This window comes from Canis lupus, chromosome 12, assembly GCF_048164855.1.
Source record: "Canis lupus baileyi chromosome 12, mCanLup2.hap1, whole genome shotgun sequence".
Taxonomy (NCBI): domain Eukaryota; kingdom Metazoa; phylum Chordata; class Mammalia; order Carnivora; family Canidae; genus Canis; species Canis lupus.
Genome location: NC_132849.1, coordinates 10,792,478 through 11,080,835, shown reverse-complemented (window position 1 = coordinate 11,080,835; position 288,358 = coordinate 10,792,478). Strand labels below are relative to the sequence as shown.

The window sequence follows — 288,358 nt, the reverse complement described above, 5'->3', positions numbered from 1 at the left end:
ATTTAAGTCCATGATCCATTTTTTAAAAATATTTTTTTATTTATCCATGAGAGACACAGAGAGAGGCAGAGACATAGGCAGGCGGAGAAGCAGGCTCCCTGCAGGGAGCCCTATGAGGGGCTCAATCCCAGGACCACGGGATCATGACCTGAGCTGAAGGCAGACACTCAACCACTGAACCACCCAGGTGCCCTCCATGATCCATTTTAATTTCCTCAAAAGGTGTGAGACTTAACATTGAGGTTCCTTTTTTCCTTTTTTTTTTTTTCTATTTTTGCCTACAGATGTCCTTTTGTGCCAGAATCATTTGTTACAAAAAATTTCCTTCTTCCATTGAATTGTTCTTGCACCTTGTCATTAATCAGGTGGGCATGATATGTCCAAAACAGGCAAATTTAGCACATAGTACTAGCAGGGGGTATTGAGGGGAGTTGGGGAAATATGGGGGTGACTGATAAAGGATACAGGGGTTTTTGGAAATGATAAGAGTGATCTAATATTGACTGTGGTGATGATAGCCCAACTCCGAGAATATACTGAAAACTCTTCAATTTTACATTTTAAGTAAGTTAATTGTATAGTATGTTAACTATATCCCAATAAAGTTATTATACAAAAAATCAACTGGACATATTTGTGTGGGCCAATTTTTGAATTCTCTATTCTCCCTTTATCTAGGTGTATATTCCCTTATTAATACTAGATAGTCATGCTAAGTGTAAGAATATAATATGCCCTGAATTTGGGCAGATGTATTCCTCCCACTTTATTTTTCTTTTTCAAAATTGTTTTAGCTAGTCAAGTTCCTTTGCCTTTCTACAGAGTTTTTAGAATAATCCTGTTTATATGTACAGAATAAATCTTACAGGGATTTTAACAGGTATTGTATTATATATAGCAGTATATAGATTGTTTATATATATCTATATAGTATTTGTAAAATATATAAATTGTATCAATTTAGGGAGAATGGACATCTTTACTATATTGAATTTTACAATTTATGAGCATGGTATGTCTCTCCGTTTATTTAGATCTTGCTTGATTTCTTTCATTAACATCATGTGGTTTTTCTGAATACAAGTCCAATACACCTTTTGTTAAATTTACACCTATGTATTTTTCTTTTTTTTATATATATTTTTTAGTGGAGTTCGATTTGCCAACATTTAGCATAACACCTAGTGCTCATCCCGTCAAGCGCCCCCTTAGGGCCCGTCACCCAGTCACCCCAACCCCCGCCCACCTCACTTTCCACTATCCCTTGTTCGTTTCCCAGAGTTAGGAGTCTCTCAGGTTCTGTCACCCTCTCTGATATTTCCCACTCATTTTCTCTCCTTTCCCCTTTATTCCCTTTCACTATTTTTTATATTCCCCGAATGAATGAGACCATATAATGTTTGTCCTTCTCTGACTGGTTTACTTCACTGAGCATAATACCCTCCAGTTCTATCCACGTTGAAGCAAATGTGGGTATTTGTCATTTCTAATGGCATTTCCATTGATATAGAATAGAACCTATGTATTTTTGTAAAGCAATTGTGAATGGTATTGCACTTCTAATTTCAGCATTCAAGCATTCATTGCTAGATATACAATTGATTTTTGTATGTTTATGTTATATCCTGTGACCTTGCTGTATTTACTCATTAGTTCAGGGAGGGTTTTTGTAGATCACTTGGAATTTTTGTGTAGAAAAACAAGTCACCTGAAAATAAGGACTGCTTTATTTATTCCTTTATGGTTTGTATGACTTTCCTTTTTCCTGCCTTATTGCACTTGGCAGAACTCCAGCACTATATTGAAAAAGAGTGATGATAGAGACATCCTTGTCTAGTTCCTGATATTAGCAAGAAAGCATTCAGTCTTTCATAAATAAGTATAATATTAACTCCAGGTTTTTTATAGATGCTCCTTATCAAGTTAAGGAAGTTCCCCTCTATTTCAATTTTCCAAGTTTTTATCATGAATAGGTATTGAATTTTGTTGAATGTGTTTTCTATGTTGACTGATACATATGTCTTTTTAAATTCTATTTTTTTCTGGAGAAGATTTTGTAGAATTAGTATTAATTCTTCTTTAATTATTTGATAAAATTCTCCAAAGATGCCATCTGGGCATGGATATTTCTTTGTTGGATTTTTTTTTCACTATCCATTCAATTAATAGTTCTGAAGCTATTTAAATCTCCTGTTTCATATTGGATGAGTTGTGATAGCTTGTGTTTTTTGATGAATTGATCCATTCTGTTTAAGTTATCAAATTCATTTATGTAGACTTACTCATAGTATTCCCTTATAATCCTTTTGATGTCTGCAGGGTCTGTAGTAATAACCTCTGTTTGATACCTAATACTGGTCATTTGTGTCTTCTTTCCTGTTTTTTGGTGAGTCTTGCTAGAGGTTTGTTGACTTTATTGATCTTTTCAAAGAACCAGCTCTTTGTTTCATTGATTTTCTCTACTAATTTTTGTTTGTTTTAAACTTCACTGATAAATGTTGTTAACTTTATTATTTCCTACTACTTGCTTTGGATTTATTTTGTTCTTTTTCTACGTTCTTGAGATGGGACCTTAGATTACTGATTTGAGATTTTGCTCTTTTCTAATGTATGCATTAGAGCTAAAAATTTCCCTCTCAACACTGCTTTAGCTATATCCTACAAATTGTTTTGTTGCATTTCAATTTACATTTAGTTTGACATATTTTTTTTTAATTTCCCTTGGAAATTTCTCTCTGACTTATGGATTATATAGTTTAATTTCCTAGTGTTCAGGCATTCTCCTCATATCTTTTGGTATTGATAACTAGTTTGAATGAATTGTGATTAGAGAATATACACTCAATTATTTTAAATTTTTTGAGATTTGTTTTCCAGCCCAGAATACAACGTATCTTGGTATATGTTTCACAAATGCTCAAGAAGAACATGTATTCTGATGTTGTTGTGTGGAGTGTTATAAATGCTGATTAGATTCTGTTTTTTGTGGGGTGGTGGTGAGTTTTATATCTCTGCTGATTTTTACATCTAGTTGTTTTCTCAATTCTTGAGAGAAGGCTATTGAAATCTTCAACTCTAAGTGTGAATTTGTTCATTTCTTCTTTCAATTCTATCAATTCTTGCTTCATGTAGTTTCTAGCTAGGTTGTTTGGTGTATATACGTTTAGGATTTTTTTGTCTTCTTGATAGATTGACCCTCTTCTCATTGGGCAATGTGCCTCTCTGAATCTGCTTTTTTAACGCATACTTGCATGACAAATATTTTTCTCACAGTTTTGTTTTCAGCCTGCTTGTATTGTATTGCTATATTTGAAGTGGGTTTCTTGTAGACAGCATATAATTGGCTCTTTTTCACTCCATGTATGTTTAATGTAATTATTTTTTGCCTATCTTTAAAATTGAAGTATAATTAACATACAGTGTTGTGTTAGTTTCAGGCATACAACATATTGATTCAACAATTTTACATCTTAATGCTCACCACAATAAAGTGTAGTTACCATCTGTCACTGTACGACAGTATTACAATATTATTGACTGTATTCCCTATGCTGTACTTTTCATCCCCATGACTTATTTATTTTATAACTGGAAGTTAGTAGCTTTTCATACCCTTTTATTTTACCCATCCCCCACACCATCAGTTTGATTTCTGTATTTCAGAGTCTGGGTTTTGGGGAGTTTGTTTGTTTTGTTTTTTAGATTCCACATATAAGTAAGGTCATATGGCATTTGTCTTTCTCTGTCTGACTTATTCCACTTAGCATGATACCCTCTAGGTTCATCCATGTTGTTGTAAGTAGCAAGATCTCATTCTTTTTAATGGCTTAGTAAATGCCATTAAGTGTGTGTTGTGTGTGTGTATCACACTTTTTTTGTCCATTCATCTATCAGTGGAGTCTTGGGTTGCTTCTATAGCTTGGCTATTGTAAATAATGTTGCAATAAACATAGTGGTTCATGTATCTTTTTGAATTAGTGATTTGTTTTCTTTGGGTAAATACTCAGTGATAGAATTACTGGATCATATGGTATTTCTATTTTTAATTTCTGAGGAAACTCCATATTACTTTCCACAATGGTGGCACCAATTTACATTCCTGCTAATAGCACATGAGGGTTACTTTTCTTCCACACCCTTGCTAACACTTGTTATTTCTTGCCTTTTTGATACTGACTATTCTGACTGGTGTGAGGTGGTATCTCATGGTGGTTTTGATCTACAGTTCCCTGATGATTATGATGTTGAGCATTTTTTCATGTGTCAATTAGTCATCTCTATGTCTTCTTTGGAAAAATGTCTATTCAAGACCTCTGCCCATGTTTAACTGGATTACCTGGGGGGTTTTGGTGTAGAGTTATACAAGTTCTTTATAGATTCTGGATATTAACCCCTTATCAGATATATCACTTGCAAAAATTAAAATGGTATTTACTGGGGTGCTTTTTGTTTTGTTGATGGTTTCCTTTGCTGCGCAAATAAAATAAAGCTTTTTATTTTGGTGTAATCCCGATAGTTTATTTTTGCTTTTGTTTCCCTTGCCTGAGGAAACATATCCATAAATAGGTTGCTAAGGGTGATTTTCAAGGTATTACTACCAATGTTCTCTTTTAGGTGTTTCATGGTTTCAAGTCTCACATTTAGGTCTTTGATCCATTTTAGTTTATTTTTTTTGTATGATATAAGAAAGTGGTGTGATTTCATTCTTTTGCATATAGCTGTTCATTGTAATTACTAATGTGTAAGGAATTCAGTATTCCATTTTACTTTTTGTTTTCTGTTTGTTCTGTTTTTCATTTCTCTGTTTTCTTTTTCCTGCATTCCTGTGCATTACTTAAGCATTTTTTAGAATTCTACCTTTATTTACCCATACTGCTGTTTGGTATTTTGTTTGTTTGGTTTTGGTTTTGTGGGTTTTTTAAAAAAAGATTTTATTTATTTATGTATTTATTTAAGAGGGAGAAAGCAGAGCAAGAGAGAGCATGAACTGGAGGGAGGGGTAAGGGGAAAGGGAGAGAGAGTCAAGCATACTCCACCTGGGCTTAATCTCACAACCTTGAGATCACAACCTGAACCAAAACCAAGAGTCAGACACTTAACCCATTGCACCATCCAGATGCCTCAACTTTTTATCCTGTTTGGGGCTTACTCAGCTTCTCAAATCTGTAGGTTTTTGTATTTTGCCAAATTTGGGAAATTTTCAGCCATTATTTCTTTGAGTACTTTTTCAGCCTTGCCCTTTTCCTCCTCTCCATCTGAGATGCCAATGACACAAGTTGCATCCTCTGTTATGGTCCCACTAATCCTGAGGTTCTGTTCATTTTTTTTCAGTGTATTTTCCCTCTGTTGTTTAGACAGATGGTAATTTGGATAGTTTCTACTTTATTTTCAAGCTCACTGGTTCTTTTCTCTTTCCCTTCTATTTTCTCCTTGAATTCATTTATTATTTAGTTTTAATTATTGTATTTCTTAATTCTAAAATTACCATTTGATTCATCTTTAAACCTTCTATTTCTTCACTGAGATTTTCTATTTTTTTCTGAGACTCTATATTTTCATTTGTTTTAATGCATGTTCACAATTGCCTATTTGTGAGAGCTGCTTTATATTTTTTAAACAATCCTTTTCTTTTAAATATTTTATTTATATATTCATGAGAAACATAGAGAGAGGGGCAAAGATATAGGCAGAGGGAGAAGAAGGGGTTCCCCTGGAGAGCCTGATACAGAACTCGATCCCAGGACCCTGGGATCACAACCTGAGCCAAAGGCAGACGCTCAACCACTGAGCCACCCAGATGTCCCTGATGGCTGCTTTAAAATCTTTTTTTGATAATTCAAAATTTCTTTCATCTTAGTGTTGGCATCTACTGATTGTCTTTTGTCATTCAATTTGAAATTCTCATGGTTCTTGGTATAATGAATAACTTTCTGTTGAAACCTAGACACTTGAGGCATTAAGTTATAAAATTCAGGACCTTATTTAAGCCTTCTGTTTTTACCTGGTTTTCTCTGACACTGCTCCAGGATGGAAAGGAGTGGAAAGAGAGAAGGGGCTCCACTGCATTATAGTTAGGTAGAAATAGAAAACTAGTTTCCCATTTTGCCTTGGCCGAAGTGGAATGCTTTTCATTACTGTAGAGCAGAGGTAGGGGTTCTAGCTCCCAACTATGCCTCCACAGATACTTTCCTGGCTGGGAAGAATAGAGTTGCTTCATGACTGCTCCCGTGTGGCCACCATAGACATCATGGGGATGGATGACTCTTTACCATCGGTTAGTGATGAAAATCCTGACTGCACTATTTCTGATCCAATGAAAATCAGGAGGGGAACTTTGTTATAGCCTGTTGGACATGAGATTTTAGGCTCCCCATCTGACCTTCACTGGTGTAGGAGCTCTAGTTTTCCCCATAGTCCTTGTCTAAAGTAGAGCAGTTAAATTTTCTATTTCATGAGGTTTCCTTTTACCTGACCATTTGGCTAGAAATTGCAGGCTTTTGTTAGGATTTTTGGATCCTACACCCATTGACATTTCTAGATTGCCAGCTTCTCCAATATCTATTCTTGGATATTTGAGCCCCCCACCCCCCCAAAAAAAATCCTAGAGTGTTCAACTTGTTTGTCGTCTCAAGGTCCATAGCTGGTTTGCTTCTTTCAACTCTCAGAGTCTTCTTATGTTTGTTTTTATAATTTCCAGGTTAATTCCCTAGAGGAATAGGAAAAAATATATCTACTCTTTCTAGATGTGAAAGTCCCTATGTAACCTTTGAGATTGGCTTCTTCCACTCAACATAATGCCTTCAAGATTCATCTATGCTATAGTGTGTATCAGTAGCTTGTTCCTTTTTACTGCTGAATATTCCATTAAATGTATGTTTGTTTATATAATCATCTGTTTGAGAAAATTTTGGGGTTTTTTTCTAGTTTGGGGGACTATAAGTAGAGCTGCTATAAACATTTATGTACAGGTTTTTGCAGAAACTTATATTTTTAATTCTCTATAGCAAACACCCAGAGGTAGAATTCCCAGATTATATGATAAGTGTATGTTTAAACTTTATAAGAAATGGCTTAACTCTTTTCCAGAATAGCTGTGTCATCTTGCATTTTCATCAGTAGTGATGACAGTTCCTGTTACTCCACATCCTCTCCCACCCTTGGTAATTTTAGTATTTTTTATTTTAGCCATTCTAATAGGTGTATGCTGATATCTCTTTGTAATTTAATTTTCATTTCTCTAATAGCTAATGATGTTAACACCTCCTCATGTGCTTAATTGCAATCTATATGTCCTCTTCAATGAATTGTCTGTTCAAATCTTTTGTCCATTTTTTAAATTGGCTGGTTTTTCTTCCTGTTGAACTTTGAGTATTCTTTATATACTCTGGATGCATAAACAACTTTTTCATATTATAAAACTCAAGTAAAGATAGAGAAAGAAGAGAGGAATAAACCAATATAATACAATCAGCTGTTACTCCATAGCAATCTGCTTGTTGAGTACTTCTGAGATTCAAACACACAACGTTGACCACATTGGAACTACAATCTTCTGCCAAAAAAAGTCACAGACCACTTAAAGCTTGGGCTCCTAAAAGCAGAATCTCTTCCCTCTCTCCATTCTCTCCATGTCTTGAATAATCCAATAAAGTAGAACACTGGCTTGGGTATTTGAAAGGTATTTGTTTTCAGTTGTGATCTAGATAGCAAGGACTATGTATACTTCATTTTGGGTTTTTCCCCCTAGGACCTAGATCTTTTATGCATTCATTAAAAAATATTTATTTAGTTCCTAGTATGTGCCACGCACTGCACTCAGTCCTGAGAATACAATGATGAATAAAACAGAAGTTGTTTGTGGACTCATGGCATTTACAGAATAGAGCCAAGAATACAGTAGTTGCCCAAGCCATGCTTATTTTTTCATTTCCTTTTGTGTTATAAATGTTCTTTATGGAGTTGATTGCTTTTTTAAAAAAATTTAGCCTATTTCCACTATTGCTTCTTTCAATTAAATCCTCTAATAATTCTACCAAATTCCTATCAATATTTTTCATGTGCTCAAAAAAATCTATTCCATTTTTTCCCCTTGGATACTTCCTAGTCCTTTTGGAAGTCCTCTGTATGTTTTTCCAAACTGTACTAGTTCTCCAGGACTATGGCATGGTTGTTTCCCTAGGACTTCCTTTCAATGCTCCCCTATGTTATAGCCCAAGTTCTTAGATGTCAAATTCTATTCTTTTTAATTGACTCATTTTTTTTGAAGTGCATTCTCTAGTACCTTCTTCAAAAAGGATATGTGAAGTTATTTTTAAATACATGCATGTCCCAAAATGAATTACTGTATTCTCATATTTGATTAATAGTTTAGCCGGATGTGGAATTCTAGATTAAAAATAATTTTCCCCTCAGGTTTTTAATGCATTTTTTTCATTATAGTCTAGACTCTAGTGTTGCTGTTGAGAAGTCTGATAATTTTCTGATTCTTGATCTTTTGTGTGGACTTCTCTTTCTCTCCAGAAAATATAGGACTTCTTTATCCACAGTGTTCTGAAATTTAGCAACATGAAGTGCCTTGACATGGGATTTTGTTCATTTACTGTAACACAGTCTATGTCATTTCATTCTGAAGACATGTGCTTGAGTTTGGGGAAATATTCTTGTGATACTTTTTATGACCTCTCCTCTAGTTTAATCTTGTTCTCTTTCAGAAAGTCCTATTGGCCTGATATTGGACCTTTGGGGCTAATTCTCTAAATTTGTTATTTTTCTCCTGTTTTCTATTTTTCTTGTCCTTTTGTTCATTTGAGTTTCTATGAGATTTATTTAACTTTATCTTCTAATCCTTTTTTCTTTTTAAAGTTTTATTTATTCATTGGAGACACACACACAGAGAGGCAGAGACACAGGCAGAGGGACAAGCAGGCTCTCTGAAGGGAGCCTGATGCGGGACCGATCCCTGGACCCTGGGATCATGACCTGAGCCGAAGGCAAACACTCAACCACTGAGCCACCCAGGTGCCCCTATCTTCTAATCTTTCAAGCAAATCTTTTAATGTCATGTTTTTAATTTGTAAGAGACTTTAATTCTATCATCTTTCTCTTTTTTTTTTAAAGATTGTATTTATTTATTCATAGAGACAGAGAGAGAGAGAGAGAGGCAGAGACACAGGCAGAGGGAGAAGCAGGCACCATACAGAGAGCCTGATGTGGGATTCGATCCAGGTTCTCCAGGATCACGCCCTGGGCTGCAGACTGCGCCAAACCACTGCACCACCGGGGCTGCCCCCTATCATCTTTCTCTTGTTTCATGGTTATAAACCTCTAATTCCCCTGAGAAATCTAAACTTAACCATTTTAAATTGTAGTAATTTCTTCCAAGTCCCTTTTGTTTTCTTGTTTGTTTTGGTCTTTTTTTTTTTTTTTTTTTTTTTCATGTCTTAGTATTTGCTCAAATGTCCGGTTATCTCTGACTTTCCTTTCATATTACCAAGTGAGGCAACTAAGACAATGAGAGGCTGGGAAATCATTCCAAAATCATGGCGATGAAAAAGACATAAAAAAATACAATGTATGACCCTAGATTGGCACCTAGACCAGGGGAAAAATGGCTTTAAATGCCATTATTTGAATAATTATGAAAACTGAATGTATGGGCTATAGATTTTGCAATACATCATCACTGCATATAACATTAACTGGAGGGTATTAATGCTGAGTGAAATAAGTCAATTGGAGAAGGACAAACATTATATGGTCTCATTCATTTGGGCAATATAAAAAATAGTGAAAGGGGGATCCCTGGGTGGCGCAGCGGTTTGGCGCCAGACTTTGGCCCAGGGCGCGATCCTGGAGACCCGGGATCGAATCCCACGTCAGGCTCCCGGTGCATGGAGCCTGCTTCTCCCTCTGCCTGTGTCTCTGCCTCTCTCTCTCTCACTGTGTGCCTATCATGAATAAATAAAAAAAAATAGTGAAAGGGAATAAAGGGGAAAGGAGAAAAATGAGTGGGAAATATCAGAAAGGGAGACAACATGAGAGACTCCTAACTCTGGGAAACAAACTAGGGGTGGTGGAACGGGAAGTGGGTGGGGGGTGGGGATGACTGGGTGACGGGCACTGAGGGGGGCACTTGACGGGATGAGCACTGGGTGTTATGCTATATGTTGGCAAATTGAACACCAATAAAAAATAAATTTATTAAAAAAACCAGAAAAATAACAAAATTTAAAAAAGCATTAAAACATTATGCTATAGGAAGTCCTTGTTCTTTGAAAGTACATAGAAAAGCATTTATGAATATAAGGGCATAAAATCTACAAATTGCTTTCAAATGGTTAATACATATAATGTCATCAAGTTTTCCAGAAACCCAGCCAAACACTCAGGTTGAACTACCTCCTTATGCTGCCTCTGTAAAGGTTGGCTAATTTGTTTCCTGGAGATAAATGCTTGACCTTGTCCAGACTATACATACAGGGGGAAAGATTATGAAATTAATCATATTTGGGGGAAAGATTATGAAATTAATCATATTTGTGCCCATAAACCTTACCTTGTGAAGAAATGTGGTATGTAAATTATTCCCTACTCATAGCTGAAATGTCACATTAAAGATTCATTTCTCTAGCTCACAAATATGTTGGGGAGATGTAACTGCTTCTAAGCTCTCAGGAAGAGTCAATGCTCATTGATTGAGAATACAAACACCAAAAAAAGTTAACATCTTCCCAAAGACTATGTAGGTAGTAGGTAGTAGAGCTGGATTTTGAACCTGTTTTGTCTGATGGGTTCTCAACTGAAATATGCTCAAAGACCATGATTACCTAACTCCTGGGGATTTTTGTTTATCAGACTGATTTACAACCTTGACGAGGTAACAGAGAAGAGTGAAGCACAACATTAATTTGACCCAGGTTAAATATGTGGAGGAGCTAGGAGACAGGGCCAAGAGAGAAAACAACTAAGGAATGAGAAAATGCCCCAAGAAAATTCACATGCTTGGCAGTATTCCTTTAGCACCAGCCCTCTTGGCCCCTGGCTTCTGGGAGATTTATAGAGTTTCCATCTTCCTCCATAGTTAAATATTTCCTGCTAGTTCTGCAGCAAGCCCAGTGCGTGGGGCTCCCCAGACTGCCGTGAACTCCCAAAGACAGGCCATGTCATCCATGCTCATGGGCTCAATTGTGTTCAGTGACATCCATATTTTCCCGTCCCCAAAGAGCTTCTGCATTTCTGTTTCAACTGAAGTTCTGCTAATGAGACTCCTGGAACTAGACCACTTGTCACCAATCACATTTCAGAGTCCTCATGACAGGGACACGATCCCATTCTTATCCTTCCAAGTAAGCAGGTCCTGAGCCATTTAGCACTCATGATTGTCCTCCACATTCTGTCTCTCCAATCCAACCATTCTTTGTCTCAATCATTTCACTTATTTTTTCCATTAGTACTGAAAAATAATGCACCATTGTTTCATTGATCAATGTACTTGCCCATTCTTTTTCTTCTCTTTTTAAATTCTGGATGCTTCCTTGTATGTTGCCAGAATCTCACGCATAGTGTTCTCTGCTTTCCCCAAAGCTGTAGAAGCTCTCTCATTGCACACACGAGCAACTTGAAAGTTTAGGCATTTAATACCCTCTGGGCACTCCTCCACTACTGGGCTACAGGCATCCTTGGGTAAATGCCACAGCCTCTCTGTCCTCTGGTGGGACATTCTACACAATTGCTTAGATGGTCCCTGCTTCCTGTGATCACATCTCCAATAAAATCCAAGTCCTTATCTCTGGTTCTGCTTTCAGAGCTATCCAAACCCAGATACCTCTTCCATTCTCAGATCCAGACATTCTTGGTATTTCAGTTAAACAGAACTACTTTGGGTTTATTGAATATGGAATGCTCTTTTCATGTCTCTGAAACTTTTTCTCAGTCTGAAATGACTTCCATCTTGATCTGTCTGGCCAAATCATTCATCCTTCAAGACTCACCTCAAATACCACCAAGTACCACTTTCTCTGAAAGACTCCCTGAAATCTCCCAGCCTAATTTACCAATTGTACATTACACACACACACACACACACACACACACACACACACACACATCTTATCATTTTACAAGTTTGTTTTTCTAACTGGCTTCAAGCTAGAGGGTCTGGCCATTGCTTATTCATCTCTGAATCCCCCATACACCAAATAAATGTGTGGTAAATGAGTGAATTCATTAATTCATCCAGGTATCTAGAGAGTGCTGCATACTTCCATTCAATTTTCTTGCAAGAGAATAGTAAGGAGATGATAATCAGAATTCGCATCACTGTCTAGCACTCTGGAGTTTACAGAGACATTTAACATACATTATCTCATTTGATCATAACAGCCCTGTAGACAAGACAAGGAAATCACTATTATCTTCATTTTATTGAGAAAATAGGGTTGCAGAGAAGAGAACTGACTTCCTCAAGATCAAATAGCTCTAGAAGTTAGGACCCAAGCCTTCTGGTCAAGTGTTCATTCTACTGCATATATTCAAGGTCAGGCCCACCATGTCTGCCCTCTGCCTCAGAGCCATCCTCTGGGCTCTTCAGGTCACCTCCACTCCATTGTCTGTGCTGTTCTCCAACCATTTGTTCTTGGCAGGCAAACTTCCTTGGCATTTTGGCAAATCCTTCCCCAAATATTCTGCAGCCCCCTCTGAACTTTATCCAGTGCCATGGTCCTGGACTGTCTTACTTTCTTCTTCTCTAAACTCATTCCCAACTTTCTCAAGCAGCTGCTTGACACTTTTGTATGCTTGGGAACCTTCCATGATTATTCTGAAGAAGGGGAACTACACAGCCTCTCTGGCTCCCTGCTCTCACTCATCCCATGGGACTCTTGAATATCATTGCATCTGGGAAGTTCCTCCACCTCAACTTCCCAAACTGTATTAGGTCCTCCTACTATGCTATTCTTTTCCTTCATAGCATTACCACAACTTTTAGTAATTATTTGTTTGTTAATTTCTTCCAATAATGATAACAACAGTTAACATTCACTGAGTACTTCTTGTGCCAAGTGTCTACATTATTGCCCTTAATTCTCATAGTCCCTTAGGGTCAGGTAGGAAATAAACTTTTTAGCCACTAGTATATTCTTAACTCCTAACATAATGCCTGGCACAGGGACATAGTAGATGTTAAAAATATATTTGTTAAGTGAGTAAATTAACTCCCTTTGGCACCATATCACTGACACCTGCTGCTCTAAAGACACATATTCCACAAAATTCTCTAGTCATGTTGACTGCGATTGACTTTGGAGAAAAACCATCTTAAAATCTGCTGTTCATCTACTCATTCAATACCTATTTGTTGAGTTCCTACTGGGTGCCAGGTATTTTCTAGGTGTCCAGGCCTACCCCTAGGTGAGAGCTCCATATAACTCAAGGTGAAGTTGGGGGCATAGTTCTACTTTGGGTCTCCTGGAAGGGCCAGAGGATGTGGGAGCCCATGATGAGATTCAGATTGTGCTCCCCAACCCACCCAGATGCTAATACTTCGGTTCAGATATAATTGAGATAATGAGCCAGCCCCAGTCTTAGGCCCAGTCTAGGCCCAGTTCAGCCCCACTGATGTTACCTTGGTTTTGGATTTGTGCAGAGAAAGGACACAACATGCCAGCAGATCAGATCCTGGCTGGCTTACCTCTTTCTCCCTCCATTCCCCATTGTTTTCCTGAGTCACTGTTCACAACAACTATTTCAAAGTAGAAGTTACAGCTGCCCCAGCCTCATGGCTTGATGTCAGATTTGTCTAGTTCAGATGATGCAAACATTTGTACTGCCATCCTTTGATCTTCTGATCATCTCATTAGGCTTTTCTTTAGGATATGTTCCATTTAAGCATCCTAACTTTTCAGAGTGTGCTGAGAGAAATCCTTTTTCCAGGAGTCAGTGTGAGTGGGGGCTGGGGAAGTGTATCCTCAGTGGCCTGCTGTGATGGGGACCAGCAGGAGATTTTGTCTGGAAGGGGACAGAGGCAAGAAAGGGTACCCTTTCTATGGGGCCATCATGTCTTTCTGCTCCTCTGCAAGGTGGCCCCCAGACTATAAGTTTGGATAAAGAGTCCAGGCCCTTTTGAAAACAGAAGGTCAGCACTCATTATTAAAAATTACTCTGTGTGCCTGCCGGTAATGTGGATGCTGAGATTTTCTTTGATTTTCCCTTCTTCCCACCTCAAAGTGATCTCTCTTACTTTGCAGATTGCATGTGGATAAGGAAATATATGCTAATTCTTGACTCCATTTCTAGATTTGCACAGTCTAAATCAACACATGAAGGAGAACTCAACATATGACTTCAACATATCTGCTCCTAACAACCTGAGGCATATCTGAGCAAAAATTCTAGAAAAGCTAGGCAGTGCTTTCCTGTCAACGTGGCCTGTCCTTGGCCTGTAGGAGACTCTCCAGCAATGCAACACCCAAACTCAGTCAGATCCTAAACCTCACCTGCAGCCCAATTCCAACAATAGAATATTCAGAGGCAGCTTACAGAACCATGGGTCATGCTTGGGATAGGCAGAGCTTCCTTCAGTGGCTGAGCTGCATGTGGTCACAGGCCAGGGCCATAGAGAAAGGCTTATTTCTACTCAGCTGGCTTTGCTGTTTGCTTGCTATTCAACCTTGAGCCAAATAACAAACCACTCAGAGCCTCAGTTTCTCCATGTGAAAATGAGGGAATCTATCTTTCTAAATTTGGGGTCACAGCGAGTCACATGATCCAGCTTGAATCTTCACATTATAATTATTAGCTGCTGTGTGCCTGAAGGTGAATTATTCACTTCCTGTGAGAATACCTTTCCTTATGTGTACAAATATAGATAATAAATACAATAAATACAGAGTTGCTATGAGGAATGGAGTAGCACTGGAGGCTCTTAACATAAGGTTAAAATAATCCTTATTACCTATCACTGGATGGTTCTTCTGTCCCTCCCCCTTCTCCCTGCCACATAGCTAACTCATATGTACTCGTCTGGGATCTAACCTAACATATGACTGTTTCCTGGCATATATTTAGTGAATTGAAAGGAAAACACAGTTCCCATACTTTTTCCGAAACACTAACAGTGAACTCTCAATATTTTGTATCCTTTTGATTCTGTCTTTTAAATGTGACTCAGTGCTTGGAACATGTCAGATATATGTTTGGCATTTAAAACATATTTGCTGAATGAATAAATGGTTTAAGAAGGTAGGTAGAGAAATTGGGTGAAGTTATAGATGAATGAATCAGAAAAAAATATGATATTATTGTTTTTTTTCTGCCCCCCAAATTTGTTCATGTCCATGGAGTAGCTGCAAACCAGAAATCTGGTAACTTCTTGGGTCTTCCCACTCACCTTCCATGTACAGTTGATCAACATATCTGGTTCATTCTGCTTCCTAACTATCTCTTAAGGTTGCTCTTTCCACTCTAAACCCCTTTCCCATATCCCGGAGCAAGCCAAGGCATCTCTTACCATCTGGCATTGTCAAATGGCAAGACAATGTACATCACCCTTCAAAACTCAACTCCCACTATCTTACTGAAACCCCTACAGTGGCTCCCCATACTCTATAAAGTGGCCTCCAAACTTAGCTAATTATGAGAATCATCCAGGAGGAACTTTAAAAATCTCAAATCCCTGATGGTGGGTTCTAGGATACGTATGCTTTAATAGTTGCCCAGGAGACTTTGCTGGGCAGCCAGATTCGGGATCACAGATTCTCAGACGAAAATCCCAACTCCTCTGCATGGTAGGGAAGGCCCTCCATGGTCTATGTCAACATGCCTTCCTCTCCATGCCTCTCTGCCCCTTGAATTTTATGCTGTAACAGTGCTAAAGGCTGACAGTTTTCCCACACGATGTTGTTCCATCTCTCTGCTTTGAGCATACTATCCCCTCCTTCCCACAGTGCCCTTCCCTGCCTGCTGCTGATGGATTCCTATCTATTCTCACAGCTTTATCTCAGTCACCAAGGAGTTTAGGCAGAATGGTTCCATTTATTGAACGGTTACACAGGTTTATAAAAATTTTAGCTCGAACAGGCCAATGCTTTAGGAATCAGGAGAGTGAGAGAGTGGCAACCCCTTGAACCCAGGGAGAGAGAGAGGCTGGTGACCAGGAGATAAAAGCAGGCCTTCTGAGGTGTTATCATGTTTCCTGATTTGGGTGCTGGTTACACAGGTTTATTCCAATTTGTGAAAACCAATTAACCTGTACAGTTATGACACATGCAGTTCTTTGTAGGCCGAATCAGCTCAGCTCACATGATGCTTCCTTCCTCCAGGAAGCCTCTATGGATATCCTCCCTTTGAGCTAATCCTGCACCTTTCCTGTGGTCACTTGGCCTAGTTCAATCTGCTTTTCTGATATTTAACATCTGGACAATCAATCCTTTATTGACATATCTATCTCTCCAGCTAGACTGTGAGCTAGTAGAGGACAAGATCTGAGAGTCCCCAGCACCTTTCCAACACTCTCAGCCAGGGCCCAGTGAAGGGATACAGGCTGGAAGAATGAACAGATAAAGAAAAAACAAGCTTTGGTATGTTTACTCCTTTTATGTTTCTTCCTGTTGAGAAGATGCAATGCTCTTCTATCAGTCTGTGCTGACCAACCAGGCCAAGAAAGGTAAGTGATCTCTAGCCACACCTCAGGGTCTCTGTCAGAAGGACTCACTGTCGGGGCTCCAGTTTCCACTGTGGTGCTCTCTGGACATTCAGGGCTCCCAAGCCAGCAGCAACCTTTCTGATCTCATCCTGTATAAACAGCACAGCCCACAAAGGTTCCCATGGGATTACTGAGTTGGCATTTGCTCACTGTCTTCCATTATTGCTTAGCTGGAGAAAACATTCTGCTGCCTAGGAATGTCATAAAACAACAACAACAACAACAACAAAATTTTTTCAAAGGCTTTTAGGACTAGGAGGGGTTCCTGTAGCCACTTATGAGCTACCAGTAGACTCACCCCTTGGCAAGAATCCTAGATCCTAGGCCCTTTTTCATACCAGCAGGACTAGGTTTGGGAATAATGGCCACTTTGAGCTCAGTGTATGCATCTGGGTAAGTCAGAGTGGTTCTGCCATAGAGAAAGAGCTCTGGACTTGGAACCATAAAATTTGGGGTTTGGTTCTCTCTCTGTTGCCCCTGTCCTTGGACAAGTCATTGTAACTCTCCTGCCCTCAGTCTCTTTATATTTAAACCAAGATATGAACAGGACATACCCCAGAGCATTCAGGATGAGATAAGGTGATGCAGATGACATACACACTAAAAAGCTCCATGCAAATGTAAGAAGTGTTCAGGAAATATGAACTAAAGCCCAACTTTTCCAGGAGTAGTTGCACTGTAAACCTTATCCTTAAAAGAATTTCAAATATCACTGACCAAGCAAGGTAGAGGGACATGTAGGTCAGGCGGCTTTCTGGTAGGAGCGCGCCCTATCAGAGGGGCTGTATTTCCACGCCCTGAGCATCCTGCCTCACTGATTTTTGACATGCTCAGACCTGAGGGCACAGGACCCCTTCCCTATGTATGAAGGCCTATTCCCCAAAACTGACTGAGGCTCCAGTCTCATTTAGTGGACACCACTGGTGGCCCATCTCTGCCAGCTGTCCCTTTGGGAGATTGTGTGATTTCCTGTAAGTATCTATAACATAGGTGGCTGGACCCAAGCCAGGTGGGCAGGCAAACACGCACAACTCTATCAATACCTGACATCACTGGGGCTGAATGGCGAAACTGAGTTTTGAGAAGCCGCAGGACTTCTCAAAGCTAAGGGCCTTCCTCTCATCAGAGAGAACAAAACGAAAAAGAAACAAGCAAACAATAACCCCAAAGAAACTTAGCACCTAATTTTGACAGGTTCAACACAAGATGCTCTGTGCCTCTGTCAGAGTGAACCCCTATATGGTGTATATAGGGTGCGCGCAGGGAATCCCAGATGAACTCGCAATGTAATTGCCTAAGAATATCAGATGGTGGGAGGACTGGGATACATTCCTGTGACATGGCCCTGCTTGTCCCTTAAGCATTCGGGGAAGCTGGAGATGTTTATCCTTGGATGCTCATAACCATTGTCCCAGTGACAGCCCAGTTATAGGACAGCAGCTACAATCGGAAGCTTTGGTGTTTGATGGGCTTAGGATGGGGTCCTGGTTCTGTCACTTATTACCATGTGACCCTGGGAAAATCGACAAGTCCGTTTCCGCATACTGTTTCTTCATCTGCAAAATAGGAATTGAAACACTTACCTCGTAGTGGCACTTTGTGAAGTAAAGGAAGACGATGCATGCAAAGTGTTTCCCTGTGGCTGACAGGGGAAAACTCAGTAAATGGTAGTGATTCTAAAATTCTGCTTCAGAATTAATTTTCCAGCAAATGGTTCTTTACACAAAGAGCCAGACGTTGGTAAAATACAAGTATAGTTAAATTCCATTTCCTTCCTTTCAAGATCCACTAGGAGAGAGGGAGGATATCCAGGCGAAAGCTGATTGAAGAGAGGTGGGTTCTTTTTTTTTTTTAAGATTTTATTTATTCATGAGAGACACAGGGAGAGAGAGAGGGGTAGAGACACAGGCAGAGTGAGAAGCAGGCTCCATGCAGGGACCCCGATGTGGGATTCGATCCTCGGTCTCCAGGATCACACCCCAGGCTGAAGGCGGCGCTAAACCGCTAAGCCACAGGGCTGCCCGAGATGTGGGCTCTTAACACTCCATTCAGGGTTGTGCACAAGCTGAAGGTGAAAAGTATTTATGGGGGTTCTTCCCAATAGCCTAATGAGTCTCACCCAGAAATACCAGATTCTTCCGAGGGGAAAGAACAGAACTTCTAAAGATTGACCCCACCTAAGTCACCTACACCAGATAGAGAGGTGTCTGAAATTTCAACCGTCTCATGAAATGGTCACCAATGTTCATCTCTCATTGGGTTTCATCTGGATTCTTACGGAGAATGACCAGTCATTCAGACACTGGGCTGCCCACACACAAACAACTCTCCAAACTTTCAAAAACATTTAGCTAAAGGAAAATCGGGCTTTGTGAGGCACCTAAGTGGCTCAGTTGGTTAAGTGTCCAACTCATGATTTCAGCTCAGGTCATGATCCCAGAGTGGTGGGATCGAGCCCCAAGTGGTGCTCTGCAATCAGTGAGGAGTTTTCCTGGGAATTTTCTCTCCCTCTGTCCCTTCCTCTGCTCTCTTTACAAAATAAATAAATAAATATTTTAAAAAGAGAGAAAATTGGGCATTTACATTTCAACCACAACATAGGCACCTAATTCCACCTACCAAATTATAATCACTTTGCATCAGCCTATTAGTATTATGTCTACAAGTTTCAAACACTTTAAGCAACAGATAATAAAGAAGGACGGTGTTTTTATAAAGTGGGCATGGCTAAGGAGCTTCCAGCCCAGAAAAGGGATTATCCTGCAAGAACCTCTATTATAGTACATAGTCCATAAATATTTACTAAGCCACTGACTGGTTCATAGTGGCTTAGTAAATATTTATTTATTCAGAAAATGTATGCATTTATTCAGAAAATGTAATTAATTAATTACATTAATTAATTCAGAAAATGTATGCAATTCATTGCATTATTAATTCATTTATTCAGAAAATGTATGCAAATTACTTATTTCTGCAAGGCTCAAAGGCCAGAGATGAGTAAAACAGTCCCTGATCTGAATAAACTTAAAACCCAGTGGAAGATTATGAAAAGCTGGCTCTCATAGCAGGAAGAATGCAATGGGTGCTTACGATAAGCTGCAGGCCAATTGTTGTGGTGTGTTCAGAGAGAGAGGTTGCCCGGCACAGGAAACACCCAATGTGGATACGTGAAGGTGACATGCTGGGTCCCCAGACAGGGTCTGCAAGCAGGCTCTGTTGGCCCACTCCACAGCTGTGCCCCCTCTGCCTGCCTGATGCCTGAGGCGGTGCAGTGGGCTCTGCCCTGAAGCAAGCCAGGTGTGAGAATCGGGTACCCCTCTCTGCTCCCCCAGCATTCTCGGTCCTGCCTCTCTCTGCTGAATTCAGGCCAAGCACTGATATTTCTGCAGTGCCAACATGTCAGACCATTCTGCAAAGCTGGCATCTTATGGGCTCAGTGAGCAACCCCCAGTGGATCTTTGGCAGGAGTTGCAGCCTGCAGGAAAATCAGTTCCCTTCTGAGCCCTGTTGTGATGAATCTCCTCCACCATTTATTAGATGAGGATCTTGTCAGTTTGAAAGCTTCGTTTGTTCTGCCTAGGAAGTAGGAGAGAGAGAGAGAGAGAGAGAGAGAGAGACCAGAGGGCAAAAGATGAAGGAATGAAATATATAGCGGCGTCAAGAATCTTGTCAAGAGACATAGAAGTGCCCAGCAGTTGACAAGTTCCCTGTTGAACAAATGGAACGGCTTGATGACTTAATACAATGAAATCCCAGTGGGATCCTGCAATTTTTCATAATCTTAATGTCTTTGACTTGTCAGTTCTGCAGTTCCCCAAGAGTTAGCCTGATGGCAAGGTGGAGCCTTTGGAAGATGCGACCTCAATAGCCTGGAGGCTGCTCTGGGTCAGGGCACAGGAGTGGTCCAGGAGATGGCGAGGGTGCGGCAGCCCATGCAGCACCATCAGTGGCAGAGGGAGGACCGACATCCTGGCTCTCCCGTCACTGGAAACGGAGCCTCAGACAAATCACTCGACCTTTGTGAATCTCAGTTTTCCTGTCTTAAAAATGGGGGGTATTCATATCTAGTTTGACAACACGGGCCAAATATTTAACACCCATGAAATTATTTTCCAAAAAACAGAAATCAGCATAAGGACGGTTTAGATTATAGTGAATTTGTAGGTCAAAGACCACAAATCAAGAATAGGGTTAACACACATCTGCTTTTTTCTTTCTTCTTCCTCTTCTTCTTTTTTTTTTTTTTTTTTGAGTTGAATATTCTCCATCTCATAAGACTTCCAGCTCTCTAAAACAATAATTAATTCTATTAGCTACTTTTCGAGCACTCGCTCTGTGCCAGACTAGCTCTGTTTTAACCTCTTTATGGTTTCTATTTCATGGAATGCTCACAACATTCCTATGAGATAGGAGTTTTATAGAAAAAGAAGTAGAGTCAGAGAGGGAAGTAATTTGCCCAAATTGGTCACACAGTTAGAGGCAGAGACAGGATTTGAACCCAGAGCTAAACCTTCCTCAGGGCTGACATTGGTTTGGAAAATGACTGACCAGGAAGTTGGCTAATTTTGAAACAGTGTGACTGTCTTAGACCCTAGAGAATAAAATTCTAAAGGACCCTCACCAGAGGACGAGTGGAGAAACTAAACTTTAAGCTTATAGCGTCCAGTCCTTTTATTGATACCATGGCACAATGCTACACCAGCCACAGGCCATAATAGTAATTACCATTCCAGCAGCCACCGGTATGGAGCAGATGCTCCCTATGCTCAATACTTAGCCCTCATCTCATTTAGCCTGTTTATTCCACTGTAAAACTTACCCCAACATGGCAAATGTGCAAACAGATCAATAGAGATAAATGTTCCACTTTCCAAGTTCTACACTGTGAAGCCACGTGACTCTGCTTGACTCTGCTCCTTTTTCTAGAGACCTGAGCCTGTGAATTATGTAAACGTTGCCTTGGAGGCCCAACCCGTGTCCATAATTGTAACCATGGAAGGGAGCTGGTTTCTGGAAACTCATCGAGGGCAGCCTGCAGAATATCTTGAACTTGCATCTGTCTTTTCAAATTGCTTTGAGACGAGCTGAATTCCAATTCCCCTGACCTAGTGTGGGGCTAGCAGTGTCGGGAGAGGAATGGAAGAGAAGGAAAGATAAGTGGTTTTCTCCCATCTGGGAGTGGGCCGGAATCAATCATGGCTAAGTAGACACGGAGGCCTCACAGCCTGCTTTGAGGCCATGGAAGCATCTCTCCATCATGACAGATTCACTCACTCAGCAGAGTCCTGAGATTCCACGTGGGGCTTGTTGTGAGAACCATCCTGCTGGCCTCTCAGGCCAGGCTGCCCCAGGGCACCCCTCACTGCTTCCTGAAGAGCCCTGGGCGTGGGCCACTGCACTCACTCTACTTGGATGCTTGTTTGGGCTCAGCCCTCGGTGTGGACAAACAGGGCAAGAAGCACTGAAGTGGGGGAGGAGACAGGAAGGAAGGAAGGTCAGGAAGCAAAACCAGAAGCCATATGCAGATGTCTGATCTGTGTGTCTAGACAGGGTCAGAGTCTGGGCCTGCCATGTATCTCTGAAGCCCAGGATGGGTAGGCATGATTGATTTCCACCTCCAACTCCTAGTGAGAGAAAACCATTTACCTTTCCTTCTATTCCATTATTTTTTTAAAGGTTTTATTTATTTATTCATGAGAGGCACAAAGAAAGAGGCAGAGACATAGGCAGAGGGAGGAGCGGGCTCCCCATGGGGAGCTCGATGCCAGACTTGATCCTAGGACCCTGGGATCACACCCTGAGTGAAAGGCAGATGCTCAACTGCTGAGCCACCCCAGCATACCTCCTGCCACCACCACCATAACCACACCAAGCAATTCCAGAGGGATGAGTCTTTCATATAGTCAGAAATGGAATTGGCAGGCCTTAGACCAGGCTCCAGGCCCAAACAGAGAAGGATGAGAGTCTCAAGCCCAGGTTCAAAGCTGGGAGGGTCCAGATGCTGAGAGCCTTTGTGTGAGGAGGTTGGAACATGGTGAAGAAGCAAGGCCAAAGCACAGAACTTCCCTGAGAAGGTCTTCCTGTGGAACACGGGCCTGGGCAGTGTTGTGCCCTGAGGAGAAGCCAGCAGCTTCTCTCATGGCCTCCTCCTGCTCCTGCCAACTGCTCCTTAGAGTGGGTCCATTGGAGGCCCCAGGCCAAAGAGCCCCCAATTCTTTTCTCCAGGAACTGAAGGAGGAGCACACTCCATTACTCTCCATCCATTCTGCAGAAATGTCACAGAGAGGATCCTTCTCTGGGCCCCGGCCTACAGTGGACTCTCAGATCCCCAGAGCCTGCTTGTGACACCTCCCTAAACTGGCCTGTCCCAAAGGGACATTTAGGGCCATGCCTACAGGGCTACTCACTAGTAGGAGTATGTGTATTTTAGATCTCATATTTTATCTCATATCCATGCTCAAACAGAAATAAAATAAATTCTGAAGTTATGTGAAAGCAAACAAACAAAAACAGAGACCCAGAGTTCCCGTGGTTGGTTATTTTAGTCAAAACAAACAATCCTTGTTTACTGCTCACGGACCACAGTATGGTCTTAAGCAACATGGTTGAATGTTGTCCTCAGCCTTGTTCCCTCCCACCTAACCTCCACACACCAACCCACCCTTGGCAGCGTTCACTCTCTACCTTCACACTGGTGACTGCCCAAAAGCCACACACTGCTCCAGCCACCCAAGATGCTCTACCCTACACAGTCCCCCCATGTTCCAGATTTTCCAAACCCCTACCCACTCCTACCAAAATTAATCCAAGCTTCCCCACCCCTACTCCCACAACTCATATTCTGACAGCCCAACTGAAAGCTCTTGAGAAGGGAAAAAATATTAACTGAGTAACTAGTACATTCCAGCCATTACAATAAGCACTTTACAAATGTTCTATCATCAATCCTTACAACAACCCTTTGGAGTAGTCGTTGATACTACCATTTTGTAAGTAAGAACCTGAAGCTCAGAGAAGTTAAATAGCATGCTTATACCGGAAAAAAGTACCTGTGCCAATATCTTTCAAAACTTTTTTATTTGGCTTCTCCAGGGTTTAAAGGTTTCCTAACAACCATACCATGTTAAACGGAGCAGGCTTTATTTACTTTTGTATGCCCAAGAGCTAGTCTAGTCCCTGGCAAGGTACAGGTGCCAAATACATGCTATTGAATAAATGAGTGGATGGATGGATGGATGGATGGATGGATGGAGAAGAGAAATGGATATGATGATGACCATAAATTAAAAGGTTAGTCTCAGATAACATCCTTACATATGTGTATTCTGGAGACAGCTCTGAAGTAACAGTCTCATTTTAAATTGTGCCTTCCTTATCAGTTCTAGAAAAGCTGGAGCTTGTTCAGAGGAAATCAGAAGGATTGAGAGGACGTCTCAGTACTTATCATGAGGAATGAGTATGGGAACCCAGAGAAGAGAATATTCTGTGTTCATATATTTGAAGGCTAGGGAGAGGGTACAGAGAAGAGGAGGAGAGCTTGCTCTGCATTTCTGCAGGCCATTAGACTAGGGTCAAGACTGAAATAATCATGGCGGAGCTGATTTCTCATCAACATATTCTATTCTGTGCATATACTCAACAAGTGCTTTTTGGGTATCTCAGGTGAATGAGGCACAATAGAAGCCATCTAAAGAACCATATGTAAACTTCTATGCCTTCTCAAGAAAAAGAGTATGAAATGACTAGGAATTCTCCTAGGGCCTTGAAAAAGATCTGTACATCCAAGGGGTCCTGAAGCTTAAGCTTTAAAACCTTTATAGTCAGTCTACCTGCAGTTCAAAATCTCCTCTCCCCTGTCCACTCTCTCCTCCATTGGTAATTTTTAAATTTTATTTCATGATGTATGCCATTTAAAAAACAAGCACGCATGTGTAAATATTCATATCCCCCCTTGGATAAAGAATAAAATGTAATATATCTTTTTCCAACTTAAGCTAACACTGGATCCCGGAGATTACTATGTCACAGTATATAGAATTGCCCTTTATGCCTTTTTACAGCTGTATAATACTCCGTTGTATGAAAATACCAGAGTTCATTCAATCAGTTCCCTACTGATGGACATTTGATTACTTTTCAGTCTTTTGCTTTCTACATAATGATTCAATGAACAGCCTTGAGTATCATCCTTTTATATTCTTGCCAATATATCTTTGAGATAGTTTTAGAAGCGAGATTGCGGAGTCAAAGGCTCAACGTATCTCTAATTTTGTTAGATATTATCAAGTTCTTTGCCATAGGAGTGGTTGCTCAGGATTCTCAATACCAGCCTCTCCTCCCACCTGCTGCTTTGTCGAGCACTGCCTGGAAGCACAGCCCAATGACTCACCCCGGAATTGCCAGTACCTAAGCGACAAGTTGAAAAAGAGGGAACATTGCAGGGTCACATGATGGCAGGATCAAAAGGGCCCTGAGAATATCTAGAATGTAGGAGCATTTGGGAAACCAACATACCCACCCTCCCATGCAAGGCTGCCTGGCGTCAGTAGGACTTTATGATCTCTGAGTTGGGAGATGTTTCGTAATGATATCAATATTAAACAATAGGGGCGCCTGGGTGGCTCAGTCAGTGGAGTGGCTGACTCTTGATTTTGGCTCATGATCTTAGGCATGAGATCCAGCCCCTAGTTTGGCTCAGCACAGAGTCTGCTTGAGATTCTCTCTCTCTCTGCGTCTGCCCTTCCCCCAGCTCTTGCATGCTCTCTCCCTTAAATAAACAAATAAAATATTTTTAAAAATAATTTGCACAATAAATGTGGCTGAGGAGAAAGGGTAAGGCTAGTGGCTATACCAGATGTGCCTCTACAAGCCCAAAGGAGGAGGGAACAGGGCCTCAAGGCCCCAGGGCCAGAAAGAAAGGGCCTCAGCCATTCCCTTCAGGGACACCTGGCCATTCCTCTGAGCCCATATGCTCATGCTCACAAACAAAGCCAGTAATCTGTACAGTAGCTGCTCAGGACTTAGCTTATTTATAGCACAAACTACTCTCCCCTCACCTCTGTAAAACTTGTGTGAAGAGAACAGCCCAGCGGGATGGACCGTGCAGCCATCTGTGACTCTGTTTCCACAACAAATGCCTCACAGCTGCATGTCATCTGCTGGGTTCCCGTCAGCACTGGTCAGGCACTTGAGCTGATGGCATTCAGGGTGCAGCTGGGGCAGGGCTGCTGGAATCCCAACCCTCTGCCACCCCATCCCTTCCAGGAACAGTCTGATGCCGGGACAGTCCCTGGAGGTCACCGTATGTGTTCCCGAGAGAATAAAGAACAGTTCCACGACCACAGTCTGCAGTGCATGGGGATACAGATGGCCCTGGGGTATCCCCAGCAAGGACCCCAGTCCCTGTCAGAGTCTGTAACAATGTGAGGCTCATTTTCAAGGCCAGCATAGCACAGGGGGTGCAGCAGGGAGCGAATTCCCACTCTGGCACAGAAGTGCATGGGTGAGCTCTGTCAGAAGCAGAGAGGGTGCTTCAGACTATGCCTCTAACTCGAAAACACTCACAAGACCAATTTTACACCCATGCTGTATCACTGGTTCTGCTATTTCCAGGACCATGCTGTTGTTTTTAAATTGTGAAGCTCATGCTCCACTGTAAAAAAAGACAAACTGTTCTGAGCAGTCAGGCCCCTTGTTCTAGGTGTACCCATCTGAATGAACTCGGGCAGCCAGCAGCTTTCTCTGACCCTCAGGCGCTTGCAATCAGTCTGGGAGCTGTGAAGAAAGGGCAGAACCTTCCAGAAGGTTCTGTTCTTCCTGCTTGCCCGAGAGGAACCACTTAGGTAGGGAGGCTTTCGGCATGTCACTGACAAGAAAGGGTTTGAAGACACCATCCCAGCACCTGCACTTGGCCGGCAATGTTAGCTCCTCTGCCAAATGTGATCATGGCTACAGCCTGGGGAGGGAACAGGGCATTTAAAACCGCCATTCCTTCAGGTGCAAGAGCCTCTGGAGACAGACCTGGCTTGAGGATTCTAGTAGTTACAGTTGGGCTTGAAATCCCACGTGACCATCTGTCTCCTGTCAGGCGAGGCCATGTGGGCAGAAGAGCACAGTACAAGAAAGTGGAGGGTCTGAGCTCAGATTGCTGGCCTGAGGTTCTTGGCCAAGAACTCCGCTGACCCATCCGTGAGCCACACAGGCCTGGAAGAGCAAGCTCTCTCTTGACTCCTAGCCCACTTGGCGCTTTCTCTCATCTCCTGTTCTCAATTCCTGATTTTGTACCCAGGATCTTTATCTGGGTACAGAGCCTCTGGCTCCTTTGATTTGGCAAATTGCCAGATTCCAGCCTGTTGATGCCAGTAATGGCACCCCTCTAAGCCACCCTCCAGCCCTGTCTGTCTCCCCCGATTCCTCGGTAGAGTGGTTGCATTTCAGGGGCTCAGGAACACTGAGGCCCAAACGGACCCAGGAAACCTGACCAGCCTCTGAGTGACTGCCCTGGACCTGGCTCTGCTAGGTGTCCACGATGAGTCAACAAACTTCAGCAAAGCTCTCTATAGTTACTCCACTGAAGATCCAACTTGGCGTCTCAGTCCCTAATTAAGCCCATGCCTGCTGTCTGCTTGACAAAAGGGCAGAAAGTAACAGAGCCGCTGAGACTCCCTATAAGAGAGACATCATCCCATAAGGTACCTCAGCCTTTTCTCTTCAGGCAAGCCACCCACGGCCCCCACCTGGATAACAGAACTGGCTGTGAGCACTCAGTACCGGACACTTAGTGGCCACTCTGCGCCAGGCTCTGTTGTGAGCACTTGACAAATATTAGCTCCTTTAATCCCCATAACAACCCTATGAAGTAGACTCTGCTCATATGCTTAGTTTATAGAGGAGGACATTGAGTCACGGAAACATTAAATAATTTTCCCAGGGTCATCCAGCTGGTCAGTTGCAGAGTCAGGGTTCAAATCCCAGAAGTTTCACCCTGAGCACGATGCAGAGTCTAATGGACGGCCCCTGGCAAGCGACAGGTGCGTGGCAGGTGGCCCTAGAGTGAAGTATTATCACCTCCATCATAGTCTCACCTCTTCTGCCTTTCCACTGTGCAACACTGGGCTATGCTAGAGCCGTTGTTTCATAAACAGCCAGTTCTAGCCAAGTTGAGGGAATAGAACTATGCAAAGTAATCCTGAGTCCCTGAGCTATGGCTTTCCTGGACTTCATAGGAGCTGGTTTGTCTGGAGATCTATAACAGATTGTGATTTCTAATTTTGCTGAAGCACAAATCTGAGTCATGTGCGCAAACCAGAAGCTTATCTACAAGCACTGGTCCCTTGGTTGGTGAGTGAGCCAAGCTGGCTGCGAGGTACCTGCATCACATCCCGGCTCTGTTACCCTCTATTTTTTGTTGTTCACATAGACCCTCTCACGAATGACAAAAACTCACGTTTCTCTATGAAACACGAACGCCACAAGAGTAACAACTGCTGGTGCCAATGATGGAAGCAAAGAGATTTAGGAAAAAATCATTCATTCCTCAAAATAGGAGTCATAAACAAATTATGGAGGATATCAAGCTGGCAGTAACTCAGATCTGTGCCATGAACAGGTCTACCATAGGCTCTGTACAAACCTAAGAACAAGCAGTTTGTGGATCTCTCCAAAGTCCTATCTAGAACACTGTGCAAAAGCTGAAAAGGCATAGTCTTGAGCTGTGAGAAAATGTAAAGAGAACAGGGGACATGACAGAAATAATATTCTCTGGATGTTTTTGCAGTCATGAGAATTTACCAAGATCTGGGATGTAAGCCTCATGAATGCAAAGGATCTGTTCTACTGAACCTTAATAGTTGGTGGGAGTTTGGATGCAGAAATCTCTTTGGGCTCTTTGGAGCAATTTGGGCTAAAACTCTCCATACCTCCTCTCCAGGCACAGGCAAAGGGCCAGCCTGACCCTCCTCTCTGACCTCCCACTTCCCCAAGGCAGCACAGGATGCACCTGCTCTGAGATTGTCAAGTTTTCAAGTATGGTCATTCTACACTTGGTCTCAGATTTCTTGAATTCCCCAGCCTGTTTTGTCCTCTGTTCTCTCATGTTTGGTATTTCTGTGGGCATTTTCAATATAGAAAGGGAGCCTCAGAACTTCTCCCAGTGGGGATAGATATTTAACTTGCTGGAGAGCTAACATCCTTGGCATTAGGGATGAACAGTAAGAGCAGAAGCGTCACTGAAAACAAAGACAACTAGTGAGCTATTTTGTGCACAAATGATCCCTTTGCCATTCTCATCAAGCTGGAAACATATATCCTCAAATCATTGGCTAGCAGCCAATTAAGTTAAATATCTAATTAAAAGTGAACTGGAACTGTTTTGAAATCGAACATTTCAAGCATTTGCCAACACAAGCATGATAAAGGGGGTTTTAATGGAGTAGCAGCAGCGAACAAAATATTTACAGGTCTCAGCAGAAATAAATGCATAGGGGCTCATTCTTAGGGAGAATGCACATATGGTCATTTCAGATCCACCCTGGTGGTTGCTTGATGCTTCCAAGTTAGAGAATGCGCCGGGAGCACAGAATGTAGGGGAAGCACCATTTGTCAGTATGCGGAAGAGCACAGCCCAGTGTTTCTATTTGTGCTCCTTCTTACTAAAGCAAGGAGAAACGCTGTACATGCAACTCGTAGGGATGCCGGAGCCTCTTTTTAGTATGTCTCAGATATTGCATGGGATACACCTGTACTAAAACTTGATTCGTTGCTCATCTGAAATTCCAATATAATGAGGCATCCTGTATTTTCAGGTGCTAAATCTGGCAACCCTAAATCCAAGATATGCAAGTAATCCTCACGATCTGGAGAGTAGCTGGGGAACAGCAGATGAGTGGCTCAAGTGTCCCAAGGGTGTTCTGTGAAAACTCGGGCCTCTGTTTCTTGATGTGTAGAATGAGGAGAATGGTACTTTACTGTGCAGAGCTCTCAGTGAAGTCATGAGGTACCTAACCGCCACATTTTATGCACCCAGGACATAGTAGCTGTTACTGGTATATTACTGACGCACCTGTAGCCAGTGGGCAGCACACAGTAGGTCCTCAATATGAGTCAATTCTTACCGCTCGAGGGAAGAAAGCCATTAGGTAAGAAGGAGCATCATTTATGAGCACCTACTATATACTAAGTACTTTATACTATTATTTTAGATAAGCCTTGTAATAATCCTACAAAATAGGTATATCACCATCTTTTCTTGGCTATGGAAACTGAAGCTCAGAGAATTTAAGGAGTTTACGTAATGTTCCATTACCTGTAGGAGGCAGAGCTAGGGTTCAAACTCGCTTAACCCCAAGCCCTGTGCTCTTTTCACAGTATCGTCCTGCCACCCTCACTGGATTCCAGGCAGAGATGATCCTGCTAGAACAGCAGATTATCCTGTTTGCCTCCAACTAACCTCTTCACCTGAAGAGTTTTCATCCTCAGTTATTGGGGGGATTTCTTTTTCCTATAGGAACACGGCTGTGGTCTCATGAGGAAGTCAGTGGGAAAGTGGATTTTAAATTTTTGATCTCAGTTTCCTGTCAACCTCGCTAATATACCTGGTTTGCATTAAGTGACAGATCATGGTAAAATTCTAGAATAAGAAAATGCCAAATCCCTACAGGCAGCTGGCAGGATGTTAGATGGTAAGTGTGGATTCTTTATGGTCTCTCTCATGTTCCATTCTGTCTTCACACACACCCCTCCCCATTTTTTTCATGGAAGTGGGAGGGTCTGTTGCTCCTTTCCCCTTTACAGGCTTGAACCCTAAGCCCAGAATGTAGAATGTGGGGCAGGAAGGCAGCTGTCCTGCAAAAAGAGATTGTCCAGAGGGTCACACTTAGAGGTCAGTTTTGATTTTTTTGCCACACAAGGATCCCACTAAGGGTCCCTCCAGGAAGGTGGAATCCTCCCTTTGGAGGGAACCATAATCCCACAGGAGTGAAGGGATCAGGGAAACCTGGCACAAGGCATAGAAGCCAGTGTCATTCCCAACCAGGATCGGAAGTCAAGACACAAAGCCAACCCAGGCTACACGAGAGAGACTGTCCCATCACTCATACCTCAAATGCTTCTCCCTCCACTAACCTGTTTACTTGTCTAAAATGTCGAAATGTGGAGACATGGCCCCGGTGATGGCCAAGTGTTCTCGGCATATGCTTTCCCAGTCACACTTGACCTTCAACTTTACTTATTTTTTTTTTTTTTTTTAAGATTTTTATATATTCATGAGACACACTGAGAGAGGCATAGACACAGGCAGAGGGAGAAGCCCAGTGCAGGACTCGATCCCAGGACCCCGAGACCACGCCCTGAGCCGAAGACAGACCTTCAACCACTGAACTACCCGAGTGCCCCTCAACTTTTCATACTTTGATATTAATCAAAACATCCCAGGATTGGGGGGTTGTTCCCTAATTCCACTTAGTTTGCTATTGTAATTTTGGATCACGCGGACAAAGAAGTACCTTCACCCTGGCCCCCTCATAACAGTTGAGTTCCTTGGAAACCACCCGTCTCTTCTCTCCAGCTCTTTCCTTTGCCTCTCCTTCTACTGTGTCAGCAAAACCTGTCTTTACCGGGGCAATCCCAACCCTTACATCCATTATATATCCTGTTGGAAGTCCTGTCAGAGCTGGTTCTGGTGTCCCCTGTGGTGCAGCCTCGGCTGGAGGCCTGGCCCCACTCCTCAGGCCCCAGCGCCCTCCCGGGTCTGCAAGCTGCTCCCCTGAATGCCGACTTTGTGCCTGAAGGTCTGTGGAGAGCTGTTTACGTGTCTGCAGGCCCAAGGGGGCTCATTTGCACAGAGCTCTTACCTCAGCAGAGCTGGTTCCAAGCCCCAGGGGCCCCAAGAGGGAGGCCCAGCAAGGGCACAATGAGGGCGCTGTGGAGAGCCATGGCGGCCCAAGTCAGCTCTCGGCTTCCAAAAACAAGCCTCCGGCTCGATTCCCAGCCTTCCTGCTTGTTTATGTCAGCGGGTTGCGGAGCCCGAGATCTCCCGGCGGACTCCAGCCTTCTCTGCAGAGCTCTGTTGTCGTGTGTTTACGCGTGAGGCGGATTCCGAGGCGCCCTCTCAGGCCACGTCTCTGAGCTCCCGGGCAGGGCCACATGTGAAGAGAGACACACGCGGGCACCGTGAGGTCTGGGCCTCCCAGACACTCCTTCCTTTCGACCCAGGGATTCTGTAGCTCGGGGGGCCGGCGGCCGCAGGAGGTGTGGGAAGAAAGCTGAGCCCCCCTTTTGTCTGCTGGAGACCCAGTTTCATTTTCAAGGGATCCCGAAGCCATGTTGAATAACGTGACTGTCCTTTTGCGAAGGTTGGAGGAAGGAATGATGGGGCCTGATTTTGTTCATGTGTTGCCATAACCGATCTACCTCCTGTTCCCCAAGTGGGACTGGGATGAAAGGGAGAGCTCTCGGGCCCAGGACGTTGCCAACATTTAATACACTGGGTATTAAAGTTGGAAATGGTGGCAAGGAATGTTGACGAACACCGAATATATGATACCACATTTCTCTTCATGAACACGTGATGGCAGCAGCGGTTGGGATGACAGGGATGAGGTGGGTGGTGGAGGGAGAGAAAGATGAGGAGGAGGGGGGGGAGGAGCGGCAGAGAGAGAGATAACATTTCCAACATTATTGCTCTTCGTTCTGTGACCTCCTCTTAGACCCCAAAATCGCCCAAATGGCATCACCTTGCCCTTGGTACTCCATTAACTCCGATTTGACTAACTCGGAAACACTGAGTTTTTGTGGACAGCGCAGGACCTGAAATGAGCAGAAGGCAGGCCTTTCTCACAGAGCTTCTCGGTTGTCAAGGTCGCTTGGGGAGAAATTGATCATCTGCATGTGTCATTACCTATTAGCTCACCTTAGCAATCCTTCGATACAGAAAGAAGCACCAATGAGGACTATCGTACTTTGTACCTAGGACCTACTTGAGAAAAAGCATGGACTTTAGAGTCGTATATGAGAGTTCAAACCCCAGGCTTTTCATTTCCTAGTACTTTATACTCTTTTTTTTTTTTTTTAGATTTAATTTATTTATTCAAAGAGACAGAGAGAGAGAGAGAGGCAGAGACACAGGCAGAGGGAGAAGCAGGCCTCCCGCAGGGAGCCTGATGTGGGACTCGATCCCACAACCCCAGGATCACTTCCTGAGCCGAAGGCAGACGCTCAACCACTGAGCCACCCAGGCGTCCCATAGTACTTTATACTCTTAAGCCTGAGTTCCACTTCCTTGAAACAGAATACCACCTACCTGACAAGACCACGAGGATTATACGAGACAGGGCCTGGTACATAGTTCTCAAAATGGGTCAGTGTCTTTGGTGGCTCACCCCCCATCCAGGGTGGGGTCCAAGGCAAAATCATGATGCTCGAGGCAATTTGATGCCTAACTTTCTGCTTCTCTTTCCTTGTCCTAGACCTCAGCCAGAACCAGTGGGCACTTCCTGTCCTCAACATTTTTCAGGAGCCACAGTTTCATTTATTAAGGATTATCCTGATTCCTGGGACTTAGGATAACAAAGCTTCAGACATCAAAACAACAGTTTTAAAAGAAAGAGGGAGGAGATTGAACCACACAATTGGTTGTTTTTTCAAATGCTGCCCAACTGTTTTTTTCCACCAAATAGGCTGATATTTTGGCTGACTTAACCATGTGAAATTATTCTATAACTTTTTTTTTTTTTTTTACACCATCAGGATGATTTCCTTAATGTCTGCCTCAGGTTCTCTTTGCTTATATCATTCCATTATTGCTACTTGTGCCATCTTGTACCGAAACAAAACGTCTCTATTCCTCCACTTGGATTTGTACCTTTCAAATATTTATAAACCATAGTCATGACTTCACATAGTCAACCCTATACATATTTAATCTTCCTTTATAAACAACAAGTCCAATTCCCCTTAAATCATTTATTTCCTCTTCTGGAATCATTCCAGAGTTGCTTTTGCCTTAAGATGGAGAGATGCCCCTAGGTGGATTATTATCAAATAGACTTTACAAAGGAGTTGTTCTGGAACCTGAGGTATGTGTGTGAAAAGCACAGATTCCCTGACGTCATCACCATTGATTCTGATTCATAGTCCCCAGCAACCCACACCCGTACATGCACTATCCCCAGGTGACTGTGATGAGGGTCCCTGCAGACCACCCCTGGAGGCACAATGTCCCAACACAGTTGGTATGGTAAAGTGAATATAAGCCATTAGGTTCCTGCTTTCCAATTTGCAATCACGCTCAGGACTATCTTCCTAATATTACATTAAGACCACCTCGATCAGAGTTTCAGTGCTCCCAGACCTTTCAGTCAAATACTCACATGGTCTTGGTTTATGACTACAGATTGCCAAGCGTGTCCATTAGAGAGATTTGGCCAGTTTCACTTCTAGAAGGCTCTCCCACTTCCCTGCTCTTCAGGTTCTGGGTTGGGATGGTGGTGGGGGCACAGCAAGGGTTGTAGAGGGTGGATTTCACAGCCACCTCCATATTTCTAGAAATCCTGTAGGGGTACTGTTTTCTGTTTCTGTTTTTATAAGAATATAACTCCTGTTCATATTTCTTTGTGTTAGTACAGTACATTATGCTTCACAAAATACCTAACTCCCATGATTTCATCTGATCTTCACAACAGCTTGGTGTGGTAAGTGGGCTAGGCATCACTGTTTCCATTTTCTAGGGAAAATGCTCAGAGAGAATAAGTAATTTGTCTAAGGATTAATAAAAAGGAAACAGAGGACCCAGTGCTTACAATGGCAGATTTTTTCGCCACCTCTACCTCATGATCACACTTTTCCAGACTGTTGTATTATCAAATCTATACTCTTTGAATGTTGCTGATTAGTAAATAATATGTTTGCTTCATTAAGGTATCTGTTACTCAGCATAGCTGTTTGGAATGCACAGGACATATTCAAGGAGGGTATTTTTAACCTACCATTTATTCACTGCATTGATGTTGCCCACAATTATGGAATAGTCTAGGTTTTATTTTGAAAACTAAACTAAAAGGCAGTAGCAGTTTATCATGTTGCAAAGAATATACTTATTAGCCTCAAGGGTTCAGCCCACCCTTTGGAATGGGCTTGAGGAATGCTTTGTTGGATGGACCCCACTGGCAGGAAGAGGGAAGAAAAGGGGAGGTCCCAGTTTCTGGATAAGGCCTAGGCCATAGAAACAATTTTCCCAGGCTACTATCAATGGACCATAATTAATTAAAAGTATTTATTGGACGGCACCAACCTGACTCAGTCAGTAGAGCATGCAACTCTCGTTTTCAGGGTTGTGAGTTCAAGGCCCACAGTGGGCACGGAGCTCACACACATAGAAAAGTATTTATTGGACACTGGCTGTATCTCAAGCTCACATATTCGATGTTAAAACAATATAAAAGCAATATAAGAGAAGCCAGGTGCTAATCGACTTGCAGGTCTTTGAACTTGTTATTCTTTACCATCATTGAGTCATTCATAGACTAAATATTTTATTGAGCACTTACTGTGAACCACACACATAACTGGTTATTGGAGCTACCACAGTGGACAAGATAGACCCATCCTTGCATCATGAAGCTACTGGCACAGTGGGGTGTGTGTGAGTGCACATATGACATATATGCACGTATCCCCCTTACTGCGTCACACAATTCAGGCAGTGTGATGCAGTAAGAGGGATGGGCAGGGTGTCATATGTGCACTCGCAAGGGGCATCCGGCCAGCCAGGACTGAGTGGCCCTTGCCAGGAAGCTGTATTTGCATCGTGGGCCCATTGCTCTTACGTGGATTGAAAATGGATTTGGGGTTGCCTGCAGGGAGTGTGCTGAAGGCCTGGCCCTCATACCCCTTGGCACACTGAGGGCAGTAGGAAGCCATTGTTTTGCACTTATACTTCAGCCTGCCTGAAACATTTTCTTCCCCTCCCCCATTAGCCAAATATTGTCCACAGGTCTCCAACCCTCACTGTACCAGGGGCATGTTAGACAGTCCGCTGCTGTGCATGGCAGCACTCCGTGCACATCCTCATCCTTCATCGTCCCTCACAGGTCATCTCCCCAGCAGGCTGTGAGCACTTGTAGGTCAGGGCTTGGGTCACTTACCTCTGTGCTCCCTGCACAAGTAAATGCCTACCATGTAGTAGGAGCTCAATAAATATTATGTTGAATGCATAAATTAATGGGTACTTCTAACCCTCAATATCTAGTTTGAGGTGAGAAGCTGAACATATACAGAGGGAACCATTTGCCAACAATTAGGCACAAGTTCATATCTTAGTGTATAGGACCATACCTTCCCAAGTGTTGCTGGTGTACCTCTCACCCAAGCACACACATTCTGGAGGGGTACAGACCGCTCTCACATGCTGTGGATGGTTCATCTCTAATAAGGAAGCTGTCTGGGAATCACCTGGAATCACTAATGGTATTACCCCACCCCGATAGAGGCTAAATTATTTAGGAGCACCTATGGGTGGAATCTATCAGAAATGTGGGTTGAGTCAGAAAATTTCCATGAAAAAAGCTGCTCAGAGGCAGGAGTAAAACCCAACAGGGTCAGGATTAGAGGGACAGGAGGGACCCCAAGTCATACAAGTGCCAGATCAGATTCTTTTTAAAAATTTCAGATAGCTTGTCCTTCACAGTGTTTTCATTGATTTTGATTTTTTTTTTTTTAATGCTACGTTAACGCAGCAATTGCTGTCTTTGGTATTTACCCAAAAGAGTTGAAAATTTATGTCACATGTCACACAACAACCTGCATGCAGTTATTTACAGCAGCTTTATTGATAATTAGCAAAACCTAGAGGCAACCAAGATGTCCTTTTGTGGGTGAGTGGATAAATAAACTGTGGTTCATCGGACAGTGGAATGTTACTCGGCACCAAAAAGGAATGAGCCATAACTTTCCAAGATACCTAGAGGAAACTTGAGTGCATATGGCTAGGTGAAAGGAGCCAATCTGAAAAGGCAGCAGACTGTAGGATTCCAACTCTACGGCATCCTAGAAAAGCAAAGCTATGGAGAAAGTAAAAAAGATCAGTGGTTGCCAGGAACTAGGGGGTGGGAGGGACAAAGAGGCAAAGCACAGAGGATTTTTAGGGCAGTGAAGAAGCTACCCCATGTGATTCTACAATGGTGGATACATGTCATCATACATTTGTCCAAACCCACAGATTGTGCAACCACAAGATTGAATCCTAATGTAAACTACAGACTGAGGGTGATAAGGATATGTCAGGGCAGGTTCGGTTGTAACGATTGTGCACCTCCCACTTTGGCTAGGGTTTTGATAGTGGGGGAGGCTGAGCATGCAAGGCGAAGGGGAATATATGGGAAATCTCTTCCTTCCATTCTGTTTTGCTGTGAACCTAAAACTGCTCTAAAAATAAAGCCTAATTAAAAATATTGCTGCAATAAAAATATTGCATTCAGATAGCATTTGTTTTGCTTATTGAGTCTTTTTTAATTTAATTTAATTTATTTATTTGTTTGTTTGTTTGTTTATGCCTCTCCCCTTAAATTTTTCCAGCCAGATGCCTCATGAGGTCTGTCTTCTAGGACACATGTGGCAGGAGCTACTACTCCTTGTGCAGGAGCCTGATGTCGGCTATCACCTGAACTACGCTGCCAGTCCTAAAGCCTCCCCGCTGCTTCCCTGGCTCTCCTGCTCTTGCAGATTTGCCTCCTCTCCCCTCCAGGAGTCTGAGCATATTGCATATTGCTCTTTCAGCTCTCTCTCCCCAAACTCACTCTCTCCCCTTCACACCATCACACCTCTCCTGCCACACTCAAGCTGTGGTCTCTGCACTCTGCTCTATCCACCTCTCCCCTCCCTTCCACTTACAACCAACTTATTTTTAATAGAAGAAGTTTTTAAATGCCTGTCTGCTCTGAATCTGTCATTTGGGCAGGAAAGGGACAGGTTCATTTGTTAAGTCAAAACATCTCCCCCACAGAAAAGTGCTCCATATCCTCTACAGATCTCTCTTCTGTTTCCTTCCCTTAGAAGTATCCTCTGGACTTCCACAAAGTGGTTGTAGAATGAGAATATGGGCTGACTGCAGTGGGGCAGTCCCCATCTCTCATGGCTTCCTACCCACCACGTGCGGGGTGCACACTCCAACCCACAACCTCTGAGGATTTCCACACATCCCTGTGCTGCTCTCATACGACAGAGCACCAGAGACACTGGCAGATAAAGTTACTCCAGTCAATCCCATAACCAATCAAGGACAGAACAAAGATTTAAACCTAAGTTTTCTGACCCTCAGTCCTGTGTCCATTCCATGACCCCATGAGCTCTTCCCTCTACCACCTCCAAACCCCCACAACCTCCCCCAGGAAATCACGTTATGGTTGGATCAGATTAGCATGGGCTAAGACTGATGTTTCTAAAAAGCAAACTTTTAGGTTTAAAATGGTCAAGAGATTCTGTAGGTCCCCGTAGACACAGGCAACCACTGAGAGAAAACTCTCTCACTTTTTCTCTGGCACATGAATTTATTCAGCAACTTCTTTGCAGCCCCTTGCAGAGCCTTTTACAAATTTCCACTCACAGCGCTGCCAAAGGATGAAATGCACCAATACGGCCTCTGTGACGGACTGCTGTGCGCTTTAAAAACACAGACACAACACCAGTGAGTATGTGTGTGTATTATGTTTCTCAGCTGAACATCCTCAGAAGCTAGGGACATGGGTTTTCTACCCCGGCATGCAGGCTTTGTGATCCTGGAGCTTGTGGGAGGGCAAAGGCCTGCAGAGAGGCCATTGTTTTCCTTGCCTTTGCTGATAGCATGAGATCAGCTCAATAACGATGGCAGATCTCCAAGACCAAGCAAAAGAGCCACTGGAGGTACAGTAATGGGAAGCGGTAAACCGTAGAAGACACTTGTAATCTAACCAACAGAAGTTGTGCCTTTTCTGGGAAATTGAAGTCTTGAATGTTTGAATGCCTAATGGGTTTGGAGGCCTTGGTAAGTGTCTGGGAGTGAATGCCAAGACCAAATGAATCATTGTGGCCACAGGCCACCTCAATGCATATCTGAGATCCCCAATGGGAATGACTGTAAAGACTCCATGATATGGCAACCCTAAAAGCAATTCAGATTAGGGAGGTAGAGCATGCCCATCCTCAGTGCTCTCTGGGGCTCACCTGTTACAACATAACCTTTTGTCAAACACTGATACAGGCGCTTCACAGAAGTCATCTCAGATTATCCACACCATGACATCAACGGAGCTGGTATCATTATACCCCTACTTTCAAGATGGAGAAGGTAAGATTCAGAGAAGTCAAGATCATGCATCTATTAAGTAGGGGGGGTGCAAAATCCAAACAGTTCTGTCTGACTCCATAGCACATCCTCTTAACTATCCCACTCTGTTGACATCAAGCTCTTGAGCACCAATTACAGCAGGCATCCCCCGCTAGATGTCACCTTTCATTCACTCATTCAACACTCAACAACACCTAGTGAGACTGTGCCAGGCCTTTTGCTTGGCACCAAGCCTTCCTTAGTGAGAGAGACATGAACCATGTCTTCATGGAACTTGGCATCTAATCAGTGAGTACCAAGGTTGCCTCTTAAGGCTGGGTAGTTTGGGTCCTACACAAAGGCTCCTGGCCAAGTAAAAACTAAAACTCAGCTCATATCCTACTAAGCCATGTGCCCACAGAATCACATCCTCCAGAAGAAGCAATTTTTTTAAAAACTTCCCAAAGCATTATATGGGCTATGTAGAAGTGCCCACCTCCCCTATACTTTTTAAGCCAATGTCACTCTGGGTGATCTTTGTGAGTACCTACAGTGCCCAGGGAACGTGAATCTGTACCAGGGCAGATTCTGCAGAGTAAGGAGGTCAACAGCAAAATCAAGAAAATGTAGCTTGGTCCATTTGACCGCAACCAATAAGGACCACACCCACTTTCAGGAAATCTTGGCCAATCAATTATGATTCAAAACAAATCCTCCCTCCACCAAAAAAAAAAGTACCTTGATAAGTAGAATTTCCCAGAATTCCCAAAGATAATACTTCTATCTCAGCAGAGGGTTCAGCCCTAGCTCCGCCCTGGACCTGTAGGCCTTCTCTCCAAAAATGTCATACCCCAGGGAAGCTGAAAGGAAGGCTTCAAGGGATAGATACTATTGCACAGAACAAGTGAGAAGAAAAGTCAAGGTGACATCAAACCCAAAGCCCAGTGTCCCTGTGAACAGAAACAGAGATTAAAGGAAAAGTTTTGGGGAAGAGGAATGAATTTTCTGTGTGTGCCAACTTTTAGGTTATAAGCGTATAATGGCTTATACTTGTGAAGCCTTCATGTATAAGGCATATTACATAATTCTTACAGAAACCCTAATGATTCCTTTGTGATAGATGGGGAAATGGCTAACCAGAGAAAGAAAATAATTTGGCCAAGATCACATGGTCAGGAAGTGGCTTTGGTAGAAAGTGGCAAATGAGAGTCTCCGTGACTCAAACATCACATGATTGACTTGCATGCTGGCTTTGAAGGGGACATCCTCAGCCCTAAGATAAAGATAAAGAAGTGAGATAAAGGGAATGTGGCTAAGAAGCAGTGAGGCAGATAGAGACAAGGGAGAGAAGAGAAGCAAAGGTAGCAGAGGGCGGGCCCTAGTAACTTTTCCTGGGTGATAAGGAGAGACAGTTACTACCACCCGCTATAAATGGAGTTGATTGGTGTCAGCATCTACAGTAGAAAATGTTCTAGCCAGACAGGACCTTTGTGTTCTCACCCAGCCCTTCCTGGACAGCTGAGGAAACAGAAGTCCTGAGACCTCTAATGGCTTTCCACAGGGCCTCAGAATGTTCTAGAAGCAGAGCCATGGCCAAGCCAAGGGTCTCCTGGCTCTCAGGCCTAATAATTTCCACCACCCTTTATGGTTAAGGTTAGTATCACCAGTGACCGTGGTGGTAAAAAGCATCTGTGGTCACCCACCAACCAGTCATTTAGGACATGCCACCCTGGCACCCATCTCTGTGTGGCTTAAAGAAAACACTGCCCGGTCACAGGAGGCCCTTCCAGATCAGTGAGTCACAGCCGCCCCCCCCTCCCCCCCCCAGGTATCCTTCTTCATCAGCCCTGCCTTCAGAGGCTCCCAGGCCCTTCTGTCCCACCACCAGTTAATGTTTCACTTTGGTGAGACTTTAGGGAACAAAGAACACAGAGCTGGCCTTGAGGGGCCAAAGGTAGGCCGCCAGTGGTGCCCAATGTGGCTCATAAATAAGAACAAATGTACTTTGGATAAGAACCGGCCAGCCTCCTGCACAACAGCTGGGGCGGCTGTTCAGAGGAAAGTATGCTATTTGTACCTGCCTGGCATTTGAATTAGCCTCACCTAACACGCTGCCGTCCCCGCTGCTGTGAGTCACGCTCCTCATTCACAGGCAAGGGGTGGCCTGGGGCAAAGGGGAATTGCCTCTCTGTGCCAGCTGAGGGAACTGTGGGGCCAAGGACTGGCATTTCCAAGGACACTTCCTTCCCCGGGCTGAAAGGGCTTCGGATCAGGAGAGAGCATTCGTTAGTAATGCCAGCCTGATTCTTCTCCATCCGGTGCCTCCTCCAACCCTTTGTAATTTCCCCTTCATCCAGGCTCCTGGGCAAACACTGGAGTCTAGCCTGCTGGTGGCTTAGGCTGCCCTGGAACGGTTTCCCAGGTGGGAAAGCCGATGGGAGCACCACGGGAGCGCAGCTCCCAGATGGCACCATGTTGCTCACCCTGCTGCACCTGTTCCTTGGCCACAGTGCATCACAAGGTCATGTGCTGCCGACCGAAGGGCCCAGGTTGTGGGCCTTTCTTCCCCACGCCCGAAACCGGCCTCCCTGGGAGATGCCACCACCCAGTCCTCCCTCCTGCTGCGCAGTTAAGCATAGTTCTGGTCTGGTCTGATTCAAGAGTATGCCGGAAACTGAGTTCACTGTGGTGCAAAGTAGCCTTGGGAGGCCCGGCCCAGGCTTGGGCCCCCCTCGTCCAAGGATCCATAAGAGGGGGCTCCCAGAGACTATCTGGAGAGTTGGCTTCGCCCCACAGTGGCCCTGATATTTCCCATCCATCTCAGGTCCAGGGAAAAACTCCAGCTCTGCCCCTGAAACCAAGCGGCACTTGGAGCCCATCAGACTACAAGTGTCAGGAAGGCGCTAGGTCTCCCTTCCTTACGCTCTAGTCTTCTCTTCTGCTCCCATAACCTTGTGGCCCCCTGGGGGGTGTGGTCAAGGGGGCTCTGGCCCTAGTAAATACTAAGGTACATTTTGAAAGCTCATCCAGCCATGAATGGCTCAGCTCCCCAGCTGGGCCACAAGCTTCTGAAGGGTCCGGGCTATACCTATACCCTTGTGCCCCGACACAGCGGCTCACAGCTGGCACGGAAACAAGGACTTCAGATGCACTTACCACATCCCTTTGGCACTTAGACTTGGCTCCTTGTAGGCAGAGACTTCTCGTCTCTGCATTTCTGCAGGACCTAGCGCCAGCTGTGACACAGGGTAGGTACGTCATCAGTGCTGTTCATTTGACTTGTCCCATTGGAAGGAAAGTCTTTGTAAATGATTCAACGCATGACATAATGGCCATAGACAAGGCCATCTGATGCATTTGAAGCTTACACTAACAGATGTAGGGCGGCAGATGCTGTGGACACATGGACTGAGAGATAAATTCCACCTTCAAGAAACAAGTGACCTACTTTAGAAATTATACTTTTTCCTCTTCTTTGTGAGCAAAGATGAGTCATGCATGTGAAGGCATGGGATTTCAATGGTCTTCCCAGTGGAAGGCATGGGCCTCCTGCTAAATCATCCCTTCCTTCCTTTGACATTTATGGGTGTCTACTGTGTGCTTATTGAGTATTCCAGGAGCCCAAGCTGACCCTGCACGAAGGGCTTACAGTCTAGTCTGATGGGGTGAGGTTACGTCCACAACCAACTCGTTCCACCACACAGATAGGCGCTGCTTTAGAAAGATGGTCTAAGTGCCCTGGGAGTAAGAAGAGAGTAGATGAATTCCTCCCAGGATAAGGAAGGGAGGACGAAGGTCATCCGGAAGGCCATTAGAAGGAGATACAGACACAGATGGACAATAGAGTGTTCTAGTCCAGAGGAGCTTAACAAAGGTTTTGAAATATAGCTGTGCTTTGAGAATGCAACTACTATGGGTGACACATGTGAGTGGGGAACAGGGCATTTTATTTCTAATAAACTCACCTAGTTTCATGGACTCTTCTTGGAAATCAATGCCCAGATTCACTTATCAATCCCAGAGTCCAGACATGGGTGAATAGGATTTTTGAGAAGCAGGGTAAAATTTGCACCTGGAACCCAAAGACACCCCACAGGGGCCTGGCAAGAGGCTGGACCTGACCATGTCCCCCAGCACCGACCAGCCAGGAGTGGACAGACCTTCTCTAGTTCTTTCCCTCTCGTGGGTACTAAGAACCTTATCATTATTAAAGCTGTAAAAATGCCAAACTTTAACCTTATTAAAGTCACACTGTTCTAGTCTTGGCAACCCTAATGGGATTTTACAGCTGGAATCCTTGAATAGCCCAAGGTCTGTCAGGGTCTGTGATGGGTGACTAATGTGATCATGTTGGGAGGTGGCCTACCCACATTCCCACCCTCCCCCTGCCCAGCCCCCACCAGGCTCACTGTGGCCTCCTGGAACGGTCTCCTGTTTCGTCTTTACGAATGGAAACTGAGAAATTTCCACTATCCTGGATCCCAGAGAGAATGTGTGAGTGTGCCCTATAGCACTCACTGGCTGACACATTATTTTTCTCTGGATTAATGAAGCGCAGTGAAACTTTTAGCTGTTACTGTAATGATTAATACATCTAATCAATTCGGCAGGAGAAGCAAACAGGAAAGTGATACAAGGGCCAGCAGAGGAGGGGGTAGAGGAAAAGTGGGAAGGGAAGTGAGAACATAAAGAAGAGAAGGAGGGGCGCCTGGGTGGCTCAGGGGTTGAGTGTCTGCCTTCGGCTCAGGATGTGATCCCAGGGTCCTGGGATCCAGTCCCACATTGGGCTCCCCGCAGGGAGCCTGCTTCTCCCTCTGCCTGTGTCTTTGCCTCTCTCTGTGTTTGTCTCTCATGAATAAATAAATACAATCTTTAAGAAACAAAACAAATAAAAGAACAAAGCAGAGAAGTGGGTAGAAACAGAAGGGAGGGACAGTGGGCAGGTGGCCATCCTTTTCCCAAAGGCTGTGCTGGATCAGATGAGCCCAAGCGCACGGAGGGGTCCTCTCCTGCCCTGCGCCACATTAGTGGAAAGTTAGATGAGTCGGTTCCTAAGCAGAGGACTCCCAGAAGCAGTTATTAGCAGAAGGTTCTGTGTATGTTATGGGGGTTATGGACCCTCGAGGATTGGAGGTAAGACATGGGCTTTCTCCTGAGAAAAACAGAGAGAAATTTTGCACCAAGAGTCAGGAAGTCCACCAAGTCCCTAGATCTTCATAAAAACAGAACAAAACAATCCTGTGTTCAGATGACCGTGTTTCAGCAGCAGGGACTGTGTCACCTCCATCAGCCCCTTTCTGCAAGGTGAGCCTTCCAGACACAGGTTTGGGAAGATGACAATGGCATCGGCCATGTGCGGCCTCTCGGCCGATCCTGTCTCGCCCTCTAAGAAGGCAACCATCTCTCCCACCCTCCGGCCCACGCCCACAGGGTCCCCTCGCCCACTCCAGGCCATCCAGTTGCCCCTGCAAGAAATGGTGTCCACTCTGCACACAAACTTGCTCTGAGTCTTTGAGACCAGTGCACAGATGGACCAAGGGATGATGGCCAAACCACCGATGGAAAAAAAACAGTTGTGACACAAATGATTCTTCCAGAGCCAAGTTTTCCGAATCTTGGTGATTATTTTTATCAGGTTGTATCATAATGATTTCATATTCCGTATAATCAAAAGCTGGCTCTGTACAAATGTCATTGCCCTTATTGAAATCATGTGTCAGTTTCAATAGGACTAGAAATTTTCTTTCCTATTTCTCGATCCACACCTGTAAACAATGTTATTGGGGGCACCTGGGTGGCTCAGTGGTTGAGCCTCTGCCTTTGGCTCAGGGCAAGATCCTGGGGTCCTGGGATCAAGTCCCACATCTGGCTCCCCGCAGAGAGCCTGCTTCTCCCTCTGCCTGTGTCTCTGCATCTCTCATCAATAAGTAAATAAAATCTTTAAAACAAAAACAAACAAAATAATATTATGGGCCAGAGTGATTAACGGTCACAGACCCCCATGCACTATCCTGTGGACCACCACACATCGTTGTTGAATCCCTAAAAGCGGAGGGGGAAGATCAAGTTCTAGATGCCCTATAAGGGTTAAATTACTTCTGTGGTTGAAAAATGGTGCAAACCTCAACAGCAAACACTGCTTTACATATTCAGCACAGGAAAGAATTAACTAATTCACAGATTTTATTTCTGACTATATTTTTTTTGACATTTTGAGATAACTATAAATTCAAAGAAAGTTGCAAAAAATACACATATGCTAGGATCACAATAGCCAAAAGGGAGAAACAACCCAAATGTCTATTGACAAAAGACTGGATAAATGAAATGTAGTGTATACGTACAACAGACTATTATGCAGCCTTAAAAAGGAAGGAAATTCCAGCACATACTATGACATGGATGAGCTGTGAAGACATTGTGCTAAGCGAAACAAGCCAGACACAAAAGAAGAAATGTTGTCCAGCTCTCTTTACATGAAATACCTAGAATAGGCAAGTCCTAGAGACACAAAGTGGTTACCACTGGCTATGCCATTGGGCATATGGGAGTTACTGTTTACCGGACATGGTGTTTCAGTATGGAAAGATCTGGAGATTGGCACCTGGGTGGCTCAGTGGTTGAGTGTCTGCCTTTGGCTCAGGTCGTGATCCCAGAGTTCCAGAATAGAGTCCTGCATCAGGTTCCCCACAGGGAGCCTGATTCTCCCTCTGCCTGTGTCTCTGCCTCTCACTGTGTTGCTCATGAATAAATAAATAAAATCTTTAAAAAAAAAAAAAAAGGAAAAATCTGGAGATGGTGGTGATGGTTGACAGCCATGGGAATGTACTTAATGCCACTGAACTATATGTCACTATGCACACTACATGAAAGTAATTTGAAGTAGAAATTGCGTTATTGTATCTTACCCCCACTCCCACCAAATGTGCATACCCTTTACCTAGCCTTTCCAATGGTCACACTTGGCACGGCTATTACACACTATCCAAACCAGGAAATGCACACTGGGTGAGAGAGTTAATTCAGACTTTACCAGTTTTACAAGCACTTGTGTGTGAACGTGCGTGCATGTAGTTCTGTGCAATTTTCTCTCCTACATAGCCAGCACCACCGCATTCAGGGTCCATAAGGATGTTATCCCCACAGGGCTCCTTTGTGCTATCCCTTTACAGCCACACCCGCTCTCCCTCCACCAACCCCTAACTCCTGGCGACCACAAAACTGCTCTCCATCTCCATAATTTTTCATTTCAAGAATGTTACATAGATGAAATCATATAGTATGTGACCTTTTGAGATTGTTTTCTTCGCTCAGCATAATTGCCTTGAGACCCATCCAACTTGTGGTCTGTATTTATAGTTAGTTACTTTTATCTTGGAATAGTACTCCATGATGTGGATGCAAAGTTCTGATTATATTTTTAGCCATAATATTAACAAATTAACTACTCAATTCCTTGTCCACATTAAGACCATTAGTTAAGTGGACTTGATTCCAATGTGGCCATCCCAGGGGTTCACTAGCGTATCCCATGTGTCCACTCACACAAGAGCCTTTGGGCCATACGCTGTTTTTCCTTAAAGAAAGAGGTCTTGTAGGGCAAGCTCTTTGGCCTGTTGTCCTTCACCTGTGGGGACCCAAGTAGACAGGCAGGATGATTCAATGGGCGCAATCAGTCACCAGAACTGGCACAGTCTCCAGACTTCTCTTTTCCCACCAAAAGTGCTGAGATTGTCTGGGTGGCATCATGTGACAGGCAGCTGGGACTCCTCTAAAATGGAAGGTCAAGCCATTGTTCAAAAAACATGATGGTTCCGGAGCACCTGGTTGGCTCAGTGGTTGGGCATCTGTCTTTGGCTCAGGTTGTGATCCTGGGGTTCTGGGATTGAGTCCCACATCTGGCTCCCCTCTTCTCCCTCTGCCTATGTCTCTGCCTTTCTCTCTCTGTCTCTCATAAATACATAAATAAAATATTTTTTTTAAAAATAGTTTTAAAAAATGATGGTTCCAATTCTCAGAAGGGAGCTTGTGCATTTCTACCACCCACTGCAGCCTGTGGCCATTTTCTTGACTGTCAACCTCAATATGACATAAGCTCCCAGCTCCAATGCCAAGCCCAGTTCCTGGCACCCATTGGTACTCAAAGAAGTTTGCTGCAGATGGTGGTGGTATTGAAATAGAGGGGCCAAGTCAAGAGGGGATTACAAAGGATCTCCAAATCTGGTGAGCAGGACATCATCCCATTTAATTTAAAAAAACCTGCCACCTTGGCTTTTTGACAACAGGTGGGAGTCAGGGAGAAACAATCAAACAGTCCCTTTTTCCTCCTCACTCCTGGCTCTGACTGGCCTTGCCCCTCCTCCCCTCACACCACCGTCTGCCTCCCAGGCTCTGGGACAGAACTCCATGTTCTGAGTGGGGTGGGGCCTCTTACGTCCAGGCAAGTGGCAGGGGACGTGAAAAATGCACGCTGGGTAGGGTGGCAGCGGAGAGTTCAGGCACAGATGAGAAGGAGCAGGGCCAAAGCTGCCTAGATAAAAAACAAAACAAGGCACAGGAAATTAGGAAGCTTTCCCTCCCTGTGTCCACACCTTCACTTCCCAGCCTTGGATTCCTTCCATGCGGAGCCTGAAGAGTTGGCTTTTCTAGATAATAGATGGAGGCAAGGAGCAGTCATGCCCCACCATCCCTGATACTACCTTGAGACCCCAGATCTTGGGACTCCTTCCAGATGCTTGGCTCCCTCCTCTGAGCAGAATAAGGAGAATATGGCTGGAAGTAACACGGACAGGACACGACTGTAGACATGAGCTCTTTGAAAAGAACAAAGGTTGCTTAAACCCAAGAGATTGGCCCACCTTCAGGATCCCAAAGGTGACTGGTCATAGATGGGCAAGACACACCAACTTCCAGGAGAGCCGTTTCAGAGCTCAATAAAGAGTCGGCAAGGGGGATCCCTGGGTGGCGCAGCGGTTTGGCGCCTGCCTTAGGCCAAGGGCGCGATCCTGGAGGCCCAGGATCGAATCCCACATCAGGCTCCCGGTGCATGGAGCCTGCTTCTCCCTCTGCCTGTGTCTCTGCCTCTCTCTCTCTCTGTGACTATCATAAATAAATAAAAATTAAAAAAAAAAAAAAAAAAAAGGCAAGGAAAAAAATAAAAAAATAAAAAAAAAAAAAAAAAAAAAAAGAGTCGGCAAGGACCTGGGAGCCGCATCTCTGTGCACACATCCCCTCCCGGGGTCCTTCGTGGAGCTTACGTTGAGTGTCAGCTGTGGCCTCTATGGAAGCATGAAGATTCCTCTAGTCAGGAGATGGAGTGGAGGCCCTTTTCTGCTACCAGTGATGACTCTCACATCCCTTCAAAGCTTTGGAGATACCCATGTCTTCATAACCAGAGTTGCTGCTCATTCTATCTAGGATTTGATTTCCCCGGAAAACTCCATGTCACAAACTCAGCATTTCTTCAATAAACTCCAAGTTCATTGACCATTATCTGGTGGCCACAAATAGCTTAAGTGCCTGGTAGTTGTTCTTTCACAGGTGAAAGACTATGCCTATTAATACAAATCACCAAGCCCCGCGAATCTCTATTGAGGACCTAGGGTTAGTGCTGGCTCCCACATGTCCAAATGTTGGCTGGAAGATGGGAGTCAGTAGGCTTTTACCTGCATGACCCCTTTTTATCTAGAACAGGGCTATGCTTGCATTGATTTGTTACCAGTGGAATGTAAATATGAACCCACTGAGTATGATAGATTGTGACACGAGGAGTGGTAAGTTATTCAGAAAATTAACAACATAAAGCCCATGAGAAGTCTATTCCTAAGCACCAATAACTCCTGCCTAACAGGATGACTGGAGAAGAACTGACACCTGCTACACTGAAAGTATTCTTAGATCCATACCCACTCCCCATTTGGTGATATATGATCCCTTTCATCCTTCAGGTCAAAGCTTCAATTTTTTTTTTAAATTTTTTATTTATTTAGGACAGTCACACACAGAGAGAGAGGCAGAGACACAGGCAGAGGGAGAGGGAGAAGCAGGCTCCATGCACCGGGAGCCCGACGTGGGACTCGATCCCAGGTCTCCAGGATCGCGCCCTGGGCCAAAGGCAGGCGCCAAACCGCTGCGCCACCCAGGGATCCCCAAAGCTTCAATTTGATCTTCTCACATGCTTCTATGCCCAGCCCACCTGAGCCAGAGCCCACTGCAGTCTCACCCACACGGAGGTGATGGCAGAGACTCAGAGGCAAGAGAGAGCATGGCATCTCTAGGGTCTGGCGGAAGGCCAGGGTGACTGCCACAGTGAGTTCTGGGAGCAGCAACACAGGTTAAGGTTGGAGAGATGATGAGAACCTGCCCGTCCAGAATTTAGGGGCTACAGTGTGAGTTTGCTTTTTATCCCAGTGTCCAGAGCAGGGAGGAGAATTTGCAGATTGCTTCCATTGGTTTAGGCAAAGCTTTCTGCCCTGATTCAAGCCACACTGCAGGTTAGTGCTTGCTGAGCCTGACTCTCCGGAGCTAAGCACTTGGCTTAGAAGGAATCATTTGAGGACTTAACAGCCACAAAAGCACACAAGTCACATCACAATGGGGCCTGAGCGACAGGAGGAGAGGGGAATACACGTTTCTGCTTGGTGTTGGGGGTCAAGCTGAGGACTCCTTTGGGCAGCTTTCATCCTGCTGATGGCCGAAGAGCCTCCCATCTGCCTCACCCCTGCCTCTCCACCACCCTCACCAGCTTCCCCCCTAAGCTGCCCCACCCTGCCCGGGAACATGGAGTTCTCTGTTGCCGGACTCTGGGAGGGCCCCAGACTACCTGCAAGGTCATGCTGTGCAGGTGGCAGGTATGAGGGCAGAAAGCCAGGAGAGAGGTCAAAGATAGAAAGTGAGCAGGGCAGAAGGACTGCTCCCCAGCTCCCCCTCAGATTCTGGCCCCCCACCTCTGACAAAACAGAGGGAGCAGATAGGAATGAATGGAATCAAATCTTGCCTGATGGATTTGGTCAGCTCTGTGATCCCACGTGGCTTCTGCTATGCCCTTCATGCCACCATCACAGAAAGCCCCTACTGTGCGCTAGGCAGGCACTCTGATTAGGGGTATGGCAGCTTTTTGTCCTATTTGCCAGGGACTGGGGGCTCATGTCCTAAGAACTGGAAGTCCAGTGCCCCAATCAGGATGATCCCAGGCAAACCACCTGGAATGCCCTTCACCCTGGAAGGGTGTTGACCATCCAATGGAATTAGCAGTTTAGAAAATAAGCAGCATCACCGGGTGGCTTGTGGGTGGTAGTAGCAGGTAGGAGTAAAAGGTTTCCCTCCTCAGAACTAGAAGCACATTCTTGGCACCTAGCTCTGTTCTTGAGAGGACCCAGTGCCAGTTTCCATGGTGCCACCCCAGGCCAAGCCTAAGCCCTTGGGATGGACAGGCAGGCGGTGGAGCTGGGATCACTGTCTCATGTTGGTTAAGGTTGCTTTCATTATATCAAGCTGCGGGAGCTCGTCCACTGGCTCAGTAGGCATAGGTCAGCTAAGGACAGGCTGATTAGCTTGCCCCTTTGGGCCTTTCTCTTCGTGACACCGCCTCTGGCTCAGAACAAAGGCTCCTCAATTTGCCTGGACGGGGAGAGTTGGGTGCGAGTGTGCTGCCACCTGCCGGCGGTTGGGAGCTGTTTTCAGGCGGTGCGCGGAGGCCTCAGGACAGCCGGTGAGGGGGTGAGCCCAGGTACTGTTGAGCACAGGCCACAGTCTGGCCTCCCAGAGGGCCCTGGGCCAGACCCCCATTGGGCAGCTCCTGGGGAACCCCTCAAAGGCACATCTGGAAGAGCACCAGAAGCTCTCCAGTGCCTGTACTCAGTCCCACCATATGTTTCTCAAATTCCCAGCTAGCAAAGGCCCTCTTCTAGGGGCCTGCAATCCCGCGGACCGCAGTGGCGTGCTGGAACAGGCTGTACCAGAGCCGATTCTTAAATATTCCGGCATCTTTTTACAAGCTGCAATGGCAACTTCAAGTCGATCATGGTGGGAGCATTTTCACCATGGAAATTGGCGAATGCTACAAATTAGAGGTCCCTCCACCCCAGCCGCCTCTAGTGGATTTGTCGCCACAGCATGGCAAAGCCCCTGTCAAACTTCAAACACTGTAGTCCGGGAGAGAGAGAAAGGAGACTGTTTAGTAAGGATTGTCTCAGATAAACCACTAAATATGCAATCAGTGTCACTAAGAAGAGAGACATTCAGGTAAAAGGGAATTTGTCGAGGAATTCGTGGGGAACTCCCCTAGAAGAACTAATGTCGTATTATGGGCTCTGCATCAGAAACGTCTGGGTTTGAGTGACAGTTCCTGTGCTTACTAACTGGCTGGCAATGAGCTTCACCTCCTCATTCCTGGGTTCCCTGTCTGCAAGTGGGGGTAATAGTAGTAGCTACCTTGAACGGAGTTGTGAGGTGATGCATTTATTTATTTATTTATTTTTTGAGGTGATGCACTTAAATCTTAGAATATTTCCAGGCACAAAGTAAGTGCTCAACTACTCCCAGTTATTGGTTAGAACCACAACCTTAGTAGGCAGGGAGGTGATCTTGCCATTTCCCTCCTAAAACCAATTGCACCTCTGGGTGTCCTACCCAGGGCTAGGAGGTGGGAATTGGCCCCTCTGTCCTCCCCAGCAGCTAAACTTTGACATCAGCTTCCTTTTGGCTACTTTTTTGTGCTTGTCTTCTGCAGTCAGTACCCAGAACAAAGTATCTCCTAGAACACACAGAGCAATAAGGTGGCTCCCTGAACGTAAAAGCATTAGGGAAACAGTGGACACCCGCAGAAGCGACCCAGATTTTCTGTAAATGCGTTCCTGGCCACTTAAGATGTTCAGGATATGGAACATCCCCATATCCGTGTATAGGGTTTAAGAGGTAGAAGTATCCAGTTATAAAATAAATAAGCACACACACAACATCCAATATATAAGTTCAGAAAAGACTCAAATTTGATTATAACTGCAAGACCTAAATCTTCCTAAGTCATATTGCCTTCTAACCAGCAGGAAAACTGTATTTGCCAAAATTCTGACACTTCAAGTTACAAATTCACTGGCCAGATAAAGTCATATGATCACATGACCGACTGATTGCAAGACTTAAGGTAGAAAGTGCCTTTATTCAGAGTGGGAGTAGGAGGCTAAAAATGAGGGCTTCTCTTTGTAAAATGTTGGAGGGATAACTCACAGTCACTAGAGCAGTGCCTTTCCCTAAGCCTGTTCACTTCATGGCCTAAGGTACTTCTAGACCATCCTCTACACCCCGCCCCCCCAGCCCTGGGATAAGCTGTCCTGTGAGTCCAGGGGGGCCCAGCAGAGGATTTCCTCTGCTACATCCTCTCGGCCTCCACATCTCATGAGGCACAGAACCCCACTCTGTTGCCTCCACAGCATCTTTCCAAAATTTCCCTCCTTTCCCAACCTGGGTGTCCCCGCTGCAGCTCTACCACCACCAGTCTGGGTTATGGAAATAATTCCCTCATTGTTCCTTCTGCCCCCGTCTGGCTCCCCTTCAAGGTGTCCTGCTGGCAGATTTCTCTTCCAGGTACAAGTCTTGCCAGGACACATCCCTACTCGAGAATGCCCACGATAGGGGCGCCTGGGTGGCTCAGTCGGTTCAGTGTCTGCTAGGGCTTAAGTCGTGATCTGGAGTCCTGGGGTTGAGCCCTGCATTGGGCTCCCTGCTCAGTGGGGAGTCCACTTCTCCCTCTCCTTCTGCTGCTCTCTCTGCTCATGCTTCCTCTATCAATCAAATGAATAAATAAAGTCTTAAAAAAAAAAAAAAAAGAATGGTCATGATACCCCAGGTCCTGCCCCAAAGTCCAAATTCCTTGGAATTCGGAACACTTTCTATGAATCAGCCTATGCCTGAATTTCTAAGCTGTCTCCCTCACACTTGAAGCTCCAGCAAGAAAGGGCTGCCAGCCACCCCTGAGTATGACCCGTGCTCTCCAGCCACTGCGTTTCCTGCTGCACTTTCATCTGCTGGCATGCTCCCCCGGCCTCAGCCTGTCTCCATCCTGCCTGTCCTGTAGATCCAGGTAAAAGTCTTCCTCCTCCACGAAGCCTAACCCAAGCTGGGACTGCTCTCACCTCCCCAGTGCTGTCACAGCACTTTAGGCTTCTGTTAGGCTTGCACCACGCATCCTTCTGCATTCCCTTCTAGAATGTCAGCTGTCACAGGGCTGGGGGGCCATGCTTCCTTGCTGGTCTTGGTCCCCTGGCCAGCGGCTGGCATTAGCACCCACCATGGCCGTGACCCAGAGGTTTGTAGACTGACTGGCAAAGTTGAGCTAGAGTTGCATGGAAACTGGGTGTGAGTTCCAACAGCTCATGCAATGACCTGTGAGCCCATGGCGAGTCACAAAGCTGGGCGACCATTTACAGCCCTCTGGGAGCAAACATTTGGGCTCTGTCAGAATATACAAATGTAGGTCCACGGTTTCCACAAAAGAGGAGCCCCTTCTGCCTTCCTGGGCTTGTGTTTGAGGGGCTTCACGGGGAGTGATGCTCAGGACTGGTAGCGATTAAGGTCATTCCCCTTCCTCTTTTCTTTTTTTCTTTTTTTTTCTTTTTTTCTTTTTTTAGCTCACAGGAGTAGCTATGAAAATCAAAGCCTTTTGTGTGGGGGAGAGGCAGTCAAGGAAACTGCCAATTACTTAGACAAACCATTTTTCAGTTGAGGACCCTCGATCCCAGGGAAGCAAGGGGCCTGCCCAGGGTCACATGACCAGAGTGGAAGGTGGCACTTAAACCTTCCAGATTCCCAGCTACTACTTTTTGGTTCCACCGTGTCAGCTGCCCAGGTTAAACACACCATGGCTCCCAAGCTTATATGAAGCTTGGGGAAATGCAAGGCCTATGTAGGTTGGTGTGTTCACTTTCATGCTTGCCGTCGTAAAATGATTTTCTGTTTATTCATCCAAACGAGGAACACATGCATTCAATTTTCAAAGTTTAAATTCTGTATGTCTTTCTATCAGTTACTTCAATTTTCCCCTTCTCTGGTCATTGTCACCTTTTTTCCTCGGGGAAGTACCAAAACGGCTTTTTCTGATTGTTGGGGCTAAGAAGTCTCACCAGGATCACCCACTCTGGCTCCAGTTTGTAACTGGCTAGGTTTTATTACAATAGATGAGACTTTGGACCTGGGGCTACTGAAAGGCCTTTTGTTAGTGGATCACAAGGGGTCACTGGGTTTATCTCATTCATTATGCGACCCTACTTTCTCAAGTGGCAAGGTTAAGGCCTGGGGCAAAATGCTGATGGAAAGGAACATTAACCACCAAGTTGTACTGTGTTTGTGTTCATTCCAATCCACTTTCACCTCCCCGAGCTGGTGAAGGTTATAACGACAGCCCAATTCTCTAGTGACTCACTCCAGGAAAAGGACATGTGACAAGAACCTGGATCTCATGGGACTGCTTGCCAGTGGTGCCAAGACAGAGATGGCATTGTTCGGGGAAGCTTCAGGAAGTCAAACATCCGGAGACAGGCGTGCATGGTCAACTCACCCCACAGGCTGGAAGAGAACATTTTCCCCCCCACCGATCAATCTGTGTATTTACCCCTGCAAGGGCAGTCAGAGGACTTCTGGAATATTTATTCCCTTCAGTCTCGAACGCAGCCTTCTCGCTGGCCAGCAAGGGAAGGGACCAGCATCCCTGGAGGCCCACTAAGTGTTGGGGGCCTTGCCGTTGTCAACCCGGAGAGTAGCATTATTCCCTTTCCCACTTTACAGATGAGGACATTTAGGAAGTTAAGAAGTCTGGCCAGGCCTCGCCAGCTATTCAATAGCAGACCCAGGATTCAAACGTCAAGTGTTAAGTCCAGCATCAGAAAATGTTCCCCTTCCCAGCGGGTGCCCGGCGGGCCTCTGAGACCAGCGCTCCCTGGTGGCAGCTACTGGCAGGGCGCTTCTGCACGCTGGGTTTCTCCCCCGCCTCCCACACTTTTTATTCTCACCTCGCAAATTCCACTTTCCAGTGAAGATTTCCCAAGGAGGAAATCCCAGGAGATTGCTCTTTCTCTCTGGAGACTCTCTGCCCGTGCCCCTTGCTTAGCCTTCACAGAGAATATGGCTCTGCTCACACACGTGTGCATGCACCTGCAAACTTCCAGCTACTCTGTACCTCGAGGGCATGGGCAACGCCTGGAGCCCCAGGAATGCTTAGCATAACATACTACCGAGGGGTGCTGGTAAGCATGCACTGAATGATTAACCAATGGATTTTTAGAGAGAGGCTGCGCGGGTCTCTGATTCTTAGAAGTCGAGAAGCACAGAAATCTCAGACAGGTGGTCGCTGTCTCCCCGGTCAAAGACTCACCGTTGCACCTCGGTCTGTAATGGTCTCCCCATCTTTCCGGGGGGTTCCAGGGAGACTGCCCTGCACTAAACCCATGCCTCCAGCCATCTGCCAGTCCTGACGGGGAGGGAGACAACACCCTGCCTGCATGCCGTGTCCAGGAGGCTTCCTGGCAACCTTACCTGTTCCATCTTTTCCCAAGTCTGGGCGCCCACTCCCAGCACCTCCCCAGGGCCTTGGTGATGAAGGCCACGTACAACACCTGAGTCTCCCCTAAGGCCATATCTGCCTGAGCAAACCCCGGATCTCATCCTCTTCCCTCCTGGGATTCGAACTGTTTTCTTTTCCCTTAACTTACTGCCTTTCCTCTCTGAGTGGTCTGCTTCTTTCTAGCCCTTTGAGAAGAACAAAGATGTCAGAGCACCAGCATCAGCCTGGCATGTTTGCTCTCAATTTCCACCCCTCCTGTCACTCTGAGGTTCCCGGGTCCTTTCGGGGTCTCCCCAGCACTGCCCCTCCATGCGACTTGCTTTCCTCCCCCCAGGCTGCCTCCCACCACCCCAGGGGTGTGGAGGAAGCTCTGCGTCTGCACCCAGAGCCCCCCTTCTCCGCGCTTTGGTGTGCTCGTCCATGTGTGGATGCCAGCCTGTACCTCGTGGCTTTGACATGCACCTGCGTGTCTCCCCAAGGCACCATCACCTCTTACCTTGACTCCACATATCTGGCCCTGAGACTGCCACCTAGGAGGTGGTTAATGGGTGTTAACTGAAGCCAGAATGGAACAGCAGATGAGTACAGTAACCACACCTGGCTAAGCCCTTCTCCAACCCCAACCCTCCACTCCTAGCGAGTTTGCACTTAATTCATTTGAGTGCAATCACATGCTTTGTTCCTCGCCTTGTGATTTTTTTTTTTCCTATCAGGCTTATATACTTTATCTTCCCAACAGTATACAGGCCCCATGAGAGCACATCTGGGCAAATTGGTTGTAGCCTCACACCGATCCCAGGCGGGACTCTGCCGACCACAGGTCCTTGGTAAATGCTGCTCCCTAACTCCCAGAGACACCCGACTCTGCCCCTTGATTCTGCGTTATGAAAACACTCAGCACGTGAAGTCAACCTGGCATTTGCAGGTGCGTCCCTCAGAGCAGGCCTCTGTATTAGAAACTGGAAACAAGGATGAGTGCAAGCATTGCCTCCGGAGCTCGGGGAGTCCGGCGGTCCCCTCTACAAGTCGAGGACCAGGATGGGCAAGGGGCTTGCCCTTGGTCATACAGTGCAAATGGCAGACTGGGCTGATGTGACTGACAAAGGCACAGCGTCAGTCATGCCTTCAGAGCAATAATATGCTTCGCCCCTAAGCTACCTGGTAGCTCAGACTTAACTTTTCCCCAATGATTGCTAATTAGTAAGGTTTGTACTTGGGCTGCTAACACCTGAGCAGCACGGAGGAGTCCTCCTTGAGAGAATTCACACACACGCATGCATGCAGGAAAGCTAGGATCCTGTTAGGGGCAGCAGACCAAGCTGTTCCCAGTAAAAGCATCAGGAATACATGCAAGATTGGGAGGACACGTTGAAGGCATCCCCCTTTCTGTCTCATAAACCTCGCATTGCACGTGCCCAGCCCTGCAGGCTGATGGAGGCTCCCCTGTGGCCTTGCATCATTCCTGGTTTTTTGTTTTGCTTTTTTAAGATTTTATTTATTTATTCATGAGAGACACACAGAGAGAGGCAGAGATACAGACAGAGAGAGAAGCATGCGAGACTCGATCCCAGGTCTCCAGGATCACACCCTGGGCTGAAGGCAGACGCTCAACCGCTGAGCCACCCAGGGGTCCCAAGCATCATTCCTGTTGAACCTATCAGATTGCTATTGTTTGCAGCAGACAGCTGGTGCCTCATGCAAAATGTAGCCTTTGCTCATCCCTGGTCTATTTATCTTCTGGTCTGTACGTTTTCTCGTCTTTCTTAGCAGGGGCACTTGCTGGAAAACTAGATCTCTGTCACTTAGCAGTTTTCTATGTGTTTTCTGTTCATCCCCTACCTAGAGTCAGAGTCATGTCTCTGTGACAGAACAATTGGTTGCTATGGCGATGACTGTACCGCCCCAGGCAGGAGGCCTGCACTTGAGAGTGGCAGGGGTGCTGTACGCATGGGTGGGGGCCCGAGGAGGAGTTGCAATATCCTGAGTGTGACTTCCTAGACCACTGACTGATTTCTCTAGGCCACCTTGGCCCCTCTGCCTCTTCCTCCTCACTTACCCACACCCTTGCCCCCACCCCCTCACTAACCACCCTACCCTTTTTTTTTTTTTTTTTTTTAGGGCTTGCCCTTTTGATTCGTGGTTAACCACACCTGGCTAAGCCCTTCTCCAACCCCAACCCTCCACTCCTAGCGAGTTTGCACTTAATTCATTTGAGTGCACTAGCATGCTTTGTTCCTTGCCTTGTGATTTTTTTTTTTTCTATCAGGCTTATAGACTTTCATCTTCCCAATAGTATCCAGGTCCCAAGAGAGCACATCTGAGCAAGTTGGTTGTAGCCTCACACCGATCCCAGTCAGGGCTCTGCTGACCACAGGTCCTTGGTAAATGCTGCTCCCTGACTCCAAGAGATACCCCCGACTCTGCCCCAATCCTGTTCTGTTAAACCTACTCATCTTACTTCTTGAGATCAGTAAGCTGGGGGTGATAGGCCATTTAGACAGCTCTGAACATTGGCAACCTGATAAAAGGGGGAAAAAACCCTAAAGCTTCAGCTGTATAAAATACAGAAGAATGAAAAGACAGTGCTTTGTTATTTAGAAGTGTTTTTGTAGTTATTAGACCATGTTTAAGGTTTTTGGTTTTTGTTTTGTTTTGTTTAGCTCCATTTGCCTGTCACATGGCGCAAATCCAGGGACATGTCCACCTCCAGGGCTCGTGACCCCCTTGGGTTCACATGGCCAGAGACCCTCTTCTGTATTTTCACGTGAAAGCCTGTGCATGACTGCCCAACCTAGTGGCATCTACTCGTAGCTAGGAGAACCTGGATCCCTTCCAGAGTGCTATTTAGGCCAAGGCTAAGCTTACAAACATTGGGTGTAAATTTGGGACCTTCCCTATACCCAAAGCCTGGGAGTGCATGGCTGGGGGACACCCCTCGTGCTGTGTGTGGCTGTAGGCAAACAGCTGCCTTGGACCACGTGGTGATGGTGGCCATGTCATGTTGGGGCTCCAACGTCCTTCTTGTGGGATCCATCCTCTAGTCCCTTGAGGTGGGAGTACACTGGTACAGGTATCCAGCTCTAGGCAGGTAAGGGGTGGGGTTCAAGGTGACTCCAGGTGGGAATCGACATTGGAGAAGATCTGCAAGAACTCAGCTGCTCAGAGAGGACACTGTGAAGGGAGGAAGAGCAGAGGGTTCAGCTCCCCCAACACTGAGCCCGGGCTCTGCTCACTCGTGCAAAGGGAGCTGTGCCTGGAAAGCGTGACAAAGCAGAGAAGCCATCCGGGTGTGAGCTGTGTGCATGTGCCCCGTGGGAGAGGAGACCCGGACATGTGGGGGGCTTGCCTTTTCACAGCCTAAGGTCTGAGGAGGTGCTGGGGGGGTGTCCTCATCAGGCCAAAGCCCAAAACCAACACCAAGCCTGGAGCCCCCCGGGGCAGGAGGGCAGGAGGGCAGGAGGGCCGGCGCGGAGCTGGCGTGGGTCCATACTCCCTGGGAAGAGGGGCCTCTGGTGGGAACAGACTTTGAAGAAGCTGCTGCCACCCCCTCTTTGCCCCAGCCTGGCCACCCCAGTACTGTGCGAGGAAGCAATCTTGGCCGTCCTTGTCCTGCCCAGCGTGGCTGGGCTGAGGCTGTGGGAAGCCCCTGTCTCCAGGCCTCACCTCTTCTACTTCTGGGTGAAGTCTGCAGCCCCCCCTCGAGGCAGGGCCTCCGCTCTCCGCGAAATAAGGGTTCGGAAAGTGAATGTTCAGGTGCTTGGTCGCTCTGCCCAGACTACAGAAGAGAAAGTGCCCCAGTGGCCTCCCCTGGGGGGACCAGGGACCCTCCCCCGCCCTCACTGCTCCCACCTACTCAGCAATTACCCAGGGCCCAGGGCTCTCTTCAAAAACAGCCACATTGCTGAGGGGAGAGGCCAGGACACAGAGGCGGGCCGGGTGGCCCGTCACAGGGGGTGACAGCTCTTTCTGAGCTGGCCATTCTGGAGGTGGCAGGCAGCTCCCTCGCCTGTCCCCACCACAGGGCGCAGCGGGGTCCCCGAGATGGGCACACAGGCGGCTCCCGGCTGGGCCTCCGGCCTCCGGGCCAGAGCCTTCGTCTTTTCCCCAGAAACGGCGTCCGCGGGTTTTCCTCAGGAGAGAAGGAAAACAAAGCTGACAGAGAAGCCACAGGAGTCCCCCGAGGCTGCCTGCGGTGGCTGTGCCCTCCCGCACCTGAGGGAAGGGCCAAGGGAGGAAGCCTCCCCCAGGCCGCAGGGAGGCCCGGGCGGGGAGGGCACCCCTGGCTGGGGCTGCGTTATGGGAAGGCCTGGGGGGTTCATATGAAACCAGCGATGCTGAAGGAGCGATCAAGAAGGTTAAGGGCCTTAATATTAGATTAACGGCTGCAGGAGGATAAAGGTCACAGCTTCCAGGAAAGCCGTCTCACTCAGAGAAGTCTTTTTAGTTGGCGGCTCTTAGTCTGGTTTGGTCGATTTTGTTTTCCTTCCTGGTAATTGTGAGAATCCTACGGCTCCCTCAGAAGGTTCTTTCTCGCCTCCCCTTCCCTGGCCACTCCTCCCCTGCACACCTCTGTCTCCCTCTGTCTCCCTCTGTCTCCCTCTGTCTCCCTCTGGAGACGCCTGGTTGTCGTCAGGTTCTGGAGTGAGCGGGTCCCACCTGTTCAGCAAGCCCCGTCTCTCCTGCGAGGCTCTCCCTCCGTGAGGTCTGTGGGAAGAACACAGAACAGTGTTCTGGAAGACCACGTCCCCCGGGGGGGGTGTGCTGAGGCTATTTCAGGGCACTACGTGGTCCCACAGACCAGAGCTCAGCACAGCAGACGGGTTCTGAGACACTAAGGAGCTACCCAAGCGTGGGTTGGGGCGCGGAGGGGACTGGGGCCGACTGAATGAGCCTCCCCGGAGGACCCTCTGGGAGTCAGGTGTGGTTGAAAGCTCTCCAGATGCCCTGGGCCGGGCCCTGGATCCGTGGAAGAAAGTCGAGGCAAGTCACAGGCCCCCTGCACGCGTGTTCTTTGGTCATTGGTGTGACTTCCTATCCCCCAGCCCAGCCGTAAGTCCCTTGGGGCAGATGCTTGGCTTTACCCATCTTTACAATCCCTAAACAGGGTTGGCCACGGTCTGTGTGTGGGAGTTAATTTTCAAAATCTCTCCCCTTTCTGGACAACCCTGAAAACTGTCCAGTTTTCAAGTGAGCATTTTCAGAGGCCCGGAGAAAGGACCAGGTTGGCTCTCAGGAGTGGGCAGGGCCTCAAACAGCCTGGCAAGCCGGGTTGCAGGGTCACAGGAGCCCAGAGCCCGAAGGGCCCTCGGAGACCCTCCAGTCCAGGGGTTCTCAAACTGTTCTTCTAGGCATTCTGGGTACCAGAGTGCAGGGGCTCTGGCCTCCACCAGGGCAGCTCCCTCTACTTCTATGGCACTGTGTTCCCTTTTTTTTTTTTTTTTTTTTTTTTAAGATTTTATTTATGAAAGAGAGAGGTGTGTGGGTGGGGGGAAGGAGAAGCAGGTTCCCTGCAAGGAGCCTGATGCAGGACTTAATTCTGGGACCCCAGGATCAGGACCTGAGATGAAGGCAGACGCTTAACTGACTGAGCCCCCCAGGCGCCCCTACAGCGCGGTAATCCTATTCAAGAGCAGCAGAACGCATTGCCCCAAGATATGCCACCTGGGCTGTTGTTTCAACGAGAGGCCCCTAGGCAACAGGGGATGCAGGAAAGACTCCTTGATGCTTTTTGTCCTCCTGAAAGCAGGAGATAAATCTCCCATGTGAAAGGCACCCAAGGAAGGAAGACATCCTTAGCACCAGTGACAGGGAATTTGGTGCCAAAAGGGCCGTGTACACAAACCTTGCTGCCTCTTCACCACTTACCATCCACCGCCCCAACCCCCATCTTGTTAATTCTTCAAAAACGCATTTTTTGTTTGTCTGAAGGGTATCACAGCTTCCTGCTCTGACCACTACTTTGAGTCCTCATTCTCCTGCGAAAGCTTTCATGTAAAAATTGAGTAAAACGTGTGTTTTTCGCCTGTTGATCTGCCTTTGTGGGTTTAATTTTCAGCCCCAGCCAGGAACTCCAGGAGGGCCAAGGAAAACTTTCTCCCCTGCACCACTGCAGCAGCCTAACCGGTTTCTCAGCCCCCACCCAGGCCAACCCCTCCCCTAATCTCTGTTAGGCTCCTAATCCCTGTCCCCTTCCCATCCAGCATCCAGAGTGATTATTTCAAAACATAAGGCTGATCAGTTGCTCTGCTGCTCAACAGCCCATGTTGGGTTTCTGTTTCACCCCCTAATAATCTGAAGTGTCTACCATGGTAGATAAGTCCCCACATGTCCTCAGCCAGCTGCCCCTGCCCCCTGTCTCGTTCCAAACCCACCTTGGGCGACTGTTCCAGCCCTGCTGGCCTCCTTCACGCCCTTGACCACACCAGGCAGGCTCCTGCCACACTTCTGTTCCTTCTGCCTAAAACACTCTTCCCCAGATACCCACCAAGTTGCTTCCTCGTTCCCTGACCCCCTGCCAAAAACAGTGCCCTGTTCCATCAGCCTCAAGCTCCTTCCCCCGCCCTACTGCTCAGAACAGAGGCTTCGAGAGGGTGGGGACTTTGCTCGTTCCTGTAATATCCCCAGCACCAAGAACAGGGCCTGGTACATACTAGGTGCTCAATTAAATAATTGTTTCCTGAATCAATCAGGTGCTTTTCAGACTAAAATCATTCTGTACATTTTCTTTTCTACCTGTGTCTATATTTTCCAAATTTTCTGCAGGAACTATGATATTTAGTTGGACAAAAAAGCAATTAAAAAAAAAAGACAAGTCTGTTTTTCCAGACCCATTCTTTGGGAGACCCAGAGCTGCCATGAAATGACTTCAGCCCCCACCCCCACCTTGGCCCTGCCCCGGGTCTAAGCAGCACCAGGTCCATCCTGAGCTCCTCAGGTTCATAACAATACTGGGAAGAGCCACCCAGTTTCCTGATGGTATTCAAGAGGACTCAATGGGGGCCAAGCAGCCCATTTCCTCACAGCATCTTGTCTTGGGGTCAGTAAGAGGAAAGTAGGGGGCGGAGGGGCAAACCAGACCCATGACAACTGTAGCTGTCCCCCACTCTCCCTGCCTGATACACCCACACAGCAGCTGCAGAGAGGCCAGGCTTCCAGGCCTTCCCCGTAGGCGGCGTCGGCGCTGTGTGCCATGACTTCACCTGCACAACTTGCTGTCCTTGGCCAGGTCTTCTCTCCCTTTTCTTCACAGACTGTTTCTCTGGGCCAGGCGGCTGCTGCCTCTGCTCATTTGTGTGACTACATCCAGAACAAAGAAGCATCATCTTGGTTCTGGGGGCCAGTCTCCAGCCTGACAGTGCCCCTTCTCTGGTTTCTGTGTCAGAGCCCCTAGCTCTGTAGGCGGGCGGAAGGCCTGGGATCTCCATGACTCAGTGCCCCGGTTCAGAACAACTTTGTACCCTGGAAACAATTGAGGAAATGAAAGCCCTTTGCACTGGATTATTGGTTCCTTTTCGGATGGAATAATTTCTGGTCCTGTTTTGAATGGCCCATCCCAAAATAGGCATCGGAAGAGAGAGCTGGGAAGCTGCGTGGCCCTGCTGTCCTGCGGCTGCATGAGAGTGACCGGCCCGGGGGCCACCTGCTTCCTGCCCCTTCTGTCATGATGTACCAGCCAGGTCGTCCCACGCCCAGAGAGGATGAGCTGCTGTCTCATGGCCAAGACGCGCCGGAGACGCTCGCTCAAGAGCAGGGCTCAGCCAACCTCTATAAAGTGCCCGACGCCCAGGTGGCCCAGCGGTTTAGTGCCTGCCTTCTGCCCGGGGCATAATCCTGGAGACCCAAGATCGAGTCCCACGTCGGGTTCCCTGCATGGAGCCTGCTTCTCCCTCCGCCCACAGTCACATGGCTAATAAATGGCAGCACCAGAACCCAAACCCAGATTTTTAGCCTCTTGGCCTGAGATTTTTGAACAAATTTTACGCTACTCCCAATAGGGCAATCTCTCTTAAACCTGGAATTATACTTCTTGTTCAGCTCCAATGCGGAAGGAGGCAGCAGGTGCCTTGGTGCCAGCGTCTGAGAGAGATTGGGCACGGGAAGCCACCGAGCTGATCTATAGGGAAACTCTTGGGATTGTCCTGAGAACCCAGTGTGCAGAGATGATCTCCAGAGGCTTTCTGCACACAGGAAGGACTTTGACAGGCCGCCTGGCTGGCAGGAGACCTGTCCCTTGAAATCCAAGTTTGGGTCCTGTAAATAACAAAGAGGTAGTCACATTGCCAGGGGCCATCCTTGCACAGGGGCCTGGGCCGGTCTGGCATCCCGCTTAGCGCCAGGGCCGCCCTGCTGACCCCATCAGTTGTGTGCGAGAGACCCCCAGTGGATATTGGTGGTATTGCAGCCTCGTAGAACCATCCAGAACCCCCCCACCCCCCACACACACGCCCACCCTAGACCCCCACATCACTCCTCTGCCCTAGCGTAAAACGCTGGTATTGTCATTGAGCAACTGCCCCAGTCCCAGCAGGTGAATGAGAGCTGTCCTCTGCCCTAGCGTAAAACGCTGGTATTGTCATTGAGCAACTGCCCCAGTCCCAGCAGGTGAATGAGAGCTGTCCTCCCCGAAATCCTCCCCGAGGGAAGTTGGGACAGTATGCATGTTTTACAATGCTGCCATTTCTCCAAACATGTCAGGAGCGCATCAGGGCCCTGCCTGCACTTTTAGTCTTATCTCTGGGGCAAATCTGACTCTTGAGAACAGTTGGCCTCTGTGAAGCTTTGTTTCATCTTCCTTCAATCCAGCTTTGCTCCAGGACCTGGGTGTGTGTGTGTGTGTGTGTGTGTGTGTGTGTGTGTGTGTCCCCCATAATATCGTTAGTTCTGTTTGTTGTTATTGTTTGTGTGGTTGTTGTGGTTGTTGTTGTTGTTGTTGTCTTGAATGAATGAATGAATACCGAAGTCATAAACTGGGATTTCCAGCATTTCTGGAAAAGTCAGACCACGTTTGTTCTGAATTCTTGCGCAGCAGCCAATGGTTGAAGCTGAGGAGCTGCTTCCCCCTTCGGACAGACAAGGGTTCTCCATTTTGACACGATGCCCACCATCCTGTATTGTCTCTTGGGTAATGGTTGATTATATTGCCTTCCTGGTCCCTATTGAAGCTTCACAGCTACATCCCGCACAGAGAATAATTGCCGTAATAGTAGCTGCTGCCCCGGGACCAGACACCATCCTGAATCCGGTGCATACGTTCTCTCATCCAACCCAATGAAGGAGGTATCATTATTCCCAACTCACAATGCAGAAACTGGGATTCACCATCCCCAAGCCATCTGCCTGTGCTCAGATAGCAAGTATCTACCCCGTGCAATGAACTGCTGTGATCGGGCAGGCAGATGTGGATTGAATTACCTGAGAGAGTAGAAAGTCAGGTTGCATGGACAGAAATGGTCTTTATGAGCCACACACTTGAACTGAATTACAGTTATGGACATACACATTTTTCCTTCTCAGATGACAGGCTCCTCCTATTGTTTTAGGGGGCACCACTGTCTTGGTAAAAGCTCCTAACAATCACTAGGTTTTTCTCTTTTTCTACCCGTAATATATTCAGGAATGGCTAGCCATGATCCTGATTATGAAGTAGCCAAGATATCTTTGGTCTTTGGTGTTAAAGACACTGGAATATGCTCCCTTCCTTCCTCAGGACCCCTGTCTTGACCCCTTCCTGATGCCATCGGCCCAGTGCCCTGAGCTCCTCACCAGGGGCCCAGGGAACCCACTGTGATGCAGCGTCTGGGCCTACACTCTGAGACGTCACCTCACTTTCCAGATTTTCCCATCCCTTTTGTGTGTCAAGATATCCTCCCTCAAAACATCGTCTCCCATGTCCCAAATTTTCAAGCTCTTACTAAGGGACTCTTCAGTTAATTTGAGAAATGAATGGGGAGATGAGGTGCCGATAGACTCAATCATTCTTCCAACATCCACCTGTGGAGTATCCGTGCCCTCCTGCCCTCCTTTGAAAACCACCGCAAGGCTCATAGGATACTGGAGCCCAAATCCTTAGCACTCCCGCAGTCCTCCCCACTGGCCTTCTTCAGATTCCTCCCACATCTCTGTCCCTTCCGGCTACTGGGTCTTTACCACTGACTTTGTCCTCTGCCTGGAAATCTCTTCCAGCCCCTGGTGGCCAGTGACCGCCTCCTTATCCTACAATCTCCATTCAATCACAGCTTCATCCCAAAGCACTCCCTGACCTCTCTGACTAGGTCATGGTCACCCTCTGGCACCATGAACCCCTCCTCAGGGGCAGAATTCTGCATTTATTTATTTGATGACCACATCTGTGCCCTCATCAGATGACGGGCTCTGTGATGCTATCATGGCAGGATTTCACCTATTCCCATTCACTTTTATATCCGTAGTGCCTACCTGTCCAACTTGTATTCGTTGAAGAAAAGTGTGGCCAGAGGAGGAAAAAAAGGGAGGAATTTCTAACTCGAGTTGGAGTTGAATCTAAAATGAATAAGTGAGAACCTAAAAGATTTGCCCAAGGACACGGCAGAAAGTTAGATCCAAGTTCCCACGACACATTTCCTTTCCACTCTGTCCTTGCCTCTGGGGCTTCTGCGGGCCTCTTTGGGCTTTGCTGAATGATCACACCCTGGAAATGATGATGGCTTTGGAGGCCTGCCCAGTCTGGCTCCCGACACAGATGGTGCAGTAGAATCAGGCTGCGGCAGGGTCACTATGCCATGTGCAGGGTCACTATGCCATGTGCAAGTGCCAGGACAGACCTCTGAGTCACAGAAAGGCATCTTCGACTTAGCACCACCCACACAGACCCCTGGGGCACTCAGGCAGGTTGTAGAAGGAGCATAAGACCCTGGATAATCAACATGCTAGGAGAAAAGGGATCATCTACTGTGCCCTTATAATGGGCAACACAGGGACACCTGGAGGGGCTCAGTGGTTGAGTGTCTGCCTTTGGCTCGAGTCATGATCCCAGGGTCCTGGGATTGAGTCCCACACTGGGCTCCCCACAGCGAGCCTGCTTCTCCCTCTGCCTGTGTCTCTGCCTCTCTCTCTCTCTCTGTGTCTCTCATGGATAAATAAATAAAATATTTTTTTAAATGGGCAAAACACTTTAGGGACACTATTTGGTGTATTCTGACACGGGATCTGCCAGAAACATCCTATTCTCCCCATTTACAGAGGATGAAACAGGCCAGAGATAGTGCTGCCAAGAATCACACAGGTAGCCAGTGGAAGAATGGGTTCTTAAACCCCACATGTCAGGCCCCTGAGCCAATCCTTGTACCACGATGCAGCACAGCCTCAGAGAAGAGAACACTCAAGACTTCATGAAAGTACAAGATAGAAGAATTCAGTATAAGAAGAATAAGGAGAAAGCCAGAGGGAGGGAGCACTCGGTGGAGGAAGGCTCAGTAGGAAGTTGCTGGTCCCCAGAGCAGAGAGCCCAGGACCCAGGGGGAAGAGCTGGCTGGTGCATAGAAATGCAGAATGGGGGGCACCTGGGTGACTCAGTCAGTTGAGTGTCTGATTTCAGCTCAGGTCATGATCTCAGGGTCCTGGGATGAGGCTGTATCTGGCTCCTCACTCGGCAGGGAGTCTGCTTGTCCCTCAGCCTGTCCTCCCACTTGTACTCTCTCACTCTTTCAAATAAGTAAATAAAATCTTTAAAGAGGAGGAGGAGGAGGAGAGGAGGAAGAAGAGAGGAGGAGGAAGAGGAAGAAGAAAAAGAAAGAAGAAGAAAGAAGAAAGAAGAAGAAGAAGGAGGAGGAGGAGGAGGAGGAGGAGGAGGAAGAGGACAGAAAGCAGCAGGGTAGCAGGGTTCTGGCCTCGATGTGGCCAGGGAGCAGGGCCTGGGCGGAGATCTCCATCACAGGCACAGAGCTCAATGCATTGTCCCGTTTCCTGAGGCCACACCCTTCCTTCCTCCCCAGTATTTTTAGCAAAAGGAGTTTTGATTTCTGTCTTCCATGGAAACATTCATTTGTTAGCAGTCAGCTGCCCTAGATCTCGAGGAAGTTTGCATCTGCATGCAGCCCAGTGGACCAGCCCCCGTCCTTAACCGTGTGTCTTGGACACCGTTGCTTCTGAGCAAGGGGCATGGGGAGGGGAGGGGAGGTGTTGTGCTTCCCACAGAGGGAAGGGGCTCGCGATGGGGCACGGTGGGCGCTCGGGAGCCCAGGCCTCTCCGGGGTGACTTTGGCCACTTGATATCCAGGAATTCGTTCTCTCCCCTCCAGGGGGGAGGGCAGGATGGAATGGCTTTGAATGCTTCATGTATTTGTGATTTGATGCTTCTCCAACCTGGGCCTGGGGGTACAGGTGGAGCGAGATAAGAGAAAGCACAGAGGTGATCAGGGGTCCCCCAAGAGCTGATTTAACAGCAGACCCATTGAATGATATGAGATTGTGTTTGAAACTTACCTCATCCGCATGGATTTTGTACCTTGAGATTTTCTTATTGTCTGCAAGAAAAGTAATTGTAGAGTTGAATAAAGTGTGCGTGTTGTAGAAAGGGCACATTTTTTTTTTTGTCCTGAAAGGGAATTATAAATTTTATTTTTTATGTATTTTTTAAATTTAAATTTAACTTACCAACATATGGTATAATACCCAGCGAATCCCATCACATGCTCCCTTTAATGCCACATGTTTTGATGTCAAGCAAGGGTTCCAGGGGTAAGACCTCAAGTAGATGGCTCACTCCCTCTAAGCACCAGATGCCTCATTTGTAAAAGAAGAACCACAGGCGTACCTCTTGGGGTTCGAGGTTCAAGGAGTTTCCACAGAGAGACCTCAGAGCACAGATCCTGGCAGGACTCCTACAAATCATCTGTCCTCTCACTGAGGATGGGAGGGACCCAAGTGCAGGATGGAGGTAGCTGAGAATTGAAATCCATCCAGGATTTTTCCAGCACCAACTGCAGGCCCTCCTCTCCCACGCACAGGCGGGGCTCTGCCATTGTGCAGAAGGAGAACAGAAGCCAAGAGGGTGCTTCCCTTGTGAGTGCAAGAACGGAGATTTGAACCTCTGTCTGCTGAATCCAACCCCGTTCGTCCTTTGCCAGATTCCCAGACACACCGCAGGGGTGGGTGATGCCCTTGTGGAGCAATCTGCCGGGAGGGCACTCAGATTGGGAAATGCTGAAGCCACCAAACCCAGGCTTCAGCATTTCTAATTTGTCTTCACTTGGTCTGTAACCCCTTCCTAGGCCCAGTTTGGAACCCTGGTCTAGACCCAAGCCCTTTGGTGGCAGCTCTGTCCACACCTCTCAGGCCAGTCATCTCCCAGCTAAGGCCTTGGGGCAGGCCAACCTGGGTCCCAGTCCTGGTTCTACCACTTTATGAGCAATGCAGGTGTAACCATGTTACTAGACTTCTGTGCGCCTCTGTTTTTCCATCTGTATAGTGGGAATAATAGTGCTGTATACCTTCTAGCAAAGGGGGAGATGCAGAAGGCAAGGCACTAAGCGTGGTGGCTGGCACATGGCAAAGGTTCAGTGAACGACGTGCAGGTGTGTGTGTGCAAGCACACGCATGTGAATGTGTATATCCCTTCTGAGTTTTGACTCCTTCATTGTGTTTTTTCGCATATACCAATTTGAGCACCACGTGGCTACATCATTTCTACCTTCTCAAGAATCCCAGTCTCTTATTTCATCCTTCCTCTTGCTTTACGGCATTCTAGCCTCTTTTCCCACACCTATTTCCTAGCCCTTAGCGGCTTTCATTTCTTCTGTTCATTTCAGATGGTTTTCCATAGCAACATATCAATATTTACAACATTTCCAGTCCTATCTAATGGGACAGGGAGTGGAAGCTGATGGACTAGCTGCAGAATTAACTGAAGCAATGATTTTTTTGTAAAGGAAGGAATATTTACAAAGGATGCAAATAGGCAGTTCGCAGAAGAGCAATTCCAGATGATCAAAAAACATAAAAAGATTTCAGGCTCTAGCAGTCAGGGAATGTAAATTTAAGTAGCGATGAGATGCTACTCTGCTTCTATCAGAATGACTCACATTTTAAGACTGATGATATCTCTTGCTGGTGGGAATGTGGGAAAAGTTACTTTAATTGTGGTTCTTGGGTAGCACGGCAATCTTTGGAAAGCAATCTGGCAATATCTACTAAAATTAAAAGTAAGCATATCCATTCCACTTCTTGGAGTCTACCCCACGGATATAAAAATAGAGTTGAAAAAAATAAAAAAATAAAAATAGAGTTGACCCTTGAACAACACAGTTTGAACTGTGTAAGTCCAATAAACACAGCACAGCACTGTAAGTGTATTTTCCTTATGATTTTCTTAATAACAATTTCTTTCCTCTAGCTTCTTTCATTATAAGAATACACCATGTAATGCATATAACATACAAAGTGTCTGTTAATTGACTGTTTATGTTATCAGTAAGGTTTCCAGTCAACAGTAGGCTTCTAGTAAAATTTGAGGAGTCAAAAATTATACATGGATTTTGGACTGTGTAGGGGTCGGCACCCCAACCCCTGTGTTGTTCAAGAGTCAGAATGTATGACTAGATGCACACGGATTTATAATAAATTGTTGTTTATGGTGGAAAACAAAACCTAGAAACAAAGCAAATGCCCTTCAGAGGGGGAGAGGGTGAATATATTAGCACATGCAAGGAAATATTCTGCAGCCATTAAAAAGAACAGTTGGACCTGTAATAGGTGATTCATGGGGATTACCATGAATAATTGGTGAGAAAAAGTGAGGTGCAAGCAATTGTGCATAAAATTATCCCACTTTTTAAAAAAGATTTTATTTACTTATTTGAGAGAGAGAGAGAGAGAGAGAAGGAGCGGGTGTGGGGGGGAGGTGCGCAGAAGGAGACCAAGGCTCAATCCCAGGACCCCGGGATAGTGACCTGAGCTGAAGGCAGATGCTTGACTATCTGAGCCACCCAGGTGCCCCCAAATTATCCCACTTTTAAGAAGAAATATGCCACCTTTCTTCACCCTCTGCCCGCATTGTATACGTGAGCCAATGCGCATGAGCATGGAAGGAACATAGCAGAAGCCAGAACTCACTGTCGTCCTGGTTTGGAGGATGGATAGTCATATGGTACGAGGTGGACAGGAGAAAATAAGGAAGGATCCAATGAGAAGAAAAAGGAAAAAAAGACTGCATCAAAATTAAAACAATATATGTAACATAATCCCATTTCTCCACTAATGTAAGAGCATGTGTGTGGGTATACATTAGAAGAAAATTTAAATTACATAAACATATCTTAAACATTTTTTGTTAACCCAAAACACAAATGTACATTCCTTCACCAGTAGTTTGATACAGAGTCAAGGTCTTTGCATTGAGAATATGCCTATTTTTTGCCCTCCCTGCCCTCCCTTGCCCCTGTACAAAAATCACACCCTTGATGCATCATCTATAATTTCTAACTTCGGGTTCCGTAGAGCAGAGTGAGAACTTAGACACCTGAAAACAAGTTTAGTACAGGAACATTTTAGATACCGTGCTTCACCACCCATCTTTCCCGTTGTCTTGCCTACATCCAATTCAATAATAGCCTTACTCGAGGATCCCTCCTTTATTAAGTCTCTCCAAACTGTCAAGTTGGTTCTTACAGAAACAACAACTCTTTCTTTCACATCCACACTTCCCCCAGTTTATGTGACATTCCTTGAAGCAGTATTGGCACAGAACAGGGTTGGGAACACACATATCACTGCAGGTGACATTCATTCAACAGGCAGATATATAGCGTGTGGCATCCTGGAAGCCACGAGCACCCTCTGTTTTGTGCAGTCAGTATTCCTGCGGAGGGGAAAGGGAGCAGGTGTTTCACGGAGAGAATGCACGGGGTCACTTGGCCTGGTGAGTCGGTCACAAGCAGCAGAATTCCACCGAAAACCCTTACGTGCTTTGAACTGGTGAGTGGGGAGCTGCCCCGCTGGGTCACATCCAGCTCTATGATCAATCAGTGATTCTGTGACTGAAATATCTGGCGTGGTGAGTGAGTGTGAGGGTCAGCAGACATGGAGGATGCCAGCCCTTTTACTATATGTTATGTAGCATTTTGTAGATATGGCAAGAAGTCTGGGGTAAGTGGCTTGACCCGGGTGGGTGGCCCACAAGCTTGCAATCCTGTCTTGAGATGGGTGATGCCGCGCTGGGACAGGACTCTGGCTCAGCTTCACATCTCCTAACTTGCTAGCTAACTTTGGACATTTCATCATTTTATGTCACCACACCTATTCCCTGTCTGCAAAATGGGGTGACACTGTGTCACTCACAGAGTTTCCCTGAGGCTCAAATGAGATGGGTATTCCTAGAGGTATTTACGAGAGAGAGAGAGAGAGAGAGAGAGAGAGAGAGAGAGAGAGAGAGAACCATCCAGGCCAATTTCATTGTGCACACCTACAGCAACAGGATGGGGGAGGCATTCCATTTCTTCAATAGGCAGCAAGGTTTACAGCAAAGAACTTACTCTTGGAGCAGATGGACAGGAGCTGGGTACTTCCACCAAGAGCTCACTGCTCGTCTTTGGGCCAATCACTTCATCTCTCTGAGCATCGGCCTGTCACCTGGGAAATGGAGAACAAGAGTGGGAAAAATCACACTTAGCTTGAGCAGCTATGGTGAGGATTGCAGAGAGCTTAGGAGTCCGAACATGGAAGAGGAACATGGAAGAGGTTCGATAGACACTATTCTTGTGGACGTGATTCTTAGTCCATGAACTAAAACATGAAAGAAATGTAACATTCCCTAGTGTCCATAACTGCACTTATTTCTGACTCAGCTCTTATTTCTCTCTGTTGGTGGAAAACTTAAACCTCAGCGCTTCTCAGGGGATGCCCCCACTGTGACATCAGCGACTGTGACTTCGCGCTATAAATGACGTGAGGGTAGAGGGTACTCGCCCCTGATTTCTCAGCCACACAGGTGGGGTCTGGCTGTCCTTTGCCCCATCTGTCCTGTGGCTCTCTCTGTTGCCTCTAAGGCCCACAGTTTTCTACATGGCTTGGGGCACAGAGCCAGGAAACAAATGAGTGCAAGACAAGAGGGAAGCATAGAGCCAATGGTGGAACAGAGAGCGATGTACATCTAAAGACATCCAAATTAAAAAAAAAAAATTAACACCTTAAAGGGAACACAGAACATCCTATGGGCAGACTCTTTCCTACTCTGTGGACACAATGGGCCCTCACTCTCATAGAGCTCTACCTTACCCCTTCTGACACCTCCTGCCACCTCACCCACCCCTGCCGCCAGTTTCCTATTTTATGCTTCTCTTAGCCTTTAATACTGTATTTCATTTATTTATCCCATTTCACGTCTGTCTTTCCACTAGAATCTGTCTTGTTCACTGTTATATCTCAAGTTTCCAGAACAGTGCCTGGCACATAGTAGGTACTCAGTTAACATATTGTCTGGCTGGCTGGCTGGATGAATGCATGACTTCATTGTTGAATGAATGAGTTGGTTTTCTTTCTTCTCCTCCTATGATACTTCTGCTATCAGAGGAGTCTCAGCTGGGCTGGGACGAGGGTGAGGTCCTCAGCAAGGGTGCAACATTTCAGGGGGTGCTGAAAGAACTCAGGAATCAAGATAAATGACATTTAGTGCAATAAATTCATGCAAAGAATAAAAATTCATGCAAAAAATATGTGAAGAACGAAAGCTCAACACTTTAAACACAGGATCTGAAAGGCTTTGCAATGAGCTAAAGTCAGTTGGAAGTTAAGAGCATCACCTGGTTAAGAGAGATTCTTTTTTTTTTTTTTTTTTTTTCTTTTTCTGGGGAACAACAGGGGTGATAATGTTTTTAATTCCTGGGGGTGAGATAACCTGGGTGCTTGGGCCAGGCTGGTCAAGGGTGTTGGTCTCCAAGGCCTAAACAGGGTTGCATAGCATGGGGGTGGTAGGGGTGGGTACAGCCAGCCCCTAGGGCAGGCCTCAGTGGCCATCATCGGCCCACCTGGTCAAGAGAAATTCTTAAGCATGGCAATGTTATCCACTGAGAATAAGATAAACAAAGAAGTAGACTTTGAAATTCTTACTGATGAGTTTGTCATTAAAGCCAGGAAAGTACTATTTTGGAGTATAAATAAAATATTTAAACTTAAAATACTGTTGAGTTTTAATATATCTACTTTTCTTTCTTTCTTTCTTTCTTTCTTTCTTTCTTTCTTTCTTTCTTTCTTCTTTCTTTCTTTCTGTTTCTTTCTTTCTTTCTTTCTTTCTTTCTTCTTTCTTTTTTTTTTTTTTTGTTACTATAATGTTCTAGAAACCTCTTGCTCATTAGGGAAATACATACAGATGTGTATACAAGGGCACACATTTTTTTCTTTCACTCAAGTCTTCAAGTGGATTGGCCAGGAGAGGTGTGCTGATGAGGTGGTTTCATGAGTCATCTTTAAACAGGCCTCTAGCTTGAACTGCTTGTACCGGAAGGAGCGAGCGAGGGGATTTCAGGAGGCTGGTGAGGGAGGAGGCCTTGATTGGGGTGCTTTTCAATGATTCCCAAATCAACACACGTGGGTCTACTACTTTTTATTTTGTTTTGTTTTCCTCTTTAAAAAGTGCTTTATTTTAATTCAATTTAGTTAACCTATAGTGTCTTATTAGTTTCAAGGGTAGAATTTAGTGATTCATCGGTTGTATACAGCACCCAGTGCTCATCACATCAAATGCTCTTCTTAATGCCCATCACCCAGTTACCCCATCCCCCATGCACCTCTCCTCCAGCGACCCTCAGTTTGTTCCTGAGAGTTCAACGTCTCTTATGGCTTGCCTCCCTGTCAATTTTCATCTTATTTTATTTTTCCTTCCCTTCCCTTATGTTCTTCTGTTGTGTTTTGTAAATTCCATATGTGAGTGATATCATATGGCATTTGTCTTTCTCTGACTGACTTATTTCACTTAGCATTATACCCTCTTATTTTCATCCATGTCATTGCATTATAACAAGATGAATATATCGATTATATATACATTTTCATGGACATCTGGGCTCTTTCCATAGTTTGGCTACTGGGGACATTGCTGCTATACACATTGGGGTGCAGGTGCCCCTTTGAATCACTATATTTATATCCTTTGGGGTAAATACCTAGTAGTGCAATTGCTGGGTCATAGGATAGCTCTATTTTTAGCTTTTTGAGGAACTTCCACACTGTTTTCTAGAGCAGCTGCATTCCCATCAGCAGTGCAAGAGCCCCCTCCACTTCTCCACATCCTCACCAACACCTGTTGTTTCCTGACTTGTTCCCTTTAGCCATGCTACCCAGTGTGAGGTGGGATCTCATGGAGGCTTTCACTGTATTTCCCTGATCATAGGCCTGCCACTGCAATCAATAGTTTTCTTTTTGCGGGAAACACTCTTGAAAAATAAATCTTGAAGAAAAAAAAGAGATGGAGAAGAGGAAGAGCCTTCAGACAGAGGAAGGACTCTTACTCTCCAGACGTCAGATATGAGCACAGGCCGCCCAGGGAACCCACGCCTTTGCTCACTTTGCTCCCACTTCCGTTGTCCCTGGCTACGCCCCCCCTCTGACCACACAGGCCCTGGCAGGGTGCTGGGCTCCTGCTAGGCCTCTCAGTAAGTGGCCTGGTGGCCGGGGCTGTGCTTGCTTTGGCTGGTGGACACATCTGATCCCTTAACTGTGGGGGGAGGCATAAAACCTTGGCATGTACCCAAGAGAAATAAAAACATTTCCACACAAAAACTTGCATGGGAATGTTCACTGGTCAGAGGTCTCTCCACTATATGTGGAAGAAGGACCCCACTCCTCTATCTTCTCACATATAGCCTGGTGGTGAAGAGCCCTCTGGGGCTACGCTGCCTTATTTGGAGTCCTGATTCTTCCACTTGTGACCATCTGACCTTGTACGACCTTATACAAGTGGGTCTCCTGATGCACAAATCTGGGAGCGCAAGAGCGCCAGCCCTCCCCTCGGGGAGGGCTGCTGGGGGGCCCGAGGGCCAGGGAGGAGCACCAGAGAAGTGGGCAAGGCTACACGCAGAGACCAGGCCAAGGGCAGGGGGTAGGGGGTATAGTCCAGGGCTGAGGGTGGGAGGGAGGTTCCCCGGGTTCTGCAGGAGGGCACCCCAGGAGGAGCAGGGCAGGGAAGGGGAGTGCAGAAGACGAATGAGCAGGGGCTGTCTATGCTGGACAGAGCATGGCTGAGGGTGGCCCAGAGGAGACACATGGTGGGATGACCTGGCTCAAATGTCCACGCTGAACTCTGGCTCGTGACACTTTCCTAGACTCACTGGCTGGTGTTCGAGACTTGATTATTGTTTTTTGCTCTGCCTTCCAAATAGAAAGTTGCTTTGATCTCCGGTAACTCTCAGCCCCAGGCGGAATGGGGAAGATGGAGTCGGAGTGCTGAGGGCTGAGGGCAGGGAAGTCAACTGTGTCATCCATCAGCCTCCAGTGTGGAGCCAGGGCTGAGGCAGCTGATGAGGAAGCCCGGCTTCAGGGAGAGGAACCCCCTGCCTGCCGCCTTTCCCAGGGCCAGCCCTCCTCTAATTGCTTAGTTCTTTTTGTTACAATAACAGTTTTATTAGGACATAATTCACACACAGCACAAGCTACTCATTTGAAGTGTGCAATTTGATGGCTTTAGTCTATTCACAGTTACACAATTAGTACAATATTAGGACATTTTCATCCCCCGAAAAAGAAACCAGATGCTCATCAGCAGTCACTCCTTCCCCTAACCCAATATCCTTCTCCCAACCCTAGGCCAGCAAGAATCTACTTTTTGGCTCTATAGATGTGCCTCTTCTGGACATTTTGTATGGAGGAAATTAAATAGCAGGTGGTCTCTTTGGATTGGCCTCTTTCACCGAGCATGTTTCCAAGACTCACCCATATTATAGCACATACCAGACCTCATTACTTTTTTTTTTAAGTAGGCTCCATACCCAGCAGGGAGCCCAACGTGGTGTTTGAACTCACCACCTGAGTTCAAGACCTGAGCTGAAATCAAGAGTCAGACACTTAACCAATTGAGCCACCCAGGCACCCTCAGACCGTCAATACTTTTTATACTGACAACTATCCCATCGTATGGATATGCCACATTTATCTTTTCATCAGTTGATGGACATATAGATTTTGTGAATCATGAACTGTGAACATTCACATGCAAGTTTTTGTGTGGAATGTTTTCATTTCTCTTGAGTACATAGCAAGGAGTAGAATAGTTGGGTCATATGGTTATAATCCTTAGTTCTTTGTATATATTTCCATTTTAGGACTGAGTGCACTCAACAGAAGCATCCATAAATCTGTTTGCCTCCCACATACCCCATAGAACCTAGTGCCTACAAAGTGCTCAGTATATAGTAGGTGCTCCACTGAGTCAAATGCTGCTTACAAGCAGGGCAAGAAGAGGCTAGAGCACTATCCACCAGATACCACAGTGTGTGTGTGTGTGTGTGTGTGTGTGTGTAGTATCACTGGTAATCTTGCAAGCAGTGGGGTGTGTGTGTGTGTGAGTGAGAGAGAGAGAGAGAGAGAGAGCCTGATGGAGGCAGGTTCAAGAAAGAATAAGAGAGGACTAAGAAAAAAAAAGTACAGATCATTTCTTTTGAGAAACTTTTCCGTTAAAGACAGTAGAAAACTGAGACAAGAGCTAGGCAGGGAAGTGATTCAAGAATATTTTGGTTTTTTGAAGATATGAGAAATGACAGTATGTTTGTATGAGGTAGCAGAAAGGTCAATGCTGATGATGCAGGAGAGAGGTGGACAAGGAGGGTGATGTCCTGAAGTAGATGAGGGCAGGGGGTCCTGCGCATGAGCAGTGTTATAGGCAGAAATTTTGTCCTAAGACTCATATGTTGAGACCCTAACCCCAGTGTGACTCTATTTGGAGAAAGGACCTGGGAGGAGGTGACAGAGGTTCAATGAGGTCATAGGGGTAGAAACCTGCTCTGATAGAGCTGCTGCCCTGAGAAGAAGAGGAGACACCAGGACTCTTCTCCCAGCTGTGAGGACACGGTGAGAAGGCAGCCACCTGCAAGCTGGGAAGAGAGCCCTCACCAGGAGCCGAAGCAGCCAGCACCTTGATCTTGGACTTTCCAGCCTCTAGGACTGTGAGAAAAGAAGTTACTGCCTTTTAGGTCACCCCGTCTATGGTAGTTTGTCACGGAGGCCCCAGCAGACTAAGACAAGGGGAGACACTGGTTTTGGGAGGAACATGGAAGGTTCATGCTCAGTCACGAGAGGGGAGGCAAAGAACATGGTTGGCAATGCTGCTGGGTGTGTGGACATGTGGTGGGAGGTTCTTCTAGATGCTTTTGTTTTCGGTGACAGAAGAGGCGAGGTGAGTAGCCAAGCACGAGGACCTAGGGCTGCAAGTCTAGGAAGGGAGATGAGGAGACAGTGAGCAGGCCAGGGTGATGCAATAAGGCCAACTGGGAGCCACTGGGAACCCCTCGGGGGTCTGTGGTCCCTAAGATGACACTCCTCAGCCCTGTGCTGTCCTGCCTGTGCAGCAGCTCAGGTATGAGGAGGGAACCAGCAGAGGTGACTCTACCCACGGTTGGGATCTGGCCAAGTGAGGATAAGCAGGAGGGTAAAAGAGTGAAGGTAGCAGAGTCCCTCTCATGATGAACAGGGAGACCCCGCTTGGTTCGGGAAATGAGAAGTCCCAGTGTCTGTGAGCCGGTGAGAGGCAGTGGGGTCACTGGCTTGCAGGACCTGGTGGGGCTGCAGGGTCTGTGGAGTGGGGCCCTCACAAAGAGACACACAAGACAGAGTGGAGCGGGATGCTTGTAATGGAGACTGTGAGGGGCTGCGGGCATTGGTGGTGGAAGGTCAGGGGCAAGACCAGGGCGGTGGCTGCTGGGAAGGGAGGAGGACAAGGTGCTTGCGGCAGGCCATGCCCAGGCCCTGGTTTGGAGGTTCTGAAAGCACACTCAGTTTCTGAAGGCTGGAGTATTAGGAAAGAGTGTTCTGGACCTAGTGCTAAAATCTCCACAGGCTAAGGAGTAATAAAAAAATCGAGAAAAGGGGGACATCTGATGCTGGTGATCGGTTGGTTTGCCCATTGGAAATAAGGATGGAGGCATGGGCTCGAAGCAGGCAGAAGCCAGCAGGGCACTGGCCCGCACTCTTGCCCAGTGTCCCAGGGGTACAGGAGAGAAAGCTGCGGGCCCTAGACAGGGCCTCAGGAAGCAGCACCCCTGGGGAGGTCAGGTTTCAGTGAGTACAGAAAGGTGAAGGGAACATGCATAGCAGAGAACACAAGGAATTTTGCTGTTGCTGGAGGGGCTGAAAAGGGCCTTTCAGAGCATATAGCGATGAAGCCTATATACTGGAAGGTAAAGGATGTGCTGGGAGTCCCCACAGGGCCTGGAATGAAGGGTTTCACAAGATCAGCCCGATACAAACTTTGATTGGAAGCTTTGCTGGCCAGAGGTGGGAGAACTACAGAGAAGTAGGGGTCCTCCCAGGAGTACTCAGGGCTCCCAGGTCCCCACCTCATTCTTGCTGAAAGTTGTAGGGGACCCAGATAGAGCTGTTCCATGGGGCTCCTTTCAATGCACTTTGCCTTAGTGTAAAAAAGCGATGTTTCCTCTTTTAGGCAGAAGACTCTTATGTGACAGGAGTTCCAGGGGTGGTGTGAGTTCAGGAGCTTAAGGCCTAGCATGTTGGCACATACGACGGCTACCCGAGGGCCAGCCAGGGCCATCCACTTCCTCATTCAAGTCTGCTGTTCTGCATTTATATGGGATTTCGCAGTTTTTAAGAGTTCTCTGCTGTCTCCCTGCCCATGTGACAACTAACACCAGATACTGAGTGAGTTGGGAGATCTTAATGAGACTAGCCTCCTCATGTTTAGATGGTGGTGGTCTGGTCTCAGCAAAATAAACCAGAGACCCATGTGTTCTTGCCTTCAGTCAAAAGCCATGGACCCAGCACATGGCAAGTATCTTGCCCATCTCCTCTCTCACTCCACTGCCAATTCTGCAATGAACCTTTTCCCTCTAAAACAAAAGGGAAGTGGAAGACAGATTTTAGGAAAAAGCCTTTACCTTCTGAGGTATGTGATCATATTTTTCTGACCTAAGAGGAAAAGAAAATGCCAAACTACCTACTGCTTATGTACATATTTACACCAAGTTACATATATTTACAACTTTATATGCAATATAAAATTTGTAGTAAAAAATTTCAAGATAAAAGTCACTTATAGTATCTAGTCATAGACTGTAAGAGGCATAGAATAGATACTGATGCTGGCTGTTGGGTGATATTGCTTCCAAAACAGAATATTCTGATGAGGGACCACTTCAGATTAAATTTCCAAAATTCCCTTGAAGATGATGTAATACTTGAATGGTTAATCAGATGGCTTTCCATTCCGTTATTTAAATAACTTAGTAACTATACATTTCATCTTGTAGTACCGGTCAGCTGGAGCTATAAAAAAAAAAAAAAAAGGTCTCATGTTAGTAACTCGTAAGATGCAGACCAAGAGTAGTTACCCTCCTACCGTAATGTGAGTAGCCCTTTTACCATAAACCCATCAAAACCAAGGGTTCAGAAGGCCTGGATGGCTCAGTGGTTGAGTGTCTGCCTTCTGCTCAGGGCATGATCCCAGAGTCCTGGGATCTAGTCCCACATGGGAGCCTGCTTCTCCCTCTGCCTGTGTCTCTACCTCTCTGTCTGCGTCTCTCATGAATAAATAAAAAAAAAAAAAACAAAAAAACAAACTAAACCAAGGGCTCTGGGGAGTGGAGATGGAGGGAAACCAGTCTTAGGGCCTCCTGGGATGGTGGCTAGAAGTCTACAGGAAGTACTACCTTCAGCGCTAAGCACTCATCCTAAGCCCCATCTCCTCCAACCAACTCAGTCTTTGGTTGAATTTAGCTTTGGTTCAATTTAGCTTTTCAGAACCTTTGGTCCAATTTAGCTTTTAAGAACCTTCCTGCTCAAGAACCTACAATGGCTTTGGGTGTCATGGAAATTTCCAAAGAACACAGCTGAGCCTTCAGAACCTAGAGTTCCCAAATTGCCTATACTCCACTGGTGACCAGAGATCATAAAGACTCTAGTGCTTACCCTTTATGATCTCTGGTTACAAGTCTTCCTTGATAGGAATCTCACAGAACATGGAAATGGGTGCTGTGAATTTTTTGAGGGGGATGAAGTGAGAGGTGCTCTGTCAACATGTCTGGGCAGGCTCAGGGCTCCTTAGAGCAGCACAGTGGGTGCAGGGGTAGATGCCTGGTTGCTTCCAGCCTCCTGCCCCTGGGGCTCTCCTCACCCACGCCCACACCTGTCACAATGACTGCCAAGGAATCAGGCCTGCCTCTCCAGCTCACCTAGCAGGTACAGACATGGCCCCGCAGACTGCGAATCTGTCTTCCCAGAGAACGGGGCTCTCTGCTCCCTTTGTAACTTGGTTGACTTTGTGACCTGTTTTCCAGGCATTTACACGAAAACAGAGACTACCAGCACTCCTGGAAATTGCCGACATTGAGCTGTCTGGGTAAGAGGTACAATACCATGTCCATTTTCCCTCAGAGAGCTGAGATCTACTTGGCTGTCCTTGGATATTTGCTAACTGGGGCTAGCTCTTTTAGACACTGTCCTCACAGAGATGTGACAATTTAGCTTTTGCTCCTGGTTCTGCTTGTCCCCTCCCCCACTTCTCTTCCAACCCTTACTCTTCCACTATACATGTAACTCTTTAAAAAGAGAGTTTAGGGAACTTCCCCTTGAGCCACATGGGCTCTTTAAATTTAAAAAATTATTATGTAGTATGTAGGAAACACACAAAGTACAAAATTTGAATAGTAAGCAAAAATGCACCAAGAAGTGTGAGCTTCTATGCCCAGCCCCAAGCTACCCAGGTCTTTCCCCAGGATGTCACCCTCAGATGTCACTTTTACCTTCCTAGACTCATTACCCCGAAGCAGTGCTCATCATGCTTTTCAGAACCTTCCTGCTCAAGAACCTACAATGGCTCCCTATTCCCATATCACTTCATCTTAAGGCCCCTGACTTCAATCTTTTGCCACCTGTTCAGCTTGATGTGACGTGGGCCAATCTCTCCATCAAATAGACCATGAGGATTTAGTTCCCCTCCATGTCCTTGCCTCTGCTGCCTCTCCCAGCTAGACTGCCTTTTCCATTCTACCCCTGCTTTGAAGATCTAGCTCACGTTCTATTCCTCTCACAGTCTTCATGATTATTGTGGTGTCTTGGCCTCCCCTTGGCTGGCTGCCCAGCCCTGACCGTCCACATCACACATTCTGGCCCATGACTCCGTGCCTAGCCCTTTGAGCTGGTCGTGTCCTCATCCATTCTCTCCAGTGTGCCCACAAGCTTCTCGAGGTTGGGAGCCCTCACATATCCTTTCTCTGAGTCCCATACAATGTCTAGCCTCCCTAAGTCCATGCTCTCGAGCCATTAGCTAACACCGTGCCTGGCCTCACTGGAGTAACCTCCGTGAAAGTGTGCTGAATGAACAGAGCATGAGTTCTGGGAGACCCCATCACCTCTCCCAGTGGCCCTGGCTCACAGCCCTCCTCGAACCAGTCGGCAGTCGTGGTTCCGATAGCCACCCCTCCACCATAACCAGCTGGGTCTCAGCACAGGCCTCCCTGGAATCTCGCCCTCCCCTGGCACTCATGCTTCCTGCTGAAAAACTCTTAACACCCACATCTGACCACAGCCCCTCATCCTCTTTCTCTCTCCACTTCCCTGCTGGCACACCTGTTCCTCACCTCACCTGCTGTTGCTCAAACCCCCTCCAGCCCCCTCCCCATGGCCTCCTGGCCCACCAGCCTCTCACAGCCTCACTGGGAGGTTCACAGAGCTGCCCCAAGGTTCCTGCCATAGCCGGCTTCCCTGGTAACTAGACGTGTCCTGCCCAGGAGCTGAGGAGAAGGGGAACCTCAGAGCCCACGGGCCCCACTGCACACAGGTGCCTGCTGCTGGGCTGCAGTTCTTCCTCATTCCCACTCCAACCCCCGACCCCAGTGGCTTTCATGAAAATCAGCAACTTGCTCGGCAGAGCCAAGGGTCTTGACCACCCATCCCCATCCTTAGCCTCTCCTCGCCTTGATTACTCAGTGCCCCTCCCTGAGGATCTCTAGCAGCATGCGGCCCTGACTCTCCTCCCAGCCTTGTCCCCCCAGCTCCTCCACCTCTGCCCATCAGCAGAGGGCCTTGGCCTTGTCTTTCTGGATGACCTTAGATGCTCTGGGCATCAGCTACTGGCCTGAGGAAGATGTGCCCCTATCTGTAGCTCCAGCCCCAGCCCCTACAGCTACATTGGCAATTATGTGCTGGACATCATTACCCCAGGACTGTGCCTGCACCCCAGACTCAGCCTGTCACAGCGCACACCAACCTTCTCAAACTGGAGCCCTGTCCTCTGCTATGCCTGCCAGTGCCGTCGTCTTCTGCACACCAAGCGTCAGAATCCCTGTCACTTCTGACTTCTTCTCTGAATAATAATAATACTCATACCATAACAGCATGATAGCATCTATTCAGCACCCTTCTGAGTCAGTCACTGTTCTCTGCATTTTATTTCTATTAACTTGTTGATACACACTGCTATTTCTAGGCTGTGATTACCTGCATGGTTACTCTGATCTCTGTACTATCATTATGCCTGTTTTCCATAGAAGAGAACTGAGGCGCAGAGAGTAGAAGTGACTCATCTGAGGCCCATGAGAGATGAGCTGGCAGGGACCTCCCCCACCCCCGGGAGCCTGCCCCCTGCAGCTGAAGTGTTCGTGAATATGACTACCACCCTTCCTCCTACACCTAGCCCTCCAGGGCCGCTTTGGCATGACCACCTTGATTCAGGCCCTCTCTGCTTGGCTGGGTTATTCCATTTGGCCACAAACCCGTGTCGCTATCTGCAGTCTCTCATCTGTTAATTCCCCTATGGTTTGTCTGAAGCATGGCTCTGCTCAGAAATCCTCAGTGATCCCCAGAAAAAAATGACACAAATCTCTTGGCAACTTTTTCTCAATATTTTGGCTTGGCCCAACCTGCCAGCCCAGCCCCAGCTTCCTCTATTCACCGACATTGTCACTCCCTATGTGCCCTGTATAACCCTGAGCCTCTTCTCTTTTCTGTCATCCCCTAAAGCCCAGCTCCTGGGCCCCTGCCTCCTGACTGCCGAGGACCTGGCGGGGGACAGGGGTCCTTCTGGAGCCTCCTTGTGGCAGTTGAGTAAGCACTTTTACTGTTAACCATGTCTAGATCCTAGCTTTTGTTTGTGATACAGGCTCAGCTCTGACCCTGGCTCCCAATCCTTAATCCAGTTCTCTGGGGATGGGAGGGGGCGGACAGTCTAACCCTTGGTGTCGCAAGACCCAGATTTGAATCCCAGCTTGACTGCTTCTTAGCAACGGGACTGACTTCTCGTAGTCGCTGTCTGAAAGCAAGTGGTGATGACACCCCCGTGCGAGGCCCACTGAGAGGGTATGAGGAGGTGACACATGGGACGTGTCTCCTCCAGTGCTTGACACAGGTGGTGCTTGAGAAACAGTGGTGGGTGTCTCTGCTGATGGGACTTGTTACCATTGAAGACAAGCGACCAATACATAGAATGTGGTCCCCAAGGGGTAGACACTCCACATCAGGGCTCTTCTGGTTCTGCTGCATGATACAAAATTTACCTGCCACACGGTCTGCAGGGTACTTACCTGGCTGTGACTGTTTCTCTGCCACATTTCAGATAAACTGCAAACAAAGAAATTTTCATCACAGTTAAAGGACTGAAAAGCAAAGCTAAAATCTATTATTTACTAACTGCTTGAGAAAGACCTGAATCTGGAGCACTCTAAACCACAGCCCCATCAAGGTGGTCTCCTGTTCTCCTAAATGCTTCAGTCAAGCTAACTACAGAGGCGGTCCAAAGAGGTCTCCCAACACTGGTTATTAGGTGATAGAAACAAAACCGAACACTGCTAAGAGAATGGGTATGTCTGCAGCAGCTCATGCAGAAGGCTAAAAAGGAAGGGCAGCCTAGGATGATGTGGGCCAGCGCTGCCCCGGGATTATGTGAGCCACACAGGTAATTTTAAAATTTCAGTGGTCACATTACAAAGTAAAAAAGAACTGGGTGGAATTCATTTGCAAATTTTTTTTCATTTTGAAGATTCATTTTCATTTTGCATTTTGAAATCTTGATAACGTTCAAAATACCTTATTCAGTAGCCCCACATATCCAAAGCACTCTTATTTTAACATGGAATCAAGATAAATAGAACTAATGAGATACTTTGCAGTCCATCTTTAATACTGAGTCTTGTAAACCCAGTGCGTCTTCTAGATCTACGGCCCATCTCAGTTCGAACTCCCATGTATCAAGGGTTCAACAGCTGCATGTGACTCATGGCTACCATTTCAGTCAACGTGGTTTTGAACAGTAAGATATGGCTTCCACACGCGTACACATCAGTTTCTTCCCATCACAGACAAGGGCCCTCGTCTGGAGCCACACTAGCCGTCCAGCGGCCTACGCCAAAGGATTGGCGGAACTTGCACCAGTGTCTGGAGACCCCAGCTGACGCTGGAGCTGATTATGTTTCACTGACCCCCTCAGAAAACTCCACCCTGAATGCCTCACTTCTTCCCAATTTATGGCTTTAAGCCGCTCATGTAAGGATTTTTTCAAGACACCTTTTTTTCAGGTTATACAGTGCTACCCGTACTGATCATGGGAGTCATTTTCTCTCCATTGAATGGACTTTTTTTTCTTTTTTTAGTTAAATCAGCCAACTTTTTTGGAATTATGTGTGCACTCAGTACCATCTTTCTTTCGTTCAGGTATTCTGGTGATACACCCACAACCACCGTGAGTGGAAAATGATTTTGGTTTCTGGAGACCAATCTGTTCAGGTGATGATGATTAACAATGATGCTGCTGTCTGGGGCTTAAAAATATTTATTTACAAAGACATTTGAGCTCCCCAAGTATTTTACTCATTAGTAATGAAGCCTCAAAACTTTCTTCAGCTGATTTTTATATTGTATTTAGAGGAGAGTCAGCTGACTCGTAATCTATCACCTAGGGATCTTTGTGGTATTTGCAACCTATAACATGGAAACATGTGATGCCTGGGGCACCACATTCTAGTGGCAAAGGGCCACCAGAAGTCTAGGACAGCACTGACCGATTGAACTTTCTGCAATGATGGAATTCTCTATCTGGCTTGTCCCGTTATGGTAGCCACTAGCTCTCTGTGGCTACCGAGCACTTGATATGTGGATAATGCAAATGAAGAAAGAAATTTTAAGTTAAATTCAATTAATTGAATTTTATATTTAAACTATGATGCGGGGCAGCCCGGGTGGCTCAGCAGTTTAGCACCGCCTTTAGCCCTGGGCGTGATCTTGGAGACCCGGGATCGAGTCCCACGTCGGGCTTCCTTCATGGAGCCTGCTTCTTTCTCTGCCTGTGTCTCTGGTTCTCTCTCTCTCTCTCTCTTTCTCTCTCTCTCTCTGTGTCTCTCATGAATAAATAAATAAAATCTTAAAAAAAATAAACTATGATGCGTGGCCAGTGTCTATGGTACTGAACAGTGCAGGTCTAATTGGCAAACGTGGCCCAAGACATGAGTGTGAGATGACATGGGTCCTACATGCCATCACGTGCCTAAAAGCTTCCTCTTCAGCATTCCCTGTGGGAGTGACACATCAGTCCTGCAAATAGCCCTCTGGAGGAAGCTGATATGGAGAGCGTCCAGGCTGCAAGAACATCTAGTCCTCACATTTACAGCCTGGTCTGTGTCCTCTGGGACTTGAGGAGGGGCTTCTTGTCACCAGGAAAGAATAGGAGGGGAACAGATCTCCAGACCTCCAGGGCACATGGCTTGCCTTCCAGGCTGGCCTGCATCTCTAGGGGACCAAGGATGGCTCAGGAAGGCAGTGAAGGTAATACTGGGTCATTATTACCCACTCCAAGTCACCAAACCCATTAACAGCTGCCTCCTCCCCGGAACTTCCTTCTGGGCCAGAAGATATGGAAAGGATGGCCCTGGCAGCCAAGAGCAAGGGCCTTTGCAAAATTGAGTTTGGAGTCCAGAGATGTAATAAATGTTGAAGCAGACCACAAATATAAGGAGGCCGTGGGACATCCAGTTGTGTTCCATGTCCTGAGGGCTCCTTCCACTTTAAGGTCATGCAAAATCTTGGCAAACCTGGCACCCCAGCAACCTTGGACAATAAGCAACACACACACACACAAAAACAAAAGGCTTGGTTTCTTTCAAAACACCTAAAATTTCAGACTTTGTTTTTGTCTCCAAACTATTAATTTCCTGGCCTTTGAAAAATTAATTCAAGTTTGAAACTTATTTTTTTAAAAAAGAAAGTATACGTACCTTTTATAAGCAGAACTGTAACTATTGCTATAATTATGACTACTACTAGTATAGCCCATCTGTTCCTTGAATTCCCTGGGAAAGAGAAAAGAAAAAAAGAAGACAGTAAGAAAGAAATACAATTAGCTGGACTGATCAGAACGAGATTCAGTTGATTCTCCTTATTTGCAGATTCTATATCTATAATACACCTACTTATTAAAATGTGTCAACCCCACGCCAATAATCATAGCACATTCATGGTCCCTGGAGGACACGTGCAGCGGGATGGTGGAATATCTGATTTCCAGGTGTGCAAGTCCCCAGAGGAGGTCAAACTAGGCAATGCTCTACCTTCTTGTATCCTCTCCTCCAATGGAAACGTGTGTCCTATCCTAGTCTGTGTAGTGCCACATTTTCCACACTTTTGTGCGTTCTGATGGTTATTTCACTGTCTAAAACAGCCCCAAACATAGTGTTGAAGTGCTGTCTAGCATTCCTAAGTGCAAGAAGGCTGGGATGGACCTTATAAAAAAAAATATGTGCGTTAGATATTCTTCATCTAGGCGTAAGTCATGGTGCTGAGGGCTGTGAGTCTAATGTTAATGCATTAATAATACATAAATTGTCAGGGGTCTTTAAATAGAAACACACACAAAACAAGGTCATTTATTGATTTCTTGCCCAAAAACGTGTGATCAGAAGCTTGCAGGAATCTAACTCTGCATTTCCCAGAAGCAATGTTCAGTATTCACCAATTCTTTTTTTTTTATATATAGATTTATTTATTTATCTATTCATGAGAGACACAGAGAGAGAGGCAGAGACATAGGCAGAGGGAGAGGCAGGCTCCATGCAGGGAGCCCAATGTGGGACTCGATCCTGGGATTCCAGGATCACGTCTTGGGCTGAAGGCAAGCGCTCAACTGCTGAGCCACCCAGGCATCCCAGTATTCACTAATTCTGTGTTCACAGTGACTTTATGACACACAACTACTCCAAATAAAGAGAATCAACTGTATTTATAAATAAACTTACTTGCACAAGGCTGACCCATAGCAAGCCCAGTGTTATTTCTTAGAAGATGCAAATATTACAGTAAGAGTGTTGTTTTCAGCTAGCCCACACTGCTTATGGCAGCTTAACTTAGCAGCACGCATTTGGTAGGGCAATTTGGCCATTGTGTATAATAAGCCCTTAGTAAAATAGTTCGTCCTAAAGCAGCTAGACACCGTGCTAAGTGATATGCGCACAGTCTCACTGAACCATTACAACACTGAGAGAGTGCTTTAACCTCTTGGTGTCTCGGCTTCCTCAAGGGGTAACTGTAAACGGGACGGATCAATATGCTTATGTCATTGGACAGTTGTGAGCATTAACTGAGTTAATATCCTTGGGAATAGCTATTCGCTATCACCATCAACCTACTGAGTAGATGCTACTGATGACTCTCCTAAGATCCTTTGGCCCTGCAAGTCTACTTCTAAGATGTTAACCTACAGAAACGATCAGTGATGTGCCCTTCCAAAAAAAAAAAAAAAAAAAAAAAAAAAAAAACGGCACAGAGATATTTACTGCAGCTTTCCTGACAGCATCAAGAAGACAAAACAACCTAAATGTCTTCAATGGAAAAGTATGACACATTCACAAGGTGGACTCTATCCAGCTACTAAAAACCCAAAGGCGGAATACTTAAGCATATGGCAAAATGATCACAATGCACTGCTGGGGGGCCGGGGGGGGGGGTCGCTAAGGCAAGCACCGGAATGAAAGAGAAGGTGGGTGGGAGAGGCAAGTGAATGAATCCATGAGCATGAGAATGTGAACACACACCCTTTCCTCTTATTAGGAACACAGGTGGGTTAGAACCAACAGGAGGTCACACACCTGTCTGATCTGAGAGGCCCCTGGCCAGAAACTGCTGGTTACCCCCTTGTCCCGCCCCCTATCCATTCGTCCCTCTTTAGTAGCACAATTCAGATTTTCAGCTGGGCACACTATCACTCAACTAAAAGATTCATTCCTCGGCCTTTCTCGCAGCCAGGTTTGACCACGTGACTAAGTGTCGGGCATCGAGCTGGAGGAAGGGTTGTGTGGGATTTCTCCAAAGTCTCCCCATTCTGGATCCTTCTGCCTGACATAGTGGGGAAGGTAGTAGGAGCCGAGCTGCTCCTGGGCCTCTGACTTCATCAGGCAATGATATGCCCCGGGCTGCCTGCCTTCAGATATATATAGTTTTTTTTAATGTGCAAGAAGTTACGTACAGTTTTAAGCCACCAATACTTTTTTTTTTTAATATTGTATTTATTTGAGAGAAAAAGTGAGCACAAACCAGGAGGAGGAAGGGGGAGAAGCAGGCTCCTTGCAGAGTAGGGAGCCCGATGCCAGGCTCAATCCCAGGAGCCTGGGATCATGACCCAAGCCAAAGACAGATGCTTAACCAGCTGAGCCACCCGGGTGCCCCAAGCCACTGATACTTAAAAAAAAAAAAATTTTTTTTTTTAAACAGCCAAATCTAATGGTACTTGATCTAGTCTCTTCCAAAAACCTTTCTCCCATGGGATAATGTCAGATGCTGCCACCACTTTGGGACAGCAGATATTCAGGGGAGATGACAATGACAGTAAAACAGTTCTTAACTCTGCTCTTCTTCCACAACCTGTCCGCTGTGCTGGCAGGTGCTCACTCCCTCTTCACCTGGTTCCCGAGAGACCACATTGCTGAGTTTTCTTCCTGCTTCCCTGAGGTCTTTGTCAGTCTCTTCGGCTGGACCCTCATCCTCTCAACAGCCTTTAAATGCTGGAGTCCCCGAGACTCAGTCCCAGCCCGCGCTCTGTCCTATCTGCCCACTAGGTGATCTCACCCAGTCTCACAGTTTTAAATGCCGACGAAATGCCAAACGTATTTCTCCAGTGTGAACTACTCACCAGAGACCTAGACTCGCAAAACAAAGTGCCTTAGCTGATGTCTCCATTTGAAATCCAATGGGCATCTCAAACAACGTGTCCCAAACAAAACTTATTTCCTCCACACACCTGCTATTCTGCTTTCCAATATCATTGGAAATGGTGACACTGTCCATCCAGTAGCGTGAGCCTGAAATCTAGGGGTCATTTGCACATTTCTTATGAGAGACTCTTCTCCCTCACTCAATACATTACAGATTCCTCGTGATTGTATTTTCAAAATGTAGCCTGACCTGAACCACTTCTCCCAATCTCTGCTGCCATCACGGTCTTTTGAGACACCATAACCTCTGGCTGAGACCCAGAGTTTCTAAATTGGGTGCATACACCCCAAGGAGTATGCAAGATGACCAATGAGGACCAATGAGGAGAATCTCCATTTTCATTTGCTACTTACGTCAGTCTAAATTTTTCTGATTTCGTCTATGTTTTAAAATGGGGGACTCCCGGGTGGCTTAGCAGTTGAGTGTCTGCCTTTGGCTCGGGGCGTGATCCCAGGGTCCCGGGATCGAGTCCCACGTCAGGCTTCCTGCATGGAGCCTGCTTCTCCCTCTGCCTGTGTCTCTGCCTCTCTCTCTGTGTGTCTTTCATGAATAAGTAAATAAAATCTTTTAAAAAAAAATAAACAAAATAAAATGGTACAAGTTGGGGGTGCCTGGGTGGCTCAGTCGGTTAAGCGTCCAACTCTTGGTTTCAGCTCAAGTCATGATCTCATGGGTTGTGAAACTGAGCCCCATGTCAGGCTCTGTATGAGGTGGGAATCTGCTTGAGGTTCTCCCTCTCCCTCTGCCTCTCCCCCAACTCACTCACATTCTCTCTGTCAAATAAATAAATCTTTAAAAAAAAATAAAATGGTGCAAGTTATAATCATTGCAGTAGAAGCATCTACTGCTTCTCAAAATCCAATCTCTCCATTTTCCTTTGGTAATAGAACCCCTGTGTTTCAAGTAGGCACATGACCAGCCAGCTAAGGGAGACATTTCCCAGTTGCCACCAGTGGCCATGGCCGTGAACTCAGTCTGGCCAAGTGGCTGACACTGAAGAGATGCATGCCACACTGGATGGATTTTTAAAGGGAAGGCCTGTTCTCCCTTTCCACTTGCAAGGCAAGAAGAAATGTGAACCCGCTTGACTCCAGTGATCACAATTCTTAAGCCATAAACATTTTAGTATATGTTTCTAAAAGATAAGGATTATCTGTAAAATGTAAACATGCCATTATCATATCCAAAAAAACTAATTAAGTGCTTAATATAATCAAATAAGGAGTCACCACTTAATCTTTTTTTTTCAACTTTTTTCTGTTTGAATCAGGATCAAACAAGGTCTGTATACTACAATTAATTATAGGCTTCTTAAATCTCTTCACTTTCTAAACTCCCCATCACCTCTTTTTCTTCCCCTTATAATTTATTTATTGAAGAAACCTGATGCCTGCTCCTATAGAACCCCCTACAGTCTGTACTTTCATTCCACATGGTATGGTTTTCACCAGCCAATTCCTACAAATGAGTCAAAATTTATTTCTTAATTTGACTTATTTAAAGATATACAGAATCAGGATGATGTCATGAAAAAAAAAAAAAAAACCTCCAGAATTCAAAGACCTACATTTTAATTCTATCTCCATTACATAAGTGAACTTGCAGAAGTCACCCCACCTGATAGAACCTGTTTCCTCACTTTCAAAGGTAAACAATTCCTGTCTGGCCAGTCTGGAATGGTGGTGGTAAGCAGCCAACAAGATGATTATTTGAGAGCATCTGCCAAAGGGTGGCAGGATGGCAGTGTGAGTCACTACCTTTCACTGATAAAGTATTAAAAGTCTGGAAAAAAAAAATCACTTAAAAAAGTAAGACCCAGTATTTAACTGTTATACCCACATGAATTTGTATCTGTTATGATGTATGCAACTCTACAGAAAAGTATTCAAAAATCATCATGGGATTAAAAAAAAGAGATCCTAGACATTAATTGTTCAAAAGAACCATTAAGATCATTAAATTTGGGCCCCAGATGAGGGGGGTGCGGAACATCCTCCAATATTTGCTTAATGGGACCCAGATATATGTCTAAGTCAGCACTACTTCAGGATTTTATTTAAAGATTTTATTTATTTTTTTGAGAGGGAGAGAGAGCGAGAGCTCACGAATGCAGGAAAAGAGCTTGGGTAGGGGGGCAGGCGGTGCGGGCAGAGGGAGAAGCAGAGTCCTTGCTGAGCAGGGAGCCCAAGGATGCAGGCATTGATCCCAGGACCCTGGGATCATGACCTGAGTGGATGGCAGATGCTTAACCGCCTGAGCCACCCAGGCGCCCAGCACTACTCCAGGATTTAAATGACCTAAGAACTACCTAGCAATGTTTCTCAAACTTTCAAAATCTACAGTGCAATATGAACTATCAGTTTGGGGAGAAATGTAAAAGAAAGAGGAATCACTATTATTTAATAACAAAAAGGGTTTGTTTGCAAATTAACAACAGCATATCATATCAATAAGAGGGATGTAGTCATGACAATCTTTTCTCAAGGTATCTACAGGGAAGGACATCTTATTTGGACATTCAATTCTAAGGGTAAAGGTTAAATGAAAACCTATGCAAGGGCAAAATGCTAGAAAATCTCTTAAAATATTCCATATAATTCTATAGAGGATCTTATTCAGAAATTACTTCCTTCCAAGCATTTGACTCTTGGGACACAAGAAGCTTTTCAAGATTTCAACTTGCTTATTCACTCTGTACACAACACATTCTTTCTCTTGTTGGTTATGTGCATCATGCACATGCCAAGCCAATAAAAAGCACACTGCTTTTGGTTTTTTGTTCCCACACTATCTGCTAGCAGGCAAATTGCATTTCCAGAGTAAGCCTTGGAAATTCCACCTATTAAGTGGAATTAATAAAGAAATGTTTCCTCCAAGCATAATGATTATCAATGACTTTGCAGTTGGTTTTCAAGTCTTCTGGACAATTGTGTGCCTTACACGAAGGGTGCCACTTTGAGTGGCACCTCTATGAGTTTGGTCTTTTCTCTGCCTTTAGGGACCAAAACCATCAGTTATGAACTGGAATTCATTTTGTCCTTTGTCTGGAAGTATTTGTTTGTTTTACCCAAGAAGTCACACTGCTTTGTCTGAAAATTATATAACGAACTTAATCCCTCCATGTCATTATCTGAAAATTTTGAGGGTGGCTGGGTAGCTCAGTCCATTAAGTGTCTGACTCTTGATCTCAGTTCAGGTCTTGATCTCAGGGTTGTGAGTTCAAGCCCCATGCTGGGCTCCACGCTAGGCATGGAGCCTACTTTAAAAAAAAAAAAAAGAAAAGAAAAAGAAAAAACAAAAGAAAATTTTCAAAAAGGATGATACATGGGAGATTCAGGGAGAATGGCTCACTAATCAAATATAATTCAAGTTTTTTATATTCACTGTATTGACTAATTGCCTTTTTCTGTTTCAGTTGCTTATTCAGAAAAAAAAAAATGATTCACAGAATCACTCTGTCCCTGCCCAAGGAGATTCACAGTCTGTATTTGCCCTCAAATCCTGTTCACTACTTATAATCATGATATTATTCTGTATTTACTGCTTACTATTTTCATCTCTTCGTGTATATTTTCATGAACCACTTGAAAATTACTGATCCTTTTGTCTGTAAACTGGGAATATAATGTAAAAAAACAATCATAAAAATTGCGGATTACATAGGTACATGATAGTTAAACAAAATAAAAGGACCCCAGCCAAGACAGATTGTCACGCTATTCATGGAATAGCCTAGAGGAATGTACCAAATGCACATTCTTGTAGCACACGTGCAACCTTTAAGAACACGGTGATCATTAACATTATGAAGTAGTGTTGTGAGTAATTAAGAGCATAGGCTCTGGAGCCAGATGGCATGACTTCAAAACCAGGCTCTGCCCCTTACTAACTGTTGACCTGAGGCAATCAAACTAAACTCCCTGTGTCTTGGTTTCTCCTTCATAAAATAAAGATTATGACTAGTACCCAACGCATGCAGTTGTGTGAAGCTGTGTGAGGATGGAATTAATTAACAAATGTATTCGGACAATGCTTGACACAGAAAAGGCTAAGAAATGTTAGCTGTATATCTGTAATGCAGTGTCTGTGAAAACCATAACTCTATTTTGCATTTCAGATTTATGAAATGCATGTCAGCCACTACATCTCTGGTTTGAAACTCCCATACCAGAGTTTCAGGGGCCAGTCCCTGGGCCCCACTTGTATATAGTATCTCTGCATGACACGTTTCGTTATTTACTCACCAGGTGGGACACAAGTTGCTAAAATGAGCGAAGATATCTGTTTGGATAATGGATTGCTAATAATACATTGTATTTTCTGTGAGAGATCATTGTTCTTCTTAATAAGCACTTCAGATGGATCGGAAGTATTTATACACTGTGCTGAAGAGCAACTCCATGAGTACTTCGTATAGTTTGTATGTCTCTTATAAGATTCTGGGATCTTGCAGTGGACTATAATATCTTCAAGAGTTGACGTGCAATTTAGTGTTGGAATTGGAAGAGGATCTGGGGGGAAAAAAAAAGAAATGTAATATTCAGTACAGAAAAGAGTAATTTAGACTCATCATATACAAATGTATGAAGAGCTTCCAGTTTCCTTATGAGCTTGAAAAGACAAACAGACCACCTCCTTGAGCACCAAAGGGAGAGAATTCTCTTCTTCTGGCTCAGATTTACTTGCTCAAATTCAGAATACATACAGGCACCGAATCCCTTATCCTCAATTCCAAAAACCAAAAGATTTTACACAAGATAACAACAGAGTCACTTAGCTGCAAATCCTCATCTGAATTGACATGAGGATTTAATAGTTTGTATTTTTCTCACTTATTTCCTTTTTATTTCTCTTTTATTATTTTTCAAGTAAGCTCCACACCCACTGTGGGGCTTGAATTCATGGCCCTGAGATCAAGAGTCACGTGCCCTACTGGCCGAGCTGGCCAGGTGCCCCATATTTTTCTCACTTACTTCAAATATTCATTATCATGTTGTACTAAAAATATTCCTGTGCTTGAGTATGAGGTGGTCCTCAAAACTAAGTGGGGTGCTTCTTAACATACATAGGGGAGTTTATACTACCTCTCTAAAATCTAAAAACGTTTACCTCCAAAAGATATCTGACTAACTGTGCTCGCTTCGGCAGCACATATACTAAGATATCTGACTTACAGTGTTTGCAAAACATGTGGTGGAGCCGTACTCTGAGCAGGCTCTGCTAATCGGCGGAATAGGGGATGGTACCTGTCACACACCTGTCAGGCTAGAAGCCCCATGCCCAGCCTTTCTCTAGCAAATGCCCCCTACTGGCTACAGCAGCCTGAACCTGCATGGATGAGTTAAGAACCACAATGCTAGTTTATCCCATTAGACATTTGTTTATTTAATTCACATGCCTTCCTGCATCTCTACTTTGCCCCAACAACTAACCATGAGAAATTCGAGAAAACAAATACATGGGCTCTCCGGGAAATGGTCATGTGTGGCATTTGCATAAATAAAATTTCAACGCATTGTGAACATCTACTAAAAAAGCAAATTCAAGCAAATTCATGTTTATCAAGATGATGGAATACTTACTATGCTGCTATTTAAAATGATATTTTCTAAGGCAAAGGAATGCTTATGTTCTAATTATTAATCTAAAATAATCTAGGGCGCCTGGGTGACTCAGTGGGTTAGGTGTCTGCCTTCGGCTCAGGTCATGATCCGGGGGTCCCGGGATGGGGCCCCACATGGGGTTCCCTGCTCATTGGGGAGCCTACTTCCCCCTCTCCCTCTGCTGCTTCCCCGTTCATGCTCTCTCTCTCTTGCTCTCTCTTCAAATAAACAAATAAAATCTTTAAAAACATAAAACAATAAAATAATCTAATAATCTAGTTGAAAATATTCAACTCCTCTCCCCTCCCCCTGGCCCCCATCTTCTCTAGACTTCTTTCACACTTGGTTAAGTAACACACCCGGTTAGAGACCTAAGTTATCCATAACTTCCCTTTCTGCTTGGGACTTCTTGAGCTGTTAGGTCTACTCTAGCTCACATAACTTGTTACTTGCTGCCCGAAAGTAAGCAATGGAGAATTTCTCCAAGTTAAATTGTAAGCAATAGACCAGCAGTCTTCAAAAGAGTAAGGAGTTGTTCTCATTGAGTCAAAGTTAGAAAGCCTGAGCCCTCCTCCCTCGGCCTCCTCAGGCCGCCCTGCCAACCACACGCCCATAGCAGCCCCAGAAGCACTTCCTCACAGCCCTGTGTGTCTCGGTGCAGCTGAGAAACTGAAGGGATGGTTCCAGGTTCTGTATTTACTTATGCCTGTCACTGCACCCGAGCTGAGCAATTCTCAGAATCCTGCAACTGAGCTTTCTAGTTCCTTGGAAATGTTCCACAGAAGCATTTCTCAAATATTAATGGGCACGAGAAGCCACCAGGGCTCTGTATTAAAAATACAGATACTGAGAAGGTGCTCCTTGTGTTCTGTTACAGATTCTAGTTAATTGATCTGGTTCAGCCAATGTCTAGCATTTCATTAAACACTTTCTGAATAAGGACGCCTGGGTGGCTCAGTGGTTGAGCACCTGCCTTAGGCTCAGGTCGTCATCCTGGGTCCGGGGATCGAGTCCCACAGTGGGTTCCCTGCAAGGAGCCCCTATCTCCCTCTGCCTATGTCTCTGCCTCTCTCTCTGTGTCTCTCATGAATAAATAAGTTCTTTTAAAACACACACACACGCGCACACAAAACACTTTCTGAACTCAACAGAGGTGCCTCATGAAGCCCCTCAGACTGTGCATCTTTGGAGGGTAAAGACTAGATACTACTCCCCTCTTACACATAAGCCCTGACATGACACAAGGCACACAATTAGCTCCTCAATAAGGAGAACATATGTTGAACATATGGAGGGATGGATGGATAGATGGATAAATTCAGGGAGACAGTTTCCCAATTATTCTCTCTACTGTATAAAATGTAAATTCTTCAATCAGCAACTCTCCGAAAAGGAATGGTGTGGTGGCTGAGAGCCTGGATTCAAGAGCCTGACTGCTTGGGTTCACACCAGAGCTTTACCAGGAAGAGCCAGACGCCCTTGGGCAAGTTACTTAACCGGCCCTGTGGTTAGGTTTCCTTTCCTGTACAATTAAGAAACAAATAATGGGGATCCCTGGGTGTCACAGTGGTTTGGCACCTGCCTTTGGCCCAGGGCGCGATCCTGGAGACCCGGGATCGAGTCCCACGTCGGGCTTCCAGTGCATGGAGCCTGCTTCTCCCTCTGCCTGTGTCTCTGCCTCTCTCTCTCTCTCTCTCTCTCTCTGTGTGTGACTATCATAAATAAATAAAAAAATAAAAAAAAAAGAAACAAATAATGTCTTCCCTTCACAATGGAGATGAGGATGAAATGAGGGGAGATAGGTAGTAAGTGACACATGGATTAACATGCAGTGCCTGGCACAGGCACGTCAGCTGTAACAGAGCACATGGCGAGAAGGCAAGGCTCCCCCACGAGCGTTGTGATACAACCAGGAGTTGGCAGGTGTGAGCTTTTGCTTTGGCTGGCTGTGTCACTTGGCCTACAGCTCTTGTGGTAGCTGGAACACATTTGAGAAATCAGCCAGCCCAGGCCTCCTGTCCTACAGAGGGAGAAACCCACTGCTAAATCTGTGTCGTTTTCATCTGCAAAATGGAATATAATACTCTAAAATATTGTAAAGGTCTAGTGGCGTATGAAAATAATTTGAAAGGGCATAGGGGAAGAGCTAGCATGATTTTCTGTGTTGTTAGAGCTCACTTAACTATACAAATGCTCTTTCTGGTGGTTTCATTACCACAGTTGCTGGAAGAACTGATCCTGCTCATGGAAAAGCGTGCAAACCTTCTTGCAGCATCTGGGGCACAGCTTCTACAACTCCGGTCTTTCTGTCTATAATCCTTACATTCTCTCACTGCCCCTGGGACTTCCCACAGCTATCTCTAACAAATAGTTACCTCTGTACCTTAAGCAGCATCAAACTGGCTGGAAATGTACTTACTTCATCCTTAAGATAACTTAGCCAATTTATAATTAATGAACTCCGCTCACTACTACTCTTTAAGATTGAGAATTGCTTACACATATCTGATGATATTTGTTTACTTCTATTACCTTTAATATACAGTTATACCACTTCAGTTATACCACTTCCTAAAATAAAAGGAAGAACAGTTAATTCCACTTATATGAACATCACTATCTTCAAGGCAACTAATAAGAGAGAGAACTCATAAACGTCGACGGTGGAAATTTGAAGGGGATTTTGAGGGAAGAAGGAAACCAAATACCAAATTACACACAGAAGGAAGTAGATGGCCTGAATTTAGGAGGTGCCAGGAAAGCCCCCTGTCTAAAATATCCTTTCTGAAAATCTCCCATTAGCCCTGGTGTCTCCGGAAGATTACCAAGTCACTTAAGTATTAATACACCCTGAAGGAAGTAGGCCTTCCTCATTTAAAAAAAAAAAAAAAAAAAAAGTATGACCAATCGTTTGTCATTCAGGTGTGCAATCCTGAGTCACCTTATGTCTTTTTATAACCAAATCTAAATTTGCTTGACTCTTTCTTAGAAGTGTCTTCTCTTTCTTTCTTTTCCCAACATCTACTAGCAACACCTATCTCCCTAGAAGATTGTAGTAGCTTCCAACCTGGTGTCCCCTCTCTCTAATCCACCATAAATACCTACTATCTAATTAATCATCTGAAAATAGATTTCATCAGGTCACTTCTCTGTTCCAGGATTGGATACAGTGGCTCCCCACTGTTGGAGGCTAAAATCTCAAGCCAGGACTTGAGGTTCCACGTTTAATGCTGCCCAGATCACTGTCTCCTGATCAAACTCACCTCCCCTGGACTCTGCTGCTCTGCAGGTCTTTGCTAATTAGGGTCTCTAGGGGCTACTCAGTTGGTCTGACTCCTGAAATCAAGTACCTTAGTTGAGTTACCATGGAATTTAAAAAATCAAATTGTTTTTAAACATTTCATCAAATTTAAAAAGATAAATGTATTCAAAAGTTTGAACTCAGTTCTACAAACTCTATGCAAGGGCTCTTAAAATGCATTCCATTATAATCTAAATTTGAAATCAATCTTTTGAACTCAAAAGATTCAAGTTGCTGGCTCTATATATGGCCAGATCACCAACATGCATGTTTTAAAAACTCTGCTTCTTCAAAGGCATCCACTGATTCCTTTAATGGCATGCCTGTACACCTTAACACACCTCACTCTTCTAAATGGAGTTGATCATCTTCTGGACAAACCAGCCACCCAGGCTGAGCACCCCCATTTCTGTTGTCTGCACCTCTCACCTTGCAGTCACCTGGTCTGATTGCTTTCATTGCTATAATAAATATTTATAGAATAACTAGTACCTCTTGAAGTCCCTTGCTGAGCTCTGGAGCTATAATGATGAACAGAAGAGAAAGTATCTCTTCCTTCCAATGTCTCCAGCAGACCAGGCAGGTGACCTGGTGAATAATAGCTGTTCTACCAGTTTATCACCCCATCCCTTTCCACTGAGATGGCCTCAGACAAGACTTAAGAGCTCAGACATGAACTTTGACATTAGACTTTCTGCCTCTTCTCTGCCCCTGGAGACCATCTTACATACTTTGCTACCAGTTGGACCTTTCTAAAACACAAAGAGAAGGGAAGGCTAGAATGATAACTTCTTCTAGGAGAAAACAGTGAACCTAGGACCCCACAGAGGGGGGGAGATGGATACCAGTTCAGCTGTGAATGCTGAGGGGCAGCACAGAAAAGGCAACCAAAGTCAAGAGCAACACTAGGATGCCCAAGAACAGAAAGAAGAAGTCATGGATGCCAGATCTCATACAGCCTTGCAGGCCACTATAGGTCTTAGCTTTAACTCAGAGTGAGCTGGGGCCACTAGAAGATTCTGAGCAGACAAATGACATGCTCTGACTTCTGTTTTAAGATCACGCTGGCTCCTTGTGTTTAAAAATAAACTGTGGTCATAAGATATGTCAGTTAAACCATTATGCTGTATACCATAAACTTATATAGTGATATATGTCAATTACATCTCAATAAAACAGGGTAAAATTAATTAAATTTAAAAATAACACAAAATGTCTTCTGTAAGTGGACAATGGTGGAAGCTGAGTGACCAATTAGGGGGCTACTGCACTCCTCCAGATGAGGATGAAGGAGCCCTGGATCAGCACTGGAGGAAGTGGTGAGAGGTGGTCAGGTTCTATGAAACCAATAAAATTTCCTGGTGGAGAAAACATGGTGTTCAAGAGAAAGAGGAAGAGAAACATGGTGTCAAGGATGACATCAAGGTTTTAGCACAAGCAACTGAAAGGAAGGAGCTGCCATTAACCAAGGCAGGGGAAAGATTTGGGAAAGAACAGGCTTTAAGGGAAAGTTGATGAGCTCACTTTTGGCCATGTGATTGGAGAGGCCAATTAGATAAATATCCAAGTGGAGATAGAAACTAAGCAGTCAGAAACACGTAAGGAGCTCAGTGGGGCTCTAGGCAAGAGCTCTCCCATCTGTGCATTATCAGCATCAAAATGATATTTAAAGCCCTGACACCGGATGAGCTCACTCACCTGGGAGTGAATGCAAGCAGAGAAGGGTGGCTTAAGTCTTAAAGTCTCCAGTGTGAAGAGGTTGGCAGGATGAGGGAACCGCCAAGGAAGCTAAGTATTAACAGTTAGTGAGTTAAAAGAAAACCAGAATAGCGTGGTGTCCTGGATGCTGAGAGAAGGCCGTATTTCAAAGACGACGGAGCGGTCAGCTATGTCAGATGCTGCTGAGTGGCCAAGAAAGATGTGGGTAGAGCACGAATGGATCACTGGCTTCATGAATGAGGAGATCAAGAGTTTTTGGTACAGTAATGGAATAAAAGCCTGTTTGGAGTGGATTAAAAGTGAGTAAGAGAGAAGCAGTTATAAAGCAACCCTTCAAGGAGATTTTCTATAAACTCAACATGGCAAGTGGGTAACAGCTGGAAAAGAGGAGCAGGGCATGCTGGTAGGGACAGGCTGGCAGTTCATGGAGGACACTGCTACGGGAACAGTGCAAGTGAACGACTAGGGTGATGTCCCCAAGAGCCATGACAGGAGACAGGGCTCAGGGCACAGCTGAGGGCTTGGCCTGTGAGCATGGTACACAGTCTCAAGGGCAGGCAGGGAGGTAGGAAGGCAGAGGGTGGGCAGCCTGTGGAAATTCTCCCCTGAGGGCTTCTCTCTCTCAGTGAACAAGAAGCAAAGCCTCCAGTCGAGGAGTGGATCTGGAGAAGGGGGTGTTCAAGGCTTGAGGAGAGGAAATATCATTGCTAGGATGCTGGGGGACATGTTGGATTTGATTGAGGCAAGTAACCAGAAACTCAAGTGTGGGGCTCTGCAGGGTGATGAGTTTCTCCACAGCCATAGTGTGTGAGACTAGAATAGACAGCACACTGCACTGGACCCGGTGGGACAGGCCATCGGAGTGTGACCCACAGAAAAGGAATGAGGAAACTAAGCAGGTCTTGCAATGAGTAGGTCCCCTGAGTGAGCACACTCGGGCTGCCTAAGGAGGACAGGGGGCCATGTGAGGCGAAGGACTGGCAGAGCCAGCGGAGCAGGGGAAGAGAGCTTCAGAAAGGACTGGGACACCTGGCATGATACAGTGGAGGGCTTAGAATGAGTGGTAATGACAACTTCTAGGTTCTATCCATGGTGGGGGGAGGGGGAAGGGGGGATGGAGGACACGACCATCACAGGAGAGGGATCAGGGACTCAGAAGCCAGGACAGTAGAATTTAATACTTAAATATCATAATCACTAAGAATTATGACAGTAGGAACATCAGAAACTGCGAAAGTGAGCCAGGCAACCGAATGATCCAGAAATGTTGGTATGTACCCATGAGCCTATAAATGACAACAACAAGAAGAATGATCTGGAAACATCCATGAGTAGCATGGAGGAACGTGGACGCTATCTCCAATTCCCATATATAGTGACATAGGAGAAAAAACAAATCCACTCCCTGGGGTGTGAAGCAGGTGGAAGCAGGAACTCTAATTTCTAGAGCATCACCTCTCCATGGAGCTCAATGAGTTCTGAGTTCATGGCTACCACTACATCCCTTTCCGGAATATTCCTAGTAAGATAAGTGTTGCTGCTGGCAGCAGCTCTGCCCAGCTGGGGCTGCTCCCTCTACCTTAGTCACATCCTCTCCCACTCGGAGGATGACCAGGGGAATGACACTGGGGATGACACAATGACACTTCTCTGTGTGCCAAACAGAGAAGAACACCCTGACAGCCTACGAGATCAAATTTTCTCATTTCTCATAAACCATTAAATAGTGTTAGTCTCTTTAAAGAGTTGGAAAGGCATCGTCATAAACAAATAAATTTATGGAATACTCACCAAGTACAAGTAGAGTGAACTTGATGTCATCTGCAGTGCCTAAAAACTCAACTTCATACTCATCTTCATCTGATGATGTTAGATTGAAGATGGTAAGGTCACCTGATATGGTGTTCAGGTGAACTCTACCTACAAAAGGTGGGAAAGCTCTGCTGCCATGGTATTCTTCCCATTCAATGACTTTATCCATATTTTTTTTCCACAGGATCTCTGGGAAATATATAGAGCTTGATGCATAGAAAGTTACGTTCCCGTTCACAGCTCCGAACACTGGCCGGGGATTAGAGCTGATGGAGTCTAGGAGGGAAAAAGAAATTGGTTAGGGAAAACAACACCACTTTATTGAAGACAGAAACCTATCCTCCAAGATGCTCTTTGTGTGTGGGGGGGTAAATTTATCAGTAAAAATGACTCATCACCTATACTTTTGGCTGCCAAGAGAAAACACAGCAAGTAGAATGTGTGTGACAACTGGGGAGTATACTTTCTCATGGGGGCACTGGGGTCCACATAAGCAAGACATTGATTCAGCTTTGATGGAGCACCGAGTCCCTGCTAGGTACTGAGGGCAGCACTGCCAACGTGACAGCCAACCAGACAGGTGTCACTCCAGGCCCTCAAGAGGTCCTGCTGAGTGGGGAAGACAAAGCAGGCCTGGGGAGCCACCCCATCCAGCGCCTTCCCCAGGAAGTCATGCTGATGCTCCCAAAGAGGCATCCATCCCCAAAGGGCAGGAGGGGCCAGCTGAGGGCTGTGGGGTGGGGTGGAGGGGAGGTAATTGTAGTGATAGAGGAAGCAGCGCCTCCAAAAAAAAGCCAAAAAGAAGCTGGTGTGTTTGCGGAAATAAAAGCAGCTCCCAATGGCTAGACAACAGAGCAAGTGGGTCACAGGTAGGGGATGAGCCTGGAGGGGGGAGGCGGGGCCAGGTCACAGTGTATGCGAGAGGGGGCATGGGGGTGTCAGGAAAGACATTGCTGAAGGTTTGGAATGGATCCTAATGACAAGGGAAAGCCACAAGGCTGGCATGATGTAATTTAAGTTTCGGCAGGGCTGGCAGTGGTTGCTGGGGACAGGCATGCGGGCAGGGAAACCAGAATCGAAGTCAGTGCCAGAGCAACGAGAGGGTGGCAGACTGGAGGGGCCAGGCCAGGGTGTGGGTGGACAGGGTTCACAGGAGGGCAGACTCCAGAGCAGCTTGGGAGGGAAAGCCAGGGGGGTTTAGTGACTGTGGGGAGGGGTGAGGAGGAGGAGGAGGAGGTAATCGTGCTGGTCAGGCATCTTTCTTGGCTGACTGCAGGGACTACTAGATCAGAAACAAGAACTGGGGAGCAAGCCAGGGGGGCAAGATACAGACTGAGGGTATGAGACTAGGTTTGGTGGCATGGGGAGTGTGGGGGAGCTGGCTCCAATTGTCCCTCATGAGCCAACTATTGGTGTCTCTGCCTCATTCAGCCAAGCCTGGCTGATAGCCTGAAATCCACATGGTGGGAGTATTTACAGCAAAGGAACTAATGCTTCAAGCTCAGACTCCTCCCCACTCTGCACCAATCTACTTGTTAAATATTTCCTACCACCACTAGATTGGGATATTCTCGATACCCCAGAATGGGTTTACATGCATCTGGTTCCAGACTTGACTTTCTTGCTACAAGAGAAGAGCAGCCGTTAAGGGAAAGACATTAAAGATAAATTAAAACTTGATTGACATTTTTGCCTAGTAGCAATCAGGGTAATTGAAAGAGCGTAGGAAAAAAAATTAAGACTATTAAATAGACCAATTGTAGGCCACAGTGTTCAGTAATTTCAAACAAGAAGTAAACGTCTCCTATTTGTCTGTTGCGAGGATTTTTAGAACCCATCTCCACCAATGAAGGGAGTCTGCCCGCAGTAATACACCAGCAGCCCTCGTTGCTTTTTAATGCTCAGCACACACATGGCAGTAGTGGCACCAACTGCACAGATGAGCAAAACAGGCTTCGAAGTCACTTGGCAAGGTGATGGCAGCAGAGGGACCAGAACACAGATTTCCTGACTCTCCGTTCAGCCCTGCTTTCACAGCAGCCCGGTCCCGTTACTCATTCTGGAAATACTCACTGGGTAGCTCTACTATGTGGCAGCTTCCCCCACCCCAGAATGAGACAGATGCAGTCCCTGCCCTCTCTCAGAGCTTACGGTTTGGTAGGGACGTCTGACTTGATCCAAATAATTAGACAAACACTGTGGTCAGGGCCAGCAAGTAGAAGCATAGGGTGTCAGTAAGAGCATCCACTGGGGGAGCCCATGAGGGGTGAGGGAAGGGTTGGGAAGGATGAGGAGCAGTGAGCCCCACCAAGTGGACAGGGGCAGCTCCTTGCTTAGGGACAACAGCTCCTGAGGCAGGAAGGCAATGCCACAAGACAAGAGGTGCCAGCGGGCAACATGCAAGGGCAGGGGCCAGGCCTTGCAAGGCCTCAGACAAAATTCTGCCCTTTATGTTAAGAAGAGAATGCTACCAAAGAGTTTTAGACAGGATGGTGACAAAATAAGATGAATTCTTTCTTTTAAAAATGTGTTTAAAAACAAAATATACATAGACACACAGATATAATGTTATACAGATGCAGAATGGTAATATATGCATTTAGCACAGTCTTCTCTGGCCTGTGCGTGTGTGCGCGCGCGCGCAAGCCTTGGATGCCTTACCCCCAAACCCTATAAGCATCCTCAGTCTGGTAATCTACATTAACGATTCAGAATATACACTTTGCTTTTTTCCTCCCTGCTCATATCATCAACTAGAGACAAAGATGTATCATGTATAATGCACATATATACATACACATACATATATATACACATTCATACATATATATCTCCTTACATATAATATGGAACTTGTCATGGTTTAACAAAATGGTCTTATGCATATTTCTCTGCACCTTTGCCTTTCCCATCAAGAATACCTCTTAAGGGAGGCTTGGGTGGCTCAGCGGTTGAGCATCTGCCTTTGGCTCAGGGTGTGATCCCAGATTCCCGGATCGAGTCCCACATCAGGCTCCCTGCAAGAAGCCTGCTTCTCCCTCTGCCTATGTCTCTGCCTCTCTTTCTGTGTCTCTCATGAATAAATAAATAAAATCTTGAAGAAAAAAGAATACCTCATAAAAGTCACACCAAATCCACTGGCGTGGCAAGACTTTATTCTTTTTAATGGCTACATATTATTCCAGGGTACGAATGAACCATAATTAATTAGCCATCCACTACTGCTGAACACCCCTTTGGTCCCTAGTTTCTCGTATTGCAAAAACTGTTATAACTACTTCTGTGTATAGGTTCTTGTGCATTTTTGCTTTCAGATCTGTGGGACAATATCCCAGGAGTGGTGCTGAATTAAAGGGCAAATAGATCCTTTATTTTAATAGAAGCTGCCACACTGCTTGCATTTGCAATTTACACTTCCATCCTAACTTAACACCCGAGTTACCTTTCCCTTACACTCTGCAAGCATCCAGTGATTTTGTTTTCACATTTAATTATCAGACATAAAGTGACATCTTATTGTTGTCTGAATTTACACTTCCCTGACCTCTAGAAATTTAAGCATCTTCTCTGCTTGTTGGTAATCTGGATTTCCTTTTTTGAGAGTTGTCCTTTTGTATCCTTTGCCTTTTTTTCCCATTTTTCCCTTTTTTTCCCTTTCCCTTTTTTTCCCAATATCCATTGCCAATCCCATTGGGTTGCTTATCTTTTTCTCATTAAAGTTTACGAGATCCTTGTATATTATAGAAGTTTCTGTTATCTGGATTATGATTTTTCCTCAAGGTGGGTGGTGGTGGTGTTCCCTAAGACAGGGACATGGAGGAGGGCCAGGCTGGGGCTAGAAGATCATATTTTTCAATTTTGGAGACTGTGAGTGGCACAGGTCTGGGGCTCACAGGAGAGGATACAGATTTGGGGATCATCACATTCATAGTGGCTACTATCTATCATTCCCTTCCCACAGTAAAGTCTTTTCCATTGCACTTCTAAGACTAGCTGCAAAGTAAGTTACTGATAAAATAATTGCCAGTGAATAAGAAGAATAGGGAAGAAGGAGGAGTAAGTTGTTTCTCAAAGGTCACACACCATGAATGAATGAATGAATGAATGAATGAATGAACGAATGAATTTGCACACAAACAGCAGCAAAGGAAAGGAATCAACAATGAGCCTGTTGCTTTGCTGATAACGGAGTGGACAGAAGAGGATGCCAACTTCCCATGCCAGGAAGACAGAATGGTAAGTGCCCAGACTCTCTGGCAGATGGGCCTGCAGAACTCTCAAAACCCTCCTACACTAGGCTCCCTCAGCTGTAAATGTAAATCATAACACCCACCACAAACGATTGTTTTGAGGTTTGAATAAGATTGAGGGTCTTTACACAGTGGTTGAAATGAAGTTGGCTTTCAATAGGGCTTTCCCTCTTTTTCTTTGAGGAAGTCAGGCCACATCAAAGCCTGCCTTGTACAGGATTCTGGCTGTGTGACAACTGAGCACGGTGTGAGCTTTCACCATTCAAAAACAGGTACAGGGAGAGAGAAAAAAAGGTAATAGCAGTTGCCTAAACAGACATTCCATGCTATTCAGCATTTTGTTTTGTTTTGTTTTGAAGAATATTGAGTGATCCTTTAAAGATATGAGGGTACCGAACACCAATAGAGGGATCATATATCTAAAAAGAACTCCACCTCCAAATATTTTGTTGCAGCGTCCTTACAAAACATCATCACCACACCCAATTTTGATAATTCTTATGTGGTTGAAGTCAGAACCGGAACCCAAATATTTTGCAGTGAAGTGTCCTGATTTTTTATTTAGAAAATATGGTCACCATAACTACTGAGTTAAAGAGGAGGGATTCCCCACTCCCAGCCACAAATTCCTCTGCGTGTTTTCCCTTGGGTCCTGGGATTGAGACTGGCTGATATTCTTAGTAATGGAACACCTGTATAGTACTTACTATCTGTGAGGCACTGTTGGAAGAGTTCTATAAATATGTACCCAGTGAATCCTCTTAAAAGCCACACAAAGTAGATGTGACTTTTGAACCTCTTTTGCAGATGAGGAAACTGAGGCACACAATGATTGAGTGACTTGCTCAGGAAGTGGTAAAACTGGATTTGCACCTAGACGGCCTGACTCCGGAATGCTTGTAAACACTGTTTCTTATTTGGCCTGCTCTGTGGCATAAGGCTATCAAAAATGTGACATGATACAGGATTTCTACGAATGCAGTCTCTAGAATGTATTGGGACTGCTCTTCTGTGAGACTCAAGAGCGTCTTGGACACCTGCAGGTGAGGCACCAAGCTTGGCAGTCCCCAAATCACTGAATGTCAGGGCCTGAGGAGTCCTGAGAGAATGAGAGTCTGTGGCCCCCATGGGCCCCCGGCTTCATAAACATGAGGAAATTGAAGTTTATTTAGAATGAGCAAGACAGTGATAAACCCAAATCCCCAAGAGTGGCAACCTGAGTTTTGTGATGGGGGTGTTGCAGCTTGCAAGTGACTTCAGGTATGACGAAGGGACACGGGACAGGGCTTCATAATTGGAGACCACGAGAAACTAAGTTGAAGGGAAGGCCTAACAGTGTACACTCCTCACAGGTAATGGCAGGTACCATGAGAGATGTGACATAGGGACAAGAGGGACTTGAACACTCAGCGAGGAGTGGTGAAGATATTCAACGGGCACTGAAAAATTAAGTGGCCTGGGACATCTCCCCACCCCCGTGCAGGTGAACCGGTACCCTTCCCCTGGTGCCTGCCATCAGCACCAGAGCCAGACTGGAGGATCTGCAGGATCCCCTTCCCATCTCTACCCCACCGCTATTCTTTTCAAGAAGCTCCCTTCTGCCTCCTGTTCCCCCTCAGGCTTCACTAGGCTTCCTCTACTTCTGCACCCGGTAAGCTGGTAAGCTCGTACCCCTACAGGATGTCAGCTCCTGATCAATGATCAAAGGTCATGCCCCTAGTTAGGCTTGAGGAGATGCCATTTGTTTACTGGTGCCATTTGTTAGAAGTGAACAATATGATTTTAGAGTATTTTTCTCTCGCTAAAATATCTTTTAAGGATCGCCTGCTGATATTAGCAGTTAAGAAAAAAATTCATTTCATGAAAAAAAATCCCCTACAAGTTTCAGTACCCGAATATATAAATCTTGGTATTTCCTCCTTCCCCACATTCAACATGATAACGTTATTTCAGTTAGAGACGCATTCAAGCGTGAAGACAGCAGGGTCTAGGGGCATTCTGAGCCCAAGTGAGCAGATGAGTCTATTCTCTGGGCAGGGGTGGGTTGTGACCACAGCCTTTCTCCTCAGCATTATGGCACACTCTCAGCTGACATCTACCTGGAGTATGAAAGTGGTGGCATTTTGAGAGACAAAGTCTCCCTCTACACACAAATAAACATGTTTACAATACAGAGGAGTGGCCACTCTCCTAAAAAGTCTGATATCAAATCATCTGTCAGGGCTAGAGATACTCTCAAATTGGTCAGATCCCATGCCCCAGTTTTGGGGTTGGAAATCCGTTCACCTGGTATGTAGATCATAAAGAAGAAATGGTGTCTTTTTACTCAAGGAAGTACAATACTAGCTCTTTCTTCATAAACCCACTCCAAATGAGCTTTGGGCCAAAAAAAAAAAAAAAAAAGTGAGGGTGTGAGCTTGAGGATAGAGTTAAGAACATTCCAAAGCATGGGAGCCACCAGGTTACAGATGAGGAAACCAGGGCTCAGAGAGGTTCAGAAGCTGACTGTGGTCACTCAGCAGGTCCAGGACGGAGCTGGTATCCGGACACAGGCAGCCTGCTCCAGAGCCTGCACTGTGAGCCACCAAGTGAGAGGCTTCTTTTGTCGATTCCACCCTTGTCCAGACCTAGGCAAGGATCCATGCTGTCAGGACTGCTAAAGACACGAATCTACTGCTCTCAGCTACCCCACCACTGCTTCCCTGTCTCCTTGATTTCAGCCTGAAATGGCAGCCACCTGAATCTCAGCAGGTGCTAAGCCCCAGGCCCCCCTGGTCCAGAAACTGCCTCGCGTGTGCTCTAAGTTGTCAAGCTACTCCTTGCCTCCTGGACTGAGCTCATCTGGAATGGAGATGTTGGAACCAACTAAATCAAATTCCTTTTGAGCTTTTCTATCTTCCGTCATGCTGAAGTATTCCCCATTTTTACTCCCTGTGCTTACAGTCCTTTTCCTTTCCCTCTCAATCTGCACAGTGGGCCGCAGCAACGTACCACCAGCCACGCTTGACTCACGAGCGCCTGCAATGTGGTCTGTTCAAATGATATGGGTTGTGAGTATAAATACCCACCAGGCGCTGGAGATTTAATATGAAAAAAGGGAATGTGAAATCCCTCATTAATTTTTTCTATATCAACTACATGCTGAAAATGAAAATATTGTGGCTATATTAGGTTAAATAAAATAGATGATCAAAATCAGTTTTGTCAGTTTCGTGTTATATTTCTAATTGTTAGCACTATGCCAGCCTATCCTTTCAAGATACCCACCTACCATCCTGCTCAAAAGGCACGTTTGTGAACTCATTAGGCTCAAAAGCCACATGTTCTTGTTGGAGGATATATCTGAGAGGAATAAAGTCTTTACTAGAGCTATTTAAGACTCTGAGTCTTTTCAAATCTGTTCTCGGAAGCCTGATTCAAGGTATTTCTATACACAATTGATCATTCCATGAAGAATTTCTTTATAATTCCTACTATTTCCAGGTTATTCGGTTCATAGTTGAGAAACTAATTTATGATGACACAGCCTTATTAGTTTCTTATTTTCTGGATGTGTATATAAAATGGCATTTTTTTTCCCCTAGTTTTTAACTGTTACAGGGGAAAAATGTTCAAGAAACTACACGGCAGTGAGCTTGGTGGAAACTCAGACACTAATCACAACAGACATTTTAGGGAACATTATGAAAAGGAAGTGAAATCCACTAGGACCCAAAATGGGTCTTGAGAACAAGCCTATCAAAATAATTTGGTTCCCTCAGATCTATACATGGTCAAGGTCACAAAAGACAGACCTATGAACTAGGGGTTCCCAGTTGGAGGCAGAGAGCAGACATGAACTTATCTCAGGGATTCTGGGCAAGAGTTCTCCTTACTTCCACTGGTTTTCATTGGAGCCCCAGAGTCCTTAGGCTAAGAGCTCACCAGACAGCCAGCAGCAGCTAAGAAGGAAAAGAAAGACCAAAGGGCACACTGGCAAGAAGATTTTTAAAAAGAAAAAAAAAATTAAAAAGGTCAAAAGAGAAGATTTTGTGCCTATAAAGTAACTGGGAGACATTGTCTTTTGATGCTGGTGGATGGGCGATGGGAAAGTTATCTCCAAGGAACTGCTAAGATGGTTTCTAGCACTTTTCTGGGGACACTCTCAGTATCTTAGCTCTTTGACCCCAACTATTCTGAACAAATAGAAAAGGTAGTATCCTGGTTTCACTTTCAGTTCTGAGACAGGTTTGATTTGTCACTACAGAGTCTAAGAGGCTGTATCCCCATGTAAAAGCTTCAAAAAGCCTTCTGCACTCAAGAAGAAATGTGAAAGGAAATCAAAAGAGAAAATTCCTGCAAGCAAACACTCCTGCCTCACATATGCAAGCAGACTTTCTTTCCGTTTTTGTTGTTGTTGTTGTTGTTTTAAGATTTTATTTATTTATTCATGAGAGACACAGAGAGAGGCAGAGAGACACAGGCAGAGGGAGAAACAGGCTCCATGCGGCGGAGCCCAGGACCCCGGGATCATGACCTGAGCTCAACCACTGAACCACCCAGGTGCCCCCATAAACCCTGGTATTTTAAACATTTATTTTTATTTTTATTTATTTATGATAGTCACAGAGAGAGAGAGAGAGAGGCAGAGACATAGGCAGAGGGAGAAGCAGGCTCCATGCACCGAGAGCCCGATGTGGGATTCGATCCCGGGTCTCCAGGATTGCGCCCTGGGCCAAAGGCAGGCGCTAAACCGCTGCGCCACCCAGGGATCCCAGCCCTGGTATTTTAAAAATACATTCTTGTGACAATTGGGGAAATCCATGCAAGGGTAGAACTTAGGTGATATGATGAGATTGCTGTTAATTTTCATAAATATTATCATGTTATTGGGATTATGTAAAAATACTAGAAAGTGAAATGTGGGTATATAAAGTATAACTATAACAAAACATTCCTAAATATATAAATAAATCCCCATCCTGAATTCTACAGCCCTAAGAAGATTTCCCCAACCTCCTGTAGATGATAATATTGAAAACAATCAAAAAAAAAAAAAAAGAAAAAAAAAAGAAAACAATCTTATGTGATTGGGAACTATGCTGTCCTATATAAGTTCACATGTCTTAGCAAAATTACTCCAGACAATGCATACATGTCACATACAAGAGATCACCTATGGGGGCGCCTGGCTGGCTCAGTCAGAAGAGTGACATGATCTCAGGGTTGTGAGCTTGAGCCCTATGTTGAGTGTAGAGATTACTAAAAAAAAAAAAGAAAAGTAAACTTAGAGAGAAGGAGAGAGATCACCTATGGCTCTTCAACTCTTCATAAAGTTTGCTTATCTAAACCTGGGTTGGATGGATTTTGAGTCAGATGGACGTGACCTCTGTCACGCTTTCATTTCTTTCCTGTATGAACTTGGACAAGGTACTTACCCTACCTAACCTTTGCTCTCCTCTTTAATAGTTTCTATGTAGGGACAACTGGGTGGCTCAGTGGTTAAGAGTCTGCCTTCAGCCCAGGGCGTGATCCTGGAGTCCTGGGATTGGGTCCCAGGATCGGGTCCCACATTGGGCTCCCTGCATGGAGCCTGCTTCTCTCTCTGCCTATGTCTCTGCCTTTCTCTCTGTGTCTCTCATGAATAAATAAATAAAATCTTTTAAAAACATAGTCTCTACAAAAAAAAAAAAAAAAAAAAACAAAACTGGTGTGACAATTAAATGAAAACAAAAATACTAAGCATGGAACCTGGAATGGAGCATATACTCAATTCATGACAGCGATTATAATAATGGATCTAGTTTTCTCACAGGACTACAGAACACTATTCTGACTTAGATTACCTACTTCCTAAATAAAAACATGGAGTCTTTGAGTCTCGGTTGTAGCAAAAAACATGAACAAATCTCACATCATAATGTGAGAGAACCTAATAACTTAAAATGGAGAAAAGCTTGACAAACACCGTATCACCTAATGTCCAGATTTAACACTCTGTCTTGTTAACAACAACAAAAACAAAACCAATAAGACAAATCAATGAAAGGAACTTTTTAAGAAGGAGTTTATGGCTTTGCCTCTGCATACAAGGAAAGAAAATCTAGCTGGGGAGATAGCTGACAAGATAAAGGAACTATAAAAAGCAGTAGCAGAATAAGATAGGCTCTGCTAAACAGAGCTAACACAACAGGTCTCACTCAGCTTTGCCATCTGCCTGGCACTGCTTTGCTCTCTCCACGTGGTGTCCCGATGATGCACAGCAGGCTGGCTCTACCTTCCAAACATACCCACTACCTCTCATTCTGTCCCGCTCTCTTTTGTAGTCATTTCTTACCTGCGTTGTTCCTACGGCCTCCCCACTTGGTCTCCCTGCTCCTCCTTTCCCCTCTCTACAGACTGTTCTCCACGAAGCTGCCAGAATAATTCATTTACACACTCCAGTCATTGTAATTTCACTCCTGTTCAAAATCCTCCAAAATGTCCCATTTTGCTAGGAGTAAAAAAGTCGCAGTCTTTAAAAGGGCCCACCAAACTTTATCTCTAGGACCTAGCCCTGTGTTTACAACTTCATTTCCTACTACTTTCTGGTACCATGGTCTCCTTGAAGTTCTTTAAATGCCCGAAGCCTGTCTCAGGGTTTTTGCTGCTAGCTTCTCTGCCAGGAGTACTACGGCCCCAGACAGTTGCCTGGTCCAGGAGACCCTCTCCTGACTACACGGTATAGGACACTAACCACTAGAGAGTAGGGTGGCTTAATGAAATATCATGGAGTAGTACGTAGCTATAAAAAAAAGGAATGAGGATGATCTCTGAACTGATATGGAATGGTTATCCAGACATATGGTTAAGACACAAAAACAAGGTTCAAAAGAGTACATAGAGTATGTTACTATTGTTGCATATCTGTTTGTATCTACAAAAAGAAACAAGAAACAAATAGTACCTGTTAGGACAGAGGGAGAGGGTAGGAATAGGATTTCTCTGAGTATATCTTTTTATGTGGTTTGATTGGAACCATATTAATATTTTATATATTTAAAAATTAAATCAAGGGAAGAAACCCTAAAATTGAATAGAAACAAATTAATGTCACTATATTTTGAATTGATAGCCTAACCATCCAGAAGGAAAAAAAATAATCCAAGTAACTTTAAAAGACAGTATTCTGTACATATTCAGTGGGATATATGGAAGAATAAAAAGAACTGAAAAGAAACTTTGAACTTTACATGGTAAATTTTGTGCTTGGTAGTGGTCCTGGTACAGCAATTATGAAACTATTTTGTGTTTTAATGTATATTAGGAAAATACACTGATTCTACAAGGAACAGAGTTCTCACTGTGGCAAAGAGATATAGAAACAGGGAATGAAGGAAGAGAAAGATGAACCACATGTTTAGATTAGTTTTAGCGGTAACGGGGTAGACTTGTGACTTCGTGAAAACTCTTTCCTAGCTATAAGAACTGATAGCCTAGAAACCATGACTCCTGTAGCTCTGAGCACTAGCACCCAGATACTGATTTCTAAAGCCCATCTCCCACTAAAAGGAACAAGGGAATCTAATGATTACAGGCTGAGACAGAAAAGGTACAAAATAAGTCCAGAACGTCTTTCTGTGCCAAAAAGTAGGACATTCTCAAATAGATGGAGACATGGCAAAGAACACTGAAGCACAGAGGGGTCCCCGTTTGCCCAAGTCTGGATCACCCACCACACATTAAAATAGATGACAAAAATATCATCTTCAGAAATATCATGGCTCCATACTTATATTAAAAAAAGGAAATTAAAAGGGGGTGCAAAAGCTCTTCATTACTGAAGAATGTCCACAGTGTAGAAAGAAAACTAGGGATAGGAAACTGCCAAATAAAAATATTTTATTTAACTTAAATTTCACTTATTTATTCATGAAAGACACAGAGAGAGGCAGAGACATAGGCAGAGGGAGAAGCAGGCTCCCTGCAGTGAGCCCATTGTGGGACTAAATCCCAGGACCCTGGGAGCATGACCTGAGCCGAAGACAGATGCTCAACTGCTGAGCCACCCAGGTGCCCACCATCTACAAATATTTTAATGGACTTGGGTAGCACCAGTGGATGCTAAAACACCAGGTGAGAGATTGTCACGGCACAGGAGAGTCACACAATCTCAAAGTGTCACTTGATAAGCCACATATAATTTATAAAGGGGAACAGGTGCCTCTGTGATAAAGAAATCTGGTGGGTCACCTTCACCAAAGAACCAAAGTTAAGGTCTCCAATAATGGGACAAATGGACTGCATCTACTCTCCAATGGGATGCACACAGAAGGACAAGACACACTTATGGAACAGTCCTGAAAGTTTTAACCAGAATGTAATCAGAAGGAAACAGATCATCCAAATTGAGGGACATTCTATAAAACTGATTTAGACCTTTGAAAAATAGTGATACCATAAGTACCAAAAAAAAAAGAGAGAGAGAGAGTTGGCAAGTTTTAGACTAAAGGGAATTAAAGAGGCAGTACTACCAAATATAGTGTGTGATCCTGGATCAGCCTATAGACTCTATCACAAAACAGTATTGTATCAATGGTGCGTTTCCTGATTGTGATCATGGTTCCATGGCTTACTGGAGACATATTGTTCTTAGAAGACATATGCTGAAATACTTAAGGGTGAGGTGTCATAAGATCTGCAACTCTCAAATGTTTAGACAAAAAAATTAAGTGTGTATAAACAGAGAGAAGTAAACCAAATGTGTCAAAAATGTTAGTAACTGGGGATTCCAGGAGAAAAGTTAATGTTTGTCACATTGTTTTTTGCAACTGTTCTAAAGATTTCCAACATTCCAAAGTTTTAAAGAATTAAAAGGAAATACGAATTGTGCCCACACCCCTTTCCTCCAAATTACTAATCTCTGTATTAGTAAATGTTTACCACCACCCAACATGTACATATTTACTCATTTATTCAGTTACTGATTCTCTCCCCCACTACTAAGTAAACTTCACAAAAGCAGGGAAGTCTGTTCCTTGTTGCAGCCCAGGTCTCACGTCCAGTGCCCAACACATAGTTGACACTCAGTAAGAACGTGTTTGTGACTGATGTTCACACTCTAGGAAGTACACACTATTATTACCCTTCTTCACCAGTGAGTGGTACTCTCTCTCTTCCGAGACAAGTCAGGCTCACAGAACTTTCCACCGGCATAGGAAAGCCTCAGAGCTCTCTGGGTCCTGTGATGGCATCCGGGCCTCCAATTACTCTCAGCTGCACCCTTTCCTCTGTACTGCTGCCAGATTATTCCTCCTCAATGCACGGTTCTGATTCTGTGAGGCCCAGAAAGAATTCTCTGCCTGCAGAAGATAATCCACACTCCCAATGGGGCTTGGATCAGGGCTCTGCCGTGGGGCCTCCAGCTCCTATGGGCACATTTATGCTCCAGTGACATTGGAGACCCTGGGACTGGGACTCTTCACTGCCCAGGTTCACCTTGTACATGCTGCTTCCCTTTTCCCCACATCATGGCACGCCCACACCGCCACCCATCCTCAGAGGACAGGTTCAAATATCCTTCCTTCCGTGGAATCTCTGCTTTACAAGAAATACTTGACTTCACAAAAGACCTTGGTCCCCTCCCTGTGCACGACCATCGCATTTTATGCTCAGCGTGACTTCCATTTACTTCTGTGCCTTGTACTGTAGGCACTTGTGCTATCTCTGCACCCCAACCCGCTAGGCTGTCCTCCGCAGACGCGGGTCCACAGCACTCCACGGAAGCTGAGGCAGAAATGAGGATGCAAGGTTGATCTGTAGCATGTGCAAGGCCGGCCCCAACAGGAAACCCTCAAGGAAAGAAGAAGTAGTGAAGGGTTTAGTACTGTGCTCCCTCCAAGAGTTTGGCTGTGACTCTGTGTGCAGGGCTTTGGGGGGGGGGGGGGAGGCAAAAAGGGAGACGGGCACAAGGAGTGGGAAAAGGATGAACTCCGTTCTAGACACGTGGAGTTCTTTGACGTTTTCAAGGGAGGGCAAAGGAGCACCAGCCGCCCCGCTCAGGACCCCGGAAAGATTCAGACATTTCCCTCGGCGGCTCGCTGACCCAGGCCGGGTTCTCGGCCCGCAGGAGCGGCGCAGGGGCGGGCGCGGCTGGGGCGCTGGGGGCACGGGGGGGGAAGGGGGACAGGCGGAGGTCACGGGGCGGGACGGGGGGGACGGGGGCGCGGCGGGGCCCCGGCACCAGGCTGCAGCCGCGCTCCTGCGCCCTCCTCCGCTCGGGGCGCGCCGCGGATAAGCCGCGTCCTTGCGCAGGTGCGACCCGGGGCCGGGGCCGGGGCCGGTCCTGGGAGAGCTCAGCCCCGCGGAAGCAGTGAAAGGGCCGTCCGAGGGCTCGGCGACGGTCCCCTGGGGCTGGCGGGGCGGGGGGAACCACGAGCGACCTAGAGTCCCTGGAACGTCAGCCAGGGCACACCCTTCCGGAGGAACCCCGAGCGGGCACGACGGGGGTGTCGGGCCCGGCCCCGGAGCGCAGTCCCGCCCCTCCTCCCAACGAAGATTCGCGTGCCTAAGGTCAGAGTGGCTTCCTGGCGGCCCACGGGAGACTGAAGCGACGAGTCGGCCGGACGAGGTCCCGCCTCGCCCCGCGGGCTGCGTTCCTGGTCTCCAGTCCCCCTGAGCCGCCTCGACTCGGGGCGTCCGCCGGCCGCGGAGCCCCGAGGCCACCGACACCCCCAGCGCGGCCCCGGCCCCGGCCCCGGAGAGCCCGGGAAGGCCTCCACTCACCGAACTGGAGCAGCAGGCACATCGCGCAGAGCACCCCCGCCGCCGCGCCCCGCGCTCTCCCTGCGGCCATGGCGCGGCCGGCAGGCCTCCCGGCAGGACTCAGCCCGGACGATGGGTTCCCGGGTGGCCGGGGCCTCAAACCCGGGCCCCGCCCCGGACTCCGCCCCGCCCCGCCCCCGCCCCGCCCCCGCCCCGCCCCCGCCCCGCCCGGCCCCGCGCCGGGCCCGAGCCTCGGCCCCCGCCCCCGCCCCCGCCCCGGGTCTTGCCCCCCGCCCCACCCCGGCCTCGGCTCCCGTCCCGGCCCCCCGCCCCCCGCCCCACCCCCGCCCCGGGCCCGGCCCCCTGCCCCGCCCCCGCCCCCGGCCTCGGGCCCCGCCGCGCCCCCGCTGCGCCCCCGCGCCTGCCTCCTCTCCCCGCGGTGCGGTCGCGCGCCCACCCGGACCCCAGAGTCGTTCCGCTGCCACCAGTCTGCTCTGCGGAGCTCCTCCTCCAAAGTGGCTTACGTTTTTATTTATCCATTTTTGGATTTTTAAATTTTGTTTATTTGACACAGAGAGAGAGCACAGGCAGGGGGAGTAGGAGAGGGCGAGCAGGCTCCACGCCAAGCAGGGAGCCCGACGCGGGGCTCGACCCCAGAACCCCAGGATCACGACCTGCTGAAGGCAGACGCTTAACCGCGCCCCGTGGCTTATCTCGGTGCCTCGCGCTCCTCCGGCACTTTCCCTGGACGTTGGGACGTGACGGAGGCCTCGGTAGCCCGGGATGCCGCGCTCACCGCCCCCGCGAAGCTGGCCCCCAGGTGCCAGGGGAACTGCGCAGGCACCGAGGGGCTGCCAAGGCTTCCTGCAGCGCTTGGAGCAACGGCCGCAGCCGCCGGCCCCCCGCCCCGCCCCGCCCCGCCCCCCGGAGTCGCCTTCTCCTGCCAGTCACCGTCCTGGGGGAGTAGAACGAAAGCACAGGGCATTGGGGGCAACTGCTACAACGTGCCTGATTACCTGGTGCAGCCGGCCCCGCCCGTGTCACTCCGGTCCAGGCCACATTTTCCTTAAGCCTGCCCCCCCCCCGACCCCCCCAACACTACCTTCCCCAGAGCTGGGGGTCCTAGCCTTGGGTTTCTCCCTTCTCAATTTCCTCTTTGTTTTCCTCTTCCTCCAACTCAGCTGTGGGCTTTCCTTTACGCTGAGAAGTCGGTCCAGTCGCTCCGCACCGTTGGGCCTCCCCCCAGAACCCCCCACCTCAGCTGCAACAGGCACCTGGACACACCATCCTAGTGCTTAATCTTCTTAAAAAAAAAAAAAAAAAAAGGTTTTATTTACTTATTAGAGAAAGAGCATGAGCCGCGGAAGGGGCAGAGAGAGAAGTAGACTCCCCGCCGAGCAGGGAGCCAGAATGTGGGGCTCCAGCCCAGGACTCGGGGATCTTGACCTGGGCCCACCTCAGACGTTTAACCCACCGAACCACCCAGGCGCCCCCTAGCCTAGTGGTGGTAAGAATTCTTGATTGGCTTGTCTGTCAAATTTGTCAAAGAACTCCCAGAACCAGCTCCCCACATGCCTTCCCGTCTGTCCCCTTTCAGAGAGAAGCACGACTTGCTCCTGCCCAGCTGTGGGAGGGAAGGGAACTCTGAAGCTCTTCCAGTGAACAGGATATCCTGCTGTCCTAATAAACACCAACCTGTCAGTTGTGAAACAGGGGAAATTGCCATATTGTTGCTGTCATCTCCATCATCCTCAAGCCAGGATCCCCAAACTACTCAAGACATCTGAACTATACTGTAAGGATTCATTAGTTCTTAAGTCAGCCAAAAAAATCTTAAGTTATCTAGGGGCGCCTAGAGCACACAACTCTTGATCTCAGCTCAGGTCTTGATGCAGCACTGTTGAGTTCAAGCCCTGTGTTGGGCTCCATGCTGGGTGTGGAGCCTACCAAAAATAAATAAATAAATAAATAAATAAATAAATAAATAAATAAATAAATAAATAAATAACCATAAATCCTAAAGGTATCTCTATCAGTGAAATGTGGGGGACAAACGTCATGTACCATGAAGTATCCTACCTTAAAACATCCCTACCATCTGTAGATACTGGAACGTGAGGCAGGTGCGGTGTATAGCACAAAATGGGAGAAAATCAAGTTTCTGCTCTGCCATGGGCTAGTAGGAACTCAGGCCAACTGAGAAAGTTAGGATAGGGTCAAACTTTTAGACACTAGAGTGCCCCTGAATATTTTTAAACTGAGAAGTGATGTAACAGCAAACGTATGCTGAGCACTTACTAAGCCAGGCCTTGTATTAAGTGCATTACCCCCAATTAATTTAATCTTCTTGCTGTCTCTAAATTCACAAATGAGAAAACAGACACTCAGAGAAGATACGTGACTTGCCCAAGGACACATAGTAAGGAGCAAAACTGGGAGTCCAACTAAAGCTACATCCAAAGCACGACTCTTACCCCGTCATACAGAACAGGATGCAACTTTCAGATAGGCAACCATGCTGTCGTTTGGACCAGCCAGCAGGAGCGGTCAACCATCTCCAGAGCAGGGCTGGGGAAAATTTTGCCCAGTCACGTGGGGCTGAGAAGTATGCCTCAGGTCATGGTCTCCGGCCTTCGAGTAAAGAATGATTCATTAGGTCTTCTTTGGTTGGATGCTCTGCTGACCAAGACTAGCAGAACAGTGCCAGCTTTTTCATTAAGAGAAATGCTGTGCATCAAGCATTTTTTTAAAAATATTTTTTAAAGTAATCTCCACACTCAACATGGGGCTGAAACCCAGAACCCCAGGATTAAGAGTGACACATGCTACCGACTGAGCCAGCCAGCTGTCCCTTCTACAGCATTTTTAAGAGAGCTTATATGCCTAGCAGACTTCATGAATCAAAAGCGGCTTGAAAAGGTGGACCCGAGTTGGGCAATGGGCCAAAGAGGCTCTATTCATATATTGAGGACTTGCCCCCAAAAGGAGAGTGGATGTGTTTTTCATCCTCTGGCCTGTATTGAGAGCTCCAGTCTTATCTGCTTGTCACTGTAGATAATCATGAACCAGAGCTTTAGAAAGGAGGGCTCATCCAGCCTGCTCATGTGGCATAGGGCTCCTTTCTGGTATTCTGGCTCTAGTTCTTGCCAACCTTGGAACTACACCCCAGGAAACTTAAAAATCCCAGAATGAACTGAGCAAAACACGGATCCTAAACCTGCATACATGGAAACCGCCCCCTGCCTCTTGTGAAAATGTACCTTCACTTCGCTTATATAAACACTAGGGCAGATTTACACCAAAGGCATAGATGAGGAAATCTTCTTCCACAACGCTCCATTTCCCTTTTTACAATGTTTCCCTGGCAGAAAGAGAGCATTTGGGAGAAAAATTAGGCAAAAGTCATATGCAAGACTTAACATGGTACCATTCTGGATAGCCAGCCAAAAGATAAACAATCACATTTCGACTCCTGGCCAAGCCAGCAGCTGCAAGAAGTTGATAAGGATGCAGCAGAGCACAGGAAAGCACGAGTTAAAGCCTTTGAAAGGTTTGATTTCAAGAAAAGAAAGAAAGAAAGAAAGAAAAGAAAGAAAAGAAAGAAAAGAAAGAAAGAAAGAAAGAAAGAAAGAAAGAAAAAAAAGAAAGAAAGAAAGAAAGAAAGAGAAAGAAAGAAAGAAAGAAAGAAAGAAAGAAAGAAAGAAAGAAAGAAAGAAGAGAAAAGCACCTCCCTCTGCTTTTTACCCGCTGCAATTTTTTGCATATTCTGTGCAATGTAAGAATTACAGATTGGTTTTCCCTAATAACGAATCACTGCCAGGGTTTCAATCATTCTATCCTTCTCTCTTTGCAGAAGCAGAACTCCTCCGAAACATCCCAGCCTTCGAGTGGTACAGAAAACGTGGACTGGTGTGCAGTGCAGGAAGGCACAGCTCCTGCTCCGTCCGGGGTCCTGGGGAATGCTTGCTGCCAATTCCAGGGTCTGGAAAACTCTCTGTCCTTGGGGAAGGATGGTGTGGTCTTTGTTGCGGAGGCCCTCTGTGGCCAAGAAGGTGGTTCCCCGTTCCTGCTCTGTGTCTCCATCAGCCTCCTGCCCCTTCCTATCACACCTGCCTATCCTTTTTTTTTTTTTTTTTAAAGATTTTATTTATTTATTCATGAGAGACACAGTGAGAGAGGCAGAGACACAGGCAGAGGGAAAAGCACGCTCCCTGTAGGGAGCCCGATGCAGGACTAGATCTCAGGATCCTATGATCCCGTCCTGAGCCAGACGCTCGACCGCTGAGCCACCCAGGCATCCCTGTCCTGCCCTGCTCCGCTAAAAAGGAAAGCTGGTTCACAAGCTCTGCATTTTGAACCTGCCTGTTGGGCCTCCATGTGTGTGGGGTGTGCTCAGATCTGGAGGCAGCATGGCCTTGACAAGCAGTTGTGTACGTTTATTATGACTCATTTTCAGCAGATGGCAGTAAAGTGTCTTGAGAAAGATTTTTTTTTTCCTCAACATTTGTACAAAGGCACTCTTTAGGCTGGGGGCAGGGCAGGGTAATAAAGGCTGCAATCCTGGACCCTTGTGAGCCTCACAGGCCAATGCCAGAGGCAGAACTCAAAGCCCCCCCACCCCCACCCCGCCCCAGGGGGCACAGTTTCACAGAGGAGAAAGGCCAGTTAAGGAAGGGAAGAAAAAGAAATGCAGTGGGCTCCAGTAACTGTAAACAGCCATATTTTCAACATAATTTACTACAGGTCTCTGAAGTGTATATAAAACATTTTAGTGCAACATTTTACAAATAGTTTTCCTTTTAAAAAAACAAACAAAAACAGATCAACAGCTCTCTACATCATGCATGGGTAGTTTTCTTACCCTGTTTTTTTTTTTTTTTTTTCAACAATAAACGCAGAGAAACCATTGTTTGAAAAGAATATGAAAACCTGCTATAGAGACACCCTGATGAGCGAGGGTGTGGTCATATCCATGTCCTGGAATGGGCCTAGCACAGTGTAGTTTTTTCATTAATGCAACATTGTAGCTTGCAGATAGGTCAAGAGAACAGCTGGTGTTCTTCCTCTCCTGGTCCATGGCCTAGAGTTCAGGGAGGCCATGCGCAATGAGATCTCCCAGCAGCTGGAGGGCACCATTACCACTCATCTGACACCAGTTTCCATTGAAATGGCCGAGAAGGTCCTGTGATTTTCACACAAAGCTGAAAAGATCACCCTTTGATGGATACGCATCCCTCAGCCCCAGAGAAAATACATAGGGAAGAAAAAAAAAACCCAATTATTAAAATACTGGTTTCGGTTTCTTCCTTTCCAATCTCCTGCAACTGCTTCGCCTATCTAATTCCATGCATTTACCTACTTTTCTATAGCTGAGAGCCAATGCAGAGTCAATTCAAGTTGTTACACCTCCAGTTGCAGCCACCCCTCTGGAATCTTTCCTTTCATGCAGAGCAAAGTAAGCCATCTTCCCTTGTTGACTCAGGCTATCCATTGAGGGCAAATTTCCCACAGAACGTCCACATGTCGTAAATGAAGAAATAGGGCAAAGGACTGCCTTTTTCCCTCACTGCTGAGCCAGTGGACTCTGTACCTCCAGAGCGTTGATGCAGCATACGTAATAAATGGGAATGAGCATATCAGGCAACAGGGGAGATGAAGGTGGTGGTGCCTACAACACAGTCTCACTGGAGACTACTGGTATAGGGGGAGGAAAAAGAGGCAGGTCTACAAAAGCCTGTGGGTCACCTGGCTCTCCCTCAGCTGTGGCACAGCATACCCCCAAATGGATCAGCACCTGCATGGCTTCCCATGGGGTCCGTTCAGTCTCAGGAGAGACAATAAGCTCTCTGGTTAGACTTAGCTCCAGAATCCCTGGTGGCTTTTTTGAAACTGGGAATTCCCTTGGAATTTAAGATGCAAGTTCAAGAGGAAAGGAGGTGGTGGGCTCTCAGCCAGGAAAAATATAGGAGCTCCTGGGTATAAACACTTCTCCCATGGAGCGAGCACAAGGAAACACCTGTAACCCACACAACCACTGTGCCCCAGGGGAGCCAAGCATGTTGCCCCATAGTGTAAAGCAGTAGGGTGACGCTGGCCTTGTTGGGCTTAATGAGCGGGCATTCGAATGAAAAGCCACCATAACAATGAACAATCAAATCACCTAAAACCATAAACAAGATCTAAGAAGGCAAAGGGCAAAAGCCCACACAGGCATGGGATGATTCTGCACTGAGACTGGGTCATTGGAATGGGTTACAACCGGGCTGTGTCTGGACCTCTCCTGGGCAGATAATTCTCATAGCAGTAAGACACAGGGGGAGGGAAATGGTGAGTTAGAAATTGTTACCTTTGAGGAAAATCTGAAACCAGTTATTCCTCGTCTGGTCTCCAAGGTCAGGCTCTGGGAACCAACCTGTCCCACCACAGACCCTTGCAGGAACTTAGGTGGCAGCCCACCCCATGCCCATACGGTATATGGGGTAGCTGCTTTGGCCTTGGTGGTTCAGCTCAGCACTGTCCCCTTTGCAGGCTCACTGGCCACTTTCCCTTAAAAGTTTGGCAAAGCACCTTAAAATAGAAGCCCACCCACTCACAGATCAAGCTCCTACAGAACAGATCAAGCCAACAACTAGCCTTTTTCCCCTTCCTTCACAAATCATTGGCTTTGATCAGTATGAAAGTGAGTAGCTGCTAAAAGCAGCCCTCTGCCCACTTTAGCTGGCAAACGGTGAGCTGTTTGGAGCTTTTGACTTATTATCCAACAAAGTTGTTGTTGTTGTTTTGGCAAGCTTGGGATGAAGCTATTTTTTTTCCTCCCTGACCAGCTAGTTGGGCACCATCTACTCCTAATGGGGTTATGCAGGATTTCTCCTGTACATACACAATTCTTTGAAGCAAAATTCAACACTTTTATCTTGACTACAAAGTGGTTCCAACAACTCCAGCTGAAGGAAAAGATACAAATTGGGCCCGCACGACGCATCATTTTCAAGTCTCATTAAGAAAGTAAAAAACAAAACAAAACAAAACAAACAAAAAAAAAAACGTTTGGGTGGGTTCTGATCCACAGGCAGTGTTTTCAAGTGTGCAAAAACAGTAAGTCTTGGAAGAGACTCCTTTGCTCCAGAAAGTTCATCCTTCCTTTTGCCATTGGTGGTGTATTAAGAGAAGTTCATCCGTACCGTTACGGATCCAAAAAGGGTAAAACCAAAGGGATCTAAAAAGAGTCCATTACAAAGAATGAGAATCCCTGTAACATCTACCAGAGAATACTATATAAATTGGGAGAGTAGATGTGGCATTTGGAGCTACTTGCTACATTACCAGAAACAAAAACAAGAAGCCTAACTCTGCAGGGTAAGGACAACTGCTCCAAGACGGCCAAGCAACCAAGACTGCCACCTAGAGGCAGTCTGTCTCTGTGACCCATCAGGGACTTTGAACCCTTCTCAAGTCTTGACAGTTTTCAGCGGCAGGGAAGGCGCTCCAGAGTTTGGGGGCCGCGTCTGCTGTGCGATCACAGAGCAAAAGGCAGGGAGAGTCTCAGCTCCTCCATGGCTGAGGTCCACTGGGGTCCCCTTAGTCTATGGCTCCTGGGTGGATACTGAGCACAGGAGGCTCCAGGCAAGTGGGAGAGTAGTTGAGGTGTGGTTCCTTGATCCATAACAGGGGTACCCCGTTCTTCCCATCCGAGTTCTTGCTTGAGTTCCGGCTCTTGAAGCGCACCAGCAGGATGGTGATGACGAGGATGCCGAAGATGGGGAAAGGGTAGAAGAAGACGAAGTAGAAAAGCGCGTCATTGGAGCAGATGATGGACTGCAGGGTAGAACCTGAAACAGAGGCATGACAGTGAGGGCTCTGTTCCCAGAAGACCTCACCCAGCCCACCCTGTCTTTCCCCTGATGCTGCCCAAGGGAGGGAAGAGCACCCTCCCCGATCATAGCCTCATTCTCACAGCAGTGCCTCTTCCAGTTCATAGCTGGAGACTCATTTCCCACTGGGAGCTAGTACTGCTGCTTGGAGAGCCATGTAATAAAATGTAGTTTGTTGACTGTGGGCCCAATTGCATCTAGATGGGGAAGCTGACTCCGCTTGGGTCTGTGACTCCTGCCTGGTGACATCTGACATGTCCTTTTGCACTTGCTTCTGCTCCAAATGTCCTTCTTTGGGATGTCACATATACTCTCCCTCCCAGCTTCTGAGAGCAGTTTTACCGGAAGTGATGCTTACTTGCTTAATGTTATCAGTTGAAATGCCATCACAGGCTATTTACAATGTCCACAGTGTGTCTGTGGTTGCATAGAATTCGGTGCTACTTATTCCTGGATATGCAAGAGAATGAAACCCACCCCCTGCCCACTCCCCATACCCAGTCGAGGTCTGCTCTGGTGTAGACCTTAGCAGGGGCCCATTTTCTCTGGAAAAATAAGGCTGCTGGGTGACCTCTGTGTTCTACAAAGCTTATTAATAAATAAGGATATCCACGGTGGGCAGATAAATTGTGGTCTGAACACCCTTGCTTGTACTTTTGGGTTATTCAGTAGATTGCTGGGGGGGGGGGGGGGGGGGCGTGTCTGAGTAGGATATAGGCTATTCTCTACTTTCCTTTCTACTGCATAGCTGTTGCTCACTATTCTTAAGAAAATTCAACATGCACTTATTAGATTTCCAAAATATATAAAATTGCTGATAGTCACTCACTTTTGACTTACAAAGCCTCAATTTCATATGGTTCCATCTACTAAATAGGAGGTAGTCAAAGAAAAGAAAAAGCTGACAAAACTAAAAGACTCAAATCAAAATTACCTGGTAAAATGTTTTGGCTGAAACAGAAAATAAGTTACAATTTCTAGCAGATTTTGTTATTTCTGCATTTAAGCCGATTCTACTATTACAAATGCCATCTTCAGTTTGCTCGATCCCACACTTTGACAGAAGGGCAACTAAAAGAGTGCCTTGTTGGAACGAATTATTCAGGTCAGTGATTATTTCTTCCAGTCTCTGGCCACAGAGTCCCTTGATCTGATGAGAAGTCTGAGCTTGGGACCTCTCTGGAGCAGCAGCTGGTGGGGGGCAGTGCCCTGCAGCATCACTGGTCTTCCTAGACAACCATGCAAAATCCACCTAAACCTCTAAGTCGCCCTCCAAAATGCACATATGAGCCCGGAATATGGGAGGAAACAGAGCAGTGATGTGCTTGGGCTCCTTTTTTTTGTTTCCTTCTTAGGAGTCTAAAATACGCTAACTGGCTAAAGGGCAACTAGGTGGGATATTCTAGAGAGTGACACAGTAACACCTACCAATATACTTGGGTAATGAGATCTCACTAGCATAGAATCTGGTGGAACCTCAAATTGATTATGAAGATCACATGGTATGTTATCACTTTAACTCCTATCCTCAAGTGTCAACGTATGAATTGGTACATCAAAGCCGAAATGCCCATGACAGGTGGGGAAAATGCGTCTTAACCCATACTCCATGTCTGATCTTATTCTTCCAGACTATTAGAACCAACAGTTGGAACCAACAGGGACATCCTTCCCCTGTAACTTGGGAAAACTCACTTGTGTCCAGGACTCGGATGCCGATGGGGGCCGACTCCTCTTCCGTCAGCCGGTACCACTCCTTCTGAGGGCTGGGCAGCCACTCCTCCACACGGCAGGAGTAGTTGCCTGTATCCCGGGGGCTCGCCTGCAGCACTGTGAGCCGGTAGAGCAAGGGGGAGAGCCTCTGAAAGCGAAGCCTGCCCTCCCAGGGGCTGCCTTCTGGGCCAAAGACTGCATCCGGGCCCACGCTCAGCAGGGCCATCCGCTCCGTTGGGTCCTCCTCTTCTTCCTCATCCCCTTCCTCCTCCTGCTCTCCCAGGCCCAGGCCATCCCTTTCTCCTCCAGCTCTAGTCCTCAGAGAGTACCAGGCCACAGCAAAGCGGGAGTCCTGACTTGACCGAGAAACAATGCTACAGTCCAGCTGGAAAGCTGCTTTCTCGGACACTGTGGCATTGGGGACCACTGTGTCCACCTGCAGGGCAGCATCTGGGGGAGATGAAGGGCAAAAAAAGGAAGAAGAGGTGTTTTTCATTCCTTTGCTCCAAATAACCTGAATGTCCATCTCCCAACACATGATAGTCACATAGTAATATATGACACATACACAGTGAAAGGAGTAAGGGGGTGGGTGTTGTGTGCAGGGAGGTGTGGAAGAGGAGTTGAGAAAGAACACTGTGTACCCTACAAGTCACTGTATGCAGAAAAAAATGTATTTTATTCGGACCCATGTATCTGTTTATATGTGCATGAAATTTCTGCAGAAAGCTGGTGCCATGGCTCCTTATGAGAAGGGCCATTTATTTTCACTGTAACCTCTTGCAGTGGCTGACATCTATCTGGAACTTCAGAATGTGACCTTAATTGGAAATAGGGCCTTTGCAGAAGTAATGGACTCCTACTGGATTTAGGGTGGGCCCCAACCCAATGCCTGGTGTCCTGATGAGAAGACAAGGGGATGCACAGAGAGAAGGATGAGTGGATACAGAGGCAGAGACTGAAGCAATGCAGCCACAAGCTAAGGGGATGCTTGGGGTCATGAGAAGCTGGAGGAGGTAAGGAAGGATTCTTCCCTAGAAGCTTTAGGGGAGCCTGGCACTGCTGACAGCTTGCTTCTAGACTTCTAGCCTCCAGAACCATCAGAGAATAAATTGTTGTTTTAAGCTACCAAGTTTGTGCTAATTTGTGATGGCAGCCCCAGGAAACTAATTCACTCCTCAGCAGCTTTTGAGCTTAAACTGTGTGTATGTGGACTGTTACCTATGCCACAGTGAATCTGAGGAGGTAAGTATTCTCCAAGGACTGAAGCCCAAGAACAGAAAACAATCCTGAAAGGGCCCCTCACCTTGAGCACAGAACCCCCCAGAAAGAGGACACAGACAGCATCCTCCCAACTGAAATGGGAGACACAAAACAGCCAGCGAGAGGTACCCAAGCAGGTGAGTCACAGTCACAGACATCACCAGGGAGCCATAATCTGTTCCTTTGTTTTGCTGCTGCCTTTCTTTTTTTTTCTTTTTCTTTTTCTTTTTTTTTTTTTTTTTTTTTGGCTCACTGAGGTAGGTACTAGAAAAATAATTCATTCCCTACCTCCTAAATGGCCTGTTTGGTTCTGTTTATGAAATGCTCATGAAAGATGCCAACACAACAGCAACAAAAGTAGTGATACCAAATCAGATTCTGCTTGGATGGAGACCAAACAGGAGCATCTCCCAAGTATTGTCCGGGTTTTCAATGAATTGGCTTAATGTTGTTCACAGGTGCACATAAAGCTGGAGGTCCCCCCACCTTTGTGGGGGCTTTGCCAAGGCCCCTCCACACTCCCCCATGGCCCATCTAGAATCTCAGTGTGCACTGCTGGTACAGGAAGGCTCAGGTTCTGGCTACAAGTGGCAGGAATGGTGCCTGGGCCAGGTTGCCATGGCAGAGAACATGCTGGAGGGCAAGGTGGCAGGCCACAGGATATCCAGTCATAGGCAACCCATACTCCTTGACTCATTGGCTTATCCTTCCAGAGAGCACGGCTGACTGTAACCTCAGAGCCATCAGAGAGAAACACTGCCAATCAAGGGGCAGTCTAGGGCAGCTTGGCCCTGCAGAGTCTGTCACACTAGTGTCCTAAAGCTCCCAGCAGCTGGCCAACAAGACGCAATGCACTCAAAATGGCAAGATGATCAGAGACCACAAGACATTTAGTTCCTCAGAGGGGCCTCTTCCCCATCAACTCTCCCTTTGTTTTCTTCTCATCTGAATGCTTACAATCTAAAGATTTGTTTATTTGAGAGAGAGTGAGAGTGAGAGCATGAGCAGAAGGGGCAGAGGGAGAGAGAAACTCCAGCAGACGTGGCACGGAGCGCAGAGCCCGACCTGGGGCTTGATCTAGCAACCCTGAGATCATGACCTGGGCTGAAACCAAGGGTCAGCGCTTAACTGACTGCATCACCTGGGTGCCCCTGATGCTTATAATTTAAGCATTTAAATTTAAATTTCCTGGCCCCTTCTAGTGCCTTGTCTGCAGTAATGACTCAATACGAGATTTTTTTTTTTAATGAAACTAATGTCCACCGGCCCACGCCCCCTCCTTCCCTTTAACACATCTAATTTGGTTGCCCATGTCTGTCCTCTTCTAGAATTGACCAAACCATGTCCCTATGCAGACTTTAGCACTATTTCCTGTTTCAAGGATAAGCCATAAAAAGAGGTTTGCCTCTGCCTCTCCCCTGTACGTTACGCTGGAATGCAGCTGGCACTCCATACGTATCTGTCTGCCCCTGAGCCCCGGGGTTGGGATGTGCAAATGGGTGGGTGTTGGGGGAGGAGAGTGTTCAGCTGCCACCGCTCTACAATTTTGCCTCAGGGGGAAGACATGCAGCAGTTTCTAGCCCCAGTAAAAAGAAAAAAAAAAACAAAAGCTCATGGGAAATGAGTAACTCAATGCAGAGGTGATTTCCCGTCCAGCTTAGGCAAGACACAGAGCAGTGAGATAATGCCCCTTTCCTGTAACAAAGGGTGTATTCACTCCTGAAGCGTGTTCCATGACGCATGGGGTCAGCACAGCTGGGTCCCGCCAACAAAAGAGAGCCACTCTAGTGAGATGTGGAAATGTGACAAATGCTTCCAACAGACCACACATAGGAACACTGGGATGTGCAGAAAGCAAACAAGACAAAGCATTCCCACCGACACAGGCCACAGGTTCATTTCTGCTCCCTGTCCTCTGGGGGACTGCTGCCGTTTTGCTATGACTGGGATGAATGAGGCTGTGATGCTGCAGAGGACCAGGAGCCTGGCTTCCCTCTGCTTTCGTCTTGTGTTGAAATGCATGACCATAATTACACTGAGTGATTATGTGCATATACATACATTAGAAACAGCAACAAGGACAAGAGAGGCCACACGGAACAGTCATTGGTACCACTAATGTTATTAGAAAGTGAAAGACTGAATCTCATCTTTTTCTATTTAGGGCGTGCTACTTCTATTTAAAGCATGCGAATCGATTCTTTTCCACTGAAAATACATATGCTTAATTTTTTGAAACCACATGGCCACTGTATCAAGACTTTTGCATATCCACCACCCTCTGAATCAGAATGCACTGTTTAAAAAAAAATATTCTCTGTTCTAAAAGAATTAATTGAAAAATGCTATTCTGGTTAAGAAACAGAATCACTCTAGGCCAAAGCCAGATGTACAATTTTCCATTTACTAGGGGGGAAAAAAGTTGAGGCAATTCTGAGTGCAGATGCAAAATATAAGTGCTCGTATATTTAGCTGCAAACACTGTATGAACACAATTTTGTGCAGCGCACAACACATGACATTTGCAGGGGGAAATACCCAAAGCAGTAGGGGCCTGGGGACATGAACACTCACCTGGCCGCATGACAGTAACAGCCATCTGCCCAGCTGTGTCTTCTGCCCGCTTGTACCACACGCCGCTGGGGCTGGGCAGCCACTCCTCCACCCGGCAGCTGTAGGTGCCACTGTCCTGCACCGCCACGTTCTGGATGAAGAGCCGGTACACGCCTGACGAAGGACTCTCCAAGTGCAGCCGCCCCTTCAGGTTGTTCTTGGCCGCCTGCTCTCCATAGTGGAAGGTGGCCTCGCGGCTCAGGAGGGCCACGGTCTCCCTCTCCGGGTGGTTGGGCTTCCACACAAACCACTCCACCACAAGCTGGGAGGCTGTGCTGGTACGGTTTAGCACCACGCACTCCAGCTGCACCTGCTGTGTCTCCAGGACCGACAGATTCCCCTGTGCCTGGCTGAGCTTCAGGCGGCTGTCTAGAAAGGCAAGGAAAGACATACGAGCTGCAAGGAGCGACAGGTGACGGGCGTGCACGCGCAGTGTGTGCCTTCCCCACACCAAAGGGCGGAGGCACACACTCGGTTAGCAGAAACATTTCCCAGGTGTGGTGCCTGGCACGTTCAGAGCCCCTTGATCACGCATCCGAGTGCATGGACTACAAGCAGCTCACGGTAACAGCCGTCCCCCAATTTATAGCTCATCAGTTCAGGTGCATAGGAGAGGACAAGCATGAAGTATAGATGACTCCACATCTAAATGACAGCAGCTGGAACACCTGGGTGGCTCAGCCAGTTGAGTGCCTGCCTTTGGCCCAGGGTGTGATCCTAGAGTCCTGGGATCAAGTCCCACATTGGGCTCCCTGCATGGAGCCTGCTTCTCCCTCTGCCTCTCCCTCTGTCTCTGCCTCTCTCTCTCTCTCTCTTTCTCTCATGAATAAATAAATAAATAAATAAATAAATAAACAAATAAATAAATAAATAGGATCTTTAAAAAAATATAAAAATAAAAAAAATAAATGGCAGCAGCCCATGAGCATATGGCTAGGAGGGGCCAGGCAGGAAAGGGCATGATGAGACCCGCCCCCGCCCCCCTCTCCCAAATCTTGAAAATTGACAGTGTGATGGCTAGAATATGCTGGACCATCCACCACGAAAGACCTGCAGAAGCGACAGTTAAGTGTGTTCCTGAGCTGCCCTTACAAACTGCAGTTCTTACTTTGTCGGGTTCTCTCTCAAGTTGGGAACAGGACTGATCTGATTTCAGTAAAGAAAAGCCTGATACTGATGGAACCGGTGACTTGAAAACTCAGCCAGTCAGATTCTCCTCCCGAGAAAAAGTGTCACTAATGATGGCACACTCTGATGACACATCTGTAATTTCATAAAAGGTCCTGATGAGTGTATCTGGACCACGGGGATCAAAACCCTACAAAACAGTAAAAGTACAGAAGCACATGGGCAAGGATACCTCCGGAGTGACACCTGAGGAGGGGGAGGGCTGTGCATGATCACTTTTTTACACCCCAAAACTGTCAGAATATTTTACCATGCAATGCAGTAAATTCTGTAATTAAAAGGTCTAAAAGAAATAAAATAACAGAAAAAAAGGGGTGCCTGGGTGGCTCAGTCAGTAAAGCCACCCACTCTAACTAGGGTGCTATTTTAGTTAAAATGAGCTAGGAACACCTCTCTGAGGAAGAATGAGATAAATGAATATCTATGGTCAACATGTTCCAGGCTGAGAACCTGCTGGTACAGGCCAGTCAGTAAAGCCACCCACTCTTGGTTTTGGCTCAGGTCATGATCTCAGGGTCATGAGATCGAGCCCCACGTCGGGCACCCCGCTCAGTGCAGAGTCTTGCTTATGATTCTCTCTCCCTCTCCCTCTGCCCCTCCTCTCATTCCCTCTGTCTCTTTCAAATAAATAAAATCTTTTAAAAATTAACAGAAAAAGTATTTTAAATAACCAGTCACCCAAAACACACATATACATATACACGTGTGTACATGTGTCTGTGTATGAAGATATTAACTCTAGTTGTCTCTGGGTTGAAAGATTATTTTCTTCCTTTTTCGTGTGTTTTCCAAAAGCTCTATAAGCATATGCTTTCTCATCAGGAAAAGGAGAGGGGTGGTATGTAGAGAAAAAGAACTAGAAGCAGGAGAAGAAGAAAAACAACAAAGAAATGAAAAAAAGTCTCCACTGAGAAGGAGGGCTGTGTTGTTTTAATCAGTGTCCTGTGAGTTTGCTGTTTATAGCGTTAGCATTCCCACAGAGATCTTACTACATGTGTTTTGACAAATACTCGTGCAGCCCTGTGCGTTGGCCCAGTTAGCTCACTGTGAGTCTGTAGTCTCAGATGGGGAAGTTCCCTCGATAAATTTAGGATCCACCGAGAATCTTTTAGTTTCTGTACAAACAAGCAAAGGCAAAGGATGAATGGTGCCCAAGGGGGGAACTCGAGGTGGGCAGGGGATCCTGTGCTTCTTGCAGAGAAAGTGACCAAAACCGAAAACAGACAGGAAGAAACAGAAACCTAAAAGAACATCTGTGAGCCAAATGACAAGTGTCCGCGTTCAAAAGCCCCGAGGACTGGCCTGAGGTTTCTGGAAAAACCAAGAGGGAACAGACAGACCAGAGCTTCCCTCACAGTGTGCGCCAGCAGAAAGGGGTCACAAAGGTGTCATCGAAAGGCACCAAGAGTCCTGCACTGGGGCAGTCTTAGCAACACAGCACCCCGAGGGAAAAGAGGGGACCAGCCCCACTGCAATCAGCATGGGCCAGGCCACATCCAGGCCTCTGCACCTGGTACCACATGCTGTCTGAACCAGTATTTACTGAGGCCTCCTGGGAGACATGCTGTGCAAACACAAAGGTGAAAAATATATATACACACATTTACTTCTATACATAATATCTGATAATAAATGCGTTTCCATAAATACAAATAAGCAGTTTGTAGTTACATATGCAGAGGTAAATAAACAGAATGCCAGGTGGGGATGTATGCTACACAGGGGACAGGGAAGAGGGTACAGGGTAACTAGGGTGCTATTTTAGTTAAAATGAGCTAGGAACACCTCTCTGAGGAAGAATGAGATAAATGAATATCCATGGTCAACATGTTCCAGGCTCAGAGAACAATAAGTACAAAGGTCCTGGGGTGTTCGAGGAGAGCAGCCATTCATTCCTCATTCAGTCAGTATTTATTCAGGGTACCATATCAGTGGCTGAAAATACAAAGACACAGCCCTGTCCTCAAAGTACTTAAAGTAGAGTGGAAATGAAATGCAAACATAGAATTGTTACACTTGGTGTTTTATAAGGAAAAAGGAGCCTCTGGTGATGTGAGAGAAAGCAGGGAAGGCTTCCTGGAGGTGGTGCTGAGTGAGGTCTTGGGGATGTAGAGAAGATAGGGGAGAAGCAGAAGGAGTGAGGCATTCCAGGCAGAGAGGACAACAAAAATGAAGGCATGGAGATGAGACTTGAGGTGGCAACATAGCACCCGGGCCCATCAGGAAGGACAGGCAGCCTGGTTGTTTATACTGCAGGCTAAGCAGGAATGAGGGATGGAGAGGGAGCTTAAGGCCACATTGTGGGGGGAGTTCATAGAACTAGAGCTCTTAACAAGAAAGGGGAGAGTGACATGGAAAAGATAGGACCTGGGGCACCTAGGTGGCTCAGTGGCTGAGCGTCCGCCTTCAGCTCAGGGCGTGATCCCGGGGTCCAGGGATCAAGTCCCACATTGGGCTCCCTGCAAGGAGCCTGCTTCTCCCTCTGCCTGTGTCTCTGCCTCTTTCTGCATGTCTCTCATGAATAAATAAAATCTTACAAAATATGTATATATATGACCCAAACTTCTTCTGGGTTGTTCCAGGAGCAAATGTAGAATCTGGAGGGGAATTACATGGAGGGGATTTTTCAACAAGTAGGACTGCCCTGTGGTGGATGGAACAGAATGGGGTCCTGTGGAGGTAGGAAGTGCTCCCTCCCCCTGAAACATTCCAGCAGAAGTCAGGGGCCATCCCTGGTCCGTCTGGCAGCAGAATGAGGGCTGCACCCACAGGCTCTGAGTGGGCAGGTGGTGGTGGGGGAGGGTCAACTTTGGAAACAGGAAAGGCTACTCCCTGGGCTGAAACGGGTGATAAGGAAGAAAGGGGAAGCAGAGGAGGGAGACCAGAAAGCACCTTTCAGACGAGAACGCTGGGTATGGAGCTGGCACCAGCCCGAGATGTGGGGTGCCACCTGCAAACCCAGGAGAAGATCCAGGTGCCGCCGGGGACCCTGCCGCGCCGCCTCCCGCTCAGCACGGCCGCCCCTTGGGCTTCTGCCTGGTGAGAAAGATGCTGCCCCTAACAGCAGAGTCGAGGGTGCTTTCCTGAGGTTGTCCTCGGCACCAGAATGCACCGCAGCCAAAGCCAGCCAAAGCCGTGCTAGGACCCCGGCCTGTGCGCCTGCCCCCACCCCCAGCCCTGGCCCGGCAGAGCCCGCCACCCCCACGCCGTCTCTCTGCGCTAAGCCCGCTGGCCCAGGACGGCTCCACCCTGTGTCCTCACCTGGCTGCTTCACAGTGACTTCTGTGCGCCCTGAAACCTCCTCGGCCAGCTTGTACCACGCATAGTTGGGGCTCAGCAGCCACTCCTCCACGTGGCAGTAGTAGCTGCCGCTGTCACTGACCTCGGCTCTCTGCACGGTGAGGCTGAACAGGCCCCCGGACACATGCCTCTCGAACTGGAGCCTGGGCCGCAGGCCCTCGTCCTCGGCGTAGGTGCCAAACTCGAAGGCGGAGCTGTGGGTGGTCTTCAGGATGAGCTTGCCGTCGGCGTCCGAGGGCTTATGCACGTACCAAAGCACCGCAAAGTGGGAGTTCGGGCTGGTCTGGGACTTGACGGAGCAGTTCAGCTGGATGGGCCTGTTCTCCACCAGGGTGAGGGTCCTCTTGGATTTGCTCACCTGCAGCTTTGTCACTGCAGAGGAAAGAGGGCCACTTGAGCAGAATGGCTGCCACCTGCCCCCTTGGGCATATGCCAGTCCCCGACCTCCCCTGCAGCCTCCAGCCTCCAGCTCCAGGAGGACAGGCCTCCTCTGAAGTGGGGATCGGTGTGAGGGAGGTGGTGTAGAGCCGGCCTCACCCCAACCTCCCTCCACCTGCCTCACCCCTCACTCAGTCTCCCGCCTGCTCTCCTCATGTCACGTGGCCTCCAGGGGACTTTGCTAGAAAACTCAGATCTTCCCAATCGTTTCCCTGCTTAGAAACTTTAATGGTTCCCAACTGCTTATGGTTTATGGAGAAAAAAAATTCCTTTCACACTACAAAGTCCCTCCAGGGTCTGGCTCTCACCCAGATGTCCTGGTTTATCTTCAGGACTCACCCCACAAGCCCCCCACCCCGACTCCAGCATCTCTGCACCTCCTCCCTGAGCTCTGGTTGCTGTTCAGCTGACTTCTCTGCCTGGCGTCCTCCACCATCTCCCCTCTGGCCCTTCTGTGCACTCGTCCCTCCACCCCCGTCCTTCCTTCCCATCCTACTGGGCCAGAAGCCCCCTGTCAGCACTGGCATCAGCCCTCTCTAAGTATCTTCCATATCTTGCAACTGTTTTTCCTTAGTCTCTCCTCCACCCTAGTCTGTGAGCGCTCTGAGGGTAGAAGTCAACCTTTGCTCTTGTACTCCACAAACATTTCAAGTGTGGCCCCACCGATGCTAAGTGCTAGGGACACCCTGAATAACAACACCGTCGTGCCTAGTGGAGGTTCTCATTGTTGCACCCCTGGAGCCTGGCACAGTGCCTGAGCTGCAGAAAGTGCTTGATCAGTGTCTGCTGTGATACATGGGGGAGAGTATGCCAGTATGTAGCCCGTAGTTAGAGGATTGCTGGGGTGATCTTCCTGAGGGCAGAGAGTGGGAGGAGGCTGAGAAGAAAGTGGCGAGCAACAGGACAGAACAGAGCTAACTCCAGGGTCCTTCCCCTGGCCGCCCTGCTCCAAAATCAGAAGGGAGGGCAGACTGCAGAGTGCCACCCTACCTGCTAATTAATGACAATGCTCACCTTTAAGGAGGCAAGAAGCCAAGGTCTAAGGAAATATATCTTATGAAGGTAACCTGGGATCAAACCCACTTCATCCTTATTATACTTGGCACTGCTTCTCCCTCCCCACCAATCTCCCCTTACTGAAAAAGTTTAAAGAAAGGAAAAAGACGCAGCTCTGAGTTCCTCCTAGGGAGCTAATAGTGAAAGCAGCTTTGCACACTCCAACTCTATGAATGAATAACTCATTAGTGAATCAGGGGACACTCTTCACCAAAGGACTGCCGACTTCACATTCTCACAGGCCTTCTCAAACCATCAAGAACACAATACGAGGGGTGCCTAGGTGGCTGTTGGTAGAGCATCTGACTCTTGGTTTCGGCTCAGGTCATGATATCTGGGGCATGAGATGAAACCCAGCGTAGAGCCCTGGGCTTGGAGTCTGCTTAAGATTCTCTCTCTTTCTCTCCCTCTGCCCCTCCCTCAGCCCTTCACCTTCTCTAAAAAGAAGAGGAAAAAAAGAAAAAAAAAAAGTAACACACCAATATGAGAGTATGAGAGCAATCCTCCGTCCCATGCCCCACCCTTCTTTTCATCTGTTGTTATGAACAAGCCCAGTCTCCTGCGTTCTCCCTTCTTCAAAAACACAAAGTCCTCCAGGGCACACTGGGAATCCAGGGCACGGTTTACCAGTAAGCTTCCAAGCTCTGCAAACTAGATGCATATTAGCTTGCCAGTCGACTTTTCAGATCGGATTCCTACAATACTTGAAAACAACCAGCTCCCTTTTCATTCCTTTCCAACCCAATTCACCGCATGCAAATGATATCTATATCAGCACAAATGATACCACCTGAATTATCTGGTTCTTGTCCAAAAACCTGGGTTGTTCAGTGTAGAGTAGAAAGAGCTTTAAAATGTATTATTAATTGGGGCCAGATTATTTTTGCAACTGTTACTAAGGAAACCTCAATTGCTATAGTAACTGCATATGTTAAACTGAAATCCTATGACTAAGCCTCAATTCAGTCACATGGTCTGAGTACAAGAATCCAAGGAAGAGAGATGTTTCAAAGCATTTCCATTTTTCTTTCCTTCCCATGTCAAAATATTGTGAAGTATTGAAAAGCTTAAAAGAGAGGCATTTTTGAAATTTGGTGCACGCCTGACAGGTGGGCAAGGGGTCAGCTCCTATTCTACATCTCAAGGGCAGGAAGGGCCTTCCCTTGAAGTGCAGGACAGCCAGCAGCCCCCCCGTGCCTAATTAGGAAGATCTCAAGAGTCCTGTCCCGATACTGCCCTGGGCGGTGGGCAGCCTGCCTGCACCATCCTCGTCTGCAGAGGAAGGGGGGCCCAGCCCACTTAAGGACCGTAGAAATTTTCATCTGCCTGATGACAAAACCTCAAAGGAGTGTTGTGTAGGCTAAATGCAATGGTCTATGGAGAGAGTTTAGCACAGAACCCAGGAGAACATAAACGTCCAATATGTATTCACTATTTCCATTTCTTTTGGGGTCTCTGGGTTTGGCCCACGTTCAAAGCTCCACATGAAATCCAGAACTGGCAAACCAAGTGGCAAACATGCTACTAAGAGTGTGGCCCCGGGACAAGCAGCAGCATCATGGGTGTCACCTGGGAACTTGCTAGAAATATAGACTCCCAGACCCACCCCTCACAACCTGCTGACTCAGAATCTGCCTCCAACAGGATCCCTGGGTAACTCAGGTACCCCTTAAAGCCTGAGAATCCCTGGGGCCCTATGAGTGAAGTAATATTTAGGGAGGGCAATGGCACACAGGTGAAAGGAAAGCTGTTAGGGGACAGAAGCTTGGTTAATCCCCAACAGTGAGTCAGCAGGAGGAAGGGGCAGGAAGAGAGGCTGTGGAGAGAGGCCGTCCGGCTTTGGCTCCACCTGTGCTGCCTCCTGCCTCGGGATAGGGTGGGGGGCATCTCAGGCTCCCAGGCCTGTGTCCTGTTTGAGAGGAGGGCTCTTTCCTTCTGCATCTGAAGGGTTCCATTCCTAGGCCTCTCGTGGAGTGGAATCGTGTGTCCTGCATTCTGGGAGAGGCTGCTGTGTTACAACAAGGACAGGGTGGTGGACAGTGAGAGGCATCTGGAGGAATTCAGCAGCAGGGAGGAGCCGTGGCTTCACTGGCCACCTATCCATCCAGGGGACTCTGCTTTGTGGGTGTGCCCCTCACACAGAACTCCTTTCTTCCACCAGTGAAGTTCTTTTACACCCTGCTAGAGCTCTTCCAGGCTGCCTCACATTTTGATTTTTAATTTTTTTAAAAGATTGTATTTATTTATTCATGAGAGACACACAGAGAGGCAGAGGGAGAAGCAGGCTCCATGTGGGGAGCCCGATGTGGGACTCCATCCCAGGACCCCTGGGATCACACCCTGAGCCAAAGGCAGATGCTCAACCACTGAGCTAACCAGGCATCCCGAGGTTAATTTTTTGAAGGCCTTTTCTTTCCTACTAAATTATAAGCACCTGATGGGCAGGGACTGAGACCCAACCATTCGCCAAACAAATTAATAAATGGATGAATTGAAGAAATAGGTGATTGGTCTTTTCTTGGAGGTATGGGAATATATAAGGGAAAAGTATTTAATCCTGACTGTGAGAGGAGGCACGGCACGCTTGAAAAAGCATGTGACGTCTGAGCTCAGCCCTGAGAACCAAGTGGGTAGGTGTTGCCCAGGCACGGGAGCGAGAGAAAGGGCATTCAAGAAAGAAAGGACAGGTGAGCAAAGGTGGCACATTCGGAGAAAACCAAGTGGTCAGGGTGGCAGATAGAGTCAGAGGTCAGCCTCCACCGCCGGACTGCCCAGAGCGTGGACCAGACCCTGCCTACTCGAGGCTCTCAGGGGGCCTGTCTGTGGCCCTCAGGCATCAGCATCACCCAGGGACTTGCTGAGACCACTACATCCCAAAGAGACCTGCAGTTTGACGAGCCCCCAGCTAAGTCTGAGGGGTACTAAGCTTGAGAAGCCACAGGTGCTGTGGTGAGGTGGCCGTGGGCCACGGGAGACAGCACTTTCTGTGCGGGGGCTGAGCAAAGGCCAGAGGAAGCAGGTGAGGAGATTTGGGGCAGTGAGTGAAAGTGAGAGTGAGAGTGAGAGAGAGAGAGAGAGAGAGAGAGAAGACTGTTCTTTCTTAAAGACATGTGACAGTGATCAGAAAAGTGAGGCATGGAGGGGGCCAGTGGCAGGGCAGCAGGCATCTGTCAAGTTGAGGGAAGCAAGTCTGCCAGGAAGGGAAAGCTACGGGGGAAGAATGAATGAAGGAGGGTGCATGTGAGTGTGTGCGTCCCACCCCCTCTCAGAGAAGGAGAAAGCAAAGGTACCTGTCAGCCAAGCAGTTACTACACAGTACAGTTCCTGCATCCTAAGAGCCCCCCTCTTCTCTCTCCCCTTGGTCATGCCCTGTCTGAGCCCCTAGAATCCCTGCCCAACCTTACACTCAGCCTGCACTGGAGCTTCCTGGCCGCAGGCCCCCGCAGGGAAAGCGTCCTAAGCCCACCAACAGGAGCTTGTTGCTGCCAGCTTAGGGCCCGTGGTGGCTCCCCAGGACAACAATTTTCAACAGGGCAGTGATGCCCCAAGAGATATCAGGGAAATCTGTGGGCAGGTCTTTCCTTGTCACATTGATTGGGTGAGGGGTGAGGGGCAGGGGCAAATGTTTAATGGACTAAAGCCAGCGTTTGATGCCAACCCGTGTCTGGGACAGCTCCATCAACACACCTCTGCTTCATGTCTTGCATGACTTTCAAATGACATTCATACGGGTGAAAACGCTGTCCCTGAGCCTGGAACCAACTTTCGTTTTACCATCACCACTATATATATATATATATTTTTTTTTTTTTTGCATGGTTTTAACATATGCTAGGTAAATGAAGGGAGGGAGGTTTTCCTTTATATTGTTCAGCATTGCTGCAAGAGTAACTCAGGATTTCGGAAACCCCGTCAGGGCAGCAGCACTGCTGGGGCTGACAGGCCTGACAGTCGGTTGGTCGGTCAGTTTTTCTAGGGACAGAGAAGCAGTGCGCCTGCCCAGGGTAGCTGCCCCTGACCATGGATATGTTACAATACATCATTTTATTACAAACCACTTTTTTAAAAAACAATCATCCTTTATTCCATAATTAGTGCACTGTAACAAATTTTAAAGATTATGTCAGTAGGAATGTTATACTGTCTAGGAATTTCATTTTAATAGCAATAAAGGGACTCTTCTAAATTGTTATAAAAGGATTATACGATCCAAGCATGATTAGAACTCCTGATTGCTTAGAATGTTCTTATTTAATACACTTATAGATAACTTTCTATGTGCTGAGCACTATTCTAAGCACTTCATAAACATTAACTATTTGCTCCCCACCAGATCTAGGAAATAAGTATTCTTATTCCCAATTTTATAGAAATGGGCCAAGGTCACACTGCTAATAAATAGTAGAGCCAAGGATCAAGTCCAGGCTGCTAGTCTGTCCTTGCTTTTAAGCATAGGACATAGTGCATATGATGACCCTCCGTGCTTCGGTGTATAACCAGGGGCTCCTTTGGCCCTTGCCAACATACCTGGGGCCAGACCCCTCCTTGACCCCATGCTTCAGTCATATCAAAGCATGTATGCTGCTTCCTTCCTCCATAATGTTCTTCGCACACTCTGTTCCGAGCCTGAGATGTCCCACTGCCCACCCCCAAAACAAGCTGATTCCTTCCTAATGCCTACCGCCCGTACCCCAGGCCGGCTCTCCCACCACCTTGTGACTCTTCCCTGTGCTCCCTCTGCCCAGGAACTGGGACACACCTATTTCTGCAGCTGTGGCACCCAGCATGGAAACAGGCACACAGTAGGTGCTCAAACGTGCTTGCACGAGGCAGTGGGAGGGAAGAGCGAAGAGAAAGTAGCAAAAGTTTGGAAGTGGAAACAGCTACTCAGGAGTAACCCAGACGTGCCCTGTCTGCAGACAGAGCAGTGACCCTTATGCAGGGAGTGTGAGCAGGTGCACCTGGCGTCACCATGACAACGAAGCCTGAGGAGTTGGGGGCGGGCTGGGGACTCCCCTAGGGCTCTGGCACTCCTGCTCCCTGTCTCTGAGCACCGAGCGCAAGAAGCCTTTTGCACACAGCATGCGAGGAGAACCCCAGGTTCTCCTAGAAGTAGGGGCCAGTCCCACTAGGGATGAGGCAGCCTGTCACTTGCCAGACTGTGACAAGGGCAGCCACTGCTCACATGCCCTGGACCCATGCAAGTCAAAGAAAAAGCGCTCAGCTCTCCCCATCTGCCAGGTCAGCAATAAGAAATTGGAGAAAACGGATTTGGCAGCATCCAGAGGGTATTAAATATTCATCCTGACTACCCATCAGTAAAATCCCAGCAGAATACACCCACTGACAAGTCGGCTTTCTACACCGGAGGCTGTCCTCTTGGAAGCTTGTTTATTGCTTTGTCAATTTGAATGTGCAATATTTAATAGCCAGACCAAGAGAGGGTCATAAACATTTGGAAAATGAGTGCTGACATTTCCCTTATTGCTTCTGTATTTAGGGATATGTAATTGGAGGGTGTTTTTGGTGCTAGAGAAAATCAGAAGGAAGCAAAGCCCTGCTTCAAAAAAAATTTTTTTTTCCTGCTTCAAAATTAAGAGAGAAAAGAATTGATTACGAGGGAAGGATCGAATATGTTGAACTGGCTTATAGTCTTGCCTAACCTAAATGCCCCGTGGGGGTCACACACTATGATCAATGGGAGTCAGGCTGAGCTAAATCAACAAAATGGGAGTGATGGCATTCCTGGAAGATTTCCTTGGGGACCAGCAGATGGAACAGGAAGTAGGTAAAAGAAAAAAAAAAAATGGTCGATAATAGATCCACAATCGATCGTGCCATCCAGCCAGAGATTTTAATGAATCAGATACCTGTGATGTGGTCAGGCCATCAGGTGGCCCTGGCAAGAACCGATCTGGGGCACAGATCACACAGAGCCCTTTTGGAGCAGAAGACATGACCAGTGTAAGGCTGATAAATGGACCCGCATGGGAGAGCCAACAGTCCCTGGGTTTCTCTTCGATTCTTTGGAATAAGAATATTTGACAAAATATTCTTCCTTTTTTTTTAAGGTTTTATTTATTTATTCATGAGAATACACAGAGAGGAGAGAGAGAGGCAGAGACACAGGCAGAGGGAGAAGCAGGCTGCGTGCAGGGAGCCCGACGTGGGACTCGATCCTCGGTCTCCAGGATCACACCCTGGGCTGCAGGCGGCGTAAACCACTGAGCCACCTGGGTTGCCCTTGACAAAGTATTCTTAAAGGAGTGGAGGGAGCAGTTGGCAGGGGACGCTCCTATGGAAAGCCCCAGAGCGGGGATAAGCAGCCATGTTTTGAGGCAAGGAATGGAGGGAGAGTACAAAGAAGAGAAGCCAGCACTGGTTTGGAGTCTAGTATCCCCAAGTTTTAGGAGCCATCTTGTGGCAGAAGTTTGAAGAAACGGGAGTTAGAGGAGGCATAAATTAAACTCCTACACCATCAGGACTCTATGACTCCCTCGTGACCCCAACTTGAAAAAAAAAAAATTTAACTATTTGCTTATGAGTGTCAGGAAATCAAGGATGGTAAACCAGAGACAAAAGTACCTGATACAAAAGAGGATTCCTGAGAAGAAAATAATAATAATCGTCTAGAAAATATGTAATGTAATAAAATTAAGAGCTTGGATTCTGGAGCCAGACTGCCTTTCTGGATTTGAATCTTGCTTCTGCCACTTATTATGCATCACTGGATCATTTATTTGCCCTCTGTGTCAGCATCCTCACCTATAAAATGGGTGAGACATGGTATCTCAAGAGCCAAGTAAGCTATTGTGTATGTTGTGTATTCGGGATGGTGACGGACACACAAGAAGTGCTCAAGAAACATCAGCTGCTGTCGTTGTTACTGTTCTTACTACTATAACCACCTGTGCTGAGACTCCTCCATGCCATCTACACAAAGAAACTCCTACAAATGAGGCTGTTAGCTGAAGGCAGAAAGCACGATCTCTGACTATGTGGGCTTAGAGAAAGTCAAAGCCCCCCTTTTATCCAGCACCACTGCTTTTGAACACAGCACACGTGGGTTCAAATCCTGATCTCCCCTTCGCCACTTACTGTGACGTCAGCAGATCAGAACCTCTGTGGGCCTCAGTTACTTCATTTATAAAGTGGGAGAGGGTAATGGGCGAGGGCGACATGAGATCACACAGGCCAGGTGTCCGACATGGTCAGTGCTCTGGTATTTTCCACTTCTAATTTCCCCCACCAAGAACACATAGTACCAACCAGAGTGTGGGAGGGGAAAAAGTAAAAACGTAGGGGAGGCTCTTTGGGGAAGACGAAGTGCTAACTGCATAAATATTTATTTTTTTTAAAGATTTTATTTATTCATAAGAGACACAGAGAGAGAGGCAAAGACACAGGCAGAGGGAGAAGCAGGCTCCTCGTAGGGAGCCTGATGCAGGACTTGATCCCAGGATCCTGGGGTCACACCCTGGGCCAAAGGCAGATGCTCAACTGCTGAGCCACCCAGGCGTCCCAATAACACCATAAATTAATCAGAATCCAACTAACTTGAACCTTTGATGAGCTACTTCCTTAGCCTTCCCTTAGGTGTTTCAGCTTTAGATTCCAAAGAGGGACAGAAACAAGCAAGTATCAAGAATTGATTCAAAAAGGCAATGTCAGGCAAGGTCCTGGGGTCAGCAGTAAGCCTGCCTTCTACAACTCCAGAACCACGTGATGGACACTGTGGCTGACGACGCCGACCTCGAGGGCTAGAGGAGACCACAAAATGCGCAATTACAATCAGAATGTCCCAGTCAGTGAGGCAGGCAAGTGTGTCCCTCGGCATTTCCACGAAAGGGGTCACACAAAATGGGGTCTCTGCTTAACCCTCCATTAACCCAAAAATCCACTTAAGCAGCACAGCATCTTCTCTGAGCTTCTGTTGCCCAGGCTGAGGCTCTAATTGGCCAAGGGACCCCTTTCGATCATTTAGACAATCTGCTTGTTCCAAACTCTGGAACAGAACAGGGCTTTTATGGGGTTAGAAGAGGCCAAGGGTAAACTCAGACAATCCCACTGGGTAACCACCCTGTAAACCACATGCAACGTGATGGAACAGGCCAGGTTGGGCACTAACCACGGCTGTGAGGGGCAGAAAATTCCTCTTTGCAGGGTGTTCAAGCCATCTTTTCAAAGTGGGTGGGTCACAATGTCAGAAAAAACTTTGCAAAGTCACCTCTCATCCAACCCACCCTTCACAGTGTGGGTGCCTGTGATCTCCTGTTCAGGGGCTGGATGGCGGCAGGGCAGCAGGGTCTTCAGCCTGGGCTCCACCTTCCACCAGCTTCCAACCAAGCAGGAGAGGGGGACAGCCACCGAGGAAACCATACAAGTGCATATACTTATCCCCTCCCACACATTAGGAAAAGAGCCCAACGAAGGAGTGGTTGTGGAGCGTCATGCTCCCCACCCACCTTTCCCCACAACTGGAGGATTTCCAAACTAGTGGCCTTACCATCTGCCATGAGTGAGGGACCCTGCCTCCGCAGGGGAAGGGAGCTCAAAGCAGTGCAGGAGAGAAAGACACACAACGGTTCAAGACCAGGCTCTACCATTTACCAGCTACGCAACTCTGGGTGCACCACTTAATCTCTCTTGGGCTTGTGAAATTCTCATAAAACCATCGACCCTAAGCACCTGCCACAAGGGAGATACTCAGTAAGTGCCTCTCATGTTCCCTCTTGCATTCAACATTCCTTATCTGCCAACAGGGGAAAATGGTCCCCCCTCCACTCTGTTGTTGCAAGGATTATAGGAGAGGACATTAGGTAAAGAGACAGCCTAAATAAGACATGACAACTAAAAGTGGTTTTAATCCCTGATTGGATCCTGGTGTGGAAGGAAAAAAAATAAACTATAAAGGACATTGTTGGGACAATGGGGGAAATGCTGGTAACACCCTATAATCCTGTTGAATTCCTGGGGCCTGACAGCAGTGTTGTGGACAGGAGAGTGTCCTTGTCCTAGAGTACTGAGGAGGAGGAGGCCCGACCCCTGCAAGCTACCCTCAGATGGTTCAGAAACAATAACAATGACCAAACAGAGGGAGAAAACACATGCAGTAAGATGGTAACCACTGACCAGCACTACCAGGGAATGGGAAATCTTGCAGCTACCTTTGGATTTGAAATTTCTCAAGTTAAAAAGCTGGGAAATGAAGGCAGCAAACACACCGCCCCCCCAACCGAGGACTTGATGTGCACCTCTCCCTCCCTCCCCGCATGCCTGGCACCCAGGGCAAGCACGCATACTCCACTCCCTACCACCCCGAGCCACTGACCTGGCTGCAGCACCCTGATCTCCAGCAGGTTGGAGGTGCGCTCGGCCAGCCGCGTCCAGGTGTTGTTGTAGTTCCTCCGCCACAGCTCGGCTACACACTGGTACTTGCCCGCCTCCGTGTCACTGGCTCGGCTGATGCTCAGGCGCACATTGTTGCTGGACTCTGCCTTCTCGATGGCCGTGCGGGTTCGGAAGCTGGAGGACCTGTCCCCCCACTGGACCCCTCCATCCCGGGTGAAAGTCACCAGGTCATGGAACTCAACAGTGCCCACTGGCTGGAACCGCCACGTCACGGACACAGGGACCCGAGCCGGGTAATGGGGTTTGATGATGCACTGCAGGTCAAACGAGTCACTGTAGGTCACACCTGGCGTGCGGGAGATGGCTGTGACGGCAAAGCCCATTTCTGGAGAGAGAGCAGAGAGACTGCAGCTAGGGGGGACACACCTGGCTTTCTCAGGGCAGCATGCCACAGTGATGGGGCTGTTGGCAAAGCCGGCGGAGCAGAGCCAAAGCTCTGGGTCTCTCTTGATGCCCAGGCCAGTATGACTTTAGCTCTCGCATTAAAGCACAAGCCCAGAAGATCACAAGATGCCATATACAGAGGCCAGAGGCAATTCTCTTTGAGTAGCACTAAGTGAATCCTTCCTGATGAAACCTTCACGTCGATCTGCCTCCCATAAGTCCCCTCCCAGGGACTGAGGTCATGTAGGGAGAGCCATTCCCAGAAATCATGGGGATCCCATGCTAAAACAAGAGAAAAGATCCCCCAAGCCAACGTCATTCATTGCTGGCAAGATGGACACCACCCCCCAGCCCTGACACCTCCTCTGTCTGGTCCGCAGTGCATTGGGGCTGGAGAAGGGGGTGGCAGATGGAGGACGTGCCACTCATTCCCTGGGGCGCACAGCGTAGGCTTGCTCACCAGTCCGTTTTCCGTTTTACCTTGTGACATCCAGGGAAGATGGGCAGGGAGGGACCCACATCACATGGCCTGACCTTGAGCAGGTGGGGACCTGGGGCAAGGTGGGTTTCTGCAGTCACAGTAGGCTGTGCAGCTCGCAATACTCCTTACTGACGGGCAGCAGACTAATCCCTGATACCAACTCCTCAGCGGGGGTTACCTGAGTTCCTTCACCTTGAAATACTACTTAATATTAATACATTGGTTATGATCATAAAACTGGGAATAGTCAGTATTTACTGAGCACTGTGCATCAGTAATGCCTTCTGGCATACCATCCATTTCTTATAGACGAGGAAGAGAAACAGAGAAGTTAAATAAGTTGCCCACGACCAAGCTGCCAGTAAACAGCAGAGTCGAGGGTCTGTCTTATCAGGTGGCTTTACACAGGGAAAGTGGTTAAAGGCACAGACTCTTGAGCCATATGCCTGACTGTAACCCTTTCTAGCTGTATGACACTTCACCTCTCTCTGCCTTGATTTCCCCCTCTATAAAATGGGTCCTTGTGAGGATTAAATGAGTTAATATTTGCAACCTGCTTGGAATGGAGTGGTACCTGGGACACACTATATTTTGTTAAACATGTGGTTGGCTAAAGAAACAAAATACACATAAAGGAAAGTAGTTTAAATTCTGTGGTTAAAAGACTAGGCACAGAATGAATCCTTTGGCTTTATATGGGGAGATTATGTCAGCAAATAGGTAGGCATGATTTGCTGAAAACTCTAGATCTTCAATTTGGATTTCATAAACTATCTTTATGTATCCTTAAAAAAAACATGTTAAGACCCAGAGATCCATCCTTAAACATTCAGTGGCTGTGATGATCACTTGTGCCCCTGTGTGCAGAAGATGCTGGCATGAGGGTGGGAGAACACAGGACCTCAGGGATAGGACACACACCAGGGGTTCCTAGCCTCAACACCTGAAGGAGGGAGAGCTTCTCCAAGCAAATGACTCTGTCCAGGCTTGACAGGGCACCCAACTTACACTAACTGAATGGTCATTATAACAGCCCACCTGAAGCTGAATGATGTACCTACACGTTATCATGCCGGGGCACCTGCTAAGAGTAAAACTGCACCAATATGAAAATTCACCTGTGTCACTATTTAGACCAAAAGGCAACCTGAACCCACAGCACCCTCCACTCTCCCCTGCCCCACCCCCTTGGGCCATCCTGATCCTGGCTTTGGCCATAGGAGCCCCAAGGGTAGAGGATAGGGAAGCAGAACCAAGCCCTGGCATCCCAGGTCTAAGGCCCTGGTGAGACCCTGACTGTGGAGCCACAGACATATGGTAAGAATGAAAAACCTCAGGGGATCAGCAGCTACTGTCAGATTACCTCTTGAGAAGCACTCCTGGCTAATGCTAACCACTCCTTGGACGTTCCTAACCTCACAGGTGGGGAAAATGATGGTGACTCGTTACCCAAACATTTCCTCACAGGTGCCATTCCCACAGGTCCACACTGGTGCTGAGTACAGGCCCAGGGATTGAGCCAATCAGCAATCTCAACCACCGGACTAAGTTTCTACAGATAGAAATCTGAGCAATATGACTGCTGCACGAAGCAGGTCAATTTGAGGATTAAGCTTTCAGAAAAAGAGTGTAATTCTAACCTTGGGTGGGGAGAATAGAGCACTCTGTTGAGGGCAAACCAGCCGGGGCTGCCATCTTTCCTAGGGGTGTATCTGCAAGCACCACCAGCTCTGCCTATGAGGACGGTGGGCAACATGATCCCTAGGAGTGGGACACAAAGCCACTGAGGACAACTGATGTCACTGCCGTTCTGATAAACAGGAAGACTTAACGAGACAAGAAGTAGCACACTGGCCTTTTAAAATTGAATATACTGATTGTATTAAGCAGATCAACGTTGATAGAAGCCTCTTTAAGTGCCCCGTGAGAAGCAAATCTAATTCTCTGGTCTTAGCAAGTCTCAAGGTATCTTTTAATTTCATGCTAATGAGGAAGTGGCTGTCCTAAGGAGATGCCTTATAGAGGAACAGATAAAAAGCATAGGCTTTGTAAAAAATTGAGGGCCTCCTGGCTCCCCTGGTTCAGATTGTGGGTCTGTCATTTAAAAGCTGTAGCCCTGGGCAAATGAGTTAACCGGTCTCACACTCAATCTCCTTGTAAAATCAGTGCTTAGCTCTTGGCTGGGTGAAAATTCAAAGGGATGATTAAGCTTAGGTGCTTAGGGAACATAGTAAATGCTAAATAAATGGCCGAAGAGCATTTTCTACCCTTGTCTGCCCTGTACTGGCCTCTTAAGGAGGACTGAGCCCCTGGGCTGCAGGGCAGGAGAGCCTGGGGGCAGGCAAGAGGGGCTCTGCCCTTGGGGGCCAGTTCTGGCAGTGGCCTCTGCTCCTGCTGGATGGCTGCGCTCCCCCAGCCAGAATTCTTCTAACGTCACTCCCACCACACAGACCCAGGGGTAGTGAGCGCCCCCAGCTGACACCAGCCCCCAGGGGCCCCAAAGCGTCCCACAGGCCCCGTCAACACCCCCTGAACTTCTATACGGTCCCTTTACTTAAACCCTTTGGAGGGTACCATCCATTTCCTGCCAGAACTCTGACAGAAGTCGGAGTAAGGTTCTTGAAGTGGGAGCAGTCTCCTGACAGCCCCGCGGAAAGACTGTCGGACGCCTACATACCGAGAGCTGTGATGGAGATGGGGGTGCTGGCCCGGCGCTCCCCGATGACCTGCCACTCGCCGTCCACTGCCCGCACCCATTCGGTCACGTGGCATTCATACTGGCCCTCGTCTTCCTTCCTGCTGTTGAAGATGCCCAGGCTGAACGAGTTGGGCTGCACCTGCTCCATCTGGATGCCCCCAAAGCTGCTGCGCTCCCAGTAGGCTGCACCTGGCTGGACGGTGCCATCCCGGTCCAGCCACATGATGTTGCTACGGCGGCTCTGCCGGTCCACGAGCTGCCAGATGACGGAGAAGCGGCCCTGCGGCCTGCCTGCCGTGCGGATGCTGCAGGAGAAGTGTAGGTTCTCACCCTCAAGGATGACGCTGGCATTGCTGGCCACCTCCACGGAGATGCTGCTCTCTGGGGGAGAGAGAGAGAGAGGGCCACGCTGGGCCTTTCTGACTGCTTCTGCACCCTCCCTCCAGATGCAAAAGGAGGATGGGGGAAGATGTCATGCTCTGTAGGTACAGTTCACCTCGGAGGACTAAAGCCCTCTGGCACTTACTGCTGCAAGCCCTGGCTGGTTCTGGCCATTGCTACCTAGGATTTTAGCTCCAAAACCTAGGAGAGGCCCTGTGCTGGGCACCAGAAAAATGTGTGGGATAATGAGGGTCTAAGACCTGAGACTGAATCAGAACCTAAGGAATACAGACACAATGGCATTACACTTAGGACATAAAACCGTTTATCAGGGAATCTGTTGAGCTGAGGTTCAAGGATTTTTCAGCTCATGAGTTGCAGTAAATTGAGTGACTTGAGAATTCTACTTCACCTCAGTCCTCCCACTGTTCAGTGCTACAGCAGTCAAATAAAAGCGGAACATACATAATGGGCCATTTGAGCCCTTCGGGGCAATATTAGCAAGCAGAACAAAAATGATGGGAAGTATTTGGAAGATAACACATGCTTGCTTGGGTGTAGGGAATAATGGAGCAGACATCTAGTTTCACAGAGTAGAAGGGAGCGAGCACTCATCCTCTTCATTAAAGCAGAGGAACAGACCAAGGCCGGCTCTCCATCCTGCCATGCACAGTCAGCCCTGCTTCCACTTAAAACATCCTGCCACTGCTTCGACCTTAAAACATCCTGCCAATCAAAGTCTGGGATAAGGATCCACTCCCTTTGCTCTCTTGCAATTCACTCAGCTCTCTGAAGTCACTCAATTGAATTATTTCAACTCTATATGCCTTCTTCTATAAGATAGGGATGGTGCTATTTATATTGTGTAGTTTTTTAAAGATTAAAAAGTCAACAAGACAAGATATGTAAGTCACCTAACACTTAGTAGGTTTTCCAAAAAGTGGTCACTGTGATCACGATGAACTTTACTATTCCTGAGAACTTTTGTTTTTATGAACACCATGGCTGCTCGAATCTGTCTTAATTATGCATACATTATTTTGTGTAATTATCTATACTGAATTTAAAAACCCCACAAAAATCAAAGAATACAAAGCATCATAACTAATTCTGCTTCAATTTTCTGGGTACCACCTATAAGAAACATAACAATTTAAAATGAATCAATTAAATCAAATCCCAGATTAGGAGGCAAACCCAAACACTGAACAGGGGACACATATACACCCATAACCATGCATTTGAATCAATCTTTTTCCCCCCATAATTTTCCCACAGGCAGAAACAGACAAAGATGAGCACCGAGCCCCAGCAGGTAGTTCGTGCTATATGGTGAGACGTCTGGTATCCATTCTGGACTGGCTTGTTTCACATGAACAAGAGGTCCGGACAGGGTGGAGAAATGAGAATTTTCCCAGGAGGGGAACCTTCCCCAGAGCCTTACCAAGATGATTTATGGAGATGAGGAGGCTCCTGATTAGCCACCATCTATAGCACTAAGTGGATAAAAGCATGGATTTGGAGGCAGGTGGACCTGGGCTCCAGGCCCAGATATACTGCTTCCTAACTCTACAGACTTGGGGTTCTACTTAAACTACCCATACTTCATTTCTCACATGCAGAACAGAGATGCCAAAAGTCCCTACTTCTTGGGGTCACGACACTGACTGTATTGGATGAGGTAATTATTTCTCATCATCATCATCATCATCATTAATAATTCCTCTTTAGGTTAATGACCCATCCCCAGCATTATCATTCCATGGGGTGAATCGAAAGGACAACCCAGCATCAAGGGATAAACATCCCTTCGCTTGCCTCTGGCAGAAGGATGACTTGCAGGGCGTCACTGCCATTCCCTACTATCACCTCAGTGGACTCTTCCATAAGCCCTGGCTGGTTTACGATGGGGGCTGCTGCTTGGTGCTCTGCTGCTCGAACAAGCCTGGAAGAACTGCATAGTTCGATGTGAACCTCTGGGAAGAAAAACCACACCGGTGGCCCAGGCAAAGGTAGATACAAACCCCGTGCTGCACTGCCTGTTAAGACTAGTTACAAGCGTTCCCAGGCCTGAGAAAAGGCAGCTGAGAATTTAAAACTCTCTGGATTAAGTGAAAACTAGGACAGACTAATGAGAACCTGACTGCATGTTCGCAAATGAAATTTCAAATCAGGAGGTGGATGATATAGCACAGGCCAAGCGCAGAGCAGTGGATCTGGAGTTAGAAGCAAATATTCCTAATGCAATGCATGCTCAACCTCTAATGAAACTGGCTCAGCTACCTCTCTGCACAGTGCTCTGGCTTCTTCATTCCTGGGATGGATATGATTTGGGCCTCTGCAGGGATTTGAGGGGTGGGAGCGGAGAAGGAAGTGATATATGCAGAAGCACTTGGGCTCTTGGGAGGAAAAGCGCCATTAAAATCCAAGGTATTATCACCATTACCGATGTGATCGTTGTACTTTGGTAGACTTACCCAAGTGGCCTTGGGGCAGGATCTGGTGGTGCTGAGGGACTTTAACTACCCAGTTATCTGCTGGAAAAGCAATATAGCAGGCCACAGATCATCAAACAAGTTCTTGTAAGGGGTTGGGGGAAATCTCTTAGTATAAAAGATATAGGAAGTAAACAGTGTGGCTGCCCTTCACTGGGTCCTTAGAGTGAGGAATTAGTCGCAGATTTAAAAGTAGAGAGTCTGTGGTTAAGACAAGCACAAACCAACAGGGAAACAGTCAAGAGAGTGGGCATTCAATTCAACAATTTCAACTCTACAAATACTCAGCAAGCACCTACCCTATGCAAAGCACCATGCTAGGCATTGCAAGGAAGAAGGAAAAAAAAAAGAAGTCTAAGAAGCGAAATAATTTCAAGATAATTAGGTGTGTGAGAGATTTAAAAAAAATAAACAAATACGTAAGAAAGGAATCCTGGTGACGAGGAAAGAAAAAATGGCAAGACCCATATCTACTTGTTCCTTCTCGTTTGAAGAGAATTATATTAAAAATATAAAAGTGTAAATCGAAACGTAAAGAGAATCATTACAAGGCTGAGGGAAAGAAGAGTCTGAGCAGTTGAGAAAAGGTTAAAGGTTAGTTTAAAAACTTCACTGGCTTGTTTAAAATCAGGGCACTGTAAGCTTTAAATTATCTTTTTTTTTTCTAAAAACAGAACTATGAGAGAATTGAGATGTTAATGAGAACATCCTGACCCTAGGGGAGAGTAAACACAGTAGGAGCAAATGCAGGTAGTACCCCAAAATCTCAGCCACAACGGTTCCCCACCCAGACAAGGCCAGCTTCCATGGAGGCAGGAGCCCACCTATCGATAGATAGCCTTAGACACCGGCTAAGCTTTAAGTGAAAGGCTACACTCCAGGAGGGCAGGAGAGGTCCCATTCACTGACTTTTGAAAATACAATTTCAATAGGGAAGAGACATTTAGGGAAATGCCTTGTAACTCAAAACCCAGGCAGCAAGTCTTTTTTTAATAACATGCTTTATGATTTAAACTCCTCCCACAGAAGACCAGCCCCTCGTAAGTAAGATTTCAAGGTAGGCATCTACCCACTTCTTCTGGGACTCAATTCCCACATGGGAGCAAACAAACAGCCATCCTGGATTCCTGATGCTCCTCCGAGCTGGGCTGGCATGGCTGGCATTTACAGAGGGCTGCTAATGCTCAGCTCTGGGATGTCCCCTCCCACCTGCAAACACATCCCAATATTCTGCCTAACTGGGAGGTTGCTAAGTATGGGCAGGCGAGCTGAAGAAGGGAGAGGGATTAAGAAGGGTTTTCTCTGCCTTGCCCTTGCCCTCTGCCCACACAGCTCACCTGTCCCCTGAATTCTCTTCGGTGACGTCAAGCTACAGACAGAACCAGGGGGAGGCAAAGGAGGGGGCACATCTCTCTACTTACTGATGGGGAGGACTATGATGGGGATGTTCTTGGGCCGCTTGCTCTCCTTGTCGATGAATTCCCCGGTGACCGTCTTCTCTCTCTCTGTGACTCGACAGTTGTATTTGCCGCTGTCTTCCTGGCGGAGGTGGTAGATTTTCAGCACAAAGACACTGTCACTGTCTTTGGCCACTTTAAGCTGGCCCCTGGCTTCCCGATGGGCGAATTCACTGTTGAGGACGGGCACCGCATTGGGCCCCATGCTGGCAATGAGCGAGCTGTTGAAGGCCCAAGAGACGGCAAAGTAGCGGTCAGGAATGTTCTGAGCCTCCAGGATGCATCTGAATTCCACCGGCTCCCCCACCGTGTACAGTCGCTTCTCCGTTTCCAGCCGAACAGTGAACTCCTTGTCTAAGAGAAAAGGCCCCGGTTACCCCAACTCATCAGCAAACTCCCACCACCCAGGCCTTCTGTGCTAACTCCGGGAAGGCACCTCCCTGCTTGTCTTGGGGGAAAAATCCAACCCGTGATCTGAGGACCAGAGATACTCCTGAAGGTCACAGAGCAAACTCAGAGGTAGCTTGGCCCACACAGTCTAAGGGGCTTGTCATCCCGGTTGAGACCAGTGGGGCTCTATTTGCAGCCTCCGATGCCCTGGATTAGACCCTCAGAGGTCAGTGAGGAATATCTCATATGACATCACTTACCCAGGTCTATCTAGCCTTGACCTGTACTCCCAGAAGTCCATTTAAGCAACCTAACTACAAACATTTTCTGCAGATGTTGTAGGACCCAGCCCACTAAGATGTGAGAGACCAAGTTATATTGTGGCCTAAGTGCTGACCCCACTCCTAGTAAATACTCAAAAACATACATATGATTGAAATACATTGTGCACACTGGAATTAAGACACAGGGAAGACAATCTTTGAGAAAATTCTGCAGGCAATAGGAAAACAAATGTCCCTCTGCTGGTCACCACCTGTCAGAACAAATCTGGGGAAGGATGGAGAGGGAAAATATAACTTCTACTGAAAGCCCAGGACCTCAATGAACCCAGGCACTTTTTGGAGAGCTGGCCGTCTAACCAAGAATGAGAGGATGGCCAGAGAAGGGCTCATTCCCACTAACAGTGTCCCACCTGGTGAGACAGTTACCACCTCCATGACACAGGTATCCCTGGCACAAGTGGGGGCTAAGAAGAAGGATGAAGGTTTGGAGAAAACAGAACCACAGGGCCTTGGGGAGGAGGGCTGAAGCTGGGTCCCTCCTCCTCTCAGATCTAGCTGTGCCCCTCTAAGGAGGGGACATCACATTCCAGGTATGCTGGACTTCTTGGATACTGGCTAGCTCTGACCTTGCCTGCCTTCCTTACACTGGCCTTTCTAAGCCTCCACCACTATCTTTAAGACCTTTGCCCCATTTTTGTTCCCTGATCCTATGTACCCTCTGAGCAGATAAAAGTTCTCTTTCCCTGAGAAATCACAGGAATCATGAGTACACTGCTCCAACATCCCCCTCTTCCCCAACCCAAGCTTGGCTTTGTATCTCCTGTTCTTTGGGCTCTCCACCTTCTCTCCTCCCACATGGGCTAGCATCTTGCTCCAGGTACTCATCTTCTTTGGCAAATTAGCTCCTCCCTTTGTTGCCCCAAATTCCCAAGAAAGCAAACTACACTCAAGGACGTCCAAGGGCTCACCTCCAATGACACGGCTGCTGCCTCAGCTTTCCCTCCCCCAAAGACCAGGCCTACAAGGCATGGCCTAAAAGAAGCAGGTTTTGTTCAGACACCCCCTGCCCAGGTGAACATACCTGTGGGGATCTGTGCCCAAACTATCTGCTGGAGAGTGGCTCTGTGGCAAGCCCAATTACTCAATATCAATGATAAGAAAGGAAAAGCATCCTGTTCACATAAATGGCACTGAAGACATGCCAACAGGTTCCCGAGACCTCAGAACTGTCCATTTTCTCAGAGTTAGACTGGCTATAGCTGTGGCTTTTGACTTGTGGCAGCCAGAAGCTCTACTGCTCTCCTGGGACAATCCCCATGGCTTGGTAAAGCCTTCACAGTCCCATGTTGAAGACACAAGATTGACAGCGTACCACCTCCTCCCTGTGCAGCAATTTGTCCTTGGTGATACCCCTTCAATTAAACCTCTAGAAATTGGTTTATGCTTCTTCCCATGTACTCCCCCACTCTTCAACTCATTGAAGTCTGGCTTCTGGTCCTTCTTCCACACTTCATTGACTTAACAAATGTCACCAGTGATCCCCCTAACACACCGCCCTCCACCACCACCAGTCACACCAAAGGCTTTTCTCAAGCAGGATTCCATCTGGACCCACTCTCCTCTTTTAGGTTCCATGACACCTCCCTTCCCACTTTTCCTCTTGCTTGACTGCCCCCTCAGTTTCTCACTGAGATCTGCTCCTCTGACCTCTTACTGCTGCTTTTCTCTTGTGCCTTTTCCAATTACTACCCCATGGGCTTTCCCTGGGCCCTCACCTCTCCCAGGTGGGGCATGGACAGTGCTTTGCCTACTGAACATCTCTGAAGGATTCTGCATGCAGGATGGACTCCTTAACTAAAACTTACAAAAACAGAAGAAAAGACAACCAGGGTTGCCACCAATGGGGAAGCAGAAGCTTTTAAGCAGGACTCTGCATGCTCTCAATACCCGTCTTTCCCCCTCCCTCCTTCCCCTGATTCAAGGATCACCTAGAGTGCCAGCCTCAGGGTTCCCAGTAGGTGGATTCTCATTCCATGATGACTGCCTGCTTTCCAGGCACTGCTGCCGACCCAGCAGTGGCCTTTTCTTTTCTTTCTTTTTTTTTTTTTTTTTAAGATTTTATTTACTTATTCTTGAGAGACACATACAGAGAGGCAGAGACATAGGCAGAGGGAGAAGCAGGCTCCCTGCGGGGAGCCCAATGTGTAATTCAATCCCAGCACCCCAGGATCATGTCTTGAGCCAAAGACAGATACTGAACCAGAGAGCCACCCAGGTGCCTCCCACCCTGGCCTTAGAGCTGTCTCCTACCTGGTCTCTCCACAGCAGGATCAACCTGTTTAATCAACTTCCAGCTGGCATCCGTGGTCTCTCCCTTCTAGCACCCAGATCTCATTGTGTCACTCCTTGCTTTAAATCTCTACTTCCCCCCCTTCAAGTGTCTGCAGCAGTGATTTTCAAACATTCTTTGGAAGGGGCAGAGGAAAGGGCACTTTCTTCATACAGAATCTTTTGCTGCCCAGTACAGAAAACATTTGGTTGAGGCAAGCAGGAGAACACTGTGGCCCTCACACATCTCCCTCCAGCACCCCCTGGTGTGCACATGTGCACATGAACATGCCCACATCCCATGTGTAGCCTGGCAGGCACCTCTGAGGGGCTCCTAGGATCCCAAGAAGAACAGCTTGCAAACACTGGGCCCACAGAGTCAAAGCCAAGCTCTGCACTGGAGCATATGGGGCCCTCAGACCACGTTTCCTCCCTCCTCTTGTCACTCATTTCTGGGACTCAACCTCTGCCGGCACTGGACTCCTCTCTGCTTGCCAAACATGTCACACAATGTTGTGCCTTTATGCTTGTCCCTCTGATGTCTCATCAAGCGTCAGAATCAGCCCACCATACCAAATTTGCTGGTTTTTCCTGGACTTGCCTTAACTCTCCCATCCAGGGAAAATTTCATGTTGTGGCCTCTGAGTCACTGTGTCCCAGGGCATCATACACACAGTAGCATCACAGACCTCAGCACTCAGCCACCAGCCTTCCCCAAGTGCAGGCCCTAAGAGCTCTTCATCTTTGAATCCCCAATGCCTATCACCATTCCTTCACTGAAGCAGGAACTTACTAGACATTTACCGAAATGAGCTGAGAGAGGGCAAAGATGAGGCTGCAACCATTGAAACTGAAGAACACAGGGGCACAGAGTAAAGTCATCAGCCTTTTTTTTTTTTAATCTAGTTTTTCCTTTGCTGGCTTAGTCCAAATACATTTGCTGGGCAAATTCAAAAAGTCCTAATCCCAAATTGGTAAGATTAAAATAAAGAAGATTAACTGATGCAACCTAATTTAAAAGCATTAAGATTCAAAAATTTGGTCCAGACTTTGGAAGCTGATCTTAAAGCCATCCAGGAAGGGAAAGGATAAATATGAGACAAAGTGCCTTCCACAGATATATTAGCACTGAGAGACCCAGAAGTTACTAGCTGTGCGGGGCCTACCAGAGCACATATAGTGCTCTCTTTCCTGGAGCCAACCCTTCTCATAAAAGCCCATCAGATGTCCAGAGAATCTCTTCTGCCCCTATTACCTATAGAGTTGTGCTTGACAACATAGGCAGCAGAAGAATCACCTGGGAAGTGTATTGGAAATCCAGCTTCCCAGGTCCCCACCACCACCACCTGCCAAACAGGAGCCTGGCTCGGGAATGTGTCCTGTTGGGTAAGGTGGAAGCACTGCTCTAGAAGGACCCAAGAACAAGTGGAGGAAGCCCAAGATCGCTGACTGTATGTAGCAAATGGGACAGTGAGGTCAGGGTCAGGTCCTGAAGAGGAGACCCCAGCTCATCTCCCACAAACCATACCCCTCAACAGAGGAACGACACAGGAGGGTTCTCGGGCCACTTTCTGCTCCTCGATGATGGCACGACAACCACCCTGCAACCAAAGCCAGGGGACTCAAGGCCCACAGAGAGCCTGCCCAGCGGAGGCAGCCAGCAACACTGGTCAGCTCTGATCTGGAGCATGACTGGATTTGGGGGTGTGGGGCAGTCGGGAGATTGATACAAGGAGTCAGGGAAGATCTCAGCTCACAGTGCTACCACCTTTTTGCCCCAGCTACAAACATATCACTCAGCCTCATCAGGGAACCAACCCCTTTCCAGGTCTTTTACCTGAGAAAGCCTTTATGGGAGAATCTGATACCCAGGCCAGGCTGGCCTCGACAACCCACCCTGTGACTTCTCCCTGGGCCCTGCCATAAAGTAGTCAGCCCTTGGTATCTGCCCCGCCACCACCGACTTACCTTGCAGAACTTCTGAGGGATAATGAAGCAATATAGGATAAAGCAATTTAGAGGTTACAAAACACCACTGAAGATGTATTATTAATATAAAAATAATAATAGTTCAAGCCAAAATTTCTCTAGATCACAATTTCATACCTCTGTTGGAAGGCTTAGAATCTCAAATGTCTTCTACAAATTAAACAGGACTGGTCCCTGAAACAGGCAACACCATCAAAAACTGGGTAGCCACTGGGTGCCCAGTCATCAGATCTAGATGGTTCATGTAAAATCTCCCAATTTTGAAAATGGATTTGTACTTCCAGAAAGTATAAAATTCCACGGAGAGGGCAAAGAAGCCATGTCTGTAAGCTGGATTCAGTCTGGGCTGCTCCCTCCAAGACTCACTAGGTCAGAACTTTTTTTTTTTTTTTTTTTAAGAGTTTATTTATTTATGAGAGAGAGAGAGCCCAAGCTGGGAAGAAGGAGAAGCAGGTTCCCTGCTGAGCAGGGACCCCTCCCCCACCATGCGGGGCTCGATCCCAGCGCCCCAAGGATCATGACCTGAGCCGAAGACAGACACCTAACCCACTAAGCCACCCAGGCACCCAGAAGGACAGATCTTACGTAGCTACGTAGACCCTCTTAGTACTTTCAGAGGTCACCGGAGGAGTCTGCACAGTCTCCCAGAGTCTGACAACCCTCACCACCCGGCGCAGAATGGGGACAAGAGGGACTGACCAGTGGGCTGGACGTTGACCACGGTTCCCTCGGAGCGCTTTCGGGTCATGGCATACCACGAGCCGTCCGGGTCCTGGATCCACTCGGCAGCCTCACAGTAGAACTCGCCCTGGTCAGAGGGCTGCAGGTGGAAGACGGTGAGGCGGAAGGTGGCGCTCCCCAGCTTGTCCAGCCGGACCTCCCCCAGACTCTGCCTCTGGGCATATTCACTGCTGGAGTGAAGCACGAAATCTCGGCTCAGGGAAATGACCTCCACGGGCTTCTCGCCCCCTCTCTGCCGGAGCCAGGCCACAGACAGGTGGCTGTGCTGGAATGTCTCCGTGGCCACCTCACAAGTGAGCTCCAGAGGATCCTGTTCCACTTTGTGCAGAGTCTGGGGCATGGCCGTGGTCTGCAGGGTGTCAGGGATCACTGCAACACAGAAATGTGCCGAGTGCACGGTCACAAAGCCATAGAATTGCACCCTCGCAGGGTGCTAGCCACCCAAGCCCACTCAGCAGTCACTGTGAGGCCTCCGGTGGCACAGAAACAGGAGTGTTCTGCTTGAATTTGCAATTTTTTGACACTTAACACTTAACCTGTTCGGTGTTTTAATAACACTTGGATAACAGGTAGAATTGCATTTTGTGTCTTATAGTAAATAAGCTCCCTGAAAATACTGTGTAAAAAGAATTCTCTTTTAGGCCAAATAATATTTTTGTTGTTCATTTTGGTTCTGTCCTGAGATACTGTCACTTGGCTTCTGACTCATCTTCAAAAGGAAATAGTTCCTAGAACTTGCAGTTTTACATTTCTTTACACCTTGCTCATTTCCTCTGCTCTCACTGCACCCCCTATCTGCTCCCCCACAAACTTCAGCAATGCAATGCAACCTAGGAAGTCTAGGTTTTTTAAAAAAAAAAAATCTTTGGTAGAGGAAAGCAACGAACAGCATCTTCAATCATCTGGTAAGTTGAAATTTCCTGTAACTCGTGTGTCAGAGCGGTCTGCGTGGGAGGAAGCCCCAGCTGAGGCAAGTGAGGTCACTGCCCTGTGGCCCCTTAGTCAGAACCATCGTCCTCTGAAGACTAAACAGCCCCCTGCCCTCGGTCTGATGGGGACACTCCAACCACAACCAGTGTGTGTTTTCTCACTGCACTCATGTCTAGTGAGGGTCTCCCAGGCCTCCTGACGGGATGCAGACAGAGAGAAGGGAAAAGCAAGTTTGGCATGGGGTGGAGAGGGAGGGGGTCTCAGTGTGGATGGCACCCGGCTGCGATGTCCACCCACGGGGAGGGTCAACAGTATCAAGGCTGTTCTGTTTTTCTGCCCAACTCTCAACCTCTAGTTTTTATGATCTCAATTATGCCTGGAAATTCTGCTTTGGACATCACATCAGCAAGCATGGTGGCCCACGGCTGTCCACAGTGAAATCTGTCCCCTCCCCTCCTGCCAGTCCCTTCCATCATTCATGGAGTACCAGGGCTGAGCGAGACAGCTGGTGCACAAACTCCTCATTCGTGCAGCCAAAAGACCTAGGGACAGGCCCCAAGTGTGAACAAGGACCCACAGGTACATTTGCTTCCTGATTCACAAGCACCCCACGGCTCTCAGAGCCCCTCCACTGCGCAGCGGTTTCACCTCTCTGCTAGCTGATGTCATGTGCTCCTCTTTGTCATTTCTTCAGACAGATCATCAACCACAGGCATCCTTACCTTATATTTTCACATCCCCTTTTGCCAGCTACAGGTCAGTTAACCTTCTCTGAATTTTTAACACCTGCACCAGATTCTTCCTATGTTTTGGCCTCAGCCTTCTGATTATTTACAAACGAACCCACAATCTTTGTTCACTCACACTACCTGTTAACCACTAAAATATCCGGGGAGATTTGTTTTTTTTTTTTTTTTAAGTCAAAGTTGCACTACAAACGAGTAGCTCGTGATATGGGCTCAATATTTATTTCCTCCCCTCCTCACAATCCATATGGTAAATCCTAATCACCTCACCCCCACCCCACAATGGTGTTTGGAGGTGGGGCCTCTGGGAGGTGATGAAGTTAGGGAGGTGGAGCCCCCATCAATGGGAGTAGTGCCCTCAGAAAAGGGGCTCAGTGAGCTCTTTCACTCCCTTTCTGCTACAGGAGGACACAATGAGAAATTATGAGTTGGCAACCCAGGAGAGGACCTTCACCAGAACCAACTCTGCTGGCACACTGATCTCTTCCAGCCTCCAGAACCGTGAGAAATAAATGCTTGTGGTTTCAGCCACCCAGAGTGGCTGTGGGGCAGCAGCCCAAGAGGACTGACTCGGGTGGGATACTGACCATGGGAAAGAAACATCATCACCTCCTTACCCACTAGGTTCATCTTGGCACTGTAACTCCCAAAGTACCGCTCATCCGTGTTGGGCGTGTGGCACTCATACTCCCCAGCATCCCGGGCCTGGAGATCGGTGATGTGCAACAAGGCTGAGTTCCCCTGGACTCTCTCCACGTAGATCTTGCCTCCACGGACACGCTGGGTGTAGATGGCATAAGGGAAGGATGAGTCCACGGTGCTGACGATTTGGACCTCACGCTCCGGGGCGGACGGCAGGTAAATGGACCACTGGAAATTCTGCTCAGAAGGCCCCTGGTAGCCGCTCACATTGCACCAGATGGTGATGTGGGAGCCCTCCGTGCGGTACAGGGGTCCTTCCTGGACGGCGACATGCCGCTGTGCCCGCACTACACCTGTGGGAGATATACAGACATGCTCACTTACTTCTCAGACCAAAACGCAGAGTACGCAGCAAACTTCAAAGGGTTTATTATTTGTGTGACATGACCATATAAATAGCTTGCTGCCTTTTCGGGGGCGTTCTGTGATTTATAAATATTAATTAAGACACTCTGTGGTAGAGCTCATGGTCCTTAATTTGCATATATGGAAATCTGACTATGCAAAAAGTCAAGGTGCTGTTGCTTATTCAACGGCTGACCCTTGGGAATTTCATCTAGTCCCTCTGTCATTTGTGTAGCAGTTTTATATCTATTTATTGAGGCTGGTTTTTTTTAAAAGATTTTATTTATTTATTCATGAGAGGCACAGAGAGAGAGAGGCAGAGACACAGGCAGAGGGAGAAGCAGGCTCCATGCAGGGAGCCTGATGTGGGACTCGATCCCGGGTCTCCAGGATCATGCCCTAGGCTGCAGGCGGTGCTAAACCGCTCGGCCACCGGGGCTGCCCTATTGAGGCTGTTTATAAAGTTTTTAATAAAATGAGCAGGAAAAGTTGAACTCTTGGCACACGTTCAGATGGAAAAAAAGCAACCATCTTGCAATCTGAGCCTGTGGGTCAGAGGGAGTCCTAGGGCTCTTTCTCTGGTGCTGCACCCTTGTTTTCAAATAGCTGCTCCCAGGACAGGAGGTGGAGGGGCATTCCTTATCTCCTCTCCCCTCTGTGAATAGGGACAGAGCTGAGCCCCTGCAGGTGGCTGCAGCTTTAAGCCGAGTGTACACGAATGTGAAAGTATGTGAAGGGCTGAAGCACAGCCCTGCTGCCCAGGATGCCTGCATGCTGGCAGTGGGTTGGGTTGAGGGGAGCTGACAGTGTAGACCTGACCCTGGGATGGCGGCTCTGATTCCCCACTATTCCCCCTGCCTTCTGGCTGGGATATGCCTCTACATACCTTCTCCATGTTCTTAACACGGTCTCCCCCATACACTCAGGGGCTGGGAAATATGGTGAGTTCCATTTCTAATTCCATGCCCAGCCTAACGCTGCTATTGCCTGAGCCGCTGAGCAGGTGGGGGGAGGGTACACCCCCCGTGACCTGCCTTCCCCTCAGCAGCAGGTGGGCACGGCAGTTAAGGCAAAAGGAGCGGGTGAGTTCTAGCCACAGCTCTGCCAGCAGCTGGAACTGGCTATGTCACCTTGGACAGGTTGCTTCTCCCTCCTGGACTTTGATCTCTTCATCTATAAAATGATTTCCAACAAGGCTTGGGAGTAGACTAGCACATGTGCCAGTGCTGGCTTTGTTAATGTACTAGCTGTGACCTTGGATGAGTTACCTAACATCTCCAAGCCTCAGTTTCCTCATCTGTAAGATGGGGATAATAATGTGTGCCTCACAGAGGTATCAAATAACATCTGCAAAGCCCCTGACACAATTACTCTTCAGTATAGAGCTGCTGGCTAAAAACCTCTCCCGGCTGGAACATTCTGCAGCTCTTGCATCCACAGCGCTTGGCCAGGGACATTCCGATGGCCTCTTGACAATGACAGCATCTCTCTGGGCTACCCACCTCCACCCACAGCTGCAGCCCACTTCCACCCCATGAAAGCTTCCCCTCTCCCTCTCCAAAAAGGAATCACAGCTGCCCCCACTGTAAACCTATCTGACAGCCATCCAGCTGATGAACAGCTGGGACAGCTCAAGTACTAGTAGGATGCGGCTCTGCCCAGTCCAGGGGTGCAGCTGGGGAGGGGGCAGTGTTTGTGCCTCTAAGCGAGCTGGCCTTATCTACAAGATGACAGACTTTACAAGGAAAGACGTGTGGCTTATCAGCTATAATTCACGGAGAACCTTCCCCTCCCGATCCAAATCTTACCTAGAACCCCAACCTGGCCACAGGAATAAAAACTGGGAACTGAAAAACTGAAGGGTGTGAATTTAATTGATCCACCCTGGTTGACAGCATTCATTACCACAGAGAGTCACTGAGAAGACAGCTCATTAGTTATTTTCAGTATGTTAGAATTTGGTGTATAACATTTTGACTATGTGTACGCTTTCTATGACAACTTAAAATATCTATATGGTGACATCTGAATCAAATGTTTGCACTACTCGAGGAACACAGAACCCTGAAAACAATTTAACTACATTCACAACATTTAGGTCTCGTTGTATTTTGTTGTTCGGTGATGCAAAAGCCACCACTGCTCGTAGTCTGCCGCAGAGAAGGTTAGAGGCAGGTCAGGATTGAGCCGGCTTCTTCAAGGAGCCACACTGAATTCACCCGGGGGGGGGCTTTACAAAGTAGCAGGGCCTTTGCCCACCTGATGTAACTGGCCTGGGGTGTGGCCTGGGCATTAGCATTTTGAAAAATTCAAATGCAAGGCAGAGTCAAGGACTGCTGCTTTCAGGGGTCTCTACATACTGGCAACCAGGTGTCCAATTAAAAACCATCTCCTAACTTGAAGCTCTCAGCTTTAAGCTCCTTCTTTCTGCAAAGGCTCTGCAAGAATTTGGGTCAAGAAAACTTCATTCTTCTCTAGTGAATGGGCGTAGCACATCCTGGCAACGCAGGGCTTAGCCAGTGGGCATTCTCCTAACAGACCTAACCAAAGTGTTTGATTGTGGGATCACACACACCACTCCCTGAAAAGTAAACAGTGTTAAGTGGCCTCAATGAGCCAGGGCATCAGGGTCAACACAATTTGTCCAAGCCAGAAGCAGGTCATAAACAGCCCTGCCAAACAAATAAGTAAGTAAACACTGGATTGTACTTGAACCACACACATTCAGCTGCATCTGTTCGTTCAGTATCTCCTTTACTTCCTTCCTGCCCCCACAAAGGGCCTTTGACCCCTGAAAATAATGCTGTTCTTAGAGAATGGACCCTAACATAGAAGTAAAAATTACCTTTTTCTTCACATTTTAATTTCTTCTGTATACCTCACCTCCACATTTCCTATTCCTGGCACTGCCCCTCATTTTTCCAAGACAGTGTTTTGTCTTCAAAGGGACCCAGGCCCTCTACCTGCCAAGGCATCCCCTGGCCTCACAGCCCCTTCCATCTTCCCTCTCAGCCTATGACAGAAGACTCCTTCCAAGCAAAGATCACTTTTTCATTATTATTATTATTACTCTTTTTCACTTTAGACATTCCTATACTTTTTGAATTACTTTGCAACAAGCAAATATCGCTTCCACAGTTTAAAAAGAAAAGAATAGGGATCCCTGGGTGGCGCAGCGGTTTGGCGCCTGCCTTTGGCCCAGGGCGCGATCCTGGAGACCCGGGATCGAATCCCACATCAGGCTCCCGGTGCATGGAGCCTGCTTCTCCCTCTGCCTATGTCTCTGCCTCTCTCTCTCTCTCTCTCTCTGTGACTATCATAAATAAATAAAAATTAAAAAAAAAAAAAGATTTAAAAAGAAAAGAATAAATATACACAGTTTCATATATAACTGTATAAAAAGGATTTTCTGCCTTTTGTAAAAGGATTTTCTGCCTTTTGTGAGTGGAGGACAGAAATAAGAACAAAGAGAAAGGGCCATAAATACAAAGTAGTAATGCATATGGTAGATACTAATCTGCCTACACCAGTAATCACTATACTAGTAATCACTCTGAATGTCAATCAGTGGTCTCAACACACCAATTCAAAGACAGAGATTGTTGGAGTGGATCAAAACACATGACCCAACTATATCATATCTACAAGAAATCCACTCAAAATATACAGACACATATAAGTTAAAAGCAAATGGACAGAGAAAAATATACCATGTAAACACTAATCAAAAGAAAGCAGGCATAGTTATAATAATCTCAGACAGAGCAGATTTCAAAGTAAAAAAAGTTACTACTGATGATGAAGGACGTGACATAATTCTCCACGAAGACATAACAATTCTTAATGTGTATGCACATAACAACAGAGCATCATACTGGATGAGGCAAAAACCGATAGAACCGTAGGGAGAAAGAGATGAATCCAGTATTAGAGCTGATGACTACAATACCCCTCTATCAGAAACGGACTGGTCCATCAAGCAGAAAATCAGTAAAGACATAGCTGAACTCAACACCACCATCAATCAACTGAATATAATGGACATCTATTGACCACTTCATCCAACAGCGGCAGAGTACACATTCTTCTCAAGCCCACATGGAACATTCACCAAAAGAGACCACATTCTGGACCGTAACACACACCTTAGCAAATTTACAAGACTAGAAATAACAGTGTCTGCTTGCAGACTACACTGGAATTAAACCAAAAATCAGTAACAGAAAAATAACTGGAAAATCCCCAAACACGTGGATATTAAACAACACTCTTCTAAAAAACACCTGGGTCACAAAAGAAACCTCAAGAGATATTTAAAAATATTTTGTATTAAATGAAAATAAAAGTACAATTTACCAAAATGTGTCGCATGCAGGCAAAACAGTGCTTAGAGGGAAATTTGTATCATTGAATACATGTATTAGAAAAGAAGAAAGATATCAAATCAGTAATCTAAGTTTCCACCTTAAGAAAATAGAATAGAAAAAGGAAATTAAGTCCAAAATAAGCAGAAAAAAAAATCACAAGAATCAGAACAGAAATCAATGAAATTGAAAACAGAAAATCACTGGAGAAAATCAACAAAATCAAAAGTGATTCTTTGAATAGATCAATAAAATCAATAAGCTCTTAGCCAGGATGACTAAGAAAACAGAGAAAGGGCACAAATTACTAATATCAAAAATGAAAGAGAAGATATCACTACAGAGCCCATGAAAATTAAAAGGATAATAAAGGAATCCTATGAACAACTCTGTGCCTACAAATTTGATAACCCAGATGAAATGGATCAATTCCTTGAAAGATACATCTGTGAAAACTCACACAAGAAAGGTGGTTTAAAAAGAAAGAAAGAAAGAAAGAAAGAAAGAAAGAAAGAAAGAAAGAAAGAAAGAAAGAAAGAAAGAAAGAAAGAAAGAGAAGGAAGGAAGGAAGGAAGGAAGGAAGGAAGGAAGGAAGGAAGGAAGGAAGGAAGGAAGGAAGGAAGAAAGAAAGAAAGAAAGAAAGAAAGAAAGAAAGAAAGAAAGAAAGGAGAGAGAGAGAAAGAAGGAAGGAAGGAAGGAAGGAAGGAAGGAAGGAAGGAAGGAAGGAAGGAAGGAAGGAAGGAAGGAAGGAAAAAGAAAGAAAGAAAGAAAGAAAGAAAGAAAGAAAGAAAGAAAGAAAGAAAGAAAGATGGTTTTAACAGACCTATAAAGGAAATTGATTCAATAATTAAAAACCTTCCAAAGCAGAGAGCACCAGGCCCAGATGAGTAAATTCTAATGAACATTTAAGGAAAAAAGTATACCAACTCTCTACAATCTCTTTCAGAAAACAGAAGCAGATGTAACACCTAATAACTCATTTTATGAGGGCAGCACTACTCTAATACTCAAACTAGACCAAGGTATTATAAGAAAATTACAGACAAGTATCTTTGATGAACATAGATGCAAAAATCCTCAACAAAGTATTAGCAAATCAAACCCAACAATTTATAGAATTATACATCAAGACCATGTATGATTTATCACAGGTATGCAAGGCTGGTTAAATATTTGAAAATCAATTAATGTAATCTATGGCATCACTAGGCTAAAAAAGAAAAACCACATGATCCTATCAATAGAGGTAGGAAAACCATTTGACAAAATCCAACAACTCTCATTCATTAGGAAGTCACAGTAAACTAGGAACAGAGGGAAATTTTTTCCAACCTATAAAGAATATCTACAAAAAACCTATAGCTAACATTAGACCTAATGGTGAGAAACTCAAAGCTTTCCCACTAAGATCAGATACAATACAAGGATCTTCCCTCTTACTACTTATTTTCAATATCATACTTGGAAGTCCTTGCTAATGCAACAAGTCAAGAAAAGGAAATAAAGGTATACTTTTATTGGAGGGCAAGTAAGCATATGAAAGATTGGGAAGATATTGGAGGGCAAGTAAGCATATGAAAGATTGGGAAGAAAGACAAAACTCTCTTTGTTCACAGATGACATGACTGTCTATATAAAAAAAAAATCTACAGGAATTGACTACCAAACAAATCCTGAAAGAAATAAGCAATTATAGCAAACTTGTTGCAAGATACAAAGTTAACATACAAAAGTCAATTGCCTTCCTATATAACAACAATGAACAAAGGGAATTTAAAACTGTGAAAAGACAATACCATTTACATTAGTACTCCCCAAAACAAAATAGGTAGAAATCTAACAAGATATACAGAAGATATATACGAAGAAAGCTACAAAACTCTGATAAACAAAATTAAAAAATAATTAAATAAATGGAGAAAAATCTGATGTTCTTGGATAAAAGGACACAATATTGTCAAGATACCAGTTCTTCCCAATTTTATGTATAGACTGAATGCAATTCCAATCAAAATCACAGGAAGTTATTTGTATATATCAACACATTCTAAAGTTTATACAGAGAGGCAAAGACCCAGAACAGCCAACACCATCTTGAAAGAGGAGAACAAAGTTGAAGGGCTGAAGCTACTCAACTTTAGTACTTACTATAAAGTAATGAAAACAGCATGATAATGGAGAAAGAATGGACAAATAGGTCAATGGAACAAAACAGAGACTCCAGAAATAGACTCCTGTAAATATAGTTAACTAATCTTTGACAAAGGGGCAAAGGCAATCCAGTGGAGCAAAGATAGTCTCTTCAATAAATGGTGCTGACGTACCTGTACAATCACATGCAAAAAATCAAATAAACAAAATGACTGAATCGAAATGCAGATTTATTCCCTTCACAAAAACTAATTCAAAATGAATCACAGATCTAAATTAACATACAAAACTATAAAATTCCTACAATATAATATAAGAGGAAGCCCAAGTGAACTTGGGTATAGTGATGCCCTTTCAGATACAACACTAAAGGCATGATCCATCGAAAGAAATAATCGATATGCTAAGCTTCATTAAAATTAATCTTCTGCTCTGTGAAAGATAAGATGAAGAGAATTAGAAGACATGGTACTGACTGGGAGAAAATATTTGCAAAAGACATGTCTGATAAAGACTGTTAACCCAAAAAATATACAACGAATGTTTAAAACTCAAAAATAAGAAAAAAATCTGATTAAAAAATGAGCCAAAGATCTTAGGAGACACCCCACTAAAGAAGACATTGGAGGGCAAGTAAGCATATGAAAGGCTGCTCCACATCATGTCACAAGGAAAATAGAAATGAAAACAACAAAAAAAGACACCACTACAAGCCTGTAAGAGTGGCCAAAATCTGGAATCCTGACAACACCAAAAGCTGACAACGATGTAGAGCAAGAAGAACTCTCCATTCATTGCTAGTGGGAATGCAAAACAGGTATTACCCAAAGGTGTTGAAAACTTCTGATTATACAAAAACCAGCACACGAATGTTTATATCAGCTTTATTCACAATTGTCAAAAGTTAGAAGCAATCAAGATGGTCTTCAGTAGAGAGAAACAAACTGTGGTACATCCAGAACACAGAATAATATTCAGCACTAAAAATAAATTAGCTTTTTAACCCTGAAAAGACATGAAGTAACTTTAAACACATAGTATTAAGTGAAAGAAGCCAATCAAGAAAGGCAACTAACAAAATGGAAGCATATTATATGCTTCCAACTATGTGACATTCTAGAAAAGGCCAAGTTAAGGAGACAAAAGAAATTTCAGTGGTTGCTGGGGATGGGGAGATAAATAGGCAGAGCACAGAGGATTTTTAGGGCAGTAAAGATACTCTATATGATAATGTAATGATGAACACATTTTACTACACACTTATGGAAACCCATAGGGTATAGCACAGGAAGTGTGAACCCTCGGGTAAACTATGGACTTCAGGCGATTATGATGTGTCAATGCAGGTTCATCCTGGGTTAATAAATGTACCAGTCTGATGAGTGATGTGGATAATGCATGAGGTTATTTATGTGTGGAGGCAGGGGCGTATGGGAAATTTCTGTATCTTCCTCTGGATTTTGTTGTAAACCTAAAAAAGTTTAGAGAGAAAATACTGGGTAATAGGAAGGCAAGTGATTTTTATTTTCTTCTTTGTAGTTTACTCCTCCCCACCCTCATCCTCTGCAAAGATTATGTACTAGTTCTATAAATAGGAAAGGAATTTAACCAAAAATAAAAGTGACATATGATTGCCATATAAAATTTTTTCCATATTGACTAGAATGGTAGGATTAAAAAAAATATGAATTTGGTCTTTGTCCCTGGTTTCTGGCCCAGAGCTTCTAAAACCCTTGTAATTTCCTGAGTGACAGGAATGTCTTTTGTCATTCATAAAGAGTCCCTTATATCCCTAAGGAGTTATGCTGATTTATGGTGGGCTTTTAGATGGTCTTAAGAGAGGAGCTGGCCATGCTGAGAAGATTGAAACTGTCAACCCCATCTCACTCTAGGGAGGAGATAGGGGGCAAGAGATTGAGTTCAATGGCCAATGATTTAATCAACCATGGCTATGTAATAAAGCTCCCATATAAAAACCCTAAAAGAGAGGGTTAGGAAAACCTCTAGGTCAATTTGCAGGGAGGGTGGCACGCCTGGAGAGGACACAGAGGTTACCCTCCACACCTTGCCCTATGCACTGACTGGAAAAGCAGAAATGCTAGAGTATGACTTCCAAGGCAAGGCTATAAAAAGACAAGGGTTTCTGCCTTCTTCTCTGGGACCACATATAACCGTGTCAGGAAGATATCAAAGCAGCCCCCTCTGGTCAGGTCTACCCGAGGCCTCCAGCCAACAACCAGGCCCAGCCAAGATGACTGTACGCTGTCGGGAGCCACAGAGTCAGAGCCACCAGAGCTGAGATGCTCCTAGATTCCTGATGGACGGAAACCGTTGTGTTGTTTTTCTGTATCATTTTAAGAATTTTATTGACAAGTGCGGTAATTACTGCTTTCACCGAGTACACACAGCTTCTCCAATCAAAATCCTTTTTTAAGACTATGTTTTTTAAGAACATTTTTAGGTTTACAATAAAACTGAGAAGAACTGTTGCTTTAAGCCTCAAGTTTTGGGATAATTTGTTTTGTACCAATATATGGCCAATATCAACAGCTGTGAGTCCTAAGATTTAATGAAATATTGTGTTCCATACCCATGTATGTGTCTTCTGGAAAAAGGGTCCATAAATCTCAAAAGATTCTGAAAGCAATTTAAGGCCCAGAAAAGAGTTAAGAATATTGCTTTAGAATATAACATGATCATTAGGACAGTCTATGTCCTTTTAGATTTACTTGTGAAAGTCTCCAGTCACATAAACACATGGTATCTATCACTTAACTAGTTTTTCAAGATACTACATATCCCAGGATGCTCTTTTTTCCTTTGTATTAAGTCCCAGATGAACCTGGCTAGGGGCAGTATGATTCAGGAGTTAGTGAGCAGGAGAGGTCACTGTGCCTGTGGAAACTAGCTTCTCATGCATTTTTTTGGAATATGCCTAGGCTCAGGTAACCCACATCTCTAGGCAAAGGATCCAACTGCTATGCTTGTGACGCATGACTGAGCATGTCAAAGCATCAAAGGACCTAGCTCACTGTTCCACGTCTGTTCTTCCAGTTGTGGTCTCTACAATTATCAAAGCTCACTCAGCACCCAGCTGGTACAAATTCTACACACAACTCCATCACACTGGCATATTTCTTTATCTATAAAATGGGAATAATGCAATGCACCATATCTCAATCTCACAGGTAACCCCAGAGGTCACATAATATTGCAAAAGCCACTAAATGAGTATTTCAGGATTCCAGTTAATTTCTGGCCAACATGAGATAATCTAAAAACAGGAAAAGGCTCTGTAAGTACCAGAGCATAAAAGGAACATCAATGTTTAACTTTTGGCTAAAAATGAAAAATGGCATAGGTAGTAAAATACTGTTCAAAAAAATACTATACCAGGGCTCAGTGATTGAAAATCTGCCTTTGGTTCAGGGCGTGATCCCAGGGTCCTGGGATCGAGTTCCACATCAGGGTCCTCGTAAGGAGCCTACTTCTTGGTCTCCCTATGTCTCTGCCTCTCTGTGTCTCTCATAAATAAATAAACAAAATCTTAAAAATAAATAATAAAAAAGTTAAAAAGTTAAAAAAAACATTAAGCCACCAACGGCCGGAGGAGTTGTAGCAGTAAGTGATATATTAGTTCTCACTGTGCAACTCATTTCTCCCACGTACCATGACAAGGTATATTTTCTAAACACAGCTTAACAACACCTCCTGTCTCATGTGCTCTTCTTACTGTGACCATGCCATTGGAGGTGGAGTTTAATTCCCCTCCCTTTGAGCCTGGGTGGGCCTATGACCCTGTGAACGTCAGGATTCAGTCCTAAACAAGTGACACAGCGATCTGCTCTGCTACCCGGTGTCCTGTGCTGCGGTGGAAGAATTTCCAGTGTCCTAAGGCTGCCATGCTATGAGGAAGCCCAAGGCACAGGGAAGGGTCCTGAGGAGGGTCCAGAGCCTGAGAGAGCCCAACAGAGTTCGCTATCCACAGCCACCACCACCGCCAGCCATGTACGTGAATGAGCCTTCATATGATTGCTCAGCTACAAGTAGCCGCCCAGCCTTGGAATCTTCCCAGCAGAGACCCCAGACCACTGGGGGAACAGACGGAAGCCACCCCTGCTAGGCCCACCTGAATTCCTGACCCACTGATTCTGTGAACGTGATACAACGGTTGTTTTAAGCAACTGAGTTCTGGAGTAATCGGTTGCATGGCCAGGAGAACTGAAACACACACTATACTTCCAACCAACATTTTTTGAGTACCTATTATATGAAGGGGGCCAGGCCAGAAACTAAGCGAGAGATTCGTAAGACATATTTTTATGCAAAGCTGAAAATCCCAAAGGAAATATACCTCAGTGATCATTATTATACGACACAATGTGATGGCAGGGAGGTGCAAAGTGCTAGGTTAATAAGGCCCATCAGAAGGAGAAAGTAGGTCCCAACAGGCTTCATAGAATTAGGGGTGTTTGAACTGGGTCTTGAAGCAGGGGGGAATACATGCCACACAAAAAAACTGTAGTATGTTCTAGGACCCACAAGAAGTCTGCCAAGGGCTCCTGTCGCATGCCTGAAAGGCACCTGAGTGCCAGGCAGGAGAAGACCCTGGAAGGCACACCAACAAAGTCAGACCTGTCCTCCGGGACAGGGCAAGTTGAGAAAGAAGCTAGCAAAGGACAAGTGAGGACACAGATCAGATTTGTGTCTCTGAGTCCTTGTCCTGGTGGCAAGTGGAGGACAGAGCAGAGGGCAAGACTGGAAGCAGGGAGACTGAATTAATAGTCGAATGAGACAAGAGGAGGGCCTGGCCTGGTTTTTAAGTTCAAGGACAAAAATATCACTCATTCCTTCTTCTTCTTCTTCTTTTTTTTTTTTTAATTCCCCAGTGGTACCTAAAATAGAGCTCGTCTAAAGCTGATGATTAGTTAATGTTAAATTATTGATGCGCCTGCTCAGGAGGTATAACTTACCAGCTGCAGAATCGGCAAAGAAGATGGCAAACTCCATGATTCACTTCACCCCAAACTGACTGATCTCCGTGACATGTACCCTGCTGAGTCATGGCAAGGCTGCCTCGTTGTCTACGCTGTCTGCTGTCTACGTTAGGACTTGGAGGGAGCGAGCCCCTGGGCTGGGTCCCTGCTTCCCGGCTGCGGCCTCATTTACGCATTCCCAAATGCTGAAGCTGCCACCTTCGAAAGCTGCTGAACTTCCATTTCAAAAATCCTTTAAGCATTCCGATATTTACTTCAATTAGAATATTTAAAACAAATTTTAATGAAAATATTACAAGCCTTCAAACTCTTCCCGACACCAGCATCATCCTCCTTCCCCCTCAATTCCCCAGAGACGAGCACTGCTATGCTTCAGAGATATGCCACTCTAGACTCTTCTTAAAAATCCATGTACATCGCTTCTCAGCCTTTTGGCTAAGATCAAGTGTAAAAATCCGTGTACATACAGATACACACACACACATATATATACACACACATATGTATGTGTATGTGTATATATATGTATATATATATATAAAATCCTTGAAAATACACAGTATCACTCCCCACTTTTTTTTAAAGATTTCATTTATTTATTTCAGAGAAAGAGAGAGAGAACACAAGCAGGGGGAGGGGCAGAGGGAGAAGGAGAACCAAACTCCCCACTGAGCACAGAGCCCAAGGCAGGGCTTGATCCCAGGACCCTGAGATCATGACCTGAGCCAAAGGCAGCTGCTTAACCAACTGAGCCACCCAGGTGCTACGTTTTTACATAAACACTTTGGTTCCATACACACATGCTCCTTGGCTTTGCTCCTCAATACTTTTGAGATTAAATATAATTCTAGTTCCTGCCTTTGACACAGCTATATAGTATCCTCTCCTGGGATGACAGCACATTTTATTTGTTCCCCTATGGATGGAGACTTAGGTGATTTCTAATTATTTTGCTATGACCAACATGTCCTCCTCTTTGCACATGCCTCCCACTGTAACAAGCACTCCAGGGGGTCGTAAGGGTAACTTGCTTTGAGCTTAAGCACCCCTTGCTTGGTGACCTAAGTCCCTTGGTCTGGAGCAGAACTAACCTGCTTTCCTTAAGATATGCAGACCGTTGGCCTTGAGGACCAGACTCTCCCAGGAGATAAGGTCTGACTACATGAAAACAGCCGTCCTAGACACCAGCAAGTCCGTTCAGGGTCACGTCCACCTCAGACGGATCAACTGCCAGGGCACCTGCTTCTCCTGCATGAGCACTCCCCTCCCCTTCCCCTTTGAACCTTCCAGTCTCACCTAGATGGGGAAGATGGTCTCCGAAGGTTCATCCACCATTTTCCCAGGTTGCCAGCTTCCTGCGTAAAGCAAGCTTTCCTTTCCTACTATCACTTGGCTGTCAAGTATTGATTTTCGAGCAGTGAGTAGCTTCACCTGAATTCAGAACCTGTGCTCCAGGAACGCTACCTCTTTGTCCTTTCCTCACCCGAGTGTGTACAATCTTCCTGCTTCTCTCTCCTTAACCATTTAACCCACAGGGAAGACTTGAGCCCTTCTAGGATGCCTAGGCTCTTTGACCCCACGACATGCTTGGCACTAGGATTAGCCCCAAAGACTACATCTCCCACCTCTTCTTCTCCCTCTCCTGTCATTCACCCCCACTGTGGCGTTCCACTCCCTTCCCAGAAAAGGTAGGGCTAATGTCCCAGAGTCCCACCCACCCTCTCACACTCCTACTCATCCATCCTAAGGACAACACAGCATGGAAGGAGTATCTTGAAAGGTAGATGGGGGAGCCCTGCAGCCTGACCTAACAATGCCCATGGCTAAGGTAACAGACCCTTTTCCCAACAACACCAGGACTAAAGGCAGCATATCCAATGGAAAATGGTTATAATTGAATATAAGTACCAGTATTTGCTTTCTATTTTCTGGAGGAGAAAAAGAATTAAAAGATGGAATCAGATTACTTGCCTGTAAATGCTCTCCCTGTAATTATCCTAGATCTACTGACCACTGTTTCCTTCCATCCACTTTCAAAGATAACAGAAATGCACTGAGCGTCAGGCTGATTCTTTTTAATAAGAGTGCAGCCTCATGGCACATTTCCCTGCCAAGTCCAGTGGCCTAGGAACCACAAGCTTCACATGAGTTCCAGTAAAAGGACCCTCCCTGGGAACCAGCAAAGGCCTACTCCCCCCGCCCCACCCCCACAAGCATGCATTTCATAATTGTTGCTGCTGGTGCTCTTGAAGGGGGCATTTCTGGACAGGGATGCCCCAGTTTCAGCAAGTTCTCAGACTGGTTGAGAGGTATCTCCTGGACCTCCAAGCAGTCTCTTTACTGGCCATCACCACCATCCCCCACAGGGAGCAAACCAAAGCCCCTCCTTGGTTTCCCTATCACACCCTGTCCTCTGGTTCTTCCTCCCAGAAGCTGGTAGGCTTCCTCTCTAGGTCTCTCTTGATATTCTCATGGCCCCAGGAAGAGGATGCCAAGCCCAGGTCCTTCCTGAAAAATGCCAAGAGGGGTCCTTTGGGCGGCATTACGATGTCAGCTTGCTCGGGCAGCAAGGAATGCAGAAGATCTTGAGGAGCTTGTCCAGGGCATCAAGAATAAGACCAATATCTGGATGTGAACAGGTGCCCATGGCTTCAGGAAGCACATGAGAGGTGTGTCATGTCCCTCCACACAATGTCCCACTCCTTACCTGTTTTGTGTTCCAATGTCAAGGCCATGGAAACAGAGGTAAAAAAAAATGGGGGGGGGGTCCCAGCTGCCAAGAGACAGGTTTTTTAAATTATTATTATTATTATAAGGGACAGGTTTTGAATGGATGGTCTTCAGAGGGGCCTCAGAGCAGCTTCCTCCTCCTGGTACAGCCCCTCCAGCTACCCCTCAGCAAGCACTCCTGGTACAAACCATTAATGCTCTTCTCCTAACTCCGCCCAAGACCACAGCCTTCTCCCCATGTTCTCCTGGCCTATTGGAGGCCATGCTGTGACTCCCAGTGGGAATCTCTAGAAACCGAGGAACTCAGTTACTATCCATGCATGCCCTGAGCTCAGTGCTTGAGGTCTGTCTGACACTTCAGTAAACATGATCGATGGATGAGCCAACGAGCCAACAAGTCCGGCAGGCTCCAAGCGTCCACTTCTCCAAAGTCAGGAAGAGCCCAAAACACTGGCCTTCAGTTCTAGAGGTACCCAGGCAGCTTCCTCTGGGAGCCAGCCTGACTTTGCAGGACAGTAAGGGAAGCGGATGGGCTGGCAAGCAGAGATGACAATTCTCCTGACCATGACCATCCCCATACACATGTGGGCCATCCTCGTGGATGTTAGCCAGCTAATCACAAGAATTTGAACTCAGGGGCCCATTCGACTAGCTCAAGTATGTATGTGTGTGGGGTAGAGAATGTATGATAAGTAACACCATGGAAGTTCAAAGCAACCCAAGAGTATGGGTCATAGACCTTGGAAGGCCTGGAACTGGAAACCCACATGACTTGACTACTTCAAGACAGCTTTACTTCTCTCTTCAAAGATGGGCTTTCTTTGCTTGGCCAAAGTTCCTGTGCTCCAAGAATGCAGCTCACATATACCTACCGTTATCTCTGCACTCACCTGCAATGCCCCACTACGGCTCTCTGTACAAACTCCCTAGATAGTAACCTCAAAGGCTAACTTGTGGATTTGGAGGTCGTTTATGACACACACTTCACCCCACCCAGGTCCAGCCAGACTTGACGAGATGGGCTTCTGTATTCCATTATCCGGCATACAACCACGGCCCCCTTGGTCCCTGCTGCATACTAGGCGGCAGGGACAATGGGAGAGGGGGCCACCCCCACTCCAAGTGTGAGTGGCCAGGCACCCTGGAATATGTCTAACACACTAACAAAGAACCAACATCTACACTCAACTAAAAATTAAGAGTCAAGTTCATGGACATACCCTCTGGGGATTTCCCCAAGCCCCTGTTACCTTTATCGTAATAATTCAAGGCCATTCCTGCTCTTTCAGCTTTGACTTTCATCGCTGGTGGTTCAGTCTCTTGCACTTTGCCCTCCTCTGTAAGCAACCCTTGGGTTGCATATTTTTCCCATGTAATTCAAGGAACATGCTTTGAGCACGACTGCCACCAGGCACTGAGCAGTGGGTCCCCTGCTTGTTCTTACTGGGAGGCATGTACATATAAAACCCAACTCTGGATGTGGAGATTTACTCTGCAACAGTGCAGAGACGAGAGCTGGGGAGTCGGAACACCGTCCCAAGGTGTGGGGGGCCATGCTGGCACAGAGGAGATGGGCTTCCTAAAGGGCAGCAGAACAAGGAGCAACACATGGGAGTGGGGAGGAGGGGTCGCAGAAGCAGGGAGAGGTCCACTTGGTAAGGCTCTATGATGGAAATTACAGCCCTTCTCCATGGGGTGAAATATTATACAACCAACAAAAATCATGGAGAAAACTATGATGAGCACCTAAAAATGTTGAAAGCCCATTATGAAGTTAAAGAAGGAAAAAGCTCTAAAGGGTCTGAAAGTGTTTTTGTCTAGAACCTCTCACCCTGCTATATATGCCCGCAAAAAGTATGGGGCTCATATGCAGGACGATGCTACAGGACAGGAGAGTAACAAGGGACTGGGTTCCCTTGCATGTCGTGTTTCCTAAGCATTCTGCACTTAGCACGGATTACTCCTGGAATGAGGACAAGTGGTCACAAGGCATTCCTCAGACCACCTTCCCCCTCATCCTGTAAAAACAGGAGTCAAAGAGGGGTAAATGCATTTGTGCAGATCAATCCAAGGTTGTGTGAGCGGGGCATGGGGGGTGGCCAAGTGGCCTGTGTGGGGCAGGGGTGGGGGGGGGGGTGATGTGACACGGGGAAGGGCTGAGAGTGAATAGATGGCAAAATCGGCCAGGGCCAGGCTGGCCAGGTGACCTGGCAGGTGTGACATGTTACATGGTTAATCAGTTGCCCTCTATTTGAGCTTGGTACAGGCTCAAGGGCCTGGATGAACAGGTTTGACTTCATCTCCTTTTTTTTTTCCAAGCTATTTAGTCACTTTGCTAAAACTCCTATTTTCCGAGTTATTAAACTTTCAAATTCCATGTTGATCCATTCCGAGCCCTCTTATGCATCTCTTCTTCTGCTTCTTCCAACTGGGCGCCCCTGGGCAGCATGAATGGAGACCAGGAGCCCTTCTAGGCTACAAAGGAGGCCCCTGAGTGACAGCCGGCTGGAAGTATCCTGAGAAAACAGAAGTTCAGGTACGCACATTCAGGCCACCTCTGACTTACCAAGGGCCAAAGACACAACGCATGTCACACATGACACACAACACACAGCACAGGGTAGTTTTTAATTTCCTACTGAACACAAGGGTGGCTGCACCATCAAGGGTCCTTGAGAAGCCTTGAGGAACAGACATTTCAGCATTAGGAGTCTGAACGTTTGCTATATGGTCCCACAAGGCGGGAAGAGTTCAAAAACCTCTGCCCCCTGGCAGCAAACTGGGCCCAGAGGCTGAAGGCACTCCCCAGACATGCCTCCCAATTAAAGGCAAGAGGAGAAGCCCTGTGGGAAAGGAGACAAAAGGTATAAGGCAGTAATAAGATGTCATATTCCGAAACTGAGGCTTCTCCTCAGCTATCATCTGAAAAAGACTGTAAGGACTGAGTACCTGCTAATTCCCTGGCATTAGCCAAATCGGCCCCATACTAGCATCTTCCACAAGTGTCCTCTCATTTTAACTTCACCACCAACTTGTAAGAGAAGTATCCTGTCCCCATTCTACAGATGACGTGAGCAAATGGAGGCTCAGAGAAATTAAGTGCCGCGGTGGGTGCAGAGCCAGTGCCACACACCTTTTTCTTCCATTCCACAGATATGGATAGTGCTTGTCCTATGCCAGGCCTTGTGTGAAACTGATGAGCTACAACACCCAAACCCTCCCAATCTAGGAGGTGGAGACAGATGTGCAAACAAAGGCTGTGAAGTGCCGGGGCAGTGCTGTGAAGGACATGTGGAGGGCACAGGGCAAGCAGTCCCTGCAAACCACGGGGAGTCGGTAGGACAGCTTCAGAGAACAGTGCTTCCTTGGGCCAGTTTTAATCAGGATGAGCGGACATTCCTGCTTGATGAGGCTGGAAGGAGAGGCCCAGGCCCTCACCACAGAGCAGCCTGAGTCACAGAGCTATAGGAGGGAGCCGGAGGGCCCATGGTGCAGGGGGACCAATGGTGCAGGGGGACCAAGGATCAGGCCCCAAGAGGCAGCAGAAGGGCAGATGCGGGTGGGGCTCAGTCATCATGCTAAAGAGGCTTGGATGCAAGGGCAGCAAGGAATCCACTGACTCCGAATTATGTCTTGGGAAGGCAGTTCTGGTGGGAATGATGAGAAAGGGTGCTAGCAGAAGATCCTTGCAGTAATCCAGAAGAGCACTGCTGAAAACCCAAACAGAGCAGGTCCCAGGAGGTGGAGGGAGGCAGGCTGGCAACAGAGGTGCTAAGGAGATGTGATCAAGAGTCCAAAGGAGGGTCCAGGGAGTTGTCCAGAACAACTCCCAGATCTGGGCGACTGGATGGAACAGAGATAGAGGAGGTCGGTTTGGGGGCAAGTTGATGAGGTCATCATAGGAATGAGAGCCCTTCCCTGGGCCCGTCCAACTCTCTAGACCACCCTGCCACGTGCAACTAGGAATAACCTCCTCCAACAACCCTCTGCAGCCCAGAGGGAGCAGAGAACAGTCACCCAGCTGAAGGATGGCAAACATTCAGACAAAGGTGCCTCATAGGCCACAATAAGTCATCAATCAATTTAAGAAAGTTGCCAAGAGACAGTTACTTCAAGGCTGCTCCCAAATACGTGGCATTCAGGCGTCCTCAAAACCTCATCAGCAGCTGACCCCACAGCTCCCACACGGGCATCGTTACCACAAAGATCCAGACATAGCAGGAGTCACCAGGGCAGAGCCTGTTCCTGGAAGGCAGTCAAGGATTCCAGACTCACACAACTCAATCAATGAAGGCTTGATTGAGAAAAGAGAGGAAAGACTACTAACATTTAAATAGAAAATGGTCCCATTAACGAGAACCCCTATGATATGGCTGTGAAGGTTATCGCTTTGCTAGGGCTGCACATTTAAAGTAGTTACGGGGTAATCAAAACCAGAAAACGCTGACCGTCCCCCGAGGTCTCCAACTGCATCCAGTGCTGATAAGTGGAGTTATCAGCTGCCTTTTGTGTGCGGCCAGATGAGATATGGATCCGTGTGTGGTGGGGGGAGGAGGGGGCTGCCAGCATCCCCCGCACGGCAGACTGCCATCAGGAGGCGACATGCTCGCCAGGATTTAAACAGCATCTCAGAAACCACTTTCAGGATAACTGTGGACCAACTAAGCACGCAGTATCCTGAATGAGAGGCCCTCAGAGGCAGGAAAAAAGCCAACCGGGAAGGAACAAATGGGGACGTGGATGCTGAAGGATTTGTTTTTAATCCTGCCCAGCGATCCTTTTTCAGCCATGTATTTCTGTCTCCCCAAACTCACAAGGATTGTAAAGGAAATCCATGCTTTAAGAGGGAAAAGAGAAATTGTACTCGTTAACTCAGAGCTCCCCTTGTCTGGCGGGATTAACTCACCATACCTGTAGAACCAAGAGCCAGCCCCAGTGCATGGGGTGCTTTTTAGGGGCAAAGAAGCTGCCACTTAAAACCTCTTTACAGGGACGCCTGGGTGGTGCAGGGATTAAGCATCCAAGTCTTGGTTTGGGCTCAGGTCACAATCTCAGAGTCATAGTCATGGTCAGGAGATCGAGCCCCCAGCTCTGGGGTGTACTGACCTCTGCCCTTAGCAGGGAGTCTGCTTGAGATTCTCTCTCCCTCCCTCCTGCTCACACATCCAGGGGCTCTAAAATAAAAAAATAAAATCTTAAAAACAAAAACAAAAACAAAACCTTTTTTACGAGAACCTCCAGCCAAATCCAGAAAAGCAAAGGGCTGCAGCCCAGAACAGGTGAGCCAACAGATACAAAGGAGCTCTGATAAAGTTTAAATGGGGATGGTGACATTAGCGTGTTTATAGAGCATTTGATTTACTTGCTAAGGCAAAATTCCAGAAGTATGACACACTGGGACCTGAGTGGAGGGTTTCTTCACTGCAGCCGTCCCTGACAGGCTCATTGTAAAGTAATGAATTTTGTGGACACTCAGAGAGAAAAAAATAGCTTCAAATGCTATGGATCGATGCTGCGCACTGCAGAGACACAGCCTTTGGTGTCTATGAGCTCTGTTTGGGTACTGTGCAGAGTTCAGCTGCAATCTGTCCCTTTGAAGGCCAGCAAAGGAGTCCCCCCAGGCCTGGGCACAGCGCCAAGGTCTCACACTCAAACCATATCCTGGAATATCCTGGTTCAAGCATTCCTGTCCTGATCCAGAGCAGGATCAGGTACTTCCAACACCTGCTCTGGGGACTCAGCGGGGTCTCTGCAGGTCAGCATCCATCCCAGGAAGTGAAGCAGAGAAGGCCTGGGATTTTTGTGGGAGGCTTTTTGTTTTGTTTTGTTTTTTGGCACAGTGAGGACTTTACACAATTTCTCAGCTTCCTCTCTAGGGCTCAATTCCCTATGTGCAAAACAAAAAAAAAAAAAAAAAAAGAAAAATTTGAACTAAAACAAAAAAGGGAAAAACACCTATACAATCCTTAAAGTCCCTTTTCAGCTCCAAGTCTCTGTGATTCTATGACACCAAAATGCAAAGCCCTGGGACTCCCCCCACTATATATATTTCCCTCTGCCAGGGAAATGTACACGCAACTGACTGAACTACAACAAAAATATCAGAAATTATGATCTTGGGGATAAAAGAACATTTAGAAGCCACACAAACCAAAATGAAGAACCAACGTGGAATGGAATCTGACTTGAATTAGAAGGAACATCTAAAATGACAGGTTCAGAAAAGCCTGCCCAGAACCCTAGGCTACAGCTGACCCTGAGTTCACAGTCCCTGCCTCCTTTTGAAGGCAGGATGGGTCTTGGGGGGAGAGGGGTACAGGCTGGGAAGGAGCCTCAGTGCCAGGCCAGAGATTAGGGAGCCTCCCAGTTGGCACTGCAGCTGCTGCCAGGGTGGAGAACATGCAAGCACTGCAACAGCCCTGGTCTCTGGGGTGCGGAGCAGACCTCTCACTAGTGACATCCTTTTATGTCTTTTTATTTATTTTTTATTTTTTTAAAGACTTTATTTATTTATTCATGAGAGAGAGACACACAGAGAGAGAGGCAGAGACACAGCCAGAAGGAGAAGCAGGCTCCATACAGGGAGCCCAATGTGGGACCCGACCCCAGGTCCCCAGGATCAGGCTCTGGGCCAAAGGCGGCGCTAAACCACTGAGCCACCGGGGCTGCCCATCCTTTTGTATCTTTTTAAATTAGACACGTGCATCTATTCCCTTATTCAAAAGTAAATGAGAAAGGATGCATGCCAGGGCAAAGTAAAATCTGGAGACAATAAAAAAGACCCAGATTACTTCAAATTTCTCCTGATGAAGTGTCATTTAGAAATCTAAGGGGAAGGTTGCCGGGAGAGCTCAGGAGAGTGAAGGAAACAACGAATCAACAGGAGCCCCATGCTTCTGGCCAAGGGCACCTCCTTCTGATCCTCCCTCCTGCCCAGCCCCCAAGGCAGCTTCAAGCCCAGAGCATCTCTGGTGTCCCTCCATTGCCTACAGCATTTGCCGCCTCCTCTCCTGCATGCCCAGGATCGTGGGCCGCCTACCAGACCACAGGTGGTATCCCCTACCCTCGGCCTCTAACAGTGCTTTTCAACCATTCTGGCCACTTGCCCCACTGAGCAAGGGTTTCTCACAGCTGGCTGCGAGGCCACCTTCCATCCCATGTGCTCTGCTCACCTGACTCTGACACAGCTCCCAGGGAGAGATGTGCTCTCAGTCCTCCCCTTGCAGGTGGGTGGGCTTATGGCTAGGGTAGGAGTGACACTGGTGACTTGGAGGCTAGGTCATGAAAGCCTTCATGAAAGGCACACTCACTTGGGGCCCTGGGAGTCCGGGAAGCAGCCTGACTTGCACTGAACCCACCGAACTCTGAGGAAGCCATGCCAGCCCCTGGGAGCGACCACCAGAAGAGAAAGAGATGCTGGGCCCCACTGCTCCACCCCCTGGAGTCCCAGCCAACAGCTGCCTGCAGCTGCATGAAAGACACGAAAGCCAGAATCACCGGCCTAACCCTTCCTGGAGTCCTGGTCTATAGGACGCCTAAGAGAGAATAAAGGGATTATTACTTTAAGCCACTAAGATTTAGGGTGGTTGGTTCAAAATCTCGAGATAAAGGATAACCTGCCTCTCAACAACAGAATCCCCAAGGTCTAGACCCCATTTCAAACTCACTTCAGGTTCCCACTTACTGATTTTAAGGCACAGAGCTTCACCAACCCCTTAAGTCAAGCCGTCAACTCCAGAAATTTATTTAAATAAATTCATTGTGTCTGCCTGTGTTTGCCTATTCCTCCCAAACAGTCCCCACTGATGTCTGCCTCCCTCAGCTCTCTTCCCGGCAGACAGTGGTCCTGGCTCTTCTCTCTTCCCTCGACCGTGGACAGCCAGTGGATGGCCCACGGACCGCCCCCAAATCCTGTTTACTCCCAGCACTGTCAGGGCCTCCCATGCCCCCTCCTGCAGCCACACCTCCATCCACCTGCCACCCTCTGCACCTGGCCCCCCGACTGCCTCCCAGCCCTCATCCCTCCAACTCCCCACACACAGAGCAGGAAGGACTATTTTTTGTCTTACACCCACGGTGTTCCAGAAAAGACTCATGGCAGCTTAAGCACAAAGAATTCTTAGCCTCGAACACTGTGATGGCCACCCTCTTTTTTGGGCACTGAGGCATGTCCCCCCATCATTCCAAGAATCAAATGGCCAATGCCTGGTGATGAGGTCTCTGCCTCCACCTACGACATGAAGGCAAATGCTGAAGACTCTGCCCCACACCCAGCCAACCCCCAGTCCCTCCTGAAGGCCCAACCCATTTGTCATCTCTGCTGGAAGGCCCTCTGTGGCAGCTGGGGCAGCTAGTCCCACACTCCGGTGCCCTGTGCCCCTGTTGCACTGTGCAGATACATTTGCACACTTGTCTGCTCACTGGCCTCCAGGGCAATGGAAGTCAGAGCCCCGCCATAACCCAGCTCTGTGGGTCCCTCTGCGCTCCTGCAGCAGGTTGCCCAGGACATATGTGGGGTGAATCGCTCACTCTCCTGGAACCCCCTTTGCCAGTGTACTTCCACTCCAAAGAGCACCCTCCCCACAGGTGCCTCACCCCTCCCACCCCAGCTGAAGTCCCCTCACGCTCCTCCACAAAAGGGGCCCCCGGCCTGCAGACAGCCCCCTCCGTAACTGCCTTCCCAACACCAGCTTGACTGTTCCTTCTATGCTTGAAGGTGCTTTGAGGAGCCTCTGTTCAGCTATCCAAATCTCCACAGCTTGATTTTCATGCACTTCTGAGCTGGCCCTCGTTGCCCTCTCTCAGGCCTCAAGCACATCAGGAGGAAGCCCGCTGATGACTTTTCCCGAGCTCTCAACAAAATGCATACATGTGGTTCTTGTGCCTGGAGGCAACGCTGCTCACTAGCACGGATGATGGCCTTCTTAGCATCCTGGGTCTTAACATTAGGAAAGTACTGGCACTGCTGGATGCCCCGCTTCTAGAATGGTGCCTGGTACCTACGAGGAGCCCAAAAGATTAGCTGAATGAATGAAAGAATGAAAGCTATCTGGCCTGGCCACTGACCTGGAGAAACTGTGGTCTTCTGGGCCTCTTCACCACCAAGCCCTGGGGGCTGAGAGGTTGTATGACTCAGCCAAGGTCACCAGCAAGCCAGCGAGGGAAAGTGGAACCCCATCTCTTGCCTCCCAGCACACGGCCCTCCTTCTGCCCAACCCCAGCTTTCTCACCACCCACCCCTTCCATGTTCCAAAGACAGCATCTCCCAAGGAGTTCTGGACAGCGTCCAGGAGTATTTTTCTTCCTGGCTTTAAAACAAACTGTGACAAATGGCTCTGCAGATCTGGGCCATGAAGCTGAGCAAATGGGACTGCGACTCACACTATTAACTTAAATCTACTCAATGTTATTTCAAATTAGGGCATTTTAACCAGAAATTATAAAAAGTCTTGTTTGGAGGGGTGGGGTAGGATGTGTTTATAAGTTGCCAGCACATTCATTTACAAATCTACTTGTTCCTGGACGCCCTCAGCAATTTCAGATTTTTTTACCCACTCCCTATCCTTCCCTCCATAAAAAGTCCTGACTAAGGGATGTAAAGAATGATTCTTGGGGCCCGCTGGCCTAACCACTCCCCTAACCCTGACTCCTCACACCTATGGCTCATCTCCACCAATGGCAGCTCAGGTGGGGAAGCTCTGTTAGGAAGTTCTTCTTTCCCTGTAACTGAAATTGGGCTCAGGGGTCCTGGACACAGGATGAGCTCAGTCTCTTATGAGCCCATTCAGTGGGTAATAACCAAGCACCTTCTAGGCACCAAGCACTGAAACAGGCATGAAAGCTACAGAGGGAAACACAGGAGCCACCTTGACGCTCAAGGAGCTTGCCATCTAGAAGCTGTGAAACGTCTCCCTCTCCAGGCTGTACAGCCCGAGACCTCTCATGGCTGCACATATGACATGGATTCGGTTATTCGGTTCTCTTCCCTATTTCTTGCAAACAGGCCCCACATGGCCTTGGTCCCTCCAGATGTGTTGCTAGGAACCTCACGCTGTCCCCCACCTGTGGTCTGGCCCGCAGAGAGCAAGCACACCACCACCCTGGTGCTGGACACCGAAATTTCTTTCAGTGCAGACAAGATAGCTTCGTTTGGTGGCCACGTCACATGGCTGGCGCCCGCCAACTACAACCTGCTTCTTCCCACAGCCTCCCGCTCTAGCACGTGTGCAGCTGGATTCCCAACCTCACCTTTATCCCTGTTCCAACCTAACAGAAGGAAGACCATCGGCCTGCCTCGTGTTTGTCTTCCTTACCTACCAACAAACATGCTGTGTCTTCTTGTTTTAATGCCCTTTAAATGACGCGACCTTCACCTTCAGCAAAACTTGCTAGAAGGTGGCAGAAAGGCCAGGGGCAGAATCTCAGACACCCTCATGCAGCCAGAGAACCTGAACACGATGCTTGGGCACAAGACCTGTCCGTGCACTTGCCCTGCACTGAAGTGCACCGCATCCCCCCACCACTTGCTGGCACCCATGGCAGGCATTTTCAACAAAGGCTATTCCAATACATATTAAAAATACAAATAAATTTCAAGAAAATGTGTTCTTTCTGGTGGCTCCACTCTGCAAGTCCCTTCTCATCTAAATGCTTCCTCTTGGTCTTCAAGACAGCCAAACCCCGAGCCCACTCTCCTACCCATCCAATCCCCCCCCAGTCCTCCCAAAACTTGCCTCCCCCGCCCAACAAATCCGCCATCCATCATCCACATCAATAGGTTCTTACAGTGTCTTCCACCTTCCCATGTTGGTAAGCGAACAACAGTGAGCACAAAGGAAGAGGAAGGAGCAAAGGTAGCAGAAAGGAAGGATGAGGGAGGAACCGGGGTAAATAACAATGGTAGCACCAGCGACTCTCAGCACTGAGTCTTGCCAGGCCCTGCTCTGAATCCACACAACATGAAGTGTCTCATCCCTGTCTGCAGATGAATGTGGGCCAGTTAAGTCATCTGCCCAGGGCCACATAGGGAGTCTGTGCTCTGGACCATTCTACCTGCATCATCACCCAGCGAAGAGGCAGAGGTAGGGAGACAGACATGAAATGAAGCACTAGCCAGCTAAGGAGCTCTCTGCACAGGGCCCAGGGGAGGGTGGGGTCAACCTGAGAAGTCAGGGAGGGTGTCTCATGAAGATCCCCTTCATCCGAGTCTTAGGAACTAAACAGGAGTTGGGCAGGCAGCCCAGGGACCGGTATGGGGAGGGACTTATCCACATGTGAGCAAAGGGCACCACAAGGCCAGAGGACAAAGGATGAGTTCACTGAGAGGACTGCTGTGGGCCCTGGCTAAAAGGCTAGTATTAACCCAGGCAAAGATGGTTAAGTAGGGACCAGGTCTTCTGGTAAAGACAGGCCCTTCATCCTGCATACATCTAGTCACCCAGGCCTTTTTATATAAATCCTACCCACCTGTCCTACACGGGTGCAAGCCTCAGGTGTGGAGATAGGTGTTAACCAACTACAGATAAGAGGAAGGAAACCACATCTAGGACCAGACTACATACAGGGAAGGAAGGGTCCCCCTTCGCCCCCTCCCTCCATGCTGTTCCCACCTTCTCTAAAAGGAGAAAGAAAGTACAATGTAATTGCTTCTTCTATGGCTTGTTAGGTCAAATCCTTAGGGTTTCATTACTTGGCTTTTTCTAACTGTCAATATAAGTGTCTGGAAAATACATGGACTCATGGACCTCTAGGAAATCTTAGGGGGGTGTCCATGTCCTACTGTCATCAGATGACAAAACATGCATTTTTCTCAGGACTGGACAAGTGTCTCAGCTTCAGTCTGGATGCTGATGACATCATGTGACAACAGTGGATTCAGCTCAAGCTCAGAAGATGGAAAATAATTACATGTTTCTTAAATTTAATTTTTGAATGAAGAAGCATTTGGAACACACAAAAGAGTATAAAGAATAATAAATAGCCGTACCTATCTGGGGCTGTCAAATCCTACTATGTTGTCACACTTGCTTAAAATTCTTTTTTCCAAGAAAGAAAGCCTCACAGACGCTGACCAAGTCTGAATTTCCCCGCTCCCCACTCATCCCAGAAACATCATTCTGCACTCAGCATTTACCACTCCTGTGTGTTCTTAGGCTTCTGCTATGTATGTATAACAATATAGAGTTTTTGCACATTTCCAAATTGTTTAAAATAGCATCACTGTATATACACTCTGCATCTTTATTTGACAAAACATTTTTGAGAGTAATCTCTGTTGACATGTGTCACTCCAGAGCATTTTATTTGATTGTTGTATATTACAGTCCCTTGTATGAATGTTCACTATATATATCACAGTTTATCTATTCATTTTCCTGTTGATGAACTTTCAAGTGGTTTCCAACCCTTCACTACGCTAAATATTCTTGTAATTGTTCATCTAAGGGTATCTCCAGTCATGCTACGCATTGCCCAAATCGCTCTGCAACACTGCGACCCCAATTTATATTCTCAAGGTCAGGGTTTAAGTGTTCCTTCTGTTCCAGATCTCCATCAACTCCCTGGTATTGTCTGGCTATTCCATTTTCACCAATCTGATGTGGACAAACTGTTACCTCCTTGTTATTCTGAAGATGAATTTTATTTTATTTTTAAAGATTTTAAAGTGTGGTCTTGATGAATGATCTCAGAATTCTGGGTGCCTTCAAGCAGCCAGAGCAGGGAGGACCTGAGCGCCTCTGCTTGACAGGCAGGGGTCCACGCCTGTGGTGCAAAAGATAAACCTCAAAAGAACAAAGAGTGGGATTCAGGACAGAGGACAATTTGGCCAAGGTGAAGGCTAGAAATGCCAGTCACGTGGGGAAGAAGCACATTCGCTCAAGTTGGCAAGAAAATGTGGAAAAGGAAAAGTCTCAACCAGAATTAGACCCGGTGGTATTCTAGAGCTGGGGCTGTGGGGCCATCAGGGAACAGGTGTCCTCAGCCGAAGGATGCAGCGGGGGGCGGGGACAGAAGGCAGAACCCTCGGGGCAGAGGTTCCTCTGCACCATCATCAATCACTGCATGCTGGGCCTGGAGAGCTCTGGGTGGCAGATGTCAGCAGGGGGCCACCGGGCCAGAGGCCCAGAGAGCCCGCAGCCACAACTGCTTCCTGAAGTCATCTGCCGGTTTCCTGTTCCTCTGCATGTCACTGCCTGAAATCATCCCACCACCCGAACCTGCAGCCTCCACTCCCCCACCCCCGCCCCTAAAGCAGTTCTGCAAGAACCACAGGGATTTAGCACCAGTAACAGCAGAGGCTGCCTGCAGGTCTTGGTCTGAGAAGCACAGTGTGAACAGTGAGAGGGGCTGGGGTTGTATAGCCACACTCGCCAAATGCTGTGTGACAGCTCTGGAGCCGGGTCATCTTGTCCTGCTCCCTGACTCACAGGAGAGGGAACTGAGGTCAACCTGTGCAAGGTCACATGGCTAGTGGCTGACAAGGAGTCTTCTAATTCCCAGGTCAGTGCTCTCGTCTCTCCCACAAGGCTGCCCCTCTCCTAAAGGCCCATTCACCTCAGTGTTAGAATCCAGCTACTTTTGTATTCACACCCTTTAGTCATCGAGAAATCCCATTTGGGAAGGATACTCTTCGCGTGACCTTCGGGGGCCTTGACTCCCTCCCCTGACAGTCCTTTGTGTCCTTGACTCCTAGCTGCTCATCAGTGGCTCTGTCCTCTTTTGTGCATTTATGACTATCAGTGTGTGGGAGCAAGAAAGAAGTTTCCAGGCCCTGTGCTCAGAGGCTGGCCCTTCTCAGCTGACACGGCCCCAGAGCCAGCCTGCCCCAGTCACACCCATCCATGCCTGGTGCTCCAGGGGCTCCAGGCACAGCAATCCCAGAGGACAGGAGGAGGAAGTGGCTTCCTGGCATTAGCTTGGCCTCCCTCGGGACTGGGCCAAGGCCAAGTCTCATGATGCCATGTGTGTACACAAGAAGCTTTCCCGTGGACGGTGCGGCTGACCAGCCAACCCCTTGAGCAACGCAGACCATTGTTCCTACACCTCAGTGAGGAAGCTGAAGTCCAGAAACGTCTGATGATTCACCCAAGGTCATAAAGTTAGAAGGAACCAGGGAAAGGGTAGGAAACCAAGGTTTCCCTTTCTGAGGGCAGGACTTTCCCCAGCTAATTGCTACTCTCCCCAAACCGGGGGCCGGAGGTCACTGCACCCCAGTGTAATGCAGGACACACTTCTGTGTTCTGTACTCCACTCTGTGACACCAATGCCTTAGAGCAGAGGACCTGGGCTTCCTTCATCTAGACCTCTACCAAAGAACACCTGTCAGCAGTCCCCACATAGGAAATGCTACCATAAAAAAAAAAAAAAAAAAAAGTGAACCCGGGATGGCTGGGTGGCTCAGTGGCTAAGCGTCTGCCTTTGGTTCAGGTCATGATCCCAGGGTTTTGGGATCGAGCCCTGCATCAGGCTCCCTGCTCAGCGGAGGAGTCTGCTTCTCCTTCTGCCTCTGCCACTCCCCACTGCTTGTGCTCCCTCTCTCTCTTTCTCCCAAATAAATAAATAAAATCATTTAAAAAGAAAGAAAGAAAGAAAGAAAGAAAGAAAGAAAGAAAGAAAGAAAGAAAGAAAGAAAGAAAGAAAGAAAGAAAGAAAGAAAATACAACTACATGTTCCTCAAACTCCTTCTCTCATTTCCCCAAGAGTCACACGAGGGCCAACGGTAATCCAACAGCACCCCTGTCCATTTGGGGCTATCAAAACATCAGGGACCTACCTGGAAAATACCATAAGAAACTGCAGTTACTGGGCACCTATTAAGGAGTGACTCCAAATTACAAACCGAGGTGATGGCAGAGAAGCCAGCAAAAAAGGACATCTGTGCAGGGGGTAGCGATCAGAAATGAGGCTGGCCTGAGTCGCCAAGGGCCACCTGAAGAAAACCTCTTTATTCTAGAACCTCAACTGGCTCCAAGCGTAAGGACTTTTCCAGAAATCCTAGATTAAAAGGGCAGGCTCAGCAGCTGGTTACCATAACCTAGCCACTACAGCTGCCGGTTACTGAACCAAACACATCTAGGATCAGTTGACTTTAGAAGATCTCGACCTTGAAAATATGGGTGGGTCTCAGCTACTCAGCTGAAGCCTTCAAGAGGAAAAATGAAAGTGTCTCTAGTGAAGAAGAAATCAAGCCTCAGACCACAGGGTAAAATCCCGTTGAGTTTCCAGTACTCGAGCCTGCCCTAGGGACTTCAAACTTGCCAAACCCACAACCACAAGAATAATTCCAAAATTTAAATCTCCTTATGTGTGTTTCTGTGTATATACATTATACACATTTGTATATGTGTGTAAATATACATATACACGTACACATGCATACATATATACGTTCATGCTATAAATATTTATGTTCTCTTTCTCAGGAGAACCACTTATCTGATACTGATTTTTGTACGTAGGATGGTTCTAGAGGAACAGAATCCTAAATATGTGTTTTCTCAAATGGTTCTGGGGTTTCTGGGATTGGCTTTCTAATCTGAATAAATGTGAGGGCAAACAACTCGTTAAAAAGAAAAAGGAAAGCAAAGAGAAAGCATAAGCTCAAGACACATCAATGTGATTATCAGCCACTAACATAACAGCAGCTAGCTACCCTGTGGGGTGGATGACCAGAACGGCCCCCAGTAGGAGTCAACTGTGTCAGGTCCCCATCAGACACTGCTGGTGGGAATGTGGGGTGGCACAGCCACTTGAGATAATCTGGCAGTTTGCTATAAAGTTACGCATACACTCACTGAATGACCCAGCAATCCCACTCCTGGTATTTACCCAAGACAAATGAAAGCCTATATCCACACAGAGACTTCTACATGAAATAGCAGCTTTATTTATAATCGCCCCAAACTGGAAACAACCCAAATGTCCATCAATGGGACATTTTGTCCATCACAAAACATGATACATCTGTACTACGGGATACCACTCAGCAAAAAACATGAACTAGATCCACGCAGCCACATGCATGAATTATGAAAAGCATTATGCGGGGTGAGGGAAGACAAATTCAAAAAGGCTTCATACTGCAGGATTCAGTGAAGCCCACATTCCAGCCAGGGCAACACCATAGTAACAGGTACCAGATCCATGGCTGCTGTGCCTGCAGGTGTGACCAGGAAACTTCCTGGGGTGAGAGGAGGGTTCTCTACTGGAGCTGATGGTGATCTACACAAATGTTTATGTTGGTCAACACTCAGAGAACAGCATACTTAACACTGGGGAATTTTGCTATATGTTAGTTACAGCACAATAAAGCGGATTAGAACAATACTGGGTTCCTGTTCCTCAGTAGACAGTGGTCTGTGCAGGCCGTGACCTGGAGAAATCACATGACCTTGCTGTGCCCCGACTGCCCTGTCTGGACGGGGGGCGGGGGGGTGCCAGTCCTCAGACCTGAAACTGTTCTCTGATGAAGTCAGAGAATGCGAGTGAATGTGCAGAGCCTGGACTGATGTGAGAATTCAGTAAACGTCTGCCTCTGCTTCCCTCCTCAGTGCAAAGGAGTCACCCTACCGATCCATATGCCTTCCTACTAGCCCCAGGCCAGCCACGCAGCAGAGGCCCCAGTGAAGCTGAAACCCTGGGCAGAGCAGGGGGGCAAAGGCTGGGTCCAGCCGGACAAGGAGGGGGGCCTGCAGCCCAAGTGGGGCCCAGACAGTGGGGGGGAGCCTGACATGGCTGCTCTGGGGCTGGAGGAAGGGAAGCCTGAGGATAGCACAGAGGGGGTGGCAAGTGCAGGGCTGCTGTTGACCGTTGTGCTCCAGGCCAGCCTGGATGGGGCCTTCCAGGCCTCTCATTTCCTCTACCTTAATGAGAGGTCATGTAGCAAGGGCCTGCCCACACTGCATCATCTCCAATCGCTGGCTTAAACACAGAGCTGAGCTGGAGCAGGACAAAGTCTCCTTTATAACACCCTGTGGCTTGTTCCCTCTGCTGTTTGGACCCTGGGGCTGTGGGACACGGAACACCAGCTCTGGCCACGCCCCATCCCTTCCCACAGGCGCCAGGAGAGCGCATTCCTCTGCCTGGCTTCTGGTTAAAATGCCTTTATCATGATCTTCAGGAGGAACTAGAAACTTCTAGGGGGTGGGGGTCAAACAGAGGACGGATCCACAAGACTTCGAGGAACTATAAAAGGCTTGGAAGCAGACGGTGCCAGTTCGTTGGTGTGTCTCACTTTGCTCCAAAAGTTCCTCCCAGCACAATACGCTCAACAGGCCAAGTCGGGGTTAGTTTTTGGCTCATGAAGAGTGAAGGCCAGAATGTCCTCAAGGCGCCGGAGGAGAGCAGGAACAAGGCACAGAGTGGCCACCAAAGAGTGCCTCCAGGAGACCAACATCGCCAGAGGCAGAAGCAAGTGAGTTTTTGGTGGAGAAAGACAAGGGAGACCACTAAGGTTGGTCAACAAAGCTAGGCAGGGGCTCAAACAGTGTGTCCCTCAGGTCACGAGCCACTGCCACCAGCCGGAGAGCCTGGTAGCTGACCTGCACATCCTTGCTCCAGGCGGCACCATCTCCGGTAACGTGGGTGTCTCCCCAAGCCTTCCCCCAGCACGTCATCCGATGACAAACAACTCACTTCCCCGGGACCCTCTCATTAGACTACTATTCTCTTACACACAAATGCCGGTGCAGGTTCTTTCCAAAAAACCCAGCCCAATGCATGACATCGGCACTGCACCCTGAAAGTACTGGAAAAGAAGGCAAAAATGAAGGAAATCCTGAAGAACAGGCAAAAGAGCAGCAGCCCCGACAGACACGGAAGAGTGAGCAGATGGAGAAAGCTGGAGGTAACAATGGCTCACGTATTAGACACACAGGTACGGTAGGTAGCAAAGAAAAAAAAAAAAAAGGGTGAGGCAGACGGGCAGGCCAGACCCATGCAGTCCTGCCCAGTCAACAGGGTGAGGAACCCCCTCCGAGCGGCTGACACTCTCAACGTCCAATGACGTCAAGGCCGGTAAACACTGAGGCCAATGCAGATAATCAATGCTTGGAGATTTCTGGAGCCTGGTGACAGCAGCCCCGCCAAGATTGAGACAAGAATGGCAAGATATCCGGAGGAATGTGACAATACGGTCCAAAGGTCTCTGGCATTTATAGCTAGCCATTCTGTACTATGGCCTAAATCCAATCTCCAAATGGCCACCCATGTGCAAGGCAACCTGCAGCCAGTCAGCCCACCAGGGAGGCACCCAGTCCCTGAGCGGGTACCGGGCGCCAGGCACACGCACCCACTCTCCTCCCGGAGCCCCAGTCGGTGTTCACACTAACCCACATTGAGTGGCTCCTATTGTTTTACAGACGAGGAATTAAATAGGAGCTTAGAAGAGTTAAATAGCTTGCCCCAAATCCTACTGCTGGCTCAGGAACAAATGCTTAGTGCAAGTTGGCTGGGTGGACAGATGGAAGGATGACTGGAAGGACAGATGGACAAAGGAAAGGCCAGGCTGACAGATGGCTTCAGTGTCATCCTCCTCCTGGGACGACACTTGGACCCTCTAGGCCTGTCAGAGGAAGCAGGGAGAGCGGTGGGTAAAGTAAGAGTGGCTGTGCCCGAACAGAACGGCGCCAATAAATATCTATGACACCTCTGTGCTGTCGGAAGTGGAGGAAAAATTAAAAAAAAAAAAAGCCACAGGAGACAGAAATAGCCTCTCCATGCGTTTAAGTTTTCAAATTCAGAGAGAAAAGCCTGAGGGGCCCATGGTGGCCATCCCCCCGTCTCAAGGGCTTTCCTCTCGGTATTTGTGGGCTCAAAGTTTTCAGTTAGACGAGAAACAGGACACACCAGCGATCACACCCAGAGCAGGAGAGGCGCCTCACAAAAGCCTTTCCCCCCGCATCTAACTCTGCTTTGTTTAAAACAAGATCAGATTCAGCATCTGCACTTGTACTCGCTGCCTGACAAAAACCAGATGCCAGATGCCTGCCTGCACTGCATCCCGGCCCCTGCCCTCAGGAGTAACGTGAGTCAGCCCGGCCGAGGGAACCGGCGCTGTAACAAAGAGTGGTCTAGTCCCAGGGCCTAGCTCCACGCCCGCGAGCCTTTCAGAGAAGGCACATTTTCAATCTCCTGAGAAGAGGAAAGAAAGATTTTTTTAAAACCCCTCATTCTTAGTCTAATCTGGAGGTCTGGAACTTCTTCCCACAGCTCCAGGTCTAGCTCCACGGATGATAGAGACACTCAAAGCTGGTCACCATTCCCCTGCACAAGCCACTTGACCTTCTAGTACCTGCGGAGACAGCAGCCATCTCCCCGCCACAGCTCCTGAGCAGGGAGCCCCTACCCGGCAAAGCTAGAAGGCCTTGTGGGGCAGGTCAAGAAGTGAACTCACCCTCCAAGAACACTAAGATCCCAGAGGTAGGAGAGGCAGCCAGCAAGCTCTAGCCCATTCAACGCAGACCTCTGAGCAAACCATGTAACCTGAAGGGGCGCCTGGGTGGCTCAGTGTGTTGAGTCTGTTTGCGGCTCAGGTCACGATCTCAGGGTCCTGAGATTTCAGGGTCCCTGGATCGAGCCCCATGTCAGGCTCCCTGCTCAGTGCAGAGTCTGCTTCTCCCTCTCCCTGTTTCTGCAAGCTCTGTCAAATAAATAAATAAAATCTTTTTAAAAATGTAACCTAGGTGGCTCAGTGGTTGAGTGTCTGCCTTTGGCTCAGGGCGTGATCCCGGGGTCTAGGATCAAGTCCCACATTGGGCTCCCTGCGAGAAGCCTGGTTCTCCCTCTGCCTGTGTCTCTGCTTCTATCTCCGTCTCTCTCATGAATAAATAAAATCTTAAAAAAAAAAAAAGGTAACCTGAAAACCACATATCAACCTGGATCCTACATAAACAGCAGTTAGCAATGCCACCCTGTTATAGCTGTAGATCTGGCTTCCATGAGGATCTCCCACCCAAAGGTGGAGCAATCGAAGTCTTATGCTAGGAGGAGGCCCTTCTCCCCCTGGGGCCACATCCACTGCCCTGGCCCCCTAGCCCCAAGCATGCTCTGGCCTGTAGGTGGATGGGTGGGGGTGCTGGGAAGAAATGCAGGAATACAAGCTCTTAGCTGCCTTTGCCAGGAAATGATACCTGTTATTTCCTCACTCATCTTATTGGTTAAGATTGGTCACATGACCCCACAACACTGCAAATCTGGGGAGTATGTGCAGATCTGTGTTGTCCCTGTCCCATCATCTTAAACCCTGGCCTCTCATTCCCAAGGCCTAACCCGTATTTTCAGATGACTTTGAGGTCCCATTACTTAGATCTTCCATCATTACCTCAAACCCCAGTGACAAAGACTAGATAGCATCGCCCTAAAAATCAATCCCCTCTTTCAAATTTCCATTTTATGTCATTTCCCAAGCCATCACACTCAAGTACTTCCCCTTTTGCCCACATCCAATCAACCCTTCTCTTAGCAGTTATTTTATTCCTCTACAATTTTCCTTTCTTACTGCTTTCAACTCGAATCTCACCACCTATAACCGAATGATTCCACTAGGCTTTTCCTGTCTTCCCTTCTGACCAACCAGGTCCATGGCTGCCACCCCATCTCCTAGCTTCTCCCCTGCTCACGACACTTCCCACTGCCTCAGTCAAGGGTCACCTTCTAATAAGCCTGTAGCTCGAAGTGCTCTAGGATCTGCTTGTAGAATTAGGACATAATCTCACTGTTCTCTGACAGTGCCATGTCCACTCCTGTCTCTGCAGGCCTGCTCATGCCGTCCATGGCTCGGAATGCCCTTCTGCTCTTCCCACGCAAATCCTAATCCAGCCTCAGGATCCACTCCAAACAATCTCCTCAAGCTTCGCCCACCAGTGGACTTACCTCTCCTTTTCTGGCTCACCCAGGGCTCAGCACTAGCTCTGAATAGTGTGCCTTTTGATGATAAGCTGAGTTGTATTTTTTTATAAGCATAAATCCTACTTCCTGCTCTTTTGAGGGAGTGTCTACAGGTTGCCTTCAACTATAAGTAGCAGAAAACACCGACTCAACTGGCTGAAACAGTGAAGACTGGAAGTATGGAAGTCAACCTGCTTGGTCTTCAGTGGCTCCGCAATCAAGGACCTTGGTTCCTCCCCTCTGAGGGCTCAACGGGTTTACTTTCCTCATGGTGATACAATGGCTGCCTCATTTCCAAAAATCTAGTCAAAGGAGCTGTCCTTTTGTGTTTCTAAGAGAAGACTTTTTTCCCAGATCCCCACAGCGGACTTCTCTTATCTCACTGGCCAAAACCCTGTCACTCACTCATGTCTATGCTATGACCTTCATGACTGGCTTAGATGGGTCAGCTTTTACTCTGGAGCTAGAAGCACAGTCATTTTTCCTTGAGTAGTACAGGGAGAGAGGCATGACCTTTGAACCAAATCAGGGCTCTGCCATCGAGGAAAGAATAGCTGTTGTGTGGGCAACCAACAGTGTCTCCCACAGGCCAGGACCCATGTCACATATTTATGTTCCTAACTTGCCACCCCCATCCTGTGCTGGCACATAAGGATGCTCAAGAATTAGCTGTGGAATTGAGCTGAACTAGAAATTATCCTGTGGGTGTGAGAAAATAGTGAGCATTATAATAGAGTGGCACAATTGGACATTTGTGCAGAGAAGCTGGAAAGAAGGCCAATAAATCCAAACAGATGCAAAAAAAAAGTACTTAGCAGAGGAGGTCTGGGACGCTCTGGTCCAAGCCCTTGGCTGGGCCCAACTCCCAGTTCCACAGATAGGGAATAGGCCACAGGCCAGAGGGCTGGGCTTCTCCCAGCAGGGCCCAGCTGGGCTTTCTCCTCAGTTCAACCCTTGCTTCCAATGGGCCAGCGATCTACGAGATCAGCCCACAACCTGTCAGGCACAAAGGAGGCTCACAATGAGGTCTGTCGGTGCCTAGCAAGTAACCAAGCACTTTGCGGGTACACACAAATCTGCTGAATCAGAGAACACTCGAGGTCTGTGCTGTCAAAGCAAGTGCTCCCATCACTCTGGACTAAAGAGTTGGCCCCTTAGGTTTCCCTGATGGGTCTCTCCTTCCTCATTCCTCTCGGGCCACCCTGCTCAGGTCTTTGTCTTTATCTCAGCTTTCCAGCACACTTTCCTGGATTCTCCAGGCTACTGATAGCCCTCCCGCCCCAAGTACACATGTCTCCACCTGAGGCTGGGAAATGTGCCAAGAATTGCATAGAAGATACATGGAACACAAGGTTCTGAAGTCCCGCTGATGGACCATATCTACATCACAGGGTCTGTGAGTTTTAGCTCTTCGAAATTTCAGTGTTCTCTCTCAAATACTGCAGTAGGCATTTCCCTGGCTAAAGCAAACTGTGTTAAATGCAGCATACTCCAAGAGCTCACTGACTATAATACGTATTCAACATTCAATACGTATCGACTGGACAACCATAAAGTTAAACCCTACGACACTGACGATACTCAACTGTTGTTGACCGACAAATGTGGCAAAGTCATACAACTCAACCTAATAGCTCCGTGCCAGGCAACAGGTTAAGGAGCGCCAACCATGTTCAACAACACAGACATAATCCCTGTCCTTATGGAGCTTACAGTCTGATGCATCAGATCATTAATTAAAAAGTAATATACCATCTAGCTTCACTCCTGTAATTAATTATATGTGTACTTATTTGTATACTGCTTGACTTCTTTGCGAGCCTATAAGCTACACAAGGATGATGATGATTGTTGTCGTTTCCATATAAAACACTGCCAAGCACATAGCAGAACATGCTAGATGTTTGCTAAGCTTAATAACTCATGTTAAAATAGGTAAGTGCAGGTGCTGTGGAAGCATGGGGGGGGGGGGTATATGACCAGAAAACTTCAGTAACTTGGAAATCCAGATGTTGCTAATAAGGTTGAATTAGGTCTTTGCAAAATAGGTCTTTATACTATGTATAACCAATCGGCAGCGTACGTACACAGGGCTTCAAATGGACTACTTAAAACACTGTTTTCACGCACAATCCAGTTTTTCAGAAACTCCATTTACATAAACAATTGGTGCACTAATTGCAAATCATTCTTATTTCTCTACTAAAACAGGATCCCCTAAGGATCTTTATTGGGAGCTCTATTAGCCTAGTTTGAGTTACAATATTTACTTAAAAGTAATAACAGTGAAGTCCTTGAAAAATATTTGGTAATTCAAACATTTTACTAATTCAAACTAATCCTCCTCACTAGTCTACGTTGGGAGGGGTTCTATCACCACACCAAGAGGAAGCACCAAAAAGTCTGCACCTATAGGAATGTTCACCAAATTCCTTAGCGGGAGGATACTTCTGATGCCAGGGACCCGCAAGGGACCTGAGCTAACCTCAGAGAAGTTACAGAGAGGGCTGCAAATGGCAAATCGAGAAAGGGCAATTTGAAGAGCGACCGTAATCCAATTAAGTCTAATAAATGACACACATGTGAAGTCACGTTCCAATTATAAGCAGAGACCACATGAACATTTTAGACCCGCACCCCTGCTCTTTTGATTGATCTTGCTGTAACGTCATGACTAATGTCAGCCAACAACACTGACCGGCAGGCCTCTTATCTATCTCGCAGCCTCTCCCTGAGAGCTGGCCCTGGATGTGCTGCGCAGACATCCGTGAGCTTGGATGGTATCTTCCTCTCATTTTCTGCACTGGCTCCAAGATTTACTAACACACTGGTCACATTCACAGAGCATCTTGAACTCTCTTGACCCGGCAAATGATCAGCAGGTCCCCACACCAAAAGCAAACAAAAACCTGTCGCCAGCAAGGAAGACCCCCCCCAGTCTCGCTGAAGGATGCCAAAGTCCCCATCCAGCCTCCTTTGCAGAACCTCGCAAATCTCTCAGATGCAGGCAGGATGATCAGGGGTTGGAGGAGATTATGCTCTGAATGTCTTAAGAGATTAGTTACTTAAAATCCTCCACATGACTTCAGTCATCCCCGTTACAGATGACAGAGTAAAAGCCTACTTGATTAAAGCTGAATGCCTATACATTTGCAAAAGGGAAAATATGCAGAAGAAAACAAGAGTCAGATTACTGATGGGCACAGCACCAGCTCCAGGACATTGGGGGCTGCTGAATAAATTATGACAAGGAGGCACATGCAGTAATCACAGATTCACCATAAATACAGCAGCCCTCGAGGCTCTCGTATTTACTTACTTTCCCCCAAAGCATAGACTGAATCTGGCCTTGTCTTCAAATGAGGCCTGGCTCTCCCCAAATTCCAAATATGGGAAATTACAGCTCTTCTGTGGCAGGGGTAAAAGTGGGAAGGCAAATGTTTGGATTACGTAATGTTTTAATTTTAAAACAAAGACTACGTATAGCAGAAGCTTCTCTTCTGTGAGGAGTGTTCTCCAGCGCTGCCCCTCTCTCCCCAACCCAGGCCGTGGCAATCTTTAACTCACCTCCAGAACACTTCCCCTTTAAGAGAAGAGGCTTACCCATGAGATCCCTAAGGATTCTCTTCAAATACATTCAAGCCAAGAGGCACATGGGTTCTCAATCTACTTTCTACCTTCCAGAAGTTCACTGGCAGGGAGTTTCTCTGAAGCGTTGGATTCATCCGTGTGACAGGAGTCACAGATGCTGTTCCTCCAGCACCCCACCCAGCTGGGGACCCCAGCCCCTTCTGACAGAGGGACAGAGGAAAGGCTGGGCAGGGCACTCAGATGTGATCTTGCCTGTCTCATGAAAGACTAGAAGACAGATGGCAAAACTGTCCAGCATGCTTTCTTTGGCACTACACCATCAGAAGACCTTAAGAAGTTATTCAGCCCATCATCTCTAACCAGCGTCCTAAAGGGTGGTCTAGTTTTGGGATTAATCTAGGATGACTCTACCTACACAGTCACTCTCTGATAAACTGCCAGATGTGTCCATCTGGGAAGCAGAATTCCCAAGAGACCAGCCAACTCCAAACCAACAGGAAACCACCACGGAGCAAAACTGATGAGGAGCCCCAGAAAGGCCTCCAAGAAGTGCTGCTTGCCAGGAGAAGGATGGCCTCGTCCAGCATTTCCAACCTGCCTGGAACCTAAGACTTAGGTGACTGGTTGGAGAAAAGGGAAGTAGCACTGGTGGCATTCAGGAGAAGTGCAGATCAGTGAGTGCTCAGGGGTAGCCCAAGGTGAAGGGACAATGGCACTTGGCGAGATGTAGACTTGGAAGAGCCTGGACCCTGCTGAGCCGTCTCAACGATTTCTGGAACCCAGGCCCACCCTGGAGAGGTCCCTGAGCTGTCCCCATGACAGCCTTCCCCTCCCAAGGCTCCCTGAGGGGGAGCCACTGTGTGGGGGAAGTAGGGAGGCAGAGTATAAGGCAGGAGACACATCTACCTTACGGCCACCACACTTCCCCACAGAGGGTCCTCCAGAGAAAGCCTGGTGTGGATGCCACCTCCTGTCGAGATGGGAAGTATGTGACTGTTCTAGTTCTCTTTTGTCCTGGCTTCCTAGAAATTTAGAGCGAAGGACAAAATCCCCAGTTCCCAAAGACAGACATTATCCACAGCAGTGAATAAGGATGCTCCACATATCCAGGACTTAGGAATATTCGTGCATTTTCAAGAGAAAGAATTTGCACTCAAGGGGCCACCCACCCCAATCTCCCCCAATCAATGGTATTCATGTCATACTCCTTAAAAGGCCCTTCGTCAGGACTGACAGGGTATGTGTAACTCACAGCTGCTAAAGGAGAGCTGAGAACAAACCAGGAGGAAAAGATGTTAAGTAACAGCAAGACAAGACAGACCTTAGGGAAAGAAAGGACTCCTCCATGTCAGAGTGTTTTTAATTAATCTTTCTATTTATTAAGATTAAAAATACAGATCAGGTGCCTTCTTAAAATGTTTCTCATGATTTTACCTTTTAACTCTTCTTTAAAAGATTTAACCCAAAAATCAACTGCTAGGAGCTAGCATTCAAGCATTTGCTGAATGATCCAATGAAAACTCTTTTTAGGAAAGTATCATAAGTGGTTTGTAGCAGAACAGTGGTCTCCGGGATGGGAAGTGGCAGGTCAAACCCGGATGCTGAAGAAGAGCTGACTATGATATGTGAATCCAACAACCATCCATCCCAAATGGGAATTATTTTTTAAAAAATCAGGACTCAAGGTGAATGATCCAAGAAACCTGCATTTGTTCCCAGGGATTTAAAGACAGTCACACTCGTGAACCTGAGAAGTAACCCAACACTTTGAAATGAGCATCTTTTTTTTTTTTTTTTTTTTTTTACAGATATAGCTGCATCTGGAGCACTAGAAAAATAAGTGCTCTCTTGTGTTAAGGTCTTACATGTCTGGTAGCCAGCTACCTCAGTGGTTATTCAGTTCACTCTAAATGGAAGAATTATTCGGGAATTGAAAATGCAAGGGAAACTTCTCTCGTTTTTTCTCCTAGTCAGTGAGCAAATAAGAAACTTGACTAAATTAAACCCCAAACCCAAGATTTATGGTTATCCTCTTAGCAAGTTTTAAATAGGCTTCATTTGAATTCAACATCATTTCAAAATTATAACTAAAACAGTCAACAAAATATGTGTGTACTTAATTTGTTAAATTTATGTGTTTGGGGAGAAAATATTCAGAATAAACAAGTCAATTATTTTCATTAAGTACGTTAAAACGTAAGGGTAGTGTTTATTATGATTCTTGCTCTTGATACAGCAAGACAAAATTATTCCGTGATACAGCTATTGAATGAGGCTCACCACTCCCCAATGATTTCACAAATTACAGTTGCAACTAACTATAAAATAACCAAATCAGTTCTGATATGCCCATAAAATTAAGCCTGAAAAAACAGTGAGGTAAATTACTCTTTTATTTTTTTTTAAATTACTCTTTTAAAATCAAGTTCTTGAACAATATGTTCTGTATGATTCCATTTATGTCAGAAAAAAAATCTATATTTGTGGGAATATATGCATAGGAATTAAAAAGATCTAGAAGAATATATATTAAACTATGAAGAATATACATCAGACTCAGTAAGGGGCATAGGGCAGAGAGTGGGAACCATCACATTTTATTCTCTGTACTGTCTGGATTTTTTGTCACACAACTATACTCCCCTGTTACCTCTGTCAACTATTTAAAAATCCAAAACACAAAGCAATTATAAGCTACCTTCTGAAATTGAAACCAATTTCTCATGATCTTCCTCTTACACAACGTTACCCTAAAGCATTTTGTTGTTTTAAATTATGAGTTGATTCAAATCAAGTCTTCAGTGAAATTTAAGATTGATGCGATTGTTACCTCTAAGAGGTTGTGAAACCTCTCTGAAGTCTTTAAAAAAAGAAAAGAAAGAGGAGTAGGTCGTTCCTGGACAGGACAGGTGTGGTTTGACCTGCAGCAATGGCTGGTTACTCAGCATCAGGCTCCTGTTGCTCTTCCTACTAAGTCCTTCCTGGCAAAGTCAATCAAGGTCACCGACGCAATCACTGAATGGGCAAATACCAAGGTTATCCAAGTGCCAGGAGGCTCTCAACGGATCACGTGGGGTAGGAAAGCTGGCCACCTTGGACTTTTAAGATTTTATTTATTTATCCATGAGAGACACACAGGGAGAGGCATAGACATGGGCAGAGGGAAAAGCAGGCTCCCTGTGGGGAGCCTGATGCAGGACTTGATCCCAGGACCCTGGAATCCCAACCTGAGCCAAAGGCAGATGCTCAACCACTGAGCCACCCAGTGCCCCCACCTTAGACATTTCAAAACACCGAACAATGACACCACTTCCACTAAACTGCAGATCCAGGGCTAAGGTACCTAATAGGCAAAGCCCTTTTGTGTCTTTTGGTCATGGGCAATGCAGAGTGCCCGATTAACTCTCCTTTAGAGCTCAACTATAGCACTACATCAAGTGTGAGTGTTCATACTGGTTACTACATAGGAAAAACAGATCAATTAGTAATTAATGCTGAAAGACAGAAGATTTCAAACAGATGGGGCCCCTAAGGGAAGGGAAGTACTAAAAGGGAGCCATGAGAAGGAGGTCAACAGCTTGCCTCAAGACCGGACTATGTCACCAAGGTGTCCCAAGCTGGGATCCAGCACCCTGAGGGCAGAGATGGTGTTCTCAGAAGTCACCACAAGAAAGGAAGTGTGGACTGTGCTCCAGAGAATAGGAAAGTGGGCATTACAAAAACAGTATTAAATACACAAGAATAAGGCCCATTTAAGGCAATCCTGAACATGCTCCCCGTACACCAAAGAATCAGATTTGGGGAAAGAACACACAACTGATATCAGATTCCTTCCCCACCCCCCACCCCTGTTTTAATAAAAGAAAGGCCTAGGGACCTGAAAATCAAGAAGAAGAGGCCACTGATTTCTTTGAGTTCACGGTTTTGTTTTGAGTTCACTGCCCTGACGATGTTTTGACGGTACACGAAAGTTCTTCCCTTAAAAAAAAAAAAAAAAAAAAAGAAAGAAAAATTGTATTTATTTCTTTGAGAAAGAGAGAGAGAGAGAGAGGAAGAGAGAGAACGAGCAAGGGGAGGGACAGAGGGAAAAGCAGACTCCCCGTTGAGCAGGGAGCCCAATGTGGGACTCAATCCCAGGACCCTGGGGTCATGACCTGAGCCGAAGGCAGATGCTTAACCAACTGAGCCCCCCAGGCACCCACGAAAGCCCTTCCCTTGTTATACTTCACTTCCACCCTGGACCCCCACCTCCAGGACACCTCCTACCTTCCCTGGCCACTTCAGCGGTCCTCCAGGACACCCACTTACAGGTCTCTGGTACCTTCCTTCTGTCTCAGGCCCAAACACCCAAGACCTCATGCCAACTGACTGCTCCAATTCTTACGGACCAGCAGCTCCAGGGCCCCAGCCCACTGACACTCGGGCTTCTCCACTCCTTGAGAAGCCTTCTCAAATCAGCCCCATGCGCCCAGAGTGGTCTCCACCCCGCACAGTTCTGCCAGGACCTCAACTCTCTTATTACTTCAGAAATGCCAAACATTCTAGCTCTTTCAGAAAGCCTTTCCAGACTGGCCACTCACAAGATACTCCAGCCTCATCCCTCTCCTGGTCAACATTCCCTCACTGCTCTTGCTGGGCTGAAAACAAGAACAAACTTGCCTGGCCCCTCCTTCCCCAAAAGACGTCTGTCCTCAGGGGGCATGGCCTGCCATGTCTTCCTGCCCATTTGCAAAGTGACTTGCCATTTGTTTGACTGCTGGACTTAGATGATCATCGCTTAGAAAACAAGGGACGGACAGGGTGGCCTCCAGCAAAGCCTGGGTCACTTGGATGGTGAAGGTGGCGGAGACAGGGTTTTCAGGTGGATTTAATTAAAGGGTTAATAGGAGATTAAGCAGAGACTTTGCTTCAACTCTTGTTATCATAAAGCCTGTTATAAAGGTTTTTGAAATACATCTGACCACTTTTCCAGCCTGAGTAGAGTTAATATAATTTAATCTTTGATTTAGGATCTTGCAGTGCCCTGAGGCTCATCATTCTCTTCTGCTACTATAATTATAGATGCGGAAGGTGTACAGACTGGACTGCTGGTGGCCTGGAAGCTAATTTCTAGAATAAATCCTTGCCGCCACATCTTCTGATTTTTTTTGCCTTTCGGAAAGTGGAGATCAAAAATAAAAACAAAATCCCACTTAATTGAGGGTTCCAGTTACGGGAGGTTCACTGCCATGGTCTTTGTTAAGTGCCCACCACTGTGGCCCACAATTAGTCACTTAATAAAGCGTCCTTGATGAGGGAATTTGGCAACGTGTGCTTTTCTACAAATGTAAGCTTGATTTTGATGCAACCACTCATTTCTTTGAAAATCAGGGGGCATTCACACACAGGTGTCCTAAATTTCCTTAAATTAAAAACCAACCCTTTATGAGGAGTTAGCTGTGCTCACTTTCAAGCAGCAAAGAAACAGGTGTCCAATCATGCCAAATGAAGAGCTCCCGCAGGAACTTAAAAATATTAATCAAGGAGCCATAATGGAGGATGCACAAGGCCAGGGACCATGGGAAGCCAGCAACGGAGCCACTTCATTCAGTTTCCAGGCCACGGCTCAGCGGAAGTCGTCTGCCTGGGCTCTGGGGACCCAGTCTAAGCCCAAATCCCAAACTCATTACAACCTAAGCCAGTTCTGTGCCCTCATCATCCCAGACGAACTGGACCCTAAAGCCACTGACAGTCATTTGTCCAAACCCTAAAGGGCCACTCTACCACCTTTATGATGGCTGTCTCCTCTGCAGGATCAGGATTCTACTGGGAAGAGAATGCTCCCTGCATGGAATCCCTGCCCATTTCTGAAAGCTAATGAAGTCCTCTCACACAGAGCCTTCCCGACAACCACCGCCTACACTGAACTTCACCTTGAACTTCACAGGGGTCCCTGAACAGAATTCAGGAGGTATGTGAGCTTGAATGGGGGGAAAAATTATGCCTTTATTTTCAACTAACCTCTCTGTGAATGTGAACTGTTTGATTATGAATCCAGGCAGCCATCGCGGGCGATGTCTCCAGGACCTGTGACTTTGTCACAACAGAAATCACACATGCTTTCATATCACATCACAGTTTGACACAGATACCTCAACATACCCTTTCCGTGCCTCACTATGCCATAATTAAAATAATTGTCAGATCTGCTGTTAGAGCTGCTTATTTAATGCATTACTGAAAAAGCATATTGCTATGATCACAAATTTGTTTAATATTTTGAAGACTGTATTTCAATATAATTGATTTCCTTTGTTAGTCTATATGTTTTCATTTATGCATTTCAAAATGTTATCCAAAGAAAGGGTCCACAGCCTTCAACAGGCTGCCCAAAGAATCTCGGGCACCAAAAAGGTCAAGATCCCTTGTCTGGTGGCATAAAAGGTCACAAGCTCTAGAGCCAAACTTGGACTCAAATCCTGGCTCTGCCAATCTCTAGCACTTGTCCTTCAAGCAAAACGATTTAAACTGTCTGAGCCTTGAGTTTCCTTATCTTGATCAAGGAAGCCAATAGAGAAACCATGTGTTCATTAAAAAATTAACTATACACCTACTGATTTTGTGCCAGGCATAGAGCTGAGCTCTGGAGCTATAGTAGTCAGAACGACAGAGCCAGTCCTTCATCCAGAACGGCTTGCTCTGCGAAGTGTCTAGCAGTGACTGGCACATAAGCATTCTGTAGACACTACAGTACAACTGCTAAAACCACAACACTGCTTGTGTAATTATACACTGATTTATGTTGCATCCCATTGTAACAACTGGTGGCTCATCTGGCTCATGCCCTCCCAATAAGGCTTCTTAGAAGCCAGGGGCTGGGCCGCACACTCCCAGGGGGGCAGCTGGCGAGATGGAAGGAACAGAGGATGTGAACCAAATAATCTTGGCCTCAAAACCCTGTGCTGCCACTTACTAGCTCTGTTGCTCTGCCAGCAATCCGTTGCAGTCCCTCCAAAATCTGTTCTCTCCCCAGAACCCTCAATTTTTCGCTGGACACTCAGAATTAAGGATGATATCTGTCAGCCACCCCTTGCAGCCACGTATTGTCATACACTCAAGTTCTAGCAGACAGAGATGGAAAACAGAAGAGATGTGTGCAACTTCCCAGAAGTGTCCCCCAATTATGAGATCTTGCCTGTCACCAATTCTTCATCTCCTTCGTGATGGCTGGGGCTAGCACAGCCATCTTGGACCATGCAATGACCTTGTGAATGGGGGCATGCACATGAAACAAGACATTAGGAGCCTGGATCCTTACCACTGTGGAGCGCCATATGGAGCTGGTACAGTAGTCTACCCAAGGCAAGCTCTTTAACCTCCCTGGACCTCAACATCTCCATCTACAGAAAGGTGATGATGTGAGTCATCTATCTAGTGGGTATATTTTGAAGACTTAATGAGACAGGGTTCGCTTCACAGCAAAGGCCAGAGCCAGGAGATGTGGTATCATTACTGCTTCTTCTCTTACTGCAATGCAAAATGCAGGAGACTGGGGCGTCTTAACACAGCCCTGGGTGCCCAGTGGGGGCTTAATAATTTGCACAGTTGAAAGGCATCCTGGCCAGTTTAGACCTCCTAACAAGGATTTTCTTCTCCAGCCCCCTGGTCAGATGGTCCCCAGGAGAGGGAAGTGCACCACCTCTGTGACAACTGGTGGGGATGGTGTTTGTTCATCCATAAATCACGATCTTAAGAACTCTTTCCCTGACTGCCCCAAGCAGCTTCCCTTCTGTCTTCTGCCTTTGATCATGAGTCCTGCCTCTGAACTCACTCTCATCAGAACATCAAAGTTCTCCTTCAGTCTCTTTTGGAAGAATCCTCTGGCCTCTTCCATAACTGGGAGGTAAGTGATCACTGCCTCGGTCCCATCCTATTCAAGCAAGAGGACAAATGAAATTCTCTCACTGGAGGAGATCATCAGCCAGCTACAGATTCTCCTGTGCTGATCCAGAGATGGTCCAACCTCCTGTATCTTTCCTGGCTAACACTTTTAAAGCTCTGTCATCTTGTCCACAACATCAGCACGGCCTAGGAGGCATAACTACGTGTGGCTATGTAAAACTGAAATTTGCTTTGTGTGCCTGAAGCTTCTAATCACCTTTCCTGACTGTCCCCTTCCTGTTCTTGTAGACACAAATCCCATTCTGTCTTTCCCACATTGCTGTCATCTTTCCATGTCACTGTCATTCATGCAGGCTGCTGCCAGGCACAGCCACAGCCACAGCTAGCTCTCCCTCTCTCCTCATTCCCTCCTTTTCACAGGCATGCCACATTCATGCCACAGTCACACCAGCCCCCCTCCCTTTCGTCTTCTGCCCCTCTAGCTCCACCCATTCTCAGCAGTGGAGGCTTTACTACCCTCGTGGCTCAACCAGGCTGGGGCTTAGGATGGCTTTGGAACTGGAACATGGGTGGCCGTGGCAGCCAATGGCTCCCAAGTTGGGTGGGGCACCCAGAGCTGCAAGAGGAAGAAACATGACAGAGTGGTCAATGTGGCTTCGGGAGGACAAAGACAAGGGCAGGAATCAAAAGGAGGGACCTGATCCAAATCCCAGACACTGGCAAAGGAAGGGAGCAGAAAGCACAAGTCTAAGGACGTGGAGGGAGTTGCAGGCATGTGCGAGATTTACCCTGGATACACCCTGGTGTACCATCATAGGGTCTTTCAACTCCAACTGCCATTTCTGGAGGCTGGCAGCACTTGTCTCAATGCTACTTTGCAAAGTACTTATTAGCCTTAGCCTACTTTTTACAAACAAAATTTGATTCTGGGTGTGTGACCCAAATGAGCATAAAACCTTGGGATTCTGTGCTCTTTGAAATCCACATTACACATTAATTTACATTGCACAGCAAGAATGCTGACGCATGAATCAGCCCACACCAGACTGCAAGCAGGAAATAAGACCCCCCCGCCTTGGGTTGCGCTCCCTCCCCAAACACCTCCTGCTCTCCAAGGTTAGCAGCCAGTAGCAAGACCCCCCCTCCCTGCCATGCTGACAGTCACCGGGTGCTGGGAGAAGATGAGATTTCAGCAGCAGAGTGCAAAAAACCAGGGACACCCACACTTCTAAACCTGCCCACCCTCACCCACGTCCAGTCGTCTGTCAGTGCTCCCCTTCCCACCACCTTGATGCTCATTTCTTCCCCGGCGCCCCCGTTTATACAAGAGGCTGGCAGTGGAGGGAAGAGCAATGCCAGGACCCAAGCTCCATTCCACAGAATGGCCCAGAGGGTGAACTGCAGGGGGGACCTGCAGGGGGCCTCCCATTTCTAGAGCAGCCCAAAGAGACAAAAGGCACAAATGTCACATATCCTTGCTTTGCCATTGGTGGCTCCTTCTCTGGCCCTGGGCCCCACCCTTCCAGCCGGTCCTCTATCCCGCCTTAGGCATCCCACCGTCCCCAACTCCCCAGGGCTTTCCTTGTTTGTCCTTCGTGAATCCACATGAATCACTAATTACTGATTTAAACCCAGACGCTAAATGAATGACAAATACAGTATGAACAAATGCCAGTGGGATATTCAGGAGAGGTGCACAGAGAGCGCTCTGCCTGAACAGACAGGTGACACGAGGAGATGGGGACACCGTATCCTCACCCTCACCTGGGCAGAACACTGATTAACCTGCCACGGGAGCCATGTCCACGTGTGCACAAGGGCAGGGAGGGCTGGCATTAATGAATTCACACACTGGTTCTTTCACTTGGAATTACTTAGGAAAGCAGAAAGACTGATGATGCCCGGGTCACCCTCCCAGCGAATCTGGTTTCCTTGGTCTTGGGTTGCTGCCTGGAGACAAGGAATTTTAAAAGCTCCCACAGTGATTCCATCATGCACCCAAGTTTGAGAACCGCCAACTGGACACATTTATTATGTGTTCCAGACATTTTTCAAAACAGTCAAGATGTTTAGGACACCTTAGAGCCTTTCACTGTTAAGACAGCCCTTGGAGGGATCATCCCATCTTACTGAGGTTCATACAGTGATCACGGTAAGGCTGAGATTCGCATCAGGTTCTCTAACTTCAAAATCCGTTCTTTCTACCCAACTGTAAACTCCTACAAGGGTACAGACAATGCATGAGTGCAATCTCCACGGCCAGCAGGTCATGAATAAACTCTATAAATGCAAAATATCTAGACTTGAAAATGCAGGCACTACAGGCAGCAGTGATGACCTCTTCCAAATGCAGGGGATGGGACCAGAGAGAGGTCAGAGCGTTTGCTCCTGTGTGAGGTCTGAGGAGGTGGACACAGAGGACGCATCAGATCCTGGCTAGGGAGTTTTTCCTTGACCCAACATGTGTCCTCAGACCCCACACGTATGTAGCTCAACAGCACAGAAAGTATGTGCAAAGTGGGGGGACCTCGGCAATGGGGACGGAATCCCTAGGACAGGTGTCAAGGGCTTGCCTCTTGGGGCCACTGTTCTTCACTTTGCTCTAAGCCTTCCAGCCTTCTGTAGGGACATCAAAACCAATCCTAACACACCCCTTCCCAAGCAGTTTCCACTCCTCTAGTCTCTCTTCCTCCCAGAACCACACTCTGAGTTTCCTTGGTGAAGAGGACACAAGGCTGGTATCCTCAAACACTCTTAGCCTACAGACCACTTAGGTAGAGTGATGCATCCCTTCACCACCCTGTCCCACCTCATGCCTACTTCCTCCTCAAAAACAAAAACAAAAACCTGCACCATCATTACCACAACCAACTTTCCCCACAGTAAGAATAATGCTGCCACTTCGAATTAGGAATTAATGCGGATGGACACAGAGGCAAAGACACTGAAGTCTAGAAGCCACATGGAGTCCCTAAACCACCGACATGCAGATGGGGGAATGTCACACCACAAGACCTTTCAAGGACAGCAAATGTTCCTTCTCAAAGACAACAAACAGTATCTCACTGTTCCTCCTGGGTCAGAAGCGGGCCTCTTGGTACCCCATTCCAACCTGTGATATACACCGGCTACGTCCTGGTGTCCCCCCAATGCCAAGCGTTGATGGGAAAGAACCACAAGGAATTACAGGAACCAACAGCAGGTTAAACTTTCACATCGATCGCCCTGATAAAGCAGAGCCACTTACCCAGCACAGCCAGACAACTCAGCACCGGGAAAAAGCACTTCATGTCGGCAGCGGAGAGGAGACACAACACAGGACGTTCCCTCTTCTCTGGGCGCTTAATCTCTCATTTCTGGCAATCCACTTAATAGCTCCCGAGGATAGTTTTGGAAACAGAACTGAACTCAAAAAATGAGAAGAGGTTAAAGAGAAGAGATCAGCAAGATGGGGGTGGGGGGGGGATGGGCCGCCAGTGGCTCCTGCTGAACTCCCCCTATGCTAAAGGAAGGGTCCAGAACAATTCTGAAGGCCCTCTAGGCTTCTCCCACATCGCGTGCCTTGTGGTTTCCGCTGGAATTGTAGATTGCAGTGAATTAATCCTCCAGGAAAAGGGAAAAAAGAGTCTGAGAAAATCCTTTCATCCACTGATTATACAGAAATGTCCTTGGCTTCCCAGTGAAGGTGTCTGTAAGCTTCCTCATTCAGATTCCCCAAAGGGAGCAGGGCAGGTCTTGTCAAAACCTCTGACAGCTAAATCGCCCCGGAATGGCACCGGCTGTTTGGGTCGCTTCGTCAAAAAGTCGTCTCCATCCATGTCGGCAGGTCGCGGAGCGGCCACCTGCCCACACCTGCCCAGAACGCGCGGAGCGGGGTGGCGTCCGGCAGCCCCGAGCGAAGCGGGTCCCACGGCGCCAGCGATTTCTAAAACAAACACAACAGAGACGGCTCAAAGGGGGGCAAGCGCCGGGCAGCCCGGGGCGCCTCGGTCCCGCTCCCGGGCCAGGGCGCTCAGGCCGCGCGCTCGGACCTTGGGCGAGCGGCCACCGGCCCCCGCCTCAGTTTCCCCGCCCAGAGCAGGGCAGCTGCGGGCAGCCCCAAGGCTCCCGCAATACTTTGCCACACGCCCCACTCCAGGGAATTCCCTTCGCCTCCCGCCGAGCCGGCCGCCGCGGGCCGCCCCACCCTCCGCGGGGCCACGGCGGGAGCGCTCGGACGCGAGGCCGCCACTCCCGGGCCCCCCGCCCCGGCCCGGCCCGGCCCGCCCCGCCCCGCCCCCGCCCCCGCCCCGGGAGCCCCGCGCGCGCCGCGTCCCAGGTGGCCCCGCTATTGTTTTACCTTCCCGGGTGTTTATTTTTCGCTGATTGGAAAGAAAAGAGACGGAGGGAGAAGCGAACCGGGGCTGCGCTTTCCGCCGCCGGGGCGCGCCCGCCGAGCGCTCGGCCGGCCACGGGGAGGGTCTCGGGCCCGACCCCGGAGCGGAGCCGGCCCCGCGCGCGCCGCCGCCCTCCAGCCCCCGGCCCCGGCCCGGCCCCCGCCCCCGCCCCCGCCCCGGCCGCCCCTCCGCGCGCCGCCCGCGCTCCCCCCGGATGCTGACCTCGCCCCCGGCCCTCTCCCTCCGCGCGTCTGTCCTGCGGCCCGCGGTCCCGGCGCACGCCTCTGGGGACGCGCCGCCCCCTCCCCCGGCGGCCGCGCCGGCAGCCCCGCTCCCGCCCCTCCCGAGGCCCCGCCCCTCCAGCCCCGCCGCGGCGCCCGGTGCCTCCGCGCGCGGGGCGGGGGCGGGGCGGGGGCGGGGCCCTGGGCGAGAGGCCCCGCCCCTGCCCCGCCCCGCCCCTGCCCCGCCCCCCGAGCCGCGCGGCCTGGCCCCGGGCCGGGCAGACCGTGGCGGGGGCCGCGGCTCGCTCTCCCCCGCGCACCTGCCGAGGCCGAGAGCCACCCCGGGACCCGGGCGCCGGGGGCGTGGGGCCGGGCAGCCCCGAGGGCAGGCAGGGGGTCCGCACGCAGGCCGCCGGGCCGTGGGCAAGAAGCGCGAGGCCCTTCCCGAAGCCCCGCCAAGGCCAGGTGAGCCTTGAGGAGGCGGCACGGGAGCGGGTCCCCTCTCCCGGAAGCAAAGACAAAGCCCTCAGCAGACTTGATCTGTGCGTGTAGTGGAGCCCCATATCGAGCTTCATTCGAGGGCAGAACTTTCTAGAAGTTGTGGCCGAACTGGATTCCGGACACAGCCTGGGTTCTAACCCCGGTTCTTCCGTGTCCTTGCTGCCGACCTTGGTCCGGTAACTTACCTCTCTGTACCTTAGTTTCCTCATCTGTTATATGGGGAAATAGGCCGCCCCTACCAAATGGGGCTAAGGCACACTTGTGAAGCACCAGAAAGGAGCCTGCCCCGTCTTAAGCCCTCAATACGCGTAAGATATAATTATTTCAGAAGGAACAGCCCTAGTCAAACAAGTGCATTTTCATTCATTCAATACTTAACGAATACAGGCACATTCTGGGTAGGAAAGATCAAAAGGTAACCAAGGTAGGATAAGAGGGTCCTGCCCGCCTGGAGTTTGCAGTCCAGTGGGGAGACAATAAAACCGGTACGGCAAGAAAAGAACAGCGTGTAGAGGAAGCACACACTAGGAGCCCGACCCTGTGTTGTGGGATTGGGACATGAGGAGGAGGGGATTTGGTCAGATCACATCAAGTACCAGGAAGGCTTCTTAGAGGAAAGGAAAACTTGGTAGAATCCGAAAGAACAGAAGGAGGCACCAAAGAAAGGAAAGGAGAGAGGGATGGGGTAACAGAGTCCAGACCCTGCATCAGTATCCTCTAAAACCTAGAGGGAAGAGAGGGTAGTCCAGGTAGAGGACCAGAAATGTCTGTTGGGCACAAGCTAGGCTGTAAAAAAGTGGCAAGAAAGGCTAGCACCTAGAGGACTTTGTATGGTGTGTCAAGGGGTTTGCACTTTAGCCCAGGGTCATGGTGACACCCTGAGGGTTCTGGGCGCCCTGAAGGTTTCAGGTGCATCTTTTAGAAAGACCACTCTGGCCTCCTTTTGGAAGATGGATAGGAGGAGAGTTCTACACAAGGTTAGTGAGTGTTGCTGAAAATCCAGACAAGAAATCATGGTGACCAGGAACCCCAGAAGTAGCAACAGTGAGGGAGAGAAATGAGCAGGTCCCCACAATGTCAGCAGGTAGATTCCACAGAAAGCCAGGGTGAAGGTGAGGAATGGGGCAGAAAAACCCAGCTCAGCTTCCCAAACTGAGATCAAGATACATAAGAAAGATAGGATATATTGAGTTTGAAGATGTCCAAAAAGCAATTCGGGGGCGGGGTGTGGAGTTCAGAGCTCAGAAAGGGACTGTGGGTGTTTAAGATGTTTTTCACCCTGTTGGACGGTATGGTAATGAAAGGATTTCATGAAGGAAGATACTGATAATTAACTTATTTTAAAAAGTTAGTTACCCCTCCCCGCAGTGTACAAGGCAATGAAGAACATGCTATGGGGGAATAAATTAAATAAATAAATAAATAAATAAATAAATAGTCTTATTTGCCCTCACCCCCTCTTCCTTGCCTATAAATTCCTTGCAGGCAGGATCTGCACTTTAATTATCCTTTATTCCAAACATCTCTTGGCATTGTGGTCTGCATATAGTAATTGCACTATGTATACTTCAATTGAATTGAATTGAATTAAATATTTATCAAATATGCCAAATGTTATATGGAAAATCTCTTCTTATATGTTAAATATTACCTCTTTTCCCCAAGACAACCCTGACTCTGGCACCTCTCATTTCTTCTTATCTGCTAGACTGCTTCATTTATTTATTGAGCATATACTGTGTGCCAAGAAAAGTCTCTGCTCTCATGGCACTTATATTCTAGTGGAAAACACAAACAATGAAACAAATAAATGTAGAACATGACATGTGTTCTTAGGAAAAGTGGAAGAAGGAAATTCTGTGTGTATGTGTGTGGGGTGAGGAAGAGTATTCTGTTCTAGGTGGGTGATCAGGGAAGATGACAACTGATTAGAAGGAGTGAATGAGCCGTGGAGATTTCTGGAAGAGCATTCCAAGCTTAGGGAATAGCAGGTGCAATGTCCCTTAACATGCTCAGAAACTAAAAGGTGTGTTGCTGGGCCTATAGGGACATGAGAGCAAAGGAGGAGTAATGTGATCAGAGAGGTCCAAAGGCCAAATCCAGTAGGACTTTCAGGCTAGCAGGCAATTTGGGTCCTCTGGATTCAGGGGAACGATAGAGTGTCAGGAGATATGGGTGGAGAAGGGACAATGAAAAGGAGGCTCTTGTAGTTAGTTGTGCAGATGGGAGATGACCGTGGCTGGGACTAGGGTGATAAAGATACAAGTTGTGAGATATGGGTGGAATCTAAGCATTTTGAAAATATCAACGTAATGTTCTGGAGAATTGGATATGGAAGGGGAGAGAAAGAGGAGAGTCAAGGGATCTGCAGGAAGAGCTACCTCAGCCTGTGTCACAGCTCTGTGACCCCACCAAATTGCCCAAATCCTTATCCAAGACCACATTTCCTAAGGGTTCAGTCCCCAGGCCTCTGGCCAGGCCACTTCCTCCATCTTTGAACCCTGTACTCAAGTATCCCTTCTCATTTTTAACTTCTCCACCTACCCCACCTCCTGCCACCTAGGCCCCTTGCATCTTTTTGGATGGCCAACCCTTAACTTCCATCATCATTCCAGATATGCTATGGCTGGTTCCCAGCATAGCATCTTTCTAATTTTCACATTGATGGACCATCTAAGAGATTCAAAGAGCTGTGCTAACTGTAGGGCAGGGAGAGTAGAGTAGAAGCATACCTCATTTTATTGTGATTCACTCTATTCACTGTTTTGCAGATACTGCAGTTTTTATGAAAGAAAGACCTGTGGCAACCTTGCTTAGAGCACATCTACTGGTGCCATTTTACCAATAGCATTTGCTCACTTCATGTTTCTGTGTCACTCACAGTTTGGTAATTCTCACAATACTTCAAACTTTTTCATTATTATTATATTTGTTATGGTGATCTGTGATCAGTGACCAATGACTGGCTAAAAGCTCGGATGATGGTCAGGATTTTTTAGGAATAAAGTATTTTTTAATTAAGGTAAGTACATTATTTTTTTAGACATGCAATTGTATACTTAATAGACTACAATACTGCAATAGACTATAATAATACAATTAGACTACGATAAACCCTGGGAAACCAAAAAATTCACTTGACTTGTTTTTTTTTTTTTTTTTTTTTTTTGACAAAATATGCTTTATTGCAGTGGTCTGGAACCTAACCCGTAACATCTCTGGGGCGCACACCTGTACAGTGAAAAGAGAGTGTCTGACTTCCAGACATGGATATGTTAAATGAAGTGCTGAACAGTGACAGGATGGTGGTCCTTTCAGGAGACCATCTGCAGATAGAAAAAGAGTTTTAAGGGAAAGAGAAGCACCAAAAGAGAGGAGGGGACAGACATCCCCAGTCAGCAAGCGTGTCTCATGCCCAGGCTGAACATTAGCAGCTTGCTTCAAAACAACATACATTGGAATGTTCCAACCTCTCCTGGACTGGCCTGGGATCAGGTGGATATTTTGGACATTTTGGAAGACTCCTTAATCTTCTCCCCTAGGGAGTTAAACTCAAAAGCCTATGAAGCCAGGCTGAAGCAGGGCTTCAGCAAAGAGTTGCAAGCAGGTACGAAGATCCAATGTTGCTTGATTTCCTTACTTTTCAAGAAAAGCAGGAGATCCAGATTTTCGTTGAATTCTTCCTAATTTTATCCATTGGAAGCTAGTGTTTAAAAATAAATTGAACACATTGGGGGAACAACAACATGAAATTTGTAGATACGATATGGCCAAGTGGTTCTATCAGTTTGAGGTCTCCAGACCTACTGTAGTTGTAATCAAAAGGTTGATATAAAACTACAAGCAAGGGGCACCTGGGTGGCTCAGTGGTTGAGTGTCTACCTTCAGCTCAGGGCATGATCCCCGGGTCCTGGGATCGAGTCCCACTTCGGGCTCCCCACAGGGAGCCTGTTTCTCCCTCTGCCTGTGTCTCTGCTTCTCTCTCTGTCTTTTATGAATACACAAAATCTTCTTAAAAAAAATAAAACCACAGCGACATAAAGTTATGTTTTTTAAAAATCAGAGGAAAATAAAGGGATCAGCTAAGTTCTTTTGTCAACTGGAAAAAAGTTGAGGGCAAGACATTCTGCCTAAAGATAGCCTGACACTGTGCTCACAAGTACCAGCGTTAATTGCTCTTAATGCACTCAAAATGCCAAGTGGAAAGAGCAAAGCGTCTCTACCCCACAAAACAAAAGTGCCACGAAACAATTCTGATAGCAAGCTTTCTTCTTGATGATTACCCTCCTACACGGACGAGGATCCCCAGAGCTGAAAGCTAGGAATAGCTTACACAGGATACCATCTATCTTGGAAAAAAAAATAGAGTTGACTCTTACATCTCGAGATCAAGGTGGCAGGGCAGGGGAGTTGAGTGGGTCCCTAAGGCTTTCCCCACAGGTGGGTGCTTAGAACCTGAGGTGTGCCATTTGGCATCAGTGCTGGGTCTGGATGTGCCCCCATGGATCTCTGAAGACTGGTTTGTCCCGGGGGTAGGGGGGGAGTAAGATTCTACTGAGCTAACATTCTTCCTCCTCCACAAGGCCCCTGTGCTGTGCTGTGCTTGCTTCTTCCCCTCTTCTCTGGCTGATGGAGAACTGTGGCATCTGGAAGAGGATACCAGGCTGAATCACCGACTCTTAACTCTGATCAAGTTACTACACCTCTTGCCTGGGTTCTTCATTTATTAAAATCTTTATTTATTTGAGAGAGAGAGAGAGAGAGCAAGAGAGAGAGCATGGGGTGGGGAGGAGCAGAGGGAGAAGCAGGCTCCTCACTGAGTAGGGAGCCCAACATAAGGCTCAATCCCAGGACCCTGGGATCACAACTGAACTGAAGGCAGATGCCTAACCTACTGAGCCACCCAGGCACCCCTGGGTTCCTCACCTATAAAAGAAGATGACAGGATCACCTGCTTTCATAGGGAGCTTGTAAGGATTAAATGAGCTGATATATAGGAAAAACTTACCAAGATGCCTGGTGCTAGTTCTCAGGAGTCGTTGGTTATCGTTTGGGCTGATTATGAACTTCACATAGTATAAGAAGCAAGGAATTATAAGTCAGAAATTGCAGCTTTCTGTCTAGGCTCTCTCTGCTGCTAACGGTGTCTTTTGAGCTCTCTGGACCCAAGTTACTTACTCTGTGAAGTGAGGGAGGGCTCATTTTTCCACCCTTGTTTTTTTGGTTTGGGGTTTTTTGTTTGTTTGTTTGTTTTTAACCCAATGACAGCCTTAGATTCAATTCTTCCTATTCTCAGCTCTCTGACTCTCCTGTGCTCTTCCTCCATAGGCTGCCTCCTGTTGCTAATGAATGGAACAACCTGGAGCATGTGTGTAGGCAAAGATTTGAGCTCAGGCTGAATGCCATGATGCTGTCATGTTGGAGTGACTTCTCTGAGTTGGATTGGCTGACACCTCCCCCCCCCCCCCCCCCCCGCCGCCAATCTCTTGCTCTATCTCAACGTCCCAGGGTGGCAGGGCTGGCTGCCAGGGCTGGCTGCCACTTCTAACCATGCTGTTGCCCAGGTGGAGGACTCTTAAGAATTTCACTTGGCCCCTCTGGTGAAAAATATGCTAGTTTGATCCCAGAGCTTCCATCCTTACACAGGGCAAGGTGTGTCACTACAGATCTAAGATTCTAAGAATCCAAATAACCGTAAGCTTAGAGCAGAAGAGAGCCTCCTGGATGTGAGGGCCCTCTTTCTGAGACATCTGTTATTGCACTCATCACCAGAGCTGTCTAGCGTGAGCTGGCTGGCATGTTGCCTCTTTCTATAAAGGAGTGCAAAGACATTGGCAAATCTCACCCAAATATATATGAGCCCAGCTGACAGTTTCCAAAAGTTCACTTGGAAGTTAATTATTTGGAACTCAGAACATATTTCCCCATAACAGTAATATAGTAAATGATGATTCTATCTCCGGGCTGACACACAAGTCTTTTTAACCCTTAATATACTTAAAATGATACATATTTAAGAGCAAACCAACAGTATGGTTGAAACACTAGGAATGAAATAGTACTGAAAAATAACATTGGGACAGGGATTTTTTTTTCCTTTAAAAAATTACAAATATCCAGTTAACATAAAAGCACTGTTCTATTCCCCGAGGTGCGGAAGAAAGCAGGCAAGCTTCCTATCCTCATGGAGTTTACATTCTGTTTTTATTTTCCTGTTTATTGTTTCTCTTCCTCATGAGAACCTAGGCTCCCTGTGGGCTGGTATCTGATTGGCCTCGTTCTCTAGTGTATGCCCAATGGCTAGAATAATGCCTAGCACATAGGACGCGTGCAATAAATATTTGATGCATGAATGAGTCAATAACTTCTAGCTGGGGAGGCAGACAATAAACAAGTAAGCAAATAAATATGCAACCAAATATCAGATGGTGATTAAAGCACCATGAAGGAAAAGAAAGCAGAGAATGCATGGATAGAGGGGGCTATTGCCGATGGAACAGGCATAAAAGGCTTCTCTGAAGAAATGATATTTGCACACAGATCTGAATGAGGAAATTAATTGTGGAAGAAATGGGGCACGCAGGACTGCTTTTGGTAACATCAGCCCAGGGAATTTGGACCAATGTTCCCACCACCAACTGAAATACCTGGACAGGGGACATCTGTGTGGTTCGGTAGTTGACCATCTGCCTTCAGCTGGGGTTGTGATCCTGGGTCCTGGGATTTAGTCCCGCATCAGGCTCCCCGCAGAGAGTTTGCTTCTCCCCCTGCCTGTGTCTCTCTGCCTCTCTCTCTGTGTCTCTCATGAATAAATAAATACAGTCTTTAAAAAAAAATACCTGGCCAAAACTTAAATAATGCCAAAAGTAGTTATTAAAGTGGTGAGGAATTAATTACGAGGCAGAAGCTAGAAGAGGAGGGCCATCACTCAGAGTCACTGTTGCCCTGAGAACATCTAACGATGTGAAATAAATATCTTTAAAACTGAACTGAGGGATCCCTGGGTGGCGCAGCGGTTTAGCGCCTGCCTTTGGCCCAGGGCGTGATCCTGGAGACCCAGGATCGAATCCCACGTCGGGCTCCCGGTGCATGGAGCCTGCTTCTCCCTCTGCCTATGTCTCTGCCTCTCTCTCTCTCTGTGTGACTATCATAAATAAATTAAAAAAATTAAAAAAAAAACTGAACTGAGCTTGTGGGGGCCTTACAAGGTGAGGGCACAAATATTAGAGCCTGGGAAGAAGGTGGAGAGCTCTGAACCCGAAGCTGGGATCCTCCAAGAGCTATGTCCTCAGGGTAATAACTGTGAACCAGAATCAGCTCTTACTCAGACATGCAACCTGGCTTCAGATCATCTGGACACTACCTGAGACCTTGAGTCTAGAACTTGGCTGACTGTGGTTCCATACTGGAGTATGCATTAGGTACCTTCCAGAAGTAAATGAAAATCCTTTCAGGAGGAAAAGCCTATCACTGTGGGCCTCAAATTATTCCAAAATGAAATCTCCAGCACAAAGAGATAACTGGGAAATAAGACAATGTGAGTGAAAGGCAACAGAAACAATAGAAAACTGGAAAGGTCCACAAAATCTTGAGATACTGGAGTTATCTGACATAGCCAATGGAGCACCTATCTTACTCTGCTCATAGAAATACGAACTTGAATTCACACTTGAACGTCTTGTCAGAAAAATCGAAACTGTGGAAAGATCTGGGAGAAGAGCATTGCAGGCAAGTGCAAAGGCCCTGAGGCAGGAATAAGCTTGACATGTTTGAGAGCTAGAAAGTCAGTGTGGCAGGAATAGAGTGAGCCAGGGAGAGGGAGGTGGAAGGTAAATTCAGAAAGGAAGGCAAAGGCTGTTCTCAAGTCTTGTGGGAATTTGGGTTTTATTTCATGAGTTAAGGGAAACCATTGGGTGGTTTAGAGGATTAAAGTGATATGACTTAATCTACATTTCTTAAAGGTCTATCTTGCTGTTGTATAGGAAATAGCCTACAGGAAAGCAAAAATAGATGCAGGCGACCAATTCATAGATTATTGCATAAGCTCAGGTGAGAGATGATGGAAGCTTTGCCTGGGGAGATGATGGAGGTGGTTCAGATTGTACATTGAAGGGAGAGTTGACCACTCTTCCTGTCGGATTAGACCTAGGGTTTAAGACAAGAGCCAGAATAGCTGCCCACCTGAAAATATTCTCTATAGGACTCCATCCTCCTCTGACACCCACATGGTCTCTATTTTCTCTCTCAGTAGACAACCCCCATTGGCGCTTTCAGCCCAGTCTTTCCTTGCTTCACACCTATAGAGCCAACTGCTTTATGGAATGTTCTACTTGGATGTCACCAGACCCTAGACTGAACACACCCCAAACACAGCTCATTCTTTTCCCCTCGAATCTATTTTTTCCTCCTCAATTTCCTATCTCCGTTAATGAGACTGCTTTTCACTCAATCATATAAGCCAGAGCCTTTAGATTAATTTTAGACTTCTCACTTTCCATGGCCAATTGGTAACAGGAGCTGCCAATTCTATCTTCTTCACATCTTTTGAAGCTGTCTGTTCCTTTCTGTTCTCGTGGCCTCTGCCCTAGCTCAGGCTTCAGGCCCTCTCTCGAGACCGTTGTCCTGGTTGCCCACCTGCTCACCCAGGTGATGATCTCACTCTCTGCCCATCATCCTTCTAAAGTGCACATCTTCCTACAGTGTAGATATGACCCCTTTGGGGCTACCAATTGCTTCTGAAAGATTCAGACTCCTTAGAATGGGTTACAAACATGCCTTCGACTAGCCTTGATCTTGCTTCAACTTTTCTCAGCTCTTGACTCTTCCCACTATAATCTGTCTCGTCTTACCTGGTTACCTCTGGGTTTCTGGCTGGGCTTTGTATATGCCGTCATTCTTCCAGGTATGCTTTGTCTCCTTCCACTACCCATCCACTTGGTGGACACCCAGCCTTCTTGCAGGAGCAACTGAAGCACCAACTTCTCTATGTAGCACCCCTCCGTTGCCCTCCCTTGCCTCTCCGGGTTTGTCTCCTCCCAGCTTTGACGTAATCATCTATGAAAGCTCTGTGGGTAGTATAGTCCTCTAGGGTAGTGCTTTTTCACTGATTTAGGTTATCTGTTTACATATATGTTTACCTAGTGAGTTTCTGGGGGTCAGAGATTACCTGGTATAGCAGTGTCCTCTGCTTCCCACGCTGTGCCTTGTGGCCAGCAGGCATTTGACTAAAGCTTTATCGAATGAATGAGGTGAGGCTAAGCGAATACCCTGTACTATACCCTCAAGCCCACAGAGTAGCCCTCCAGGCCCTGGGCTTCAGGAAGCTCTAGGAGCCAGGGGATGGGGTTTTTTTTTTTTTATGAGTTTCCCTTGGGCAATTTAGTCCCAGGTGTAACAGATACTAGGCTGCTTTGGATAGATGGTTTATACAAGCAAGTAGGAGGGCAGGCTTTTTTTGTTTCTACATGTACCCAAGAGCCTTCATTAGTGATCACCCTCTAGTTCCCTCCACAACAGCCCCTGGCAAGGGACATCTGCCTCTACATTACAGGGATCTCCCTGGGATCCCTGAGTCTCCCCCCAGCCCAGACCTCGGAGCCCTGGGGACTTCACCAGGAAGAGCATCTCCCCTGAGGCTTTGGACGAAGCTGATGACTTGTAGGAGTCCACACGTGTGCCTTCAGTTCCCAGCACAGAATATAACACGTGGATGTTGACAGGCTTCTTTCACTTATAACTTCTACAACACTCTGTGACCTCCTCATCCTCCCCTTCTTTTCCTCATGTGTAATTTCCTATTCATGGATGAGGATAATTGGGAAGGAGGAAGGCATGAAGGAAGGAGTAGAAAGGAAAGAAAAGAAAAAAGAGGGACACCTGGGTGGCTCAGTGGTTGAGTGTCTGCCTTTGGCCCAGGGCATGATCCTAGGGTCCTGGGATGGAGTCCCACATCGGGGTCCCTGCATGGGGCCTGCTACTCCCTCTGCCTGTGTCTCTGCCTCTCTCTCTCTGTGTGTCTCAGGAATAAATAAATAAAATCTTAAAAAAAAAAAAAGACAAAAGAAAGTAGAGGGAGGACAAAGAGAAAGGAAGAAAGGAAGAAGGAAGGAAAGAAAGAAGAAAGGAAGGAAAGAAAAAGAAAAAAAAGAGATGTAACCTTACATTAGGTAAGCAGGCACGGGGCTGCGAAGTATATCTGAAGTATCTCTACTTAAACAGCAGGGACCTCATGACAGATATTAAATGTTTAATTGACTAGAGAAACCAATCATAGAACAAAGCCCCTTTCTTTGTGAGCTATCATATGATAACCCAAACACAGTAGTTGCTATTTTTCTCCAGACGCAATCAACCACAGCTGTCTGTCTTGGTCCTAGACGCTTTAAAACAACAACAACAAAACCCAACCCTTTAAAAAAAAATGTGTGTGTGTGTGTGTGTGTGTGTGTGTATGTATCTATCAGCCACAAGACCAAAGTAGTCTCCGTTGCAACCATGGCTGACCTATAGAGTTCAGCCCTGACTCTTCCAGCGGGGCTCCTGGCCGTCAGATGTCAGCCAGTGGCTCCTTTTCATCCTCACCCACCACACAGCCATCGAGGCCTGTGTAGAGCTGGGGGTCCTGGCCATCTCTGAGCCCCACCCCAGAAGGAGTGGGGTCTACTTGCCTGAGGCCAGCTGGGGAGAAGCTGGGGGGAAATGGGCAAAGCCTGAGAGCGCAGACCCAATGGGGTTCTCTGCAACTGCTGCTTATTCAAAGGGCCTGTTTTCAGCCTGGGAATCCAGTTATTAGCATGAGTGGGGGAAGAGGACAGAACCAACTAGTTGGGTTTGAAAGGAGCCTCATGAGCTGGGAGACGTGGTGGGGAACAAACCCTAGACCTTGTTCCAGGGAGTGCTTTCTGGATGGTCCTGCAGTCCACTGTAGCCCCAGGAGGTGGCTAGATGGTTCCAGATCCCACCACCTCCAGCACAACCTCCACCACCTGCCCTTCCCTCACTGTCTTCTCTTCTTCCTCCTCCTCCTTCTCCTTCATAACCAGGAATCTGGGTCAGCAGTGGAACTCTAGCAAGGCAGTCAGGAGTCACACCACGGGAGGATGCTGACCAGACGGCCACAGAGCTGCCCGCCCCTTGGCCATGAAAGAAACTTGAGGAAGGCACTGACACTTTAGCCTGCTGGTCAAGAGTGTGAATCCACACTTCCCCTTTCCCCTGGTTATGTGACCTCAGATCATTTATTTAATCCACCAGCCTCAGTCTCCTCACCTGCAATATGGTGATAATAGCACCTGCTTCACATGAGGAGATATTGTAGTGCCTTTTGCGTCAGTCTAGTGTAGGGACTATATGGGGAATAAACTGGGAGATGTCTGTAGTACATAGTAAGTGCTCAATGAATTCAATCACTTCACAAATATAATTAAGCACCTACGAACTGCCAGGCTCTGTTCCAGGTGCTGGGTGAACAGACACCCAGACAGAAAGGAAATCCTGCTCCTGGGGAGTTAGCATTCTAAGAGGGGGTGACAGACAATAAACAGGTAAATAAGTAAAAGACATAGTAAAGGACGTAGTACATCAGGTGAAGGAAAGGGCCAAGAGAAAAAGAAATCCTCGAGGGGGATAGAGCTGTGCCACCAAAGAAGGGCTTGTGATCTTAAGTAAAGCAATCTGAACTCCTCTGTGATGTTTGACTAACAACCCAGAGGAGATGAAGGAGCCCGGGCCCCCACAGATATTTGGGCATTGGGAACTGCAAGTAAAAGGCCCGGAGCCAGCAATGTACCAGGTACAAAATGAGAACCAGTGAGAACCATCAAGAAGGCAGGTGGGACAGGAGCGGAGCAAGGGAGGGAGAGTAACTGCATTGAAGTCAGAGAGGTAATGGTGTATGTGTGTGCAGGAGGGGAGGGTGGGAGCAGCAAGAGTGACCCTGTAGGAGCTTGTTGGCCATCGTAAAAACTTGGGAGACTTTTAAGGCGAGGAGTGATATAATCTGATTAATGTTCTAACATAATAGCTCAGGCTGAAGTGTTGAAAACAGATTGCAGGTGTCAAGGGTGGCAGTGGGGAAGCCAGTTGAAGGCCATTGCAACCATCCAGGTGAGGGACTGCTGTCGGAAAAGGGGGCGGTGAGAAGTGGCCAGGTTCAGAATGTGTTTCTTAAGGAACTGCTGGCAGAGTAGGATGATGGATTCAAGGAAAAGTGTAACAAGAAAGGAGTTTGCAGAGTGCCTCTACAGTTTTTAGCCTGAGCAATCAAAAGGATGGAATGGTTATTTACTGAGATGGCGAAGACTATAGTTGGAGCAGATAGGGGTCCGGGGTTAGTAGATGCTATGAATTCTGTTCTGGATATTGTGAGAAATTATTACGTTCACAGCACCCAACAAGTCACGCCCTGGGGTTTGTGTAGGTGGGCATGCTCTCTTAGACCACTGCCTTGGCCACATAAGGACCCCAGGCTGTCCTCTCTAGCTGTCAGTGGAGGACAACCAAAGTGTCCTGGTCAATAGCTCCAGCTAATTGGACATCTTAAACGATCCTGTCCTGGTAAAGCCTCCAGAGGACATTAGTCACATGAGTGACCCTAAGTGAGGCCAGCTGATTCATCCAACCGAGCCCAGCCCAAATTACCACGAAGCTTTAAGGTTTGTTCTGCAGTGATAGGTAACTGGTACAATCATGTAATATTTGAGGGTGTCATGTGAAATTCAGAATGCAAGTGGGCAGTTGGAAAATTAGAATGCAAGTGGGCAGTTGGACGTCTGAGTCTAGCATGTAGCTGATATGTCCAGGCTGAGAACACATCTTGGGAGTCATTGGCATATAGATGATAGTTAAAGCCATGGCACTGATAAAAGCACCAGGGAGTTGAGTATAAGTAGAGAAGAGAAGTCCAAGGACTTAGCTCCAGGATGCCATAGCATTTATAGAAAGGAAGAGGAATTGCAAATGTGGCAGAGAAGGCCCAGTGAGTGCAACAGGAGAAAAGCCAGCCATGTAAGGCATCCTGAGAAGCAAGTAACTGAGTATGTTACTGGTTGAAAGAAGAAACCAGTTATGTCAAATACTGCTAACTGAGCCAATAAGATGAGGACTGAGAATTAATCACTGGATTTAGGAAAGGGACATCCTTGGTTACCTGACAGGAACAGCTTTAGCTGCGGCTATGGGTTACCCTTTTGAGGGAATCTGTTACAAAGGAAAACAGAGAAATGGATCCATGGTGGTGGAAGGATGTGAAGTCAAGAGAGATGTTTTAAGGTTGGGAGCATGCTGTTTATGGATGAGAGTGATCTAGAGAAAGAGGCAAAGCAAGTGGTGCAGGAAACAGAAAGATTTGCTGGATTCACCTTGAGTAGATGAGTGGGAATGGGAACTGGGGTATAAGTGGTGGCACTAGCCTTAGCTGGGAGCAAGGATGGGGCACACATAATGTGGGGGGAAAGGCAGACTATGTGCGCGCTGATGTAAGTTGGTATTCAAGTGTAGGTAGAAGAACACGGGATTTTTTGCTTATGTTTTTATTATTATTATTTATTCATGAGAGACACAGAGAGAGGCAGAGACACAAGCAGAGGGAGAAGCAGGCTCCCTGCAGGACTCCAGGATCATGCCCTAGGCTGAAGGCTGACGCTCATCTGCTGAGTCACCCAGGCATCCCTTTGCTTATGTTTTCTCAGCAGGATCACTGGCTGAGCTTGAGGATAGGAAGGGTGTTGGAAAGTTAGGGAAAAGGGGGGATAGAAATGAATAGTATTATCATTAATCATTATTATCTCCCTGTAGGAAGTGAGGATTCCCATTCTACCTTTACTACCCAAGAGCTCAGGACTCTTGTTCCTACAGGTCCAGGCTTTCCAATGGCCTGTACAGAACAACTTTACCTGGCACTATTGCGCATGGGCAAAGCTACTTATTCCTTCCATCTGGACACAGAACACACGTTTTTACAGATACATGGTGGCCATGTGCTTAGGAGAGTCTGAACTTTTTTCTGGCCATGAATCTCGATTAACCTGAGCTAATCAAGGTGATTCTATTCTCTTTGCCAGCACTTATTTTAGGCATGGGCATGTGTTACAATTCCGATTGATCATATCTGAGAGAAGGTCTGCTGGCTGTGCCTCAGAAAAGATTTTCCCTTATGATAAAAAAAGAATCATAGAAGGAATGGTTTCTTTTCTTTGCTCCCCAGTGTCATAACTCTGTGTAGAATCCAGATCTGAGCAGCCAAATTGTGACTTGATCCAAGTGGGGGGGCCTATAGGCTAGAGAAGGCAGGTCTTTAATGATATCACTGAGCTACTGAATCCAACCCTGGAGCCTCCTCCTCACCTCCAGATTTCTGTTTATTTATTTATTTATTTAATTTTTACTTATTTATTTGAAAGAGAGATAGAGCATCAGCAGGGGGAGGAGCAGAGGCAGAGGGAGAAGCAGACTCCTCGCTGAGCAGGGAGTGCGACATGGGGTTCGATCCCAGGACCCTGAGATCATGACCTGAGCCGAAGGCAGACACTTAACTGACTGAGCCACCCAGGCTCCCCCATCCAGATTTCTTAGTATATGAGATATTATTATGTATTTTCCTTGTTGACTATGAACGTTTTTGTTGATTCATCTGTGATTTGCAACTGGAAGAATTCTGATGCACAGACTGTCAGCAAAATGCATGCAGAATTCAGCTTGGCCTTATTGAGGACACAAATTCAACTCAATGCAATATAGATAAAAGGAGAACAATGTGCCAGGCATCGTATTATACCCAGATGAATAAGACTCCTTTACCGTGAATGTGTTATAACAAATCTATGTGTGTCTGTATTGTAGACTGGAGATAATAAAATACAGAAATTACGATTCCAGAGAGCAGAACATAAGTGCCTTGAAAAAGATACAAAAGGTCAGAGAAGAGAGTGATAACATCCATTTGGGGAAATTGAAATAGTCTCATCAAGAAATTAGAATATAAGTTGGATCTTGAAAAGGAGGTGGGATTTGGGGGGCTGGCTGGAGATGGAGTGGGGGACTGCCCAGGTGCAGAAAGGAGGAAACCGTAATAACAAAGGTAGAGGCCAAAAGGCGAACTGCTCTGGAAAACCACATGGTAAGTTCAGTTCAGCTGTCTTGCAGAGTGTGCCTAGAGGATGGTGGCATTAATGTTGAAAAGTGACATTGGGTCAGGATTTCAGATGCCAAGAAATTAGGGTTTGTTCAGGTGGGAAATGGCAGCGCTGAGAGAGTCTCTCAATAGGCCAGTACTGCTATCAGAGCTGAGCGTGGGAAGATTCAGCTTTAGCTTAGGGACCAAAGACCCAGTAATAACTGTTTTAGTTATTTGCCACACCCTCAATAGGCACACACACACTCATATAGACCCACCTAAAGCCTCAGCAAGAATAAACAAGAGAGAATTATGTTCTCAGGCCCAAAGCGACTGGAGGGAGGAACTGGCACTGATGATTAGCCTTGGCCTCCTACAAACTTCTCCAACCTGCTTCCAGCATCCCACCTTCTTTTAGGCTCTCTGTAACCACAGAGAGCCCCCCTTCCACTTAAAATCTGCCTCCAGAGCCCAAATTTGCACCAGGACAGTGGTTGTCTATCCTCTGGTTTCTTTTCTTTTCTTTTTATATTTTTTTTCATACAGCAGGGTTCTTACCGGTCATGGGACCCTTTGCAGAACACCATGAAATATTGACATATTTACGTCCAAAATACAGCCTCTGATTTAGCACAAAAATTACAGATTTAGTTACTGTATGCCCAAGTTGCTTAGAAATGTTAAATTTAATTAAATTTACAGGCACTAACACACAATATAAAACCACAACCATAAGCCCAAACACCTGTCCACAGAAAAAACAAGCTGTCAAACTACGCACCGGCGGCTATGTCTGGGTCCATTAATATTCATTTGCTACTTGCTAATTCTTTCTGTCATCTGCTAGAACTGGCCAGTGGACAAGCAATAACAGGTGCCAAAGATTTAATAAAAATGTAGAGAGAAAAAAAAAAACCTAAAAGCTGGAGAAATTCTATCCATTAACTTAATTTTTCTGGGAATTAGTATATTTCTTCATTCATCCAACAAAGATCAATTGAGCAGTTACCGTGTGCCAGGCGCCATGCCAAGCAGCGGAGACACAAGGAAGTAAGGCGCAGCCCTGCCTTCCAGAAGATAGCTAGTATGGGGGACAGATGAGAAATGCTAACAAGACAAGGGGAAAGGAGTGTGATGGGCCCTACGAAGAGTAGAGCTCGGGGCCAGAGGGGGCTTCAGGGAGGAAGAGCCATGAGACATCAGTCTGGAAGATAAACCCAAGTTTTCTAAGCCAGGACTTGTCAGAGTGTGGGATTTCACAGCCAGGGCAATGTTCACAGAAGTGAGGGTAGAGGCTGGACCAGCAGAGGGTCACTGACTTCTACATTTTGTGACATAATTGCCATTCAAAATATCATCCACCATTACCATGATTTTATAGATGAACATTTTAACACCAAAAGGAAAAGAAAGAAGAAGTACCTAATTTTCGAAAAAGGAACTGTCCTCTTCTTTGTATAAATTTTTGGTGGGCATCTGGGTGGCTCAGTGTTTGAGCATCTGCCTTCGGCTTAGGGCATGATCCCAGGGTCCTGGGATGGAGTCCCACATCAGGCTCCCCGGGGGAGCTTGCTTCTCCCTCTGCCTGTGTCTCTGTGTGTCTCTCATGAATAAAATAAATAAAATCTTTTAAAAAATTCTATTTTGGGGAAGGGCTCCTCATATTGAACTCTTATTTTGCTGCAGATTCCAGAAAACAAGAACCGTAGAGGAGAGAAGCTGAGGAAGGTGCCACAAGCAGAGGGAAGGAATAGGGAGAGAGGTCTGAGGCATCTGGGTACCTGGGTTGGGGGGAAGGTTTGGGGCAGAGCCAACCAGAGCCTAGAGCTATACTGTGGCCTTCTAAGGCCTCAGCACATTTCCTTAGGGCATGGCAAGGGGTGCGGTGGGGTCAGGGACTCCTCTATAAAAAAAAATTACAAATTACATTTTATGATTTTATTAGCATAAAAAAGAATATCACTTTATCCCTAGTAGTTTCTTTCTCTTCCCCCTTCTGATGTTAAAAGAACCTAACACACTTTTGTGGGTTCCTAAAATACTAGAGGCCTAAGGTGTCTTGTCTATGATGCCTAATGAGTAAGTCAGGCCTGATTGTCCTAAGATTTGGGCAGCATCCAGAGAGGTGAGGTCTCAGAGGCCCTCCGTGTCACTGCAACCACTCACCGGTCCTGCCTCTGGAGAAGTCTGGCCCTGTTGGGAGAGGAAGGCTTGTACTAGAGGAGGCAAAGTCATCAAGTCATGCACTGGCCAAAGACCAGTAGTAGAGGTGGGTGTCTCTGGTAAGCGAGCACAGCCAGGACTGGAAACCCAGGCTGGCAAAGGGCCACTTGCCAATGGTCAATGGGACAGGCTGGCCTTTCTGGCTTCAGGGATAGTAAGCAGCAGGAAACTGCCCTCTCTAGAAACTCTGCCAGATGGTCTAGCATTCTGGGCTTGGCCTGATCTACGTTTTGATGGCCACAGCGGACCAAGCCTTCCCCAACTCTGAGCCCCTCCTCCACCAAGACCCTGACCCAAATGCCACCTCTAAAACAGACTCGATAAACCAAAGCTAGACTTTAATCCCACTGTCCTGTTTTGTCAAAAGTTTCAGGTGTGACCGATGCTCTTTATCTTGCTTCTGCTCGAAAGGAGTCTTAGCTAGGGTATTGGCTGGAGGACAAGGACTGAGGTCACTTAAATGCATGGAGCGTTTGAGATCGCTGGTGAGGAGACAGGCCAGGGTGGGGGGGGGGCAGGGGAAGGAGAGAGACAGAGACAGAGATGCAGAGGGAAAGAGGCACAGTAGGAATATCTAGCAGGAGCCCAATTAATGTTTTTGAAAACATGATGCGTCCTTACAAGTATGCAGACTCATATGTTACCTTGATTTTTCTAATTTAGCCTAGATAAGGGAAGTCCAAAGGCAAATGCATAATAATAAAAGTTGAGAGAATAAAATGTAAATGTCTAATTGGAATAGCATCTAAGTGAGTGAGTAGGATTTTCATGCTGTCTGCTGACATCTTCTCTCCTAGTATTTTATAGTGAAAAAGTTCAAAGCTGCAGAAAACTTGAAAGAATACTGCAATGAATACTTATGTGCCCCTCCCCTAGATTTCTCTAGTTAGCATTTTGCCACATTTGCTTTTTCTATGTATCTGTGTCTCTGAGTTTGTAAGTATACAAGAGTATATTTGTGTGTGTGTATTTTTTTCTAAATCATTTCCAAGGAAGTTATAGACACCAGGACACTTCACTATGTAACTACTAAGAATAAAGATACATCCCTAAAATATCATTGTCATGCTGAAATTTAACATTGATGCAACTGTATTATCCAATATGTTGTCTAATTTTCTGAAAATATGTTTTTGTAGCAAGTCTATAATCCAGGATCCAAACTCACTTGTTGCAATTTGGTTGCTGTATCGAGGTCTAATCTAGAAGTCCCCTGCCTTGACTTCTTTGTCTTAATGACCCTGACAGTATTAAGGAGTTCAGCAGCTGTCCCATTGGATGTCCCACAATCTGGGGTTTGATGGTTGTTTCCTCGTGATCATACTCAAGCTGAGTGTTTCAGATAAGAACACCACATAGGTAAATTGTGTGCCTCCCACTGCATGTACCAAGAAGCTGTAAGGCTGGTTGACCTCATTGTTTGTGATGAGAAGTTTCATTATTTGGTTAAAGCAATGTCCATCAGGGACTCCTGGGTGGCTCAGTGGTTGTGCATCTGCCTTTGGCTCAGGTCGTGATTCCGGGGTCCTGAGATCGAGTCCCACATCCGACTCCCTGCAGGGAGTCTGCTTCTCCCTCTGCCTGTGTCTCTGCCTCTCTCTGTGTCTCTCATGAATAAATAAATAAAATCTTTAAGAAAAAAAAAAAAGCAATGTCCATCAGATCTCTCTGTTGTAAGGACAACTTTTGAACTTTATAATTAATAATTACACCATGGGTGTTTTCATTTATTTGTTTGTTTTTAGGGGGCAAAAGCCATCAACTTTTCTTGGAAAAACCACCTCTCTTCCACTGTCCCATCAAAAACTCCCACTGCTGGCACGGTGGGCCTTATAGCTCATATCAGTATCCCAGAGGCTGCTCCGATAGCAGGAGGCTTCATGACTATAATAATTAATAATCATAACTTTCTTAATGCTTCTGTAGCATCTCACTGTTTGCAGAGCATTTTTGCATGTATTACAGCTTTTTATTTTTCCCAAATTTCTTATTCCTTCTACAGGAAGCTTAGAATCATTCACTCATTCATTCACCTGTCCATTCATCCTGACCACATGCCATGGGGCTGAGCCAGAGGCAGGGCGTGGGGCTCTCCAAGATGAGAGAGGGGATTGCATCCAGTGAGTAGACAAACACACAAACAACAGCACCATGTAATAAGCACTGCAGTGAGGGACTTGCTTTGATGCAGGGAATGTGGGGACAAAAGGGTCCCACCCAGGAGACAAGCGTAGGGAAGTGGAAGCTGAGTCTCCAACCTGCCCTATCAATTATCATGTGAGAAAATATATTTCCTCCTCTTTAAAGCATTACCAGCTTTTTTTTTTTTCTCGTTGTGGCCAAACTCATAGTGGCCTCAAATTGAAGATAAGGAAATTAAGTCCCCAGGAGCAACATGAGTTTTCCTTTTAAAAAAGAAAAAATAAAAAAAGATTTGTTTATTTATTTCTTCATGATTGACACAGAGAGAAAGGCAGAGACACAGGCAGAGGGAGAGGCAGGCTCCCTGCAGGGAGCCCAATGTGGGACTTGATCCCAGGACCCCGGGATCACAACCTGAGCCAAAAAAAGATGCTCAACCACTGGGCCACTCAGGTCCCCACAACATGGGTTTTCCAAATGACAGCTAGTAGGTGCCCCAGAAGGGTCTTGAACCAGAGTGCCTGATTCCAAGTCCTGTGCACCTCTGTGGCCTGTGCTGGTCTCCTAGGGAAGAAGGCAAGGAGAGCCCCTTGAATCTGAGCCTGTGTGCCCTCCTGACTACTCCTCTCCATACACCAGGAGACATGGCTAGACAGAAGGAATATACCTAGGGACACTTACTCAGGTGGCATAAGCATCGGTCATTTCCTTCCAGCCAGCTGAGTGATGGGCATCTCAGAATCGGAAGTAATTTCATCAAGTCCAGCACTGCTCACACAGATGGGGGTGGACGCCGTTAATCAGCCCCGACAGATGAACAGACTGTCTCAAGGCCACAAAGTGCTCCATGAATAATTCCCGTCAATCCGGATCCAATGCCCACGTTTCAGGGGGACTGAGTGTATAAAAGACAGAGCGGCTCAAGGAACAGGAGTTAATGGAGGGGAGGAATCCATGGGGGTGGAGGCCAGAGAGTAGCAAAGAGCAAGGCTCACCAGGCCTGCTGTGCATTTGAAGTATGGGAGCAATTAGGCAAGAGCTATTTGCAGACAGGAGGAGAGAAGGTGAGCTAAGCGGCTCCCTCCCCTGCGCAGGCTGGCCGCTGGGGTCTGTCCACTGTCGCCCTCACTACAGGCTGCGGGGTGATGCGGGCGGTCACCCTCCTGGAAGGCAGGGCCCGCAGCCGGCCACATTTAGCATGCACCTTCTGAGCCCTAAAAGAGGCATCGAATGTATTTATAAACATGAAGGTTAAGAATTCTAAAAGCTCGGCTGCTATTGTCCCACTTCACCTCCCATAATTTCGTTAGAGAATGCTGATGCACCTGTATCTGTGGTGTGGCATGGTGTGTGTCTGTGCGCGCGCGCGTGTGTAAAGGCAGTAGTGAGGGGGGGAAACGTGGTGGTTTTTGCCAGCATTTGCCTTTTTTTTTGTTTTGTTTTTTGTTGGTTTTTTTCCCCTGCTGTGCTCCATCCCTACAATAAGCTGAGGCAGTGTAAGTTACAATTTATTAGCTGGTTGCTATGGGTTACACCCGTGCTCCACAGATATTCCCTTCAGAAATAGTAACATTTAATGTAATGTAAAACAGAACTACTGTATCACCACTTGGTTGGCTTCTGCTGGCTTGCAATATTATATCCTTCCCTGCTGAGATGGAAGCCTGGGGAAATTAGCTGGTGCCTGTTATTTTATTACGGTGATGGGCGTCTGCCATTCCCTCGTTTTGTGAAGAAGGGAGCTGGCACACCAAAGGCCTCTGCAGGATCTGGGGTGCCAGAGGGCCCCGCAAGAGGACGAATGCTTGCTTCGTCCTCTTGTTCATTATTTAAGGCAGAATTCTCGAAGCTGAGTTCCCGAGAGCCCGAGGCCAGCTACCATTTCGGGGAGGCCAGTCATAATTGCCGGCGGGTCTTATTTATTTTGCCATCTGTGTAACATTCCTAGGCAGGCTGCTTAACAAAAATTTGTGGGCTGCTAAATTTTTAGGATAATATTTAGCTGGAAGGGGCATGCAAAAGGAAATGGGTGAGAGATGGCAGTCATTCCATTTAAAATAAACATGGTGTGGGAGCGACTGGTATTTTGAGGCCACCTGCATTCTCTCTTGTCTACCCCTGTCTCCATCAACCTCCCCAGTACGATATCCAGGGCACACGTTCTCCTGACTCTGCTCACACACGACTCTCTCCTGCTCGTGGAGTTCTGCTAATCCTCCACATGCGGGTCACTGGGTCAGCCTACATGTGTCTTCTTCCCAAGCCAGGTCTACTTCTACAGGAGGGTTGGGGTGGTAGGGAAATGATGGGCTCTGGAGCCAGATGGTTGTGTGTCCTTTCTGAAACCAGTTACTAGTACAGGGAAAGGGAATACTATGAATAGCTCAGTAAGACACACAGTCATGAGTAGGACAGGTTGCCAAACATAGTTTGGGGTTCTGTTATGAAGGGAAGAGCATGGGGGTAAAGTTATCTTGAATAAACAACCACACAGCTTGCTGCAATGCCATCCATTCATTCATTTATTCATTCAGTAGATACTTGCTAAATCCCTAGCCTGCATTAGGCATTGTGCTGAAAGCCATGAACTGTGGAGAACAGAAACACAGATCCCACCCCCTAAAGGAACTAACATTTCAGTGGGGAAAGAGACAAGAACATGGAAACAGATAAACAAGATAATTATAGGTTGTTTTAAGTCTCAAAGAAGTAGAGAGCAAACAGGTGCTACAGTAGCCTGGGTGGTCAGGGAAGACCTCTCTGAGAAGGTAACATTCGATGGAGTATGGAGTATAAGACAGGTGAAGATTGAGAGGAAGAATATTTTAGGTAGAAGGACCAGCAAGTGCAAAGGCCCTGAGGTAGGAATGAGGTGGCTGCATGCTTAGAGCAAAGTCTGTGCTTAATGATTGAGCAGAACTTGTTCCTGGAACCTGGCCCAGCTCCTGCCTCAGGCTGGAAACAGATCACTGGCAGCAAGTCTAGCTTGCCAGAGCCTCTCCTGCCCAGACTTGCAGCCCCACCCAGGTCAGAAGCACAGCTGCAGAGTCCACAGGACAATGGGCTCGGCTGTGGGCTCAGCTCTCTGAAGAGAGGAAAGGCCACCATGGTTTTGATGAAGAGCACACTACTGGGGTCAAAGGCTTCTCTGGGCACTGCCTGGCTTAGGTAGCCGACATTCCTCTGTCACATCCAGCAGGGGGTCTAGAAAGACAGGTGCAAGGCAACCACGGAGCTGCTTTCTCGGTGTGTCTTCATGTGGCTTTTCCCCGGTCTCGCATGCCTCATAGTTCCCCCACTGGGGCAGGCTGGGCCAGCTGCTTCTCTTTCACGTGGAGGCAGGGTAGGGCCTCCACTGCATGTGGCAGCTCTGCCAAGCTCAGTGAAGTGTCCTGGTGTTCTGGATGGTTGGTATTGTGACCTCTTCCCGACCACCAGCCCTGTTCTATAACCTAGCTGCTGGGTGGACATAAGGATGGACTGCTGAGCCAGGTCCCCAAACCTTCTTCCATTTTTGAGATGGCTCATTCCCCCCATTGCCCTCCCCTTGTCGACAGCAAAAACCTCTCCCGGGTTCAAGCCAGCCTTGTGCATCCCAGCCTGGCAGGCCAGGTCAGAGAGCAGTGAGGTCTTCCTCCTACCTTGCTTGGCCAGCAGTGACACCAGGCGTGCCCACTGTGCTTCTTGCAGAGGCTGGTCTCCTCCCTCCTGTGTCCAGGCAGCCACTTCCCCAGAATGGGGTCACCAGACCCGGTTCAGGTCTTGGTATCCTTTGAAGCTCTTGTGAAACTAGAATGGGCTCACAGGGTGCCCAGAGGAGGCCAGACTCACATCGGTTTCCTGTCCCTGGCTCTACCCCAGGACACCAACCTGCGCAGGGCTTCTCGGGCCCACAGCCTCTCTGGAAAGTCCCTGGGGAGGTCTCAGTCATGTCTGCAAATTGCAGTGTTCCTGGGCCTTTGGCTCCTGGCACCCTGCTGGGGAGAAGAAGAAGAACGGGTTCCTGCCCTAGCGTGTGACTATACCACAGGTCCTAGAGCAGGGTCGCTCAGCATTCTGGGGACTGGGAGTTTGCTGAGCTGCCCCAGCTGTCTGCGAGCCGCTAGATGGCTGGTTGTGTTAGATGTCGCCACACCAGCCGGGACCCCTGCTTCCTTCCGACTTAGATCTGTGTTACCGAGTCCTTTCTCCCTAAGGGTGAGCCGTGTCCTGGGAGCCCCATGTTTGACTTTTGCTATCAATCTCCCCACCTGCCTCCCCGCCCTGTCCTGAGTCTTTAGGCAACTCCAGTTATGGACACAGTGGGGTTTGTCCTCTGGAACTCCAGAAATCCAGGCGGGAGCAGGTGGGAGAAGAGGTCACACTACCACCCCAAGTCTCTAAATCTCAGCCCTTCCCCCAGCCAGCTCTACAAGAGTAGTGCCAGAGGGAGTGCGGAGGTCAAGCCCAACTAGCTCATTCTGCAGATGAGAAAACAGAGGTCCAGAGAGGCAAAGCTGTTGAGCTCAGGACATGAGCCACAGAACCCATGGCAGGGCATGACTCCCCATGTCTCCGGATTCACAATCTGGGTCTCTGTTCACTGGATCTTCTGCCCTCCCAATGGCAGAGTTTTATGAAAGGTCCTTTGAGATTGGAACCCCTCTTCTTTCAATCCCATCCCCCCACCAAAGCTGCAGGATCTCTGAGAAGGAGCCTCAGCCATGAGCGGCCCTCCTGGTTTGTCTTGAGGACAAAGACTGTCTTTGGTGCCCTCCCTTCTAGCACATGGGTTGGGGGGTGGGGGCGGTTAACACATATTTATGGAATCAGATTATGGCCCCATTTCCCACTTTCTACTTATTCTACAGTGTGTTACCAGTAGTACTATGGGGAAAAAAACCACGTATTTTCTGCTCAATTAGGTGCAACAAACTTGGGTGGTTGTTTTCGCTGCAAAACTGAGAGCTAGGCTGAAGGCTAAAGGGTGCTGTGACTACCAGATACGAACCTCTAGCAACTCTAGGAAGGGCACTAGGTGCCACATTTGGGGGAAATGCCGTGTGGAGTGGATACATGGAAAATCGGAGGCTTCCTGCTCCCCCACTGGGGCCTTCTGGTTTCCTGGGACAGTGACTAGTCTCAGGAAGGTGAGCATTCCTGCAACCCAGCAGAGCTGCCTCTCCGTGGCCTCAGGGCTGCTGTGGGCAGGGCAGAGCCCAGATCACCCCGTTTGTACAGGTGGGGCTTCTGGAGTGTCGGAGACGTTCTTGCTCCCTGCTCCTCACTTCCTGGAACAGAATTTAAGGGAGCCAGCTGGGCGTTTGGCCCAGGAGACAAGACATGAAATGAAGCCTGTCTTCCGACAGGCATCCTTCTGGCTTTCCTTCAAGTGGGATTTTGACTGTAGGATTGGGTTTAAACATTGAATTTCAATTTTGTACACACACACACACACACACACACACACACCAAGAGGCCCTGGGGCAATGGGGGTGTTTGAAATGAACACCAGCCCAAGTCCTCTACCTGCCAAGTGTTCGATTAAGCTGCTTAGGTCTGTTTCCACCATCCTGTCTTTCAAATATTTATGTGGCAGATTATAGGCAAGCTTCAAAGGCAAGGAAATGCAAATCTGTTCCATAAATCATAGAATAACACAGCTGCTGTCTTCCTCAGAGTGACAGCTTACGAATGCCAGCATTTCTGTCTGCAGAACGGGTGGTGGGAGGTGGGCTTTTTGCTCTCAGCCAGGACCAGTGTGCATGTGTGCGTGTGTGCATGTGCCTGCGCGCGTGTGTATTGGAGGTATAGGAGAGAATGAATGGGAAGTTCTAACCATACTTACCTTTTTTACAGAATAGCAGATTTTATTTGCACTTCTTCCTGCTAATTTCCCAGCAGTCAAGGAGTTAACTTATGTGAAGTAAGGAGTTAACTGATCCTAACTAACTATGGAGGGATAGAACCTCTCCAGGGATCTGAGGCATCCACGGAGCTAGACAGGAGCACCTTTCGGTTCTGGGGAAACGTACCTAGAATGTAAGGTAAGGCAGGGAAAAGTCACTAAGCAAGAATCTGGAGAATTCCTAAACGAATTTAATTTAGTCTCAATGTGTAAAAAGGAAATTGTGCATTGCAAATAGTTACCCACATCAAGCTCTGCCCCCAGGGTCTTAACAATCTGCCAGTGGAGGCCCCAGTACACAGAAGATTAGGTTTTTGTGGGCTCTGTTCAGCTGTTGCCCTGAACACATGGATCTGGTACAATGGTGTTCAGCGGCACATCAACATCCAACACCGATGCTGGGGTTTATGATCCTTGCCCAGCAGCTGGTTCTGGCCTGGTGTCATCCTGTGTGAGTACCTGGGGAAGGCTACAGTCACCAGTGTGCAGAGGCCCAGGGGAAGGGGTGTACAGGAGGAAATGTGGTGGGAAAAGTTTTGCTGGGTATTAATCAGGATCCTGCTGCAAGTGACTCAAACCTACTTGGGCAATAGATGGATTTTCTGGGTCATGGAAAGGAGTACTGAATAAACAAATCGTGGGAAAGGAGGGGATGGAGGTAGCTGGGCTTGGGAACAGCTGGAATAGACTGGAACACTGCCAGGGCTCTCTTCCATCACCTGTCTTTAATTTTTCTCTGTGTTGGTTTCTAACATGGCTGGCAACCAGTGGCGGATTTTGTACCTAACACCTTTTGCCACTATCAAGTTTTATTTGGAATAATCCCAGGGAAGAACTATGATTGGCTCAAATGGGAATGGGTGCCCATGCCAGACCATCAACTGTAGGGTGGGGGTGTAGAGTTGTATAAAAAAGTGGCAGCTTGTATGGTTGTGATACTCCTAAGGGGAGGCCTTCTAGCAAAAAGGGTGAGGAAACTTTAGGCAGACAATCCAATAACCATCTACCGTAGCTGAGAGAAGGCTGGAAAAAATAGAGCAAACAAAGCAGTGAAAGGGAGCCAGGGAAGACGGTGGGATAAATTAATTACGTGTTAAAATTCCACTGACTTCTTCATTGAAACTGTGTTCCATAGGACTCCTTAATGACACTAAATTCTCCTGGTTCTCTTTATTTTATTTATTTATTCATGAGAGAGAGAGAGAGAGAGAGGCAGAGACACAGGCAGAGGGAGAAGCAGGCTCCATGCACCGGGAGCCCGACGTGGGATTCGATCCTGGGTCTCCAGGATCGCGCCCTGGGCCAAAGGCAGGCGCTAAACCGCTGAGCCACTCAGGGATCCCACCTGGTTCTCTTTTTATTTCTTCTCCTTGATTGCCCTGGATTCTCCTCTTCTCTGCAGAGAGGATCCCTTCAAGATTGCAATCCCTTTGCTCCCTTGCCTCTAGAGGAGACCAATAGGCTGCTTCCTCCTAAGTGCACGAAAAGCCCTTCCTGTCAGGACCCTCCCTTTATCTTGTAAAAGAAATCTGACTTGAAAATTCATTAGTTGCTTTTAATGCCTTGCTACTCAGAGTGCTGTCCCTGAATCAGTTGTATCAGAATCTCTGGGAACTTACTGGAACTGCAGGAATTCGGGACTTGCCCCAAACTGCTGAATCCATCTACATCCTGCCAAGATGACTAAGTAAATTTGTTAATTTGAGATGTATCACTTTAACCAGTTGCAAATTAAACTCAGAACCTTTCTGCTCTCAAAGCCCAAATAAATATTTCTCCACAATATTCCCATCAGGTCAAAAGCAACTACTTTCTTAATTTTTAAAAAAGATTTATTTATTTATTTGAGAGAGAGAGAGGGAGAGGGCACACGTGCATGTGCATGTGCAAATGAGGGGAGGGGCACAGGGAGGAAATCTTTAAGCAGACTGCGCTGAGCACAGAGCCCAACTCAGAGCTCGATCCCATGACCCATGAGATCATGAGCAGAAACGAAGAGTCAGATGCTCAACCAACTGAGCCACCCAGGTGCCCCCAAAAGCAACCACTTTCTAAAGCCCAGACTCATGGTAACCCTCAGGATTATTTTTCTAAATTCTTTCTTGTCTTCCTTACTTATATCCAATCTGTCATTAATTTGTACCTATTAATCCCACTGTGTTTTTCCCATCCATGTCTTCATCGCCTATAGCAGGCTCTAACAGATGCATTTGCCAGGCAGCCTCCCCATTTATAAATTTTTTAAATGGGTCTAATAACACTAGGCCTTACTAGTAGGCCTAGTGTTATTTACATATTACATATTTACATATTAATACAAATTTAATGTGTAATTATTTTCATCTTTATAGGTATAGTTTTCAACCAAGGCTTTGTGAATAGTTGTAGGGAATATTGTGAACAATATATTATGAATTAGAAAGCACCATAATTAATGACTGTTTTGCTGATGATTCTAAGTAGGAGCTTCATTCCCGTTGTTGCAAACCCATCTACACCAATTTGGCTATTCTCAATCAATTAAATATTGGTAGCCCTCCATAGTTAGAGTTTGGTGCAGAGGCAATATACCACGGAACAAATGAAGCTAAATACGAGAACTCTTCATTTCATGGCCCTCTTCTATGGTCCTCAGAGGGTCCCTAGCCATCTGCTGACATGCTAAATGTTTTTACAAATTCTTGCAGAGGACAGATATTTGAACCACAATCAACTAAGACACCCTTCTCTTTCCTTTATGAATTTCTTTCAACGAAACTCCCCTTTTGTCAGGTGGCATTGAGTGCTGTGGGCGTTTTGGGAAACTAGCTAAGGAAAGTTCAGTTGGTAATATATTTAGTTTGGGTGTAGTGGGATGTATTTGTGCGGTCTGCAGACGTTTCCACATATGGTTAACTTAGTCTTATCTGTCCTGTGCAGGAATGCTCTTACCACCCACTGGGCAAATTTACCCATTGACATGATAGGAAGATGCAGAGGGCCTACCGTGAAATGAATCTATTCTATGGCACTAGCACTGGGTGTATACAGGGAGAGGAAGAAGAGCAAGGTTTTAGGTGCGAAGCCAGAAGCTAATCTGTGTAGAGTTTTTCCAATTAAACTCATAAAATTATCATCAGAAGATTCGGTTCTCCTCAATTCTTAGTGAGGGAAATTCTGTTAGCAATATACGCTATAGGCAGTGTCTACAGTCATAAATACTCCCTGCTATTTTTTTCTTTTTTGAAGAGAATGTGCAAAATCACATTTATTAGAATTTCTCTATTTATAGAGCATAAGTCCTATGGAAGAACAGCAGTGAACATGTCCATGAAAGTTGCATATTTTATGAATTTTAAAAATTAAGGACTCATAAAAAAATTTGATCAACCAAGTTGGAAGAAGAATGGAATTATTTTATTTCTATTGAAAATGTTACATAATAGCTGTGTCTATAATATATAGATAATCCATACTTCTATATTATAATACAGCTATTTTACATATTAACTTTTATTTGTATTATATATATACGTCATTATACATCAGCTATCAGTAAAAAAATTACACTGTTTTCTGGATCTTTGTGCATTTATTAACTTTTTATAGTTTGAAATTTGCTATTTCTTTTCATATTCTACATAAACATTAGCTTTTGTGCCTAATTTTATTATTTATTATTTTTAATTTTTTTTCAAGGAAAGCCCTCAAATATTGGGTCTGACCTTCGCTGGGTGAAGATATCAGTTCTCCTCCTTTATAACCTGGCTACCAAGTCACAACAAAGGCCAGCGTCAGATTAAATTTTACTTCACATAACAAACATGTATTATCAAGCCGGCAGAAGAGGCATCACAAAACCTGTTTGGTAATCTCAACAAAGCACAGTTCTGTATCCTTTCAGGAGTTTTGGCAGGAACATTTCATGGACAGCTTAGATGAAGCAAACAATAATATTCTAAGGTAGAATTCTGCTAACCATCCAGCTGGAGTCAGGAGAACAAGAATCCTCTGAATCAGAGACCGCACCCAGAATTGTTCAGGAATGGAGCCCAGGTGAGAGGTGAGCACTTACTGGATTCTTATACCCTGTTCCTGTAAGGTGGAAAGCCTCTCTACAGTATTTTATTTAGTTCTCTTCTCTTGACTCACATCACCAACAAAAAGTGTTTCTAACATCCAGCATGCTTATGATGATGACGACAGTTGAAGATAGAAAGGCTTTAGGGCCAGAAAACTGGCCAACTTTGGGAAGAGGGCCAGAGGGGAACAGAGATGGGATGGTCAGAGCCATCTGACCTTGGACTTAACCTTGGTCAATTTTGCCCTTGGTCTTAGTGATGATGTAATCATCCAAGATGACAACCTGGTGCTTCCAGGGGTTTTTGAACTGAGAAGCAAGCCCTGCCCTGTCTGATGGCAAAGTTAGGAACCTAGCTAGGAAGCTGGCAGCCATGCTTCATCCTTGAGAGGAAAGCTGCTTGAGGAGCACAAAGCTGCCCAGTGGCAAGCAAGAAAGAGGGAGGAGAAGTGCCCTGAGAACCTCCAGGTCCAGTTCTACTGATAACTCATGCCCAAACCTATTCCTGCCCCTCTTATTTGGATTATGTGTCCACAAATTCGCTGTATTGCCTAAGCTGGCCAAAGTTAAATTTCTGTCATTTTTTTAGACCAAACATGCTTTAAACAAAGCACTAAACAAAGGTGGCATAATTATAGAGCTTGATAAAATAAAAGAAACAGAAGCAACAAAAAACATGGAGATGTTGTAATTCCCAGAAACAAAATAACCAGGGGGGATAATATTTGCAGTCCTGGAAGTCCACATACACTTCAGGGTACAGGAATATAGACCTGAAAAATATGTTGCTGGAATTTTAGCTCAGGAAGATAAATGTGACTCTGTGGTGTCACAAGCCTTGGAAGAGCTCCTTTCTCCTGAAAGGAAGGGGAAGAGAGGGTAACCATGTGTGAAGATGAGAACACCTGCATGGGGGGCACCTGGGTGACTCAGCTGGCTAAGCATCTGCCTTGGGCTCAGGTCATGATCCTGGGGTCCTGGGATTGAGCCCCGGTTTGGGAATCCTTGCTCAGTGGGGAGCCTGCTTCTCCCTCTCCCTCTGCCTGCTGCTCTGCCTACTTGTATGCTTTCTCTCTCTGTCAAATAAATACATAAAGTCTTAAAAAAAAAAAAAAAAAGAAGAAGAAGAAGAACACCTGCATGGCAGTGTACCAAATGAGGGTAGAGACAGTAATGGAAAGGACCAGGAGAGAAAGGGAAATGAGACTATAGCATCGTAGAACCAGAGGTAAGGAAGGGATGGCTGGCTTCGGAGCAACATTACAAGCTGTGTGCTGGGTTCACTCACGGGGAGGGAGGAGCACGGCAAGCCCTTCCAGAAAGCAGCGAGTACAGGCACGAACCTCACTAGATGCCAAATCGATTGACTTAGGAGCAGATGGATGTGGGTTCAAGGTCAATCTAAGGGCACAATTCATGTGACATGAGTGAGTAAGATCTAGAAAGAGAGCATAAGGGTCAGACACTTGGATGGGGAGGAACTCAGGAGCAGATGCTGGCAAGGCCCTTGGGTGTGTGTGGTTGAAGCGAATGGTCACTGGGCTGCAGACGTAGGCTTGTGTGGAATTCCAGCAGATGGCTGTCTGCTGCTGAAGCCTTGCTTTTATGCCTGCTTGTCCACATGTGCGTGGATCTGCCCTGGGGCTCAGAGAGTGAACAGGCCTTCCGATGGCACATGTGACCACACTGGCTGGTACGGCAGCAAGATCCAGTGGAGACAGCTAGGAATCTCATCCTACAAGACACAGGGTATCTGATAAATTCTCCTTGTGCCACTGACAGTTTCATCTTTTATAACTGAAAGAATGAAATAAGAAGGGCTATGAACTTAATGCCAGGCATCCTGCTCTGTAGAAGTAGAGTGACAGAGACTCTGAGGAGAGCTGGCCTTCAAAAAAGCTGGTAACATCCAGGGCCCGATCAGGTGAGGGCCCTGAACCCACTGGGAAAGCAGGTTTTAGAAATGTCCAGATAGGGATGCCTGGGTGGCTCAACAGTTGAGTGTCTGCCTTCAGCCTAGGGTATGATCCCGAAGTCCTGGGATCGAGTCCCACATCCGGCTCCCTGTGTGGATCCTGTTTCTCTCTCTGCCTCTCTCTATGTGTCTCTCATAAATAAATAAATAAAATAAAATAAAAAGAAATGTCCAGATAAGGGTTAGAAATATCCAGAGTAGGGCTCCATGAGCAGACTCTCAGTGAGCAGGGAGTTCCAGAGGAAAGAGAGGTTAATTGAGGCTAATTGAGACTAAATTGTATTCTGTTGGCCAATGATGGCAAGAAAGCAGAACTCAAAGAGTACTTACTTCCAAATTCTCAGTACAGAAGATGGAGCTGGAGACTGGAAAAGGCAGAAGTAATGATGGTGAGAGGGAATGAAGCTGCATACAACTGCCATGAGCAGACTTCATGTACTCACTAAATCCCTAAAGGCCCAGAAGGATTTAGTCTCCTCAAGTGTTCCTCAGAGAGGATGCCAAGGGTGCCAGGCTCCAAAGGTTTGTCTACCACTTCCGATTGTCCCCTCCTGCTAATGATACTCAAGAGCCTAGCCCTTGGCAGGCCCCAGGCAGCCAGTCTATTGCTGTTACCAGTACACAAACCTCAGGATGAGGGGTGCTGACAGCATCCTCTCAACCCCCAAAGCACAGCTGAGACCAACTGACCCTCCTTCTAGAACACCAGCTGCACAGAGGCAGGGACTTTGTTGGTCCCCACTCCACCCAGGCCAGGTGCCCCCCTAAGATCTAGAACAGTTCCTGGCAGATAGCAAGAGCTTAGGAAATCGTAACTCTTATCAAGTCTTCACTAAACATTCCAATATTAAAGCTGAGACAGAGAATAAATAACAACCGTTAAAAAATGTTGCTAATTTGGGAGTTCTCAACCCAGATTTTAGGAATGCCTTTGTACAAATGATAAAAAATACCCCCCACCTTGAGCAGGTCCATGGCTTTGCAGTAGAAAATGCCTTTCTGGAAAGTAAAGGGTTCACTGGGCTGACAAAATGGAAAAAAAAAGCTTCCCCATCTGCCTGCCCTCCAGGTGAGCAGGCACATTAGGAGGGGATCCCAGTTTGTGGGCAGGGCTGTAGGCAGAGGGCTTAGTTAATAGGTGATAACTTTGGGTAAATAATAAGGCTTGCCTTAAGAGAAAAAAGGAGCAGAGAGGAACCACAAAAACAAGCATAAAATGAGCAAAAAAAATGGCAGTAAATCATATCTGTCAATAATTACTTTAAATGTAAATGGAATAAATGCTCCAGTCAAAAAACATAGGGTGATGAAATGGATAAAACAACAAAAAAACAAACAAACAAAAAAAAAACAAGACCCATCTATATGCCGCCTACAAGAGACTCATTTCAGACCTAATCACACCTGCATATTGAAAGTGAAAGAATGAAGAAACATTTATCATGCAAATGGATGTGAAAAGAAAGCCAGGGCAGCAATATTTATATTGGACAAAATAGACTTTATTTTTAAAAGAGTTTTTATTATTTATTTGAGAGATAGAGAGAGCATGAGAGGGGGAAGGGGTAGACAGGATGAGAGAGAAGCAGACTCCCCACTGAGCAGAGAACCCAACACGAGGCTGGATCCCAGGACTCTGGGATCAATACCTGAGCTGAAGGCAGATGCTTAACCGACTGAGCCACCCAGGTGCCCTGGACAAAATATACTTTAAAACAAAGACTACAATAAGAGACAAGGAAGGATACTATATAATCACAAGAGGAGCAATCCAAGAAGAAGATATAACAATTGTAAATATTTATGCACCCAGTATATCCAAATACATAAGGAAGTTAATAACAAACAAGGAAGTAATCAATAGTAATACAAAAATAGTAGGGGATTTTAACACCCCGCTTACATCAATGGATAGATCATCCAAACAGAAAGTCAATAAGGCAATAGTGGCTTTGAATGACACATTGGACCAGATGGACCTAAGATATATTCAGAACTTTCCATCCTAAAACAGAATATACATTCTTGTTGTTATTGTTGTTAAGTAGGCTCCACACCCATCATGGAACCCAATGTGGGGCTTGAACTCACCACCCTGAGATCAAGACCTGAGCTGAGATCAAGAGTCAGAAGCTTAACCAACTGAGCCACCCAGGAGCCCTTACACATTATTTTCAAGTGCACGTGGAACATTCTCCACAATAGATCACGTTTAAGACACAAAAAAAAGTCTCAAGAAATTAAAAAAGATTAAAATTATACCATACATCTTTTCTGAACACAATGCTATGAAACTAGAAATCAACCACAAGGAAAAATCTGAAAAGAGCGCAAATACATGGAGGTTAAATAACATGCTCCAAAACAATGAATAGGTCAACCAAGGAATCAAAGAGAAAATCAAAAAATAGATGGAGACAAATGAAAATGAAAACAAAGAGTCTAGAATCTTTGGGATGCAGCAAAAGCTGTTCTAAGAGGGAGGCTTGGGACACCTGGGTGGCTCAGCAATTGAGGGTCTGCCTTCAGCTCAGGGCATGATCCCTGTCCGGGATCGAGTCCCACATTGGGCTCCCTGCGAGAAGCCTGCTTCTCCCTCTGCCTGTGTCTCCGCCTCTCTCTCTCTCTCTCTCTCTCTCTCTCTCTCTCGGAGTCTCTCATGAACAAATAAATAAATCTTAAAAAATAAAAGAGGGAGGTTTATAACAATACAAGCCTACCTCAAGAAGCAAGAAACATCTCAAACAACCTAAACTTATACCTAAAGGAGCTAGAAAAAGAGGAACAAACAAAACCCCCAAACCAGTAGAGGAAGAAAATAATAAAGATTAGAGCAGAAACAACTGAAATAGGAACCAAAAAACAATAGAACGGATCAATGAAACCAGGAGCTGGTTCTTGGAAATGATCAACAAAATTGATAAACCTTTAGCCAGACTCATCAAAAAAAAAAAAAAAAAAAAAGAGAGAGAGAGAGAGAGAGGACAAAATAAAAATCAGAAATGAAAGAGAAGAAATAACAATTGACACCACAGAAATGCAGAGATCATAAGAGAATATTATAAAAATCAATTGCCAACAAATTAGACAACCTAGAAGAAATGGATGAGTTCCTAGAAATATATTATATCCCAAAACTGAATCGGAAGAAACAGAAAATTTGAACAGACCAACTATCAGCAATGAAATTGAATCAGTAATCAAAAAACTCCCAATAAATAAAAGACCAGGACCAGATGTATTCACAGGTGAATTCTACCTAACATGTAAAGAAGAATTAATACCTGTTCTTCTCAAACTATTCCAAAAAGTAGAGGAAGAAGAGCTTCCAATTTAATTCTAGGAGGCCAGCATTACCCTGATATCATAACCAGATAAAGACACCACAAAGAAAAAAAAAAGAAAAAAGACACCACAAAGAAAGAGACCTACTGGCCAACATTTCAGATGAACATAGATACAGAAGTCTTCAGCAAATTACTAGTAAACAAAATCCAACAATACATTAAAAAATCATTCACCACAGGGATCCCTGGGTGGCTCAGCGGTTTGGCACCTGCCTTTGGCCCGGGGCATGATCCTGGAGTCCCAGGATCGAGTCCCACATCGGGCTCCTGGCACATGGAGCCTGCTTCTCCCTCCTCCTGTGTCTCTGTTTCTCTCTCTCTCTCTCTCTATGTCTATCATAAACAAACAAATAAATAAATAAATATTTTTAAAAAATCATTCACCACAATCAAATGGGATTTATTCCTAGGATGCAAGGGTAGTTCAATATTTGCAAATCAATCAACATGATATATCGCATCAACAAGAGTAAGGATAAACACCATATGATCATTTCAACAGATGCAGAAAAAGCATTTGACTGTGTACAATATCCATTCATGATAAAAACCCTCAAAAAAAGTACATTTGAAGGAAACATACCTCAATATAATAAAGACCATATGTGAAATACCCACAGCTAACATCACGCTCAATGGTGAAAAACTGAGAGCCTTTCCCCTAACGTCAGGAACAAGACAAGGAAGTCCACTCCCACCACTGTTAGTCAACATAGTACTGCAAGTCTACCCTAGCCACAGTAATCAGACAACAAAAAGAAATAAAAACACATCCAAATTGCTCAGGAAGGAGTAAAACTTTCACTATTTGCAGATGACATGATACCATATATAGAAAACCCTAAAGACTCCACCAAAAAACTACCAGAACTAATAAATGAATTCAGTTAAGGTCAGAGAATACAAAACCAATATACAGAAATCCATTGCATTTCTATACACCAATAATGAAGTAGCAGAAAGGGAAGTTAAGAAAACAGTCCCACTTACAATTGCACCAAAATAATAAAATGCCTAGGAATAAACAGAACCAAGGAGATGAAAGACCTTAACTCTGAAAACTATGAAACATTGATGACCAAAACTGAAGACAACACAAACAAATGGAAAGACATTCCATGCTTATGGATTGGAAGAACAAATATTGTTAAAATGTCCATACTACCCAAAGCAATCTACAGATTTAATTCCATCTCTACTAAAATACCAACAGCATATTTTACAGAACTAAAACAAACAATCCTAAAATTTGTATGGACCCACAAAAGACCCTGGGGAGCCAAAGCAATCTTGCAAAACAACAAAAACCCAGAGGCGTCACAATTCCAGGCTTCAAATTATATTACAAAACTGTAGTAATCAAAACAGTATGGCACTGGCAAAAAATAGACATGTAGATCAATAGAACAGAATAGGAAATCCAGAAATGAACCCACAATTATACAGTCAATTACTCTTCAACAAAGCAGGAAAGAACAACCAATGGGAAAAAAGACAGTCTCTTCAACAAATGGTTGGGAAAACCAAACAGCCGCATGCCAAAGAATGAAACTGACCACTTTCTTACACTGTACACAAAAATTAACTCAAAATGGATTAAGGATCTAAATGTGAGACCTGAAATCATAAAAATCCTAGAGGAAAACATGGGCAGTAATTTCTCTGACATTGGCCATCGCAACATTTTTCTAGATAGGTCTCTTGAGGCAAGGGAAACAAAAGCAAAAACAAACTATTGGAATTACATCAAAATAAAAATCTTTGCAAAGCAAAAGAAAGAATCAACAAAACTAAAAGATGACCTACTGAACAGGAGAAAGTATTTGAAAACAAAATATCTGAGAAAGGGTTAGTCTCTGAAATATGTAAAGAACTTATATAACTCAACACCAAAACCCCCCAAATAATCCAATTAAAAAATGGGCAGAAGACATAAACACATATTTTTCCAAAGAACAAATACAGATGGCTAACAGACACGTGGAAAGATGCTCACCATCACTCATCATCAGGAAAATGTAAATCAAAACCACCTGTCAGAATGGCTAAAATTTAAAAAACTCAAGAAACAAGTGTTGGCAGGGATATAGAGATAAAGGAATTCTCAAGCACTGTTGGTGAGAAGGCAAACTGGTGCAGCCACTCTGGAAAACAGTATGGAGGTTCCTCAGCAAATTAAAAATACAACTACCATATGATTCAGAAATTCTGGTATTAGGTATTTACCCAAGGAATATAAAAATATTAATTAAAAAAGATATATGTACCCCTGTGTTTATTGCAATTGTTTACATTAGCCAAATTATGGAAGCAGACCAAGTGTCCATCAACTGACGAATGGATAAAGAAGTGATATTATATATAATGATATATATATTATACCAGATATATATATCATTTATATCAGATATGATATAATATGTTTTATATTATATATGTAATAGAATATTACTCAGCCATAAAAAAGAATGAAATCTTGCCATTTGCAATGACATGGATGGACAATGGCATGGATGGATCTAGAACGTATAATGTTAAGTGAAAAAAGTCCGAGAAAGACAAATACCATATGACTTCACTCATGTGGAGCTTAAGAAACAAAACAAATGAATATAGGGTGAAATGAAAGAGAAGAAAACCAGGAAACAGACTCTTAACTCTGGAGAACACACTGATGGTCACCAGAGGAAAGGGCACTCTGGGGAGGGTGAAAGAAGGGATGGGGATTAAGGAGGGCACATGTTGTGATGAGAACTGGGTAATGTGCGGAAGTGCTGAGTCACTCTCTTGTACACCTGACACTAACATATGACACTGTACGTTAAATATACTGGATTTTAAAAAGTTTAAATAAAAATATATAAAGTGAAATATATGCTAACAATGCTTTTTTAAAAAAGTGTCCTGAAACTGCCAATTACCTTTTTAGAAAGTGCTGATTTCGGCTCAGGTCATGATCTAGGGTCGTGGAGTTGGAGCCCTTTGTCCGGCTCCATGCTGAGCGTGGAGTCTACAAGATTCTCTCTCTCCCTTCTCCCTCTGCCTCTACCCCGCTTCTGCTCATGTGCTCTCTGTCTCTCTGTCTCTCTCTCAAAAAAAAAAAAAAAAAAAAAAAGAAAAGAAAAGAAAGAAAAGTGCTGAGTGACAGCTAAACCAAAACATGGAACAATCAGGGTGGGACTGCCTCTTAAAACAATGGAGGATTTTTCCCTGTGAGTTGCGTAGTGAATTATATTTGACACACCTTCTCCAGATGGGTGAAAAAATAGACATATTTTGAGGCCCTGGAAACTTGACATGGCTTTTATCCTTGTTACGTGTAATGGTTTTATGAACATGATATGATGGCAACGCTGTTGATGAAATGATTTTGATAATCCTGTAAAACTTATCACACATTTCTACATATTGAGAAGGACACATTAAGAGAGGCAAAATAATAAAAAAAAAAAAAAAGAAAAAACGAAAAAAGAAAGATAAGGCCTGCCTTCCTCCTAGCAGGGGCCACCTCACAAGAGAGGACATGGCTCTGTTCTTGGACAAGTCTTGCTGTTACTCTTTGGCCAAGCGCCTTTGTTCCGTGGACAAGCCACACTGTCTCCTGACAGGGCTCCTGTCGTGCCAGTGTGTGGCAGGAGCTGGCACAGCGGCCTATTTCCAAACCTTCTGGAGTCAGGCCAGCCCTGCCTAGAGTCCCAGCCCCACCCCACCCAAGGCAGGGAAAGGGCAAGGGGTTCTCGGGCCTGCCTCCCTGCACTCATTTCCCTTCCCAGCACCTGCTCTTTCGTGATTGGTGATGGGTGTCCATTTCCCCCAGGAAACCAGCCCTCATCCCAGGTCTGCAATCCTGTCCTGCAGTGACCAGTAGAACAGCCCAGAACACAATAGTCCAGAGGGCTTTGTGGTCATCGGTTTTCAATTGTGCCATGTGGAGGACAGGAACCATCTGCCCCAATTACGTTGTTCTGAGCGTCCTTAGTTTTCTGCAGCCTCTCCTCAGGAGAGGTTAACACTCTGCCCGAATGTCCCTGACAGCCCTCTGGGCCTTCAGCTCCTGTAAACAATTGCTCAGGCAGAAAATACTTTCTACTCCACAAGAATAAGCAAACACTGTAATTCCCAGCATTTGCACAAAGTTAAGAAATATTTCTCCCCTTCTCTGAAAGCAAAATTGCAGAGACTTAGCTCAGACTTCATCATGTACAAAAACAGACACCACCAAAACAAAACATTTATCATCCAAACCTAAAATCACCATCCAGACTAATAATGACTTTAATTGTTCCAAAGAGCACACATGAGGTATTTGCTTCGTGTGTGTGTGTGTGTGTGTGTGTGTGTGTTTGTAACAAAATGACTCACAAAATGTGACCAGATGGATTCAACCCACTGTCTTCTTTCTGGACAAAAATGGACACAGATTTGAATGGCAATTTCCTCAGATTCTACCCATACACATGATTCTCAAGGAACGTGGCAGGTGCCAGCTTCACCCAGGACACACCCATTCAAAGGAATAACTAAGTGAATTTATTTTTAAAGATTTTATTTATTTATTCATGAGAGACAGAGAGAGAGAGAGAGAGAGGCAGAGACACAGGCAGAGGGAGAAACAGGCTCCATGCAGGGAGCCCGTGCGGGACTCGATCCCAAGACCCCAGGGTCACGCCCTGAGCTGAAGGCAGATGCTCAACCACTGAACCAACTAAGGGAATTTAAAAGAGCTTCTTACTATTGGAAATAGTGTCAAGTTTCTTGGCCTGAAACTATACTGAGACATCTTGCAAATGTCATTTCTGTATTTTGCCAGTAATTTTCACGGGACTGGTGAAACTGGTGCCCTAAGACCAGACCCAGACAAATGTCCTGAGTGCCAACAATGGAATAGGGTGCAGTCTAAAAATCACAGAACGCCAAGCAGCCTAGATTCTGGGTAATGTTCATGCATAAACTGTTGAAGGGGAATTTATGAGCGTTTATAAAAGGAAACAGTGATTTCTAGGAGCTCATATAGATTCACCTGTAATGTTAAGGTCTGGTAACCCTTTTTTGCTTTTTGAGAGGGCTATTGAGCTCAGGGGATTCTGAGATGCGGGTCTGCGTTTCAGGAAGAGAGCAAGATTGCTCACTTCACCTCTGACCCTGTAAATTAGAGGTTGGAAATTGGCAGCCCACGGTGCCCTGTGTTTTGTTTGGCTCTGTCCGGCATTTATGATGCTTTTGATTCAATTGCCAACATCTAAAAAGAGAGAGTGTGGTAGATCGTATTCTTGCCTCCGTGGTCCCCACCCCACCCCCGTGCCCACCAGTGGCCATGTGAACAGCAGTGTCTCCCCGTGAAAGACAGAGAATCAGGCCTGCAGCCTTCTCCCCTTGCCCAGGCTTGGCTGGGCCACCTGCTTTCACCGACGGAGTATGAGCAAGAGTGACCCATGCGACCAAGGAGTCGTAGCTTGAAGAGGGACCTCAGGGGGGTCCTCAGGCCTTCTTTTCCCTCTGCCACAAGAGAGCACATCCAGATTGGAGCCTGCCCTTCAGCCTGGACCCTGGGAAGAAACAACCATTCATAGTAGAGCCATCTCTGTCAAGATGTGGCAGGAACAGAAGTGAAGGTCTACTGGTGTAAGCCCCTGATATCTGGGACTGTTGGTTATTACAGCCCTAACCTAAACTAACTGAAAGTGAGACAGGAACTATCCCATAAGAATCTGGATCTTCGGGGCACCTGGGTGGCTCAGTGGTTGAGCATCTGCCTTTGGCTCAGGGCATGATCCCGGGGTCCTTGGATCGAGTTCCCGTTTGGGGTCCCTACAGGGAGCCTGCTTCTCCCTCTATGTCTCTGTCTCTCTCTATCTCTCATGAATAAATAAATAAAATCTTAAAAAAAAAAAAAAAGAATCTGGATCTTCCACTGCTCTTGAAGAGCCAGAAGATGGATGACACTGGCCTTCAGAGCCCCATGGCAACAAATGGCGGGAGATGAAGGGTGGCTCCCCTTGGGGTGGAGACTGGTCACCACCTGCCCACTTTATTCATCTGCATAGCTTGCCCGCCCTTCCAAGCTCCCAACTCAAACCCCTGTGCCTCTTCTGCCCAATGAGAGCCACAGGGAGCCTGGGAGGGCCTGTTCTGGGCAGTAATATCCTCTGTTTCAGGCATTGTCAGCTCCTCCACACGCTTACACCGCAACTGCTCACCCAGCCGCCTACCACCTGCACTCCTCACTTCGGTCTCAGAACATCTCTAAGGCTCCTTGAAGGGAGTCAGTTCTCGCCTGGCACAAACCACAGGAGAACCAAGGGTTGTCTCACTTGTCTCTCAGCTTTGGAGACACGCTGCTGGAAGCCAGACCCCTAGAGTTGCCCCACTGCTCAGCTCCACACATTATCTGCACACCTTTAAGACTTCACTGCCCCCTCCTCCCAGTCCTGGAATCCTTGGCAAGTGCTCCACGGGTGGGCGAGCTTGGGGTATGATGGAAATGAAGGTGTCACGAGTTCTGCTGCTGTGGGGACACTGCCACATGGAAGCTACCAAGTGTCTGGGAGCAAGCCAAGGGTCTTGGAAGATCCACTGCTGACATTTGGTTGGCTACAGCTACCTATTGCTGACATCTCCTGGCTTCCTTGGGCCTCGCCTAACTGGAGAGAGTCAGCCTCACTCACTTGAAGTGCAGCAGCATGGTCTATACACACTAACTGTCCCCTCTCCGGAAACCTGTCAGGGACCAGGACCCTAAATGCATAAGTTATAACCTGACAGACCTGATGCCTCGGCATCCCAAACATCCTCCCTTTAGCAATGACCCCAGGCCCCTGGTGTATTCACAGGCACGGGTTTGTGGCAGTGATGCATCATGGTCTCCTGTCCCTGCAGGGTCCCTGATGGACAGTGAGAGAAGGTGAATGCAGAGCTCAATAAGCATTCAAAGATGTGCTTTTTATTTTTTAAGTAGGTTCCATGCCCAGCCTGGAGCCCAACGTGGGGCTTGAACTCACAACCTTGAGATCAAGGCCTGAGCTGAGATTAAGAGCTGAACACCTAACCAACTGAGCTACCCACATGCCCCTTGGCAACCCACTTTTTGAAACCCCTACCTTCTCTTGGAGCCCAGGGTTTTGTGAAACTAGACCCAGGTGGCACCCACCTCCTCACCTAGTGCAGGGAGGGAGAAAGTGGGAAGTGGAGCATCCCAGGCTCCCTGGCTAGAGGAGGCCTCGTGGTGTGTGAGGCCTGGGGTCCTGAACTGCCCCCCAGGACGTCTAGATACATTTGCCTCATCTGGCCACTCATCTGCCCATGCCAACCCCATCCAATGGCTGCTGCCAGAGAGAGCCTCATAAAACACACCCCTGATTATGCCATTCCCCCACTTATCCCTCTCTCGCCCGGTTCCCATCGCTTTCAGGATATAGTTCAAGCAGCTGAGCACAACAAGCAAGTCTGTTCATGATCTGGCCCCACAGGCCTTTCTGCCCTCCCTTACCCCACTTCCCAGCTGCCCCTGAGTTCACACCTTATCAGCCTGCTCGGGGTTCTGCAAACCCACCAGGCTGTGGCACGCCTCCCGGTCTCCCCTGTGCCAGGAACACCTCTCCTGGCTTCTTCTCACACCAGGCCCTCCTGGGTGTTGCCTCCTTTGGCAGGCTTCCCCGGGCCCCTTGGGCTAATTCTGATGCCCAGTCCCGAGGTTCTGAGCAGCCTGGGCTCCCTGCGGCAGGGTAGAGCCGTTCTTACTGTGCACTACCACCTGAGAGCAGAGGCTCCACATGTCTGGCGTCCATGTAGCCTCTGGTATCAAATGATGCTTTACTTAAAGACCCTTGGGCTTGTTGATCTGTTCATTCATTCATTCATTCATTCATTCATTCAACATTTACACTTGGCAGACACTGCGCTGACTGCATGGGATCTCACATTCCAGTGTAGTAAGAAAGATGGCAAACGAGTCAGGCACTGAGCAACGAGCTAGGAAAGAAAGGCTATGTCAGGTGATGGTGGGTGTTGTGGAGAAAGATAAAACTGTATAGGGCAGATGGAGCTGGGGTAGCAGGTGATTTGCTCTTCTACTTAGGGATGCCTGAGAAAACCTCTCAGATGAGATGGCCTTTGAACAGAGAGCTGAAGGAAGTGAAAAATCGTGCAGTTGTTTGGGGAACAGCCAATGCAAAGGCCCTCCAGTCGGGTAATGCTAACTGTGGTGGCGAACAAATCCCCCAACTTCATAATAAAATTATGGTGCAATAAATGTCTATCTCTTGCTCATGTTCCAGTCCAGGGTCATGCTGCTGGTTGATAGCAGCATTCTTCCTCTGGGTCCAGAGACACACATGCCTTCTATCCTATGGCTTTCCCATTCCCACAGACCTCAAAGACCTCCCCATGAAGTGGGTAGCTGGGGAGTAGGGAAAGCACAAAGGATTCTTAAGACGTGTACCTCCAGGTGGAAGTGTCAAGCACCACTCCCTGCACTTCCTGTTATGCACCAGAGGTAGGAACCGGTCAGGAGGCTGCCCCTGAATGCCAGGGGTCTGGCTGGGCCGCTGCCTCCCAGCAACCAGGCCATGCTACGGTTGGGCATACTGGGGGGCCAGCTCACCACCTTTGCCTATGAAGGGTACAGTGCTTGGCAGTTTGAGGCTAAGTAAGGAGGCTGGTGTGAGTGGGCAGAGGGAGCCAGGTGAAGGGAACAGGTGGGAGAGGTGATAGCATGGGTGCCGGGCTGTCGATGTAGGGCCCTGTAGGTCACTTTAAGAATATTATAAGATAGTTTTACTATCTATGGAATGGAAGCCCTCGGAGGGTTTTGAGCAAGGCAGTGGCATGAAACGACTTACACTTTGAAGAGGTGCCCTGGCAGCAGTGTGGAGATGAGACTGCAGAGGATGGGGGGACATGGGTGGGCAGAAGCGGGCAGTGCCGCAGGGGTGAGGTGATGCCGCCCCGGACCAGGCGCCAGGGCAGGGTGAGTGCAGAGCCATCTATCTAGAAAGAGCTCCACCCAGTATAGGACTCCAACCTCTCATCTGCTCTCATCTACTCTCTGGGAAAGAGGTCAGAGAGTATTTTTAGGCTTTACCGGCCACGTGGTGTCTGCTACTACTCAACCCTGCCCTGTAGGGTGAAAGCAGCCATCAACAACATGGAAATGAATGAGCATGGCCTTGTTCCAGTACAGCTTTAGTTACAAAAACAGGCGATCAGCTGGTGAAGTTTGCAGACCCCCCAGGATCCCCGTCACAGGGCATTGGTCTCCTTTAGTCATACGCTCCTGGTGGAGGCGGTGGCCCTGGTTGCGGAGCAGAACATGACTGAGAGCTCTGTTACTGCTGAGAGTCTGTGCGACAGCCACTCCCCACGAGCTGAATTTCTCGTAGTAACCCTTGTGGTGTAAGAATGAATCACGGCTTCCCACTGCCTTTGAGCAAGTTCTCTCTTGACAAAGGAAATGGCTTTTGGCAAGCCCCTTTTTTATTATAGTTTGGGCTCATCAGCTATTCTTCTATAACTAAATACCTTTATTATGTGTAATTAAGGCAGCAACTGAGAAGAGATGCAAATGTGCTCTTAAAAACCCAGCGTCGCCGAGAGCTCTGCAACCTTTTAAAAGAGCAAGTTTCAGCCGAAACGCATTGGGCACATGCCAAGACAGGAAGAGGACAGAGTAAAAGCTAAGGGAAGGCATTAGAAGACAAGGGGGCTGCAGCCGGGGGTTGAGAAACTCAGGCCAGTGCAGCCAGTGGTCCCCCCTGTGAGCTGAGCGCTGAGCGGGCTGGGAGCCCCAGGGAGCAGCCTTAAGGGCCAGCAGGCTCTTCACCCCCTGCAGTGGCTGCCCTGCCCCAAAGTTCAAGTCCTGTAGCCACAGAAATAGAGCAGCCTGCCGTTTCCCCAACTTTCTGGATATTTTCTTTCTTAGAGTTTCTTCCACTTCTTTGCACTGCGAGTTGTATAGGTTATATTGCAGAGATATTTAACTAAAGAACACAGAAAGCTAAAGGATCTCTTTATAAAAGCTTCCCCCGAGGGGTTTCTTGTCTCATTCAAAGTATTTGTACAAGCATCCTGTCTCAAGCTTCATTAGGAAAAACTAAAATCAGGTACTCACAGTGCACAGCATTATAAACAGTGATGGAAAATCCATAGTTTAGGGAATAGATCTTAATCAGGTCAGACCATTTGTGTGGATTGGTCAACACGGGGAAGATTCTGGCATCTTAGAAGGAAGAGAAGATCTCCTTGCCTCCTTTGGGATGAGGGACAGAAGCCAGAAACGATCCCTTTGTATGGCACAAGCTTGCCCAACCAAACCTTCTGCGGTGGTGCAAACATCCGGCACCTTCACTATTCAGGAGGTTGGCCACTGGCCCTGATGTGTGGCTACTGAGCACTTGAAATGTAGTCGGTGCGGCTAGGCACACTGCACATTAAACCACACACTGCACACACTGCAGGGACACCTGGGGGGCTCCGTTTGTTAAGCAACGGCCTTCAGCTCAGGATCCTGGGATAGGGCCCTGGGATTGAGTCCCGGGAGCCTGCATCTCCTTCTCCCATTGCCCTTCACCTCTGCTCATGCACACGCGCCCTCTCTCCTTCTCTCAAATAGATAAATAAAATCTTAAAAAAAAACAAAACAAAAAACCACATTCTATTCTAGTGACCTTGTACCTAAACATGTAGCTCTGGTAGCCAGTGAGCACTATATGGGACAGAGTGGCTGCAGTGTGTTGGTTAAGAGCTTGGGCTCAGGAGTCAGACCCAGGTCTCGATGCTGGCTTCCCACTTTCTGTGACCAGGCCAGATGCTTCCTGCCACTCGTCCTTGACTTCCTCATTTGCAAGCTGGGAACGACTGTGCCTCTTCATGGAGTAGCTCTGAGAATGAGGTGAAGGCACGGAGATAAAGCACCTGGCATGGTGCCGGCCAGAAGGTAAACACTCTGTACCTGCTTACTGTGTTGGTTGGTCTCTGGGAAGCTCCTTAAAGGACCCATACGCATCTTCGAGATGTTTCAGAGAGGTTGCAGCTAGGGCACTTGTGCTGGTTTCTCTCACTGAGTCTTCCCTGGTGTTAAGTGATTCCCTATTGCATTTGACTAGGAGTGAGAGATGAAGGGGGGCAGAAGGAGAGCCAGAGGCCATCAAACCAGACTCTGACTCCTGCTGATCATCTTTGTGGAGGCAAAGACTGCTAGTTGCTCACTCAATCTTTGGGTGGCAGTGTGGCCAGCTAAAAGTTCCCAGGCTGTTCTGCAGTTAGGGGTAGTCAATAAGATGTGAGCAGATATGTGAGTTGCGACTTTCAGGAAGCCTTCAGAGTCATCAGAGAGTTTGTAAATGCCCTTTTGCCTTTTGCCCATTCACCTTTCCTCCTACTTTCTATCTGGAAGGCCAGGCATGATGGCTGGAGCTCCAGCAGCCTTGAGGAGCTGTCCTTGTGGATGAAAACCCTGAAGTGCTAAAGATGAAAGAGCACAAATAGAAGAGGCCTGGGTTCATGGACACTATAAAACCAGCATACCAGCCTGGGACCGCTCACCTCCAGATTTCTCTTATATACAAGAAAACTTTGTATCGGGGCACCAGGGTGGCTTAGTCAGTTAAGTGTCTGCCTTTGGCTCAGGTCATGATCTCCAGGTCCTGGGATTGAGCCTCATGCCTGGCTCTCTGCTTGGTGAAGAGCCTGCTTCTCCCTCCCTCTCCTCCTGCCACTCCTCCTTCATATGCTCTCTCTTGCTCTCTCAATCAAATAAATAAAATCTTTCTTAAAAAAGAAAATTTGGTTCTGTTTATGCCATTATTCCTTTTATTTTCTTATATGTGGCAGAACCTAATATCAGCTGTGACTAATTATTCCTGAGCAGTGATTAAATCTACCAGCCTCGGTTCTACGGCATATGTTTGATGAAAAGAAAGCTGGAGATCAATTCAGTCCTTGTTTCCTCATTCCGCCTGCAGGGGGCACCTAAACTCACTGCAACATTAGAAATCATCTGTTCTGGCCAATCTCTTTTTTATTTATTTTTTAAAGTTTTTATATATTTATTTGACAGAGAGAGAGCAAGAGCCTAAGCAGGGGGAGCGGCAGGCAGAGGCAGAGGGAGAAGTAGGCTCCCCGCTGAGCAGGGAGCCCAATGCAGGGCTCTATCCCAGGACCCCAGGATCATGACCTGAGCCGAAGGCAGACGCTTAACCACCTGAGCCACCAAGGTGCCCCCCCTCCTTTTTTTAATCAAGCCTGTTTACTATTTTTTCTCCTTCTGATCCTGTGTTTCAAAATAAGGTCCCCCTCCCCACCATCAATTCAGTTATAATTGGTTTACTCATCATGACAATCATTTAACAGCCGTAGTGGACATTTGTCCCGGGGGGGGGGGGAGGGAGGCTGTCCAGCTGCTGATCCTCTTTCTACATTTGGGGAACTCTCCTAACACAATAGAGGTTCCGAGGACCTGATACTCGCTGTCCCTGTCATATGCTGGACGTGAGCACAGAAAGCTGAAGATGAACTAACTGGATAGTCTGACTCAGGACTTTACATCCAGAGTGATGGGCGCCAGGCACCAGCCATGGTTTGGGATTCATTCCTCAGGCAGCAACATTCTGTGCTCTAACATGGTGGTTCCAGGGGCTCCGTCCGTGTCTAGTGCCCAGCGGCCCTCTAACCGGGCTGCTGCTGTGCTGTGAGCCTGACTGAGCACCCCACGGCTCAGCTTTCTCTGCTTACTGCCCATTTCCAGAGCCTGGCCCTCCTGCTTTTCTCTTTCTTCTGGAGCCAGCTGACATTCTTCTGACATGCTTATTTTTTGCTTAAGTCAATCAGACTTGGTTTCTATTCTTTACAATCAAGAATCCTGACTGATGCACATGCTGAGCAACATGATTTTACCTGTGATACCACACAGGACTGCTATCCTTCCAGCCAGATAAGGAGACAGTGTTTACCTTAGCTAGTGCAGCCTTAACTGTATACTTTCTTTTAAACTTTTAAAAACACCCGAGTATTGTTTACTCTGTTTCTTCATTTTCCCCACTGTGAGTATTTAAGGACTGGGAACTCAGACCTGGAAACCACTGATACCATTGCATTTCCTCATTTTACAGATGACAAATGGAAGCCCAAAGAACTTCTCAGTGAGGGTCACTAGCCATTGGCTCTTGCACTTGCTTGGCCTGTAGACACGCTCTCCCAAGGAGCTCAAAGTCAGGTAGGAGGGAGGGTGATTCGAGTGCATGCAAAATTCTACTCTTCTGGAGAAGAGTTCTGGGAGAACCACAAAGACCCACATATCATGGAAGAGGGCAGGTGAAGATATTCAGAAGAGACATGTGAGTGACGGTGAGAAGGGCAGGAATGGGAGTTTCAAGAACCCGTGCGCAGTGAACGAAAGCAGGAATGTGGCAAGGCTGCCAGTAGCACTGCAGATGTGAACCTCTGTTCTGGACCAGGTAAGGAGGTGTGCCCAGAACAAGGTGAGGTACAAGAGTAAGGAACTCAAGAGGACGTTTGGTAGAAAGCTTCCAAAGTCAGAGAGCAAAATCAATACGTGCCTGCATCCTGCTTTAAGAGTGAGTGATCAGAAACATCTGAACATGAGAAATAAATTTTTGAAAGACCATTCACTTTAAAAATGGATTCTTGGGACACCCAGGTGGCTCAGAGGTTGAGCGTCTGCCTTTGGCCCAGGGCGTGATCCCGGGATCCGGGATCGAGTCCCACCTCAGGCTCCTTGCAGGAAGCCTGCTTCTCCCTCTGCCTGTGTCTCTGCCTCTCTCTGTGTCTCTCATGAATAAATAAATAAAATCTTTTAAAAAATTAAAAAAATAAAAATGGATTCTTCACTTTAAAGAGACAAAGACACATCTATTTGCCAGGGTACAGGAATTTTTGCTTTCCTGGTTTATTTTCTATGTTTTAAGGCGGAGTTATTCTTCCCATCTCACAGATTAGAAACCAAAGCTCAACAGGTGACACATTCAGTCAAAGTGACAGTTTATAGGAGGTGGACCGAGATGTCTGGCTCCAAAGGCCCCGTTTCCTGTCCTGTCCGGCTGCCTCCTACAGAGCTCCTTGAAACAACCAACACTCGAGATGCATTTGGAAGGCACTTCTCACCGGAGAGACTCAATTTACAAAAGATTAGATTTGCCCGTGATTCTGAAAACACATCCGTTGCCCAAAGCATTATGCAACATTATAAGGATAAATAGCTTGGGTCCCCTACAAAAAAGAGGGAAATAATAGAGGAAGTGTGGTTAATTAATGCAGTAGGAACTGAGACACTACAGGAGCAGAAGAACATGCACTCCCGGAATATGATACAATGAGCGGCTTCATTAGGAAGACAATTGATGTGGTAGGAGAGATAATAGCAAGAGAGAGGAAAACGTAAAAACAAATTAGTCTACTAGAAAACACCAATTTGGAAATATTTCATAATGATGGATTTGTAAGAAATCCCTCTGCAGTAAACAGCCACAGAACTCTTGCTTGTAGAGATCTTAAGAAATAGGTCAGCTTCTCCAGGTTGGGCAGGTTTATGTGTGATTTTTCCTCTTCCAGGGGGAAGGGGGTGGCTGGGGATTTTCAAAGGCTCCCTTTAGTTTAGGATTCTAAGATTCCACTTATGGGCCTTTCTGTGACTATCACTTTTTAAAGCTGGTTAACTGGCTCTATTTTTTCCCCCTCTGATTCCCCACAGGGCTTGAACTGAATCAGACCCCATTTGGAGTCTTGTGTCACTTTCTGGGCACCACATTTTAAAAGGGACGTTGACCTGCTCTGCCTCTAGAGAATGGAACCAAGACAGATGGGTGGTAGTTGTTCAGAGATCAGTTCTGGCTCCATTCGAGAAAAGCCTGTCTCCCGCTATCAGAGCCCTCTGACAATGGAACCGGCTGCTTTTTCAGATAGTTTGCTCCCAGGGATTGGAAACACTGAAGCAGGGGGTGTTTTAACAGCTGTCAAAGTTGCTCTAGAAGAGATTTTCTTTCTTTCTTTCTTTTTTTTTTTTTTAGTAAGTTTCCTTTCAATTCCAACACCTTATGATTGATTGATCATATAACTCTTCAGTATGTTTTACCAAGTCAATAGCTCCTTTTTAGGTTTTTTTTGTCTTCATCGTTAGCCTCTTTCTTTTCCACCAGAGGGAGGAAGGAAAAGCTGTTGGCAAAAACAATATGGAATGACGGTAACTGTTGCAACTAACGTGGAGGTCTTATTGTTGTCTCACTGTGCCACGTTCCCTCCACTGGGCAGGCAGGAGGCTGTGTGGCCTATTGATCAAAGTAGACATCCAGAGCCCAGTCAGGGTGATGGTGGCAGCGCTAGAACCTCCCAATGGTCCCTGAGCAGGTCCACATGCAGGAGCAAGGGCGCCCCAGGCTGACAGAGGCCATACGTCCTCTGCAAGCATACCCATCTTGGTTAATGGCACCTCTCCCCATCCAGATACGTGACCCTCTCTGCACCCCCACACCACACCACTATACTCAGTCCATCACCATGCCCTGCCTACTTCCCATTCATCTTCATGACCTCTGTGCTTCCCAAGCCCTTCCCCCGACCTGTCATTCAAACCTGCACCCCAGCCCTGTGGGCTCTCTCCAATGTGTTTACACAAATCTCAGCTCCTCTGCCTCCCCATCCTCCATTGCTCACACCGCTACTGGGACGAAGAACCTTTGTCTCAGCCCAATCTGTACAGGCACCTGTGTGCTTCTTCCCCAGTCCTGTCTGACTTCATGCCCCCTATCCCAGCCCTTATGTTCTCAACCCACTCACACCAACCTTCTTTCCACCCATGAGTCCTCTCCACATGGGGCCTTCGCCCTTGCTCTTGTGTCTGCCTTGGGCAAATGCTCTTCCACCCTCTTGGCCTAGTAAAGGCTTACGGTTCGGATGCTTCCTCAGGGAGGCCTCCCTCACCTTCATGACCAGATCATGTCCCCCTTTGGGTCTAAGGCCACAGAGCCCACACCTCTCCTCCCCAGAACTTCTCCCATTTACAGGTATCCCTCTGTTTCTGTGATGATTTCGTCTCTGGGATAGGGGGAGCCATGCTGAAGTGCTTGGCATGGTACCCGCTGAGTGAATGAATGAACAGAAGCCGTGTGAGATGCTCTGTGTTTCCAGTGGCTCTCAGAGGCCTAAGAGCCATCTAGACCCAGGAGGTGGTTATCCATACGGACTCCAGCCCTTGGAGGTACTGGGTGCCACACACTGTTGGGTGCCTCTTGGCCCTTGCCCATGGGGTTCTGCCATCTGAAAGGTTCTCTTTTGCCTCTTGTCAAAATCTTAGTCATTCAGCAGATGCAAGCACAGAAGGCTTGAGAAACCTTCACTGCCCCCCAGCAGAGTGGCTTCCTTGTCCTCTGAGCTGTTGGGCACCTTGTCCATGCGTCCACCGTTATGGCGTTTATCACATCATCCTGCAAAGCTCTGTGTATATGATGTTGCCTTAACCAGTCTGTGAGCTCTTTGAGAGCAACACCCTAACCCTCACACCTTGATCCCCAGGGCCTGTCATAGTACTTGGCTGTATCGGTCAGGACTTCTGGTAGCAAGCCACACAAATCAACTCCATCTCCTCACTTAAGCAAAAAAAGGATGAGCCACTCTTGTTCGCTTAGCATGCTCCAGCCTCTCTGCAGTTCCTCCAATTCCTCACAAACATGACAGTCTTGTGGGTGAGTCCTTCACAGGGAATAAGCCCATAAATGTGCAATGAACGCCGAATAGTAAGCACTGAAGGAGGAGGAGGAGGGAGAAGAAGAGTCGGGGAAGGAGGGAAGGGAAGGCCATGCTGAAGACCAGGTGAGCTCCCTGTGGTTTCGTTTGGGGCCACACCAATGGTTTCAAACTCACCATGGCCAAGGGGTACCTGGTCTGAGTCTGTCCTTCCCATATCCCTCTCATCCCTCTACTTTCTGAGAGATCAGCTCTGTCAATTCATGAAACTCAGGAGACGGGTGTCACGCTGGGCAGCCCAGAGCGAGCGCAGGGCTGGACAGCTCCAAGAGCACCCAGCCCCGAGCCCCAAGCCGTCTGTCCCTCCCAGGAAGGTCCCCATGAAGTTTCAGCAGCAACAGGGTAGACTCCTCCTCCCTGCCAGCATCTACTCCATTCTTTGCTCAAGTCGTCTTTCCTTTGTAATTGCTTGATTTCTTTTCTTTGTTTTCCTAGTTAAAGTCTAACAAAGAATGAATTGGGTATTTCAGCCATTTGTGGTCATCATTAATTTCATGGTCCTCTGCATTTATTGAGTCTTATTTCCTCTCCATAATCTCTCTTCCCCTGATATTTGTAAAAGCACATCTTATTCTCCTTAATTGCTTTGGCTGGTGTGATCCAATTCTGATTTTTTTTTTTTTTTTTTTTGCCACTCTTATCTTTTCCTGGGAAGCTTTAACTGATGCAGCATATTCTTGTTTAATTCCCTTTCTTTTTCTCCGCAGACAGGAGAAGATTTCTTCCCCCGGAGCTTTCCAACAGTCTTTGGGGAAGTTGTGCTGATTTGTATTTTGCTTCTCCTTTAGAAGAAGTGCTGGGCTGGGCTTTAATTATGGGGGGGGGGGCGCCCCCCACCACCACAGGTTTCTTCCCTGAAAACCATCCAGCTTTCTCCAGTCTTCCCACTGCAGCCAAACCGAGTGCTCTTTGCCCCTGGATGGCAGGTAATTCCCCTGACTGTTAAGCTGCTGGAACAGAAAAGGCTGTGCCTGGGGCAAGAAGGAAGAGGGAAACAGCCCAGTCGAAAGGGTTACCTATTAGCAGCCCTCATGCCCAAACTGGTGGTGAAGCTAACAGCTGAGACGATGCTTCATACCTCGCGGGGTCATGGCCGAGGAAAATTAAGTGCTCATTATCAATGACAGTGAAACTCCACTCCTGGGCTGCTGAGAGTCAGATGTAAATGTCTACCTGGCTATTGTCTGTCTCTCCATCTCCGACCTGCGGGCATCACAGTTAGAGCTTCCCCCTGTGTATCTTGCTCATTTTTCTTATTTAACATCTATGTCATTCTGCCTTGACTTGTGCTTAGCCATCGAAGGGTCTCTGTCTCCCATATGGGTCTCTCTCTAACTCCTTTGCAACAGAAACATGCTTTGGACCCTATGATCCGCATTCCTAGTAGCATCGTTGCCCAAACTATTCTAGAAGTATCTCCGGCCTCCCTTCTCCCTCAGCCTTCATTCGCAATAGTCCACCAATTGGCGTCTTTGCTGTGTGCCCCTTTCCTTTCGCACTGGGTGGCCTTGTTAAATGTTCCCTGGCAGCAGTGAACCCTGGTGGTCAGCCACACCCAGTCCCCTTCTCTCAATGGTCGCTCCGGGTTTTCTTTCCATTTCTTTCCAGCATCTTCCCGGGTGCTGAAAGGAAGTTGACCCTACCCTACCTTCTGAGAAGAGAGCATGGTGAGTACATGACCAGTGAGACAGGAAAGGACACTTACACTTTTTGAAGACTTCTGGAATAAAAAGCTTCCTCGCTCTTCTGAGAGAAGTTCCACAAGTGGGCCACGAGGTGCTGGTGTCCGTCTTTACCACCATGTGGAAGAGCCCACCTGAAAACGAAGACAATGCAGAAGAAAGCAGAGCCAAGAGATACAGAAAGACAGAGGCCTACTTTCGTTATTTGAGCTCATGGATCCAGCTGTGCCTGACCCGCTCCTAGACCCTTGTCATACATCTATACTACGTTGGATCCAGAAGCAAATCCTTTCAGCACTGCCCTTGGGATGAGCCCCTAGAATAACCCCTTCTGTATGTCTGCTGATGTTTCGCAGGTCCCCTGGCTCAGACGGTCACCACAGCCCTCACAGGGCCTCCGCTCCTATCCCTTATGTAGCCAGAGGCTCTATTAAAATCATAAGTCAGCTAATACCACTGCTCTGTTCAGAATCCCCTAGAACTCTCCATTCAACACCAAGGTCCTTACCTTGACTCTCAGGCCCCTCCCGATATGCCTGTTCCCCTCTGACCTCATCTCCTACCACCCTAACCCCAGCTCAGCCCAGTCCGTCTTCACTAACCCTTTAACTCCTACCTCAGGGCCTTTGACCTTGCTGTTCCGTCTCTCTGAAATCCTCTTCCTCAGACCGATGTGTGATTTATTTACTCCTTTCCTTCAGGGCTCTGCTCAGCTATTACCTCTTCAGTTAAGCCATCCCTGACCATCTGCCTAAAATGGCACTTCCTCATCCCTCTGCATCCCTTGGTCTTGCTTTATTTTTGTTTATAGTGCCTGAAAATTTATATACTCATGTAGCTATTATTACCTGTATGTCCCTATTAGAATATACATCCGATGAGAAACCGGGGCTGTTTTGATTGCTGCCATATATACAATTCTTACAACAGCAACTGGCACATAGCAGGTTCTCAAAAAAGTACTATCAACTTACAGACTGAATGAATGAGTGAATGAATAAGCTAATCATCTCCTTATTTTGAGTGAGGTCTTTTTTGTTCTTTTTTTTTTTTTTTTTTTTTTTAGGGAAAGTGCTCAATATTTCACCACTAAGTATGATGTTAGCTGTTTTTGTGTGGACATATGTTTTCAATTCTCTAAGGTAAATACCTAAGAGTAGAATTGCTGGATCATATGGTTACAATGTCTAGGCTTTTTTTAAAACATTTTTTTATTGAGGTATAACCGACATATAACATTATATTAGTTTCAGGTGTACAACATAATGACTCAATATCTATATATTTTGCAAAGTGGTCACCACCATATGTCTAGTTACATCCGTCGCTCTACACAGTTACAAAAGGTTTTACTTTTTTTTCTTGTGATGAAGATTTTGAAGATCTACTCTTTGCATCTTTCAAATATGCAACAGAGTATTATTAACTATGGTCACCACGCTGTGTATTACATCCCCATAACTTATTTGATTACTTATTTTGACCCCCTTCAACTATTTTGAGTAAGGTATTTTCAGTTGGCTTTCTGCCACTTGCAGACAAAGTGTCCTAACACAGGGTTTAATTCGTATTTGCCTAAGAAGTGGACAAATGAATATCTCAGGTTTGGTCAGACTGTAAGTTACATCTCATATAATAATGCCTGACCCATGACGGCCTCCTCTGAGTGCCAAGGCTCACACCATGCTCTCTCAGATACTCACATTGGTTTGCCAGATTAATGGCACAAATCTTGCCCTGGCCCCACATTACAGGGAAAATGAGGTTTGGAGGTGTTTAGCAACAGAGCAGGGACCAGACCTCATGCTTCCTGTTTCCTTGCCCACAGCTTGTGCCCATCTCACTTTTGCACTTCTGTCCACAGATCTGCAGCTTCATAGCACACACACACCCACAGCCTTGGGGGAGTGCTGTGAAATTCTGGGCCATGTGGTCTCTATTTATCTAACATTTCCAATTCCCTCTTCTCTGAAAGCCAATAAAACTGAATTTTTCCCACATGAGATGGTGGACTTTGGGGGAAAAAGAAAAGCAAGCATATGGCTCTCAGGAAATCAAATCTGCCTTGTGAGAGAGAGAAAAAAAAATTTCCCCCTGTAAGTCAGCCCATGGCATCATATTCTTCGCAGCTGCCTTTTACGTGTTGGGGGCGTGGACAACAGACATGTTGTCCTGCCTTGCGTGGCCCTAATACATAGCAAAATCTTCCTCTGCGATCTTCCTCCGGAGTGGTTCCTCCTTTCCCAGCTATTCCCCCAGGACGACATTAGCTCCCTCTTTAATTCCTTTCTCCTCGCTGCACACTCTGATGTTACTTGCCAACCCCCGGTGGACATGTGGAGACTTATTCAGTTTCACATGTAATAGATAAAACAGCAGGGGTTTCTAATCGGAAAGCATTTTCCAGGCTGCAAAAGGCTGCAGCAAACCACAAAGCTGCCAATATGGTTCAGAGTTTATTAATACACACTTGGCACACGTTGGCACCCAGCACTGCCCCGTCCCCCATGGGGAGGGAGGAGGGATTAGTTGTAAGTTAACAGACAAAACCCATAGGAGATGGAAGCCGAGGGTGCAGCCCCCTTTCCAGGGGTCTTCTGGCGAGCTCCTTTGTTGTTGTTTTTTAAAAACTTAATGTATAATTGACATTCAAAGAATGTCATATGTTTAATGTACACAGTTTGTTGAGTTTGGACATCTGCAAACACCCATGGTACCGTCACCATGATCAAGGGCACAGACATATCCAACACTTGCTGAAGTTTTCTTGTGACTCCTTGTTTTCTTTTTTTTTTTTTTGTTTTGTTTTTTTTTGTTTTGTTTTTTTTTTTGTTTTTTTTTGACTCCTTGTTTTCTATCACAAGAACACTTGATGTGATGGCACAGCCATTCTAGAAAACAGCATGGGGTTTCCTCAGAAAATTAAAAATAGAACTACCATTCAATTCGGCAATTCCACTTTTGGGAATTTATCTGAAAGAAATGAAATCACTGTCTTGAAGAGCTATAGGCACCCCATGTTCATCGCAGCATTATTTACACCAGCCAGACGTAGAAACCACCATTCATCGATGGATGAAGGGAGAAAGAAAATGTGGTTGATATACACCATGGAATATTATTCAGCCACGAAAAGGCCAACCTGCCATTTGTGACAAGATGGATGAAACCTGAGGACATTATGCTAGGAGAAATAAGCCCAACAAAGACAAATAGAGTATAATCTTACTTAAATGTGGTACTGTGGACTCCTGAGGCTAAGTCACAAAAAGCCAGGCAGGCATGCTGGCTCTCTGGTGGCCCCCTTTCTGACACTCCTTCTCAGAAGGAGGCCCCCACGCTGTGAGGAGCCCAGGCCGATGCACAGGCCACTTGGGGTGCTATGGCCAACGGTCCTCCAGCCCTCCCAGTGCAGACATTGAGCCCGCCAAAAAAGTTGCCAGTGTCACCCCAGTATGTTGGGTCTTACCTGCGGGGCTGCAGGAGCGGCGGGGCAAGGGGGAGCCAGCCCACGGGGCCTGCAATCATGGTAGCAGTGTGGTTGTTTCATTCCACTACGTTTGTGGTGGTTTACTGTACATGCAGCCTCCCCCCGCCTCACTTCCCCATCCTCAGTCAAATCTAGAGTAGTGCAAAGAGGCCTCCTGTCCCATTGCTTTAAACTCTGCAGAAAGAACCAGACCGCACAGCAGGCAGCATCGAGTGGCTCCCGCTCTGAACAAAGCCCCCTAGGACTTCCTAGCCAGCCAGCCCCTTCCTCTTCTCCCCGACCCCCCCACATGCACAAGGCATGGTCCCACCTCAGGACTATGCCCACACTCTCTAGAGTACTCCTCCCCCACAGTCCTACCCCTCAGCTCCCTTCCACCTCCACTCGGAACCTCTTCCTCGGGGTGACCTCTGCGGTTGACATCTGTCAAAGAGCAAAGCCCCCACCCTTCCTCGACTTCCCTTTCCTACCTCGTTTCCCTCCCGAGTCATCACTGCCTAAACACTTCTCTACTACTTGCCCATGTGGTTGAGGATCTGTGTCCCCTCTTGAGGGTAAATCCGGTGTGGGTGAGGACGTCCCCGAGCCCAGGGGCTAAGGAGGGCTTGGCACAGGAAAGCAGCCCATCAGTAAACCCTCATTGAACAGGTACCCGAATACTATGGAACAAGGTGCTGGTTTTGCTGTTATCCCTAGAAATCAACAGAATATGTGCCTGTCACAGTTCAGAGTTCTTAAATGAGTAAGTGCAAGACACGAAGAATGGACAGCCTTTAGAACATAGGATGGATTTCATCCTCCTCCTGCCTTGCCTCCTCTCATGTGTCAGACCAAAGTGTGGGTTCCCTTAGAGGCTCCCTCCTGCTGCGCCCTATACCTCATGGTTGTCTTTCACTAACCTCTTTATGAATCAACATCCTGCTGATCTGTCAAGGTCCAGCACTGGCACCCCCTGTCCCAGCCAGAGCGCTTGGGCCTGGGAATCCCACCTGAACCAGTCGGCGCCACTTCTCAAAGGCACCTGGGTTCCTGGGGGCCAGTGTCACCTCCCTCCTCCATCTGAGGTCCGCAGGGGGAGGAGGGCTGCATGCATAACACCACCCCTTGCCCCTGGGCAGCCTGAGATACAGATGGGGTGTTGGGGAGCTGGGAACCATGATGGACGGGAGGGAAGGGAGAGGTCCGGAGAACACCAAGCTCAGACTCAGAGCTGCCAGAGGAGTGGCAGAGCTAACCGACACAGCACTGGTGACAGTAGAAAGAACACAGGTCTGAGAGTCACCTCCTTCGGGGGGCTCATCTCCTGGCCAAGTTTCCCCAGAAATCCATTCAGCTTCTCCAAGCTTTGCTTTGTTCAACTACAAAAAGGCTTCTGCTGCAAAGGTCGTTTGCAAAAACGACAGAACGTCCTTTTTGAGGGGGAAAATGTGTAGCCTGCGAACAATGCAAATACAAACCGGTCGCGAGGGGCTCTAACCACCTGCAGAGATGAGCAAGGGTGCAGTTCAGATTCTGGCCAGAGGGTGGCAGGAGCAGGCAGGGACTTTGCCTCCAGGTCTCAGAAAGCAGGCAGCCCTGGAAGCAGCCGGAAGGGGATGGATGGGCTCGGTGGCCCTGAGGTGCTCGCTCTCTTTTCTGCTGCTGACCCTGAAGTAATTAGCCCTCTCTCGGGCTGTGGGATTTGGCTGTGGCTGAACTAAGTCCCAGAAACCTGGCCCGGGTGGTTTCCCCACGTGTGTCTCGAGGCCACCCCCACTGTCTTGGCATTTCAGTAACCCTTCTGGGGTGCGGTGTAGGTTTCTGATCCGTGACTCTATCTGGCCCTCACCACGACCTTTCCATCCAAGTAGAGCAAGCGGAGTGATGCCCTCGCCCTCACCTCACCGTTTCAGACACGACCCAGGCTCACACTTTGGCGATCACACAGCTGGCAAGTAGGAACAGTTAGAAAGCCTCCCCCACCCGGGGGTCTTCCAGCCTGAACTCCATCACCCACACTCCTCTCACCCTTTCTGTCCCGTCTTTGCTACAACAGCATTTATTGGGCTCTTGCTGTTGGTTGGAGCTTGCAGTCACTGGAGTGGCTCTGGACCCCTCCCCGGCCTAGGCCAGGGCTAGCTGGCAGCTCCAACTCCCTGCTGCTCCCCGCCAGCCCCACCAGGCCTCAGGTCTCTTTTCTTTACTCTGGGCTTGTGTCCGGGGCTTGTGGTCCCCACCTAGCAGCTGAGAGGGGCTCTGTTTCCCTGTGTCCCCTGCCCCACTGCTTCTTAAATCCCCAACTCCCAGGTCCTGGGAGGCCTACTGGCCTTCTAGCTAAATGACCCTGAGAAATAAACAGGGGGAAGAAGGTTCCAAAAGTAAAAAGCAGAGGCAAGTAGTCCATGCCTAAGAAACCTTATCAAGTTTCCTGGTTCCTGCTGGTCTAACATTCTAAGCTTTCATGCCAGCTAGTATCCAGAGGCCTGAGAGCCTCAAGCTTCTCTTGGCTTATTTCTGAAGGTGAAGCTTCTTGCTTTTGCCCCTGGCTGCTTCTTTTTCTTTTTTTTTTTTTCTTTTTTTAAGATTTTATTCATGAGAGACACATAGAGAGAGGTAGAGCCATAAGCAGAGGGAGAAGCAGGCTCCCCTGTGGGGAACCCGATGCGGGCTCGATCCCAGGACCCCAGGATCCTGCCCTGAGCCAAAAGCAGACGCTCAACCGCTGAGCCACCCAGGTGCCCTGCCCCCTAGCTTTTTCACTTAAGTAGGCCCCTTTGTGAGCAATGTGGTGGCAAACAGGAAAGAAAACCAATGTTTGTTGAGGGTCTCTTTGGGGCCAGGCACTGCCCTGGATGCTGGACATGTCACCTCATTTGACTCTCAAAATGAGAGCTGGAGAAGGGAGTGTTTGTCCTCTTTGACAACTGTGGAAACAGGTTCAGAGACACACAAGCTGCAGGCTTCTACCCGTGTATCTGGTAGGTGGGGGGCTGGGTCTGCTGGGCTCAGAGGGTGCTTCTCTACAGTCACGTGATTACACGGTTAGCAACCGGCCGTCGGCACCCTCCTCTCAGGAGTGTTCACCCCCCGGGGAACTTCCAAGCTGGTGATTCTCATCTCAGGAACCCAGACTTTACACAGAAACTGTTTCCGTAGGCTGATTCTGTCCTCCCTGCTGTGTGGGCCGGGGACACGAAAAGATAAGAAAATTCAGTTTTCACCCCAGAGGAGGTAATACCTGGCAAAGAAGGAGGAGGCTTTCAGGGACAGGTCCCCCCTATGAATATGCATCAGTGGCCACCTCTGTGAGAACGCCCCACGCACTGCGGAGCTGAAGCGGACACTGGTTCCAATGGGAATGTCCAGATACAAGCAAGCCCCGAACCATCGCAGGCTGTGGCCTTTCCGATCACCCTTGAAGCCTGGCATACTCGGGTTATAGCATAAAATGCTACTACACATGGACTCCCTACTCATGCTTCTCATCTGAGCTTGTGGCAGGTGTGAAGAGGGGCGATTGGGGAGCACCAGAGGGGGAGGAGTTGGATGTTTCGTTGGGAGGCAGGACCAAACTTAGTGATTCCTACGGCAGGAGAGGCCAAGGTGACCCTGAGCTCTCAGTGGGAAGCAGTGTCCCGGAGGATGGGGACTGGGCTGTTGACCTGGACCTCTAGGGCTCAAACCCCTCCACGGAGACATGAAGAATGAATGAAGACATGAAGAAAGAATGAATCTCCACGGAGATGTGGAGGCCAGGTCCTTCCCTGAGTTTCCTTCCATTCTCAAATCTGACAACCAATGACAGTCAGCTGAGTATGAACTGCCACAGTGCTTCCACGGCATGGATCCTGCTAGTTTGTTACCCTGACCCAGAGTGAGGGCGGTGGGGGTCATTGCCAGGGGCGTTTCACTGGTTGGTTCTAAAGCAACCTCTGGGAATGCTTTCTTCTTCTCCTTCTTCTCCTTCTTCTTGTTCCTCTTCTTCTTCTTCTAAGATTTTATGTATTTATTCATGAGAGAGAAGCAGAGACATAGGCAGAGGGAGAAGCAGGCTCCCTGCAGGACTCGATCTCAGGACCCTGGGATTATGCCCTAGCCAAAGGCAGACACCCAACCGCTGAGCCACCCAGATCCTCCGAGAATGTTGTCTTCTTCCTCTCTTCCCTTTAGTCTATTTCCCCAGGAGTATTAATTGGGTCAGAAAAAGGGTCCATGAAGACAGAGCAAGAGAAACCCCAGACTTCAGCGAGGATGGTGAAAGAGAAACTGGGATGAGTCATTGGCCAGGTTTTCCCGGAACCTCTCCTATGAACACAGGGACTGTGCCCACCCACAGTGCTGGAGCTTTTACCTAAGTGGGAGGTGCACTGTATCAAATCTATTGATTTACTGAATCAGAGTAAAAAGCAATTCAGTTGAAAAGCAATATATGTTCAAGTTAGAAATATTAGAAGAGCAACTGCACCCAAGCACAACAGAACCATAGCCCCTACCCCGCCATGTGGGGCCCAGCTCCCTGGTGGACAACCTTCCAAATCACAAACCCAGAACACTTCTTGGGAAGCAGAAGTGGGATCGTTTTGTTTATTGTGAACTTTTTTTTTTTCATATTCACTTTGTCCATATCACGATTCACTTAACCAATTTCCTCCTTCTGGACGTTTAAATCGCTTCCAACTTTGGTAAAGCATACGACAGTGGACAAACTTAGAACCAAGTCCTATAAGCCCTTCGTTATTTCCAGAGGATAAACTCGTTGTTGTGGACTTGTTTGGTCAAAATATTAATATTGTTGACACTTCTCATTCACACTGCCAGCTGTTCCACCAGAAACTGCATACCTGTCTGTATTTCTTCTGGCTATCTATAAGGAGGTTCTGTTTTCACCATTGTCAACACTGTATATTTCAATTTTTAAAAATGAAAGATGAATATCTAAGTTAAAACTTACTTTTTACAAAAATTAATAAACAGAAGACTTTTTCATGGCCTTATTGCTCAACTGTATTTCTTCTTTTGCAAATGGTCCCTTTTATGACCTTGACTCCATTTTAACATTGAAGTGTCCATCTGTTCTTTCTACATTTACACACACACACACACACACACACACACACAATTTTAAGGATGTTAACCTTTGTCATACATCTTGTCCCCTTTAGTCCTTTGTGTTTTAATGTTTCTTACAGGCTTTTATGTCTGAAACTTTTAAACTTTACATAGTCAGATCCATCAATCTTTCTTTCCTCATGGTTCCTGCCCTTGAAGCCATGCTTACTACCCAGAATTGAATGAGATGCAAGAGTAAATTATTGTTTGAAAAAGAACTGGGACGCCTGGGTGGCTCAGTGGTTGAGCGTTTGCCTTTGGGTCAGGTCATGATCCTGGGGTCCTGGGGTCCTGGAATCCAGCTCGCTGCTCAGTCTGCTTCTTCCTCTCCCTCTGTCCCTTGCTTGCTCTCTCTCTCTCTCTGTCAAGTAAATAAATAAAATCCCCCCTCAAAAAAAGAATCTGCATACACTTTTGAAAAAACGTATCTGAAGCATCCTTTATTTTAAAAAATAAATAGATAAAAAACTTTGCATTACAAAACTAATGTGTTTGTTAACAGAATTTCTGACTTCACAGAAGCAGGTAAGTATAAAGTGCAAATTTCTAATTGGCCTCTTCAAAATCTAAAGTTTTAAAAGAGGAGCACTGTTAAATTTCAGCATCCTTCCAGATGCTGAACTAGAATTCTAGAATCCTTCTAGAATTTTTTCCATGAATTCAGTAATTATGTAATGTGATATGATACAGTATAATCATCACTTTTTAGTCTACTTTATCCTGTTTTGACCATTGTGCAGTATTTCATAATATGAATCTGCCATCATTTTAGGTGTTTGCAATTTTCTATTACAGAAAAATGCTACAACAAATGCCCTTGGACAGAATGTTTCCACATTTATGTAAATACTTGTGTAGAATAGATTTCTCAAGTTAAAATTACTTAGGTAAAAAAAAAAAAAAAATATATATATATATATATTTTGAAGTTTGATAGAAATTGCCAAATTTCATCCCCCATGAGGTGTGGATTTGTACTCCCTTCAATATTATATGAAGGTGCATGTTTCTACCTGTATCCTACGTAAACTATTATCTTTTCTAATTTGGCCAATCTGGTGGTGATAATGGTATTTCATAGCTGTATTAGATATCCTCTGATAAGTTTATTGACATTTCTTCTATTAAGAATTTCTTCTATAAACTGTTCATTTGTATCTTTAAATTACATTTAAAAAACTGAGTTTTCTTATTATAGTAATAATTTCCATAACTTGTATATTAATAATTTTTCATATGTATTGCAAATATTTTCCATCATGTCTTTTCATTTTGCTCATCTCTTTGCCAATAAATAAATATTACATTTCTATTCGTCAATTTTGTCCATTTTTTCTATATTACTTTTGGATCATATAGCACATGTGGGTAGGCCTCCTATGCTCAAAGATATGAAGATATATTTCTGTGAATGTTTTTTAGCACTATCACAGTTTCTTTAACATTTAAGAATTTAACACAATTATAGTTTATCTTTGTGGGTGATGTGCATTAGGAATTTGTCAATAATCACGAAGTAAATATTCTCTGTAGGTATCCTTTCACCCAGTGGTTGAGATCCATTGCTTTCACTTAACTTCATTTTCTGGGCAGCTTTCTAAGAGGTAATAACCACATTTGTGCCTAAATTTTAAAAAAAGCAAGCAAGCATAATTTTTAAGATTTTTACTCTATCCTAAGGAAGCACAAAACGACATTTACTTTGGAAATCTATCATTAGGTTTCCCTTTTTTCTGTGGCTGGCTCTCTTGGTGCATTTTTTCTGTGTACACTCATCAACACATCACTTTATTTCTCTCCCCAAATCATAAATTTCTTTCCTCTTTCTCTGAGTCCTCTCTCACTTGTCCTTTTCTCTGTATCTCTTCCTTTCCTTAACCATCTATAATATTAACCATTGTAAATGCTCTGAATGATTCGTTCTGGTTGTTTGACAGTATTCCAGACTCTTTGTGTTTTTGTTTATTTAGGAACAAGTTTTTACTTACTTAACTGGATTTCAATAGAGTTGTAAAATATACGTTGAGCATAAGATCTGGGGATTTCAAGCATTTACAGCTGAGACTCAACTTACATTTCATTTTAATCACAAAGAATTTTAGAACCTCTAAAACACCTTTAAAAGAAGAGAATAAATCCATTTTCATAATTCTTTCACGTGTATACATTCTCCGATGCTTGTAATCATAGGATAAATATATGCTGCTAGTCACTAATGAACTTATTATGGTCCTGTTAGAGGTGGCATAGCAGAATGTCTGGTTAAAGCAGGCTGTCTGGTTAAATCTGGCTCCTTGTTAACCAAAAGGGGATCCTGAATGATTTGCTCAGCCTCTTGGTTCTTTTTCTCTTTGACGGGGTTAATAAAACCCACCCAAGGTTGTTGTAAGGATTAAAATGTGATTAAGAAGATACTCGCACATAATAAACACACCTGCTTTGGTAAAGGAGCATCAGCAGGGTTGGTTTGCTGAGTGTGTGTGTGTGTGTGTGTGTGTGTGTGTGTGTGCTATGCTACTGTAAAAGAAGCAAAAAAGAGAGGCACGTGGTTCAGCTCTCAGAGGGTGGATTCCACTGGTCTTACTTTAGTTCCTTTTGCAGGAAGAGCTCAGAATCACAACAAGGAAACTAACCCCAAAGATGAACCTCGCATGTCAAATCTTAGCCAGCTTCCTTCTGATTTTCGTCTTTTACATCAAAGGTAAGTTGGTGTGGGTCTCCGTTGGAGACCCAAAAGTAAGCATGAAAGTCAAAAAGTCATAGCCTAAAATTTCTCTGGAAGTGAGTCTCGAGATCTCAGTAACTGTCTTGCTTTTTATAGGTGAGGTCCTTGAAACCAAGCTTGTCTGGGGTGCCCTTGGTCATGACTTTGACCTGGACTCTGCTGGTTTTCAAATGAATGCTAAGATAGACCATATCCGATGGGAAAAAGGCAAAACCAAGGTTGCAGAACTCAAAACAGGCATACTTAAAGACACACATGGAAAATACAACATATCAACAAACGGATTTCTGAAAATTAAACATCTGATGATGAATGACAGCGATATCTACAAGGTGGCTATATATGATAAAGATGGAAAGAGTGTATTGAGAAGAAATTATCAATTGAAGATTCAAGGTAAGTCTCATTCCCTAAATTCCTCCATCTCAGTATGGGCGCTACTTAGCAAGTTGGGGAATAACATTTATGGAATGGCCCCAGCCTGCCCTTGGCCAGGGTGGGGGAGCCCTAAAGGGGAACTAATGCATCTCTCCCACCTCAGGGAGGGCTCCAGTCCTGTGGAAGAGATGGAGTCTCCGCATGGGGAGATACACGGCCAATAAAAGTTCGACTCTCTTTGCCGAAAATGCTCTCTTCCATGGTTATGGGGATGTGGAGCTGAGTGTAGAACCTAGATCAAGGTGGCATTGATCAGGAGGAGAGGAACAGGTGGGAAGAAGAGAAAAGTGGTCATTTCAAGTGGATGATGAAAAAGCAAGCTGGGTGTGGAGCAGACTAACTGGAAAGAGGTGGGTCGTCCTTTTAGAGAGACATTTCAAGCCACGATGCCCTGAAAGAGTATTTATATGGCAGGAAAGGGCTGGAAGTTTAAAGATGAACAGCCCTTGTTTCAGATCTGCTCAACATCAGAGTGATGAAAAGTGGAAGATAATTTGGGCTGATGGTTACAGAAAATACAGCAGGTGTGGCCGTATGTGTGTGATGCCCTGGGAGTGCTGGAGGGCCTGTTGAAGATGAGCCTGGGAGCTGCTGCTACAGTACCAGTGGGGTGTGTGTGGGGGTAGGGTACTACTTGGGGATTCTCAACTCGGGCTGCATGTTAGAGTCAACTGAGGCCCTAGGAAAAGTTACCGGTGCCTAGGTCTCAGCCCAGAACAATCAAATCAGAATTTCCTGGCATGGGAGCTGGGCTAAAGCTCCTCAGCTGATTCTAATGGGCAGCCAGAACCGACGACCCCCCAGAGTCGATAAGGGGTGCCTGGAAAATAGGGAAGTAGAGTACATGAAGGGTGCTGGATGGAGAAAGAATGGGCAAGATGGCTTGGGTGCAGGAGACAAGGAAGAGAAAGTGAAATTGAAATGACATTGACGTTCAAAGCCTGGGGACGCTTGGCAGGGCTTGATAAGGAGAAGGGGAAGAAGGCCTCAGTTTGGAGAGGAGGGCAGGAACCCCCCATGAGCAAAAGCCAGAGATGCAGCGAGCAAACAAACCAGTATTTCTGTGCTTCACACAGGAAATGTCGCTAGAGGCAGGGCCCCTTCCCCCTCCCCAGGGTCACCTTCCAGCCCTGCTGTCTGCACGTGGGCCTGGCAGCAGCCCTCCATTCCAGCTCCCCGTACCCAGTTCCCGTATCCAGCTCACGTGACAACTCTCCGTACCCCAGTTCTGCAGCCTTAAATGGAGAGCACATTCCAGAAATGGTGCAGGACTGGAAGTGGCCTCTGCTCAGGGGCTCTGAGAACACCGATCTCATGACTCCTGTCCATACAGGCTCAAGTGTTCCCTTCTGAACAGGAGCCACACATCTGTGTCTTGTCTAGTAACGCCCACGGTGATAATGGCTTACCAGCCGGTGTCAGATGCTTTGCTCCATGATCTTATTTAAGTTTCCAGACAACCCTGAGAGCTAGTTGTTATTGTCCTCTTACTATCTGGAGGGAAACAGAAGTGACTTCTCCACAGTCTCACACCTTGACAGGAGTGGAGCCAGGGTGCAACTCCGGGGCTTCCCTCAACGAGGATGGTGACATTTTTTCCCCCTCAAACAGCTTTTTGGAGATAGAATTCACATACCAGAAGTTCACCCACTTGAAGTGTACACTTCATCAGCTTCGGGTATATTCACAGAGCTGTGCAACCAGCACACAGTTGATTTTAGAACATTCTCATTACCCCCTCATTCCTTGGCCAAAAGACAGATCTTTCCATGGCACAGCAGCCGCCTGGTGTGTGTGTGTGCCAGTGTGTGTGCCAGTGTCACACAGCATTTTAATTCAGTTTGTGGTTTGGTCCCTGTTATTTGCCACATGGCTTCAGGCAAATTCTCTGCTCCGAGTCTGATCTTTGTAATGATAGGTCCATGGGATGTACAATGAGACAAGGAAGCAAAGGTGCCCTGCAGCACTTGGAACCCCATACCCATTTGCAAAATGCTAACACCCTCCCCCATCCCTGTTTCCTTACGCTGCTCATAGCTTCAGTTTCTGTACCCATATCTCCTTACTGGTGGGGCTGCTGCCCCTGGCCAAAGAGGCATTGGAAGCTCTCTTAAAAGCATGTGTTAGGGGAGAATGAATAAATCCCAGCAACCTAGAACTAAGGCATTCTCATCTATGTGATGTGCCCCCACTTGATCCAGCCATGCTTCTTCCAGGAAGCCACCTCACAGGGAGAATATGCACAAAGACGTGGCTTCAGGAACCTGGTCATAACTGTAAGGTTTATATTAGTGAAATACTGGAAGGGATTGCAAAGTCCCCAGCAGGTATACATTAAATTAAGAAGACATCATCTAAGAGATGATAGAGGGTGAATATCAATGTCCACAAAGGAAAGAATTTCATAATAGATCAATGGTAAGGACGAAGCAGTCTCCAAAATCATCTGATCCCGTTTTAGTTTTTAAAACATTATTTATATATGTATTATGTATAGAAATCACCTGGTAAGGTAAGGATAGACAACAAAATATTAATAATTATTGGCTCTGGGTAGTAGAATTGCATGTGATTTTTAATCTTGCCGCATTTTGTTGCTTCTGATCAATTTTTACCATGACTGGTTGTTAACCTTATAAATAAAAAAAGATTCTTTCCATTTTAAAAAGACAAGTAAACACCTTAACTTGACCCCTAGACTCTGCACTGACCCTGCCTTGTTGACCGTCCATCCTCTTCATACTGAATCACCCAGAATCTTGCGATGGGAAGAAAAGTTCATTTCTGCATGTGGATATGTTAGGGCAGAAATGAAATCTGATGGAAAAGTTGATGGAGAAGATCCATTGGCTGGGAGGCAGGCAAAGAGGGAATCATTGACAAAGAAGCCATCCAGCTGCATAATGAATGGAGAGAAGTTGAGAGGAAAAGGTGGCAAGCCTGGGGAAGGGGAGTAAGGGTGAGATCAAGACCAGAAGAGAAGAAAAAAGGAGGAGGTCACAAAAGTAAGAAGTGGTGGGGTTAGGATTTGGACCTGCGCCATCTGAAGCAAAGGACTTTGTCTTTCATGACACAGCCTTGGCATATTATGGTGTCAGAAAAAGAGAGGCAAGGAGTTGACGATTATGAATATTACAGGAACCGCACTGACATTGGTACCTAACGATTTGCCCAGGGCTCTGTCGCATGTCATCTCTGACAGGTGGGGCATGTCTTGCTTATCCATCTCTTACAGATGAAGCCCGGTGAGGCACGGTGAGGGCTTGAGCAGCTTTGGATGGGGCTGGGGCCCACTCACCCCAGAGCTTGAGCTGCACACCTGGCCCTCTGCTCCCAGGACCTGGTGGATGGTAGCAGGGAGAGGGAGTTGTTTGTGACCAGGGTCCCAGGCCACACATGTAACGATGCCTCCAGGGTAGGGTTCCCAGCTGCTTTGAAGCATTGCATCTCCTCAGGCTTGTGGGGATCAGAACATGTTAACCATCTTACCCATGCTACTGAACTTGGACTTGGGAGAGCAGACTCTTTCCCTGATCTGTCACTTGTTAGTGGGTGCCCTTAGACCACCATTTAACTTCTCAGGTCTTGGGTATGTCCTCTGTAAACGGCAAGAAAACACCAACCTCTCCTGTTTGTTAGGATTAAATGATATTGTGTGTGTGAAAACATTTTAAGGTATAAAATGGCACATAAACATTTGATATATTTTTTTCACTCATATAATGTAGCTATGAACTTCACCAGAAAAAAAAATTGTGCTGAATGTGCCATATAAAAAAAAATTTAGGGGATCCCTGGGTGGCTCAGCAGCTTGGCATCTGCCTTTGGCCCAGGGCGCGATCCTGGAGTCCTGGGATCGAGTCCCGCTACGGGCTCCTGGCATGGAGCCTGCTTCTCCCTCCTCCTGTGTCTCTGCCTCTCTCTGTCTCTCTCTCTCTGTGCCTATCATAAATAAATAAATAAATAAATCTTAAAAAAAATAAAAAATTTTTTAATGATTTTCAAAAATGGATAGTGGTCTTGGAAATTGTTCCCCGGCCCCTAACTAACTCCATTCTCCCCTCTAAAAATAAGTGTGTCTATTAAAATAAGAAAATTGGTTCATGAATTGGATCTTTTTTTTTTTTTTTTTCCAGAAAAGGTCTCAACACCTAAGATCCTCTGGAGTTGTGGCAACCAATCCCTGACCTGTGAGATAACAAGTGGAACTGACCCTACATTAATGCTGTATGTAAATCAGACCATGATCAAAAACCTTCTTAACATGACGATCGTGCAATGGAATTGGACATCCCAACAGGAAATGACAGTCAGTTGCACAGCAAAAAATGAAGTCAGCCAGAAAAGGGAAGAGAAAATCATCAACTGTTCAGGTGCGTGGCAAGCACTGGTCAGACATTCCGAGCTCACTTCCCAAATCCAGCCTGCTAGCTCCAGGGCAGAGACTTGCTCAGCGTAGAGAGACCTGCCTGGGAGGCAGCCCGAGCTCAGGGTGAGAACTGAAAACACACTTCTTCCTCCCGGAACCCTTCAGTGAAGCCTTGGAGGAGGGAAGAGGTGGTAGCCTATGGTTACCAGTCTTGGGCATCCCTCCAAGGAGCACAATTTAATCTCAGGCAATTAAAAAGATCCTCTTCTGGGAGAAGGAATGGCCAGATTGAAGGAGTAGAAGGAGCTCTAGAGGTTATCTCATGCAAACCCCCATTTCCCAGGGAGGTAAACTGACTTGCCCAAGGTCCCTCAGCTAGTCGGGGCCAGGATCATGACTCCCAGGGTCATGATGGAGAAGGGAGCAAAAAAGATTACTATCAGGAAGGGGGATGGGCAGTACCTCTTACCAGGACCAAGGTAGAAACCCAGAAATTAGGGGCATGGAGAGAGGATGAGCTCAAGGCCAGAGAGGATGGTGGACCCAGTGAGGTAATGCTCCCCCTGCCGCAGAGCTGACAGCCCCACGTTGGTGCCAGCACCAGGAAGTCCTGAAACCCCAACAGTCTAAGCTCTTCCCCCAGAGTCCCTGCTTGACATGAGTCCCGGAAGTAATTTTTGAGGGGCAGCCCGCTCTTGGGGGAGCTCTGGGAAAGTCTAGCTCATGTCTGTCCATCTTTGACAGGATCACCTTGTCAGAGTTTCTTTCCGTCTCTGGGCTTCAGCCTCCCGGTCCACATAGAGGACGAGCCCCATGATCCCTGAGGGTTTACTCTTGGTCCACTGTGATGACCTTTCCCATGCCGTCTGCTTAACCCCTCTGAAGGAAACTGAACACAAAAAAGTAGCTACTCAGCCAGAGGCCTTGAGATTTGACAGGGACTATGGTTGGTTGGTTGGTTACCTCAGGAAATAGCCCGGAGCTGGTCCGAAGGCAACACATAAGACTTTTTCATATATGCTCTGAAGGAGTTATCTGCCGCTGCGTAACAAATGACCCCTGTTTAAAACACAGTGACTAGCTCCATGTGAGTCATGAGTCTGGGGTGACTTAGCCGGGGGATCTTACCTGAGGCTGCAGTCAGGACGCTGGCAGGGAACACAGTCATGTCAGTCAGGTCCAGGCTCTGCTGAGGGAGGACCCATGTCCGGGCTTGCTCGTGGGAACCATTGGGCCGCCTCACAATGTGGCTACCAGCGGCTCTGGGTGCAGGATCAGAGAGAGCCAGAGTGAGCACCCAAGGCAAAAGCCACCACGCTGTCTTCGTAACTTAGTCTCAGGGGTGAGATCCCAATCATATCTGCTATATTCTGTTCTTCAGAAGCAACTCAACAAGCCTAGGCCATGTGCATAGGAGGGAATTACACAAAGATGGGGATGCCAGGAGGTGGGGGGTATGGGGGGCCGTCTTAGAGGCTGCCAACTGCACACTTAGACCGGCATCACCTCACCCCCATGTCAGCTCACCAGCCATGACCTCACAACCCCCACCACAAAGTCGCAGTGAGTGAAGCTGGCCCCCCTGGACTTCACGACCTCTTTTCCCCCTTCCAGGAGGGACATACTTGTACTAAAAATTATTCATTGTTTATCTGAAATTCAAATGTAACTGGGTTTCCTGTGGTTTATCTGGCAACCCTGTTCTTTGTGGTTATTTTAACCAGATCCCACCAGCATAGAAATGGGTGTGCACTGGGGATTCAGGGAGTCAGGGAGGCCCTCGGGAGAAGCCAAGGCTCGAAGGTAGAGCATTCATGTCTCTTACTCTGTGATGCAGGGTCCGGAAAAGGGCCACTAAAGACATGGGAAGAACACCTGGGGGAGGTAGGGTAGGTGCAGGTGCTCTTGGAGACCCTCAAAGGGATGCCTTTCGAGGTCCAAGCCCAAGAGGGGCCAGGAAAAGACTACTCATTTGGCTCAGCAAAAGGGAGCATACACTCGAAACCAAAACACTGAGGGAGGAGCAGGTCTGGAAGTGGAGGGACCACATCACGTGAACTTAGGGGTGCATCCTCCCTGAGAGGGCATACAGGAAGCGGTATGCTTGCATTCAGAGATGGTGAGGACGTGGTTTTAAATGATGCAGCCTCTGAGACAGGCTGGAATGTTCTCTGTGGAGAGCACCCCAGGCACGGTGGAGGGCCCGGCTGAACAGACCTGAGAGCAGATGGTGTAAGGCGTGCCACTGTGTCCATGAGTGCCCCAGACAGAGGTGTGGCCACCCTGTATGGGAACTCAAAGAGGCTGAGTGCTGGCAGCCCCTACTCCCCCGCCTGTTCCCACTGGGTCAGATCCTGGGAAGGGCAGCCTGAGAGAGACTCTGGCAGCCCCTTGGCTCCAGAACCACCCTTGACTCTCAAAGGGCAGGTGCCCCAGTACCTCTCGCCCTGGGGAAACAGCTTCCAGAAACGCCAGTGCCCAGAGCTCTACTAAGAGCAAGAGCTCGCCTCTGTGTGTTGTTTTACAGTTTACAAAGCATTTCACATCCATTATCTGATTGACCTCCAACAGCTACCCTGTGATGTAAGCCTCATTATCTCCCTTTTATGCAGGATGGAATAGGCTCAGAGAGGTGTAGTAGCTTGCCAAAGGTCACACAGCTCTGTCCTAGAAGAGCCTGGATTCAAATCCATTTCTCTGAACACTGAATGGTCATCCTCATTGCAATGTGGCGGCTGAAGTTCTGTGAGCCGAAGATCAAATCCACCACCGCGGCTAACTCACTGTGTGTCTGGGTTTCTCTCATAGGCCAGGGAAAATCTGGGAGGCGCTGCTGACCAGCAGGCTGAGCAAGTGAAATATTTACCCTGAGTCTTTGGAAACTGCCTGGTCAAAAATAAAAGCCCCCCAAAACAAAAACCCTAAAACCAAAAACCATGGTGTAGGAGGGCAGCCAGAGATGAAGGTGGATAAATATGCAGAAACGTGGACTTACGGGGCTGCTTGAAGGCACCACCCATGAGCAGATACTGTGTGGCCCCGGGCAACCCATCTTCCCTCTCTGGACCTGTGAAACCAGAAGTGATCCTGGATTGTCTCTAAGTTCCTTCTCAAAGCTAAACTTCTGTGACGTGCTCATTGACAGTGGTGGTGGTGCAGGGGCAGTGGACCATGCCCCGGTACATGAAGAAGTTGGCACTTCTACTCCAGAGCAGCGGTCCTCCCAGGAGCCCTCTGGGTGGGGTGGGGGTGGGGGGCTTATCCCAGACTCCGTGTCCTATCAGAGATCGCCACAAGTGACAGCCTCCATGAGCTCAGCTTCTCTGAGGTTGAAAAGCCCCATCAGCCTCTTTGATCTGCTTCACGTGGGAGGCAGGGGTCCTTGGCCAGAGCAATGAAGTGGCCCCTCTGCCTGGGACCCCTCCCCTCCATCCACTTCTGTTTCTCTTGCAGAGAAGGGCCTGGACATCTATCTCATTGTTGGCATTTGTGGAGGAGGCACCATCTTCATTATCTTTATGACACTACTCATTTTCTACATCAACAAGAGAAAAAAACAGAACAGTAGGAGAAATGGTAAGCTCCCCCACGTCTGTCCCACCCGCAGGCCCGGACAAAATCCCCGTGGAAACAACTCATGGGGATGACACTGCGAGTCTGGAAAGAAAATAATGGGGACTGGTAGTTTCAGAATGTCAGGGTTATAACCAGCGGTTACAGTTTTTTCCATTCTCTGGTTAGCTTGGTCTTTGAAAAACAAATTCTCGGTGGTGACAGAGGGAGAGCTTTGAGAAGCCGAATCCCAGTTGGCCCCTTGGAATCCACCACTAGGCTGACTCGATGAAAGTCTTGTGTGGACATATTCTGAATGAACCACACAACTCTACGTGGGTAGAATGATTTGTTTCAAAACGTCATCTCCATGAACAAACATCCCCTCTAGAGTGGGGGCGGAGGGGGAGGAGGGCAAGGTGTGTTCAGGACCACGCTCCCAGGAACACTGGTAAAATTTCAGAGACCCACAGGACACATTTGGTCTAAAACCAGGGAGTTATACCCTCTCTTCCAACTTATTCTTTAGAGGGGATATGCTAATGCTGGACTGTTTCTTTCTCGAATCGGGGCTGTCCAACAACCCACCAAGAAGGAAAATGTTATGCTCTTAAGTGAGGAGCTGGCTTAGGGGGCACAGCTACCCAAGGCAGTGGGTTCTGATAATGGCACGTCAGGTGTCCCTGCAGGCTCTGGGTGTGCGGGATCCCATCCTGCAGGCGGGTCCAGCAGGGTGCATCTGGCCCACAGCAAGACATGCAGCCAGGCAAGCAAGCCCCTCAGGTTCTGTGCAGTCTGATCTTCACAGTAGGACTTCGTCCTCTGATGCTGGGTCTCTCCCTAGAGAGGGCCCAGGATGATTTGGCTTCCTTGCTTCAGACTTCTTGCCTCGGGTCCCCTTCAGGCCATTGCCCTTCAGCCCCATGTCCTGCCACGCCTCTGCCCCCAGAATGGCGCCATGCTTCCATTGCCATCTTTCCAGCCCTTTCTGCCCCCCACGGAGCAGACTTGCTTGCTGAGTCCTATAGGCACCCATGGCTCCCTCACCCCAATGCCCTACTCAGGCCGTTTTCTGCCCAAGTCCCCTTGCAAAGACCCTTTCTCCATTGCCTACTGCTCCAAGATCACGTAGTCTTCCAAGGTGGACCTCACATGTGAGCCCATGACGAGGTGATCTCTGCTTTCCACATGATAATTAGCTTGTGTCAGGCACTCATTCTCTGTAATATAATGCTTTGCATTCATTATCATATCCAACTTTCCGAGTGATCTCATGAGA

At 46.8% G+C, this 288,358-nt stretch overlaps 3 protein-coding genes and 2 long non-coding RNA genes across 8 annotated transcripts in view; 2 read left to right on the top strand and 3 right to left on the bottom strand.

Moving 5' to 3' along the window:
* Nucleotides 1–57,717: 57,717 nt before the first annotated feature.
* LOC140600643 (uncharacterized) lies at nt 57,718–60,899 on the bottom strand. The gene is made up of 3 exons (XR_012003819.1): nt 59,416–60,899; nt 59,215–59,326; nt 57,718–58,722 (listed from the first exon to the last, which is right to left on the bottom strand). It is a non-coding gene; the product is annotated as an uncharacterized lncRNA (long non-coding RNA).
* Nucleotides 60,900–76,173: 15,274 nt separating this feature from the next.
* CD58 (CD58 molecule) lies at nt 76,174–117,542 on the bottom strand. The gene is made up of 6 exons (XM_072769638.1): nt 117,360–117,542; nt 102,346–102,642; nt 94,176–94,442; nt 86,943–87,017; nt 84,261–84,297; nt 76,174–80,007 (listed from the first exon to the last, which is right to left on the bottom strand). The coding sequence occupies exons 1-6, from the start codon at nt 117,427–117,429 to the stop codon at nt 79,998–80,000; spliced, it is 756 nt and encodes a 251-aa protein (XP_072625739.1). The 5' UTR covers nt 117,430–117,542; the 3' UTR covers nt 76,174–79,997.
* A 904-nt stretch (nt 117,543–118,446) lies between these two features.
* LOC140601098 (uncharacterized) lies at nt 118,447–122,220 on the top strand. The gene is made up of 3 exons (XR_012004150.1): nt 118,447–118,845; nt 118,936–119,133; nt 121,192–122,220. It is a non-coding gene; the product is annotated as an uncharacterized lncRNA (long non-coding RNA).
* On the bottom strand, nt 122,058–213,821 carry IGSF3 (immunoglobulin superfamily member 3). 4 transcript variants are annotated; one of them, XM_072769633.1, is made up of 12 exons: nt 213,741–213,821; nt 212,390–213,067; nt 162,113–162,490; nt 159,778–160,188; nt 154,052–154,441; nt 152,613–152,672; nt 149,734–150,135; nt 146,112–146,516; nt 135,248–135,658; nt 130,760–131,167; nt 126,905–127,372; nt 122,058–125,167 (listed from the first exon to the last, which is right to left on the bottom strand). In XM_072769633.1, the coding sequence occupies exons 2-12, from the start codon at nt 212,430–212,432 to the stop codon at nt 124,917–124,919; spliced, it is 3,627 nt and encodes a 1,208-aa protein (XP_072625734.1). In that variant the 5' UTR covers nt 212,433–213,067; nt 213,741–213,821; the 3' UTR covers nt 122,058–124,916. The 4 variants fall into 4 exon arrangements, with proteins under 4 accessions (XP_072625734.1, XP_072625736.1, XP_072625735.1 ...); XM_072769635.1 differs by having other exon boundaries at nt 152,613–152,669; XM_072769634.1 differs by lacking the exon at nt 213,741–213,821 and adding an exon at nt 213,482–213,601.
* Nucleotides 213,822–278,501: 64,680 nt separating this feature from the next.
* Nucleotides 278,502–288,358, top strand: part of CD2 (CD2 molecule) — a 12,500-nt gene continuing 2,643 nt past the window's right edge. Inside the window, exons 1-4 of the mRNA XM_072769632.1 lie at nt 278,502–278,696; nt 278,817–279,116; nt 283,295–283,531; nt 286,981–287,103. Of these exons, the coding sequence (XP_072625733.1) occupies nt 278,636–278,696; nt 278,817–279,116; nt 283,295–283,531; nt 286,981–287,103 (721 nt within the window). The 5' untranslated portion in view covers nt 278,502–278,635. The remainder of the gene's footprint in view (nt 278,697–278,816; nt 279,117–283,294; nt 283,532–286,980; nt 287,104–288,358) is intronic.

Excerpts from the sequence above, each read along its gene's own strand:
- CD58 (XM_072769638.1), bottom strand. The coding sequence starts at position 117,429 with ATGGCCGCAGGGAGAGCGCGGGGCGCGGCGGCGGGGGTGCTCTGCGCG. Across the intron at positions 94,443-102,345 it reads GTTCACTCTACTTGTACTTG|ATCCTCTTCCAATTCCAACA; the intron begins GTGAGTATTCCA and ends TTTTCCCCCCAG. Across the intron at positions 84,298-86,942 it reads TACAGTTCTGCTTATAAAAG|TTTATCTGAAATGTGGCAGA; the intron begins GTACGTATACTT and ends CTTTGTTTGCAG.
- IGSF3 (XM_072769633.1), bottom strand. The coding sequence starts at position 212,432 with ATGAAGTGCTTTTTCCCGGTGCTGAGTTGTCTGGCTGTGCTGG. Across the intron at positions 162,491-212,389 it reads GAGTTGTCTGGCTGTGCTGG|GTGTAGTGCGGGCACAGCGG; the intron begins GTAAGTGGCTCT and ends TATCTCCCACAG. Across the intron at positions 150,136-152,612 it reads CCTGCCCCAAGGCCACTTGG|AGAGCAGCATCTCCGTGGAG; the intron begins GTAAGTCTACCA and ends TCTCTCCCCCAG.